Source organism: Gopherus evgoodei, chromosome 22, assembly GCF_007399415.2.
Source record: "Gopherus evgoodei ecotype Sinaloan lineage chromosome 22, rGopEvg1_v1.p, whole genome shotgun sequence".
NCBI lineage: Eukaryota > Metazoa > Chordata > Testudines > Testudinidae > Gopherus > Gopherus evgoodei.
In genome coordinates this window covers 1,094,249-1,336,511 of record NC_044343.1, presented here as the reverse complement: position 1 = coordinate 1,336,511, position 242,263 = coordinate 1,094,249, and the positions used below count along the sequence as shown (strand labels likewise).

General features: G+C 53.5%; 6 protein-coding genes and 1 long non-coding RNA gene across 9 annotated transcripts; 3 read left to right on the top strand and 4 right to left on the bottom strand.

Moving 5' to 3' along the window:
* Nucleotides 1-13,511: 13,511 nt before the first annotated feature.
* RAB3A (RAB3A, member RAS oncogene family) lies at nt 13,512-32,574 on the top strand. Its single transcript, XM_030540262.1, has 5 exons — nt 13,512-13,614; nt 23,282-23,509; nt 26,765-26,883; nt 29,174-29,298; nt 30,865-32,574. Exons 2-5 carry the CDS (start codon nt 23,282-23,284, stop codon nt 31,053-31,055), a joined length of 663 nt encoding a protein of 220 aa, XP_030396122.1. The 5' UTR covers nt 13,512-13,614; the 3' UTR covers nt 31,056-32,574.
* Nucleotides 32,575-32,992: 418 nt separating this feature from the next.
* On the bottom strand, nt 32,993-42,440 carry MPV17L2 (MPV17 mitochondrial inner membrane protein like 2). Its single transcript, XM_030540263.1, is given in 7 exon segments — nt 32,993-33,577; nt 38,606-38,734; nt 38,813-38,889; nt 39,643-39,813; nt 40,615-40,686; nt 40,689-40,851; nt 42,341-42,440. Coding segments are annotated over 6 exon segments (636 nt in total). The 5' UTR covers nt 40,795-40,851; nt 42,341-42,440; the 3' UTR covers nt 32,993-33,496.
* A 3,697-nt stretch (nt 42,441-46,137) lies between these two features.
* On the bottom strand, nt 46,138-55,070 carry IFI30 (IFI30 lysosomal thiol reductase). The gene is made up of 7 exons (XM_030540684.1): nt 54,739-55,070; nt 51,603-51,785; nt 51,286-51,360; nt 50,415-50,510; nt 48,914-49,066; nt 47,666-47,734; nt 46,138-47,279 (listed from the first exon to the last, which is right to left on the bottom strand). The coding sequence occupies exons 1-7, from the start codon at nt 54,859-54,861 to the stop codon at nt 47,226-47,228; spliced, it is 753 nt and encodes a 250-aa protein (XP_030396544.1). The 5' UTR covers nt 54,862-55,070; the 3' UTR covers nt 46,138-47,225.
* Nucleotides 55,071-60,064: 4,994 nt separating this feature from the next.
* On the bottom strand, nt 60,065-96,053 carry PIK3R2 (phosphoinositide-3-kinase regulatory subunit 2). 3 transcript variants are annotated; one of them, XM_030540451.1, is made up of 16 exons: nt 95,972-96,053; nt 78,276-79,020; nt 70,148-70,240; nt 69,383-69,445; nt 68,060-68,191; nt 67,654-67,855; nt 66,858-66,943; nt 66,296-66,401; nt 65,967-66,065; nt 65,263-65,443; nt 64,289-64,414; nt 63,207-63,349; nt 62,795-62,971; nt 62,373-62,444; nt 61,509-61,679; nt 60,065-61,320 (listed from the first exon to the last, which is right to left on the bottom strand). In XM_030540451.1, exons 2-16 carry the CDS (start codon nt 78,613-78,615, stop codon nt 61,128-61,130), a joined length of 2,184 nt encoding a protein of 727 aa, XP_030396311.1. In that variant the 5' UTR covers nt 78,616-79,020; nt 95,972-96,053; the 3' UTR covers nt 60,065-61,127. The 3 variants fall into 3 exon arrangements, with proteins under 3 accessions (XP_030396311.1, XP_030396313.1, XP_030396312.1); XM_030540453.1 differs by lacking the exons at nt 78,276-79,020; nt 95,972-96,053 and adding an exon at nt 76,495-76,836; XM_030540452.1 differs by lacking the exons at nt 78,276-79,020; nt 95,972-96,053 and adding an exon at nt 74,101-74,245.
* A 1,397-nt stretch (nt 96,054-97,450) lies between these two features.
* Nucleotides 97,451-106,256, top strand: LOC115638544. Its single transcript, XR_003997475.1, has 3 exons — nt 97,451-97,479; nt 103,660-103,729; nt 105,616-106,256. It is a non-coding gene; the product is annotated as an uncharacterized LOC115638544 (long non-coding RNA).
* MAST3 (microtubule associated serine/threonine kinase 3) lies at nt 105,911-169,569 on the bottom strand. Its single transcript, XM_030540252.1, is given in 30 exon segments — nt 105,911-111,951; nt 112,714-112,895; nt 113,640-113,776; nt 115,592-115,714; nt 115,927-116,153; nt 116,629-116,829; nt 117,714-117,946; nt 118,430-118,584; nt 119,301-119,410; nt 120,579-120,701; nt 121,767-121,868; nt 123,281-123,446; nt 123,660-123,792; nt 124,057-124,195; nt 125,044-125,252; nt 125,974-126,059; nt 126,629-126,696; nt 128,736-128,868; nt 129,800-129,819; nt 129,822-129,900; nt 130,001-130,045; nt 130,047-130,148; nt 130,151-130,212; nt 131,472-131,548; nt 134,011-134,168; nt 135,311-135,389; nt 138,373-138,445; nt 139,079-139,167; nt 168,406-168,495; nt 169,463-169,569. Coding segments are annotated over 30 exon segments (4,677 nt in total). The 5' UTR covers nt 169,510-169,569; the 3' UTR covers nt 105,911-110,722.
* A 21,755-nt stretch (nt 169,570-191,324) lies between these two features.
* On the top strand, nt 191,325-207,614 carry IL12RB1 (interleukin 12 receptor subunit beta 1). Its single transcript, XM_030540713.1, has 15 exons — nt 191,325-191,632; nt 195,719-195,833; nt 196,813-196,982; nt 197,556-197,713; nt 199,413-199,458; nt 200,234-200,344; nt 200,524-200,597; nt 201,014-201,230; nt 201,673-201,846; nt 202,383-202,481; nt 203,672-203,818; nt 204,213-204,356; nt 205,743-205,839; nt 205,932-206,013; nt 206,648-207,614. Exons 1-15 carry the CDS (start codon nt 191,590-191,592, stop codon nt 207,104-207,106), a joined length of 2,136 nt encoding a protein of 711 aa, XP_030396573.1. The 5' UTR covers nt 191,325-191,589; the 3' UTR covers nt 207,107-207,614.
* Nucleotides 207,615-242,263: the final 34,649 nt, after the last annotated feature.

Sequence of the window (242,263 nt, the reverse complement as noted above, 5' to 3'; positions counted from 1 at the left end):
GCACTGGGGGGGTGCTGGCTAGGGGGCTGGAGAGACCACAGTGCACTAGGCAGCATGTTTAATTTATTTGGGGCACGTTCACTTTTTAAAGCCTTTTGTAGCTCACTTTTTAATCCCAAGCCACCTCCTCACTCCTGTGTCCCTTGTTACACGCTGGTTTTACTGTGATCGGCACTCAAAATGCTGCATTTATACCTTGCACTTTGGCGGCCCAGCCGAGTGCTGTGGCCCTGTTCCTCATTCGCCGTGTGTCTGAACTGAGGAGAGTGACTCCTCTCCTCCGCGCGTATTAAACCTGATCCGTCTCTTTCATTTTTCAATGTGATCCATGTAAACGTGTTTCTGTCATGAGATAAAGTCCCGAGATTCTAACAGGTGTGGATCTGGTGGCTGCAATGGGCTGGGAGAGCTGCGTTGCTGCCCTGCCCTGTGTGCTGGGGTGCTGGCTTTAAGGGGAGCGGCCCCCCCCGGCCAACTCCTGGCCGAACTCAGACTCGGCCAGTTCCTTTTCCAGTGGGGCTGGTCAGCACTGTAAACACAGCCCTGTGGCCAGCAAGTGTCACGGAGTCCCCGGGCGATGCTCTGGAACTGCTCCCCACAAAGCCAGGCAGGACTTTGGGGAGCCTCCTCTCCCTTGGAGCAGATTGTCATCAGGGCAAGAAGTTCACACGGCTTCACCTCCTGGGTCTCTCCTTGGAGCATTCAGCATCCTCTGCCTCTCCGTGCGCTTCCCACAGCGAGCCTGCCCCAGCGGGGTCCTGGGGAAGCTACAGGGTCCTGCACCCCCACTTTGCAGTCCGACGTGACTCTCAGCCAGCCAGTAACACAGAGGTTTATTCGATGACAGGAACAGGGTCTAAAACAGAGCTTGTAGGTACAGAGAACGGGACCCCTCGGCCGGGTCCATTCTGGGGGGCAGTGAGCCAGACAACCCCGTCTGCCCTCACTTCCTGTCCCCAGCCAGCTCCAAACTGAAACCCCCTCCAGCCCCTCCTCTCTGGGCTTTGTCTCTTTCCTGGGCCAGGAGGTCACCTGATCTCTTTGATCACCTTTAGCCATCCCCTTGCAGGGGGAAGGGCCCCACCATTTGTTGCCAGGAGACAGAGGGTTGGCCAGAAACTGAGGCACCCACACAGTATTAGGGGAAACATTAAGAACAGCCCCACTTCATCACAGCGACTCTTTCAGGGGTCGATTCGTGGCTGGGTATGTTTGAAGCTTGTGGGAACAAGATGTTTGCTCCAGGAAAGTCCCTCATTGCGGAGAGCGCGCCTGACCGCCCAGATTCCCCTGCACTGGCCGCTCGGCTAGGGGCAGCGCCCCAGTGCCGCACGCAGTGCCCCAGCCTTTAGCAGGCAGCCCGGGCCACATGCCGCCTGCGCCCCTGCCCAGGCCGCGGTGACTGGCGTGGGGCTGGCTCCGGACTGAGTCGTGCTCTCGTCAGAGCTAAGAAGCACTCTGGACCCAGGACCATTGACAGGAGGGAGGGCAGAGCACACGCCGTCCTGCCCGCTGCCCAGCAGGAGCCAGCAGCAGCCAAGCCGAGGTTTCTGCTGCCTGGGGGGTGGGGGTGAACTCTCATGGCTCCAAGGGCTTCTCTTCTTCCCTGGCCATTTTGCAGCCTGCCCAGCTCTGTGCTGCCCCACGGTGACACAGCTGCTCCAGTCGAGCCCTACTGCTAACAATAAACATCACTCTCTGCTGTGGGGGCAGCTAAGGACCCACCCCCACCCCCCCACCACCGCCAGGAACCAGTGCCCCATGGTGCTGATGCTGCCCAGCCAAAGCACATAGGGCCCTGCCTGCAGAGAGCCAGACAAGGACTTGCCAGGTGTGTGTGTGGGGGGGGGTGCCGCTTAGAGAGGGGTTTGCAGCACTCAGGAGGTGCAATAATAATGCTCAGCCCTCAGCAGCCCCCCGTTGAGCTGAAATACCCTCAGCGGGCCCCTCCCTCCAGCTCCAGAGCAGCTTGGAGGAAGACCAAAGTGTCGGTGGGCACGGGCTGGGGCCGCATGCCAGTCTGCAAGGAAACCCCGTTCTGAGGCGCATTCCCCCTGCAGGGAGGGGTGAGCTCAACCCGGGCCGCTCCACCAGCAAAAAGGCAGGAAACCCCGGCCTGAGCTCTGCTCCTCAGAGGCTGCAGCACTGGGCCCCCGAGCCTGAATCCCTGAGACGAGGCGGGTGATGTCTGCCCAGGTCTCGCTGTGGCGCCGGGAGATGGGCCCCAAGCTCAGGCTGACCAGATCGCAGAGCCCAAGTTGGGAGCGTGTGTGCTCGGTGCAGGCCGACCCTGCCAGTCCCAGGGCTGGAGGGGCAGCAGGGAGTGATTTGGAGCCATAGGTGCTGGTGAAAGCCAGCAGCAGGGCGGGCAGGGGAGGCCATATCCACAGCCTGCTCTGGGTCACCTGGCAGCGCCACTCCGGAGCCCTGGCAGACTGTGCAGGGCCGGTCAGGTGCTGAGTGGATATCACTTCCAGGGCTTGGGGGCACCAGGGGGACAGACACCTCCATAGCACAAGCCTGGGAGGGGACGAGATGGCCACAGCAGGTTAGGAAGGGAATGAATCTCCCACCCCCCTCAGTAGGGAGGGGGCTGTGACGCATGATCCAGCATGCTCCCTACGGACCCCACTGATGCAATTCAGGGCTTCATCCTCGAATTATGGGCTGGGCCACCCAGAGACCCCCATTCCCGCTGTCACACATCTGGGTTTTGTCCCTTAGAAACCCCCGCCCCCGCAGCATCCAGAGGTGAGATGCGTCCTCAGGGGTTAAATAGCAGCAACAGCGGGCACAGAGCCTGTCCTGCAGCTAGAGGCAGATCCTGCCCTGCCAGCTGCAGCAGGGACTGCTCTCTGCCTGTCCCCTGCACCCTGATTTCCCAGCCACCGCTGGGACCTTTGATTTTCCTCCCTACCTCATTGCCTTCCAGGGGTTGAGCCCCAGTGGTCTAGGAGACAGGCTTGCAGAACTGCCAGGAGGCTGGCATCTCTAGGCTGCCGCCAGCTTGCACTCCACTGCCCACAACCCACTGTGGACACACCCAGACCATGGGAAGTTCCAGCCCAAGGAGTCTGACAGGCAGCAGCCTCGGGGCTCCTGGTTGGCTCCTGCCCTATATAAACCCAAGGGGCCTTGCAGGCAGCGTCCAGGCAGCAGTGTGGCTCTCCTGTAGCTGCCACTTGTAGCCCCGCTCCTGAATGCCTGGCTTTGGCCTCCCCTCACTGTCATAAACAGATAGCTAAGGGTTAATGTCTCTTTCACCTGAAGCACCTGACCAGAGGACCAATCAGGAAACTGGATTTTTTCAACTCTGGGTGGAGGGAAGTTTGTGTCTGAGTCTTTGTTTTCTGGCTGCCTGCTTTCTCTGAGCTTTGGAGAAGTAGTTCTACTTTCTAGTCTTCTGTTTCTAAGTGTAAGGACAAAGAGATCAGATAGTAAGTTATATGGTTTAATTTCTTTGGTATTTGCATGAATATAAGTGCTGGAGTGCTTTGATTTGTATTCTTTTTGAATAAGGCTGTTTATTCAATATTCTTTTAAGCAATTGACCCTGTATTTCGTCACCTTAATACAGAGAGACCATTTGTATGTATTTTTCTTTCTTTTTATATAAAGCTTTCTTTTAAGACCTGTTGGAGTTTTTCTTTACTTCAGGGAAATTGAGTCTGTACTCACCAGGGAATTGGTGGGAGGAAGAAATCAGGGGAGATCTGTGTGTGTTGAATTTGCTAGCCTGATTTTGCATTTCCTCTGGGTGAAGAGGAAAGTGCTTTTTGTTTCCTGGACTGGGAACGGAGAGGGGGAGTCACTCTGTTTGGATTCACAGAGCTTGTGTCTGTGTATCTCTCCAGGAGCACCTGGAGGGGGGAAGGGAAAAAGGATTATTTCCCTTTGTTGTGAGACTCAAGGGATTTGGGTCTTGGGGTCCCCAGGGAAGGTTTTTCAGGGGGACCAGAGTGCCCCAAAACACTCTAATTTTTTGGGTGGTGGCAGCAAGTACCAGGTCCAAGCTGGTAACTAAGCTTGGAGGTTTTCATGCTAACCCCCATATTTTGGACGCTAAGGTCCAAATCTGGGACTAAGGTTATGACACTCACCTCCTGAACCAGCCCCCGAAACCTGACTCAAACTCGGCCCCTTGATATCGACGCTGGCCGGGAACCTGCCTACAAAACTCCTCTGCTCCCTCAACCTCAGGTTTGGCCCTGCTCTGACCCTTGGTCCCAGCTGTCCCATCAGGAGCCTGACGCCTGCTTCCTCTGATCACAGTGCTCACGCCATCTGCCCGCTGCCAGACTCAGACCAGCCCCTCAGCCGTGGGCGATGGAAGAGAGCCAGTATTTCCCAGGATCCTTCACTGCTCCCCACATCCCTGCCCTCCTCCCTGTCCTTGCCCCTGCTTGGCTAAACACCGATGACCTCCCCGAGCCCCAAAAGCCCTGTCTGGGCTTGATTCTTATTAGACGTATACTGCAGCAGCAGCTGGTGCCCTCGCTGAGCTCGGGGCCCCGGCATGCTGGCTGCTACGCAGACATGGCAAGAGACACAGGAGCTCCAGAGTGCTACAAGCGAAACACAGCTTTCCATTTCCCACTTACGCTGAGGGGTAGCGAGCACAGTGCCTGGTGGAGAGGGGGTCGTGCCCCCCAGCAGCGCCCTGGCGCAGCTCCTCTCTCCTGGTCCCAAGCAGCCTGTGGACACAGGAGGGAAGCCGCCTGCTCTGGAGAACCAGCTGCGTGGCTTGTTAGAACCAAGGCAGCGGCTGGTGGCTGGACACATGGCAGCTGGAATTCATGCTGTTGGCTCAGTTCGCTCCCGGCAGAAAAGCTCCGTTCCTTTGAGACGAGCTGAGTTCTTCTCAAGAAACGTGAATTCGTCTCTGATGCTCCCGGCCCAGCTAAAGTCAGTATTTGAGCCTGGCAGCACACTCCCTGCTCCCCTCCCGCAGCCTCTCCTGTCTCCTCCTTGGCGCTCACACGCGTGATTTATCCCTAAGCACAGGTTTACATGAGGCTCATCTCTTGTAGACTTCAAATTCCAGCCCAACGTCTCCTGCCGCACAGGTTCCAGATCCCCACAGCCCAGCACCGCCTGCCCTGCCGGCCCAGCACCAGACAGTGTGAGGAAGCTGACGCCTAGGGGCCAGGGGCAAGCTAGACTGCTGGACATGAATGGGAGCCCACTCCATGCCAGGACTACGGGCACCGGGCTGAGCCAGTCCTGCTGGGATGTGTCGCCACTAACCTCCACCAGCAGGACCTTTCCCTAGTCTCAGCGTAAGTTTCCAGCTTGTTGCTTTTAGTCCCATCCCTGGGCCTCCGCTCCCTTTTCACACTATAACCCCCCCATGCCCGGGGTTGTTCCTCACCTAGTGCTATTCATAGCACTGCTGCCAGAGAGGTGCCAGCCTGGGGTCCCATTGTGCTTCTGTGCTGGAACTTGGCAAACACACTCAGTGACAGCCCCTGCCCAACACGGCTTACCCCCTCCCCCAGTCCTCTTACTCAAAAGCTGGACTTACTCATTTAGCAGACTTTAGCCCTCTTCAAAGCCCTGCCCCTCCTGCCTCTTCATCATTCTAGCTGCCCGCCTCTGAATCCCCCTTGGATTTCCCAGCAGTTGTGTGGTATTCAGGAGCCCAGAACCGAATGCAGGAGTCATGGTCTGGGCATCACTGGATCTGCATGGAGAGGGGACCAGACATCCTCCGGATCTGGGTACAGAGTGTCTCTGCAGACAAAATTCACAGACACGTGGTCCTGTATTTTTACATATGGCGATAGCATCTGGGGGCCCCAATCCGGCCCCCACTGAGGGCTGTGCAAACAGCACCGCTGGGCAAGGTGCAGCACAGACCCAGACTGGCCAGGGCGGCACCGTCACACGGCAGACTAAAAGACACTAGCAAGCTGGGATTGTGACAAGATGCAAACGGGGAGGTGGGAGGAGGATGCAGCAGCAATCAAATGGAGCTGTTACGGCTACTATGTGGCCAGCTCTGCTCTGCACCTACCTGGTCACGCGCAGACGGTTTATACTCTGTACGGCCCAGGGCGGGGTCCGATGGAGGGCAATTGGGCAACATCTAGGGTTGAACGGTGAGTTTTTCCCACAGTGGTCGGCCACCACAGAAAGCTGAGCTGTCCCTGGAGTATTTGGCTGTCATGACACAGCCCAGGGAGAGGGCCCCATGTCCTGAACGCAGGGTGCAGAGCTACAAACTCGGCTCCTAAAACTAATCTCTGCCCCAGAACTACATTAGCCAGCACTGCCAACTAGCCAGGGGAGCCTGGGGCCGTCCAGGGCAGCTGTGTCCTTGCCAGGGTGTCATGGCTACCCAGCCTGGTGTGACGAACTGGGAATGTTCTTAATGTTTTCTCTGAATACTGTGTTGGTGCCTCAGTGTCCCCTATGCAGGTCTTAATATCTAGGTGGTGGAATAAGGGTGTGATTGCTACAGAGCAAAGGGCCAGTGCACCTAAATGCCTGGCACTCTGTCTCCTAGCAACTGATGGCCTGGGCCCCTCCTCTGCAAAGGTGCCAGCTGAAGGTGCTGGAGACAAAGGGATCAGTGACCTCCTGGCCCGGGAAAGGAGCTGAGCAGAGGAGGAGGGGCTGGAGGGGGTGGTTAGTCTGGAGCTGGCTGGGGACGGGGAGTGAAGTGCAGACGTGGGGGTCTGGCTCACTGCCCCCCAGAATGGACCCAGCCGAGGGGTCCGGTTCGCTGTATCTACAAGCTCTGTTTTAGACCCTGTTCCTGTCATCGACTAAACCTCTTTTTTACTGGCTGGCTGAGAGTCACGTCTGACTGCAAAGTGGGGGTGCAGGACCCTGTGGCTTCCCCAGGGCCCCGCTGGGGCGGGCTCGCTGCTGGAAGCGCCCAGAGGGGCAGAGGATGCTGAATGCTCCAAGGAGAGACCCAGGAGGTGAAGCCGTGTGAGCTTCTTGCCCTGAAGACAGTCTGCTCCAAGGGAGAGGAGGCTCCCCAAAGTCCTGCCTGGCTTGGTGGGGAGCAATTCCAGAGCATCACCCGGTGACTCCATGACACCTGGTCCCTGGGAGAATGATAAGCACTGGCTTAAACGGCTCAGCTCACCCCTTTTCCAGTAAGGTGGCTGAGGGGCCAGGCTGAGCGCCTGGGCAGGGCCGAGAGGAAAGGAGCCGGCAGCTTGAGGGCCCCCGAACTCCACGGCTTGGCTGGGAGGGAAGAGCGCGGAATGTGCCGCAGTAGTCGGTTCCGGCACACGCCTGCAGAGTGTATTTTAAGAGAGCTCTGGAGTGCATCATCCCTGCCTTCTGGGGGGCTGTTCATCCTCTCCCCTGACCTGCAGTGACCCTGGGAAGGGCCTGTGCTCTGTGCGGTTTGATGGGAAACAGGCCCAGGCCAGAGGAAGTGTGTTGCATTCCCCAGGGGAGTCTCACAAGGAGAAAGCTGAGCACCCAGCCCAGCAGAGCACAGCTCCGGGCAGCACTGCATGGGCTCACACGCTGCAGCATGCAGCTTCGCCATTGGCGCCTTCCACGCTCCACAAGCCATTGCTGGCTCTCCGTAGCCACACACAGGCTGCTCCCTGCACGACACCTTGGCTTGAGCCAAGTGCAGACCCAGGACAGGGTGCGGGGACGGGGCAGGCTGTAGCCTTTGCTGCCTGCTGTGAGCGGCAGAGATTTGCACTAGCCACTGCTACTAGCTGGGTGTTTCCTCCCTCGCAGGCTGCCTGCCTGTGACGTCCCCTGTGCTATGGAGGGGCGAGCAGCCTGTGCCAGACTGGCTCTCCTTCCCTGCAGGGGTCCGGGCAGTGCTGTGTCAGCAGGGGTTAAAGGATGCAGGCAATTTGAAAGCCAGGTACAGCCCCCAACCAGCCCAGGAATGGCACCTGCAGCTCTCCCTGGCCCTCTAGAGATCTCTGTGCTGCAGGCCAACCTGGGGTACCCTGTGCACACTGAGTGGGTAGAGCCCTGGAGAGGCCCCCGACTCCCTGTAACACTGAGCTGGGCTGCAGCAGCCACCACCTCCCATTGCAGGGCAGTGAATGGAGCTGGGGCTGGAGCAGTGGGGAAAGGTGCCCTGGGGCTGAAGATGGGGGCCGTGGAGTCCAGGGTAGGAGGCAGAGCCCCTGGTGCCCTCCTGCCTGAGTTTGCTTCACTTGCCGAGGCACCTGAGCCAGGGGCTGGCTCAGCCCCCAGTGCCTCACTGGTACTGCCATGGTCTCGCTCTCATGCTGGTTTTGCCCAGGAGCGGTGCCAGGGTTTTTGGCGCCCTAGGCACAGGGCCGGCTCTAGCCATTTCACCGCCCCAAGCACAGTGGCATGCCACGGGGGGCGCTCTGCCGCTCACCGTCCCACGGCTCCGGTGGACCTCCCGCAGGCGTACCGGAGCCGCGGGACCAGCGGACCCTCTGCAGGAACGCCTGCGGGAGGTCCACCGGAGCAGCCTGCTGCCCTCCCAAATCCTGGCACCTTAGGCCACCGCCTAGGTCGCCTAAATGGAAGCGCCGGCCCTGGTTGTGCCTGCAGGGCATCAGACCTGTCGACCATGAGGCCCCGTCTGGCCCTAAGGGCACGGAACCAGATCGTACAGGGCGAGGCCGGCTACCCCCTGGGGCAGGAGCCACCTGTCCTTGCCCCACCTCCACGGTGCTCCCAATAACGGGTCAATGGCGCCACCCAGTGGCCAGATGAGTTAATCACAAGGGCCCTGCAAAGGCCTGGGAGAGGTTTCGTGCCCTGCCTTTGGTGCCAGCCGCCCAGCTGGAGGGTGGAATGGGGGCTTGCCCTGCTATGCGCGGTGGGTCGCCACGTCGCATCCATCGCGGCCTCTGCCCAGGGCACGACGGAGCTTGAGGCCCAGGGTCCATCTCCTCCCTGGGGGCTGGGAAGGGGCAAAACGTCACATCCACAGGTGCTCACCAGCTGGTGGCTCCACCCAGTCCTCACTCGGGCGGGCAGTGACCTGTTTCCATCACACTCGCCCTCCCTGCGCTCACTTGCCACCGCGTGGGCTGTGCCACGGAGCTTCAGGATCTGTGCTGCACCCCCTTGAGAATGCTGTGCCTGTGCCAGACCCCGCCTGGGACCTGCTCCAGGGCAGGCCACCCATGCAGCCTCACAGCCAACACTGCTGCTGTGAGCCACCTCACCAGCGACACCCGCGATGAGGGACCAGAAAGGCCTCCCCAGCTCAGGGGCAGCCCACTCATTTGGGGTCTGTGCAGTTTTGTTCCCTACAACCTGCTTTCTGGACATATTGCTGCGGGGTGCCTGGCCCCATGTTCTTTGAGGAGTGTTCTGAACCCCGGCTGACGCTTCAGGAACGATGACATTAGAGTTGGAGAGATTCAGTAGCTCAGGCTGGGGCGCTGTGACCGGCTGTTCGGCAGGTGATGTAAGATGGGCTGTGACCTCAGGGCTGCATGCAGGGGGTTTAACGCCTGAAGCCACTGTGGCTGTGTGCACGACTGGGACATATGGTGCTGTGATGAACTGGGAATGTTCTTAATGTTTTCTCTGAATACTGTGTTGGTGCCTCAGTGTCCCCATGGCAGTTCTTAAGTATCTGGCAAAGCCAAGGGCCAGTGCACCTAAATGCCTGACACTCTGTTTCCTAGCAACTGATGGCCTGGGCCCCTCCTCTGCAAAGGTGCCAGCTGAAGGTGTTGGAGACAAAGGGATCAGGTGACCTCCTGGCCCGGGAAAGGGGCTGAGCAGAGAGGAGGGGCTGGAGGGGGTTGTTAGTCTGGAGCAGGCTGGGGATGAGGAGTGAAGTGCAGATGTGGGGGGTCTGGCTCACTGCCCCCCCGAATGGACCCGGCCGAGGGGTCCGGTTCGCGGTACCTACAAGCTCTGTTTTAGACCCTGTTCCTGTCATCGAATAAACCTCTGTGTTACTGGCTGGCTGAGAGTCACGTCTGACTGCAAGGTGGGGGTGCAGGACCCTGTGGCCCCCCCCCAAGGCCCCGCTGGGGCAGGCTCGCTGTGGGAAGCGCACGGAGGGGCAGAGGATGCTGAATGCTCCAAGGAGAGACCCAGGAGGTGAAGCCGTGTGAGCTTCTTGCCCTGAACAAGTTTGCTCCGAGGGAGAGGAGGCTCCCCAAAGTCCTGCCTGGCTTGGTGAGGAGCAGTTCCAGAGCATCGCCCAGGGACTCCATGACAGGTGCTTCCACCTAATCCCCCAAGCTAATGGCCTGAGCCCTTTGGGACAGGGCGCTGGCCAGGCCTCAGGGACGGAGCGACACCAGAGCTAGTTCCAGGCAGTGCTACCCGTTGGAGCAGGGGGCTCGGTGCTGCTGTGACGTGACAGTGCAGCCTTTGGCTCAGCCTGGTTCTCCCAGGAGCTCAGCCCCCTCCCTTGGGCTCAGGTCAGTGTAAATGGAAGTGACTCGGGTTTGGGGCCATGCAGAGGGTTGGGGTTAGGGCTCCCTGGCCAAGGACAGGGTTGGGATTTGTGGGGCCCCAGGGCTGGGCTTAGGTTGCAGTTAATGGAGCTCCCTGGGTTGGACCCCAGAGAGCTCCCTGGCTTCAAGTTCAGGTTGGGGCTAGTAGAGCTCCCCAAGCCCAGGGGAGAGCTGGGGTCTCACCCCCAACTGGGCACCAGGCTCAGGGGAGAGCTGGGGTCTCACCCCCAACTGGGCACCAGGCTCAGGGGAGAGCTGGGGTCTCACCCCCAACTGGGCACCAGGCTCAGGGGAGAGCTGGGGTCTCTCCCCAGGTAGGTGCCGGGCTCAGGGGAGAGCTGGGGTCTCTCCCCAGGTAGGTGCCGGGCTCAGGGGAGAGCTGGGATCTCTCCCCAGGTAGGTGCCGGGCTCAGAGGAGAGCTGGGGTCTCTCCCCAGGTAGGTGCCGGGCTCAGGGGAGAGCTGGGATCTCTCCCCAGGTAGGTGCCGGGCTCAGAGGAGAGCTGGGGTCTCTCCCCAGGTAGGTGCCGGGCTCAGGGGAGAGCTGGGGTCTCTCCCCAGGTAGGTGCCGGGCTCAGGGGAGAGCTGGGGTCTTGCCCCTGGCTGGGCGCCGGGCTCAGGGGAGAGCTGGAGTCTCTCCCCGGGTAGGTGCCGGGCTCAGGGGAGAGCTGGGGTCTTGCCCCTGGCTGGGCGCCAGGCTCAGGTAAGGCTTCCTGAGCTAACGTTAGGGTTGAGGTTTGTAGAGCTGCTGGGCCTGCACTTAGGAGCAGAACTGCTCAGACGCCCAGGACTAGGGTGTGGGCTGAGTCTGGAAGGCTGTCAGGGCCCGTAGGGCTGCCCAGGCTCAGGATGGTGCTGTAGGGCTCCACAAGCTGGGGTTCAGGACATGGCCGGGGTAAGGATATGGGCCTGTAAGGTCCCAGGCTAGCAGTAGGGTCATGGCCCACAGGACTCGCTGGGGTAGGGTTGAGATTGGGGCTGGTGACTCTGCTTGGGCAGGATTTAGGCTTGGGGCGCTGGGGCTCCCCAGGCTGGGGTTAGGGTTCATCCCTAGCCATCGCTGAGGTAATATGGATTGTGGCATCTTGGGCTCGCTGGGCTGGAATTTAGTTTTGGGCTTCTAGGGCTTGGCAGCTGGGGTAGGGTTGCCAACTTTCTAATCGCACAAAACTGAACACCCCTGCCATGAGGCCCTGCCCCACGACAAGGCTCACCCCTTCTCCAAGGCCTCATCCCTGCCCACTCCATCCCCTCTCCCTCCATCACTTGCTCTCACCCACCCTCACTCACTTTCACCAGGCTGGGGCGGGGGATTGGGGTGTAGGAAGGGGGTGAGAGCGCTGCTGGGGGTGTGGGCTCTGGGGTGAGGCTGGGGATGAAGGGTTTGGGGTGCAGGAGGGGGCTGGGGCAGAGGGTTGGGATGTGTGGGGGGGTCCAGGAGGAAGTTTGGGTGTGGGAGGGGGGCTCTGGGCTGGGGCAGGGAGCTGGGATGCAGAAGGGGGTTTGGGGTGCAGGGTCCCAGCGGCGCTTACCACAGCTCCCGGGAAGCAGCCACCAGGTCACTGCAGCCCCTAGGCACATGGGCAGCCAGAGAGGCTTCATGTGCTGCCCTCATGCCCACAGGCGCCGCCCCTGCAGCTCCTATTGGTCACGATTCCCAGCCAATGGGAGCTGTGGAGCCGGCACTGGGGGCAGAGGCAGCACGTGGAGCCTTCCTGGCCCCTGTGTGCCTAGTGGTCACAGGGAACTTGCCTTAGCCCTGGGCCCCCACTGCGCCACCAGCCAGACTTTTAACAGTCGGCGGCGTCAGCCAGAGACACCAGGGTCCCTCTCCAACCGGGCGCTGCACTCGAAAACCGGTGATTGACATGGGGCGGAGGCGGCTCGTACCACCGACCCATTGGGGGGGTGACATGCAGGGACAGGGGAGCGGGCTGGGGCGGCTCGTACCACCGACCCATTGGGGGGGTGACATGCAGGGACAGGGGAGCGGGCTGGGGCGGCTCGTACCACCGACTCCTGGGGGGGTGACATGCTGGGACAGGGGAGCGGGCTGGGGCGGCTCGTACCACCGACCCATTGGGGGGGTGACATGCAGGGACAGGGGAGCGGGCTGGGGCGGCTCGTACCACCGACCCATTGGGGGGGCATGCAGGGACAGGGGAGCGGGCTGGGGCGGCTCGTACCACCGACCCATTGGGGGGGTGACATGCAGGGACAGAGGAGCGGGCTGGGGCGGCTCGTACCACCGACCCCTCGGGCAGGACCGGCGCTAGAGTTTATCGTGCCCTAGGTGCATGGCCATTTCGCCGCTCCGCTCCGGTGGAGCTGCCGCAGCCGTGCCTGCGGAGGGTCCATTGGTCCATGGCTCCAGTGGAGCTGCCGCAGCCGTGCCTGTGGCAGCTCCACCGCAGCCGTCTGCCGCCCCCCCCCGGCAGATTGCCGCCCCCCGAAAATCCTGGCACCCAAGGCGATTGGCTAGTTTGCCTCAATGGAAGCGCCGGCCCTGCCCTCGGGGGCGACATGTTGGGAGCGGGCTGGGGCGGCTCGTACCACCGACCCCTGGGGGGTGGCATGTAGGGCCGGTGAGTGGGCTGCGGCGGCTCATACCACCGACCCCTGGGGGGTGGCATGTAGGGCCGGTGAGTGGGCTGCGGCGGCTCATACCACCGACCCCTGGGGGGTGGCATGTAGGGCCGGTGAGTGGGCTGCGGCGGCTCATACCACTGCCCCTTGTGCAGGGTGGTGCCATGTCCTGACAGGGGATAGAGATCCAGCTCATACCACTGTACCCTGTGGGGGTGCTGGCTCGTACCACTGCCCTATGGTGTGGAGGGGTGGCACGTTATGTGCCAGTAACAGCCTTTGCCCTGAGGGGGCTCTGCCACCCCTGAGGGACCAGGCCAGCTGGCCTCCCGAGGAGGCTCGAGGCTGTCATTCAAAAGCCCACGAAGGCGTCGAGTGTGTTCACCTTCATGCTGTCAATCATTAGCGCGGGCCTATCATCGCGCAAGACTGGGTAAAGCCCGCCTCCTCGGGAACCTTGAGGGAGAAGCTCGGAATGGGTCGTCCCCGGCTTCCTGACGTCACTCTCATCTGCATACCGCTCCCCGCCCCTTCTGACTGCTGGTGACGTCAGCCAGGCTCCGCAATTGCCGGGGCCGCGCGCGCTGCTGCTGCATTTGGTGCAAGAGGAGCCTGGGGAGCGCGATCCGGAGGTGAGCGCGCCCCCCCCGGGCAGCCCCGCCCGGCCCCCCGCGTGCAGGGCGGTGACCTTCGTTTGACACCGGGCGGGGGGGCAGCTGTGTGCTGGGGGGGCTCCTGGCTGCACGGGGGGGGGGAGCTGTGTGCTGGGGGGGAGCTCCTGGTTGCACGGGGGGGGGAGCTGTGTGCTGGGGGGGAGCTCCTGGCTGCACGGGGGGGGGAGCTGTGTGCTGGGGGGGAGCTCCTGGCTGCACGGGGGGAGGAGCTGTGTGCTGGGGGGGAGCTCCTGGCTGCACGGGGGGAGGAGCTGTGTGCTGGGGGGGCTCCTGGCTGCACGGGGGGAGGAGCTGTGTGCTGGGGGGGGAGCTGTGTGCTGGGGGGGCTCCTGGCTGCACGGGGGGGGGAGCTGTGTGCTGGGGGGGGCTCCTGGCTGCACGGGAGGGGAGCTGTGTGCTGGGGGGGGCTCCTGGCTGCACGGGGGGGGAACTGTGCTGGGGGGGGCTCCTGGCTGCACGGGGGGGGAACTGTGCTGGGGGGGGCTCCTGGCTGCACGGGGGGGAGCTGTGTGCTGGGGGGGCTCCTGGCTGCACGGGGGGGAGTTGTGTGCTGGGGGGGGCTCCTAGCATGGCAGAGCGGGGGGGTCAGCGTTCTGCATCCTGCATCCATTTCCGTCTCTGCCGGCCTGGGGGGAGCAAACGAGCTTCCGCTCCCCCCCCCACGCTGCACACCTGGCGGTGGGATTGGGGGGCGCGGGGGTGCCCGGGAACTGGCGCTTGGAGTAAGGGCGATGGGGCATTTTCGGGGTCGGTCTGGGACCGGAGGCTGGATGAACCCATTCCAGTGACTTCTCAGCTGGCAGTGTGGGGAAACATGGAGGTCGAGGGAACCGAATAGGGTCACTGAATATTTCTCTCTCTCGGCTCTAGGTGAGACATTTCTCTTGGTTGCTGCCAGGTCAGAAGATTTGGCTGGGCCTCAAAGAATAACATAGAGGTGGTGTTTGCAAGAGGAGCAATTCTGTGCATGCAGCCTTTTCTGCCAGTGTTGGGCGGGGGGAGCGCTAACTGATGCCATCCAGAGAAAGCCTTTTAAATAAAATAACAGTGAGCTGGTTAAGGATGTTTTAATATGAATGATTGATGGCAGGGCGGGGACTCTGAGGGCTGAGCCTACAGGCAACTGAATAGCTTGAATCCACCTGCATCCACTCAACCCCTGAGTCTCTGACAGTCATTTATTAACACATCCAACCAGGCATGCAACTTTGTTGGTCCCTGCTGTACAATGTGGTGGTGTATAAGGTTACTGCATTGCTCTCGTTTTGATGGGTGGTATAACTAACTTCACGTGTGCCTAACGCTGCTTTTAAAATAGAGAGGAAAATGGACGTGGGGGCCTGAGTGACTGTTTGCCCTGGCATCTGTGCAATTACTGATGTTTGCATGGTGAAGGCAAACCAGTGAATGAGGTGGTCCGCCTCCACGATGGGTGTCTTGTGTTTCTTGGGTGATATTAAAGCATGAAGTTTCCAGAAGAAAACAGCTAGGGAGCTGGAGAAGAGCGCCCACTGCTAGGGCAGACGCTTCTGGTACAGAAATACCATGAACCCTTTTCAGCCCTGCTATCTCAGAATAAAACTGATTCCGTCTCCGTCCCACTCTGCTCCCTCCCTCAGAAATACACTAGCTGATGAAAGATACTCATTGCCCAGATCCTAGGTGCAGCCCAGCTCCACGGATGTCCTCTTGCTCACTGCAGAAACATGCCTTGCCTAGGTCAGTATAATTCTCAGTCTTTACCAACCCATATCTGCCTGCACACCAAGCTTTCCTCATTAGCGCAGGATTACTAGTGTCCGTTATTTTACACCAGGACACTGTGAGCTTACAGAGAATCTTGCCATAGAGGTCTGCTGCTCAGCCAGGCCAGGACTAAGCTTGATAGCGTGTTCTGGGGTGCTCTGTCCAGAGGCATTACAGAAATGGAGCCCACCTCCACGCCTGATCTGCACTGTCCCTTACGATGGGACTCAGTTTGTGCCTTGGCAGGAGAGAGATGCTTTTACTTGGGTGACAAACACTAAATCGTGAGGCTAGTGGGGAATCGCCCTCCTTCTCTCTGGAGCACTGGCTTATTGCTGGGATCTTCATGTGCCTGTCACAGGAGGTGTGTGTCCCTCTGCATATCGTTTAATGCAGACACTTGAAGATGGTATACAGTAAAGCTGCGTGTAGGTATTAAGAGTCCTGTAATTAAAATGCATTGGAGGAGCTAGCTCACTAAGTGGCTGGCTTAATGGAGCAATAAAATGTTTCTTTAAATATGAACTTGGTCCCCAAGGGCCAGATGACTAATATTATGTTGAGACCCATTATTTGAGTTAAATTGCATATTGTTAAAATGAGCTAAGTGACTTGCTGGATTGTATAGTTCCCACTGGATCTGGATTGCTGTCAGATTAGCCATGTAAACAGGGTTTATTCATACACGTGTTTAGAGGTTTTCTTCTGTTTGGCTTTAGAGAAAATGGATCAGGGCCGATTTCTCCGAGGCTGAAAATTCTCTCTCGATTTTTCCCCCCCAAACTCTGAATTGTGTAGCTTATTAGGAAGTGGAGTTCATCTCTGAGCACCATTAAAGCTTCATGACGGCATGTAATGACATGATCACAGCTGTACTGTCCAGTACATCCGACTGCTCTCTATTTGAGGTGCCTTTGGACTTGGGACAGCACTTGTAAAACAAAAACTACTCCTCCTCCTGGCTGTGTTTGTAAGTTCAGTTTGATCAAGGGAATCAGAAAGTGGCCATGTATTTCTGGGTGAATTTTGCATTCAAAACTGAAGTTGTTCAACCTTTTGCCTTGTGCATCGTACGTACAGCGCCTTGCGCACACTCTCACCCCGTGTACTCTGCCTGTCACCTTATTGCTTGAATGTTAAGTGATCAGAGACTAAAACAAAGGTACAACAATTTCTCAGGAGATGTGATTAGAGAATCAAAGAGGAGTCTGCCCAGTAGTGACTATGAATGAGGTTATAAGGTCGCATTTCCTGATATTATTTCACAGAAAGGAAAAAAAATACTTTGTGGCTCTGGATTCTCTGTTTCTCCATTGCAAAGGGTTACCTTAAAACAGAGGAAGAGGCAGCTTGCCCAGCTTGTTCATTTCCATTGACAGTAAAGGGAGAAAATCAGTAAACCCCTTGGCAAGCCACAGCCCACATACTTAAATCTTGGAGCTAAAAGCTCGTGTTACTGTGCATCCTGGTACAACTCAGATGGAGCTGAATCTAGTCTCTGTGCTTTATAAACAGGGCTAGGAAAATGTCACCAGAGATTTGAAACTATTAGCCAGGGGCCAGCCTGAAAATCTGAGAAGGTGGGCATCTGTAGGGTAAAAGGGCAGCTCCCTAGTGTGGAGTGGTAGCCAACCCCCATTCCCTCCCTGGCTCTGGGATTCTTACTAATGTGCAGCTCAGGGCTCTTTCTCAGGGCTGGGTGGTAGGGGTCTGGTAAATGTGAAGCTGCTGGAAGGGAGAAGGATTTGCCTGTCTGGAGAACCTCCTGCCTATTGCAAGGAAAGGGGTTTGTGCTGCTGTGCTGCTTCCCACAGCCATCTTGGTTTGTGCCCTCCCTACTGCAGAGGACTGGAGCACCCAACTTGAAATTGACGTGGTTCTTAAGTTTTCCTGAGGTGCTGAGACTGAATGCTTGAATCTGATCCACCTGGTCTTAATTTCATGCTGTTGTTGAAAAGAACTCTTCCCTGCAGCAGCAGAGGCACTGGAAAAGTCTCTCAGCAGATTCAGGAAGATGCTTCTGCATCAGTTCGTACTCTACTCCAAGTTGAAAAGTTTATGGTCCTGTCCCCTCTTCCCCCCCCCCAAATAAAAGCTACTAAGGGTTACAGAGGGGTCAAGGAGTGGTCCCTGGTGAACCTTCTGAGACACGTGGGGGCCTCCAATCAGTCTGTTAAGGGTCACTACAGGCTCTCCCTCTTAAGAAGCTCATAGCCGAGGAGAACAGCACCCTTCTGGCCTTGGAATCTACTGCAGGCATCTAATGTTTCCCCGTGTTGAAAATGGGCCCCAGGACTTCCCCCAAATCATTTCCAGAGCAGGTCTGTTAGCAAAACAGCCAGTCTTGATCGTCTGGCTTCTCCTCCCAATCCTCCACGAATCTGCGACAGTCAGAGGAGCAGGGGTCCTGAGTGTGTGTGTGCACGGGGAGCAGGGTGGGAGAGTGATTACGCAGTGACGGGAATTGTCTCCTGCTCTTGTCCTCTCACTGGGGTCTGGCGATGTCATGTGTGAAGCATAGTGGTGGTGACCCCCAGTTCTTAATGTCTGAATGTACAAATGGTGTCTCTGCTTCACTTGAGTATTGCAGGGGCTGGTTCTCTCTGTTGTGCTGGTTTGACATTTACATTGCAATAGTCCCTCAAGGCCACAGCCAGGCTGGTCCCCCTTGTGGTAGGTGCTGTGCAAACGCACAGACCCTGGAGAGTCGAGCTCAGCTTTGTTTTCTGGCTCTGCAGGAAAAAGAGAGGGAGACCATGTCCGCACTGGGCAGCGGCAGCAGCTGTGTAACTGCCACATAGGCCCTTTTGAAAATGTTGCTCTTGGTCTCTCGCGGACACATTGTGCTGTGCAGTGCATGTTGGGGCTGATGATCCATAACAGGGCCCCTGCTGAAAATGTTTAACAACTCATCATGTTTGATCACAACCAAGTCATCTCAGACCTGGGGGTAGGTCTCAGCTTGGAGAACTTGCTCCTTTTCTTAAAAAGTGGCACAATAATAGACATGAGGAGCTTCAGTCAATGCCTTTGTTTGTAGGGTGTCAGAATTCGGGAGCTGAATGTCCAGTTCAGGTAAACGTGGAGGGGGGAATTCTACCTTGGCACTAAACCTAACCACTAATATTGGAGCTGGTATAACTTTAGAAAATGGGGCATGCAGTTGGGCTTATAATGGAAAAGGTACAGAGAAAGGCAACAAAAATGATCAGATGGATGGAACAGCTACCCTATGAGGCGAGATTAAAAAGACAGGGGCTTGTCAGTCTAGAGAAGAGATGACCAAGGGGGACTATGATAGAGGTCTATAAAGTCATGACTGGTGTGGAGCAGTGGCTCTCGACCTTTCGAGACTACTGTGCCCATTTCAGGAGTCGGGTTTGTCTTGTGCAGCCCCAAGTTTCACCGCCCTTAAAAACGACTTGCTTACAAAATCAGACCTAAAAATACAGAAGTGTCACAGCACACCAGTACTGAAAAATGGCCGACTTTCTCATTTTTACCATGTAATTATAAAATCAATGATTGGAATATAAATATTGTACTTGCATGTCAGTGTATCGTCTATAGAGCAGTATAAACCAGTCATTGTATGAAATTTTAGTTTGTACTGACTCCACTAGTGCTTTTTATGTTGCCTGTTATAAAACTAGGCAAATATCTAGATGAGTAGATGGGTTCCTGGAGGACAGGTCCATCGATGGCTATTAGCCAAGGTGGTCAAGGACGCAACCCCACGCCCCAGGTGTCCCTGAACCTCTGACTGCCAGATGCTCGGACTGGGCAACAGGATGAATCACTCAATGAATTGCCCTTTTCCACTTATTCCGTCTGATCCGTCTTGCCCCAGCCACTGTTGGAGGACACTGGGCTACATGGACCATTGGTCTGATCCACTGGGGCCATTCCTATGTTAAAACATCTTACTTTGTTTGCATGGTTTCGGCTGCTGCCAGCACCCAGGCTGGCGGGATGCACGTTAGACCCAGTAGTCGAGGCCTGGCTTTGCGTTGGTTCAGGCAGAGTGCAGGAACATCACAGCTCCATGGATCAAAGGCCCACACCGGCTGGCTGCCTCAAGAAGGAAATTGAAACCTTATCCATTCATGCAAGCTATTCGCTTCAAGGGTTTCTCTAGAGGAAGCTTATATAATGGGAAAAACATCATGGTGCTCTTGGACTGTTACTTCACGGCGAGCATTAATTTCTGAGGGGAAAGGGTTTGTCTCAGGACCTAGTAAATACAGACCTCCTGGATCTATTCTTGCATTCGAACCTCTAGGGACCTCCCAGAGCAACAGTGTTTGCTGGTGCTGTCTGCCCTGCTGCATCCCTGAAAAATGTAGTGGCACAGGCCTGCCCTTGGTTCCCAGGAATTTTGCTCTGGATTGTCCAGGAGAAGCCCTAGGCTCTCTCGCTGTGCTCCTTCCGCCAGGTGCCTCTCCACATTCACGCAGCCTAGTGGGGAAGGTTCTGGACAGAGATCTGGGCTCAGTTCCTTGCTCTGCCCCAGAGGTCCAGTGTCACTGAGGTGGAGTTGTCAAAGGCAGCTGAGAGAGTTCAGGCACCCAGTTCCCACGGAAACTCCAGAGGAGTTGGCCACTGAGAATCCCACCCATAACCTCTCTGGGCTCCATTACCAACCTGCAAAATGGGGATCGCATTCCCTTTCTCTCGCCCTGTGTCTGTCTTGTCTCTGCCGATAGAAAGCTCTCCTGGGCAGGGACAGTCTCTGCGCAGTGCTTTGGGCACCATGGTTGAGGAATAGTGATGCCGGCATTAGACCAATGGTCCATCTAGCCCAATATCCCGTCTCTCACGGTGGCCAGTGCCAGGTGCTTCTGGCAGTTGGAGGTTGAGGGGTACCCGGAGCGTGGGGTTGCATCCCTGACAGTCTTGGCTAACAGCCATCGATGGGCCCGTCCTCCATGAACATATCTAACTCTCTTTGGAGCCCAGTTCTACTTTTGGCCTTCACAGTGTCCCAGGCAGTGACTGTGGGTTGTTCCACAGCTTGAAGCAGCACTTCCCTTTCTTTGTTTTCAGCATGTGACCCCCTCGCTTTGTGTCATGTGACGCTTCCTTATTCACCTTCACTTTCTCCACACCAGTCACGTTTCCATGGCTTCGACCACATCCCCCCTTAGCGTTGCTTTTCCAAGCTGAGCAGTCCCCGTCCTTTTAATCTCTCCTCACAGGGCAGCTGTTCCATATCCCGAGCAGTTTTTCTTGCCCCTCTCTGTACCTCTTCCCATTCTCATGTATTTTTTGAGATGGGATGACCAGAACTGCACACACGGTTCAAGGTGTGTGTGTACCATGGATTCATATAGTGGCCTTGTGATATTTTCTGTTTTATGATCTATCCCTTTCCTAATGGTTCCTAACATTCTGTTCACTTTTTTGGCTGATTTTTCTGATTGAGCGGATGTTTTCAGAGAACTAGCCGTGATGATGCCAAGTTCTCCTCCTTGAGTGAGAAGAGCTAATTTAGACCCATCGTTCCGTATGCATAGCTGGGATTATGTTTTCCAGCGTGCATGACTTTGCACTTAGACTGAGTCTCAAGGTGCCATTTTGTTACCCAGTTTTGGGAGATCCCTCTGTAACTCTTCACAGTCAGCTTTGGACTTAACTATCTTGGGTAATTTTATATCATCTGCACATTTTTCCAGTTCACTGTTCGCTCCCTTTTCCAGATCATTTATGAATACGTTGAACATTGTTGGTCCCCGTACAGACCCTTGGGGGGCCTTGCTGTTGCAGGGTTATCGCACCGTTTCCGTTAGAAGCCCCAAGGGTCCTGTTTTGATTGACGCACGTGCTGGGGGTAGTTGACAGCTACATTAGCAGTGGAGGAGTTTGCGGCAAAGACCTGAGTTTGCTTTGTGCTGAAGCTGAGTGGACTTTCAGCCCAGGAGTCTGGGCTAGAGCTTGCTCTGGGTTAGCCCCTCCACACTGGGGAGGAAGCAGGACTTGTGGTGCAGGCTAAGCATGGCCTGGTGTCCTGCTGCAGTTCACTCTAGCAGCTGGGAAGGAAGGAGACAAAGGGTGTGATGGGCAGAAGAAGCAGAGGCCCTTGTGCAGACACTGCAGCGTTCCAGGGAGGAACAGGCCACACCCATGAGGTTCCTGTGAGCTGGGCTCCCGGTCCATGTAGGTATGCAGAGAGCCGTCCTGCCTGCACCGGGAGCCGTGTGGGCTCCAGGCAAAGGGCTGCTCTTCCGGGGCCTGTCTGTCAGACCTTCCATTTTCCCCACGCTCTCTTCCCTGCCCCACTGAACCCGAGGAGCAGTTTGCCTCTTTCCACACACAGGCTGTGCACAGTGCCAAGGACCCGGAGTTCTCCACTCGCCGATGCCGCTCGCTGTGTCTCCACCAGCTGTTCAGACCCTGAATATCCATCACTTGCCAGCAACAGGCTTCAAAAACGTCGTCTTGAGTCTGGATCCCTGGTGGCTCTGCGGGGCCCGGCACAGAACTGTTGCCACACCTGGAACGGACTGGCTTCTGTGCTACCCATCCCCCCAGGGGCCCCGGCCCAAATGGGCCATGGTGCCTGGACTGCCCGGGGGAGGGGAGCTGACACCCGGTGCCCAGGGTGCTGTGCCTGCTCAGTGGATAATCGGAGGGCCTCAGTCTTCAGGACTGTCTCCACCTGGCATCTCTCAGCAGTCCTGGCAGGGGATGCAAGGATCGCTGGCAAGGGCAGTGGGAGCTTTAGCCAAATCAGAGGGGTGACGGGGAAACAGTATTGTCTAGGCCCCCTGTACCCGCCCTTTGCAGACCAAGTGCAGGAAGGTCTGGGGAGAGCAGTGGCAGTGCCGGAGGGGCCGAGCTAGGCAGAGCTCGGCCAAGCAGCAGCCTGCGGGGATTTTATGGGGTGCTTTGCTGAGGGCAGGGCCAGGGGATGGAATGAAGATGGAGAGACTTGAGGTGGGTAGCAGGAAGGCGTTAGTCCTTGATGGGGTTCTTCAGGGTGGGATGGGGGGAGCTGTGCCTGGAGTCGCACAGCCTTGCCCTGTGGAGCAGGCTGTAGGATCAGCCTTGCTCTGGCTGGGGACTGGGTTGGCTGGAACAGGCCTCTTCCCCCTCATTGACTTCTGGGTGTAACGTACTTCGAGTATGTGCTGGGACAGAAAGGGAGCCCAGGCCTCTGGTCTGATGGGCCTTGCGGTGTCTGGCTTGTGAACCGGGCAGGGAGATCCTGTGGAATAGCTAGATCTGGGAGAGGCTGGATCAGAGAGCCCAGATGGCTCGGGGCTGGCATCCTCTGCCGGGCCCAACTTCCTGCGTCAGCTGCATTGGTAGGTGGCATGTGCTGTGATTACCCTCAGCTGCCAGTGGGCAAACACGGGGCAGGGCCCAGCCTCATGCAGGGCTGGGGTCTCAGGGTTATCCTAAAATGGCCTGGCAGAGAGGAGCATGTTTAAATCTGACTGAGCCGTTCTGGGTGTGCGTAGATGTGGATTCTGTTCCCAGCTCTCTGGTCACTCCGCCCCTGCTGGGAAACCTTGTACCTTCGTTCCAGGGTGTTGAACGCTTCAGTGCTCCTTTGCAGATGACACTAGATATGACCCACAGGAAGAGCCCCCTATGAGCCTCCCCCCTCCCTGTTGCAGGGCAGAAAGGGTGGGCATATCTAGGTGCCATTTCTGGTGGTTCACGCCGCCTGCCCCTGTTACTGCACCCAGAGGGCTGGTGGGGTGCGATACTACGTGATGTGGCCTTGCTCTGACCTCCCAGAAGCTGATGGTGGGGTCTCTGGGCCTGAGCGGGGAGCAGCCACCCTGGTTACTCCAAGGAGCTGAGCATGGCTGAATCCCCCAGGGAGCACGTGCCCCACCAGCCCAGCTCTGCCGTATGCTTCCCTTTGCAGATGGCTTCCGCTACCGACTCCCGCTATGGCCAGAAGGAATCCTCAGATCAGAACTTCGACTACATGTTCAAGATCCTGATCATCGGGAACAGCAGCGTGGGGAAGACCTCGTTCCTGTTCCGGTACGCTGATGACTCCTTCACTCCCGCCTTCGTCAGCACCGTCGGCATCGACTTCAAAGTCAAAACCATCTACAGGAACGAGAAGCGGATCAAGCTGCAGATCTGGGTAGGGGCCGTGGTCGCTGCACGCTCTGGCGGGTGGGGGATGCAGTGAGGGAGGCTCTGTGGTTCTGTATGTCACGTGTGGGACAGCCATCCGGGTCAGGAGACATGCACTGACACCTCCCCGGTCCAGCCGGCCCCTCCAGGGCTGGGGTGATAACCCAGAGTCCGGGTAGTCACGTTTGGCCACCCTCGACTTCCCTGTGGCTTAGACTGGCCCCCTGGCCGTGGTTGCTGCATGGTGTGCCTGGCTCAGCACGGCTGGTGTCAAAGTTAGAATCAGGACTCACAATTTGTCAGACCACTCTATTTATTAGCGCAGCGCTCCGCCAATAACATTCAGAATATGTGAGTGGCCATGCAAGGCCCAAACAGTCTTATTTATACAGATAAAAGAGCGGGAATTTAGACAAAGGGACAAAGAAATCAAAACAGTAAAATTCACCTGGGGCACAGCATGCATATCCTATTTCCTTATTAACTGTTATCGATCTAAGGCTAATGCTTCACCAATTGCCCTTAAACGGTGCAATTGTTCTGTGTTAATGTCTGTATTCCTGACACCTGTTTGCAACATTCCAACAACTTTGCTTAAAGGTACAGACAGCATTTCCTTAATCCTTTCTATTGTTACTATATAATTCATTCTACTTTCACACTGGTGTGTTCTCCCCAGGCCGTTGGTGGGCAGTCCATGGTGGGCATCATGGGATCGGTGCGTGCTGGGGGAGATGTTCATGGAATGATAACCTGCCCAAAGTGTTTTCCGAAGGGCAGACATCACGTGGGTGACGCCGGTTCTGGTTTCTTTAAAGTCATTCTCTCCAGGACACAGGTTGCTAATTAACCGCTTCCACGAAGCATGAGCCTCCTACATCTGCTGCCAGCCCTCTGCCCTCCCCACAGCCCCCTTGCCCATGGTGGCCTGGCAGACTGGCCCTTTCAGAAGAGGGGTCCTGGTATGCTGGGGGACTGGGGTCCGTGTGGGACAGTGGTGGCTGTGGCCTATTCTGCCTCCTAGGACCTGAGCACCCCGCACTCAGGGCTGTTCTAAGCCCAGCTCGAGAGCATTGCCTCTCCCAGCTCCTCCACCGAGCGGGCCCCTGCAGAGCGATCCTGGGCTGCCCCTTGCTCTGCACCCCAGGGCTGTCAGCAACACACCCACACACCCTCTGACACGCCAGGCTCCTAACATGGAAGGCTCCATTGAGCCATTAGCCCTAGGCCTTGGCTCCAGGACGCTCAGAGGTGGCCTGACGCTCCACGGACAGCGTGTGGCATAAAGAAACAGTGCCATGTGCTGACAGGCTTCCTGCCTCCCTGGGGAGGCTGGATACCAATTAGCACGTAGCTTAATCACAGAAGGGCCCGGAACAGTCTAAACAGCGGAGCTGAAGGAGCAGCTGGCGCGACAGATTTAGCTGCGCTGGCTTTGCCCTCGTTACCGTGGGATGTGAAATGCTGCTGCACGGCTCTGAGGTGCCTGCTGCAGTGGTGAAAGGCTCTGGGTGCTGGAGCCTGAGCAACACGGAGCCTGGTGACTCTTGGGCGAGCGGAGAGGGGTTTCTGGGCACGCGCGGCAATTCCCAGCCTAACGAAGCCGCTGCCCTGGGAGTGCAGAGTGGGGGTTAATTTTCAGGAGCGCCGAGTTCAGGGTGCTTTGCTGGGGCCGCGTTCAGCTTCCCTCGGTAGCATTGCAGACAGCAGAACGGTCCCTTGCTGGGAGGCAATACGTGCCAAAATGGGACCACACGGACTCCTCCTGCCAGGGGTGGGGTTTGCCCCTGCTGTCAGGAACCAGGGGGCCGAAGCCAGATTGAGGTGCTTCCCCACCTCTGCCTGCCCCTGCGGAGAGGTCTGGGGCAGGGCCCCCTCCGCACGGATCCCCAGGGCAGGGTCTGGCCTGACGTCTCAGGTGGGATGTGGAGCTCAGACCCCGGCTGGTCAGTAGCAGCGGCAGGGCCTTCATTCCTAGGCCCTGGGCCCAGCTTCTTCCCAAACTGAGCACATTCCTTTAGCCCTGAGTCCGAGTCCTGCGGGTCAGAGCCAGTGCACCGGCTCCACCCCACCCTGCTCGTTGCAGTGGCTGGGGGGGATGTGCAGGAGCTGAAGGACTGTGCATGGGGGGAGCTGTGATGGCCTGGAGCACGTGTGTGGGATGTCTTAACAGCAATGGCTGGAGGTCTGGGGCAGGGACTGTGGGGCTCAGACACACCTGGGGCAGGGGGGTCCAGCAGCAATGGCTGGAGGCCTGGGGCAGGGACTGTGGGGCTCAGAGACATGTGGGGCAGGGGGGTCCAGCAGCAATGGCTGGAGGGCAGGGGCTGTGGGGGTGTCTCAGCAGCAGTGGCTGGAGGGGTCCATGGGGCAGGGGGTGTCTCAACAATGGCTGGAGGCCTGGGGCAGAGGGTGCAGTGACCTGAGGGGCCATGGAGGAGGTGTCTGCAGGCATCTCTGACACTTGCTGGCCCCAGCCCTGCCCTCCCCGCGGTGCAGCCGCATGCAGGGCTGGGAAGGGAGGGCCGCTGGGCCCACCAGCTCTGGCTGCGAGAGTTGCCCGCACGAGGCAGCAAACCAACCACTGCCTGTCCCTGGAGCTGGGCGCGGAGTGTGGGACCAGGCTCCGTTTGGCATAGGGATGGGTTTCCATGGTGAATCGCAGGCAGCTCCGCTGCAGGCTTGACTGAGCCTCCCAGCTGCCCTGGGAGTCCCCAGTGACAGGGAGTCATGGTCCCCCCCCATCCCCGCTCTTGAGCAGGGCTCCCTGGAGGCCCCGTCCCCTGTGGCACACTCAGGGTTGCTTGGCTGTGATTTCTCTGCCGGGCTTGGGAGGGGGTGTGTGGGAGAGGCACTCTGCCGTGTCCTGCACTCCCAGCCCAGGAGGTGCCATACGGGGCAGTGGGGCGCACTGGCCTGGCCCTGTGCCCTAGATCATTCTGGGTGGGGGGTCAGCGGCCCTGGGAGAAAGTTCCAGAGACTTGGCTAAACATTGGATTTTCCTTCTTTAAATCTCAGAGGCAGGATCCGTCTCTCAGTGCTGGAGCTCTGGGGCAGCACGGGAGTTAGGGTGGGTTCCAACGTCCTTCCTGCCCTTAGCTCTGGCACCCCCGGCCCAGGGCCTGCCTCTGGGCTCTCCCTGGACCCGGCCGTGCTTTGTGCTGTGGAGTGGGGCGGGGGGGTGTCTCCAAGGGACCCTTGAATTACTCAGGGCAGCTCCTGGCGCTGCTGCTCCCAAGTAACCCTGCTCTGGTCTCCCCAGGACACCGCAGGCCAGGAGAGGTACCGGACCATCACCACCGCCTACTACAGGGGGGCCATGGGCTTCATCCTGATGTACGACATCACCAACGAGGAGTCCTTCAATGCCGTGCAGGACTGGTGAGCAGGTGGCTCTGTGGGCACCAGGAAGGGAAAGTGACACCGAGCCTTGGCACTGCCATGCCAGCGTCTCATTAGCAGAGCCAATGAACCAGGGGAGGGGGCTGGGAGTGAGGGCAGGAGCCTCTCCAGCGTGCTGGGGGAGCTGTGCAGAGCCAGCTGGGACCCGGCAGCGTGGTCACTCAACAGGTGTCTAACTGTGCTTGTGCCAAGCCCCAGGCCCGAACACGCCAGCTGGACTGTGTCGCCGGGACCCCTCCCCCATGCCATGTCTCTGCATGCCCACGGACTGTGGTACCACTGGGAGCACTCCCTGCGCGTGGCAGCTCTGCGGACAGCACAGACTCTCTGCTGCCAGCTGGTCACCAGGTGCCCTCTGGGGCCTGCTCTGCTGCAGAGCCGTGCTCTTATGGGGCTGCTGCCTTCTCAGAGCTTGCCAAGATGTTCGCCCACTTACAATCCTCCCCTGCCCTCTGCTAAGGAAATACCCTTGGCACCTGCACCCCTGCCTCCTCCTGGGGCTGCAGCTTGGACTCTGCATGGCTGCTGTTCGCCATCTCTCCGCTGCGGCCCCCACCCCATTTGAAGTGGGTGTTTCCTACCTCTGGGGAATTACATCTCTGCGGGGTGGGGCCGGGAGCCGGCCTGGCCTGCGATGCCCCCAGCTTCTGTTGCCCAGAGACAGGGCAAGGTTTGCTGCCTGGAGCTTCTCCCTTCCCTGTGCACTGCGGTTCCTGGCCTCTGCCCAGGTGTGAGGGGACAGGGGCTGCGTGGCTTGGTGCTTTCGTGCCTGGCAGCTGTAATGCAGCCCGCATGACTCGCCCTGCAGGGCAGTCCCCTGGCCTTGAGTTCTGTGCTGTCAGCAGCCTGGCTAATAACCTGCCCACGTGGCTGTGGCTGCGCCTGAGCCAAACTAAGTGCAGCCCTTGCAGAAATTCTGGGCCAGGAGCCTCCTCCCCCAGCCCACGACAGTGAGACGAGCTCAGAGCCCCCAGGAACACTTCTGAACCAGGCCAGGAGAGCGGCACCGAGCCGGGCACCAGGGTGCCCCAAGCTAGACCTAGGATCTGGGCTGGAACGTGTCCTGTTGGCACTGAGCCTTGCTGGCTGTTTGGGCCACCTGCTCCCTCCCCAATGCAAGAATGAAACAGCCCTCGAGTGTGTTCAGAGAGGGGCCAGTCAGTCTAGCATGGCCTGGTTCCCACTTCCCCAGGCTCTGCTTTTGGCCCTGGATCAGTGGGAATCTCAGAAATTCACCCTAGTGCTCTGCCCCCCTCTTCCCCGCCCCTTGCCCAGGCCTGCTGTGTAGCTGGAGAGTCCCACTTACGTGCACAGCTCCTGGCCTTTAACCAAGCCTGTGCTGGGCTGATCCTGCAAGCCCGTTCTGTGCAACTCGCGCTGCTGGTGGCAAGCTGGCTGGCTCTGGCCGCTGGCGACGGGGTACCGAGCTCTCCCCCTAGGAGGCTGGTTCCCGGGTGGGCAGTGACCGAAATCCTTTCCTACCCACTGGCACTTGGTGCCCAGGTGCAGAGAGCAGGTGAGTGTTTTCAGCACACTCGAGCGCAGCCCCCCAGATGTCTCTGCCAAGAAGCTGAAGCCCTGGACACCCCAGCTGGGCCTGCTAGGGCCAGCTGCAGAGTGGAGTGGGAGAGGAAGGGAACACAGCTTGCCCTGCTGCTGTCTATTCTGTACTAGCCGTGCTGTGCCCAGGCTGCTACCAGCACTGGAGTTGAGCTTTTCCATCTCGGCTGTCCCTGTCCTCTGCTTCTGCTCTCTGGTGTACTGACCACCAATGCATCGTGCTACTGGTTCCTACAGTAATTTTTTCTCTCTGCCCCATATTTGCTACCTCTTTAGTCTCTTCCTGCTTTGCTGGTTTCTTCACATTCTCTGGCTGCAGCTGTGGTGGGTCTCTGTAGCTCTTGGACATGCCCTCTGGCAGTCCAGCTTTGATGGCTCCAGCTAAGAGGCTGAGGGGTGAAGGCCTCTTGCCGCTGGTCCAGGGGACCAGGCTCCAGTCTCTGGCTGGGATTTGGGACTCTTGGCCCAGAGTCTTTAAAGGTTATTGCTGTGCTCAGCTCTGCAATGCCTAATTGATTTAGGAGCCTACGTTGCATTCACTGTCAGTGGGATTTGGGTTCCTAATGCCTAAAACGATTCAGGCACTTGGAGCACAGAGCACATTACCACTTCGGTGCCTTTAACAACCTGGGCCTTTGTCTATAACCAGCTGTGCACAGCCCTGCTGTCTGAATATTGTGGTTACTTGTTCCCCTACTGCGGCTTTAAGGTCAACCCAGATCAAGACCTATTCCTGGGATAACGCACAGGTGTTGCTGGTGGGTAACAAGTGCGACATGGAGGACGAGCGAGTTGTGGCATCAGAGAGAGGGCGCCAGCTGGCAGAGCACCTGGGTAAGTACTGGTTACTGTGCACGCACCCAGTCTAGATAACGGGCTGACCCTGTAAGGTTCCGGCTGGCGACGCTCAAGCCCTGTTGGGACTTGGTCTTATGTGAGCAGGTGAGAGGGTTCCAGGCATTGCCAAGCTGTTGGAGCTTTGCGCTGCCTTGCACAAGAGCAACTCAGAAGCCAAGTTCTGGGCATGGGAAGGTTCTTTGGCCAGTTGAGCAGCAGCATCTGCTGCCCCAAAAGGCATCTGGACTGAGAGATGGCAGTAATGGTGCCCTGCAGGTCTGGGAAGCATCTTTTAGAGGGCTGACAGGCATGGGGAAGACGGGTTGTGCTGCACTTGTATGGCGGCACAGGAGCTGTAACCCTGCGAGGTGTGAGAGTGGGTGGGTGGTGCGGTTGTATGGCGGCACAGGAGCTGTAACCCTGAGAGGGGACCTGTATGTCTTTCCTGTGGAGTAAGGTAATTACGACTCATTGCACTTGCCATAACTTTGTCACTATGTAGCAGCATGGCTTGTCTTCTAACAAACACTGGTGCTGTCTGGGCAATTACAGTCTTTCGATAACTGTTTCTATTATTATAACAACCCTCTAAACCCTGTGTTTACTGCTGTAAAGTGGTTGGAAAACCAGTTGGCCTGGGTGGATTTCTGAGCAGGTTAAACCCAGTTAGAACGTGGGGTGAATTTATGGATTTCTAACTAAACCCTTTTCCCTGCAAAGCATCCCATTAAAATTTAACAGCCCAGAGGAGGAGCTGTAAAACCCTTTAAAAATCCAGAGACTTTCCATATTGATTGTGAGCATGACGAGAACTGGCTACAACCAGCAGGAGCCTGAGTGGCTTGGAGCGGCCCCGCCCGTGGACTCTGTTGCCTGACTGGAAGGGACCTGAGCAGTCAATGTTAAGTTTACAATAAGCAACTGGTATCGGTGTGCTGGTGTCTAGCCCCCATCTTTACATGGTCAGTCAATTAAAGAGGCTTGGGTATTTCCTAGGCTTTGTAAGGCGGGGTCCCTTGCACGTGGGTCACCACAGGGAGGCCTCTCTCCTGGCTGCGCAGAAAACACTCAGCTCTAGAGATGCTGAGCTCTGCTACTTGGTTCTAACCTGGCAGATCCCAGCCCCAGATCTCAGCTCTTGTGTTGGAGACCCTGAGCTTGTACAGGTGCCTTCCCCTGGCTGACGTAGTTAGCTTGAATCAGCAGCTCCCGTGATGGGAAGCAGGAGCCTGAGCTGAACATCCTGGGCCATTTAGCAGAGCTGGGGTGACCTCACTGGCCAGTGATGGTCCCTGGCTGCTGACCCTGCCTGTGAAACCCCTGCCTGCTGCTGAGGTTGCCTTGTTGTTTTCCATGTACATTTGGGGCCATGTAAAAGTAATGACCTGGGATGGATTCATTTCCAGGGTCTTTAATTATCCCAGCTAAAAATCCTTCCCAGGGCTTAGGAATGGTAACTTGGTAACTTGCACTGCAGGGCCCCTGTTGGTGAGCAAAGGCCCTGCCTTGCCCCAAGCCCCTCCTGGCTGCCAGTCTCATGCTCTCCCATCTCCCTTTGGCCAGGGTTTGAGTTCTTCGAAGCCAGCGCAAAGGACAATATCAACGTCAAGCAGACGTTCGAACGGCTTGTTGACATTATCTGCGAGAAGATGTCTGAGTCCCTAGACACGGCAGACCCAGCAGTGACTGGCGTGAAACCAGGGCCACAGCTGACTGACCAGCAAGCACCCCCACACCAGGACTGTGCCTGTTAGAGACTGCAGTATGGCCCCCTCTGCCTGCTTCGGCCACGTCACCCCTCCAAGTAACCGGTGTCCTAGTTAACACTCAGTTGTGCTCCCACTTCAATGCCCCAGTCACTAGGTCTGGTGGGATGGCCCATAGCGATGAGTTGTCTGTCCCCTCTCACCTCATAGGGTTTGAAAGGGCTCTGGTCACCCTCTCAGTCTGCAGGTTCCACGGGGTGTCACCCCTCCCTTTCTGCTCCCTCGTTTTCCACCCTGGGACGGTAGGAGAAACTTTTTTGTTGTTTGCTTTTAACTAGTTCCTGATTGTGCCCTCTTATTTATATATAATTGTCTGTTGAGCTGGAAGTGGGGGGTTAATTGCAGAATCCTGCATTAACCAGCTGACTCAGCTTGGCCAATGTGTTCATTAGCTTCCTTCCTGCCTAGGTGGATCCTTGCTGCTGGGTGGTGGGAGAAGCCCTGCTGAAGGGAGAGCAGCTTAAAGGACTAGAGTCCTCTTGGTGTAGCATCTCCTGATGCTCCTGAACAAACAAACAGCCCTGGACCCAGAGACCTGCTCCCTTAGCTGTAGTGCTACTGAAGGGGTGATGTGTTGGGGTTGCAGCTCAGCCAACTGGGGGTGGATGTGGATTTTAACCTTGACAAAGGGTACGTCTAGATCCCAATGAGGCACTAGTGCAGGTGGGTTGTCATAGAGATTTGTTCCAGCCCTGTCTTTACACCTCCCCTTAGCTTGTTCTCCTTGTTAGCCCAGAAGCCTTGGCTGGCTGGAGGGCCGCTCTGCTGCTCTGTTCTCCCCCACCAAGGATGGCTAGTTCCTAACTATTGTATAAATAGATGCTAATTTATGCTCCTGCTGTCTTCCTCCTTGTACATAAAAACAACCTTCCTGTAAATAGAAGTAGCAAGTGACCATTGTGTGACATGCTGTGTTGTGGTTGGGTAGATGTATTAATTTTATCAGTGTGGTATTAACCTGCTTGTGAATATCACTTTTAAATCTATTATTTAAAAACAAAGCTGAGTAAGGGCCAAGGCACTCCTGTACCAAACTAGCCCCAGGCTGGTGGCGGAGGAGCCCTGGAAACCTCCTGCTAGAGGAAAAGCTTTGATGGTTTGGCTCAAGCAAAGAAACAAGCCACCAAACTGCTGCCCCATTCCATGCTGGGTGTGGGGTTGACACCCCACCTGCCCCGGGATGTTGCATTTGCAGCTGAAGGGGGCGAGTTTGCTACAGGCCTTGCTGTTCCTTGTCTGTTACTTTAGCAATGTGGTGTTGTGGAGACTGTGAAGCAGTAGATAAAAATCTATCAATGCCCAAATGCGGTGCGTTGCTTCCCTTGATTTATTTTTCTTGGTGAACCCTCTTTACAGATACACACATCCAACCTCCTATTTTTGTGATGTTTACTTATATGGAAAAAACTACGCTGTACTGTACAAATGTCAAATGTGTCAAAGTACAATTTCCTAACGATCACTGTATTCAAGAGCTGTTGTGATGAAATAAATTAATTAATGCTGATCACAAGTCATTCGGGGTCATTTTCAGCAGCCCCAGCGGGTGAGTCCTCGAGCAGAGGGGCTCATGCACCACAGTGCTGCACTAGTTCCTGTCCTAGAACGCCCTGGCTCTGCGAGGCCTCACATGGGCTTGCACTCAGCAGTCTGTGATGGAAGGGACCCCAGCTACTCCGTTGCTGTTTTCTCTTAAGCCTGGACTGGGGGCTCTTTCTACAAAGCTGGGTCTGACTGATCCAGGCTCCCCCTTCAAGCCTGAGCTTAGATCAGTGTTTTCAGCCACTCAGCCTGGCTGCAAGGAAGACCAACCCCATAGCTCCAGCTTTAAGTAAGTGAGCAGCCCCCACTTCCTAGAGTATGCGCTTTAAATTCCCACACTGGGGTGCAGTGACTGTTTTTAGAGACAAGCTACGTCATTACGGTCTCATAATTTTTTTATAAGTGACATTTTGGCACATCACCATTTCTAGCAAAATACAGTTTTCAGACACAGTGAGAATAAAGTAAGTAGGTTCCAAGACATGGGATTATTTTAAGGATCGTGGCTCACTTAGTGGCAAACAGTAATGTGCTGCACCTGCCCAACTTACCCAGAAGTCAGTGGAGGAATAAGAAAGTCATGTTATGCATCCTGTTGGCATGTGAATCTTCATTTTAAAAAGTCACTGGGTTTGTGGCTTGGAAGTTAAATGCTAACTCAGAGAGAGACCCCCTCATGTTTCTCTTCCTCACCCGCTGGCTGGGTCGGCCATAGGACAATGGTAGTGATTTGTTTCCAGGAAGCATTTTGTTCACTTGATCAGGCTATTTTTTCTGGGCTGCATGGGAGCCAGCTCCCTCTCCAAGGAATGAATCTGGAATTAGCACTTGATTGGCATCTCCCAGGGACAGATGGAACCAGAGCAGCAGTCCTTGCAAACAGCTTGTCAGCCGCCAGTTTTCACCCCAGTGTGGCGATGCTGAATGCTGCTCTTCAGCTCAGCTTCGGCACCGAGTGGCTGCTTGTGCTACAGATGCAAGAGAAGAAACTGACTAAACCCTGAGTCAGTACAGGTTTGCTGGAGCAGCAAAGGCTCCAGCGCAAGGGGTTAGTGGCTGGGGAGCTTATGGCCACCTGTATTGTGGAGGTTGTGTGTGAGTGGGTGTGTGGGCAGGCTGCTAGGGGCTGTGTGCTGGGAGTGAGGCTGAGCCCTGTGTTGGGGCGGGGCTTACCTGATTAGGGGTCCTAGATAAGGAGCCAGGCACCCAAGCAGCGGCACAGACTGCTGCAGCGGCACAGGAGCCAGCAAACAGAGCTGCTAACAGGGGAGTTTCAGTGGGAGTTTCCAGGGGGAGGTTTCAGGGGAGACCCAGGCAGAGAAACCAGGACGTCAGCCAAGGGAAGGGGCAGGGGTCTGCCAGTAGCCCAGTGCTTGTAGGTGGCCTGCAGTGCGGTGTGAGGCATGGACTGCCAGGCACAGTGTTGGAAGGGTTTGACTGAGGCAGAGGCAGCAAGTAGACACACACCAAGGATGACCAGATGCGGTACCTGTGGCATGTACCTGGTCCTGGAGGGAGCACCTGAAAGGAGTTTCATCTGCATGAAGTGCCGCCTGATAGAGCTGCTGGAGGAAAAGGTCAGAGGACTGGAGGTGCAGGTGGAAACTCTGGCTGAGTTTAGAAGGGGGTTTGAGCAGATGATGGAACACAGACATGATGAGGCACAGGGGATAAGCTCAGACAAGCAGATAGAGGCAGGACCAAAGGACTCTGAGGAGGGGCTGCTGCGTGAGGACAGTGGACGGTGGAAGCATGTGACTAGGAGAACCAGGCAGAGGAGAAAAGACAGGCCAGCGATGGAGAAATAGAACTCAAGAACAGGTTTGCTGAGTTGGAGAATGCAGATGGAGCACAGCAGGCTGCTGAAGGAGAGAGGGCAAGGAAAAAGAGACAAGCAGCTAATCCTGCAGAAGGAGGGGAGGAGCCAATGGAGGCCACACCAAATATGAGCCCTAGGATGATTGTAAGGGCAAATACAAATGGAGAGGACTTGCAGCCGGCTGGTGTGGGGGATAGACCAGAGAATCACACTGTCACCAGGAAAAGGCAAGTCTACATGACTGGAGACTCTTTACTGAGAAGAATAGACAGGCCTGTAACTAGAGCTGATCGGGAGAACAGGAGGGTGTGCTGGCTGCCAGGGGCTAAGATACAGGATGTGGACCTGAGGCTGAATAGGATCCTAGCAGGAGCAGGAAAGAATCCCTTGTTTGTCCTTCATGTAGGAACAAATGATACAGCTAGTTACTCACTGGACTGTATCAAGGAGGACTATGCCAGACTGAGGAAGACACTCAAAGACATTGAGGCTCAGGTGATCTTCAGTGGGATTCTGCCGGTTCCTAGAGCAGGGCAACGAAGGAGTGACAAGATTATGGCAATCAACAGATGGCTCAGGCATTGGTGTTATAAGTAGGGCTTTGGGATGTACGGTCATTGGGAAGCATTTATGGATAGACAACTGTTCACTCAGCATGGACTTCATCTAAGTAAGGAGGGAAATAGATTTCTAGGATGGAGGCTCACCGACCTCATCAAGAGAGCTTTAAACTAGGAAGTTGGGGGAGATGGCTGGGAGATGTTCAGGAGATCTCCACACCGGAATATAACCTGGAGAGAGAAGTAAACAAACTGAGAGGGGATACCCTTGCAGACCAAAGAATTGATCCAAGGAAGAATACTGGATTAGAAACCAGATTAACAGGTGAAGCTGGTGGTAGAAGGTCTGTGCACAACAGGGGAAAGAATGTCACTGACGCCAAACATCAAAAATTAATATGTCTCTACAGTAATGCAAGGAGCCTAGGTAACAAGATGGAGGAACTGGAGCTACTGGTGCAGGAAGTGAAACCAGATATTATACGGATAACGGAAACCCTGGTGGAATAGTACTCATGACTGGAGTACGGGTATTGAAGGCTATGTACTGTTTAGAAAAGACAGGAAGAAAGGCAAAGGTGGTGGAGTAGCCTTGTACATCAACGATGAGATTAACTGTAATGAAATAAGAAGCAATGGAATGGATAAGACAGATTCTGTCTGGGCAAAAATCACACTGGGTAAAAAAGCAACTAGAGCTTCCCCTGAGATAGTGCTTGGGGTGTGCTATAGACCACCGGGATCTGATTTGGATATGGATAGAGACCTCTTTAATGTCTTTAATGAAGTAAACACAAAGGGGAAGTGTGTGATTATGGGAGACTTCAACTTCCTGGATATAGACTGGAGGACAAGTGCTTGCAAGAATAATAGGGGTCAGATTTTTCTGATTGTGATAGCGGATGGATTTCTTCATCAAGTAGTTGAAGTACCTACGAGAGGGGATGCCATTTTAGATTTGGTTTTGGTGAGCAGTGAGGACCTCGTAGAAGAAATGGTGGTAGGGGACAACCTTGGTTCAAGTGATCATGAGCTGATTCAGTTCAAACCAAATGGAAGGATAAACTAAATGTAGATCTGGGATTAGGGTTTTCAACTTCTCAAGGGCTAATTTTAAAGAGTTAAGGAAATTAGTTAGGGAAGTGGATTGGACAGAGGAACTTGTGGATTTCAATGCAGAGGAGGCCTGAAATTACTTTAAGTTGCAGCTGCGGAAATTGTCGGAAGCCTGCATCCCAAAAAAGGGGACAAAAACCATGGGCAGGAGTTGTAGGCCAAGCTGGATGAGCAAGCAACTCAGAGAGGGGTTTAGGAAAAAGCAGAAAGCTTACAGGAAGTGGAAGAAAGGCAGGATTAGCAAGGGAAGCCACCTTGCTGAGGTCAGAACATGTAGGGATAAAGTGAGGAAGGCTACAAGCCGCATTGAACTGGACCTTGCAAAGGGAATCAAAACCAATAGTAAAAGGTTCTACAGCCACATAAATAAGAAGAAAACAAAGAAAGAAGAAGTGGGGCCGCTATACACTGAGGATGGAATGGAGGTTAAGGACAACCTAGGCATGGCCCAATATCTAAATCAGTACTTTGCCTCAGTTTTTAATAAGACTAGTGAGGAGTTTAGCGATGATGGAGGGATGATAAACAGGAATGTGGATATGGAGGTGGATATTACCGCAACTGAGGTAGAGGCCAAACTTGAACAGCTTCATGGGACAAAATCAGAGGGCCCGGACAATCTCCATCCGAGGATATTAAAGGAACTGGCGTGTGAAATTGCGAGCCCGTTAGCAAGAATTTTTAAGCAATCAATAAATTCGGGGGTTGTGCCGTACGACTGGAGGATTGCTAACGTAGTTCCTATTTTTAAGAAAGGGAATAAAAGTGATCCAGGTAATTATAGGCCTGTTAGCTTGACGTCTGTAGTATGTAAGATCTTGGAAAAAATTTTAAGGGAGAAAGTAGTTAAGGACATAGAGGTCAATGGTAATTGGGACGAATTGCAACATGGATTTACTAAAGGTAGGTCGTGCCAAACCAATTTGATCTCCTTCTTTGAGAAGGTGACGGATTACTTAGATAAAGGAAATGCGGTAGATCTAATTTACCTCAATTTCAGTAAGGCTTTTGACACGGTTCCACATGGGGAACTGTTAGTTAAATTGGAAAAGATGGGGATGAATATGAAAGTTGTAAGGTGGATAAGGAACTGGTTAAAGGGGAGACTCCAGCAGGTCCTATTGAAGGGTGAACTGTCAGGCTGGAAGGAGGTTACTAGTGGAGTCCCTCAAGGATCGGTTTTGGGACCGATCTTATTTAACCTTTTTATTACTGACCTTGGCACAAAGAGCGGGAATGTGCTAATAAAGTTTGCAGATGACACGAAGCTGGGGGGTATTGCTAACACGGAGAAGGACAGGAATACTATTCAGGAAGATCTGGACCACCTTGTAAACTGGAGTAATTGTAATAGGATGAAATACAATAGTGAAAAGTGCAAGGTCATGCACTTAGGGATTAATAATAAGAATTTTAGATATACGTTGGGGACGCATCAGCTGGAAGCGACGGAGGAGGAGAAGGACCTTGGGGTACTGGTCGATAGCAGGATGACTATGAGCCACCAATGTGATACGACTGTTAAAAAAGCAAATGCGATTTTAGGATGCATCAGGCGAGGTATTTCCAGCATGGATAAGGAGGTGTTAGTACCGTTATATAAGGCGCTGGTGAGACCCCATCTGGAATACTGTGTGCAGTTCTGGTGCCCCATGTTCAAGAAGCATGAATTCAAACTGGAACAGGTCCAGAGACGGGCTATTAGGATGATCTGAGGAATGGAAAACCTGCCTTATGAAAGGAGACTCAAAGAGCTTGGCTTGTTTAGCCTGGCCAAGAGAAGGCTGCGGGGGGATATGCTTGCTCTATATAAATATAACAAGGGGGTTAACGTTAGGGAGGGAGAGGAATTATTTAAGTTTAGTACTAATGTAGGCACGAGGATGAATGGGTACAAACTGGATATTAGGAAGTTTAGACTTGACATTAGACGAAGGTTTCTAACCATTAGGGGAGTGAAGTTCTGGAACAGCCTTCCGAGGGAAGTAGTGGGGGCAAAAGACTTCTCTGGCTTTAAGACTAAGCTTGATAAGTATATGGAGGGGATGTTATGATAGGATAGTTTAATTTGGGCAATTGATCTTGGATTATCACCAGATAAGTCTGCTCAATGGTCTGCGGGGAGATGCTGGATGGGATGGGAACTGAGTTACTGCAGAGAATTCCTTCTTGGGTGCTGGCTGGTGACTCTTGCCCACATGCTCAGGGTTTAGCTGATCGCCATATTTGGAGTCGGGAAGGAATTTTCCTCCAGGGCACATTGGCAGGGGCCCTGGAGGTTTTTCGCCTTCCCCTGCAGCATGGGGCGTGGGTCACTTGCTGGTGGATTCTCTGCAGCTTGAGGTCTTCAAACCAATTTTGAGGATTTCAGTAACTCGGTCCTGGGTTAGGGGTTGTTATAAAAGTGGACGGGTAGGGTTCTGTGGCCTGCCTTGTGCAGGAGGTCAGACTAGATGATCATATTGGTCCCTTCTGACCTATGAGTCTATGAGTTTACCTACCCTGTGTTTGAGGTAGGCAAGGTATGTGTCCCAGCCCAAGGTCACCACATTCACATAAATCACCCGATACTTGGGAGGAAGGAACAGGAAGTTAATCACCTGAGCTGCTGGCCAGACACACCAATCTGCCTGGGAAAGAGAATCAAGTATTAAGAAAGGAGAGAAGGGGGGAGGGGAGGGCTTCTCAGGGATTTGGAGCAGCCTTACCTTGTAAAATTCCCAGAACTTCTCTCTCAGCTCCTCCCAGCTTTCCTCCAGTGTCTGCCCCTCCAGCGACCCCATCCCTGTACAAAGCACAATTGGCTTCAGGTGAGTAAGCAAGCAAGCCTGGCCTCCTGCTTTACGAGCAGACCTTTGATCCTGCCCCCTCGTGGGCATCTGGGAAGCTGTAGCAGCACCTTGGAGGCAGTAATTCAAGGAGCCAGCAAGTGTGATCTTTAGTCTCAGCAGGCCTGAGACTTTGCTGGCTCAGGTTTCCCGGCTCTATGGGGAGCTTAGTAAGGCAGGGAGAAAAGGTATTGGCTGTGCTTCCATTTAGCATGGCAGCCACTAACCCATGCTTGCTGTGAGCTCTGTTTGTCAGGCCAGAACAGGCCTCCCAAGTGCTGTGTTCTCCCCGTCAGCTCCATGGGGCAGTACACACCCCAGCTAAAGGGAAAACAGGAAGAGAGTTCACTCTGAGTCACTGCAAGTGCAGTTGCTTAATGCACATGTTGGAACAGAGCCTGGGCACTGCACCCATGCCCTGGGGGAGGACACGAAACCTCCCGCTGCCCAGCCAAGGCAGGGAAATAACCTCAGGGGTAAGGAGCGGGCCTGCCCTCCCACATCCAATCAATCACAGACCCTTCTCAATGCTTCCCTGACTGACAAGTGGTGGCACTGGCCACCGTCAGCAGACAGGACACTGGGCTGGATGGACCTTTTGGTCTGACCCCGTAGGGCCTTTCTTATGTTCTTGTGAGTGTTGGAGAAGGCAGACATTTGAATAGTGTGTTAGTAACATTTACATGAGAAAGTGATATGAAATTTTTTACCCAGAAAATACCAGATTCCCAAGGCCGGAGATGCTATGATCTGGTCAATGAAGACTTTCTTCAGGACAATTTTAATTCCTTTTAATCCACTTGCAGGAAATGCTCTGTCTAACCAGAGATACCAGTAATGCATTAACGGGCCCATGCTGCAGCCAATAGCAAACATCCGAGCTGCAACAAAATGCCACCTTATTAATAAATGCAAAGGCCCAGCACAATGTCATCATGCATTATTAACACAGCTCTGGAAGCATATCTGTCCCTTTACAAAAGGTACATGTGCCCTGCCTCAGACAAGGACATGGATATGTGCACAGGTACAGAGATGATGGCAGATTTCAGTCTAGAATATTCTGAATGCTGCTTTGACTCCCTGCAAAAAAGGCCCTAAAAGCAGAATGGTTAAAACAGCAGCAGTTCCCCAAAGGTTGGATGTTGCTGGGAAGATTGGCCCTAGCAGCTGGCAGACAGACACAGCACGCAGAAGGAAGGCTGACCTAATGAGCACTGGGGAGAGCTGAGTATGATCCCCAGATCTACCACTAACGTGTGAGTGACGCATGGGAACTCACCTCATTCTCTCTGGCCCTCAGTGCCCATCTTCCTTTTCTGTCTGGTTCTGACCTCTTCAGGGCAGACGTTCTCGCTTGCTATGTTTTTGCAGCTTTACCCAGCAGTGGAGCCCCTTTGCTACCACAATACACATAATAAATAACAGAGTAGACCCCCCCGTGCTGTTTCCAGCCCCCTACTCCCACCCAATGCTGCCAGCAATACAGGCCAAACAGCAGGAGAACTCACAGGCTGGGCACAGCTAAGCATGAAGCTCCCCTCATTCCACTTAAATGGGTCAGAGGCACCGGGGGGTCCTTTTCAGAAGCAGGGGGAGACACTGGAGCGCTGTGAATGGGACATGCCCAACCCTCCTCCATTACAAGAGCTGGCTGTCAAGCAAGCACACAGCAGACACACCTGTGCGGCCCAGCTCCCGCTTCCGCTCCGGGTCCTTCCTCATTTCCCATGTCTGCTGGAGGGTGTCGCCAGGAGAGCCCCACAGCTCACAGTATTTGTAACTAGAAGGAACCGGCCTCTGAAAAAAGGCTTCCAGTAGCCTGAGAAGCCAACAAACAGCTGTCTGCCCCGGGCAAGCATCGTTTGCTCAGCAACGAATCCACGTCAGCCAGGTAGCCATCCAAGCACCAGCCGTGCCTGAGCCAAAGAGAAACAAAACGTGCGGGTTGGGGGCACCAGGGGCAGCACGCCAAACTGCTGCACTGGCCGCTCACTCCTCCTGCCCCCCCCACCCCCTGCGCCCAGCTCCAGCCATATCCCGAGGGGCGGGGGGGGAGGGTGTCTTGCCATGACCTGCCGGGCCCACAGACCCACCCCCACCCCGCGTCATAGCCCAGAGCACCAGCCTGCAGGGCCACACGTGCCTTAGGTTCCCCCCGCCCCCTTCAGCCCGAGGTTTGCGTCTCCCCTTCGCGGTGAGTGAGGCTGCGTCCGCCACAGCCCCATGGCCCCCGGCCCCCACAAGTGTCCCATCCCCCCACCCCCCCGCAGCCCCATGGCCCCCTGCCCCAAGTGTCCCATCCCCCCACCCCCCCCGCAGCCCTATGGCCCCCTGCCCCCACAAGTGTCCCATTCCCCCCACCACCACCCCATGGCCCCCTGCCCCCACAAGTGTCCCCACCGCCCCATGGCCCCCTGCCCCCACAAGTGTCCCATCCCCCCCCACAGCCCCATGGCCCCCGGCCCCCACAAGTGTCCCATCCCCCCCCATGGCCCCCTGCCCCCACAAGTGTCCCATCCCCCCCCACCGCCCCATGGCCCCCTGCCCCCACAAGTGTCCCATTCCCCCCCCCCACCGCCCCATGGCCCCCTGCCCCCACAAGTGTCCCATTCCCCCCCCACCGCCCCATGGCCCCCTGCCCCCACAAGTGTCCCATTCCCCCCCCACCGCCCCATGGCCCCCTGCCCCCACAAGTGTCCCATTCCCCCCCCCACCGCCCCATGGCCCCCTGCCCCCACAACTGTCCCATTCCCCCCCCCACCGCCCCATGGCCCCCTGCCCCCACACGTGTCCCATCCCCCCCCACCGCCCCATGGCCCCCGGCCCCCACAAGTGTCCATCCCCCCCATGGCCCCGGCCCCCACAAGTGTCCCATCCCCCCCATGGCCCCCTGCCCCCACAAGTGTCCCATTCCCCCCCCCACCGCCCCATGGCCCCCTGCCCCCACAAGTGTCCCATTCCCCCCCCCCACCGCCCCATGGCCCCCTGCCCCCACAAGTGTCCCATCCCCCCCCACCGCCCCATGGCCCCCGGCCCCCACAAGTGTCCCATCCCCCCCCATGGCCCCCGGCCCCCACAAGTGTCCCATCCCCCCCCATGGCCCCCGGCCCCCACAAGTGTCCCATCCCCCCCCACCGCCCCATGGCCCCCTGCCCCCACAAGTGTCCCATTCCCCCCCCCACCGCCCCATGGCCCCCTGCCCCCACAAGTGTCCCATCCCCCCCCACCGCCCCATGGCCCCCGGCCCCCACAAGTGTCCTTCCCCCCCCTAGCCCCATGGCCCCCCCCGGGGTATGAAATGTCTCCATCAGCAACAGGTGCGAGGTGCAGCCTGTCCGGCCCGGGGGGGGGGGGGCAAAGCCCCGGGGCCGCAGCTGTCACCCGCCCCCGCCCGCCGGGCCTGACCTGAGCCCGCAAGGTCCCGTCGCCTGGCTCGGCTCCCTTCAGCCTCTGCAAGCCCGGCCCGGCCCGGCCCCGCACTTCCGCCTCCGGACACGTGAGTGGGGGCCGGCCGGGCCCCGGTCTGAGTCACGTGACGGAGCTGCCCCTTCACCTTCCGGGGAAGTGGGCCCATGACAGCTACTGAGGCGGAAGTGCCCTGTGCCGGCAGCGGCCATGACAGCAACCGAGGCGGAAGTGCCCTGTGCCGGGGAGGCCATGGCAGCTAGCGAGGCGGAAGTGCCCTGTGCGGGCAGCCATGACAGCTACCGAGGCGGAAGTGCCCTGTGCCGGCAGCGGCCATGACAGCTACCGAGGCGGAAGTGCCCTGTGCCGGCAGCCATGACAGCTACCGAGGCGGAAGTGCCCTGTGCCGGCAGCGGCCATGACAGCGGCCGAGGCGGAAGTGCCCTGTGCCGGGGAGGCCATGGCAGCTAGCGAGGCGGAAGTGCCCTGTGCCAGGGGAGGCCATGGCAGCTACTTGCGGAAGTTGTTTCTGGCGCGGCTGCCTCGTGCCTTCTTCCTCAACGGCTCCGTGCGCGGGGAGGGGCCGATAAAGCGCCCCCGGCCCCCACGTCGGCGTCCGCACCGGGCGCCCCGGCCGAGCAGCGCCGAGCACGGCGGCACAGCTGGGCTCTGTGCCCCCCCCCCCCCGCTTCTCCCCCTCCACCCGAGGCTCTGTGCCCCTCGCTGCCACCGGCACCTAACCCCCGGGGGGGCTCTGCGCCCCCCCCGCTTCCGCCCCCTCCACCCGAGGCTCTGTGCCCCTCGCTGCCACCGGCGTCTAACCCCCGGGGGGGCTCTGTGCCCCCCCCCGCTTCTCCCCCTCCACCCGAGGCTCTGTGCCCCTCGCTGCCACCAGCGTCTAACCCCCCAGGGGGGCTCTGCCCCCCCCCCGCTTCTCCCCCTCCACCCGAGGCTCTGTGCCCCTCGCTGCCACCGGCACCTACCCCCCGGGGGGGCTCTGCGCCCCCCCCGCTTCTCCCCCTCCACCCGAGGCTCTGTGCCCCTCGCTGCCACCAGCGTCTAACCCCCCAGGGGGGCTCTGCCCCCCCCCCGCTTCTCCCCCTCCACCCGAGGCTCTGTGCCCCTCGCTGCCACCGGCACCTAACCCCCGGGGGGGCTCTGCGCCCCCCCCGCTTCCGCCCCCTCCACCCGAGGCTCTGTGCCCCTCGCTGCCACCAGCGTCTAACCCCCGGGGGGGCTCTGTGCCCCCCCCGCTTCTGCCCCCTCCACCCGAGGCTCTGTGCCCCTCGCTGCCACCAGCGTCTAACCCCCCCGGGGGGCTCTGCCCCCCCCCGCTTCTCCCCCTCCACCCGAGGCTCTGTGCCCCTCGCTGCCACCGGCACCTAACCCCCGGGGGGGCTCTGCGCCCCCCCCGCTTCTCCCCCTCCACCCGAGGCTCTGTGCCCCTCGCTGCCACCGGCGTCTAACCCCCCGGGGGGGCTCTGTGCCCCCCCCGCTTCTCCCCCTCCACCCGAGGCTCTGTGCCCCTCGCTGCCACCAGCGTCTAACCCCCCAGGGGGGCTCTGCCCCCCCCCCGCTTCTCCCCCTCCACCCGAGGCTCTGTGCCCCTCGCTGCCACCGGCACCTAACCCCCGGGGGGGGCTCTGCGCCCCCCCCGCTTCCGCCCCCTCCACCCGAGGCTCTGTGCCCCTGGCTGCCACCGGCGCCTAACCCCCGGGGGGGCTCTGTGCCCCCCCCCGCTTCCGCCCCCTCCACCCGAGGCTCTGTGCCCCTCGCTGCCACCGGCGTCTAACCCCCAGGGGGGCTCTGTGCCCCCCCCCTGCTTCTCCCCCTCCACCCGAGGCTCTGTGCCCCTCGCTGCCACCGGCGTCTAACCCCCGGGGGGGCTCTGTGCCCCCCCCCGCTTCTCCCCCTCCACCCGAGGCTCTGTGCCCCCCCCAGCTTCCGCCCCCTCCACCCGAGGCTCTGTGCCCCTCGCTGCCACCAGCGTCTAACCCCCTGGGGAGGCTCTGTGCCCCCCCCCGCTTCTGCCCCCTCCACCCGAGGCTCTGTGCCCCTCGCTGCCACCGGCACCTAACCCCCGGGGGGGCTCTGCGCCCCCCCCGCTTCTCCCCCTCCACCCGAGGCTCTGTGCCCCTCGCTGCCACCGGCGTCTAACCCCCGGGGGGGCTCTGCACCCCCCCCGCTTCCGCCCCCTCCACCCGAGGCTCTGGGCCCCTCGCTGCCACCGGCGCCTAACCCCCGGGGGGGCTCTGCGCCCCCCCCGCTTCCGCCCCCTCCACCCGAGGCTCTGTGCCCCTTGCTGCCACCGGCGTCTAACCCCCGGGGGGGCTCTGCGCCCCCCCCGCTTCCGCCCCCTCCACCCGAGGCTCTGTGCCCCTCGCTGCCACCGGCGTCTAACCCCCGGGGGGGCTCTGCGCCCCCCCCCCCCGCTTCCGCCCCCTCCACCCGAGGCTCTGTGCCCCTCGCTGCCACCGGCGCCTAACCCCCGGGGGGGCTCTGTGCCCCCCCCGCTTCCGCCCCCTCCACCCGAGGCTCTGTGCCCCTCGCTGCCACCAGCGTCTAACCCCCCAGGGGGGCTCTGCGCCCCCCCCGCTTCCGCCCCCTCCACCCGAGGCTCTGTGCCCCTCGCTGCCACCGGCGTCTAACCCCCAGGGGGGCTCTGTGCCCCCCCAAGGTACCCCCAGCACAGGAGGGCATGGCCCCCAGGCAGCGGCCGTTCAGCGTTCTGGTGCCCGTGGTCTCACAGCCCTGCCTGTGCGGCTGGTCGGGTGCGCACCAGGCCCCCCATATGGAGCTGGCTTTGCCTCGCCCATGGCAGTCACAGGCCATCACCGCACAGCAGCCTGCACTTCTTCCCATGCACACGCTCCTGCCCTGCCCTCTGCCCACACATCTGGGCGAAGCACCTGGCCACATACCTCCGTGGGTGCTTTGGTGTCACCCAGAAGTGTTCAGCTTTTCCTTCCAGGCTGTGCCATTTGCGTTCCCCTCTTGTAACTGGTTCCTGGGTTGCCCAGTGTCTTCTCCTCCCAGACACCCCATAGTCTCTCCTCCCACCGCATCTCACACATGCCTCACTTCCCTTCCTGTGGCCATGGATGGGGAAGCAAGCAGCCAAAGGGGTACACAGGGGTCTCCCTCAAGAGGTGAAGGACATCCCCCTCTCTCCTGGTCATCCTCCAAGGGGCTCCCAGACTAAGCTGTGCAGTGCTAGGGCCTAGGCCTGGTCAGCAGCTTAACCTCAGTTGGCAAGACCTTACGAAAAGCCCAGTCGAAGGCTGTGGCATCCTGCCCCAAGTCACCTGGGCTCAGCAGCTACCACAGCCAGGGTTAGGCAAATACAAAGCTACTGTAATAAAACCACAGGGAACTCGTGACAGCACTTAAATAGGCTGAACATTTCCTGAGCTCAGTCCTGTGGAAGTTCCCCAAGGCACAGAGAAGGCATCTGGCCCCCAGAGCTGGGTCTCTGCTACCTCCTTGGTCCAGGCTTCCTACAGCACTGTTTGGCCATGCCACAGAGAAAAGCATCTCCCCAGGGGGAGCTTCCAAGAGCCCCTCTTTAGCCAAAAGCTAATGCCCATGTATGTGATAACCGTGAGCAAGGTGCATCCCCAGCCTGAGGGTGAAATGAGAGCAGCTGCACCCAAGAGAAATCCTTTGTTACATTGCCCTGTGTAGCCATGGCACCAGCCCCCCTACATCAGCCTTGCCCATTACCCCTCCTTCCACCCCCAGCCCTAGGCTCAGGGGTAGACACAGGACAGTCTCAAAATGAGAGAGAACTAGGCCAGGAAGTTACTCAATAGATTCATTTGCAGGAAGGGCATTCCTCTGAGTCCCAGGAATCTGCATTTGTGACATCAATACAATTACAGCAATTAGAAGGGAATGTGCATCAGGCTGGGGAGGGCAAGGCCCTGGTCTGTTTGTGTGAAAGGAGGATGGGGCCTAGTGACAGGACCATTTCCTGGAGGGGGCCAATGGGCTGAGGACATGGAGACATGAGTGTTTGGAGGGGCTAGTGGAGCTAGTTCACATAAGGTATAAATATGGGCAAAGGTTCAGGTGTCAGTCACCAAATCAGCAAAGCAAATGTAGCCTGTCCCCCAAGATTTGCTGCGCTTAAGCTTTGTCCCCCACTGGTCATAGCACCCTGCAAGCTGCACAGTGTAAGGCAAGATCCGCAGCCAGTCATGCTGATGCCCAAGGCCGGGGCAAAGCAGGGCAGGTGTGGGGTCCCATTCCTGGTTCGGAATGTCTGCTGTTCGAGGTGCAGGTTCCAGCCCAGGGATGGGGCAGCTCCCTGGAGAGCGAGCCAGAATCTGGCCTCCCTTCTTTCATCTCTACAGAGATCTGGAGAGGCCAGAGGCAAGGGCTGAGTGAGTCAGAGAGTTTCCTGATGTGAACAGTTCCTGTGTATTCAACACACTGGCCTAGATACCTGGCAGCCCTTCCAGGCCCATGCTGCCAAGCTGCTCAGCCAGGCTGCCTACTGGAGTCAGGGTGACCAGCTGCCTCTCTCCAGCACAACCTGCTCTTTTAACAACCATCCTGCTGCTGCTCTCCCTGATTACAGGCTGGGCTCTCCCCAGCCCAGCTCCTGGTGCTGATACCCTGCGTGAAGAGACCCTTCGAATTCCCATGTCCAGATTCAAACCATCTTGTGCCTGTTCTCCCATCAACCCCCTGCTCATAACTGAACTGCCCCCACCTGCAGCAGAGGTTACTGAGCATGAGCCTAGAGCTGACATCATCATACCAGGCACAAATAGATCCCCTGCTGCTCTGGCTGGCTGCTCACCCCAACTGCAAGGCCAGGCACTGGGGTGCAGGGAGCAGCCCCAGGCTGGGGGTTAAGTCAGGCAGAGAGACTCGGTCTTCAGAGGAGCTGGGACTCAGCCCCCGCATCTTTGCAGGCATCTGGCTTTTCACCCTGCAAAGACAGAGATCGGTCAGGGACCCCCATGACACAGGGAGGGGCCTAGAGAGGAAACAGCTGCAGAGCCTGATCGCTGAAGCCCTAACAGCCTCGGCCCCTGCCACTGCCTTGCTCCCCTCACCTCCAGCCATGGAGGCTCCCAGCCAGGGAGGCAAGCAGGGTAGAGCTGCTTGTTCTTTGGGCAGGCAGTGCAACAGCTAGTCAAGCAGTTTCACCAGCAGAGGGGCGTCCCCGAATGTGGCTAGCGGGCAAGCGCTGGCTGAGGTGCTCGGCAGCTCATTGCCCAGAGCCTGGGGAGCAGGGTACTGTGACTTCCCCAGGAAGCTGCACGGGGAGCAGCTGCCCACACAGGGCTGAATGCATTACCAGCGTCCACTCACCGTGTACATCTCACAAACCATCCTGAACAGAGCGGTTTGGGCTCGCGTCTGGAGAGCGTCCGTGTGTTTCTGAGCAGGAGAGAGAAAGGACAAATCTGTGTCAGCGGCTGGACAAGCCATTCCCAGGCTCAGCCGCTGGCCGGAGAAAGCAGGCAGGTGCTCAGTAATTCCTCCAGGAGTGTTTTGCTTGGGCTGCTGCCTGGAACACAAGCGACAGCTCTGCAGCGCTTCGCTCCCACCGCACAGGACGAGATGGAGTGAGATCAGATGGCGCTACCTGGCTGCGTCAGTCACTGCCTGCATGGTGTCCTCAGCATTCACCTGGGGCCCTGTTTCTTTGAGCAGCTGCAGAATGGATGTGTTTCTTGTCAGCACAAAACCAGGGCTTGTGTCTGAGCAGAGTGCAGCCTCTTGGGTGCTATGGGGCCTGGGTACAGAACATGCAGCCTGCCAGGGAACGCCAGCGTGGACTCTCCTTGTGGCCAGGGCCAAGCCCATTGTGCCCATGGGGGATATTGGTCACACCTGGGCCAAGTGGGTACGATGTGTTACCTGAGCAGAACTGCAGCATCAGACCCCCACTTGGCCCAGGTGGAAGTGATGGTTCGTGGTGTCAGGCAGGGGAGTGCCAGGCCTCAGGCAGGACGGGCTTAAAGGGACACAGCAGAACTGCATGCAGGGAGCTCACACTGCACCTGGCTGGAGCCAGCCCCTTTGATTCAAGTTCATGAACAGATTCACCCCAAAGCAAGTGGACATTTCCTGCCCCTTTGTCTTCACTGCAGGGGAACCAAGGGCAGCCAGATGAGGCTCATGCCTGGCTGCTGAGATAAAGCATTTCCTCAAAGACTCGGCAGCAACTTTAACCGCTCGCTTCACCACAAAGTCAGGTTCTGTGGGTGCTTCTCCGAGCAGTTTATTCTCTCCCACAATGCATTGCACTCAAGTCACCTACCCCAGCTAGATACCAGGTGCATGGGCTTCTGAGCATGAACAGGCTTTGGGATGCTGTAACACGTGGCTCTGTGTGGGCCTGCAAGAGACTGGTCCTCTGGCTATGAGACCCACCAACCGCCCTGCATTATCAGTGCTCTCAAGGGCAGCAGGCCTGGGTTTGGGAGCTGAAGGTCCTAGGTTCTAGCCACTGCTTCCCATGGACTCTGCACTGAACCTCTGGCTCTGGTTGCCGCCCACTGATTCATTGTGTGGAAATGCCCATGGAAGGCCACGAGGCACCATGTCGCTTACCCCATTGACGAGGATCCACGGCACGTAGTTATGGGGTGGGCTGAGGGCATCGGTCAGCTGAGCATTGTGATGCATCAGCTTGTTTCCCAGATCTCCTGTCACGCATGACTTGATCTCAGCCAGCTGAACAGTTGGGGCATAGAGCTGCAGGCACTGGGAGAAGAGGAGTCGTCAGAACCAGTGCAGAGAGCTGGTTACCCAATCCCCCACCACACAGGAAGGCTAAGGCCAGGGGCTTTTATCTGTTCTGAACTCATTAACCCACAGTGCAGGCTGGCAGCAGAAGGAGCCCTGGGACTCAGCCAGTTCCAGAGGCAAAACACTCCACCCCCTGCATAATGCTAGAGTCTCCAGTTCACCTGCCACCTGGGCAAGGCCAGCTCTAACTTTTTTGCCGCCCCCAAGCAAAAAAAAAAAAGAGCGCCACGCTGCTGTAACCCCCCCCCGAGTGCCACACCGCCATAACACTCCCCTAAGCACCGCGCCACCAAAACACCCCCCCGAGCGCAGCCATAGCCCCCCCCAAGCACCACGCCGCCATAACACTCCCCTGAACACCGCACCACCGTAACCCCCCCGAGCGCCGCCATAACCCCCCCCAAGCACCACGCCGCCATAACACTCCCCTAAGCACCGCACCACCGTAACCCCCCCGAGCGCAGCCATAACCCCCCCAAGTGCCGCGCCACCAAAACACCCCCCCGAGCACTGCCATAACCCCCCCAAGCACTGCGCCATGCCGCCATAACACTCCCCTGAACACCGCACCACCGTAACCCCCCCGAGCGCAGCCATAGCCCCCCCAAGTGCCGCGCCACCAAAACACCCCCCGAGCACTGCCATAACCCCCCCAAGCACTGCGCCACGCCGCCATAACACTCCCCTGAACACCGCACCACCGTAACCCCCCCGAGCGCAGCCATAGCCCCCCCAAGCGCCGCGCTGCCATAACCCCCCCGAGCACTGCGCCACGCCGCCGAAACAAAAACAAAAAAAACCCCTTGAGCGCCGCTCCGTCGACCAAAAAAAACAAAACCCGAGCACCCCCTGCCACCCCAAGATTGGCCACCCCTTACAAGGGGCTGCCCCAAGCATGTGCTTGGTCAGCTGATGCCTGGAGCCGACCCTCCACCTGGGCCTCACTCCTGCAGAGCAGCTGCGGAGTGAGGGCAGGTGCCTGGTGGCAGCACAGCGGGGAAAGCGTCTTTATAGTCCACATGGGATGGCTGAGGCACGGCTAGAAATGGACGTGGCCTTGTCACTAAGTTGCCAATGGCTACAGCCGGGTGTCCCAGCACACACAGACTGGAGAGACAGACTGGCAGGAAATGCCAGAAATCCGGGCGCTGGGTCAAGACTCTGGATTGGACCTGGGCAGGGGAACAAGGGGCAAGTGGCAGGGGCGTTCCTGTGGGGCGGGTGCAGAGACCAGCTGGCTGAGGCGGCTCCCCCAGGACTTGGAGTCTTATAGCTCTGGGCCTGCCCAGTGCTGCCAACGTACAGCTTCAAGATTCTCCACCACAGAGCCCGCCGATTCCATGCAGAAGATCACAGGGAAAGACTGAAAGAAGTCCTTCAGCTGGTACAGCAGGCAGGTCTGGAAGAGCAGGGCAAGCCACAATGTTAGTGCCCCGAGCCCAGCGGGAATGCGAGCAGGAGCCCCCAGAGGCTGTGCCCCTGGGGGTTCTCCAGCCAGCAGAGCCCAACATGACCAGCTTCTCCTCCTAGGCTGAGAGGAATGGCTGCAGGGGGAGCCCCACACTTTACTGTCAATGGGGAAAGTCCTGGGAGTCCTGTCCCCTAGGCGGGACTACACTGAGAGGCCCATAATGGGGCAGATGAGGGGCAACCCCCCTCCCCCAATCCGCTATCTGTGGAAGGCCTCGAGGAAGGTGTTGCTGCTCTCTGACGTTCACCCCGAGATGTCCGGGCTGACACGCACCCTCCCCACGGATCACGCCTGGGTGCCCAGCTCCTGATGTCAGCGCAGCTGCCCGGGTGGTTCCTGGACTCTGCCCTGCAGGGCAAAGGGGCCTCCTTGCTCCTTCCCTTGTGCCAGTGAGGATGTGAAACTCAGCAGCTCCAGTGTCACATGGTGACTGTGCTGAGGCCACACAGGGGACAGGGCCTAGTTCAGTAGCAGAGCCCAGGCAGATCTCGCCATGGCCCCACCTCTGGGCCAGAGACCAGGGAGCCCTGCCCCCTCCTCCCCCACCCGAAGCACAGCTAACGAGTTCAGTGACACGGGGATGGGGTGGGAGGTCCCATGACCTAACCAGGAGCCACTGTCTCCTTCCACCCCACTATCCTGCACATTCCACAGGCAGCACCCCTGCCCCCCATCTTAATGCCATGCCTGGGCCAAGCCTCACCTCAATCATGTTCCCCTTGCACTCCGGTTCACCATGCTGGCATTTGAACTGCCATTTCCCACTGACATTCTTCTCCTGCAAGGGAAACCAAGTCAGAGCCTAAGGTAACACTACCCCTACCCCCGGGGCCGCCCCAGCACACACTCTTCTCCCTCACCCCACAGCGTGTGCCCCACACCCCCTGCCAGGATCAGGGCTGTGGGGGAGGGAAGACCAGACTATCGGGACAGAAGAGTGGTGCAGCCGCAGCCCTTGGCTCAAACTGGGGTGCAGGTCCCTTTCCCCCACCCTCTGCAGCCGGCAGCACTGATGCTTACCTGGGCATTTCCGTATGGCACCAGCGTGATGTTCATGATGTCACTGAGCATCACCCAGGTGGGGAAGAGCTGGGTGACCAGGAAGTTGCGGCAGCCCGGGCACAGGCTCTCGTAATACAGGCTCAGCGACACAGGGTTGGCTGCCTGGGGGCGGTGGTAGAATTTGGGGCATACCTTCTCCACCTGTGGGCAAGGAAAGATACGGGGGAGGGGAGTGATGAGCAGCAGGGTTGGGATAGACAGAACCAGGCCTGGCACAGACCCCGGACCGGCTGTGCTGCCTCAGGACTGGACCTGCCCCAAAGAGCAGCCCAGAGCTCTGGTTCCGGCTCTGTTACAGACAAACTCAACGTGCACAAGGGGGTCATGAGCCTCCCAGGGCACGCGGAGGATAAACCTGGCCACGCTGAGAGGCTCCACAGTGCTGCAGCAGCTGCTGTGCTTAACCCGCTTATGGAATGGCCGGCGAGGGACCTGGGGACAAAGTGTCTTCCCCAGAGGTGCTGGAAACACGGGACGAGGTGCCACGTTACTGTTTAAATAGGAACCAAGCGTGCTGGTGCTGACAGGCGCAGGGAGGGTCCCTGATGGAGGACTTTGCTCTGCCCGGCCTCCAGCCCAGCTTGTTTGTATTTGAGCGAACAGAGCAGAGAGACCTACCAGCCCTCCCCACGGAGCCGGGCCAGAAGGGAAGTGAAACAGGATGCCGGGGCTTTCAGTGGGGTTTTCAGCTGCAGCAGACCCTGACAGACCAAGCAGCCACTGAGGCTTTCCAAGGGGATTTCCTCAATCTACTTGGTTCAAATGTGCAAGTCCACACCCCCCGGAGGGATTGGGGGTCCAGAACACTGGCGGGCTCTTTTCCTTCTGGGTCCGGGCACGCATCCTGGCTCCTGGACTCTCTCCTGCTTCAATGTCCCATCAGGCCCAGTGCCAACCTCTGTTCAATGGGCCAAATCCAACCCAGCAACTGGGGCATTAGCAGACAAGCCTGTAAGCAACACATGGCAGAGCCTGGCTCTCGTCGCCAGGCCGGGAGGCTGGGCCTGTGGGGTCCCCAGGGCTCAGGCTCCCATTGCCAGGCTGGGCCTGCGAGGCCCCTGGGGCTCTGGTTCCTGTTGACAGGCCAGGCCTGGGGGTTCCCCGGGGCTCTAGCGCCTGTCGCCAGGCCAGGCCTGCAGGACCCATGGGGATAGACCCCGGGGCTCTAGCGCCCGTCGCCAGGCCGGGCCTGCAGGGTCCACAAGGACAGACCCCAGGGCTCTAGCTCCCGTCGACAGGCCGGGCCTGCAGGACCCACAGGGATAGACCGCGGGGCTCTAGCGCCCGTCGCCAGGCCAGGCCTGCGGAGTCCACAAGGACAGACCCCAGGGCTCTAGCTCCTGTCGACAGGCCAGGCATGCAGGACCCACAGGGATAGACCCCAGGGCTCTAGCGCCCGTCGACAGGCCAGGCCTGCAGGACCCACGGGAATAGATCCCGGGGCTCTAGCGCCCGTCGCCAGGCCGGGCCTGCAGGGTCCACAAGGACAGACCCCAGGGCTCTAGCTCCCATCGACAGGCCGGGCCTGCAGGACCCACAGGGATAGACCGCAGGGCTCTAGCGCCCGTTGCCAAACTGGGCCTGTGGGGCTCAGGGACCGAAGTTGAGAGTTTGGGGCAGCGCTGGGTCGGGACTGCCAGTTTCTCAGCCCTGCACTCTGAAACCCAAGTAGTGGCTGTGGTTGTGCAGCTTCAGGCCCTGCTCCCACTCCGGAATGGGAGGCTATTAATGGCTGCTCAGAGAGGCAGAAAAAGCAGAAGTATCACCAATGCCCCCACACAGCTGGATGGGGTGAGGGCAGAGCAGGCGAGAGCCATGGCAAGGGTGTGGGGACAGAAATCAGGAGCTGCACCACAGCAGCTCTCCCATGGGGATGGCAGATGGACCAGGGCCCGAGCTGGCAACTCTGGAGACAAGTGCTCTCCCTTGAGCCAAGGACTGGGGCCAGGTCCCCCTGCCTAGCAACCTCACGCAGCCCTGCAGGCTCTGGAGTTCAGTGCTGGATCTCTCTCCTGAGCCTGCCCACGTCAGGGAGGCCACGGCAGCTCTCCAGGCGAGGTGCAGGGTCAGAATGCGCTGGAGCACCGAGCAGGGGCTACCCCCCACCCCGAGGCTCCCGCCGGTGCTGAAGGCCTGGGCTCGGCTCTGGAGGTGACTAAGGAACGGGGAGGTGCAGGGAGTTACCCAGAACTAACTGTTCAGCATCCTGAAGAGATCATGATCCAGGCACTGCCAGCATGATGCCGTTAGGCCTGGGCCCTGGCCATGGGCAGGCACTGGCACTGCTATCACTGGAGCACAGGATAAAATCTTCCCACTGGGTAAAGAGCAGGGACCAGACACACGCTGGGCACAGCAGCTGCTGGGTCCCATGTACTACCCATGTGTTGGGGGGGCGGGGGCAGGACAGCACTAGCTGCACGGTGCTGAGGCACAGGAGATGACAGTTAAGAGCTTGGACCCTGGTGCCTAGGTAGGGGGGTGATGGGCACACTCTAAGCCGGGCAGGCAGGCACTCAGGCTGGGGGGCAGGGGGTTCTCTCTCAGCCTTGTGCTTGTTTTCCCTGCTCAGCCCCTATCCTGAAGCTCATGGGACTGCTGGGGCTGCTGCGGCAGTGGGGAGCTAGCCCCTAGGGGCAAACCTTTCTCCCTTCCCCACAGTGCCCAGGTAACACCTCCTCTTATGGACACTTCCACAGCACTGGAGCCCAGGGGCTTGTGGACCGTGAGGCTGCTTGGGGCAGGCTGGGTCCAGTTCTTCCCTGCTGAGCGGGTTGTAAGGCCCCGGCCCCCAGGGGAAGGAGTCAGCAGGGAAAGCGAGGGGACAAGGGATGGGAAGGGACTTGCCGTGTCTCACGGTATCAGCGAGGACACGCACTGCCCCGATTCGCTGGGGGGCTGAGCCCGTTTCTCTGAGGTCAGGGTCACTGAGGGGGAAGCTCAGCTCAGCCTTGCTGTAAAAGGACAGAGTGGGTTCTCCTCTTTCCCAAGAGCAGAGAGGCAACTGCTGCCAAACCCACAGGACAGAGCAGGGCAAGATGCCAGCTCCGCTTGGAGCTCCCTGGGACAGGCTGCCCTGAGCCGTCCCCCTTACCTGGCAGGCCACGGCCATCTTCCAGGAGCTGCACAAGAGCTTGGGCGGGTAGTTACAGGCTGGCAGGGAGTCCCCACCGCTCACAGCCCAGAGGGCCAGGGCAGCCAGCAGCCAGCAGTGCATGGTGCGATCAGCCTGGAGGCGAGCCAGAGTGAGCAGAGCTGGGGAAGGAGCTGGGACTTTCAAGGCTCTCGGGTCCCGCCCTCAGCTGCCTGCCTGCCCAACTCAGCCTGTTCTTCCTCCTCCTGTGCCTGCCCCACCTTCCAGCTCAGCTCCTGCTACAGCCGGAACCACAACCACATCTGGGCACCAGGGTTCACTGGGGACAGAAGCAGCTGTGCGCTGACCACCTCCTGCACACACCTTTCACTGTACGGGGGTAACGCCCAGGGAGGGGTCAGGGTGCTGGGTGCTGTACAAAGGAACTCACAGTCTATGTGTAGGACGAGGGCGAGTGGGTGAGGCAGAAGTGGGACAGAGGTGAAGGCAGCAAGGCCCAGCAGGGCAGGACAGTGGCACTGTCGAGACCGACAGGGAGGGGCTCTCTCTGTCCCAGGGCAACATTGCCCGGAGCTGCCTGGCCCCCGTTGTGCCTGTTGAAATCAGCAGCAGTCTCCCTGGAATGCACTGAGACCAGGAGGCTCCCTGGGCTGGGCTGGGGCCTGCTCAATGGGGGGATTTGTTTGCACAGGAGGGTGCATCTACCTGTAACCCACCCCTGGTGCCTCCTCGGTGCTCCCAGAGCCAAGGCTGTTTCCCAGGTGCCCTGTGTGGCAGGCAGGCTTGGAGGCAGAAGCGGAGAGCTGGTGCTGCCCAGCTCAGGGAATCCGTGCCCCCGGAAGCTCTCAGCCCTGCATGCTGCATATTGGGGGCAGTCTGGCAGCAGAGGGATCTGCACAGCCATAGGCTCGGCCCCTCCCAATTAGATTAGGAACAAGGGGCCTCGGGCATTACCCGACAGAGGCCCTTTTGAACCTGGTGAGAAATCACAAGAGGCTAAGGATGTTTCCAGGGCAGGACAGCTTGTATTGGCACCCTGGCCACAGGCTCCCTGTGTGACTTGTCCAGCCCCCAGGCAGGCGGGGGGCCAGCTGTTGCTGAGGGCAGAGTGGAAAACGCCAGGCAAGCCTGGGTGCAGATCTATGCTGCGGTGGACACGGACACGCCCTGTGGCAGAGCCGGTTCCATAGATAAAATGCTCCGAGTTACTGTGCCCAGTGGTCATAGGGACACTTCTATACGTGACCCCCACGCTGAGCCAACAGCTCCCCCTCCCTCTGCATTACCCTTAATGGTGCCCGAGGACACCAAGCCCCAGAAGTGCTGGTGTTTCTCATGGGACGTCACTGTGGCCAGCAGATTTTCATGAGAGATTTGAGGAACTTCCCACTTCCTGTTTCCAGGGAAAACCCAACAGCTGGCCACTTCCTGGCCTGTCGAGGGGGTCGGAGTCTCACAAGCTCCTCTCCCCGGGGGCCACATCTCCATCTGCTCACTAGGAAGAGCCTGGGGCACCAGCAGCCCCCCGTTAGAGATCCAGGGCCTGATTTGCATGAGACTCAGTGACTTTGTACTCCTGAATCCCTTGGGCGCTATGGGAAATCCACCACATCACAAGCTGGCTGGGCACAAGAGCTTTTCACTGCCACAGGGACCTGGATCCACATCCTACTGGGGGACACATGGAGGGAGCACATAACCCCATGCACTGCAGCCTCCTGTGGGCAGGCCTGGAGCTGCAGGGCTGGACCCTGAGGGAAGGGTCTTTTTCTGGCAATTGACACCTTCTAAACAACTGGAGAGGCATCTCCCTGTCAGAAGCACCTGGAGCCCTGCAGAGGCGGTGGGTGCTGCCTGCCAGAGAGCGAGCGGTGGGGAACTCCCACGCTGGCCCAGTTTTACCTGCTGTTCTCTGCAGCACAGGTAACCAGCCAGCTCCTGCTCCAGAGTTCCCCCGTGGGATCATTTAATCCTCTGGGGAAAAGGCAGGAGTCACAGAAAAAAATCTTGAAATTACAAGAATGTTTAAAAACAATTAACCCCCCTCATCCAGCAGCTTAGTTCTTTCAGTTTATTTCTTCCTTTGTTTAAAGTACCGTACAAAAATGATCTGACAGTAACAAATCCTGGGCTTACGTTAGTAAACGTACACAGAAAGAGCACAGAGAACGACTTCTGCTAACAGACAGAAGAAATGGCGATTAGAGTATTTATTATTGCATATCTCGTAAGAGCTAAAACCTCATGAGTCTTCACCAGCCAAGTTCCTCTCGGACTGAGTGCAAATCCCAGCGTGTCAGTCAGCCAGTGCCCCCCCCCCGAGCAGGCAAGGACCCGTGCAAGGAATCAGGCTCTGGTCTGCTCACAACCCAAACACGCTCTTTCCTCCAATTACATTAGGCTGCAGGCTTAAAACAATCCGCCTCTGACTAATGCAGCCCAGAGCTTTCCGCAGAACAAGCAGAATTTCAGCATCTTGCACAAAGCCACATGGTCCTGGGGCCAAGAGGGGGTTCTAGATGAGGGCTTCCTTTGCTGTCCCTCCCAACCAGGCTGTGACTCTGGGCATTTGGCATGTGTGCTCCTGCCCCTGAGCTTGCGAGCGCTGCACAAAGTATAATGGATGGAGCCAGGAAACAGCAGGAGTGGCTCAGGCCTCACAGAGCAGCTTCCCCCCTCCTCTTGTGACACTGCCCGCTCCCCACACCCAAATCTCCTCTGCCCTGATGGTCGGGGAAAATTCACAATTTCCTTCCTAACCTGTAATGCTGGCAGCGCAGTCACCAGGCCCATAGTGGAGGCCCAATGGATGGAGGAGTGGAGAAAACAAGAAGGGAACCATCAAAGGGCCTGGCCAGGAACTGGGCACTGGCTGAGGACACGAAGAAGATGGGCCTAGTATCACAAGAGGTTCTGGTTTACACCTTGACCGACACTGCAGATGAGATCACAGGCAGCAGAGCACGACCAAAGGGATCCAAAGATAGTGTTCTCACGGATTAACCCAGAAGACGTAAACAGCAACAGCTAAAGCAAAGACCAAATCACAACTGGCTTATTCCAAAGGAGCCTTGTCATTAAAAAAAAAAAAAAAAAGATTCAAGGGGCTTGTTCTTCCACTGGAGGAGGAGAAAAAGCCAAGTTCCTAAGAGCCAAGTCAGGCACCATCAGAGAAAGTAACCTGGGGGTGGTGGTGGTTTCTATTCATTGCATACTGGATTGGAGAAGAGCAGAGCCTTCCCTCTGCAACAGGTACAGGATGCAGCCACAGACCACGTTTCCATTCTCAGTAGTGTTCTAGCAACTCAGAAAGGGCAGTGCTTTCAGATGCACAGAAGTAAAGCCATGTGTAACCACCGCTCAGAGCATTCACATGGAGCCAGCTCAGCTCCCAAGGAGCAAAGGGGGAATTTCAAATTCCCCTGAGGAGAAGCAGGCTTGGGTCGGGCAGCGAGAGACCAGGCAAAGTGGGCAGAAGATGAGACTCTCCCAAGGAGCTAGAATTGTCCATGCAGGGAGAGGCAGGTGAGCCCACCAGCGAGACGAGGGTGAGGCTAGAAGCAGAGGGGAGAGGTTTTCCGAATCTCAGCAGGATCCCAACACCCAACGCTGGCGGAGTTAACAAGGTGCTTCCAAACACAGGAGGAGACTTGCACAGCATGGCTGAGGAGCAAGGAGCCGGAACACAGCATTCCCAGTTGTGAAATGGATGTAGTGTATGTAACACCTGCCAGCCCATGCGCCTCAGCCCAGGTACTGTACCCTACCCCAACAATCCCGCCGTCTGGTGGCACAGGCTTCAGACAGTTGTGAGCCAAGTCACCACACTGCAGTGTGGGGGATAGCGAGGAAGTAAGTGGCTAAGTATTAATACTAATACGTACAATACAGGAGTCAATTTTTATGGCTCAATTTCTCAAAGAGTAAGTCAGCTTTTGGGGGAGCAGGTAGGGTTGCCCCAGCTTCTCAGGGGGTCTCGTGTGCTTTGCTATCTCCTGGTGCAGGGACATGGACTCTAGCCAGCCGAAAGCTGGGGGTGAACTTCCTGACCAATCAAGTCACCATTTCCCTGCGCCTCCCACCGACAGCCGCCACGTTGGGCTAAACTCACTGGCTCTGCTCCTTCATTGCCCAAATCCAAACCTCAGTGTCCTGCTGTGCTGGGGGGGGAGGGGCGGGTTGAAGGAGCCTCAGCCTTCTTGCCCCACCCCCACGGCTCGCTTTGGCCAGCATGTGGCTGGGCCCAGCCGTGAGTCCTCCAGCACTTCACCCCACTGGCGCAGAGTCCAGGGCGCTCAGACAGCTGAGCTCCACCCGGCGAGGAGACGCCAGCACTTGTTCGCTGAGCCCCGAATCCATTCCAGCCAGCGCAGGCACCAATGCCACAGAGCACGTGCACCCAGGTGAGAACAGAGACCCATGCTCACACCAGCACACGTAGGGCCACGTCAGCTCCTGCAATTCCCCACGCCAGGAGCACCCGAGGCAGGCTGCACTTGGCTCCACCCACACTGGAGACAGCCCCAGCGTTTACCTAGAGAGGAAACTAGGCCAGAGCAGCAAGGCATAAACAGTAGAGCCGATGGTGCAGGCATGTGGAGTACCATGGTCATGACAACGAAGAGCATCCAAGCCTGTGCCATGCCCCAGCGTGGCCCACACACTATCAGATGCACACCCCGCCCCAGCAGATCACACACGTGCTCCCTACACTGTCAGATGAGATCTCCCACCCTGCTACTACTAACAGACCAAGCATCCGCCTCCAGCTGGGACGGGGCCTTTGGGGACGGATCAAGGGGCAAGTGGCACCTCCCCAGAGCTGGGCAGGCACAGTGCTGAGGGGAGAGAGCCATGGGATCCTGAGCATTCCCCCTCAACCCTTCTGGCGCTGCCAGCCATGCTGGGGCAGAGGGGCAGGCACTGCCAGGTGCTGGTGCCTACTGATGCCTGAAACGGAGGGAGAGATACCACATCCCCCTCAGAAAGCTTCCCAAACCATTTTGGTCTGTCAAAGAGAACCCCCCATCTCATTCGGTAGGTAACACTGGCCCTCTCCCCTGCCCCACATGGTCAGACGCATGCCCTGCTCAGGCATCATCAGGAAACACACAGCAATTCTCCTGCGCCCTTGTACTAAACCAGACACGACTGGAAATATTACAGAAATCCCCAGGGCTAAGCTCTGTGCCGGCTCTGTACAGTACTGAGGAGTAGAAGTGCTTCGCATACATAGTTCTACCTCATGCATATACATTGCTCCGTGCCTAGGCCCTAGGGCCGGAGGGGCATTGCCTAGTCCCCACCCTTCCCTTGCAGAAAGGGCCTCTGTTTGCATAGGGCTTGCAGCGTGGCTGACATTCCAGCCACCTCTGGCTTCACGTTCTCCCAAGCCGAGGGATGCGCTTGGTCTGTCGCTGCCTGGTGGTTGCATATCATAACGAAGGTTCTGCATACGAACGGGCACTAGCAAGCAGCTGATTATAAAATAACCGTATTTACATGGCTACAGTTAGCTCTGACCAGTGACTGAGGAGACTTCCCAGAAGCAATGGACAAGCACAGCTGTACATCCCCCAGACACAGACCAGGAAAGCACTGGTACCAACATGGATTTCACAGCTTAGCTGGCACAACCAAGGCGAGACAGGTGGGTTAGTAACTAACTAATCGAATGGAGCCTCCCCTGCAAGCCACACACAGGAGTTACATGGAACATGAAAAGTGCCACGAACACCTGGCATCTCTGCCAAGGAGCCAGCGTGCCGTGCCCTCACCAACCCCTTCAATGATCAAGTTCCCCCTTTTCTAGCTCTCTGTCTGGGTGAGGCTGGCACCCCTCAGACCAAAGGCCGGCACTCACTCCAGCTCGCAGGATTACTGAAGGGAAGGGAAAGGAGAGAACGGTTTTAGCAATGACCACTTGTGGTTCAGGAGAGAGCGCTGCCCGCCTCTTCCCAGCAGGGCTGGTCCCACTGAAGCTCTGGGGCAGACGTAGCACCACAGCTGTGGCCGCTGGGCTGGCAACCCCAAGGCACACGTGGGAACTGGGAACCGAGCTGTACAGAGACACACAACAGGGGGAGGGGGGCACAAAAACACCCCTGGGGAACTGCAAAGGGAGAGGCGAAGCCCCTCATAGCAATTAGCCTGCGACTGGACTCCTCCTCAGAAAGGCTGAAGCCATGAGCAGCTTTTCCATCCCAAGCTGACGGCACTGCCTCCCCATCGGCCAGCGTCCAGCTGGGTTTCTACTGCTGAGCAAGCGGGCACCAGAAACAGGTCACGACATCCCCCAGGCTTGAGGGTAGGAGACTCGTCTAGACAAGGGACAGAGGACAGAGCCTGGGGAGGAGGCGGAGGCGGCCATTGTGCTCTGCGTCAGTGGCTCATCTGGCAGGTGGCTGGGAGAGAACCGGGTAAGCCAGCGTGACATTCAGGGAGTCGTTGTGCTGCACCAGGGACATGTGTTTGTAATGCAGAACCAGGTCCTTTAGGGACGCGTACAGGTTGTAGGGCTCGGCAAAGCCGTAACCGGTCACCGTCTTGTAGATCACACAGTGCTTGGTGTCTCCGTCCACCCTGCCGGGGAAGCAGAACCACACGAGTCACTGGGGCTGCCACCAGGAGATGGGGACATGAGCCGCCAGGGACCCCTCCCGCAAGCCAGGCAGGACGAGCGCGGCCCCCACTCCCCACCTCCTCCCGGGCTGGGGCTGGCAGTCGGAGGGAGAACCGCGGTGGCCCTGCAAGAGGGGGAGGGAACTCACACCACAGAGCAGGCATAGCAGCCCTTCTGACTGCTCTCACGGATCAGGAAGGTGCCGTCGCGCTTGCCACACAGCATCTCCTCCGCCTGCACACGGTTGATTTTCCCCACATACCAGGTGCGCTCCTCATGGTGTGGCAGCTCCTCGTCGTCGTCCATCATGGAGTACTGGCTGGAAGGCAAGCCTGGGGCTGAGAAGGCCCTTCCCCCACAGGGTGTGCGCCCGCCACTGGGGGAAGCTAGGCCAGCTCTGCTCCCACACACACAGCTATGTCGCTATGCAGGAGCCCCTGGCCTAGAGCGGTGCCTCCCCAGCGCCAGCACCCTCCCAAATACCCCTCTGGGCCTTTGAACCTTCCCCATGGCTCAGTTCCCAGCCCCCTGCTCCACCAGGCACTCGAGGCATGCAGGGAGCTCTCTCAGTAACCTGAGGGAGGCAGATAGCCTCAGGGCCTGGTATCAGCTTTGAGCCTTCAGCCCTCAGCCACTGGTACAGAGGCTCAGCTCTGCCCACGTACCTTCAGTGCCGACACGGGCAGCTGCATCACGCCTCGATACCCAGTGAGAGCAGCTCTACAGCCAGCCTGGGGTGAGCACAGGGCTGGGGACCATGAGCTCCTGCTCCCGCTCCCAGCCCAGCCCAGCCATCGTCTGGCTGCGAGTCCCTGCCCCGCTCTGCATCTCAGTTCCGCCTTCTGTAACCCGGCGCCGGGCGTGGCTGTGTGTGCAGGGCTCTGCACTTCAGTAGCAGAGCGAGGCCTCGAGGAGGGAGCAATGCTCGGGTGACTCCACTCAAACCCAGGCCAGGCCGGAAGACTCTCCGAGCAGCCCGCAGCGCTGGGACACGGCAGGGAGGGACACTTACTCCTCTGTCTCGTTCTTGATGCCCAGCCATTCGTTGATTTTCTTCTGCCGGGCCCCTTTCTGCGTCAGCCACCTGGGGGAGGAAGGCGAGAACTGAGCGATGTGCAGGGCTGGGAGAGGAGCAGCTTTTCATCCCGCCTCCTTCACTAATGGATCCAGCAGGGGGCAGCGTCCCCCACGGAATGAGCCAAGCAGGCAGGATCGGGGCCCAGCTGCCCCTTGAGCGGAGTCCCACAGGGCACAGGGAGGGGGCACCGGGGCCACAGCCCCAGACACGGCTGGAGGCCCAGCCGGGAGCCAGCGAGCAGCAAGGACAGATCACGACTGGGCCACGGAGGCGATGGCAGGGCCCAGGGGCTGCTTCTTCCATCCCTCCCAGGCCAGAGCCGGGAGCCGGGGGAAGGGGCAGGCAGCGGCACCTACACCAGGTACTGGTCCCGGAGCTTGCGCAGCTGCATGAGGTCCGGCTTGAGGCTGTTCATGCGCTTGTCGATCTCCCGGTTCTCCGAGGTCTGTTTCTTCAGGTCCTGCTCCAGCTTCATCTTGCTGTCATGGATCTCAGTGACGCGCGACTTCAGCTTCTCGGAGTTCATCAGGATCCTGCGGGGGGGGGGCACAGGAATTACGGGGTGGGCAGGGGAACCTGGGCCCGATGCTGGAGCCAAAGGAGAAGGGCTGGCGGAGGGGGGAGGGACTGGGGGCAGCTGCAGCATGGGAGGGATGCTGAGTGACAGGAAAATCACGCAAGCAGTTTTCTTTGCAAAGGAACTAGCCTGGCTCCATTCAGAGAGAGCCCGTGGCTGGGCTGGAGATTGCCTGAGGCCTGTGCCCTCACCGCTGCACCTCCTTCTCATTGCCCTCCCGCCGGAAGCGCTCGATGTATTCCCTGCTGCACTTCTCCTGTGTCTGGCACTGCTCCTCAAAGATCTTGATGGTTTCGTTGAAGGCTTCGATCGCCGTCCTTTTCATCTGCAGCTCCTGGGGGGTGGGGGCACACCGAGTGAGAGCCGAGGATCGGGGCCCCGCCCAATCCCCTGCCTTCCTAGCAAAGCCCCAACCCCACTCCTGGTCTGATCCCCAGCCCAGCTCTCCCAGCCACTCCTCAGCCCCCAGCCTGAACCTTCCTCTGAGGTCCTACAGCCCCTCAGTGAGGCGACTCTGCCAATTCCTCCCCCTTCACTAGCAGGCTGGGTGTCTGCACCCCAGCGCAGCTCTCTCAGGGCTCTCCAGGGCCCATATCACCTATATAGCAGGGCAAGCTGGCCAGGGTAACACCCTTGTGCTGGCTGGAGTGTTGGGCAGAACGGCAGTGGAGGAGGGGGCATGCATGGCCCTGGGATACCCGCTAGGGGGCTTTGATAGGGGTGCGTGGCCCCAGGGGACCTGTGAGGGGGCAGGGGGGGCGGGGGATCCCCCAGGAAACCCACAATGGGGCGGGAGAGGGGACCCACAAGTGGGCGGGAGAGGGGAGCGTGTGGCTCTGGGGGACCTGTGGCCTGGTGGTACCTGCAAGGGGTGGGGTGCGTGGCCCTGGGGGACCCGTGGCCCCGAATTACCCACGAGGGGCAGGAGGGGGACCCATGGCCCCAGGGGACCCGCGAGGAGGTGGGAGAAGGGGGGCGCGTGGCCCCGGGGGACTTGCAAGGGGAGAGGAGAAGGGGGGCGCGTGGCCCCGGGGGACTTGCAAGGGGAGAGGAGAAGGGGGGCGCGTGGCCCCGGGGGACCCATGGCTCCAGGGGACCCGCGAGGAGGTGGGAGAAGAGGGGCGTGTGACCCCGGGGGACTTGCAAGGGGAGAGGAGAAGGGGGGCGCGTGGCCCCGGGGGACTTGCAAGGGGAGAGGAGAAGGGGGGCGTGTGGCCCTGGGGGACCCATGGCCCCAGGGGACCCGCGAGGGGAAGCGTGTGGCCCAGGGTACCTGCGAGGTGCGTGTATACTCCTCGTACAGCAAGTCGTACTCCCGGCTCTTGTCCTGGTATTGTTGGTGATAGACCTTCAGCTGCTCCCCCACAGCCTCCACGCTGTCCTCCTTCACCAGCTGGTCCTGCCACACAGAAGGCCCCAGGGCAAGTCAGAGCTGGGCACTGCCCTCTCTCCCCACCCACCAGCTGTGTGGGCACCACTGCACTCTAACTGCAGGACATGGGGCCGGCCCAGCAGGGAGAGGGCCATAGGTAGAGGGAAGGAGGTGGGCCTGGGGCAGGGCCAGGATCAGGGGAGCTCCCGCGGCACCAGGAATGATGAGACACCGCAGGCCAGCATGGGGCCCTGAGCCCACCTGCCCCCAGCCCTGCCTCTTCCACCCCTTGGACAGGACAGAATTACCTGGCAGTGGGAGGCACCCAGAGGCTCCATGGGCAGCCCTAGGGCATAGGGCCTGTCCACATATCCCTGCTTGCGCCCCTCAGCAGCCTGGCCCAGCCCCCAGCCCCACCTATGACATGGCCCCCGCTGACCAGTTTCCCACTCTCCAGGCCATGCCCTTGCCCAGGGGATGGTTTGGGCACCTGTCTCCCCTACCCTGGCCACAGCCCCTTGGATATCAGTGTCAGGCTGGGGCCGGGCCCCCCGCGGTTCAGGGGATGCAGCTGGGCTGGGAGGAGCGCGTCCCAGGACACCATACAAATGTGGCTCCCCTTTCCCCTTGCTGGTTCCCTGGCCAAGGAGCGTCCCTGGGGCCGCCGGGCCTCACATGCTCCAGGGAGACGGGAGGATCTGCTGCCAGCTCAGCCAGGGACCTGGAATCTGGCATGCCCTGTTCCCGGGCCCTGGGTATGCCCACGTGCCCTAGGCATGGCTGGCCCCTATGCTCAACAGGGGGAGCAGGGCGGGGGCAGCTCCTGCATATCAGCGCCAGCTGCAGGGGTCCGAACACCCCCTGCCCAGCCTGACCTGCTGGTCCTTGGAGATGGGGTAGAGCAGCTTGCTGTCCAGCTTGGCGTTGTACTGGGCCAGCGACTCGTGCCGGTAATGGTGAATGAGCTCCACCACGGAGCTGAAGGTCAGGGGCTCCGAGAAGCCGTACTTGCCCTCTCGGTGGAAGATCTTGATCAGCTTGTTGTTCCCACCTTTCCTGCGAGGCGGAAGTGGGAGCAGGGGGCACGCTCAGCACCAGGCGTGGGGGACATCCCTGGGGGAACCTGCCCCCGTGTTCCGGCCATGGCAACCTTCACACTCACGCTGGGGCTTGGAGCACCCAGCAGCCAACAGGGGTCCCCTCAGTCCGGCACCAGGGAGCGATGGAGGCTGTGCATGGAACAAGGACACCCTCCCCCACCCCCCTGCACTGCATCATTTCCCCCCAGCCCCTGGAGCGAGCAAGCCTGTCTGGTCTGGAAGCTGGCAGGCTATCGGGGCTGCAGCCCTGCGTCCAAGCTGGGACTCAGAGCACCACGAGCCTGGAGACACACGGGGCTCAGGGCCCTCGTCCTAGGGCAGTGAAGCACCAGACAGAGAGGGAACGAGTGCCTGGGAATCTCCTCAGGCCAGGACACAGTGGACAGAGCCCGGCCAGCCACCTGGCTCTACCTAGGGGTATGGCTAGCGGCCCTGCTGCCCCACCCCAGCCCAGCCTAAGGGGCTTGGGGAGCACGTACCTCAGCGTGAGCGTGTACTCCCCCTGGACCTTACTGGAGGCATCGCGGACCAGGAAGGTGCCATCTGGCGTGTCACGCAGCTTCTCGTTCACCTCCTCCCTGGGGAGCGGACAGGGTGCGAGTGGTCATAGCTGCCAGGGCACAATCCACAGAACCCACGCTCACCCGTGGGGGGCTGGAGCATAGGGATTCGTCAGTCTCACCTTGCCCGACCCCAGCCCTGCCCCACACAACCCCAAACAGGGGGGCCTCCCTAACGGCTACCCGGGGCAGGGGGGCACTCTTGCTGGCCCGCTGCCCAGGGGAACATGGTGTGAAGAGCCTGGTACCTGGAAATGTCACCCCAGTACCACTCCGCCTCCTGCAGGGGTGCGCTGCTCCCATTGGCCAGGCTGGCTCCACCGGGCTTCGGCTTCGAGGGCTTCGGAGGCAGAGCTGCAAGAAAGCCGGGTGAGCACTGGAGCTGGGCTGCGCTAGGGCCCTGCTCTGGCCAGGATCTGCTTGCCACCAGCCCCGGCACCGTGCCACAGGCCCTGCTCTCAGACTGCCCCGGCACAGCTCCAAACGGGCACCAACCCGCATTGGTCCTGGGCATGCCGAAGGTGCCACCTCGAGAGCCCCGCAGCGGCACCCTCCAGCAGCACCCACTCTCCTGAGTGCCCCCGCAAGCGCCTCCCACCGTGCCGGAGAGACCATCTCTGCGCCCATCCCAACTCGGGCCAGTTCAGTGAGTGCCCCATGTGATGCTCGTTCTGTGACGAGGCTGACGGGAATGAGCCAAACACGCTGCCCTGGCGGGAGGCTGAACAGCTGCCTCCTTCCCAAGCCACACAGGAAGTGACCCGCGGTCTGGAAGGGCCCCAGGGCATTGCAGCTTGTGGGGCTCAGTACCTGGCGGCACTTGTTCCGGCTCCGAGTCCTTCACCTGCAGAAGTGTCTCCAGGAAGAGCCCTGAGAAATCGGGGCTCAGCTCTGCACTGCAGGGAGACAGGGACCAGAAATCAGCCCCTGGGAGAGATGCCAACAGACCCGGGAAGGAGGCATGGCGGCAGGTGCTGGGCTGTGACCTGAGCCAGAGGGGGGCGGGGGTTCACTGCACTGGCTCTGGGGTGTGCTCTCAGGTGAGCTGTGCAGTATCCCTACTGCTCCCAACTCACTAAGCTTGCAAGGTGCCAGCTCCTTACAGACAGACGCAGGGTCTGCCCCACTTTCTAGTCCCACCTCTGCCCACAGCCTATGGCCCCAGCTCTCCACTCGGGGGGTGAACAGGAACCCAGCTGCAGCGTGGAGCTGCTATGGGGGAGGTCCTGGCTGCTACAGTTTGAGCTTTGCGCCTGTGGCTCACAGCCCCGCTGGAGATGAGCTGCTGGTAAGTCAGGATCTCTTTACAGACCACCAGCGAGGGGCTGACCCCATTTGTCTCCCCTTGCTGCTGGTGCAGGAGGCAGCGCGGTCTGGGTGTGACAGGGTAAGGTCAGGGGTCACTGCTTGCAAAGCATCACCATGCAGGGGGTCGAGTACAGCCCCCCATCCACATCCCAGGCTCCTGCACACCCCTAACTCAGAGACCCAGCTCGTGGCAGCATGAGCCAAGCTGGCAGGCTGGCTCCTGGGCAGAGCACCACCAGCCACGTCTTGCTCTCGCCCATCTGCCCACTGGTGAGATGCAAGCCCCCAGCCCATGTACCTGGTGCCAGGAAGCCTGAGCAGCGGAGGGCCGAAGATCTCGCCCAGGGCCCGAGGGTGGAGGCCGTTGCTCTCAGCCTGCTGGGACACCTTTCCCAGGTGGCGGAGCAGGAACTGCAAGGTGAGCAGGTTCTGGAGAGGGACCGCAGGAGACTCCAGCGCCAGCAGCAGCTGTTTCCTGCAGCTCTCTGGCTGCGGGATCTCTGGAGAGAAGCAAGACACCTGTTGGAAGAGCAGGGGCCAGGCCTGCCTCACTCTCCAGCACTCCCTGTGCATGCGGGCTGCATTGCAATCCACCTGCCTCTGGTACACCGGGGTAAACACCAACTGTGTGCCCTGGAGCCCATCAATGCCCTCCCCTGCTTCCTGCCTGTTAGCATCCCCTCCCCCCGCAGCATAGCCCTTACCCTGCAGGATGCGCAGGATCTCGCCATGCACAGATGCCGGGACCACAGGAGCAGGCAGATCCTGCAGGAAGCCCCGCAGTGCCTCGCCCAGGGAATGCACATCGAACGGCTCCACGTCACCCAGCACCCAATCTGCACAGAGCAAACAGATCTTCACAATGGCAGCCCCCGGCAGCTCCCTGGCCAGCTCATCTTTAGAGGATGTACCCAGAGTTTCCCCAGCAGTTCCCCATGGAACCTGTGGGCACGAGAGGCCCCAGAATCCACAGCAGTGGCTGCTGCTGGGGCACAGCAAGGGGGTGGCATATGGGAGGGGTCGGACTCAGGGCCCGGCGCAGGGCAGAGCTGCCAAGGACAGACATGCTCTCCGATTCCCATCCCCAGGGGCTCCCCGCTCTAGGCCTCGCTCTGCGACACAGACTGCAGCGGTGCCGCCCCAGCCTGGATAGGAGCCCCGCAAATTCCACACGGCCCAGTGCAACTCCACCGGCATGAGCACAAACGGTCGCTGCTCTACTCACTCCCACCGGAGAGCCCCGGAGCATGGCTCTGCTTGGCAGGTCGGGCGTCAGGCAGGCCAGAGATTGCCTGCCCCAGCTGCTTTAGGGCCTTTGCATTTTTAGCTCTCTACACAAGGAGGATCAGGCAGCCCTGGGGAAGCAAAGCAGCAGCGACCCCCAGGAGGCTGCACCCCATTGCCCTGAACCTGGACTCTGAGGGCCCAGCCAAGAGGGCAGCCAGCGCAGTGAGATCAGCTGCCATTGCAGCTGCATGTGCAGGAAGTGAGCAAACAGCATCATGAGCTGGAAACCCAAGTGACATGGCTGAGTTGATCCCTGGCTTATTCGTGCTTTGGGACAGCCTGGAGCTGAAGAAGCAGCATTTAGACCTTTGGCAGGGCAGCGTGGGAGCATGGCCATCAACACGGAGTTGGCTGGGGAGGGGACAGGACCCACCACACTCAGTGTGTAGTAGGAGATCCAAGAGGAGCTGGCTTGTGACATCAGCTCCAGGCCCGGCGACCGACGAGCAGAACTCATGTCCACGTTTCCTTTCACAAGGCTCCTCCTCCTCCTCCTGCCAAGCTGCAGGAAAGTGCAACCGCCTTGAAAGCGACACTTGCTGGCTTCCCTTACGTGCAGTTACACCAACACAGCAAGATGGGCCCGTCCTCTCCCATGCAGCCAGCTGCTGGGGAGTTACGACTCGTTGAGGACAGAAGACAAGCTTGGCCTGGATTTCATTACTGCTGGCGCTGTCACATCCACTAATCTCATCCATCTGACCCAGCTTGCCTCCCCTCCGTACAGAACTGGTTCTTACCGGTCTTCAGTGCTTGTCTCAACTCCGAGCCAGACGTCCTGTACAACATCTCACTGTCTAAGCCTGTGGGAAGTGCAGGACGGTTTATGTTAGCTCTGTGAATAGAGGCAGCCACTTCAGCAGTGCTGATAATCACTGAGCTGCAGCCACAGCAGTTATTAACCCAAGAGAGCTGCAGCCCTGTGACGGGACGCTAGCTCCATTCCCTGCCCACCAGCCACGTTCTGGCAGATCAGGGCTTTAGTCACGTCAGCTGCACCAGGGCTAACCAGTCTCCCATCAGGCTGTTTTAACAGACTCCAGAGAGAGCGTTTGCTGTTTTCCTGGGGTGATGGCACAATCTGTTAGGTCCCTGACCACTAGGAAACCCAGCCTAAGTTCTGGCCTCCAAACAACTAGCCACCCACCAGCCCTAGACTAGCACAGGATTCCTGGGCCAGTGGTTGCCAAGCTGGGCCAAGGGTCACTGCCTGGACCTGCTGCGTATAGCTAGGCACATGGTCAGAGTCCCATGGCGAGTTCACGCTGTGGTGGCACCAGCTGGGCTGCCAGAGCACAGACCCGTCCTGGTAACGAGAACCTGCCAGGCTGCTGAGGTGTCATGGCTCCCTGCCACTTGCTAGGTATTCCCAGCACAGCTTTCCAGCGGCTCAGCAGAGTAGCTGTGCCTGGAGGGAGCCTGGCAGAGAAGGGGTTAATAATGGATGTTGCCCCTTTGCTCACATAGGGACTCAGGACACCAATCCCCTCCTCTCTCCCTCTCACCTTTCTTCTCAATGGCTTCCACCAGCCTCAGCAGAAGCGGGGGCGCGACTTCAGGGGGCGTGAACTGCTCCGCCAGGTCCGGGAGAAGCCATCCTGATGGAGACAGCAGGAGACAGCAGGCAGTTAGAGCCTACGTAGCACCCGACAGCCAGAGGGCTCTGCTGAGGCCGCAGGGCTAATTCTGACTGCATGACTTGCTTCTAATCCATGGCCCAGGCTTGGCGGGCCCGCAGCCAGGCTGCTTCCCCACTGGGGAGAGCCAGCCCCCACACTCCAGCACCCAGGAGCACGTTGGCAGCTGGCTCCTTCAGCAGGGACTCCGCCAGCCAAGGTGCCGCAGCCCACCCAGTGCCCTGGAGGCAAGCCCTGGAGAGAGGGAGCTTCTCATCCTGCCTGTCCAGGGCCTGGCACAACCAGGCCCTGATCCTGGCTGTCCTTGTGCTAGCAGTGAGCCAGGGGCCTGGGAGGTGCCCCCGCTGGCCAATGGAGACCTGACGGGGGCAGGGGAGGAGAAAGGGGCCATAGGGAGCCAGAGTTGCTCCAGCCCGTTCCTGGCAGAGGGCAATGCTACAATTCCTTTGCAAGAAGGGACATAATTTCCTGAAGCTCAGGCATTTAGGAAGCAGTGGTGCACCCTGCGGCAGAACCGGACTGGACGTGACACTTGGAGGAACCAGCCCACTGAGCACAGCCCAGGCTGGGCCTGGGTCAGACCCAGCTGCTACCCAGGGCTCACTGGTGGGAAGTTTTAAACTAGCAAAATTATGCAATGGCAGGAGGGAGGGGAACATTCTGGGAGAAGGATAAAACCCTCCCCTACTTCACTCCTTAGAGCCACCTGCCCTGCAAGAATTAACCCCATCCCAGCCAAGGGGAAGAGAGACTCATGAACTCCTGCCCTGACCTGGCCAGGCACAGGAAGGGTTAATGCAGTATCCAAACCTTCCAGGCCCAGATCTAGGGCCTGGCCCCAGCTGCTAAGGGGGGGGGGGGGGGCTTGGCGGAACTGGCGGGGGAGGAGCTGGCTGCAAGGAGCCAGGTTTAATCCTCAGATCCAGAGAGAATGCCATGTCAGCACATTCCTGCCCTTGATTGCTTGTTAAACATGGAAACTGGCCCTTTGCCTCCCCCAGGCAGCAGCGCCAGTGTCCCCAAAGGAGCTGCTACTCAGCACTCCCTGCAGAGACCCAGGCCCAGGCCCCCCCTCACTCTTCCCACCCCCAACCCCTCTGCCCTAACCACAGATACCAATTGATCATATGCCTGCTACACACACCAAGGCTTGAAATCTAACCAGGGTGAGCTAGTTTGTGCAGGAGTTTTATCCTCTGCTTTCTCTCTCTCTGCTCCAGGCTATGGCTGCGGCCGCACTGCAGGGTTCCAAGACACTCCCTAACGCTGCTTCATGTCTGGACTGTAGCTCACAGGAGTCTGCCTCCAGCCTCCACACAAGTGCTCAGCAGACGGGCCAGGAACCCCTGCTAGAGTGCTACACTTGGGCACATCAATTGCAATGCCTGCTGGGTACGCAGAGGGGTCACATCATGCCAACTTGCCAAGACCCAGAGAACTGATGTCTGGCACCCCCATCTTCAGCGAGGAAGCAAGGCCCACAGATATTTCAGGTCTCAACATGACATCCCCAAGCACGCTGGGCCCTGCAGTGTCTGCTGGACTGCCCGGCCCCTCAGAGACACAAGCAGAAGGCTGCTGAATCACAGACCCCGCGGTTGCGTGGCACAGCCATCCCAGGGCCAAACAGCGAGTTATTGTAGGGATTCATCCTTCACATGGGCAGGGCTCTGTGCTGGGAACGAGGCTGGTTACAGATGAAGAACACAGTGACTATTTGGGAGCATGCCCATCGCAGTCAGTGAGTCAGAACTTGGATGTGTCAGGATGCTTGCCAGACCCGAACACACTTCCACAGGCTCTCAGCCCATCCAGACCATAGACTCATAGACTCTAGGACTGGAAGGGACCTCGAGAGGTCATCGAGTCCAGTCCCCTGCCCTCACGGCAGGACCAAATACCGTCTAGACCATCCCTGACAGACATTTATCTAACCTACTCTTAAATATCTCCAGAGATGGAGATTCCACAACTTCCCTAGGCAATCTATTCCAGTGTTTAACTACCCTGACAGTTAGGAACTTTTTCCTAACGTCCAACCTAAATCTCCCTTGCTGCAGTTTAAACCCATTGCTTCTTGTTCTGTCCTTGGAGGCTAAGGTGAACAAGTTTTCTCCCTCCATGCTCCCTAGTGCTTGGCTTCACCCAGTCTGGTCCTGTTATGAGCTCTGTGAACGGTTCTCAGAGCTCTCTGGCCCCTCACTCCTGTACCTGGGAAGCATCATGGCTAGAAATGGGAGATTTAGACCCATGAGAAAGATGTAGGCAATTAAAGCACTGCCCTCCTTCTCTCAGCGCACCCACACGCTGGGGGAACCAGCCCAGCCTCGGCCCCCGGGCCAGGGTCACTGGCAGTCCCAGACAAGCTAGTGGGTTCTGTGCATGAATGCTAAGCCAAACCCCTTAGTGGGCAGTCCAGGCTGCAACCTGGGGCTGCTGCAGAGACACTTCCAGGGCAAGGCCTCAGCTCCTCACCTGTGAGATGCAGGCAGACCCAGCGACTCACCATACATTCCCGGCTACAAGCTCTCATGCTCGGGGCTGCATTCACTGGAGCAATGCAAGGTCATTGCCCTCCTGGGCACCACGGGCTCCCTGCATTCAGCTGACGCAGTCACCAGGTAGTTGCAGAGCTGCAGTGTCACCCTGAGCCAGCTGAGGACCTGCCTCCCGCAGCCATCAGCACTGCTGCAAGGATGGGGGGCACTTCCACATAGTCCCTAGCCAGAAACTTTCACACTGCCTGCCAGGGCACAGCCACAACCGAGCCCACTGAGCCCTGGCCTTCACCTGGCACAGGGCAGCTGCCACTTGTTATCCATTTCAGACGCTGAGCCCTCACCCCAGACCAGGAACGGCTTGTGATCCTTCAGTTTTAGGGCCAGGATGGGAGAGAGAGGGGTAGCCCCCGACCATGCCCACTGTGTTCCCAGGAATGGGGTCAGCGCAGCTCTCCAATCATTCAGTGCTACGGCTCTGCAGGGCTCTTTGTAAGGGGCTAGTCCAGTCCAGAAGGGCACCGCAGTCCTGCCAGCTGCCTATGGCAGAACATGGGACAGGCAGAAACCAAGTGCCCGGGCCGGGCAGCACTAAGTAGGCTCTGGGGTGGTGACCCAGGGGGGGCTCTGCTCTGCAGCCCCCAGCACCTGAACTCCTGGGACACCAATGGGTTATCAGGAAGTCCCATTACCCTTTGCACTCACAACAAGGACGCTGCCAATGGCACCACTAGACCCGATACGCAGACTTCAAGAGTCCAATGCGCCATGTAGACTTTTACTGGCACCTGACCATTTCCAAAGCTGCTGTGAATCTTGCAGGGACCCCACCACTCTGTGGCAGGCCTCAGGATGCAGCGCTCACACAGCGTGCCTGGTGCTTTCTGCGATTCCAGTCCCCGAGGCTCCCAATCCCAGATGTGAGGGTGAGTGAAAAGCAAGGAGGGAGGGTTGCAGTGGAAGATCAGGCAGCACAAAGGAGCCTTAAAGTGGGTGCACACAGCCCCCCAAAGGCCACCCCTGCACAGGGATCTCCCCCAATTGCATGGAGCTTGTGTAGGGGTTCTGCTCCAGCCCTCAGCATAGGGGGCATAGCCACAGCTTGCTGCATTGCAGCTTCCCCTAGGCACTATGGGGCCATGGAAAGCAGAGTGTAACTCAGAGCCCCCTCAGGGCTGCTCTGCTGGGAGTCGGGCCTTGCACAGCCATCGAATACATGGAGAGAGCGAAAGGCAGGTTAAAGATCCCATCCCCTGCTGAAGTGCCAGGATGGTGTCACTGGGAATCATGCCCAGGGGCTATTAAGCTTGGAGGGAAACTCACCGAATGGTTTAGGAGCAGGGCTGCACCACTGACCCTGCTGGAGGTGCTCTAAGGCGGGACGTGGATCATGCTGCAGCATGGCTCAGGGCGGGAAGCCTATGGACTCTGGGGAGCTCGGCATAGCCCAGGCTGCTGCCGGACCTCCTAAGGCTCCCAGCGCTGCCGGCCTGGAAGGGCTCAGGAGGGCGATAGTGTAGTCTCCACACATGCCTGGCCTGGAACTTGCTGCTTCAGAAGGCAGCAGCCGCCTGCATCTCCGGGCTGGGGAGGGACCATGGCGGCTCACATGGCAGCAGCGGAAACATTCCTGGGCTGCCCTTTCCGCAGGCGCGCCTCGCAGACAGCAAACACGAGCTAAGCCCCCTTGCTCCAGGGGCTGCCGCTCACCCCAGATGCAGTGTGAAGAAAACAATCCCCTTATCTCCCTGCTGCCACCAAAGCCGCTGTGCCCATGAGTGCAGTCCAACAGCAGAGCGCCTTTCACCCGAAGTCACTTATCCTCTCCCCACAGCCACGTCTCACACAGGCACACGGGGGTAAGGGGTTGTCCACCCTGAGCCAGTGGCAGAGCTGGAACAGAACCCAGGAACCCTGGCTCCTAGTCCCCAGCCCCAGCCCATCGCAGCATGTCACGGAGTGCCATCACACAGCACAATTACCAAGATGGGTAACCAGCAGATGACCGGGCATCCCCAGCGCAGCCACGACAGACCAATCCTACCATGGCTTCTTCCTAAAGAGGGATTTCCCACAAGATGTTTGTCTCAATCTCCAACCATTTGTCCTGCTCTGCTAGGCATAAAGTGCCGTCGCAAGTTTGCAATGAGTTTCCCTTTGCAGATCTGCTCCCCAGGAATTCCTCTGTGGGGAGAAGGAGGTTAGGAATAGCCTCTTTGGAGTGCAAGGGGAATTTCAGAGCTGCTTCCCCGGAACCTCCCTTCACCTTCCTGTCTCAACTCAAATACAGCCCCATGCTGAGATATGGAGAGCAGCCAGCGCTCCCTGGAACCCGGCACACGCTCTCCTCCGGCGACAGGCTGGGGCCAGCCCCGAGGAGATGCTTCAGAGCTCTGGCTGAGTCCTGATCCCAAAGGGCCCAACATTCCCCATTCTGGAAGTACAGACAGTGTTTCTGGCCCCTTTTCCTGCCAGGAGAGGCCAGGAGTTTGGTCTCATCCATTCCTCCCCATCACACCGCACCAGCCAGTGCCCCTGGGCTAATTGTCCCAAGCTCTCCTCCGTCAGGCCTGCTGGGTGCCAGGGAGGTCAGCACAACCCGACCTGGGCTGGAGGGGAGCCCTTGGACCTGCAGCTTGTGAGCAGGAGGAGTCAGGCCCAAGTCTTTCTGGCAGCCCGGCTGCCTGGCTCAGACATTCCCCTGTAGGAGCATTTCCCCCTGCTGCACCCTCATAGGGCCCTGCAGTGCACGCAGCCATGCTGGGAGCACCACCCCTGGCCCCACGCAGCTATCCTCCCTCCCTAGCACACACCAAGATACAGGTTCTCCTGCCCCCCCCGAGCCGCACAGCCCCCTGCAGAACAGAAGCACCTTCGAGGAAAGGGGCAGCGCTCAGCGCACGGAAAGGCAGTGCTCCGAGGGTCAGCGGGAACCTGAATTCCTGCTGCAGTGCGTGTTCTCCCCCATGCCCCTCGCTGCTCCAGGCGGGCCCACAGCTGCTCTCCCCCTTCCCCTCCTCACAACACCTCCCCCCAATTGGACCCCCACCTTCCTCGTCCTCCTCCCTCCACACTGCCCCCCCAACACCGGACTTCCATCTTCCTTGTCCTCCTCCCTCCACACTGCCTCCCCCCACACCGGACCCCCACCTTCCTCCTTCCTCATCCTCTTCCGCACACACCGCCTCCCCATCCTCCTCCTCCCCCCTTGCTGGACCCCCATCTTCCCCTCCCCCCCGGGGCCCCTACCTTCCGACTTCCTCATCCTCCTCCCACTGGACCCCCACCTTCTCCTCCCTCCCCACCCACACCGGATCCCCACCTTCCACCTTCCGAGTCCTCCTCCCTCCACACTGCTTCCCCCTCCCTGCTGGACCCCCACCTTCTCCTCCTCCTCCCACCTCAGCTGGACCCCCACCTTCCCCTCCTCCTCCCCCACGCCGCCTCCCTCCCACTGGACCCCCACTTTCCCCTCCTCCTTCCCCTCCCTGTTGGACCACCACCTTCCCCTCCTCCTTCCTCCCCATCCTCCTCCCCCCACACCACCTTCCTCATCCTCCTTCCCCCACACCGCCTTCCCTGCCCTCCTCTCCTGCCCCACCGCTGACTGCACCTTCTCTGTTCTCCTCTGCCCCCACCAGACCCTGCCTCCCTCCATGCCCTAAGCCAGTATTTTTTCTTTTGACACATGAGAAGTGTTAAGATTTGCACACAAACCACAGACTCGTGTTTTCCAGGCAGTTACTGGGTACTTGTATCACAGAAGCATCTGGGACCCTGTTGTCCCTCGACCTGGCCAGCTTCTCTTGAGGGATGCAGAGCGTGTCACAGGTGCTCAGGGCCCAGGACCCACCTGCCAGCGAGACACACCTGGGGGAAAGCGCCCAGCCTTCACAGCTGCCCAGCACCTGGTGCAGCACAGCATTCGCTGGAGGAGGGGCCCAGCACCAGGCACACAAGCAAGTCGCTCTGATTTGAAGAAATGTTTTTTCAGACAATGACTGCTCTGGTCTTACCCAGAGCCCATCCTGTGCGTCAGCAGGGCCACCAGGCATGCAGTGCCCGGGGGGGCATCCCCACGACAGCCACGGGAGGAAAGGTAGGGGGGACAGGCCATGAGGGGAAGTCTGAATCTCTGACTCTGCCAGGGTATGAGAGAGAGAAACCCAACCGGACAGGAAAGCTCTTAGCCCAGAACAGAGACTCCTCCCAGTCTCCAAACCCAAAGCTAAATGGAGAGAGAAGCCCAGGATTGTAGCAATGGCAGGCTGGACAGGACCCCTGCACAAAGCCCAGAGACCTTCCCTGATAGGTATTTCTCCAGCCTGTTCTTAAACCTCCAGTGAGGGGGATTCCACAGCCCCCCTGGGAGCCTGGTCCAGAGCTGAACTCCCTGTCAAAGGTTTTCTTAACATCTGACCTAAACCTCCCTGGTTGCAGATTAAGCCCATTACTTCTAGTCCTACCTCCAGCGGACGCAGAACAACTGATCACCCTCCCTGTGAGAGCAGCCCTTCACACGGGAAAACTTACCAGGGCCCCCCCCCCCCGAGTTTTCTGTTCTCTACACTGAACATGCCCCATGTTTTTAACCCTTCCTCGTAGGTCAGGTTTCCTAAACCTTTTTTCATTTTTCCCATTTTCCTCCGGACTCTCTCCTATTTGTCCACATCTTTCCTAACGCGCAGTGCCCAGAACTGGACGCCGTGCTCAGTGTCAAGCAGAGATGAACAGAAAAACATCCTTCCCTGCTCTTGGCTAGACACAGAGCAGCATGGTCAGGACATACAGCCCTGCACGCCAAGGCATGGGCAACGCACGCACGCCCCAAGCGTGCCACCACAGTCCTAGTATGCAGGGTCCTCTCACACAGACACAGCACCGCGTGGGGCACATGACATGCCACCGAGGGCTGGCCGGCTGCACTGCACTTTGTGGCTGGGGTACATTGTGGCTGACCAGGTTCAAACCCAGCTGAAAACCAGGGAGGGAATGGCTCACGACTGGCTGGGCAGCGCACTCGGGATCGCCTGGCCAGAGAGGCTCTGCACTTGAGCAGGGTGCACACGATGGCTCCTGTGGCTGGCAGGGGCTGCAGGCGCAGCAGCACTGGGATGGAGGGTGCTCCACCCGGACAGAAATCCATTCCAGGACTTGCATCTGACACAGACCCCCTTAGATGCCTGCATCCCTCCGCCTGGCTGGGATTAGAGGCCATGGACCTCCTGCACAAGCAGCCCTGGAAGACACAGCCTCAGTTTGCTAAGGGAGGCCGGGAAGGGGAGTGAGCACATGAGGACCTACAGCAGGGACTGGAACCCAGGAGTCCTGTCCCCCTGCCTGCTGCTCAAGAGTACCCCACCCCCATAGCATGTTCCCCTCTCAACCCCACTGGAGAACAGGAGCCTTCGCAGGCCAGGAGGCAGCAGAGAAGCTATACTTCCTTATAGCTTCACCTTCGTGCTGGGCAGGGCAGGGCAGGGCAGGGCAGGGCTTACCTTGCTCCAGCGCCTCCTGCATGCGGGAGGTGCTGGCCCCAGGAGCTGCCGGCAGAGGTCTCTGCACCCTGGGTCTGTGGGAAGGGAGGGAGATTTTCACGGGCCCAATGTACTCCACGTAGGTGCCAGGGAAATCCCCTTTCTGCTTGGTGCGCTCACTGATACCCGGGATCCACCCGATCTGGTTGGGTGTCTGCTCGTCTCCATCCTTGAAGCCCAGGGCCTGCAGGGCCCCTTTGCTCACCACCAGGATGTCCTCGGGGAGCAGGTCGATGTCCTCGTCACGCTCTTTGCAGTACTGGTAGAGTGCACGGTACTGAAAGCCCTCGGTGCTGCCCATCTCTGCTGCACAGGGAAGCTGGAGCCGGGCCAGCTGCTCAAGACGTGGGCTGCAGGCTCAGGCACGGCTCTCGCCCTGCACCATTCTTTGTGCGTTTACCATCTTTGCACGAGCCAGGACGAGTGAAGCCTGGTGAGGATGGCCCTGTGCACGCTCAAGCTCCCGCACGCTGAAGTGAAGCCCCTTTTCCTTAACTTGAAGCCACGATTCAACCAAATTATGGAGCAGAGGGAGAATGCAACGAACATAATCCAGCACTCGTGACTGGGCATGCAGCAAAGAAAGGGGGCAGCTCAGGGCTCCGCAGTCCTAGGAGGGGGTAGGTGTCTCAGGGTCCCCAGGGCGAGGGGAGAGTGCGTTTCCAGCAAAGCATGGCGTGTGCTGCTGCTTCTCTCTTCCCAGAGCCTGGAAAGGGAAAGAAAGAGGGTCTGTTACTTCATGGCCAAATGCCCAGAGCATGGCCCTTCCTGTCACGCCCCCTGCCTCCCGCCATGCTAATCACGTCAGTAAAACAAACCCCACCCACTAGGCAATTGGGTCAGTCCCTTATTGACACCTGGATCCCAAACACAGGAACATCAGAGCATGGGACTGACTTGATCCATAAACTGCAAAAGCATGAGAGAAGCCCCGGCTGGCTCACTGAAGATCACCCTGCTCCCTGGGACTTACAACACCGAAGGAACTGCAAGATAAAGAGCTCACAGAGCCTTGTTTGCATGTCTGCAGTTTGCTTTCTTTGACAGTACTTTGTGGAAAATAATTCATTGTTTTCCTGTTTGCAAGGTCTTTTACACAGCAACATTTACAAACAGCTAAAGGAGACCTCCAGCCACCCGGAGCAGAACCTGACACCAGTTTCCTTTTTGTGTTAAACTGAGTAAGTTTCACAAATGTCTGTTTTCCTGTGCGCTAAGAAATCTCTGGAGATCACCACCACAAAGGCCTGGCCTACACAGAAAAGTTCCATCGGCACAGCTACAGCAAACCTAACTCCCAGTGTAGACTGGGCTGTGTCAACAGAAACATTCTTCCATTGACCACCTGGAGAGTGATGGAAAAACCGCTAGGGTGCTACACCACCCCAGCGGCAGGGCCTAGAGCATAGACGTGGCTTAAGTTTCTGCACCTGGAGTCTACAGGCTCATCACATGCCTTGCAGCTGCCACACAGACAGGTTCAAAGGCCTGGTCTACACTACGCGTTTATACCGAATTTAGCAGCGTTAAACTGATTTAACCCTGCACCCGTCCACACAAGGAAGCCCTTTATATCGATATAAAGGGCTCTTAAACCTGATTTCTGTACTCCTCCACGACGAGGGGAGTAGCGCTGAAATCGGTATTGCCACGTCGGATTAGGGTTAGTGTGGCCACAATTCGACAGTATTGGCCTCCGGGCAGTATCCCACAGAGCACCATTGTGACCGCTCTGGAAAGCGATCTGAACTCGGATGCACTGGCCAGGTAGACAGGAAAAGCCTTGCGAACTTTTGAATTTCATTTCCTGTTTGCCCAGCGTGGAGCGCTGATCAGCACATGTGACCATGCAGTCCCAGAATCCAAAAAGAGCTCCAGCATGGACTATATGGGAGATACTGGATCTGATCGCTGTACGGGGAGACAAATCTGTTCTATCAGAGCTCCGTTCCAGAAGATGAAATGCCAAAGCATTTGAAAAAATCTCCAGGCTATGCTAGACAGAGGCCACAGCAGGGACTCAGCACAGTGCTGCGTGACAAGCGTAATGGAAAGCCAAAGAATCAAATGGATGCTCCTGGAGGGAGGGAGGGGGGACTGAGGACTCGAGCTATCCCACAGTTCCTGCAGTCTCCGAAAAGCATTTGCATTCTTGGCTGAGCTTCCAATGTCTGAAGGGTCAAAAACATTGTCACCAGTGGTTCAGGGAATATGTCGTCAATTTACCCCCCTTCCCCCCTCAAAGAAAAGGGAAAAAAATCATTTCTCGCCTCTTTTCAATGTCACCATATGTCTACTGGATGCTGCTGGTAGATGGGGTGCTGCAGTGCTACACAGCAGCATCCTCTCCCCTCCCCTAGCTAGCCTCAGTACCTGGACGCACACCACCGAAATAATGTGCTTAGTGTGGCTGCGTGCACTCGACTTTGTACAATCTGTTTTACAAAACCGGTTTATGTAAAATCGGAATAATCCCGTAGTGTAGACATACCCAAAGATTAGATTGAGCAAAATCGCTTCTGCTGCTGGATGCCTAGTGCAGGCGAGTGCCTGCGACATGGTGCTGGGGGAGGGGGAGGGATTTTTCTTGGACAGAAGGAGGTGAGAGAGGAGGGAGTTAAGAAGAAATGAATCCTTAACACCCTCAACTCTACTCAAATTTTAGAGCCACCAGCTGCCTGTAAGCGATTCAAAAATATGAAGACCAGGAGAACGTAGGGCCTGCCTGACCCAGAAAGCAGCCAAAAGGAACAAACTTTTACCACCATTTTACTCTGGAGAGAAGGATGTCAATAATTTGAGTCCAGTGAAGAACTATGGCATGCCCACACACACACATAGTGCTTTGAAGTGCCCAAGCTCCCCATTTGGCTCAGCTTAGCTCGGGGTAAGATGCAGCATTTCTGCATGTCATGCAGCTGAATAAAAAACTACAGTGGCACTAGAATGTCTGCAGCTACTGAGAGCAGTTCAAACTGGAATTCCTCGAGTCTTTAACATCTTTGGGGAGTCTGGATGCCATTCCTATTAGCTACTCAAGCTGCTTTTGGGAGGTCCATGCCAGAAGCCATCTGACAAGCTTCATCTTCCTCTTGCAGCCACCCTCAGGAGCAGGTTGGTTTATCTGCATGCACACAACCTGGGCAGGGAGGTAAAGTTACAGTGCTGTATAACTGAGGGGTGTTAGTATGGCCACTCTATTGAGATAAGTTAACAGGAAAGAGCAAACAGGAAAGCAGCAGGACAGATCTAGATAAGCAGCTCTCAGCAGCTAAAGACAATAGGGAAGCTGTTAGCATCAAGGATCGTGCCTCCGACAAGGCTGGTTTCACCAAAGCTGGAAGCCTGGCACACAGAAGAACCCTAAAGGGTTAAAAGCCCCTTTCAGGCAAGGAAGGGGGAGCCTGCTTAGAGCCAGGCAACAGCTCCATGTGCAGTCCGGTGGCTCCAAATGCTTTGGTTCTAGCGAAGGACCACTGTGCTTGGTCAGCGTATGAACCACTGGCACTGCTCCCAGCGGGTCTCAGCCAGCCATCATGGGGGACTGCAGCCCAGGGCCTGGGTGTGCCTGGCAGAATCGTGGGATCCCACCACAAAGGGGGTGTGCTCCAGCTGGGAGGGGGCAGAGGGACAGCTACCCAGTAGGTGGGACAACTACTTGAGTCTGCATCAACACATTTCCTGCCACAAGCTAAATGGAGCTAACCAGCTTCAAAGAGGCATCCCTGGGTCCATGCTGGGCCTTGCACACATTAACTAAATTGGCTTTAAGCCGGATCATAAGGAGTTAGAACAAAGCCTACAGGACCCACATGCTCTGCAAAGGGGATGCAGGAGCAGCCCGAAGCCAGCCAGCTGCAGCCTGTTGGCATATGTCAGCTGCAAACGTTTGCCCTGGATACCAGACATGCTGTGGCAGGGCTCATGGGCTGCAGCCAGCAGCATCCATACAGCTAAAGCACATTTGGCCCGTTAATTGCCATGCTCCTCAAGGTAGCTTTGGCCCCCAGATGCTGTCCTGGGGAAGGGACTGGCCCCCACGTAGGGCTGCTGAGGTTTCTACCTTTTGAAGTAGCTAACCTGGAGAGGGAGGACTCCTATCAGGGCCCATCCCTCCCTCCTAGTAATGCAGGCTCCCTCCATTCCTAGGGGCCATCTTGAGCAGTGACAGGGCTCCCTGCCGTCCCACATGACCTGGCACAGCTCCCATGCAGGACTCAGTGTCCAGTCTCCCCAGCGATTGTCATCACATTTGTACCGCTGCTAGAGGGCACAGCCAGGTAAGGTTGCAGTGTGCCGGGCACTCAGCAAACACACAGTGACAATAACTGCCCCACACAGCTCACATGCCGCCCCGACCAGCGCCTTCCCCTCAGCGGTGTTCACACACTTCTGATTTCTGTTCCCTTCGCTGTTGTTCTTAGTTAGCTCCTCCAGCCCCCAACCATCTGCACGGAGTCCAGTTCCTGCCAGGGTTCCAGATCTCTTATACATGCACCTCCACACCTCATTCTCCCTTTGCACAGTGCCCAGCACAACAGAGCCCTGACCCTGCATGAACCTGTAGGTGCTGCTGTACTACAGGAGCAGTGGAGACTGTGTGAGGTGCATTCAGATGGCACACGGACATCCCCGTCTCCATGGAGTCAGGCTGACCGCATGTGGAGCAGCACTTCTGAAGGTCACAGGAACCAGCCTGTTCTACATACAGCAAGCATCTGATTAGCCCCCCAGCACCAACCCAGCTAGCAAAAGCCAGGGCTATTTTTAGGACTAAACAAACGCTGCTGAGATGGAGGCACTAGGAGGCTCCTTCCCATAATTAGAAATTCACTGATTTTTTTTTAAATTTGCCCTGCGAGGAAGCCGTGTGTTTTTGCAGAGCTGCTACTGATCGAGAGATGGGTCTGTTTGGGGCTGGCCATTGGCCCCCAGCTGGGCCAGGTTAGTACAAAGGGACACGCAACAAATGACATGGTAACATCAAAGCGTCTGTCAGTTATCAAGCTCCTGGTGAGAGTAGGAAGCGCATTCTGGACCCACCAGAGTCCCGCTCAGGGTCAGGATTTCGACCCAGGAGCTGGTCAGACTGATGGGCCCCAGTCTCACATCCACCCCTTACCATTTCCCCTTCAGGGTTCTGTGCTCACTCACATGGGACTTGTCCAGACACCAGCTGCCTCCAGCTTCCCCGAGACAACTCAGCTTCTGAGCCCAACAGGGTATCCCACATACCATCATGTGGCCGCAAGGGCATCCCGGGTATCTGGTGTTACTGGGGCAGGGGAGTGTTTACAGACACCTTTTTCCAAGCACCACACCCCATTTTCCCTTTGCTCGCAAAAGCAGTGAACTCCACTCCAGCCCCAGAATGGCATCCGCCCTCTGCCCAAATCCAAGCGCTCTCCTGACACAGATGGGGCAGCTGTGGGAACCCCAGGAGAAAGAATTACAAACCACTCAGTTACTCACACCCGCAGGCTCCATGTCAGCAAACGGACAAGACAGCTCTCTGTTACGCTCACTAGGACCCAGGAAATCTCAAACCCTGAACAACATTCCTCTGGACTCCGGTGCAAGCCCCGCTGAAAGCTGCCAGTGCTTTCGTTCTAACCCCAAGGGAACTGGCTTGAAGCCTTGGAGCACCTCTCTGCACGTGTGGGTCTCAGGGTGCTTTACACAGACGGGGAGTTAGCACAGCAGCTGAGTCCCAGATAAAGACCCCTAGACAGAGGTTAAACAGCTTTCACAGGCCCAAGAACAAGTCAGCAGTAGAATCTCCACAGCCCGAATCTCTTGCATAACGTCACAGAACATCTGTTCTCTCATTTGCATGATATTACCTGGAGCGCTCCACCACCACATGCTGAAGAGGGAGCCCCAGGAGCCATCCCGCAGGATTTGGGCATGCAGCTCAGAGACCCCATTTCTACCTTCTCCATGACCCTCCCCACTTGCAGCATCAGACCTGTGGGGGCCACCAGGTTATGAACCAGACAGGGACCTGACCCACAAGGAGGAGACATGGTGGTAGGAAATGGCATGGTGACAGGCCATGAAAGAGACTGCAAACAAGATAAGGGGGGAGAACGTCTGTAACCATGAGTTCACGTGTCTGGCAGTGATCTGCACTCTCCTCATGCTCAGCAAAGTGAAGGCTCCTCTCAGCCAGGAGCTGGGTATCTACGGGTTCTGTTAAGACTCAAAACCTGAACCAGGCTGACAAACTGCCACCCTCCCCAACGATAACCCCACTGCATCACAGAAAGTGCAGCTGGGGGGAGGAGACTGTCCCTGTCAAAGCCTCCAACTCTCCTCCCCATGGGAACTTGGACAAATTCTTACGTAGTAGCTGGTGCAGAGCTGAGGGTCTGGGACCCTCGAGTCCTGTCGTTCCCTCCCTTAATGTCTGGCCCTGAAGCCCTTTCCCGGCCTGCATGGCACAGTCCAAGATTTCACACCCCCAAAGCTCTGCCTTCATCTGATACTCCTCAAGGGGCCCACGATGTTCCATGCAAACCCCAGCCATGCCATTGCCCAGGGGCAGGTCCTAGAAGAAGCTGGTTCTTCCCTAGCTGTTGAGTTCTGTGACTGCAGGCTCAGGATTCACCAGTGGCCAAAGGTCACACAAAAGACACACACTGCATCTATAGCTGGCCTCACTGGCCAGCAGCAAACACGTCTGTCCCAGGAACCCAAACTAGGTTTCCACCACATCCAGCCTCATCCTAAGAGCAACTAGGCCGGGCTAATGCCAGAATGGAAAGTCCTTCCTGTGGGATCGTTAGTTCCATCCAAGGGATGCCTGCTGGCACCTCCCATTTCTCTCCGCATTGTGACCCCTCACATGGCAACCCGGTAAACCCCCGAGACATGGAGCGCCATCCACAGCCCCCCCCAAGACATGGGACTACAGGGCAAGTCACCACACATTGTTTCATTACAAAGGAGCTGTCCTTTTCCAAATGAGGAGGCCTTCCGATTGGGTGAGGCTGGGCCTGTAAGCCAATCAAACCACAGATTGTCACAGGACCGACACCTCTTGCTCCAGAAAGGCACTCTGGATTTGTCCTCCTGGGTATAATTCCCATCACTGGCTCCTTGGCATGGGTGTAGTGGTAGGACAGTGTGCCCCTGCAGCGGCTGGCTCTCCTAAGCCCCTAATGAGACCTTTCCTAAGGTCTCCTCAGCTCTGGCCTCACAGGCCACATGTTATACCACATCTCTACGGGCATGTTTTGAGCGCCCAATGGTGGGGGAGCTGGTGGTGACGGAGCCGCGCAGACCGGCCTTACTGCAAGGCTACCCTGATTTGTTCAGATCTGGCTTGTGACTTTAACCAGGGCTCCAAGTCCTGCCAGAGCTTTGGTGCCAAACCTGCAACCCGGGAGACTGTGCATGCAGGTGGTGTGGGAGGGACAACCCATTGCATGGAGGCAGCACTTCCTTTGGGTGCCAGGTTAACACCCACGCCGCCGGCACACCACAAAGCAGCCCATCTCCAGGACTGCATTTTAAGCACAAGAGCCCAGAAGAGTGCAATAGCACAACCACTCTGTGACACCCCAGTGTGTTTCCATCGTTGGCAGAAGGGGAAGAGCAGCTTCCCAGGGCACCATGGCAGGCAGACAGAGAGCCCTTGTGAGTCCCCAGGGTGCAGGGTATGGAGCTGCACAGCAGCATTTCAGTGGAGGATAGAGTGAACTTTTCCATCCCCTGTCAAAGTGCCTGCAGTGCCCATTCCCCTCTGGCCAGGGGTGGCTGTCACACACACAGAGGAGTTCAACAGCACACAGAATATCTGAGTGCGGACCCCCTGCCTGCTGCTTGATTCAAGGCCTCTGCCCAGCGAAGCCTGCAGTAATCCTGTGACTTTGGCTGCCCCTGTGAAACAGAGTGAATAGACAGCTTCCTTCCAGGCAGTGGGACCACAGTAGCTTTGTGAAGTGAGCAGCAGGTTGTAATCTGCACGGATTGACTGTGAGCTCTGTGGGCAGGACCATCCCGTACTATGTGTCTGAACAACACCGGGCCCAACAAGGCCCCTACAGTGCTACTGCGACACCAGTGCAACTTGAATACACCAGAGTGAAATCCTCCTCTGAGCCCTGTGAGGCACTGGGAGGGTGGAAACCCACTGGCCAGCCCCAGCTCCACCTGACTCCCATTAGGGCAGCTTCTGAGCACCTCACAATCTTCAAGGTATTTATCCGTGTCGTTATCCCCAGTGGTCAGAGAGGCTTAGTCAACAGGGAATCTGAGGAAGAGCAAGGGCTGGAACCCAGGTTTCCCATGTCCTAGGGCATAAGCCCTAATCTCAGCACCCTCCTTCCTCTCTGATTGAGCGGGCTACAGCATTCAAATAGTTAAAAATTGCCCCACTTTGCAAGAAATCCTAAGCTATAAAGAGTAGGATGGGAGCTGCTTTACAGCACCACTGAGAACTGCAAAAGCTCTGCCCTGTTCTGGATGCCAGAAGAACACGTTGAATGTGAGCAAGCCGCTGGTATGGTGGAAGGAAAGGCAGATCTCAAACCACAGTGCTGCAGCCCAGGCAAGGGCACAGCGAGTTCATGCTGTCCTGGCACGGCAGCCGCCGACCGGAACTCACTACAGAGCCCTCACTTCCAGAACTCGGTCAGCTCCAGCCAGGAAAATATTACTTCATACTCCACAATGTGAAGAAGGAAAGGATTAAATTCAGCTTTCTGCCCCTCTGAACTCTGCCTGATAGGGTGGGACACAGCCCAGGGGTCTGAGCAGCGCAGTGCAGCCACTGCATGCCAGAAAGGGCACAAGCTGCCAAAGAACGTGCCAGTTTCTCCTCTGCCATGGAGGGCAAGTCCCAGCAGAGAACCCTGGAGCAGAATGAAGAACAGGCGCACTGGGATTAGCACCTCTCTTGCTAAGGGGGAACAAAGCACCTACCACATCTCCAGGAATCCCAGCACAAAGCTTTAGACACAACAAAGCACCTTGTGTTCTTGTGGCCTTTATGCTCGAGCCAGGAGGAGACGAGGTGGGGGAGGTATAAGGGTGCCCCGTTTGGTTTTCGAAGGGGACTCAAGAAGGCAAACACCACCAGTGGTGCAAGGAGTCTCTCTGGACAGAGGATCCGACGACTCCATGAGGGTAAGGTGTGGGGGTGCCATTAACCAGATGGCTTACTCAGACATCTTCCCTTCAGCCTGGGTGTCTACCCTTCCATAGCAGTGCTCTATCTAGGTGCCCCCCCCAACACCCTCCCACACACACTCGGAAGGAGACCACGTTCTATGCTGCCTCCCCTCCACAGAGCCTCCAACAATAATGCATTTGCTCAAATGCACAAGAGTAAAGCTCAACTGAACTCAGACATGGACTAAAGCAACCCCCTTGGCCGCCTGCTTTCTTGGCTCAGCCAACCCAGCCGTTCGAGCAGGGGGGCAGGTAAAACAAGCCTACATCTCCGGTGTCAGCGCCTGTCCTCTGCAGGGGAAACAGTTGTTCTACATCCCGCCACAAATCCAGCCAAGCAGCTTAACTGTGCGCACAGCGGCAAGCGCAGATCAGGAAACCTTGGCGCCCAAAGGAAAGCAGATGACAGAAATTGTGCTGGGGATGGGGCTTATGTGCCAAATCCCATAAACAGACATATGGAGGGAACCAGCAGCTCCAACGCTTGGGAGTGAAGTGCCAGAGCAGGGCAGTTAGCCAGGGATAGGGGCTATGCACAAGCCTGTCTCAGGGGCACGCCCTCAGCACGGAGGTGCTTTAACATTGTGTAAAGATAATGATTGTTTTCCCTGGGGGATTTGGTGTTCTCAGCCCCCCCAAACCCATAGTCCCTAGAATTCCCCACTGACTTGGAGGTGGGAGGCTGTTCTCAACCCATGCTCTGACTGTCTCCATCACCACTACGCTTCTCCTGGGGAACACATGGCCAGCCGGGAGCAGATGAGTAACCACGCCGTGCCACAGCACAAGGGTCCCAAAGAGAAGGCCCTGCAAAAATTGCAGTTTTGGGGTTTGTTTCTTTAATTCCTGGCAATGTCTTGGGCGAACATCTGCATTTCAAGAGAAATGCATGGCCAGAGAGCCTCTGCTGCACTGCTGTGATTGTCCCATAGCAGGGAGGCTGAAGCGGGCATCCCTGCTTCTGCTAGGGTGGATAGTGGGGTGATCTCATCGTGGAAGGGGCAGGCCAGAAAGGGGCCTGACTCGCTCCACACTGAACTCCAGCCCAGACTGCCACTGCTGCTTCCTGTCCAGTCAGAGGATTGGGCCTGACACCACAGTGATGAGGAGCCTGGTCACCACAGGTCGCAGCTGGCCAGGGAGACACTGCAGCAACTGAGACCAGGATCCTCTGCTTGGAGAGGGTCTATCCCATCCTGCAACCCTGACCACCAGGCCAGGGTCTCCTCATGCCTCAATACCCTCACCTCCAGAATGGCCAGTCCCAAACACCCAACAGCTGATGGAGCAACTCCACTTGATGATTACCTGTTCTGTTCACTTCCTCTGGGGTACCTGGCATTGGCCACTGTCGACAGACAGGATACTGGGGTGGATGGACCTTTGGTCTGACCCGGTATGGCTGTCCTTATGTTCTCCTGGCCACCATACAGAGTTTGGGCTCCCAGATCTGGGAACCAAAGCTCAACTTCCCGTCACTCCCCCTCTTCACCAAGTCAGCCTACACACCCCAGTCAGGGGCAGGCAGGCAGTCTCCACCTCCTCAGGGCCCAAACTCCCCACTCAAACCCCAACCAGGGTGGGGATCTATAACAACACTCGATAAAACAAACAAATTTTGATTTTTTTTTAATTATTAGTTTTTATTTAAACATTTTTCTTTAAAAATAAATCTGTTTAATGTTAAATTTGAAACTATGAAAACCTATCTTAAGGCCTAAACTTCCTGTAATCTCCTAAAACCTTTTAAACAAAAAACACAATACTGTGTCAACGAGCCCCATCTCCAGCGTAAGGAGTAAAGGGTGCTGCTGCTCTTTGAATTATAGAATTGCAGCTGTTCAGGTCAGCTGAAGCTAGGTATTGTAAATGTCACAATCCTAGAACTGGAAGGGACCTCAGAGGTCATCTAGCCCAGTCCTCTGCACTCAAGGCAGAATTAAATATTATCTAGCCCATCACTGACAAGTGTTTGGTCAACCTGCTGGACGGAGATTCCACAATCTCCCTAGGCAATTTATTCCAGTGCTTAACTGACAGTTAGGAAGTTTTTCCTAACGTCCAGCCTAAACTGCCCTTGCTGCAATTTAAGCCATTGCTTCTTGTCCTTCTTAACCTCTGAGGATAGGATAATTTTTCTCCCTCCTCCTTGTAACTACCCTGAAAACTGTTATGTCCCCTCTCAGTCTTCTCTTCTCCAGACTGAAAAAATTGGGTTTGTTTAATCTTCCCCCACAGGTCATGTGTTCTAGATGTTTAATAATTTTTGTTGTTCTTCTGTGGACTTTCTCCAATTTGTTCACAAGCTTCCTGAAATGTAGCACCCAGAACTGGACACAATACTCCAGCTGAGGCCTAATCAGCACGGAGTACAGCGGAAGAATTACTCCTCATGTCTTGCTTACAATACTCCAGCTAATACAACCCAGAATGAAGTTTGCTTTTTTTTGCACAGTGTTACACTGTTGAACCATATTTAGCTTGTGATCCACTATTATCCCTAGATCGCTCTACCCCAGTACTCCTTCCTAGGCAGTCATTTCTCATTTTGTATGCGTGCAACTGATTGTTCCTTCCTAAGTGGAGTACTTTGCATTTGTCCTTATTGAATTTCATCCTATTGACTTCAGACCACTTCTCCAGTTCGTCCAGATCATTTTGAATTTTAATACTGTCCTCCAAAGCACTTGCAACCCCTTCCAGCTTGGTATCACCCACAAACTTTAGAAGTGTACTCTCTGTGCCATTATCTAAATCATTGATGAAGATATTGAACAGAACCAGACCCAGAACAATGTCACGTGCTGCGGTATGTATCTGTATTATTTTCGGTCACTACAGTGGCATGAGAGCTGGTATTTACATCTTCCCGTTGGGAGCACTTCCAGTTTATTGTGTGGAAAAGCTTTTGCACCTCAATTCCTTTGGGAGTCAGGTTAGCTAGCAAGTGCCCTGAGAGCATTGTCTTCAGTTGGACTAGTTCCTTCAAAGCTGGGAAACCAACTGGGAGCTGAAGCAGCAGGAGAGCTTGTTTCCCCCTTGATTCCAGTCAAGGACTGAAAACTAAGTGGGAGAGGAGCTCTATTCATTCTAAACACCTGACGGTCATGGGGCCAAGTTTTCAAAGGTCTTCAGGCACCAAAATTCCACCAGGCACCTAAGCAGACTCACTCCCATGATGGGAGGCACCATCTTTTCATTGTCTGTATAGCAACCAGAGCTCTGATGGGGGCCTCCAGATGGTACTGCAACACAGACAAACAATAACTGCCTTAACAACAACATGCCAAACCGCCCAGCGCTCCCTTCCCCACTACTGCGCCGGGCGCTAGCTCAGTACTGACTCACAGACACCACTTCGGGGTTTCCCTGGGAGGTCTCTCATCCGAGTCCCAACCAGGCACTACCCTGTTTAACTTGAGACTGGATGAGATCATAGCATGAGGATGAGGTTCCAGGGAAGCCTCACTGGAAAGAGCCCATTTATAGGAGAGTTTGAGCAAGACGGGACATGACAGCAGACAAGGCGAGAACTCTGGGATGGGCACAGCGTGAGGGAGGGATTGACCTAAGTGAAAGTGAGAAGTGTACTGGGGAGTATTTGCACAGCCAGGAGGAAGCTGGAATACACTCAATTACTGGCTCTCACCACAGACAAGTGGGAACTGAAAGGCAAACGTTGTTTGAGGCTCTCAGTTTCTTGGCAGGTGACAGTCATGACCAGCCCAGGCATGCTGGGGGCCTCCTTGGTCCCCTGTGACATGAAATATACCCAGGTCCAGGATTACTGGCCTTCGCAGTGAGTACTCCTTGCCAAGAACCACAAGCGCCTCTTCCTCTGGATGCCTTTGTGGTGTGTGGGCTGCAGTCCCACCCTGCTGGCTGCTTTCCCATCATCTCTCACCAGAGACTATTAGTACCTTCACTGCAAAAAGTCGTGTGTGCTTCGCTCGAGTTAAACTAGCAGCAATTTGGCTTTTAACTCAGATTAGCTGCTCGAATGAAAGCCTGTAAGAGAGCTGGGGTTGAACTCAAGCTACTAACCCGAGTTAGGAACACACCTTTCATTTGCAATCATGACATACTCACAGACCAAGTTTTCTGAACCTGGCTGCCTCCTCCTGCCAACAGAATGGACACAAAGGACCCCCCACCAGTGTCTTGTCCATGACTGTTACTCTGTGTGCATGCTAAGGGGAGGCTGCTTTCTGCTTGACCTCTGCAGTGTTAACGAGTAAACATTTGCTTTGTTACTGAAGCCGTGGGTGTGAAGGGGTATCTGAAATGTTTGGAAGGGAATAAAAAAAGAGTGCCCCATGCTAGAACTGTCCCATTGCTCAGTTATCCCTTAATTTGGATCCCTGAGTAGCCAGAGCAGCAAAGAATCCTGTGGCACCTTATAGACTAACAGACCTTTTGGAGCATGAGCTTTCGTGGGTGAATACCCACTTCCTCACATGCATGACTAACACGGCTACCCCTCTGATACTTGAGTAGCCAGAGTAAATCATCCCCATTTTAGAAGCATCTTCTTTGCAGGTTTGGTTTCCTGGAAGACCTAATTTCAGAAGTAAAACACTAACTGTACTTTGGACATGTCACTCGTCACCTACAATTCCAAAGCCAATAAGAAAATCTTCCAACAGGTTTTAGCCACGCTTTCAGCCGAGGCATTTGCTGGGAAAAATGTTATCTGTTCCCTGAAATATTTGGAATTATGCACAAGTTACAGAGTTGAGGGAGCTACAGTCTAACTCAGAGTTCACTTTTCCCTTCCCAGCTTATCTCCCAATACTCAAGTCACATCAGCTTCAGGCAGCAGCTCCAGATTCTCTCTCAGGAACTAAGGGAGCCTCCAATATGATAAATATTTTCCACTGGAAACATGCATCAATTCCTCAACTGAGGCACTGAGGCAGCAGGGTCCATTCTTCACTGGATTCCATTTGACTTGTGGCTTCTCTCCCAACCCAGAGGTTTTGGTCCAACAAGAGTTGGCTGAGGGAGGATGGATTTTTTCCTATTCTAAAAGCAAAGTTGATGAATGTTGTTCTAAGTTCAAAATAAGGGGGTTGGACTAATTACCCTTAGAAGTGGCCAAGATGCAAGTATCTTAAGAAATGAGAGCTGGGGACACAGTCATGGCTACTTTGAGTTCCACAGCAGGATCTGAGAGCAAGTACAACAGGTCAGAGTACAAATAGATAATCGCGGAAGAAACCAAATTACCACCTGACCTTTCCTACATCCTGGGGATATTAGTGACTGCAGCATGGGCTAACACACCACTTTACCTCCCATGTTAAACTTGCGGCGGGGAGGAGGAAGGGGAGGGAAGAGCAGAAAATAAATTATTTAGGCTGTATTTACTCAGCTGTTTTCGTCTCTGCTCTTGCAGCAAGAGTCACAGAGTGAAATCCCTGGTGGTTCTGAGAACTGCTCTAAAAATAAAAGAAATAATGCTGTATAAATTAACGGGGGAGCAGAGGAGGCTGCTATTCCATTCTTGTCAGTAGAAAGGCTGTTTAGCAACCAAAGGAGACAGTGTCAGCATTAAAGGTAAGCAAGCAGACATATCATTTCAGGGTACTCACACCTCCTCACTTTTGGGAAGCTCATTTTGGAGCAGTGATTGAAGGGCCTTAGTTAGCCAAATCCCACGCATCTCCACAAGATTTTATTCCCCGCCTCAGTGTTAAACATCAGCCTTGGGAGTCAGTGGACACAGAAGAACATTCCTCCCAAAGAGAATGAGAGCGTCCCTGCAATCTAATAAATGAAACTGCAAAATATACTGTAAACAGGTCAGAATCGCTGCAGGTCTGCCCTGGTCTTTTACAAGGCATATATATATGACATATAGATTGGGACTTCAGAGAGTTACATGGGGAATACAACTGCTTGGGTTTAGAGTAAGAGAAATTGCTACATTTCTCATCCTTTTGTATCTGTTCTCCAGCTGCAAGGAGTTTAAGATATGTTCATCAGTAGCCATCCGTATCAAAGCATTAATTCCTTCCACCAACTTCCTGGGTTCAGCTTTCATTTTACAAAATCATTTCAAGTCAGTCCCAGTACTTCTGGGTAGCACACACAAAATGGCCCAGCTTCCTAACACAAACAGATGGGGAGAGAGGCGCCCCACTCCCAGCCCGGCCGTTATTCCCATTTTAAAAAAATGTTAAACTTTCCAAACAGAAGTGACTGAGAAACCAAGTCAGACAATCATTAATACACAGGAGGCCAGACTACAGCTGACAAGCCAAAGAAAAAGAGGCTTTCTGACTGGAGACCCCCCAGAATGAGTGAATTCCTAATATCAGGCTCCAGGATTCTGCCATCTGCAAAGAAGATGCCCACAATCTCCATTTACGGCGGCCTGACACAAAGGGTTAAAGCCAGCCTCTAAAATGGCAACGAAAATCAGAAAGAGCTGCAAGCATCAATCTCCATGTAGTCTGCAGGCAAATGTCACAGCCCGCTCCACCAACTCTCTGTCTAGAGCCACAATGGGCCATGCCAAGTCTCCACCACACCCATTTGCTTGTCTGTTGGATCCCCATACTCTGTTTGGTGCATTGGACCCTAAGCCCCAGCAGGGTTTCTCTCTTTTCAAATCTGCACAGGGTCCAGCCCAGTGGGGTCCGGATCCCAGCCAGGACCTTGGGCACAACACCAACAAAACACACACCTCCCCTGGGCAGCGCTCCAAGTTCACTTTACAGCCATTTCAAAGCCAGTCCATGCTAAGAGCCTGCCTGTCCCCAGCCAGAGCCTGGAACAAGCTTGAGAAACCCCTCCACATACACTGCCTCTCAGGGCCTGGTTCCTGACTCCAGGCTCAGCCAAGACGCACTCCATGGTTTCTGAGGAAGTCAAAAGCCAGGCAGATGGAGTCAACATGAGTTTGGGGTTTTACATCCAAGATCCCCCTGTAACCACCCCAGCCTAGCCTGCACCCACAGCCATCAGCGGGGAAGGTCCTGCAGCCCCCTCCTCAGGCACAGGGAGAATGGCCCCTGGAGAAGAGAGCATCATCACCCAGGACACACCTTCCTCTGAATGCTGGGGGCACTTGCAATCCTCTGAGGTGGCTGCAACACATCCAGCACCCCCATGCACCGGGAGCCCAATGAGGACAGCAGTCACTTTATACCATCCTGCCCCTCTGTCCACTCCATGAGATGGGCTGGCATAATGCATGCACTCCCTCCCTGAAGCACTGGGGTGCAACACACCCAGCTGTACCTACCTCACCCTGGGGTGGGGGACTCAATAGACACAGCCTCTCCCCCCACCATCCCATCCTGAGATGGGCAGCTGCAATGCACACAGCCTGGCCCCTCCGCTCACCTCCCCAGAGTAGGGGGGGAAGGAACAGTGCACACAGCCCTCTACCCAGCTCAGCTCAGCTCCCCTCCCCGGGGCTGGGCAGCAGAGCGCACACAGCCCCCCCCCACAGCTCAGCTCCCCTCCCTGGGGGGCACAGTGCACACAGCCCCCCTCCAGCTCAGCTCCCCTCCCTGGGGGGCACAGTGCACGCAGCTCCCCCAGCTCAGCTCCCCTCCCCGGGGCTGGGGGGCACAGTGCACACAGCCCCCCCCAGCTCAGCTCCCCTCCCCTCCCCGGGGCTGGGCGGCAGAGCGCACACAGCCCACCCCCACAGCTCAGCTCCCCTCCCTGGGGCTGGGGGGCACAGTGCACACAGCTCCCACCCCCACAGCTCAGCTCTCCTCCCCCGGCTGGGGGGCACAGTGCACACAGCCTCGCTCCCAGCTCAGCTCCCCTCCCTGGGGGGCACAGTGCACACAGCCCCCCCCCCCACAGCTCAGCTCCCCTCCCTGGGGGGCACAGTGCACGCAGCTCCCCCAGCTCAGCTCCCCTCCCTGGGGCTGGGGGGCACAGTGCACACAGCTCCCACCCCAGCTCAGCTCTCCTCCCCCGGCTGGGGGGCACAGTGCACACAGCCTCGCTCCCAGCTCAGCTCTCCTCCCCCGGCTGGGGGGCACAGTGCACACAGCCCCCCCCCCCACAGCTCAGCTCCCCTCCCTGGGGGGCACAGTGCACGCAGCTCCCCCAGCTCAGCTCCCCTCCCCGGGGCTGGGGGGGCACAGTGCACACAGTCCCCCCCCAGCTCAGCTCCCCTCCCCTCCCCGGGGCTGGGCGGCAGAGCGCACACAGCCCCCCCCCCCCCCACAGCTCAGCTCCCCTCCCTGGGGCTGGGGGGCACAGTGCACACAGCTCCCACCCCAGCTCAGCTCTCCTCCCCCGGCTGGGGGGCACAGTGCACACAGCCTCGCTCCCAGCTCAGCTCCCCTCCCTGGGGCTGGGGGGGCACAGTGCACACAGCCCCTCCCAGCTCAGCTCCGCTCCCCTCCCCGGGGCTGGGGGGCACAGCGCTCCCCACCCCTCCCCCGGCTGGGGCACGTGCCGCCTGCCAGCCACGCTCCGACAGTCCCACAAGCCGGGCCGAGACCCACCTCTCCGCCGGCGCCAGCCCCATCCGCCCCGCCGCAGCCCCGCGTCCCTCGCGCCTCAGCCAGGCAGCGGCGAGCTCGGCTGTCTCCCCTCGCCCCGCCAGGCGGAAACAGCCGAGATGCAGCGGAACGACCCGAGCCCCCCCCGAAAACCCACGAACGAAGGCGGAGACACCCGAAACAATCTGCGGGCCCTCGGAGGCTCCGGGGACACCCGAGCGCAAGGAGGAGATAACCCCGCCCCCTTCCCGATCCCACAGGGGATAACGGCGACTCCCGAGCAGGAACGGAAACAACCGAGTCCGCCCCCCCACAACCCGCCATTACGTCACATTATTTATTTTATGTTTATTTTAATGAAACGGGAAGGACGTTGTTGTTGCCCCCAAATTATAGCCGGGTGGGTCCACCCCCCGCCCCGACAGGTTCCCTGGCAGCGCCCCCACCCAAGGCAACCAGTCCCTCAGCAGTGCCAAGGCCAGCGCACCCCTCCCCTGGCCGCTCCCCTCAGTGACCGCCCGCCCCGCCCCTCAGAGCCCCCCGGCTTCTCCCCTCAGTAACCCCGCCCACCCGGTTCCCCTCAGAGCCCCCCCCCGCTTCTCCCGCCCGTAACCCCGCCCACCCGGTTCCCCTCAGAGCCCCCCCCGCTTCTCCCGCCCGTAACCCCGCCCCCCCGTTCCCCTCAGAGCCCCCCCCGCTTCTCCCGCCCGTAACCCCGTCCACCCCGTTCCCCTCAGAGCCCCCCCCGCTTCTCCCGTCAGTAACCCCGCCCACCCCGTTCCCCTCAGAGCCCCCCCCGCTTCTCCCGCCCGTAACCCCGCCCCCCCGTTCCCCTCAGAGCCCCCCCCCGCTTCTCCCGCCCGTAACCCCGTCCACCCCGTTCCCCTCAGAGCCCCCCCCGCTTCTCCCGTCAGTAACCCCGCCCACCCCGTTCCCCTCAGAGCCCCCCCCCGCTTCTCCCGCCCGTAACCCCGTCCACCCCGTTCCCCTCAGAGCCCCCCCCGCTTCTCCCGTCAGTAACCCCGCCCACCCCGTTCCCCTCAGAGCCCCCCCCGCTTCTCCCGCCCGTAACCCCGCCCACCCCGTTCCCCTCAGAGCCCGCCCCGCTTCTCCCGTCAGTAACCCCCCCCACCCGGTTCCCCTCAGAGCCCCCCCCCCCGCTTCTCCCGCCCATAACCCCGCCCACCCGGTTCCCCTCAGAGCCCACCCCCCCCGCCGTTCCCCGCAGTACCCCCTGGACATTCTCCTCAGAGCCCCGACCCACTCCCCTGTGACTCCCCCGTGCCCATCCCTCAGAGCCCCCTCCTAGTGAAATAGTGTTTCCCAATAGCCTGGACCTCCCCCCTGCCACTTGAGCCCATTGCTCCTTGTTCTGTCACCCGCCACCGCTGAGACCAGCGGGCTCCATCCTCTTTGGAACCCCCTTCAGGTAGCTGAAGGCTGCTGTCAAATCCCCCCCTCACTCTTCTCTTCTGCAGACTGAACAAGCCCAGGTCCCTCAGCCTCTCCTGGTAAGTCATGTGCCCCAGCCCCTGATCGTTTTCATTGTCCTCTGCTGGACTCCTTCCAATTTGTCCACATCCCTTCTGTAGTCAGGGGACCAAAACTGGACTCAGTACTCCAGCTGTGGCCTCACCAGTGCCGAACAGAGGGGAATAATCCCTTCCCTCCATCTGCTAGCAGTGCTCCTACTAATACAGCCCAAGATAAGAACATAAGAACGGCCGTACCGGGTCAGACCAACGATCCGTCTAGCCCAGTATCCGTCTACCGACAGTGGCCAATGCCAGGTGCCCCAGAGGGAGTGAACCTAACAGCAATGATCAAGTGATCTCTCTCCTGCCATCCATCTCCATCCTCTGACGAACAGAGGCTAGGGATGCCATTCTTTACCCATCATGGCTAGTAGCCATTAATGGACTTAGCCACTATGAATTTATCCAGTTCCCTTTTAAACACTGTTATAGTCCTAGCCTTCACAACCTCCTAAGGCAAGGAGTTCCACAAATTAACTGTGCGCTGTGTGAAGAAGAACTTCCTTTTACTTGTTTTAAACCTGCTACCTATTAATTTCATTTGGTGACCCTTAGTTCTTGTATTATGGGAATAAGTAAATAACTTTTCCTTATCCGCCATTGGCCTTCTTGGCAACGCGGACACTGCTGACTCACATCCAGCTACTCATCCACTGTAATTCCCATGTTTCAGAGTAGCAGCCCTGTTAGTCTGTATCCACAAAAAGAACAGGAGTACTTGTGGCACCTTGGAGACTAACAAATTTATTTCAGCATGAGCTTTCGTGAGCTACAGCTCACTTCTTCAGATGCATAGAATGGAACACACAGGAGATGAGATAAAACTTTTGAAGTGATAATTAAGATGACCATAGAAGGTGTGAGCAGAACTTAACATAGGGAAATAGTTGCAAGTGTTTATGTTGTATGCTGTGCGGCTGCTGCTGAGTATTTGCTTCAGGTTGGGAGGCTGTCTATGAGCGAGGACTGGCCTGCCTGTCTCCCAAGATCTGTGAGAAAGGGATCATCTCCAAAGACTGCTGAACTCAAATTAATATGCAAATTAGACACAATTAACTCAGGCCTAAAACAGAAACTAATTGAATCTATTTCCCTATGTTAAGTTCTCCTCCCACCTTCTATGGGTCATCTTAATTATCACTTCAAAAGTTTTTTTTCTCCTACTGCTGATAGCTCATCTCAATTGATTAGACTCTTCCTGTTGGTATGCATACTTCCACCTTTTCATGTTCTCTGTATGTATATCTCCTATCTGTGTCTTCCATTCTATGCATCCAAAGACGTGAGCTATAGCTCACGAAAGCTTGTGCTGAAATAAATTTGTTAGTCTCTAAGGTTCCACAAGTACTCCTGTTCTTTTTGTAATTCCCAGGTCCTTTTCTGCAGAACTGCTGCTTAGCCAGTCCGTCCTCAGCCAGTAGTGGTGCACGGGATTCTTCCATCCTAAGTGCAGGACTCTGCACTTGTCCTGGTTGAACCTCATCAGATTTCTTTTAGCCCAATCCTCCAATTTGTCTAGGTCACTCTGGACCCTTATCCCTACCCTCCAGCGTATCTACCTCTCCCCCAGCTTAGTGTCATGTGCAAACTTGCTGAGGGTGCAATTCGTCCCATCATCCAGATCATTAATAAAGATGTTGAACAAAACCAGCCCCAGGACCAGCCCCTGGGGCACTCCACTTGATACCAGCTGCCAACTAGACATTGAGCCGTTGATCACTACCTGTTGAGCCCACCACTCTAACCAGCTTTCTGTCCACCTTATAGTCCATTCATCCAATCCATACTACTTTTACTTGCTGGCAAGAATACTATGGGACACTGTATAAAAAGCTTTGCTAAAATCAAGATATATCACATCCACGCTTTCCCCATATTCACAGAGCCAGTTATCTCATCATAGAAGGCAATCAGGTTGGTCAGTCATGAACTGCCCTTGGTGAATCCATGTTGACTTCTTCTCTTCCAAGTGCTTCAAAATAGGTTCCTTGAGGACCTGGCTCCATGATTTTACAAGGGACTGTAGTAAGGCTGACCGTCTGTAGGATCCCTGAGTTCTTTCTTCCCTTTTTTAAAGATGGGCACTATATTTGCCTTTTTCCAATCATCTGGGATCTCCCTCAATCGCCACGAATTTTCAGAGATAATGGCCAATGGCTCTGCAGTCACATCAGCCAACTCCGTCAGCACCCTTGGATGCATTAGATCCAGACCCATGGACTTGTGCACGTCCAGCTTTTCTAAATAGTCCTTAACCTGTTCTTTCATCGTTGAGGGTTGCTCACCTCCTCTCCATATTGTGTTGCCCAGTTCTGCAGTGTGGGAGCTGACCTTGTCTGTGAAGACTGAGGCAAACAAAAGCATTGAGTACTTCAGCTTTTTCCTTCCTGGATTACACCCCTGCATGCTCTAGCAATATTCTTATACTCCTCCCTAGACATCTGTCCAAACTTCCACTTCTTATAAGCTTCCTTTCTGAGTTTAAGCTCACCCAAGATTTCAGTGTTAAGCCAGGTTGGTCACTTGCGATATTTGCTATTCTTTCTGCACATTGGGTTGGTTTGTTCCTGTGCCCTCAAAAGACTTCTTTAAAATACAGCCAGCTCTGCTGGACTCCTTTCTCCCTCCTAACCAGGACCTAACCAGATCAGCCACACCATCACTGGTTCATTCACCTGCACATCCACCAATGTAATATACGCCATCATATGCCAGCAATGCCCCTCTGCTATGTACATCGGCCAAACTGGACAGTCTCTACGGAAAAGGATAAATGGACACAAATCAGACATTAGGAATGGCAATATACAAAAACCTGTAGGAGAGCACTTCAACCTCCCTGGCCACACTATAGCAGACCTTAAGGTGGCCATCCTGCAGCAAAAAAACTTCAGGACCAGACTTCAAAGAGAAACTGCTGAGCTTCAGTTCATCTGCAAATTTGACACCATCAGCTCAGGATTGAACAAAGACTGTGAATGGCTTGCCAATTACAGAACCAGTTTCTCCTCTCTTGGTTTTCACACCTCAACTGCTAGAACAGGGCCTCATCCTCCCTGATCGAACTGACCTCGTTATCTCTAGCTTGCTTGCTAGCACACATATATATACCTGCCCCTGGATATTTCCATTACATGCATCTGAGGAAATGGGTATTCACCCACGAAAGCTCATGCTCCAAAACGTCTGTTAGTCTTTAAGGTGCCACAGGATTCTTTGCTGCTTTTACAGATCCAGACTAACACGGCTACCCTCTGATACTTTTCTCCCTCCTATTAGCCTCCCAGGGGATCCTGCCCATCAGTTCCCTAAGGGAGTTTAAATCTGCTGTTCTGGAGTCCAAGGTTTGTATTTTGCTACTCTTCTTTCTTCCTATTGTCAGGATCCTGAACTCAACCATCTTATGGTCACTGCTGCCTACGTTGCCATCCACTTCTACTTCCCCTACGAATTCTTCCCTGATTGTAAGCAGCAGGTCAAGAGGTGCAGGGCCCCTAGTTGGTTCCTCCAGCACTTGTACCAGGAAGTTGTCCCCAACACTCTCCCAAAACTTCCTGGATTGTCTGTGTACTGCTGTATTGCTCTCTCAGCAGATGTCAGGGTGACTGAAGTCCCTCATTAGAACCAGGGCCTGTGATCTGGAAACTTCAGTTAGTCGTCCGAAGAAAGACTCGTCTACCTCATCCTTCTGATCCGGTGGTCTATAGCTCACGCCCACCATGACATCACCCTTGTTGCTCTCGCCTCTAACCTTAACCCAGGAGGGTTAACTTAACTAGGAGGCTGGAACAGCTCAATGCATCATGGAGGGTCTGGTTCCAGCCCCAAGCAAATCTTTAAAAAAAAAATAAAAAATCACCAGCAATGGCAGCGCTGCACAGCTAAACACATGCAAACTTCCCACACTACATGGGACCACTCACACTGCATTGGAAACTGGCTGAATGCAGCTTTTACTGGCTCAGCTTTGGGCTTCAGGCATGCTCTACAAGTTTCACCCAAACGAGTCACTTTAAAGGGCAGAGTTAAAGATCCTGTCTTCTTTCAGGTCAGCAAACTAACAGACAGAAAAAGACTCCTCAGTATTCCCAGGTGGACAGAAGGCTCTTCCCTTTACCTGAATTCTTTGCATCCATCTTCACAGCTGTGGATGTGAGGGAGATTCCCACACCTGAGCCGTTCTTTTTACATGATAAATCTGATGAACTATCCCAGATTGAGGTGTCATTAGAGGACGTTTTGGAATGAACTGATAAATTAAACAGTAATAAATCACCAGGACGAGATGGGATTCACCCAAGAGTTCTGAAGGAACTCAAATGTGAAATTGCAGAACTACTAACTGTAGACTGTAACCTATCATTTAAATCAGCTTCTGTACCAAATGACTGGAGGAGAGCTGATGTGATGCCAATTTTTTAAAAAAGAGTTCCAGAGGTGACCCCGGCAATTACAGGCCGATAAGTCTGATTTCAGTACCGGGCAAACTGGTTGAAACTACAGTAGAAAACAAAATTGTGAGACACATAGATGAACATAATTTGTTGGGGAAGAGTCAACATGGTTTTTGTAAAGGGAAATCATGCCTCACCAAATCTACTAGAATTCTTTGAGAGGGTCAACAGGCATGTGGACAAGGGGGACCCAGTGGATATAGTGTACTTAGATTTTCAGAAAGCCTTTGACAAGGTCCCTCATCAAAGGCTCTGAAGCAAAGTAAGCTGTCATGGGATAAGAGGGAAGGTCCTCTCATGGACTGATAATTGGTTAAAAGACAGGAAACAAAGGGTAGGAATAAATGGTCAGTTTTCAGAATGGAGAGAGGTAAATAGTTGTGTCCCCCAGGGGTCTGTACTGTGACCAGTCCTATTCAACATATTCATAAATGATCTGGAAAAGGGGGTAAAAAATGAGGTGGCAAAATTTGAAGATGATATAAAACTATTCAAGGTAGTTATGTCCCAGGCAGACTGCAAAGATGTACAAAGGGATCTCTCAATAGGTGATTGGGCAACAAAATGGCAGATGAAATTCAATGTTGATGAATGCAAAGTAATGCACATTGGAAAACATAATCCCAACTATACATATAAAATGATGGGGTCTAAATTAGCTGTTACCACTCAAGAAAGATCTTGGAGTCATTGTGGATAGTTCTCTGAAATAAAAAAAGTGAAAGAATATTGCGCATCATTAAGAAAGGGAGAGATAAGAAGACAGAAAATATCATATTGCCTCTTATATAAATCCATGTTACACCCACATCTTGAATACTGCATGCAGATGTGGTCACCGCATCTCAAAAAAGATATATTGGAACTGGAAAAGGTTCAGAAAAGGGCAACAAAAATTATTAGGGGTATGGAACAGCTTCCGTATTAGGAGAGATTAATAAGATTGGGACTTTTCAGCTTGGAAAAGAGACGACTAAGGGGGGATATGACTGAGGTCTATAAAATCATGACTGGTGTGGAGAAAGTAAATAAGGACATGTTATTTACTCCTCATAACACAAGAACTAGGGGTCACCAAATTAAATGAATAGGCAGTAGGTTTAAAACAAATAAAAGGAAGTATTTCTCCACACAACACACAGTCAAGCTGTGGAACTCTATGCAAGAGGATGTTGTGAAGGCGAAGATTACAACAGGGTTCAAAAAAACTCGATAAATTCACGGAGGATAGGTTGGTCCATCAATTAAAGCCAGCATAGGCAGAGATGGTGTCCCTAGCCTCTGTTTGCCAGAAGCTGGAAATGGGCAACAGGGGCTGGATCACTTGATGATTACCTGTTCTGTTCATTCCCTCTAGGGCACCTGGCATTGGCCACTGTCAGAAGACAGGACTAGATGGATCCTTGATCTGACCTAGTGTGGCTGTTCTTATGTTCTTGTCATTTTTGCCCACAAGATACTGGGGCTCTTGTTTAGTCTGGCCTTTTCCTTAATCTACTGAAGCTCAGCTCTGGCCTAACTCCAGCACTGATGCTTATGGCAACAAGTCTTGCCATGCCCAGCTCAGCTGCCATCCCACAAGGCAGTGAGAAAAATAAAAAAAGACATGATTAGCTCCAAAAGGTTTAAGTAACATCTTTTCCCCGCAGAATGGAAGCTTTGTGATGGCAGTCGGAGCAGCCTGTCTTTTATTCTTTTGCAGTTGTACTGAAATCCATCCAATGTGAGACAGGCAGCTGGAAGCGTGATTTTGTGCAGACACATCTCAGCTGGTAGGTGTCAGACAGGTAATTGTGTACATATGGAAGAGGAAGATTTGCCTTTTCAGTCTTGCACATGCTGATGACTCTTGCAGGGTGGGAAAGCAGAGCATCTAGATTCAGCTAATGCATATTTTACATATTTTGTGAGAACAGGCCCAGTTCCATGTTTAAATGATTGCTGATGAGATGCTGCTCACCTGCCAGCAAAACACACTGGATTTGGGAACTGGCTGACAAGGCTCACTGGAAATACATTTCAGAATGCACAGAGGCAGAGTTTTATTTTTGTCCAGGATAAATACAAAATCCAATTTTCTGGCCCATGTTTAGTGAGCATTTTGTCATTTATGCACATTTCTGAGGATCCAGGGTGCTGCCAGAGTCCGTTTGTCCATCCTAAATTAATTTCAGGCCTCCCACAGATGACAACCACTCATAAACAGAGTAAGCTGGGAAGACATTGGCTCAAACATCTGGAGTGGAATCAATAGCAAACAGGCTTTCTGATTTGTCCAGGTGGTCATTGCTGACCCCAATGAGAGAAGCCAGAACAAAATGGATAGCGGACACATCCCCAAAGAGGTTTGAGGGGAAAGGGAGGAGAGGAAATTAGTAGGAGGCAGTAAGGGAAGGGTTTTTCCTTAGGTTTGGGGGAAAAGGTGGTTGACAAGATCTCACACGCCGAAGATTGGAGTAGCGCAGGTGCTCTGAGCAAGGCCGGAGAGGAGGGAAATGACTGGGTCAGTGGTGTGGGAATTCAATAGGCTTGAGGTCACAGAACTGTGCAAGAGGACGTGGAAGAGTATGCCCAATTTTGAAAGAAATCAGTGAGTGGAGAAAGGGATTAAACTCATTGGGTAGGGACTATCTTCCTGTTTATGCAGCACCCTTGTGCCATGGTCCCTGAATGGGGCCTCTACAAATAAGGGAACAGAGAAGAAAGGGGAGGAGATGGGGAAGGAGAAAGCATGCAGTGCTTGATGAAGACCACATCAAGTGAATCACCAAGATTGTTAGTCAGTCCAGGCCATGATTAAGAGGCCTTATGCAGTTCAGCAGAGTAAGGGGAAAGACATCAAATCAGAGAGGTTGGAGGATGGGGTGGGGGATACGACAGCCACCCAGAGAAGTAGCAGAGATGAGTAAGGCAGGTTGGTTGGGTTGTAGAAGATGCCATGGAAGAGTAGCTGGAAATGAAAGAGAAGCTTGACAGCAGTGCTGGTGAGGGAAGCAAAAAGAGTCTGCAATGAGGCAGAGAATTGGTTTTCAGAAAGCGTGAGGAGACAAAGGAAGTGAGATGGCCGTCAATGGTACACAAGCTGGGGGTGGGGGCATGCCCCTCAGGGAGGCGAAAGAGGTTGGGGGCACAAAAGGAACTGGAATCCCATACATCCTACAGGACCCACTGCCATAATAGCGGGAGGGGGATAAAAAGAATAGGTATTGCAGAGCAGGACAGGAGCAGGCTTAAAAAAAATAGTCCTCCCGTACTGGAAGCAATATGAATGCCCTAACGGCAGCCACTCTCCAGCTGCCCAGCTCTGAAGGCAGCGCCGCCGCCAGCAGCAGCGCAGAAGGGATTACTTCAGATTAAAAGTGATGAGGGGGAGTGAGGGTGACCAATGGTAAAGGGGGCACGACTGGAAAAATTTGTGCACCCCTGATGTAAATCATGGGTCGCAGTGAGCTTGTTACAGGCAGAGCAAAGGAAGGGAAGGAGGTCATGAATGGGAAATATTTGGTGGTGCCAGATACTATACTCTAGCTTCTTGGGCTGGTCACTCTTGTGCATCCTTTTTCTTGAGCAGACCAGTTGTCAATGCCACAGATGAAATTCTGGCCTTGAGCCTGCGGGCTGAGTTGACAGCATCAGCTAACGCTTCAACTAATTTCAGGATTTTACTCTAAAATCTACTGGCTGAGGTTGGGATGTGAACTGCCATTCAACAAGATCTTCACACAAAGGAACAAACAGGCAGTGGAGTCACAGGCATGGAATTGGAAAATCTCGAAGGAATTGAAGCAGTTGTTACAGGGCATGTCATTTAGTTCGTGTTACATATCAGGAAGATTGGGTAGTGAACATGCAGGAGTAATCAATTTTTTTCCAAAATGTTTTTTAAAAGCTTCAGTATCAGCAGTTCTGAACTAAGTAGTTCCCCCCTTGAACAGAAAACTATGAACTTCAATTCCATCTCAAGGAACAATTTTATTACAACATGAAACTTTTTCTGAATATATTCATACCAAGACCAGTGTTCAGTACAATACAGGAAGACAAGGTCCTGTTTACTTTTAAGACATTTTCCATAAAAATCCTTTGAATACAACTTCTGAAATGAGTTTTATTCTTACATAATAGTTCTTCAGCCACTGTCTTGCTGAAACCCTTTTACACCTGCTCATTGTAAAGGAGATGTCCATTTTTAAGTTTTTTCAAAACAACAATGCTAACTTCCTGAGTGGTTAATAGAGAAGGCAGAGGAAGCAAGCAGAAAACCTATCCTAAATAAGCGAGATTAAATTAAAAAAAAAAGGAAATAACAATGGATTTCACAGAAACAGGATTACAACAGAGAGTAATTGTTGGCAACATCATTTCAGAAGCAAAAACACTTCATTCTGCACTGTCATCTAGCAAAGAACTATTTTGTTCACTAAATCCCAAGACCAGAAAGTGCTTCTGTGCCTCCACAGGCGGCTGATGTGGAATTAATACATGCTCTTGGCCACCAACATTATTGTTTGCTTGTTTTCTGGATAAACTACTACAAGGATTAACACGAGAGAAGCAGTCAATTTAAAACAGCCACACAAACTTAAAAAAACCCCAAATTCTGTTTAAATAAGCAATCAAAATAGAAAGCTAGCATCACCAGTTACTCTCAAGTCTGAGGTGGGAAAAGGAATCACTTCACGGTGAGATTGGTGCTACAAAATAGCATAAACATTAGCATTATACAAATAATAATAAAAAAATACCTTTCTGGCAACTTTGCGCACATGGTTAGATATCATCGCAATACAAACTATACAGGGAGGGATATAAATAAGTGTTTTGACATAAAAGCCCAATACTTGCACTGTCAGTTTCTGCAAACACTGCAGTTAGAAAAAACACACATGCATTATCAAATGTAAACATTTACATCATATAAAACCTTAGAAATGCTGGAAAATGCCAGAGGGACTCTTCATACATATCCACTAGCACAAGAGGGAAAGGGAGTTCAGAAATTACAACTAAAGACAACTGAGACAACACAGAATGTAGTTTATTACATTTTTATTAAAAATGTAGGGCTCTAATTAAATGCTCTGTTCACTCAGAAACCTCTGTGGAATGTCTGTATGTTCTGAGAGCACATCCTGGGGAAGGTTTTAGAAACTAGCTGTATGCAGAATACAGCGGAGAAACTGCAAATCACTGACAACAGACAAAAACTCTGTTAATATTTGCATGAAGATACTGAAACCTGGCCCAGGGAAGGAAGGAAACAGATGGATAAATTCCAGTTGTGCTTTTCCTAACCAACTCCCTCTCATGTGGAACATCTCAGAAAAGATGATCAAACGGATTAATTTATTTTGGCTCAGAGCTATTTAAATCTCTCTCTACAAGAAAAAAAAGCGTTAAACACAAACAAAAACCCACTATATGATTATAAAAATCAATCTTGTCTAAAACAAGTGGTCTGAAAACAAGACACCACTCCCCCCACAATTCTAAACAGTCACAAGTAATCAGTAACCCTTCAGCTAATTTTCATTTGGTTCAGACACACAGGTCCCTGAATGAGCTTTGAGGTCTGACAGATCTATCAAACCCATAGCTTGCCTACTTATTATATCTTCACTGGCAATCCTTTTGCTTATACAAAGCCTGAAAAAAAAAATACTTTCAGAGAATAGGAATAAGCAGTACAGTGCTGTAGTTCTCATGCATGAGATACCAGATGGGGTGATCATACAAGTTCTTACAAACCTGTACAACTATCTAGGTTTTGCCTACATGTCTGAAAGTACAAATTGACCATTGCATAGACATTTAAAAGTGTGTCCAAACTCAGTCTTTGGAAGTCAGATCATGAGAATTCTACTTTTTCTTTTCCTTTAAAAACTTTTAAATTGGAAGTTAAAAAAAAAAGAGTCAAATCTTGAGCTGCTGTTAATGTGGCAGGAATGCACAAGTGCCAGGGGAGCACCAGTGAGTCCCTGAAAGTTCACATAATCTGCCCAGATGTCATAAAAAGAAACCCACACTAGAAACCCAGCACACCATGCAAATCCCCAGCTATTATTTTCTGTTTGAAGACTGAGTTCCTGTTCTAGCCCCTGAACAAGGCTGACACAATAGAAATAGCCACTGATACATTCTATTTGTGTTTTGTTTATTAAAGAATATACACTTTCCAAATGAGTTAGGAGAGCTTCAGTTTGGAAAAGCTAGACTGGCAGGTGGCACTGCCCTACCTTACTCCTGGGAGCTGCCACTGAGAGTACGTTTATATGGGAGAGAGGAAAAGGACATACCTGGGGTAGAGAACACGTTAAATAATTACAGCAGCTTTGTTGGTGATGAGGTTTGAATGAGGGATTAGGGGGCAGGAGAGGAGATGTTCAAGTCTTTTTTTTTTTTTTTAAATGAAAAATGGACAAATCTGCAAGGTCCTCTAAAGAAATCTCTTAATGTTCCCTCCATTCCTGGTCCTACTCACAGTAAAAAGCTTAAGAAGGTGCCTTTTGTCAAGTCAAATTTATAGTCTTTCTTTTTTCCCTTTAACATGGGAGCACAATCTGAATGGGACCAGGCTAGCCAAGAGCAGCGGGAAAACAGGATCAGTTAAACAAGGTTAGACATCTGGTGCCAAAAGGTAACCTGTACTTGGCTGCTTACTCAGCATGTAAAGCCAGCGGGCAGGGTTTGTAGGCTTACCCTTTACAACAGGGCCTTGTGCTGAACAATGACAGTCCTCACATGCTGCAGATTCAAGGAAAGGTAGAAAGCACCGAAAGACATTAGCCAGTCCAGACTTTCCTTGCCCATCATGTCTAGTCTTCTGATTTGGACTAGAAGGTGCATGAAGACAGGGAACACAGGACCTACCAATGTGACAAGAGGAGACAGATACTGCTCATAGGCTAATCCCAGTTTTGTGGTTCTTTAGCTGTTGTCAAACTGCTTCTTAGGTGTCATCTTCTGATTCCAACAGATGGAATCCTGGAGCGGCTTATAAACTAACACACTAAGGCATATTCTAGCCCAATATATCAAGTCTCGCTAACATGATTTAAAGGAGTCTAATCCCTTGGTGCCTCCCCTTTTGCTAGCGGCGCCTCAAGTGAAAATCCCTCAACTTCCTCAGCTGCTAAAGAGCAATTTGGATCAATCACCAAATGCCAGGAGATCCCCAAGCTCTCTTGCAACTAAGATTCACATGATAAAATCACTCCTGATGAGCCAGCCTGGTGACCATCTCATTGCCATGAGGCAGACATGGTAAGATTCTCAGCAGAGTCTCTTGTTCTGTGGGGAGGAAACACAATTAGCACCTAGAAGAAGGGAGCAGCTCACCTCACTGTGCAGAAACCCCTCTGGCTGAGCTAGCAGCCACTGGAAGGCTCCGAATATGTTACCATCCAAGCTCACTTAGCCAAGAAAGATAACCGCAACATGGAAAGAACTGGAGGCAATTTCTGAGGTTACTAAAACATTCATTTTCTACCCCAAACACCATGGCTTATATGCAGCATCAATTAACATAGATGGGAACCAGCCACACACAGCAAGGAAGTTCTCACTCTCACTCACAAAATCAATCCCATCTTGGCAAACGTGCACAGCGGCCTGGAGCCGTGCTGCCCTTTATCAGTACCACTGTGTCCTAGAATTGGCCAAGTCAACATGCCAAACAAGAACTGGAAGAGTAATGGTTCAGCACACATGCTAAAGAGGAGCTGTTGTTTGAAATGTATGTACGACATTCTGGGGGAGAAATGTTCAATGCCAGTGACAGCACAAGGCCAGGATATGGAAACTATTCAACAAGGTTTGTCTGGGATTTGTAATACTTGATTCATACATTTTTGGTGGGCATCAATCACATGTATATTCCCTGCCCAGGAGCATCATAAAACACCAACGCAAAAATTCTTCCCAAACATTGGGGAGAGGGAAATTTACGCCTAATTCTGAGACATCTGGCATTGGCAAGAGTAGGGTACTGGACTAGATGGACCATTGGTCTGTTCCAGAACAGGAATCCCATCACTATAAAGTTACTGCTTTTACCTTTAACGAAGACCAGCTCTTCTGGGAGGAATAAGACACCTGTATGAAGATCAAAGCACCAAGACATACCCTGTTGTGCATAACCTTACCAAAAATGGTATTTTAAAGCTTGTCTCTTAACTGTTTTCTTTATGCATTGCCACCTGAAACTGACAATAACAAAAGGGGCAAAACTAGTGGTTCTTAGAAATTACAGAAAACATACAGTGCATTTCAGAGGTGGGATTATAAACACTTACAAAACAGCGGTAATGCTTCTTCTAGCACAAGTCAGTTGAGATGCCCTCAGACGCCTCCTCTTAGCTTATAAAGGTAATAAATTAGTTACAAGGATTCACGTCTAATCCTTTCTATTTACAATGGGGTCCTGCTGAGGAAATGCCATCACAACAGAGCAGCTTCCTTAGCTCTACAAAAATATTAACATCTTTCCAGTTAGTACAAAAGCCTTTTGTAAGTAAATTTGTCAAATTATTCCTCAGCCCCTGCCAGGTCTGATGTTAAAAATGTTTCAGATGCATTTACTCTCACAAAATGCAGGTATGTAATTTGAAGAGTGCATCTCAGCAGCTGGATGGTATGTCAGTCTCCAACACAAATGTGCTTTTTCTGGAAGCTGATCTCTTGTGAAGTTCATGCAGAGCTGAAGAAGCCCTGTCACTTTATCACTTGTTCACCTTTAGCAGTTCCTTTTGCTTAAAGTGTGGCTATTACTCATCCTTGACTTTTTTACGAGCTTGATCATGCATCTTTTGTTGATTTGCTCCGGGCATCTCAGCTTCAGTGCACTCATGCTCCTGCACTGCTGAGCTCCCCCACAACTTCAGTCTTGGAGGTGCTTTGCTCAGCTGGGATGAGCCCACCATGTCCTTACCACAACATGTCCTATGCGGGGACCCAGAAGCTGGTGAGGGCTCTTGTCCTGCACAGAGCTCTCTCTGCTCCCGGTTCTCTCTACACTGGGAGGAGACACTCTTGTATTCCACTGCTGTAGTGCCATCCATTTGTTCAGTATAGACCCTGGCCATCAACTGGATAGGGTAGGACCCTTGGCATTCCCACTCAGCTGTGTTAGTCTCCTGTTCATCGCTCTCTGACCCTTGAACTGCTATCTGGGGCACCACAGTAGGCATCTGCTCTGGGTTTGGGGGCTCGGAAGAGCTACCAAATGCTGAACTTGGTCTGGTCTCCACCCAGGAAGCTGCATGAGGGGCAAGTCTCCATGGCGCACGCTCCTTGTTCAGCTTGGCCTCTGCTTTCATGCCATCCTCACTCACAGGCACCAGCTCTGGCTCATCAAAACTCACTTCTTGGACAGCTTCTTGCTTTTTAAAGGAGTCTCTGCGCTCTGACAGGTTCAGCCTCCTCATGACAATGACCTCCTGGTCGCGGTCGTGCCTTTCCCCTGTCCAGTCTCTCATTCGGGGGGTCCCTGGGTAAGCCACAGCACAGAGCTCTCCCACCTGGACAGGAGTCTCCCGCTCCCCCAGAGCCTCCCCAGTCCCATCTCCTGGAGGCATTTCCAGTGTGAGCTTCCGGCTGCTGATGGTTTTCTTTTCTGCTATGTAGGTAGCAATTTTCTCAGCAGACTGGACTCGTTTTAGCAGAGGGGACCTGGGGCCTTCGGCACTCCTGGGCCGAGAAACTTGCCTGACAATGGTGGGTGGAGACAGGGTCTTGCCCTGGAAGGAATGAACGTTTTTGGTGTAACTTGGTAGTGGCGATGGAGACCTCTGAGGAGAAGGCGGCTGTGGGACTGAGGAAGGAGTACATGCAAGGGGAGATGGGGGGATGCTGCTGGTGGACTTGCGACGCCCCACCTTGTAACGCTGACCACTGAGCTTTGGCACCAGCCCATGAAGAGAACTCGGTCTGATGTGTCCTGCAGGAGAGGTGGGGGTGCTAGAGGATGGGGAGGTGCTCTGTGGGGAGACAGAATCTGCCAGAGAGAGAGAGAGAGAGAGAGACACACACACACACAGAGAAAGATCAGCTCACCCGAGATGAATACTATGCTCGCATTCCCTACACATCACAGGGTTTGGGCAAGGTCAGCATTTCCAGCATCAGGCCTCACATGTGGTGGGCCTGAATGAGATATCCGCCAAATCAAGGCACTTCCTGAATGGCTTGGAACCTGGCTACCTTAGTCTGAGGAGCACTGCAAGTTACAGGGGGACCCACGGGTTCCAATCACTGCATACGAACCCAGCTGCAACCGCAGCTGACCTAGTGCTCCCTCTGGTCATTCTACTCTGTGCTTTATACACTGCGATTCACCTTCCTTGCCCCTTACTGTGAATTTGCAGGGAAATGTTCCTTAACTCTGGAAGATTATTCCCAAGAGCTACTACAATCCTCCAACATGTCAAAATACCTTTTGAAAGGCAAGTTAGCAGTTGGGGCAGACAAGCCCTTTGGCACAAAGCACTGTCACCATAAATGCATGAGTGACAGAGACACCCATCTGTACAAGTTAGCATACGTGTTCTCCTCTGGGGGAGCAGGCTTAGAGCATCGACAAACCCCCGAGTGAACCCTGGTGATCCAGTTACATTCCCAGCCTTGATCCTGTTGCAGGAACAGCCTGAGGGCACACGCTATACAGCCAGATACACCACCCCTGGAATGGACAGAGCACAGGGCAAGCCATCTCACAAGTAGCAGAAGCTATAGTTGGGTGCATGATCAGAACCCCTACCTAATGGGAGGTCTGGAGCAGGGCTGCGGCAGGGAGTTGTAGGTCCAGGTGACAGACTGTGTGTGGGAGATCCTGGAAGGCTCTCGCTTGATGACAGGGAGTGATGGAGGCCAGATGAGAAGCTCCGGCTGGTGTGCAGTACAGTCGTTTGCTTGGAGATCTTTTTGAAAAGGCACTTTCTCCTTTGAGAAGAAAAAAGTCGCAGGGGCAGAGTTTATATGGAAGGGCCCATTAGAAATAAACTTCACAAAACCTCTTTTTATTCCCCTTGGGCATTAGAAAACAAGATTTCTCCCAAGTCTGTCTTCTAGGGAGGTCTACAACTCCAGGCTGAGTTTTCAGCCAAGAATTCAACTCTTCAGGATTCTGCATGCTATGAACAATGGGGAAAGGAATTTACTGCATCACCATTTCACACAAAGGATGCCTTATAAAAATATTCTTTAGCAAGCTGCAAAGAGCCAAATCTGCCAACAAGCACATACAGGAACCTTACCATTAAAAGCTACTGCAGCCATTAACATCCAGGGCATTTTTAAAGTAAAAATCTCTATTCTTTGCCCTTGACATCCACAGCCTGTTTCACTGAGCCTTTGACCTCTGTTCCCCAGGGCATGCTATAACATGGCACTACCAGGCACTGTGGCTTCAAGAAGCTGAGTAAATTCCCACCCCTTCTGTTTGTGTGAAGCAAGGGGATGCTGGCCCAAGAGCAAATACAGAAGGTGCTGGTCTCTTTGGCTAACACTGAGAAGTACCATTCTCCCTGGTTGAGGCAGCATTTAGACTTTTTCCTTTCCCATCTTAGATGAATAAACTCATAGCTCCCCAAGATACATCAGGGCTTGTGTGCCAGCTTCTCGTCAGAGCTACACAGAGATGCCTGATAATGGAAGCCATCCTGTTCCCAGTCTATTTCTACTCACCGGTCCTGACTGTCCCTTTTCCTGCTTTTCTTACTCCTTCTGGCCATTCTAGTCTTGGAACTGTTTTTCCGAGCAGGACCGACTTTGATGGATGTGTTCTCGAGGGCGGTGGTTCGCAGCGCTACTTTTTTGCCACTCTGTGAAATGCACCAAGCGAGTTGTTGCGACACGCAAGACACAAGCATGTTTACAGCAGATTCTAGGGCCAGAGGGGCCCATCAGAATCATCTTGTCTGACCTCCCGTGGAATAAGTGACTTGGTCCACTAAGCCAACAGCAGGAGCCATTGCTGGAGTTGGGATCAGGACTCGGGTACTCTTGGCTCTCTCTCCACTGCATAGACTGCCAGACCACGTGTATGTTAGTAAGAAGGCTGAGCTTCCATTTCAATGGTGCTCGCACACTGAAGCTTGAGTCTCCAGCACCACTGCCCTGAGGGTCCCCCCGTAATTAACCATATCGAGGAAGGGTGTAAACTCCATTAAATATCTTGTCCGTGGGCCACGTACGTACATACGCTTGTCTCACGGTCGCTGAGTGAGGAGACAGGACTATAAGGCAGCGGACCCCCCATCAGGGCCCAGTCTGTGAAGCACAAAGGTCCCTACCACCCCACGAGAATTGCCTTTTGAAGAGACAGATGTTTTGGGCAGCCAGCATCCACAGGGAGAGCTGCATTTCCACCAGGCGGTCTCTAGGGCAAGGGGGTTCTCAAACTTCTCAACAGCATTTCTAGAGAGCATGGGGTTGGATGTGCAGTGGTTCTGTAATACTCTATCCATACTGTACGCAGACCTGGTCACTGGGATATTACTGTATACACATATTGGTCTAGTTTAACAGGGGGCTGTAAGGAAAAAGAAGCAGGAAGTGAAATAATGACTTAAGAGAAACTGCCCCTCAGCCAACTCTTGTGGGCTATTATGGGCCATTGGCTCTGAGGACTCAGGCTCAATATCCTGCTGAACTTACAGGACCAGTTTTGTCCAGAAGGGTCAAAGCCCAAGAACACAGAAGAACAAAAGGGACTACCGTAGTTTAAAAGGGACATGCTCTGAAGAGAAGGGTAGTTATTCTGGGGAACCAGAGTTCAGACACCTGTTGGGTGTGTCTGAAGAAGTTAGTCCTGCCTACAGTACCGTTGGGGTGGTAAGCCACAGACACGCATTTAAAATCCTCTTTTCTGAAGAAGCTTTGTTCCTACTGTTAAAATAAGCAATAGGTTTAAGAAGGTTGTTTGGTCACTGAACAGCTCTGGTCACACAATCCTGAAGGGAAGAACCTGGGTGTCTGAACCTGGACCTGCTGATCTGTACACAGGGTGCTCTAGCCCAGGGCCAAGTCTAAGAGTGAGAGAAATGTGAAATTACACCCTGGGATAGGCAAAGTCGTGAGGCCCGACACCTGAGGGGAGCAGTAAGAGACCAGAGAGGGGCAGCTAGCCCTGCAGACAATCTTCCCACCCCTTCGCAATCATGCAGCCCCACCCACCTCCCCTCGCATTTGGGATCTCACAAAATCCTTAAGCCAATTCCAACCAGTGCTTACAGGGAGACTACATTCTGCTGGATTTTCAGCTTCTTTTAATAGAATTTGCCGGTGGGAAGCAAGGAGGAACAGCCAGGTCCCAGTGACCTGCCAGCTCTGTACAACCCACGTTTGAGAACTCTGCTCCAGGGAAGCAGACACAGCAGGCAAGTCAGAGCCACGCTGGCGTAGGGCAAAGCCAAGCAACAACAGAGAGGGGGTTATCACTGGACTCCTGCTGATTTGTGAATTCCCTCTCTCTCTTTCAGATAGTTAAACAAAAAGTTTGCTGCTCAAAGTCTTGACCAGCAGCTCACTCCCGGGGGCTCAGGAGGTGTGTGCAGGGGGAGCAAAGTGTTAGAAGAAGCTGCACAAAGACAGCAAAGCACCCGGTGTCATGTTTACATCCAGGGCAGGCTGCTTACCTTCAGCAGCAGCTCCACAACATCCATGTGAACTAACCCTAGCACAGACTCTCCATTCACGTGTGTGATGAGATCCCCAGCTCTCAGCCCAGCTTCCTGGGCAGGGCTCCCATCTTCCACGCTCTGGAATGGAAGAAACAGGAAACGTTACTTAGGCAGATCTTCAGGATTATTCACACAGCGTTTAAGCTTCATTGCCTGTTAGCGCCACCTCCCTCTCCTCTTGAGAGACCATTAGTCCCCTTCCACCACGGCTGCTCGGCATGCAGAGCATAGCGCTTCATGCAGCACAGCACTCCTCCCTTCACATGCAGAATCCCCAGCCAGTCACTTACCCACACCATGTGATGCACCGCGTACACGTCGCTGTCCCCCATATACACACGAATGGCGCGCAGGGTGAAGCCGTATTTCTTTCCAGAGCTGTGGATAATGATGGGCGGACGCAGGCTGGTGATGCTGAGGGAGGAATCCCGGCTCGGGGATGAGTCCCGAGAGGATGGATTGGAAGAGAGAGAATGTGGGGAGATGGGGCTCATGAGGGCTCCACTGGCACAGTCATCTGCAAACAACAGGCAGTGTCCATTTCACCTTGGATCCCCCGCACCTGCCAGCACTCTGAGCAGCACGGAGTCGGTCCTCTCACACCAAAGAGTAACAGGGCTGCCAAGCGCTGCTGTTATTAACAGGACTTGGCCTGACAGACCACCATATGTAGAAACTTCTTTGCCTGAGTGAGGAGCACCTCAGTCCACCCCACAAAGGAGCCTAAAAATCTCACTTCCTTACCATTGTCTGTGCAGTTTGCCTCCCTTTGCTACTCTCTCAGCTTAGGCAGAGGGCAGATTTGCCAGCTTCCCTCTTACCAAGAGCTCTTCTTTCTGGCTCTTGTTCAGTGTTATCATTACATGGGTCCCACTGCCGAGAGGCACAGAGGAACCCAAGAGGGCATAATTGAGCAGGGACTGCCTGGGAGGCCTTCTTGGTAATGCTAAAGCTGGTGAAAGCGTCAGATTCACTAGCTGCTTCCCACTGACCTGAGGTGATGATCAGGGACAGGGCTGAGACAGAGGCAGATTTAGGCACTCTGCTTCCTGAAGACACACTCTGCTTCTCCGGTGTGTTCTTCCGACTCCCCAGCCTGCGGCCCAGTCCAGGCTCCAGGGCTCTTGGGGTGGAGCTCTTGGTGCCGGTGCTGTTGCTCCGCAGGCGGATGTGGTTCAGACTGACAATATCAGCTGGACAAACGGGGAGGAAGGGAGTCAGCAAGCGGGTACTTCTTAGGGGCAGTGATGCCACTGCAGTGCCATTCTGATGCTGGCCAGCTGGGGATGATCCTGAATCAATCACTGGAGCAGTATCAAGTCTAAGAGCCACAGTCCCCTCCTCATAGGTAACCAGGGACTGGCAAGGTTTAGACTCTGCTGCTAAGCAAATGCCCAGCCAGGGCCATCCTGTCCCCGGTGGGTTATTCCCACATATGCCTGTCTCCCCAGAAGCCCATTCCCCATTTGGCTCCCTCTTCCATCAATTGTTCCCACCCTAGCCTGTCAGTGCCCATTCAAGGGTACATGTGGGGTGTGGGTGTGGCACACCCAGCACCTGCACAGACCACACACGCTGCCACCCTGTCCCTCCCAAAAGGGATCAAGGAAAGATGAGCTAGCACACACAGGGGAAGCTATCACCATCCCCTTGAGACACCAAGTGATGCAAGCTCGAACGCCCGGCCACTCTGCACAGTGCAGGCTGTTCTGAGCTTAAAACACCTACTCTGGAGGTCTCCAACTGTACCTGTCAAGACAGGCAGGGAAATGACAGGGGAGAGAGGAGAGTGTGCTGTGCCAACAGGGCATATATACAGAGCATCTCTCCCCTGCGCTGGAACCATGTGGAGCAATGGAAAACCCTGTAGCTAGGATTACCTGGAGGCTCCCCAATGGCCTGGGCCTCTACCAGCCAATCCAGCATAAATGCCCCACACAATGTATACAGGCTACTTTCCCAGCAGAAGGCCAGACACGACGCTATGTCCCAGACTTAGCACAGAGCTTTGCCAAATGGCAAAGGTGACGCTTGTGGTGTCCTTAATACCCTGCTCTGACATCCACAGCCTACGTACCTGATAACGCTGAGGACTTTGCTGCTCCTCCTGCCCCTGCTTCAGGGTCCCCCAGCACAAACATCGGCCTCTCAGCCTTTACAGAGCCTGGGCAGGGGCTCTCATCTTCGGAGGAGAATGCAAACTTTGGCATGGTCTCCAGGCTGAAGGTGCTGGTGAGGGTGGCAGTGCTGCAGCTTCGCTCATGCCGGGAGGAGTAGGCCGTTGAGCCGCAGGATGTCCACGATCGGAGCCTGTTGATAGGGGAGAGATGGTCTAAGAGACAGACTGAGGCTGGGGACCCCACCACTGACACAGCACTATCACCATACCATAGGGCACAGCTCCCTTGGGCCATTTCTCCAACTTCAGGGCTAACTGCACCGCTAGCAGCCAAGGTCCCTGCTCTGGGGACTTCACCATCTCATCATGGTTCCAACCAGTCTTCTAGGAGCAGGACTTGCCCACTGCTGGATCTCCTACTGCCCCCTCAGCAAGGGGACTGCCCCACCCTCTGTCAGGCAACTGCTGGGAGCAAACCCCAGTATTTTACCTAGAGCAGAAGCAAACCCCAGTACAAATAAGCGGCAGTGCCCAGGGCTGGCTGAGCTGCCAAGCCATAACAGTGTGAGAGTCCACACACCCCGCTCATCCCTGCTGCCTTCGGGAGTTCGCTTTCCCCTATAGGCACAGGAGCCTCGTGCTTCATGGAGGGAGATCTGGACAATATGCACCACCTGGTCTCTGTGCCCGACAGCCGGCTCTTCTCTTCATCTCCTGAGCTCCTGTCCCAGCGCTCTATCCTGTCCTCTTTCTCCTCACTCTGACTGCGCTCGGAGGACGAGAAGCTCAAGTTGGAGTGAGCTGCCAGGTACTCAGAGCTGCTATAAACCTGTAGCAAAGAGACCAGCAGAAGGCAGAGTTCAGCCACGAACCCACAGCACTTTACACCTTACGGTCCTGCCTCTGCTGGCATGGCTCCACCAAAGTCACTTGAGTTACCGAAGCAGACACTCTGACCATACGTCTACAGGAATCACCCACCCACCAATGAAATGCTGCCACCTCTGAGGTCAAATAGCTACCATATTTCACAGCGCACAGCAACTCCACAAAACAATTCAGGACAGAGTGAAGAATAATAAATCCAGGAGGATTCTAGAGAGCAACCAGCCAAATGGGACCCTGGTGAACACTCCAGGGTTAATTCTCCTACCCTGGGGCATGGTGCCATGGGATCCTTATCCCAGAAAAGTCAGGATCCAGACTTGAGTTCTCATGAAGGGCAGCATCTCTAGCAACACCTTCCTCCTTAGCACTATGCTGGGGTGCTGGGTCAGTGCTCATTTTGAAGAGCACCCCCCGCCCGTGAATCACCAGCAGCCTTTCCCAGAGCATTCACTGAAGAGCTTTCAGTAGTGCTCCTGCAGCAGGTGAGCAGACTCCCTGGGCTTTCCCTTGCCCGAGAGCTCAGAAAGCCCCTCTCAGGTCACTAGTAAAACCTGTGCTCTGGCAGAGAATGACAGCTTGGGGCTTTGGCCTCACGGGAGGGGGAAGGTCTCTCTAAACCCCCAGGCCCACTTGGTTCCACGGGGGCATTTCCAGTACCTTGCTGAAGCGGTGAGAGCACGATGAGAACTGGCCGATTTCCACAGATGATTCCTCATCGTTAGTTTCCTCATCCTCGGAGCCCAAATGACGGTACCTCTCAGAGCGAGCTGAAAGCAAGAAGTGATAATGCAGCCAGGACTAGTCCTCCCATGAAGGTGGGTCACTCCTCCAGGGAGCTACAAACCCACCAACTTGGCCACACTCACTGTTTACAGAATATAAAAACATCTCCCCTGCTCTCTGCCAGAGCCCCTCACCGCAGAAATAAAGGCTGATGCAGGGATACCATCACTGTCACATGGGGACCAGTTCAGAGGAGTCTTGCTGTCCAAATGACACAGGGGTAGACCTCTTGCTTACAGTGCCAGAGGGCCAAGGTTTAAATCCCAGGGAAGCCCTGGCACAGAAGTGAAAGTTATTTTCTTTTGCTGATGCTAGGAAGTTTTGGAATGGATCTTAAAGTTCACGCTTCAGGGCTTATGCCAGCCTCTAGATAATAGGGGATTAGGTTTCCTGCAGCTTCCTATGAAGTGTCTGGTTCTGACCACTGTCAGACAAAATCCTGGACTAGATGGACCATGGGTCTGATCTGGTCCAGCAAGTCCTATGTTCCTCAGCGTGTGAACAGCCCATACTTTAAGCACACCAAATTTCTAAATAATTAGGTCATCCGTGTCAGGCTTGCAGGAGTAGGGGAATTAACCATGCATTTTACAACCCCCAAAGTGACCCCCTGTGAGCCTCAGGTTACCGTGCACTCAGCCTTGCACTCATTTATCTCCAGCTTTAACCCCTGATGCACCATGTTTTTGCCAGCTACGCAGGTCCATGAGAAAGCAATGCCTTCTGGCATGCAGGGCAGAGCAGCGGGAGCTTTCGTCTCTATACACATTGCTGAGGGCTATAGGCGTGTGCAAAATCCCACAAGTGAACCCTTCTGGCCACAGCCCTCTGCACTCAGCCTGACCTGCCAGTCCCTCCCGCCGTGCCTGGCAGGTAGCACGTCAAGGAGGTTGTGAGCCAGGGCACCATCAGCAAAGGGCTTATCTGAGCAAACCAAAGGAGCTGGCACACCTGGAGACACTGTCACCTGAGGAATGACCAGGAGAATTTCACTCCACGCAGCAGTGACTTTATCATTCGTTTCTACAGCAAAGTCACTGTCAGAAATTTGCCCATAGCTTCCTGGAGAGTATTTCTTTGTTCTGGATAATTCTACCAAGACTCATTGCTGGGACAATGGAGTCAAAGACAAGAAGCAAGAATTGGCCTTACTGTCAAAGTAACTGGTATCATCCTCAGCCTCCAGTTGGGGAATGAATTCAGCCTTCTGCCGCAGCAGCCCATTCCAGTCCAGGTTGTGGAAGAAGGAATGATGCTTCACCTCATGGGCGCCACCTGGTGTCCAGCACAGAATCGCGTAGGTTAGAGCAGGCCTGACTTCAGGTCCCAGAACTGTCCCCACAGCCCAGGAGGTGCTCTCACTTTGGAAACAAGTTTATTTTTATCTGACCCCCAGGGCAGATGGCTTGGATAGAATGGAACCAGCCTGGATTTAGGTTCCCAAAGCCAATCCCAACCAACAAGGTTCACAAGACCAAAATCTGGCCTTGGCCTCCCCAGCACGTCTCTAACAACAGGACAGATTCTGCTCTCGGTTACACCAACAAAGGGAAATCCAGAGTAGTTCCTTGACATTTACAGAGTTATGAGGCAGGATCTGGCCTATTGTCAAAATTATTGTTGGAGCTCTCATTAGCAAGGCAGAGAACAATGAGCAATGGCTAGAACAGGAGGAGACAGCAGGACACTAAGGCCGGAAAACACAGTGGCACAGAACTGTAGCTATGCCCTGGGCTATATACACCAACAGAGGGGTAACAACTGTGCTAAGCCGGCAAATGCAGGAAGGTGAAGGTGAAAGGAAAGGCAAACAAAAAACTAGGTGGGAACCAGAGAGAGAAGTAGGGGTCTTCAGGACAGACACACCAACATTTCAACACGTGCTGGAGCCAGGGGCAGAAGCCGTGGGTTATTAAGCACCAGGTGGCCACAGGGCATCAGGAGCATGCTTTAATCCCATCAAGTAGCTACCCACGTAGGGTGCCAACATGCAGTCAGCACTGCCCAGATTCTCCAGGGAAGCGGATCTTTGGAGGGGAGGGGAATGTTTCCATCCCAACGGTAGAATACGGTTTGTAGAAAAGCTATGCTCAAGGCTGAGATGGGCAGAATCACCATGAGGGAGCAAAGTCCACGAGGCAGACGCTAAAGAAGAGCTCTTATAAACATGCTGGGGATACTTCTAATTGCCTAAGGCAGCGATCTCAAAGGTGAGACAGATATCAACTGAACAGACAAATGCTGATCAGCCAGAAGCCACTCCGGCCATCTCGCCGGTGACCACACCCTGTGCTGCCTGGCGGATGTAAGCTGTAAAAGTAGGGTACAGTAAGTGCATACCAGTGCCTAATCGTTCTAGAGGGCAATGCCTCAGCAACCTTGTGATCAAATCCTGAGCATCAGCAGGAAGAGCTTCATCACCTTCAGGCCACATAATTTCATCTGAAACAAAATGGAAAATGATGAGGTGACCCCTTCCTTTGAGAGCAAAAGGCCGTTTGCATCAGAACAGCCAGGGCAGAGAGCAGATCATAGACACACTGACTGGAGACTTGTAACTGACCACTCCACAGATGACTTGCACTACACCTTCTGGGGCCCCACATAGCTAGCGGTCTGAGACTCCATGCAGCAGACACTCCAAGGCTGGCTGGGATAGGAGCGGGCAGAAAGCTGTAGATTAATGGCCTGTTTTTCTCACAATGAGCACCTCAGCCCTCCTTCCTTTATGGCTGCAGGGAGCATCCCACTTGGGTCAGAGTTAGGAGCGAGTTGAAGGAAGATCTTTATGACTTGGAACCATAAGGCAAAGTACCTTTGCTAGGGAAGTTATTTTTGCACAAGCAAAATGCTACAGAGTAATGCAAAGCATGTGCTAGTTGCCTAACTCTGGGAAAGCTAAGACTCCCATGTCCACATTCAGTGACTTTAAAGCTACATCACAACCATCTCTGATTCACTAATCATATGGTGAGGGTGCTGCAAGACCTGGGTGACGCCCAACAACCTAATCCGAAGAGTTATTGTTACAAGAAAAATTAAGCAGTAATCAAAAGAGAAAAGTGAAATGGCAGCTGTACAAGGACAGCCTTGCAAGCCACGCTTCTCCCAAAGCCTGGGAAGGAAGCGAAACCCAACCAGACATGGCCCATCTACACTACGAGAAAACCCATGTCTAAATCAGATGATGAAACATCCCTGTGGCCCAACCCTCATTCCAGAGCACACCATGCTAAGGAACAGCATTCGAGTGCAGGCAACAATTAGGCTGTGAATTCTCCTAAGCCAGCTTCCAAAACATCTCTCCTTTCTTCATCCTGTCCTGGGTAGAGAATACATTGTCCTTCCTCCTTTGCCTGGAGTCAAAAGGAGGCAGGAATAAAAAGGAATCTGTTCATTTAGAGGATCCCAACCTCCTTGGGGCCACTGAATCAGTTCAAAAGACTACATGTCTGGCCCAGTACCTGCCACCTGCGAGCCAGCTGCACACTCTAACCTGCTCCTACACCCAGCCATAATCATGAAAGAAGCCCAGGAACCTCTGCAGGCAAATGTTCATTGGTAAGTGTTTGTAAAGCCCTTTGAGAACCTTGGATGGAAGAGGTTACAGAAGGGCAAAATATCATCTTGTTAATAAGCAGATGAGCTGTGCTCCAGGGCCTATAACAGGAAGCGGTGCCTGCATGATTCAGAGTCTCAGTGTCCCGGAAGCACTAACACAAATACCCAAACAACCCATACCTAGTGCTGATATAACAAGAAAAAGGAGGGCTAGGAACGCTCAGACCCAGAAAGCTCCTGGAACGAAGACAAGAGGATGGCTCAGGGTATTGACCATTTTGCTAGAGACCTACCGCTGATCACTTGCCCAAAGAGCTCTTCTGGGGTGTCTCCGAAGAAGGGGACGCAGCCCACAAGGAACTCATACAGGATGATGCCCATGGCCCACCAGTCGACAGGCTTCCCGTAACCTTGTATTAAGATCACCTCTGGTGCAATGTATTCGGGAGTGCCACACACCTGCATTCAAAGAGGTGTTGGTAATACTGGAACCTCTGCTCTCCACAGCAGCCCAGGCACTGCTGCAGCGTGCCCAGAACTATGCTGTCTCCGAGATGGGAAGATATGGATACAGCATTCCCACCCTCCCCCAGGGACCAAGAGAGATTGTTTGAACCAATGGCCCCACACATTACAGTGTGGGATCTGAGCCTACCAAGATCCTGGATGTACCTGCTTGTCCATGAACTCCCGAGTGTCCTTCTCAATGTGCCCTTCATACAAGTTCGTGGTCATATTCATCAGCCCAATCTTTGACAGGCCGAAGTCTGTTAGTTTGATGTGGCCCATCGAAGTGATTAACAAACTGCAGGAGAGAAGATGCACATGTAATCTCACTGGCTCGCTCCCTAGCAGAGCCTGGTAGGAAGCAGGAGCCCACTCCAAGAATTACATTGAAACGGCTGACTGCTTTCTGCTCATGACTTGGAATCACTCAGGCAGAAGCAGCTCCCATCACTCTGAGTGGGGAAAGGACACACAAAGGAACCTCCCACCCCTTTCCTCACTTTAGAATCTGACAGCCTCTTGCCCAGGCTCCTCCAACCCTGAGCCCCCTTCCTGTCCTTACTTGTCAGGCTTCAGGTCCCTGTGCACAATCCCGTAGTTGTGAAGATATTCCAGAGCTAGAACAGTCTCTGCAAAGTACATCCGGGCCATGTCAACTGGCAGAGGACCCATGTTCTTCAGTAATGCGGCACAGTCCCCACCTACAGAAACATACAAGCTCTCCATGAGCCACAGGCAACTGTGCAGCGTGCAGGACTGTGCTGAGGGCATCCTCATGAACTTCAAGCAACCTCTTCTTAAGAGGAACGTAGGACTCCCTACACCAAATCAGACCCTGAGCTGTCAAGTCCTGGATACTGCCTCAGAGTGGCCGCAACCCAAAGCTAGAAAGAGGAAAAGTATCCCTGGCCAATTGCATATGGCAGAAAAGCCTTTCTTTCTGAACCTGCGTGGCCACTGCTGCTCTGCTTCAGATAGCACTCAGCTCTCCAGTTTCTGGAATGTTGCACTGGTACAAGCGGAGAACAGCAGGTCTAAGATTGAGACACATCAGAGGCCACTCCAGCAAGGAGGGTCTGTTGCAGCTCAAAGATGTTGGTTACCTGGCGAATGCATGTTTGTTACATGTTTCGATGCAGATGGACAGGAGAGGCTGGCAGAGGGAACAGACTAGACTCATTAAATCACCATTCACAGAACTGCTTCAGAAAGAAGACTAGATTAAAGCAGGGGGGTATTTTTAATTTACTCTATTCCAAAACAATGCCAGTGGCTAACACCACTTCGCCCCACGCACACGCGCACACACACCTTGCAGAACCCTGAGAGGATTTTTTACAGAGAGGGAAATGGAGGCAGAGAGAGGGTAACACGAAGGAGCACCTGTCTCCAAGTCGTTTGCACAGACCAAGCTCCTCTCTCAACAGGTAGCAGATGGTTTTCCTACCCTAGGACGGCAGGTTAAGAGTTTTGTTTTTTTTTAAATCTGCTCTAACAATCGCAGTGTAAAGCCACCATTTGGCCCTTGGGTGACCAGCTTGGCTCTCACCTTCCACGTATTCCATCACCATGCACAGGTGCCTTTTCGTTTCAAAGGAGCAAAACATGCTGACCACAAAGGGGTTCTCGGCAAAGGTGAGAATGTCCCTCTCCACAAACACCTGCTGGATCTGGTTCCGCAGAATGAGGTTTTGCTTGTTAATTTTCTTTATAGCAAAACGCTGCCTGGTTTCTTTGTGCCTCACCAGATACACGGCCCTAGGAGGGGAGAAAGCGATGATAGCCCCCTCCACGCTGCAAGCACCGCAGGGGTCAGTACTGAGTGCATGCAGCTCCCACAGCTGCTGTCAAGTGTATCGACCAGAACAGCTGGACTTGTTGCTTCAAAACACTTGTAAAGCATCGAGAAACCTGCATCTCCCACCACCCGGAGCAGTTCCCAGTGAGAGCAAGCAGGAGCTCAGGACTCTGGCATGGGGTTTCAGGAGGTTAGCCACTAACCTGCCAAGCACTGTGCTCCCCACATGCAAAGGGTGATATTTGACAAGTCAATTACAACGGGCATTTGCAAGCAGGCTGCCAGCTGCATCCTCTTACTGAACACTGGCCTTATTTACAACGCCAGCAGCGAGGCAGGCGCCATTCTCAGACATGGCAAGCTGCTCCTCGCCAGGAGGATTTATGTGCAGTAGCTGTAACAACACACTCAATGGAGTTGCGTTGAAGTGCCAAGACTGACACAGTAAACAAGATACCTGGCCTGCTCCGTCCCTCTCTGCACTCACCAGCATTGTGCCTTCTTTCCAGGGGAGCTGGTCTTGCTCAGGCCAGGCCCAATACTAAGGTGATTAGTTCACACTTAGATCGTTTGCAAAAAGCAGCCAGTGTTTGCAGCCATGAGTGCATTGCTCAGTGCAGTCCCAAGCTGGTAAGCTCCTGAGCGCCCTGCACTGAAGTAGAGGCTGTCTCTCCAACTTACCCATAGGCCCCATTGCTGATCAACTTGATGGTCTCAAAGTCACTCTCACAGGGTTTCCTCCGAGAAGTGGCAGCTGATGCCCGGCTCTGCGTGAGACACACACAAAGGGGTGTTTGATCTTTCTGCACATCCTGGCACTGTGACTGTAAATACAGTGCATGCGTCCCCTCCACCATTCGCTAGCCCTGGGAAACGCTCCTGCCCACCGTTCCCTACCCTATGCTGTCCATCACACAAAGGGACGCTTTCTTGCTAAAAGGGGCTAGCGTGACCAGTAAAAGCAAACTTAGACCTACACTCAAAGCAGGCTGCTGCTGCTCAGCATCCTCAGAAGCCACCACATCAGAAATCAACTGCACTTTGCAAACTGTGGACTGTCAAGTCAAAATTGCCTCAAGCACATGCCCGTTCCACGTGTCCAGGTGCCAACTGGAGGATCCATGTACAGGAACAGGGGTGTCCATGAGATATGTACCTTCAAAAATTCACACAGTTTCAGCAACCCTCTATGGATGGACAGTTCAAACTCCAAGCTCCCTGGGAATGCAGACAGCCTCCTGGCATTGCCTTCTACGGGATGCCAAGAGTTAATTTGCTCAGTGTCAGAGAAGCTGGTTGGGAAATGCGAACACTAACTCAGGCTGGACGGCCTTACCTCATGGGAATCGTCATTCTCTGGGGTCATGGTGTTCCCACTATCAAAATGATCCAGCTGAACCATTTCTGCAGAAAAACGGAAAGAGCTAGCTGTCAGGAATTCAACAGACTACATAGACATGCTGCTGCTGTTTCAGAGGGAGGAGGAACTGAAACCCATCTATCCTGGATTAAAGGAACTCCACTGAGATTTGCACACTGCTCCCCTCTGGAGAAGTTCTTTGTTAGAAAATTGACCACCTTTTCCAGACATAGGTTTGACCCTGCTGCCTCAACTAGTATCATGCTAGCAGAAGGTGCCGTCTACACACAAAAGATGCCTCGCACAAATTCACTGAGCAACCTGCACTGGGTGCCAACTTCACCAAAAGCAGCAGAGACGTTTTTCCTGGCCTACTCCCACTGCATTGTCTGGGTTTGCTGCACACACAACCCCTCTACAGCCAATATTCTGACTGCTCAACGGGATGAGATGGGCTGCTATATATGTGGCATCGGCAGACTGGTCTGGATAAAGAACACATACAAAACTTTGCCCACATCGAGCCTCTGCCATCCTCGACTAACTTCTGGTCTCTCACCCATCCCTCTGCAACTCCAGGCTCAGTTCCTCCTAGGGCTGGGAGCACCAAAACACCACGAGGAAGCGTGGCAGGCAGCGTGCAGCCTGACTCATAGATATCTGTCAGAATGGAAGCTTCATGCTCATTGAGGCCTTTACCACTAACAAAAGCTAATGCCAAAAGTAGACAGTGTCACCATCCATCCCCCACTCTGTGTTCCAGTGTTTCTGCAGACACCCATTAACAACTTTGTAGGCCCAACCTCTTTGATGTCTGCCTGCCTGGAGCCCCATTCATGCAGGGAAATTCAGGGTCCTGACATCAAGGGGTTAAACATTTATATAATTCTAACTACTCTGCACAGTCCTTCCTGCGTTCTCCCACATGCCTTGGCTTCCCCTGGATTAAGTGTTCTTGAAAGTAATCTACTGTATTTAATATGTAGCAAGCGATAATGAAGGAGAATTTGGTTCTGGCATGGAGAGACTTGGATACAGTCCTGGAATGCACATCCCACTCCACTGCCATAGTCCAAGCATGGGTGAGTTTGGAAGCTGATGCACTTTTATCCCTGCACAGACTACTTCAGCACTGTGCGCTAATCCCTGGACAAGCAATCTGAACCCTCGCTACCACAGCATGGAGAGAGGCACATTTCCAAAAACAACTTCAAGGCTAATTCCAATCAGTATCAGTCAGAACCTGCTGAAGAAAGAGTTACCTGTTGGTTTGAGAGATCTCCTGTTTGACCTCAGAAGCATCTATTCCAATGCAATGCGTAAGGAATAGGAGGCAGAGTTAACGATGCTATCGGAACCTTAACATTTGGGCAAGTAACATCGCAGCCTGAATTCTGCATGAACACGGATTTTGGGATGCAATGTTTATACTCTTACCAAAGAGCAAGATCCAGTGGGGGAGAAAGCACAAATCCCATCCTGCAGCAGTCACCTGCATTGCGGGACTGGGAGGGGTTTACTGCCTTAGGCACACATTACGAAACATCTGTACTGTCAATTCACCAGAGCTGAGGGGAAAGGGCAGCCCAGAGGATACACCAACAGCTACCTAGACCCGCCCTGCTGGCTGAGCGATTGCTGACAGTCCTGCCACATCTGCTTTGATTTCATTTCATAGTGCGGGTCCATCTCTGTCATTCTGCCCAGCAGTGAGATGTGCTGGAGCAACAAGCTTTCGGTCTGTCTGGGAGCACTTTCAGCACAGGCAGGGGCAGCACAAAGGTCTCCACACCATGCTGCCATGCCACCACCCCGCTTTGCCTTGGAGGTGCCACCCTTTGAAGAGCCTGTTCAGTCCTTCTTCTTTGGCTGAGAATGCCAGCAAAGCTGCCATTAGCATTAACTGCAGCGGTGACTTTTGGGATTTGGGCAGCTCCTAGCCTGGGAGTAGCAGAGACCTTCCAACACATGCTAGCTCTGACTAACTGGCAGCAGCCATGTGTGAGAGGCTCCCGCTCCTCTTCCTGATCCCCTGCCTGGTCACTCAGCCAGACACAGTCCAAGAGCTGTAAAACATCCCTACCCTCCAGAGGGTCCTTGGCAAGCCCCAGCTGGCTGATGATGTACCGCGGGATATCAGTTTTTATTCCTTGGCCTGCTTTAGCATGTCCTTCAGCGGCTTCCAGAAGATGATAGAATTCCTCAGGATCAAACTCCTAGCCAAAGGAGAAAAATTGCAGTCAGGAAGTGAGTTCTGCCTGTGTGTCCCTAAACAACAGCACCTCCACCACCACATAAGCTGCTTCCCCAGGAGGCCAGACACGATGCTGTGTCCCAGGCATCACAGTGCGTAGGCATATACGTATTCTTAAACAGAATTACAGTCACTATCATAGATTGCAATGATAGGGTTCCCTTTAGCTTTGGAGTTACGGGATGCTACCTGGGCATCAGAACTCTGCAGGAGAACCATAGCTCCCCTGATCTTGGGTCTGTGTCTGCGTTTCCAGTGTAATCCCTCCTGGCTGAAAAATCCATCCATGTGCCCATGTCCCAGAATTCAGGGGGCAAGCTGGCTGTATGCCTGAGCTGGCATACCTACTATTCCTTCTGGCTGTAAATGATTCTCAGACTAGCCCGACTGAGAGAGATTTGGAACCGTGCCACCAATAACTTTAGGTTTTCTAGGTGGATTAATAACCAAAGGAGAATGTGTGTTGGAGGTTAAGTGTAACGGATAAAAGGTAGAGATGGACAAGAAAAGAAAAACAGATTAGACATTCCCACCTCACAAGGAAACCCAGCATCGTCCTGTACTGTAATATTCATGGATCTAAAGATCTGAATGTCTTCATCGTCTCTCTCTGGTCCCTGACCAATTTTCTTACTGGTGAGTCTGAAGCCCAGAGGCTGGGTTAGTGAGTACAGTCAGGCTTGTGTTAGGGTTACAGTTACTGCGCACGCAACAGAGGAGCTGCACTGCTGTTCAGTTGTTGGGTGCACGAATGTGGATCAAGCTGTTTTGCGGGAAGTGATTCTTTCTAATTTATTTCATGAGTAACGAGCACTTCCCTTTCCAAATGAGGCACACCTATGACAGAGACCTGCATATGCGCACAGCCTGGCAGGGCACGCAGTACTACTTACCAAGCACTCCAGAAGGCGGCAGGGCGGGATATTATTAGCAGCAGCTTCCTGACCAGCTGGTCAATGAACCTCACTTCCTCACTCTCTGAACGCTCCTGGGCCTACAGAGAACGAGGGAAATGTCCAGGTCACCAAACAGCCAGTGTCAGTGGCGGGCCAGAGTTGGGAGGAGGGGGGATTGTGAGAACACCTCAACATCACATAGTAGGAGCAATTTCTCCATTTCTCCTGCAGCTCCATGAAGTAAGCGTGTGGTGATGAGAGCTTGTTGGGACTTGGCCAGGCAGTCTCGGGCCAGCTCAATGATCTGATGGTGGATGAACCCCAGCACGCCAATCAGCAAGGGGCAGGCATACTGCTCGACGAGCAGCTAGTGATGGTCCCCTGCAGGCGCTCCTCCATATGCGCTGTGGCACTGCAGGGCAGAGCAGGAGATGACTACAGCGAGACTGAGACCATGAGCTTTACATCCGTGGTGTTAGCCATCAGCACAGCTGACCCTGTGCAAACTCCTACTGCAAGTGCGCTGCCCCAGGGCAAGCCATGACCTGCATAAGCGAAGCACACTTACACTAGGGGCCACATCCTCAGCTGGAGTGAACTTGGAGCTATGGCAGTTTACACCACGCGAGGCTCTGGCCCTGTGGTTTGCACAGGTGCAGCGACCTCAACTGGCTAAAAGCCCCAGTGCACACCCAAGCCTGTGTTCATTTAGCGAGTGAGTGAGAGAGAGAGAGCGCGGCCATTCCTGACCATCCTTCTGAGAAGATTGCAGAGCAGGCCCTTGTGGTCCAAACACTCGTAGCTGCAGCACAGGCCTCTCAGTATGACAGTGCATCAGAGATAGGTCATTTCCAAGTGATCTGGCACTCAGCAGTTACCAGCTCTTTCCCCACATAAAACTTTAAGTAGAAACATATGAAACCACAGGAAGGATGAAAACAAAGGGGCTAGTTGCTTTGTTTATTATCTCCCCGAGCAGGCTCGCAGCTGGGAAATTGTCAGCTGACAAAATGGAAAAGCCTGCTGCTGGAAGCTATGTTAACTCTGAGCTGCTGTGCCCAAGCAATTCAGCACATAAGCCTGGATCCCAGCTAGCACAGAACCAGAGGCTGGCATGCACTGGGCTGTCCTTTATGACTGCAGCATGCCAGCAGCGTACAAAATAGTTGTACTAATCCTCACATTAGGGATGTGCTGGAAAGAATGTTCCTCTTATGTATGCGACTTTGAGCTGTGCCATGGCCCCCTAGGACCAGTGCAGCTGTACAAACAGCCAGAATGAGAATTTCCTTGATTTTGTGATATTATGTCTCGCTATTTTAGACTGTGCTGCAACTGCACTAATATTGTTTCATTTGAAAATCTCAGCACCATATTCACGTGTTCACATGGACATTGTTTTAACCAAGAAGTGGTCTCCAGAGACTGTTACTGAGACAGTTTCATGTTGCTGCAGTAACACATGCTCCATGGTGACCAGGAGAGGACATTATGAATCTTCTGCTCTCTCCCCAGTGAATTACCAGGTTTCCAGCCCCCTCATATACCGCCCCGTAAGGTAACTTTGTGTCCCAGGACAAAGAACAGAAATGATTTTGCTGGGGACTGAACTACTGAAAAGCCAAAGACACATTATGTTGGAATCATCTTTCTGAGCTTCGGGCAGTTACCTTCGGGAATCGTTCCTTGTAGACGTGATTCATCATAACAATCTCATTATCAAAAGCTCCACTTGTTCGTCCAGGGCTGCGGGGGAAAGAACAGGTTTATCTTCAGAAAACCAGGTAATTATGGGTTTGTGCAGTCTTAAGTGCCTCTGGAGACTCATCACACTTTGTTTTATAGTCAACTGCCACGTTTCACAAGCCATTAAAGCACATTCACACCAAGCACTCAGCATCCCGACAGGCATCTCCACCCCCAAATACGGCTCCCCAACGCACCTCAATGGCACCAACAGCAACACAACTCACTGCTGCCCCTGAAGCTTCCCCTCTGGAACTGCTCGTCATTCCTGACTTGCGGACCATCCCCCATCGGCACCCCTACCTGTTAGTCTACCACAGAGCTCTCCAGGAGGAGAGACTGGCCGACAAAAGAGACCGCCTGGCAGCTGTCTGATCTGAATAACTGTCTGCAATAAGCTACTCCGACCTCCAAACTCATGACATTTATAAGCCAAGGTAGCTTTGAATCTAGGTCTCCAGAGCTGAGAAACTAATGCGTCCATTAAAGAAAGGGCTTGTCCTTTTGTTTTCCCTTGGGGTTATAATTCCTGCCCCAGTCCCAGCAAAGTATAACACCACTGGAGAGATGCCTAGACCACAGCCAACTGTGAGCAGGCCAGCAGTGTGACAGACAGCCGGGGTCTCTTGAGCTGCTGCTGTAGTTGCCTTTTCACTGCTGGCAGCAAAAAGCTGAGTTTTGTTTTTTGCAGGGCACAGAGGGATCTTCATGTGAACTGTTTATCTGTTTTAGCCCACCAGTGAATTCAGCGGACCCTCCTTTCCCCCTTGGCCACAACGCCGCCACCAGAATCTTAATCCTGTTACACAAAGCCAGTTACAGGGAGCAGCCACCAACTCGTTAACCAAGATATAACAAATGCCAAGCTCAAAACCAGTTTCAACTCTCTCCCTGTTCTCATTTCAGTGACTAAGAAGTAAGCCACAGCTTAGCAAGGGACTCTTTGTACGTGCTATGTACAAGTGATGGCAGCCATACAGCTAGCATTTCTTTGGTAAAACATTCATCCACTTGTAAAGCCCTTGAGATAATTAATCTAATTTTAATGAAATTTCAGGCGACAAGGCCCAGGACCAATTACAGCTCTCGCCCAATAAGAACCCAGGGAAGCCTGGTTACAAATGAGGCCTCTAAACATATTCGACAACGGGAAAAGGTATTTAACTGAAATATTCCCTGTAAGGATGCAAACTTGCTGAACTTGACAACTGGAGAACAAACCAATGAATGGAAACGTGACATTCCAATGCACAACAAGTTTAGGAAGGGGCACTGTCAGACTCAGGAGGTCTGCATGTTTAGTCTATTTTAAGTTGCAAAAGTTGAGGAGGAGCTGCCAGGCACTCTGGCTTGTACTTCTCTGCTGCACTCCCATGCTGGACCTTTCTTGTGAATTTCATGCAATATGCCTATGCACAAGAAGGGAACAGACAGATGCATCTACACACAAATACACTGCATGAAATCTGTGAGAATGCTGTACACCTGCTTGCGGTTCTGGGTCTGAAAAAGCAATGGTTGTGGAGAACGGGGGTGAGGGAAGAAAAAAGGCATTGCAAACAGATGTACCCAGAGCACTTAGCTTTTATTTAATACACACAATGCTTCTAGATCTAGTTACATAAACAGATTTTTTTAAATCTTTCAACAGTAAGTCTGATTCCTGGCCTCTTGACTTTGATCCTAACCTGCAGCAGGGTCTGCAAGGACAGATTTTCAGGTATGCCCTGATCTGATTTTAGGATCAGTTGAGAATTTACCTCTCAGTGTGCTGTGACCCACCCAAGGGTCAGCGTGAAGATATGAGTCACAACGGCGGGACACAAAACAAACATAACAACTTCAAACAAAGCTTCTGTAATCTCAGCTTCAGGAGCCTGCGTCTCAGGTGTAAACAGTTTCCAGTAACAAAAGCCTGAAGCTAGCAGACTTGTGTATGGCCGGTACACCAAGTACAGACAACAGCCTCCCGAGAGGCCCGGGAGCACCAAAAGGATTAGTGTGAGATTTACTGCACTGTGCTTTGGAATCAAACTCCTGCCATTTTCCATTCGTGGAAGCTCTGCAGGGAAAGCAGTGGCATTTCTGTAGAACAGTGTCTGTGTAGTAAAGCATAAGCAGTACCAAGTTTCACACCACCAGACTCTAACGGAGAGCAGAGAGTTAGAATGGTGGTCAGCATTAGTGGTACAGCCAACCTGTGACCAGGCTATTCCATAACTGTCTACTAGGGGGCATCTTGCACCTTCCTCTGAAGCTGCACGTGCCAGCCTGCGTCAGAAAGAGATGGGCCTGCTCCTGTCTGGCAGTGCCTAGGACAATGAAATGCCTCCTTCACCAGCATCATTTACAGGCATCCAACACAAAATCTAGCACACGTACACACACGTGTGCACACACACACATGCATGCACGTGTCCATGCGTTTTCAAAAGCCCGAGGCAGCCGGACGCTTTGGATACCTGAGGCTCCTGGATCGTGGCCGCAGGCAGGGGGAACGGCGCCCCTCCTCGTCCGTGACACACTCTGTGCTGCGGAAATGCTTAGAGAGGAAATGCAGCTCATCCAGGGTGGGCTGGTACGGTAACTGGTGCAACCGCTCCTGAGAGGATGAAGACGACTGGATAGAACAACAAATGCAAGCAGTTAGGAGCAAGCTAAATTCCTCCATTGGAGCAGGACGGAAACAGAGAGTTCATTAGAAACAGCTGCCTCGGACCCCTTTACTAGACTGGAAATACTGATGGGCAGCCTGTGGGCCTTGCTTTTTACAAACGCTCCCAAATTTGCTGCACATAAGTGTGAAAAATGGATTGCATTCGCCACCACAACATGAGATCAGGCACTGACAGATCTGACCTGCGACTCCTCTGCTATTCAAGCTCCCTACAGACCCTCAGTCCTTGTCTGTAGCATCCTCTTCTGGTACAGCTCTGGGCTCCCCAAACAGCTCCACAGTACATCCCAACCCAGCCATGCAGCCCCCAGGATTCATTTGCAGAAAAAGAACTCGCCACCTACAAAGTGCTGCAGCTAACTCAGAAGCACACTGTAAAAATAACATCTGAACAAAACATCTGGCCATGCAGAGAAGCCCCAGAGAATGCAATGTTGAGGAATGGAGACTACGAAACTCAGGGGAGATTTAAACCCTATGTCACATGGTGGCACTGGCCCCTTCGGAGGGAGGAGAGTCCAGAGTCTCTGAATCCCAGTTAGGATTAAAAGAGGCACCTGGGCCTGAGGAGACAGATTGGGTGAGTCAGGTGAGGGCACTAGGGACCAGAGACTTGAGAATCATGAGGGATCACGAGGCCCTACCGAGAAAGAGGGAGGAATGGTCAGGAAGCCAGTGGAGGGGGCCACCCAGCCCACCTTCCAGTGCCAGAGAGCCAGAGCCGGGAAGCTGAGAAGGGCTGGGAGACCAGATGGGGCTAGCCTGCTGGCTCTCTGGGCTGTAGAGCTGAAGCCAGAGGACCTTAGAGCAGCTGAAGCCCAGGCACGAGGCATGGGGAGGGACACGAGCACCATACCAGAGAGGAGAGCGTGGTGAGAGACGCTGAGGTTCATGTATGGACTGTGGGGACTTCTGTTGTTACAGTTTGTACACAAAGGGCTTTTGTTTGTATTAAATTAACCCTCCAAGGGCTGTATTTATACTCAAGGAGTGTTTAGATTATTTCTGGGAACAACTGAAAGGGAAACCGAGGCAGGCACACCAGGCAGCCACTATTTTCCTCTCCTGTTACTGGATAGCTTTACCGAGACAGTGGAACTGGGGGTGTTAGTCCCATAGCCAGACGAGGGTAGTGAAGCCAGTGACCACCTTCTGCCATCAGCCCTGCAATAGGAAACACATGGATCACACAGTGAAAACTTTGTTTAAATGCAAACAAAGGAACAATGAATGTCAAAGTGCTGTGGGCAGGAACAGGCACCTCGCTCTGGCCCAGCCAGCTGCAATCCAAAGCCTCTTATGCCAAGTGTATTTTGATATCACTTCACGTAAATAACAATGACTTTGTACAATTAATTTTATGGCTGAGGGGAATGTAATGCCAGAATCCTAGAAACTAGGTTATGTCCCCTGCTGCAGCAGAGGGACAAACTCGTGCACGTGTCCCTGTGAACTGGTGCTGTTCTCAGTCAGTGAGCGGGGCGACAACTCCATGTGACAGCTCTATTCTGTGTTCCTTCCATGACTGCACTTCAACAAATTCACTTAGGGAGGGGAAAAACATTAAGTTGGGATTTTTAATGAGAGTCAGATTTGGGCCCCTGGGATTTTATTCTGCAGAACAGCACGATTCCTACGGGTGTATGAAAAGTGAACATGCACAATGGACGCACCCCCTCCCCGCCCACGCTATAAACAAGATGCCAGAAATTTAAAACTTAGACGGGTATTTTTGCTGGGAGTGTTTTCTAGTAGACCAAGGGCTTTGGAGCCTAGCCCAGGGCTCTACATTCCTATGTCACTTCACCTCTCTGGTCTCAGCTTCCCCATCTGCCTAACCCAGCTGTCATGGATCCACAGGCTTGGTGCTATGCCCCAGCTTTTAAACAGTCTCTTAGAGGACTCCCATCGTATGCAGACCACCAAGGACTCTCACTGTTCCTTCAGGAACGGCCATGCAGCCTCACTGCCTTTGAGACTGAGCCTCTGGGCTTCAGCCATCCTGCTTCATGCTGTGACTTCTGCTCAGGGGGTCCAACTGAGAGACTCCTGCTTCGAGACTTGTACATGCCCCAAGGAGTGAGGCACTGCAGCTAGGATGTGCAGGATACCACATGGTGTTTTTCAAACACAGTAGGGTTAATTAGTCAACTGGAACGCGGCACTGGGAGTCCTTAGATTAGCAGAGAAATGAAGGTGAAAATGGTTCATTCCAGCCAAGCCAGAGCAATCCACCAGCCAAACTGCAGCGAATTCCATCACAGGCCCTCTCTCTCTCAGACTCCTTAGCCAGTCCCAGGAGAAAGCTGCCAGCTTCTTCCAGAAGCCTGTTCTTTATCCCCTGCCGTCACCTCCCAGTCCTTCACCTCCAGGCAGGGCCATGCTGAGTTCATCCCCACCCTGTCCCAGAGCTTTGCTCTGTCCTTGGGGCTTCCATTGTCCTGCTGGACCTCTGCTGATTTGGGTCAGTTTCAACCAGTTTCTTAAGGAGCTTATTCACTACAGCCCAGCCAGCAAGGGGACCTCATGTCCTGTGCTGTCCCCAAGAGCAGACTTGACCCTTTTACCTTCGCTGGGTACCAATACAAAGTACAGAGGGAAACTGAGGCACGCATAGGACTTATGAAAATATTACAGAACATTCCTGCGTTATCCCAGCAGCTTGCCGGGATAACTTAGGAGAATTGGCCAAGCCCCCACAATAAGGCCTTTAGCAGTGCCAAGGGCTCTCGCATCAGGAGCCGGCTCACCCTCGTACGTTGCTGGCATTATCATTTTTCTGTTTTCCCATCATTAGCCGCTTGAGAACAAAGTCTCATTTGCTCCATCCTAGCTCTTTCCCATTCGGTAGACAAGGAGTTAACACTTCCCATTTTCCCTAATGATTCTTGAAATTAAACCTGACCTCCTGGTTGTTTATTTCTGCCTAGGTACACCAGGGAGGTTAATGGCATTAGCCCAGCAGGGCCTGGAAAGAGCTGTTCCCATCTCCACCCTGCACATGCATTGGCGATTATTCCTGTGACCTAGCTGTAGATTTCAGAGGAGCAGCTGTTTAGAATCCAGAACACTGTTTATAATCTGGTGAGAAGTTTTAAAGTGGGGCAGAATTTGGGTCTGGACTCCTGGCCAACGGCCACATGAGGGGAACAGAGTCGTGTCTGTTCCTGGAGCCACAGAGAATTATGGAGGCCAGTCACAGACTGATTAAATCGGGCACTGCCACAATGGGGGTTATGCTCAGGACAAGCACACAGAGACAAGGGACACGTCAAAGTGGAGCAGGCATTACCCACTGAACACAGGCCCCCTCCATTCCGCACCTCTCTCTGGAAAGGCTTGGTTCCTTCTCATAATTACCTGTCAGTCCGAGCAGCATGACTGCAGGGTGATGGGAGAATATCAGCCAGGAGGAGGGAGCGAGACACAGTGGCAGAGGAAAGAAGGAAAAAAAGAACAAGATGGTAACCGAGAACCACACTCCCAGGCTTGCTGTCGTTTCCTATGCTCACGGGTTACCATATTCTCTCTGTTTGTGGGAACAGTGGCAGCTCTAGCAGGCATCACAGCTCACGCAGTCTCCAAAGAGCTAAGGGGGGAAATCTGCACACAGCAGAACTCTGGGGATGAAGTGCTTTGAAGGGACTCAGGAAAGAGGGCCTCCCCTTCCTACCCAGCTGGCGCTGTCTCTAAACACCCGCCCAGAACCCAAAATAAAGAGTTTTGCTCTGTTATGTTAGTTCTGGCTTGAGACAGGTGCAAAGCAGGCAGGGTTTGTGCAGTGACTCTGCCACTGGACCTCCTCAGTCCAAGCCCTGCAAATCCCCCTGGCCCTTTTACTCCAGCCATGGGCAACTCTTGTTCAGAGACAGATCATCATACTGAGCTGCACCACGGATTAATTAAAGAACATGATGAGACGCCCAAGCACACTCTCACTCATAAGCACGTGCACCATGCGGACAATGCTCTCTGAAGGTGAAAGGCAGCAGCCAGCAATTACCCACTGCACCACCTTTTGCCATGAAAGCAATACTGTAAATGAGAGCTGATTCTTTCACTCCTCTCTCAGTCCAACACTGTCTGCTGGTATTTACTTTCTCTGTTGGGAGGAGGAGAGGGAAGAAGGAAGCAAGCCCCAGCTTACCTGCGAGCAAAGGGAAAGTTGACAGATGTGCTAGTGGAGAAGTTTCGTGGGCTATCCAAGGGGCTGCTCCCAGCTGCAGACAGAGAGAGAGAAGTTAATGCAACATCTGATCCAGCCCATTGGCTTGTTGTCTGGGATTTCGCCTCTGACAGCAGGGGTTACTTAAGGTTCGGGTCACAAAGTAAATTGTGATGTAAAGATTTCTTATATTCCTATTGGAAAATAAACCCATTCCCTGAAGACAGGAGACATCCTATGGGAAGGTAACTGTCCCTGTCACTGTCACGACAACTGCTAAAAGGACAAAGTTAAAACATGGCCTCCCCCCACTCCTATCTTTATTTATTAACCCATGTCATGTGCAGCTGCCACTCTGCAATAGATACAAACCTTAAGTCCAACACACACACCCGTCCCAAGGAGCTGAGACCCAGGTTACTGCTAAAATAGAGAAACCAACACTGCTGGCACACAGCACATGCACCACCGAGAAGGGATTTCATAATAATCTGAATAAGAAAAAAAAACCACAAGAGCAACTTGGTGTTGCCTCTCCAGTCCTTCCAACGAAGGATCTTGCAAGGACTGAAGGTGCCAGCAAGCTGCCTTCAAGATGCCTTAGGGCCATGCATTGCCCTTCCAAAGTAACCAGGATAATACCACTGCAGGTGCATAGCCTGCTCCCCAGAGCTCAGACCTTCCCTACCTGTAGGCACAGAGAGAGGGGACAGAGGCCGTGAGAGGGTTGGAGACGGCGTTCCCACCACCAGGCTTTTCCTGTTACTGCTCCGGCAGCTAGAAAGGGAAAACAGTGTCATTGTTGCACAGCTCCCAGATCCCAAAGCGAAGGGAGTGCAGATGTTTATAAGGCTTTGGGATTTATAAACCATCTCAACAGTCCAAGTGCTTTGCTTTACAACCATGGAACCCCAATCCATGAAGGAGAGCCCCAGAGGAGAGCCAGCCCCCGAGCTCAGCACCTCTGATATAACAGACCAGAGCATGACGAGCCCAGCAAAAGGGGAGAGCATGGCCTCTCGAATGCTTTTGAAGAGGGCTGGCGTGACTGTATTTAACAGGAGACTGGTCTCCCCCAGGTCCCACTTGCAATTCCAGCTGGACCTAGGGAAGGATGGAGCTCACAGACAGTCAATATCCAGCAAATAAGAATAAAAAAGAGCCAAAAGGACCTAACAAAGAGGAAGCAAAAAAGAAACTGCCAAGTCGTTTCATGCCCATAAATGAGAGTTTGATGGTTCCCAAATTCACTGTTGTAACCAAAAAAAATGCAGTAAATCACTGTTGTTTATGGTCTAACTTTAAACCACTTTGCTCTGAAACCTGTGAGCCCGAAGGACTAGCATGCCCTATTGCCACAGCTGCAGACACACCACTGGTGAAGCTGTGTTGGCTTTTGCTCCATAAAAAGACAGCTACAGCATCCGTTTCCCCTTTCAGCTGCGCTCCATCTCTATATTCAACCACTAGGACTTTGGCGACTACCTCCCCCGCCAGAGGTTAAATCTGGAGAGCCTTCTTTAAACAAAGGATGTGGAAAGCAGGAGCAAGAAATCAAGGGTGCAACAGAGCCAGGAGGGAGCGGAGAAACTTTTCTAGCTGGAAAGCTATTCGAGAATCCAATCCAAGCAAAGGAATCACTGTGCTATAACCATGGCTATACCATGGCAATCTTCTAACTTATCCCTATATCAGCTTTTACAGCACAGAGGACAGGCATTGCAGCCTGCAAATCCAGGAAGGCTCACCATCTTGGAATCAGACCCATGGGCTGTGTCCCTGGGTGCTGGGATCCCCCAGTAATCCCCTTAACAGGGAGTCTCCAACACGAAATGTCCAAGAATCATGAGATTGTAACAAAATCTCATGATTTTTAAGCTGTACATGTGGGGGTTCTTTTTGTTGTTGCTGTTTTTCTTTTTGAGAACTTTGCCACTGTTAGCCACAGTGCTGGTCCCAGGCCTGGATAAAAGAGGAGGGTTCTGCAGTTAGGTTTGCAACCCATTCAGCTAAAACTTTACTGCACAGAAAGAGTTAAACCAAAACCTGGGGAAGTGGGTGCAGAGGACACTCAAAACCCAAATCTGACAGAGCTTAGTGAAAGCCAAAAGGAAGCTGAGATCTTGAGACATGGAATCCTAATGACCAAAGCTGTAACAAGACTAGGCAGGTGGAATGTACCTACTTTGTACGGTGCAGCAAAGCTGGCACAGGTTACAAGAGAAATGAAAAAATACCATCTGACCGTACTTGGTGTAATAGTGGGACGAGATGGGCAGGGAGTGGGAAGATGATATCTGAAGGTGCTACAATAGTCGACTCGGGAGGAACACAGAAAAGAAGCGTAGGAATTATGCTGGACAACATCACAGTGAAAATCCTGCTGGCTTGGGAGCCAGTGAAAGACAGAACAACCACCAAGTTGAAACAAGACATGTCAAGGGAACAATAATCCAAGGACGTGCACCAAACACACAGCAAGCAACAGTGAAAAGGATTCAGTCTACAAGCAGGCGCAGCAGTCCTGGATGTCGTGCCTAACTACAACATCAAGCTGATGACAGGCGAGACTTCCAAGCACAAAATGGCAACAACTCTACTGACTGGAAAGAAGTCAGGGTCTCAGCAGCAGAAGGCATCCAAGCTGATAACAGCAAACGGCTCTTGAACCTCTGTGGCACAAACCCCTGTAAGAGAGGAGGCTGTCTCTTCCAGCACAAGAGTACTCCCAAGCTGACAGGAAGACCACCAGACAACGTGACTGTTAATCAGATAGACCATGAGTGTATAAAGTAACAGATGGGCATCTTCTTTGAAGGATGTCAGAATCAGCAGACGGGCAGATGTTTGCTCAGATCATTATCTTTTAGTAGCCATGTTACAACGTAGACTCAAAAAAGATCACAAAGATGGGCAACAGGAGTGCTACAGCAATAGAGAAGTTCAAGGACAAAGAAACACACATCAGATTGCACTTAGCAAATATTCCAGTGCTTTACAAGACCCGGCTGATGAAAAACTGGAAGACAGATGGTCAAACTGACAGAAAATGGTAGTTGAGACAGCAGAGGAAGTAGTGGGCCACTGAAGGAGGCAGAAGGAAGATGCATGGATTACATCTGGAACGTGAGCAATGACTGACAAAGCTCTGAAGGCAAAAAAGGAACAGTGCAAGACTGGCAGAACACTGAAAGGTGGATGCAAAAGACAGAGACAGGGACAAAGAAATAAAGGAGAGATGCAGGCAAGAGAGAAATGTCTGGATTCAGGAGGTTGCAGAAGCACAGAAGGGAAACTTTCAAGCATCTCTACAGATTATTGAAAAACCTCTCTGGAAGAACCAGACTATCCCTTGTGATGCTCTTCAGGGACTCTCATGGATAGATGCTGAAAACATCTGAAGAACAAGCCAGACAACGGAAAGAATATTAAACTGTACAGAGCTGTCAAGTATCCAAGGGCTAGCTGTGTTAGTCTGGATCTGTAAAAGCAGCAAAGAATCCTGTGGCACCTTATAGACTAACAGACGTTGGTTATTAATGAGAGTTTCCAGGTTAGAGAGCTCTTTTTTGATGTTTTCCTGTTTGCTGTATAGGATGCTGATCAGGTGGTTCCTCAGTTTCTTTGATAGAGTATGGCATAATCTCTCACTGTGGTCTGTGTAGTATGTAGTTAGCAGTGGATTTTTTAACTTTAGTCCATTTGGTATGATGTCCATCCGTTTGCATTTGGAAAGGAAGATGATATCTGTCTGTATTTGTGCAAGTTTCTTCATGAGGTTGATGGATTTCCACTCCATACGGCTAAATGCAGTGCCTTGCATGGTGTCAAGTATCAGAGGGGTAGCCGTGTTAGTCTGGATCTGTAAAAGCAGCAAAGAGTCCTGTGGCACCTTATAGACTAACAGACGTCTGTTAGTCTATAAGGTGCCAGGGGACTCTTTGCTGCTTGTACAGAGCTGATGATTATGCACAGGTTTGAGAAATGCCAACACTAAATTAGAAATAGAAGCTGGACCAGTAACACCCAATGAAATTACAGCAGCCATCCAAGTCCTCAAACAGGTCTAAGCTCCCAGGACTGACAGAATTTAAGCAGAGGTACTGAAGGCAGGAGGCGATGTTCTGACTAAGCAGTTAACAAAGCTAACCAAACATGGGTGAAAGAACAAGTGTCACAAGACTGGAAAGATGGTATCATCGTGGCATTGCCAAAAAAGGGGGAAATTTTACTGAGGGCATGAACAGGAGAGGTACTGTAAGGCTATCAATGCCAGGCAAAGTATTGGCTACCATCAGCTGAACAGAATAAAGATGACAGTGGTTGCCATACTACAAGAAGAACAGGCTGGGTTCTGTCCAGGTAGATCATGTTGTGAACGGATATTGGCTCTTCGACAGATCACTGAAAAAATCTATTGCTTGGCAAACCCATCTTAATTAACTTTAAGGAAGGGTTTGATAGTGTCCATAGAGAGTCCCATGAAATATTGCTAGAAGCCATGGGATACCAGACAAGCAATCAACATAATAAGGAGTTTATATGATGGAAGCAAATATGCAGTAGGATCAGATACAGTCCTGGGTGAGTGTTTCGATACTGTGACTTGATTTAGACAAGGGTGTCTTATCAACAATTTGCCTTGTACTATCGATGGACTGGGTGATGAAGCAGACAACAACAGGCATTGTTGAAGGGGTAAAATCGTTTAGTGTAGATGAGTTGACTTTACCAACGATACTGCTTTCCAAAGCACAACGTGGAACAGAACGACTGCCCTTCTATCAGAGGTAGAACAGGAGCAAAAATTGGACTGAAAGTAAATGTAGAGAAAACCAAGATTATGAAGGCACAAAACTGGAGAACGGATGGAAAGGTTAACATGTCAGAGACAGGGGTGTGGGCGGTCAGGCCTAGTGGTTCCTAGATCTGCTCTAGGAATTGTTTCAGGGCGCTTCTCTGGCCTGTGTTATACAGGAGGTCAGACTTGATGGTCACTGTGGTCTCTTCTGGCCTTGGAATCTACGATTAGAGTAGGAGTCGGAAGCCAGGAACAGGAACCCAGTGTCAGAGCCAGACTCAGAGACGAGGGTCAGAGCTGGACACAGAGGTCAGGAATCAGAGACAACAGTCAGAGCCAGGTCACCTAGAGTGCAGCAAGGAAGGGGCAAGGCTGGGAACTAGCAAGCACAAGAGCCATCACAGGCGAACTGCTGTTGCTTGGCTCAGGAGCTGGTATGCTGACCCTCCCACCATTCGGGTGGTGGACCAAGTCCAGCAGCCTATTACAGGAATGTGTGTTAGGATGCCCAGAGACTAGTTCTGCTGCAACCCTGATTCCTGACAGAGTGGATGGAAATGAAAACAAACAGGTCCAAGTCCCTCTCTCTGTAGAGTGCAATGACATTTGGGATAAAGATACGCGCCGGAGATCAGGAAGAGCAAACCTCACTTTTGGAAGGATGAAAAACACTTGGCCAAGCAGAGGTGTCCACTCCAATCTACAGGTCAGATTATACCATGCGACTGTGCTGAGCACGCTACTGCACGGCGCAGAGACCTGGCCGAGGGCAGGCGCTAACAAGAAGAGACTGGAGGTGGCCCATCACAGATGGCTAAGGAAGACGCTACACATTTCCTGGAAACACAAAACAACAAATGGAAGTCGGGGAGCTGCCAGAGCCAGACGTGTTAGAAATATCATCAAAGAAAGATGGCTCAGGACATCGAGACATGTACCCCACATGGAAGATGGGAGACGTGCTAAGCCAGCCTTGAACTGGGTGCCTGAGGGGGGAAAGAGAAAGGGAGGAAGGCCAGGGGAGAACTAGCAGAAGACAGTGCCAGAGGATACTGAAGACACTGGTATCATCTGGGAGGAAGTATCACAACTGGTGACTGACCGTAACCAGGGGAGGAACTGGATTGCCAGAAATGTCTGCGGCACAGGAGGAAGTAAGGTCTGAGGTCAGGTTCTTGAGTGTTTAGGATACATGAGGTCACATTTTCATGGTTTTCTCTAAGGGCTAGAAATTTACTTGTTTAAAAAATATAGATTTTTAATTTCACATGATTTTAGCAGCTGGAGTCTGAATACCAATTATCTCAAGATTCCGGATACAATTACTCACTCATCTTGCTTGTGCCTACTAACAATCGACCAATGTATTCTATTTTTTTTTAAAGTTGTGATATAAATTCTACACAGTGCAATATAAAGCCATTCCCATAACCTTAAGCATTTCTTGCAGTGTATAAGCTGTACATTTTTTTAATTGAAATTCAGTTATAATTAGTGGTTCCTTCCAGGCCTCCCTCCATTTTGCTGAAAAAGGGCACACGAGACACCACCAGTGGTGGGCTGAACATCTGAGTGTATCAAGTACTGAGAGCAGGAAAACAGACACCGCAAGAGGGCTGGGCCTGTGAGGATCCATTTGCAGGATCTAGCTCAGTCTCCTTCTTTGGGATCTGCTGTAACAAATAACTTCCCTTTTCAGCAACAACAGGGGCTAGCCGCATTAAATTTATTAAAAATCCAGTATATTCTATTGCACGCAGGAGAACAAGTTTCACCTCCAGCATCAGTAACTTCCAATGCCTTGCTGCATCACAGACCTGTGGTGGCCAGTATAAAAAGCTGCCCTTCAGTGCCTCGACAGAGATGCTTGATGTGAGAAGCATATAATGAAATAGACTTGACTGATAAATTGTTCCAATCTCCTCTCCTCTCCTCTCCCATTAAACAGTCAGTATGTGCCTGGGGGCCAGACCCATGTCTGCGTGCTAGTGAGACTGCCTGCCATATTTCTGGACACACTGAATATTTATTATTTAACAATGAATAAAAAGTAGCAAACACTCAGAGGAGACCGGAAGCAGGAAAACACACTCTACAGCGTCACGAACTAAAATTAGGGGAGATTTCCATAGATGTCAGACCAGGGACACATCTTCCATGAAAACATGAATACACCCAAGAGCCAGATTTAAATAACGTAAGTCAAGCTGTGTCTCTGGGACTGCTGCTACCCTAGACTGCTCGGTAGAAAGGCAGTGCAGAATTTCCATTCAAAGCTGGGAACAGAAACCCTCGCATCAGCACTAAAAATAATTAACTCCATTTACCATCATGAGGTACCCACATTAGCTCAGAGCTTCCAAAGAGAGAAAAGAAAACCAAGGAGCCTGGGAAGACTCTCTGTGGGGTCTAATCACGAATGCAGAGAAGTTATTTACACCAGGAGTAAGGCAATACAATGTTTTAACTCCAGACAGCTAATGTTTAGCAACCCCCATGCGGCCCCTCCATAACTGCTGTATGTATTCTCGCTGCATCAGCGCACCACCAAGTTTCCATCTGCTACCAACTACACTAAACAAAGGTCAGTGGCCGACCCAGTCACCTAGTCTTCATTAGTCTGTCCTGCCATGCAGGGACCCCAACACCCCCCCGCAGCAGGAGTGTGATGCAGTAGGGACTGTCTGTGTGGGGAGTGGGTGAGCAGGGGAGGACTTTAGGGGATGGACGATGCCAGGGTCTGTAACCTGAGCTAGGTAAGGGAGGGGAAAGGTCAACACCTTTGCCCGGGAAGGGGACAAAGGAAGGGAGTGGCAGGAGGGAAGCAGTTTGAGTTTGGGCTTGGGGCTGTGTGGGCAGAATTCCGGGTATCCTAGCTAGGATCCAAGCACCCTGAAAGCCCAGAAGGACTCGGTGGAGGGGTCCTGACTGTGCCTGCAAGCTCTGCTGTAACCTGTGTTCCTGTTGTCCAATAAACCTTCTGTTTTACTGGCTGGCTAAGAGTCACTGTGAGTCCCAGGAAGAGGGGTGCAGGGCCGGACTCCCCCACACTCCGTGACAAGGAGGAACACCTGCTGTGGTTTCACGCAGACACAAAGCATACCCACAGGGCACTGCGTGAACATTTTTCCATGCACATTCATTGTTTTCTGAATAATATTCATTAGTCACTGGAGGATGGGCAGGAAGCTTCCGCAGGCTCTACCACACTTTTCCTACTTCCCACACCTTTGCCTGCATTTTCACTAGCACTTCATTCTCTTCATTTCTCACCTGCAAATACCTTGTGGTGCCTGCCATTCCTATCAGAGAAGTTGTTTATTTAGAGGCCATATTTTAATTACTCAGCTGATGGAACAATGCAGCATAGAGAGCCAATGCTGCAGCACCTGCCGTGAGGGATGCAAGGAGAGAAATACTTTTAACTCAAGTGTTAGATATGTGTCTTTAAGCATTTCCCTCTCTACCGAGGGGTGAGGCACCAGCAGCCTTTTCTCAGCCACAGTGATGACTGGGCTTGCAGTCTCTCTGGGACCTACCTCGCTGGAGCTATATCCCCAGTGCTCCCCATATTAATGCCTGGCCTAGAAAGACAGTTGTTTCCCCTGGCTGCAAAGGCATTTTCCAGAGCCCACACAGAGCTCTGGGAGGCCAGGAGCCCAGCAGAATGCAAGAAAAGGACTGGACCTTTGTGTGGATAACGAGAACATCCAGAGTCACAACAGTAAATGTGGGTAAAATAAGACGTTTGGAATGGCTCTACAGCTCTTGCTGCAAGACATAAGCTGACCTCTAGTTAACAGGGGTAAAGAAAAAGCCTTGGAGGAACCCTATGCCACAAGTTTTATTGCCCTTCCTCCAAAGCAGCTAGGAATTGCCACAGGGCACTAGACTGGTGCTCCGGAAGTTCCCATCTTCCTCCACCACCATTTTTTCCTGGCCCACTCCAGTGGGTTTGTTTCGGTATTTGACTTTATTTTTTAAAAACAAGTTATAGCAGCTACAATAGCAAACCCCTCCCCTCTGCCCCCCCAAGTGTTTGAAATACTGACCCATGGACCGGTGAGGGTTCACTTTTACTGTAACTTCATGTTAGCAAATTTCTAACGCTAATTTGTAGCTACACTGAGGGCTTGTCTACATCAGAAAGTTGCAGCGCTGGTGAGGGAGTTACAGCGCTGCAACTTAGGAGGTGTACACATCTGCAGGGCACCACCAGCGCTGCAACTCCCTGTTTGCAGCGCTGGCCGTACTCCCGTTTTGTCTCGGGTGTAGAGGATCCAGCGCTGGTGATCCAGCGCTGGTAATCAAGTACAGACACTTACCAGCGCTTTTCTTGACCTCCGTGGAATAAGCAGGTATCCCAGCATCACCGAGGAAGCCTCTGGTAATCAAGCTGGTCTCCTTCCCCGGTTTGCTCTCTCGTTCCCCGAGCAAGCAGGTCTCCTTCCCTGCGGTTTGCTGGGTGGTTCCGGGAACGCGAGAGCAAACCGCGGCGAAGCTGGTTTCCTTCCCCGGTTTGCTATCGCGTTCCCGGAACCCCCGAGCAAGCAGGTCTCCTTCCCTGCGGTTTGCAGGATGGTTCGGGGAACGCGAGAGCAAACTGCGGCGAAGCTGGTCTCCTTTCCCGGTTTGCTCTCTCGTTCCCGAACCCCCGAGCAAGCAGGTCTCCTTCCCTGTGGTTTGCAGGGTAGTTCGGGGAACGCGAGAGCAAACCGCGGCGAAGCTGTTCTCCTTTCCCGGTTTGCTCTCTCGTTCCCCGAACCCCGAGCAAGCAGGTCTCCTTCCCTGCGGTTTGCTGGGTGGTTCCGGGAACGCGAGAGCAAACCGCGGCGAAGCTGGTCTCCTTTCCCGGTTTGCTCTCGCGTTCCCCGAACCCCCCTTGAAGCCGCCCAACAGCGCTGCAGTGTGGCCACATCTAACACCACTTGCAGCGCTGGTTGCTGTAAGTGTGGCCACTCTGCAGCGCTGGCCCTATACAGCTGTACTAATACAGCTGTAACAACCAGCGCTGCAAAATTTTAGATGTAGACATACCCTGAGATGAAGATTGACTGACATACATAAGATACCCCAAGAATAATAAACATGCTTGTCTTAACAAAACAAATTCAAATGGATGTTTTGCAGTGATTTTGATTAATAAACGAGCAAGCTCTCATATCACCTCGTTAACTCATGTCAAGATGTCAGCTCCAGAGAAATGGTAAATAGTTAATCACAGCAAATCAAGACTGACAGCGAACATGTGCAGAATGCCACTGCTATCTTCCACAGATTCATAGATCCCAGGGCCAGAAGGGACCATTGTGATCCTCTAGTCAGACATCCTGTATTACACAGGCCACAGGACTTCCCCAAAAGAATCTTTACAACGGCAGCATGTAAATCCTGAAGAGCTTGGTGCAACTCACTGATTTTTGCAATACAATGCATCATTTTTTGTAGAGACACGACCACCCTGCATGCTCTCGCTCCGGAGGTTTATTTTTAAAGTGAACACAAATCTTTGGCTAGGTTAGTTCCAGTAATCTCTATACAGACAGATTCTGATGATATTTCCTGTTTCTGCGCACTCCACCCTCGGTGCTACAGCTATCTCGCGCCATTTTAACCCTGCCCAATGCATCAGCTGCATCTGGCTCCCTTCCTCCAAAACAAGCAAGCCTTGTGCAAAAACAGCTTCTCACTCTTAAAGTTAGGAGTGAGGGGCACCAACCCAGCCCCCAATGTCCTGGCTCTAATCCTACATTTGTAAGTTTTGCCAAAAATGGAGTGGAAAACAGCTGTCAGCAAAAATCAGGTTATTTACAGAAGAATGTGACCCTCAGTGAGGCACATTTCCAAAGTCACCTTCCAGCAGCACCACAGCAACTATCACACGTCAAGCACACTCTCACAGACAAGGAAACTGTTACAGCAACTGTGACCCAAAAGCCCCTCACAACAACCTGTGAGAGCACAAGAAAACCTGCTACAGAAGACAGGAAGTAAACACCGCAGCAAGTTGAGAACTGCATCATCTGACCTATCTCATTATCACAGCCCCAGGCCATGTCCACAGCATCAGTATTAGATTTATTTCATGAATATAAGCAAGGCAATCCCACCCCAGGCTGCCCAGCAAGTGAGACAGGAAGCAGAGTCTGAGAGCTAGAACATCAGTGCACAATGCATTCAGGTGTCTTGTTCCTTTCCTACAGAGCCAGGCCTAAGATGGGGCCTGTCACATTTCTCCATTAAATGTTTAAAGAAATAAGCATCTGGTTAAAAAACACCTGCCAATGCACCACAAGGCCAGGGTGGCTCAGAGGAACGGGTCACAGGCCCCTTTGCCTTGGACATGGGCTCAAATCAAAACCTGGTCACAATGTGACCAGCTGTTATCAGCTGGCTGCTGTCTAGTGGCTTGTGGGAAAGGACTGGATGGTCTAGACAAGGAATTGGCAACCTTTGGCATGTGGCCCATCAGGGAAAGCCCTTGGCACGCCGAGCCGGTTTGTTTACCTGCCGTGTCCGCAGGTCTGGCCAATCGCAGCTCCCACTGGCCGCGGTTCGCCGCTCCAGGCCAATGGGGGCTGCAGGAAACAGTGCGGGCCGAGGGACGTGCTGGTCCTACCTTCAAAACAGGCCCAGTCTGGAGCGCTGGGTCCAACACGGAGCCCTGCCAGGGCAGGAGGAGGCAGAGAGTGAAGCTTGCACTGCAGCTGCCCAGTTTGACTCTGATTGGAGGATTTAACTGGCGCATTTCACCAGCATTCACTTCAACTCAAACATTTTTAGTTCAAGTAAAAGCCACGCAAGGGGCCAAGCAAGTCCACTCAAGTTAGTGAAACCGCATCTGCTGCACAAGACCCAACTGCGGACTCCGCAGGCACAGTGCACACTGTTCCTGGATGAGGATTGCAAGGCAATCCCAGGTGCTTCCCTGCAACGCCCCCACTCCGATGAGCCCAATCTCTTCCCTCTCTGGGCATCACACAGGCGTATGGGACATAATACAAACCACACGAGTCACCCGGGCACATTTTCAATATGTCCAGTCTGATATCACAGGAGAATTACACCTTCATTTAAAAACCAGGGGCTCAGTGACTAGGCAGGCCACAGTTCACACTGTAACCACGAGACAAGGCGCTGAGTCTGGACTCCTGGGTTCTATTCACGAATCTTGCTGTGAGACCTTGGGCAAGTCACTTCCCCGCTCTGTGCCTCAGTGTCCTTACTTCTGAAATGGGTACATGGCAACATCCAAGAGAAGAGCATTGAGACGGCCGGACTAAAAGCACGATGTCAAGTAGCTCATTTTTTAAAAATGAAACTGGCATCAGGCAATCAGATCAGGGTGCAACAGGTAATGTTGCTAGTATAGACCAGGGTTTAAATGGCTAACAATCGCAAAATGATGTCAGTCACAACTAAACTATTGCCTTCAAGATGACAGTGTAATTCAGCTGGCCCTGTTAACCGATTTCTCAGGCCCTGTCTACACCATTCGGGGAAACTGTCAGCCGCCTTCTAGCATGAACTGTAGTAGCTCACTAGAAAGATGCTAGCTTGCTTACCCAGGCCTGAAAAAGTATGCTATCTGGGCCATTCACCTCAGATCAATTTACAGATAGCAGCTGTGATGCACGTGCTTAGTCCCAGCACAATCACACACTCCTCTCTACATTGTTGTAACTCAACAGTGCGTTCAGACAATTCCCTCCGCATGGTGACTTCTTTACTTTTTAACAGTCTGCATGGTCAAAGAATTTCAGAACTTCCTACTGGAATATAATGAAGTACAGCACAGAGCAGGCAGCAGCATCACCAACTCCAACTGTCCAAAAGTTATGAGGCAGAACCCCCAAAAATCATGAGTGGGCTTAAAACTCATGAGATTCTAAAATCAAATGTGTTTCGGGTTCTTTGCACTAACTGGGGGGCAGAGGGAGAGCCTTTAGGTCACACTTTGGTCACATTTTCAAGCTTTTCTCTGCAACCATGAGGGCTAGAAACTTACTTGAACAAAAGCTAAAGCACATGCTTAAGTGCTTGCAAGACCAGGGCCTGCTTTTTCTGCTAAGTCCCGAGGCCTTAATCAATCGAACCCCATCCTAACACAACGGGCACAACTAAACATCTTGAAGCCACCTGCCCACGACACTAGAGTTCTGATGTGATAGCAAGATTTTGCTGTAAGAGAGGCTGATGTCAGAGTGCTGGGCTGTCGTCACACCAACATGCAGTTCTGACACCCAGGCAGGAAAAAAGGGTCAGTTAAAATATCAAGATAAACGAAGATCACTCAGAGGCTGCTCCCTCCTGCTCTGCTGAGCTGTTCCAGCACCGCACCAGCCATTTCAACAGCCACGCGGCAGGAAACTAGGATTCCTCATACATTATAGGGCTCTTCATCGTACCAAACACCCCGGTACGTTTCTTAGCGATTATAAAATACACTGCACTATAATTGTGTCTCTGGGTCTAGCAATACCAATGAACCACAAGAGCACTGCCCAAGCCCTTGGGGAGAATTACGGCCTCCTTAGGTTCAGCTGGATGCATATGACACTTTTAAATTATCACTCTGATTATGTGTATTTTTTTTAAAAGTCATTTCACGGAACATTCATTTCACAGATGTGCTTCCATGAGGACAATTATTATTATACAAGATAGAGCGGTGCCAGTCATACACCCACCAATACAACTGAAGTTGACACTTTATCCCGAAATTGTCGTCCCCCCACATCATTTAATTGGGACATTTTGTCCCCAAACTTGCACTCATCAAGTTTTACACATGTGGGTCAAAGAGACAAAATCTTTAAAGCTGTGGTTTGCAGGACTGGGCCCTGGAACGGACAGTTTTACAGTTGTATCTCAGTCTGTGTGCAAGTGAGTCAAATGCCCACATTGTATAAACATATCAAAGATGCTCACTCCTGGATTAAATGTGGTACCAGAGATTTCAAATCTCGCTCTCTATCAAAATGTTGCCCCCACTGTTCACTTGTTAAATTTTCATACATGCACCTTTGTGCTTTCCTCCAGGCTGCCCCTCACACCCTGTACACATTCTCAAAGCCCCGTCCCAGTTCTCCTTAAACCCCTTCTCAAAGCTCTCCTTTGCCCTGATGCTGCAAACAACTTGCCAATGGCTAGGCTGCTGCCATGCGAAAATCACTGCCTGTCGCCCTGACCACTACTGTCGCATTGTTTCCTTGCACTCCCATCTGTAACCACATGTTGTCTCTTGGTTTATGCTCCAACTGTTGGGGCAGGTTTGTGGGTTTTTTTGTTCTGGGTTTGTACAACAGGTCCTGGCCCCTGACTAAGGCTCGTAGGCACTAAGATAATACTAATAATAAATAGGAGCCCTTTTTAGGGAGCAAACATTTTAAAAAGTAGATTAATCACTCTTCTGAATTTAAATAAAATCTGAATTCCATGTTTTTAGGGAAGCATTTTATAGATTCATAGATTCATAGACTCTAGGACTGGAAGGGACCTCGAGAGGTCATCGATTCCAGTCCCCTGCCCTCATGGCAGGACCAAATACTGTCTAGACCATCCCAAATAGACATTTATGTAACCTACTCTTAAATATCTCCAGAGATGGAGATTCCACAACTTCCCTAGGCAATCTATTCCAGTGTTTAACTACCCTGACAGTTAGGAACTTTTCCCTAATATCCAACCTAAATCTCCCTTGCTGCAGTTTAAGCCCATTGCTTCTTGTTCTATCCTTAGAGGCTAAGGTGAACAAGTTTTCTCCCTCCTCCTGATGACACACTTTTAGATACCTGAAAACTGCTATCATGTCCCCTCTCAGTCTTCTCTTTTCCAAACTAAATAAACCCAATTCTTTCAGCCTTCCTTCACAGGTCATGTTCTCAAGACCTTTTGTCATTCTTGTTGCTCCACTCTGGACCCTCTCCAATTTCTCCACATCTTTCTTGAAATGCGGTGCCCAGAACTGGACACAATACTCCAGTTGAGGCCTAACCAGTGCAGAGTAGAGCAGAAGAATGACTTCTCGTGTCTTGTTTACAACACACCTGTTAATGCATCCCAGAATCACGTTTGCTTTTTTTGCAACAGTATCACACTGTTGACTCATATTTAGCTTGTGGTCCACTATGACCCCTAGATCTCTTTCTGCCATACTCCTTCCTAGACAGTCTCTTCCCATTCTGTATGTGTGAAACTGATTGTTCCTTCCTAAGTGGAGCACTTTGCATTTGTCTTTATTGAACTTCATCCCGTTTACCTCAGACCATTTCTCCAATTTGTCCAGATTATTTTGAATTTTCTGAGCTTGTCGAACTAGACGGTGAAGCCACTCAGCCCTCACACAGGCTAGTGCCGGGGACCATCAGAAAATACACAACAAAAAAAGATTAACGTTTTTGGGAAAAATGAGCTCTGGCCATTCCAGCAGCAGCCAGTCATTTAGTGTCGCTCCTCAGGGCAAACAGAGCTCCCCTGGTCTGGGAACAAGACCTGCTTGGTGGGAGAGGGGTGAAATGCTCTGGCCTGGTGCTGGCTGGGGGAGAGAGCAGGAACATGGGTAATACTTGCAAAACTGAGATCTGGTCTGCACCAAAGACCTGTATCGCTCAGGGGTGCGAACAATCCACACCCCTCAGCGACACAGTGATACGGACCTAACCCCACATGTAGACAAGGCTATGTCAGCGGGAGAACTTCTCCTCCCACAGCACACCTACCGCCTCGCAGGGAGGTGGGCTAACTACGCTGACGCGAGAGCTCTCTCCTGTTGGCGTACAGCGTCTTCAATAAAGCGCGGCTGCTGCGCCAACGCAGCATTTTAAGCGTTAACTTGCCTTGAGCAGCGCACTGCTAAGGCCCTATCCACATGGCAGGAACCTTGCTAACAGTGGTTATTTTAATGGCTGGGTTTAAACCCAGCCTAATTTGGGCAGAAATTCCTGTCCCAAGGACTGAAATCTATTCTAGATGATAAGGACAGAGATGCTGGTGTGGCTAGCACCACTCCAGCTGGAGTGTGCACAGGACCTGGATGGCAACAGTCTTGCCTGGGAAACTCCAAAGATCTTACAGACCAAACGCCCCACTGCTGAATCCTCCTACTTGTCTCCTTAGCTGGGGACTGGCCTGACTCTGAGGTGGCTCCCCCTCCAGAGCACTACTCCCTAGCCTGAGCTCCATCCTGCTTATCACCCTGGCTCTACAGCTGGGCACCCTGAAGTGTCTTTAATCCCCCTGCAATTACCTCCACTGCTCTGGGCCCGTCCCCACCTCCTCCAGCCCAGAGCTCAGCAGCTCCAAGCAGGAGAGGAACCCAGCCTGAGCAGAGCTTTAGTACGGAGACCTGGAACATCCTCTCCCCAGGGTGGCAGGACTTGGGGGCCCCAAATCCTGAGTCACAGACACCCATCACACATCCCCCCCACTGCATGTAACCCCCCTGCATACAGAGACCCCTCACTGCATGTAGCCCCAAAAGCACTGGAACAGTTTTTAATGGTGGGGGGGCTGAGAGCCAAACTGTAAATCCTGTATGTGATAGAAACTACTTCAAACCAGGTGGGACCCACCCAGCTCCAGGACCTATGTGTAGCCTCCATCGTGTACAGAGCACCCCCCCCCAATTCATGTAACCCCCCAGGTTAGAGGCCCCCTCTTCATGTAACCCCAATGCTGCATGTAACCTGTGCCACTGCTTGTGAGCACCGCTCACACCTTGCAGTGATAACACCTCGCCCCCTACTGCATGCAGCACCCCCCCATTCTCCTCCCCCAGCACCTAGCACTGCTCCCCCACTACATGCAGTTCCCCCCTCCTCCCGCACTGCATGCAGCCCCCTTTCCCCCCATCCGAACCGACTGCATGCAGCCCCCCATTCCTCTAGTACTGACCCTCCCACTCCCCCTAGCATTGCCCCCTCACCGCATGCGGCCCCCCCGCACCTAGCACTGCCCCCTACCGCATGCAGCCCCCACGCACCTAGCACTGCCCCCCCACCGCATGCGGCCCCCGCGCACCTAGCACTGCCCCCTCACCGCATGCGGCCCCCCAACCCCTAGCACTGCCCCCTACCGCATGCAGCCCCCCAACCCCTAGCACTGCCCCCCCACCGCATGCAGCCCCCCAACCCCTAGCACTGCCCCCCCACCGCACGCAGCCCCCCCCGCACCTCTTGGAGCGCTGCAGCAGGTCGCCCTGGCCCCGCTGGCCCCGGTAGCCGGGCGGCGCCGCACCCCAGTAGCTCGGGTCCGACATCCCCGCCGGGCCCAGCCGGCACCAAACCGCGGCGCGGAGCAGCGGGCCCAGCAGCCTCCGAGCGCGGCGCAGCGAGGCCCGCCCCGGGGCTGGGCCCTGCCGCCTCACAGCCCGGCCCGGCCCGCCCCCGCCAGGGGCCTCCCCTCCGCGCCAGGCCGGCCCCCCCCGCCCCCCGGAGCTCCCCTTCCTCCCCCCGCACCTCTGCCCCCCCTCCTGCCCTCCCGAGCTCCCCTTCCTCCCCCCCGCACCTCTGCCCCCCCTCCTGCCCCCCGGAGCTCCCCCCCGCACCTCTGCCCCCCGTAGCTCCCCTTCCTCCCCCCCGCACCTCTGCCCCCCGTCCTGCCCCCCAGCTCCCCTTCCTCCCCCCGTCCTGCCCTCCCGAGCTCCCCTTCCTCCCCCCCGCACCTCTGCCCCCCGTAGCTCCCCTTCCTCCCCCCCGCACCTCTGCCCCCCGTCCTGCCCCCCCAGCTCCCCTTCCTCCCCCCGCACCTCTGCCCCCCCTCCTGCCCTCCCGAGCTCCCCTTCCTCCCCCCCGCACCTCTGCCCCCCCTCCTGCCCCCCGGAGCTCCCCCCCGCACCTCTGCCCCCGTCCTGCCCCCCAGCTCCCCTTCCTCCCCCTGCACCTCTGCCCCCCCTCCTGCCCTCCCGAGCTCCCCTTCCTCCCCCCCGCACCTCTGCCCCCCGTAGCTCCCCTTCCTCCCCCCCGCACCTCTGCCCCCCGTCCTGCCCCCCCAGCTCCCCTTCCTCCCCCCGCACCTCTGCCCCCCTCCTGCCCTCCCGAGCTCCCCTTCCTCCCCCCCGCACCTCTGCCCCCCGTCCTGCCCCCCCAGCTCCCCTTCCTCCCCCCGCACCTCTGCCCCCCTCCTGCCCTCCCGAGCTCCCCTTCCTCCCCCCCGCACCTCTGCCCCGTAGCTCCCCTTCCTCCCCCCCGCACCCCTGCCCCCCGTCCTGCCCCCCCAGCTCCCCTTCCTCCCCCCCGCACCTCTGCCCCCGTAGCTCCCCTTCCTCCCCCCCGCACCCCTGCCCCCCGTCCTGCCCCCCCAGCTCCCCTTCCTCCCCCCGCACCTCTGCCCCCCCTCCTGCCCTCCCGAGCTCCCCTTCCTCCTCCCGCACCTCTGCCCCCCCTTCCTCCCCCCCTCCCGCCCCCCCGAGCTCCCCTTCCTCCCCCCCGCACCTCTGCCCCCCCTCCTGCCCCCCGGAGCTCCCCTTCCTCCCCCCCGCACCTCTGCCCCCCGGAGCTCCCCTTCCTCCCCCCCGCACCTCTGCCCTCCGTCCTGCCCCCCCAGCTCCCCTTCCTCCCCCCCGCACCTCTGCCCCCCCAGCTCCCCTTCCTCCCCCCGCACCTCTGCCCCCCGTAGCTCCCCTTCCTCCCCCCCGCACCTCTGCCCCCCGTCCTGCCCCCCTGGGGCTCCCCTTCCTCCCCCCGTCCTGCCCCCCCTGAGCTCCCCTTCCTCCCCCGCACCTCTGCCCTCCTGTCCTGCCCCCCCTCCTGTCCCCCGGAGCTCCCCTTCTTCCCCCCCCCGCACCTCTGCCCTCCCGTCCTGCCCCCCCTCACCTCTGCCCCCCAGAGCTCCCCTTCCTCCCCCTCCCGCATCTCTGCCCTCCTGTCCTGCCCCCCCCTCCTGCCCCCCGGAGCTCCCCTTCTCCCCCCCCACACCTCTGCCTTCCCATCCTGCCCCCCCTCCCTCACCTCTGCCCCCCGGAGCTCCCCTTCGTCCCCATCCCGCATCTCTGCCCTCCCGTCCTGCCCCCCCACACACACCTCTGCCCCCCGGAGCTCCCTTTCCTCCTCCCCCGCACCTCTGCCCTCCCGTCCTGCCCCCCCCGGCCCTCTGCCCCCCCGTGCCCGGCCTGCCCCCCCATCCTGCCCTCCCCAGAGCTCCCCGCCCGGACCTCTGCCCCCTCTGAGCTCCAAGCCCCCCTCCTTCCCACCCCGTGCCCTCTGCCCGCCCCGTGCCTGGCCAGCCCCCTGGAGCCCACCTCCCTCTCGGGATCCCAGCTCCCCTCCTCCGCCCCCCAGGACCTCTGCTCCCCTCCGCGCCCAGCCAGCCCCCTGGAGCCCTCCTTCCTCCCCCCTCCCGGGACCTCTACCCGTCTCTGAGCTCCGAGCCTCCCTTTCCCCTCTGGGCCCCCCTTCCTCCCCCCCCGGTCCTCTGCCCCCTTCTGAGCCCCCCTGGAGCCCCCCTTTGTCCCCCCCAGGACCTCTGTTCCCTTCTGAGCCCCCCTGGAGGCCCCCTTCCTCCCTCCCAGGACCTCTGCCCCCCACCCCAATTGGAGCCTGCCCCCAAGACCATAACTGAGATCGCTGTGCCTCCAAGTCCCCCCCCCACTGAGCCCCCCACATCTGCCTCCGGGCCTGCCCCCACTGAGCCTTCCTCCCACAACACCCCACCTTCCAGTCTGAGCCTACCCCCAAGCTCCACACACACACTGAGCCCCTTCCCAAGCTCCCCTTCCTCCCCCCATCCTGCCCCCCCGAGCTCCCCTTCCTCCCCCCGTCCTGCCCCCCTGAGCTCCCCTTCCTCCCCCGCACTGAATCTGTGACATCCCAGTTGTCTCCACCGCGACCGTCTGATGTAATACCCAGTGCAGCAGCACTCCCACAAGAGAAGCCGTCCCATCTGGGCCAAATGAAGGATCTTCGGCACTAAGCTAGGAGGAGGAGACCGAATGTTACAAGAAAGTTAAACTGCTGTTTGTGTAAATGTTCTCTTACTTTGGGCTTGCTAGGGATGAAAAGCCTCCTTTAAGGTGTTAAGCAAATGGGTCGCAGCAGGAACAGAACCCCAGAGCCACAGGAAAGCAATCCCCGCCACAGCGAGGGAATTGGGTTAGGCAAGAGCAGGAGGCTTTTCCACTCTGTGGTCACATAGTGTGGAGTGTCTTAAAGTTGCAGAAATGTATTTTTAAATCTGCCTAGCTTCTTCCTTCATTGGCAGAAGAGCTCCAGACAGCACGTTACAGATTTTGCATGTTCTTTTCTTAGGCTTGGTCTACACACAGCATTTGTACCAGTCTCTCACTACGTGGCTAGGGGTGTGAGTTTCTATTGGAACAGTGATACTGGTGCAATCCTCGTGTGGATGCAGTTCTACCAGTATACTAGCATAGAGGGAATACACTATCTGCCCTGGGGAGCTGTTCTGCTCTACCGGCACTGGCACAGTTAACGGGGTACCGCTTTCGTGTTTAGACAAGGCCTCCAGAAAGCTGTGAACTTCCACTGCTCTTGCTGCATTTCACCCTTGAACCACAATCCCCTGCAACAAGCCAAACTCAGCCCTACTGGCAGAGCTCCCTGTGGTGGTGAAGCTTAGTGCCAAGCGAGTCTGGCTCTCCAGTTACGAGGCTTGTCTGTTCAACCCCTTCCCTTTTTACAAGTAACGCGGGGAGCCTCCCATCTCTTCCTTTGGTACAGTTTAGCTCCTACCCAACCAGGAGTTTAGTGCCTAGAAATCGAAATTAAAAGAGAAACCTGGACCCAATCTCAGCCTTCGTATAGCTACATTAATGAGAAATCACACACAACGAAGAGTGTCCGATGCTTTTCAGCCAGACGGATCTCCCAGTGCATTTACAAACCATGGACTTGACTCTGCAGTGCGACCCACATGCAGTGCTGAAGAAACGGGGACAAAGGGGAACAACTGTATTGGGGCCCTACACTCAGGAGTGTCCCCAAAACATCTGACTGGGGTGAAATTGAAGGTGGTGAGGCCTCGGCGAACACGATGCACCTGGGCCTCAAATTTCTCCTGACAGGCTTGACCACATGGACGGACCCCATTGCTTGTCCTTGGCCCCAATGGTACTGAGCATGCCCAGGAATCCATCCGTGCCAACCTCACTGCCGGGTCAGGGTCTATAGGGATCACTTCGCCCTGGACTGACCAGCAGTTTCCTGCTGAGCAGGACACATCACGCGTTTAACAACACAGAGCAACACTACATAACTTTTCAGGGCAGGAAATGAAGACAAATACCACAGCCAAGGAAAACGACACAGGGGATTTAGGGAGGCAGGAAGCAATTACTAATGCTGGAATTTAGCCAGGACACTACAGTTACCAAGAGTGCCCCTAAATCTTTAATGACTACAAGTGGTCAAGATCTCAGTTTACATCTTATCCCCAAATCAGCACCCCCAACAGTATTTTGCATGTTCGAGCATCTGTTCGTGACTGCAGGAAAGGGAAACACATGCTTGAACCTGGGTGCTTTGGAGAGTTCCATGCAGGTACTTGCAAGGCCCAGCCCTGCTTCATTTGAGAGCTGACAAGATCACAGCAAAAGGCAGTATGGGTGCAGCCTAATTAACACAAACAATAAGACACACAGTCGTTAAAGCAAGGGAGTTCTGAGGACTACCAAGACACCCAGAGCTCAGCCACATTGTGCCTATGTAAAGCAAGCCACCTCCCCCAATCCAGTCGTCATTGTGCTTCCAGCAAGACCCTTTATGCTGGAAACACTGCATCACCATGACAACTTCCTCCATCACACTCTTCTTGGTGCCGCAGTTAGAGCGCTAATGCAGAAAGGAGCATCTGCATTGACATGTTCCTGAGAGCCAGCAATGGGTTTTCAGCAGCCACGCTGGGGAAGCATCGGAGGGTTTTTATTAGTGAACATGTCAGTGAGTTTGAGGGAGGGAACAATTAGCACATAATGATCTGACCAGCCCCAGTGGCCTCCAGCTGGGAGATCCAAAACCATGCCCCTAACCTCTGTTTGCTGGAAGCTGGGAATGGCCACAGGGGATGGATCACTTGATGATTCTCTGTTCTGTTCATTCCTTCTGGGGCACCTGGCTCTGGCCACTGTCAGAAGACAGGATGCTGGGCTAGATGGACCTTTGGGCTGACCCAGCATGGCCGTTCTTATGGCCTTCAGTTGCCTTTTTTCATGTATGTTGCCCAAGGGCTGGATTCAAGGAGGACAAAACCTTCAAAGTAAATTTCCAACCACCACTCTTTCCCCTGCAATAAGGTAACTAGAAGAGCAAATTAAATTGCACCTAGAGGTGGGAGTCCTCCCGCACTGTGCAAACATGGCTCCAAAGCCTTATCTATACTGGGGAAATTTCATGTCCCTCAGAAGATTTTACATAACCAGCTAGAGTTTTAAGGGGGAGGCATAGCACAGTGGTTTGAGCATTAGCCTGTTAAACCCAGAACTATGAGCTCAATCCTTGAGGGGGCCATTTAGGGATCTGGGGCAAAAATCTGCCTGGGGGTTGGACTAGATGACCTCCTGAGGTCCCTTCCAACCCTGATATTCTATGATGATCTAACCCTGCACAGAGCCATCCACACTGGTCTCCCAGGCAGCTGTGGCACTGAGTTGGCTTTAGCAATCTTCACAGAATTTCCCTAGCGTAGACATGTCTAGAGCCTGCACTTCAGCAGCCCAGGCCCTTGCTAAACACTTCCCCACCTTTATGCAGAAAGCAAGTGGCAATTTTATTGTCATGCCCAGAAAGTTTCTTTTTGTATGCAAAATAAATGTCCTTCCTGAGACCCATGAATCTGATTACTACAGTGCTGGTCAACAAAGAAAATCTGTAGGCTTGCTGCTTTCCCACGGCCTGAGAGACCAGATTCCATGCCTCAGCCATTCATATCCTGCAAAGTGCAGTTTGGATGACTCTTGCTGTATTTATGATTAAACTGGTTGCTGACTGGCTGGCAAGGTCACTTATCAGAGACCTCCCTTACTCACCCTGCCTTGTACAGCCACTTCTGGGCACAGTATCTCATACTTGTGTTGGAGATAGGGTGACCAGATGTCCTGATTTTATAGGGACAGTCCTGATATTTGGGGCTTTTTCTTATATAGGCTCCTATTACCCCCCCACCCCCATCCCAATTTTTCACACTTGCTGTCTGGTCATCCTAGTTGGAGAATTCTCTCATGCATTTATATTAATCAAGTGAGATCTCTGTAAGGTTGGAAAGCCTGCAACAGGGAAAGGAAAAACAGAGAGATAATGCCCCACCCCGTGTTTTAATTCATCTCCTGGCTTGATTAGTAGGGTAGGTGCTAAGTGATCCCAAGTGTAAATTGCTTGTTACCACCTTTTCAGAGAATATACAACAGCTGCCTGAAAAGCACAGTCTATAGCCTTTTAAATGTCAACTGTCAAACCAAACACTGCAGCAAACAGGGCAAGTATCTGGAAAGCATGAACAAGAGCAGTTAAGTGTCAGAGGTTCTCTAGAGAGCTTCCAACATGGTTTGAATCTTAAATTAAATTGTCCTAACTGATGTCGGCATACAGCTGCAGAAGTGATTACATTACTTGTGTGAGTTTACACTTTGCTCCTTGCATCGGTGGTGCGTGTCCTCACCAGGAGCACTTGTACCAATTGGACAGTCAGTGTGGGGCATTGTGGGATGGCTTCTGAAAGCCAGCGATAGTGGATGTAAGCAACGCAGTGTCTACATTCTCACTGTGTTGCCCTAACTACATCGACATTGACTCTACATCTCTCATGGAGGTGGAGTTCATAAGTCAATGTAGCAGGCGAGTTTCGTTAGTGGGAGAGAAATTTTGGTGTAGTCATTTACAGAGTTAGGTCGACATAAGCTAACTTGCATCTACCTAACTCTGTGGTGTAGAGCAAGGCAGAGACTTTAAAGGGAGTTCTCTCTGCCTGAACCACTGAAGAATCACTCTGGAACTACTCTCTTGCTTGCACATTACCTAGGCCTGGGTAAACAGGTGCAACCTCACTGATTGAAGAGAATTTGGTCCCATAATCCTACTTGTATAAGAATTAAACCAAACAGGCCTAAGAACTAAACATCAGCAACAAAACCCTGAAAAATAAGCACCTCCACCCACAGGATTCTATTCTAATAGAAGTTTCACTCAAAAAAGCAACACTTTTCACCTTCTTCTGCAGCATGAGGCATGGGTCACTTGCAGGTTTGAACTAGTGTAAATGGTGACTTCTCCATAACCTGAAGTCCTTAAACCATGCTCTGAGGACTTCAGGAACTCAGCCAGGGGTTAGGGGTCTATTCTAGGAGTGCCTGGGGGGGTTCCAGGCTCCAACATGTGGGAGGTCAGACTAGCCAATTTGAGTTATAGTGGAGATATACCCATCTCCTAGAGCTGGAAGGGACCCCGAAGGGTCATCAAGTCCAGCCCCCTGCCTTCACTAGCAGGACCAAGTACTGATTGTGCCCCAGATCCCTAAGTGGCCCCCTCAAGGATTGAACTCACAACCCTGGGTTTAGCAGGCCAATGCTCAAACCACTGAGCAATCCCTCCCCCCTGAGTCCCCATCTCCCTGCAGTGCATTCTGAAACTGGAAATAAGTTGAAGGCAGACATCTGGAATAAGCTTTGTGGCACTGCAGCATCTCCCCACTGTGGTTTGGTTTAGCATCTTTTCCCCTGTGGAAAGAACAATAACTACCGGAGAAAGAACATGCATAATTCTGTGCCATAATGAAGCAGAATCAGAGGTTGGCATCAAACTCTAGCAGGACAATTAAGCTCAGCAGAGAAGAGGTGATTCTTAGTTTGACTGTTTCTGTACAGTTACCTCACTGAATTCCTTCTCTGTAAAATGGCAGCTCATCCCTTCAGACCTTGGTGCCCCTACTGCCAACTTACTGATGCAGAAACACAAACCACTTAGAAACTCACAGCCAGTCGAACAGCCACCAGCACCCCAGGATCTCTCCTGGGTTCAGCTTGGAAAAGGTTTAGAATTTTGCTTTCTTAGGATGTTCTGAGGGCTCTCTGCACTCCCAGACCTGTTCTTCCCACGAGAAGTGTCAGTCCCACAGTGGGGGGTTGGATTTACATGTTGGGAGACTCCTCAAGGAGGAAAATGGCAAGATGCTGGATGGTGCAAGCCAGCAGAACTCCCTCTGCTGGACCACGAGAGAGCAAAGCACCATGGATTCCCCATCTCTGCTCATGTAAAAATGCACTCAACCAAAAGGTCTCTAGCCTCTGGTTTATCGACAGCATATGCTGGGCTGGTTGGCACACAGCCACACACACACACAGTCATGGCATACACAAGCACAAATACATACACACACACACACAGTGAATTGACTGTGCTCAATATGCACTCAAATCTAATTAGCACGAGAAGAAAGAGTCAAAGGGTTCCTAGGCAAACATCCAGGTGAGAAGGAGCATGAGCCTTTCTGCTGATGCCCTTGTGACATGACATGTGTTGTGTCACTCAGACCCGCTTAGCAGGTTAGTGCCACTGGCACCAGGTATCTGCACCCTGTGATGTAGGAGAGATGCCTTTTGGAAGGGGCGTCAGAGCCCTGATCCTGCACCACTAATGCCAAGGCAGTGAACCAGGCCCTTGGGCTGATCTCAGAGAATCCAGATTTGGGGATCACAACAGGTTTGTCTGGAAAACGATAACACCAAGTGTAACAGATACATACATGCAGCCTCCTGGTGCAGACCAGCCAATCACTAAGGCCTGCCCTGAGCCAACACCCCAGACTCTTGCGCGCGTAGGGTCCAGGGTCCTACCCACCTCACCACCACAGCAACACCTTCTAGACCTTGTGTCTCTCCATGCCCCTCCTCCATCACTCTGTTCACTCAACAATCATCATGACTGGGGCAGGAGCAGGCTCCATCTGGATCAGCCTCCCTACGTCTCTGTTCCCCAGCAGATCTCAGCTGAACACAGCCCCATTCTCCCTTGCCCTGCCCCAAACCTCTCTCCTTCCCCAATTGTCCTTAGTTACACTCAGTAAACGCATCAGTTCAGCAAAGCACTTTGGGATAGAGCGTGTACAACAGGATGCACAGAATAAAGTCACACGTGCACAAAGAGCAGAGCGTGCACACGCACATGCACACAGAGCAGAGCATGCACACGCACATGCACAAAGTGTTCCTGTTAGCTGTAAGCAAGTACCCACTGCAGCTGTAAGGTTTTGAGACCCTTGTCTCTGCTGCCACCAGATCTGACCTCATGAGAAACACGGATCTTCAGACTGCCCTGGAAGCTGCCCTTCTCATTCCCAGCCTGATGCTCAGTCAGGAAAGTGCCTCTTTATGAGACTGCAAAAGAAAAACGCAGCCGCTCAGGCCCTGAGCCTGCAGACTCCCTGTGCTGAGGGGTTCCCTTCCTGCTCCTGGCCATTCCCTGCTTCTCTGCCCTTTTTGGCCAACCTGAAACCAGAGATCTTTGAATCCCAGAGAACAGGGTCCATAGGGCAGGGCAGCCCATGGCCAGAGGCTCAGCCTCAGGTTTGCCTGAGCGGCCACGCCAACATTACGGGGTGCTGGATTTGGAGCACATCCTGGGATTTAGGAAAGTAACAGAACTCAAACTGCATTGCCCGGGTCAGTTGAGGCAGCTCTTGAGGAAGCTCTCTCTGACCCTGGCTTCATCCTGCTCCCTCACTACGACTGCAAGACACACTGCACCTAACGTTGCCTGGCCGAGGCAGGGTTGAAACGTGCTCATTCTGCTCTGCTGCTCTTGAATTCATGTCACTCAGCTCAGCAGTGACCCGGCATGAACGACTGGGGGAATATACCTCCGTGGAACAGGGCCCATAAGTACCGTCCACTCTCTGGGCTTTCAGTTCAGCACCAAGCTCTGCCTCCACAGTTCATGGATCCCGGGTACACACTGGGGCCAGGCCCTGCCTCCCAAGACAAAGCTCTCGGCTGGCTCCTGGGCTGAAATCCCTCCCAAGTGCCCAGAATGAACTAACTACAGTTCCGGGCTAGAGGTGCGAACGCACATACGCAGCCCTTTCTCCCCAGGCCCACAGATTTGCTGCAGGGGAGCACTGCTAAGCAACCCTTGTTTTTCCATGATGCTGGTTCAGATGGACTCAGAAACCTGCGCCCTGCACACACAGAGCTGTGTGCCCTGCCTGGAGAAACCTGAATACATGGCTTCCCACACGCAAACCAGCGGGGGCTGCTGCCTTCAGAGGAGAGGATGCCTCAACCCGCAGCCCCGTCCCGCACTCCGAATTCCTCATCCCCATCCCCCAGCCTGGAGCCCCCTCCTGCACCCCAAGCCCTTCATCCCCGGCCTCACTCCAGAGAACACACCCCCAGCCCAGAGCCCTCACCCCCTCCCGCACCCCAAGCCAATGCCCCGGCCCAGAGCCCCCTCCCACACCCCAAATTCCTCATCCCCAGCCCCACCCCAGAGCTGGCACCCCCAGCCGGAGCCCGCACCCCCTCCCGCACCGCAACCCCAGCCCAGTGAAGGTGAGTGGGGGAGAGCGAGCCAGCAAGGGAGGGGGAATGTAGTGGGCATGGCAGGGCAAGGGGCAGGGCTAGGGTGTTCGGTTTTGTGCAATTAGAAAATTGGTGACCCTAGCCCCTCCCTGGGGGGCTGTGAGCTGGCGGGGGGGTGGGGCCGACATGTTCCCAACTCCCACGGAGCCCCTGCCAGGTCAGACTGATGGAGCTGCTGCCAGACAGCGCGAACCCCCAGCCTTCCCGGGGGGCACACGGCTACTGGGAAGGGAACTCGGCTCCAGAAAATGCTCCCTGCAGCCTGGGAGTGAGCATGACTCCACCGGGTCAGCCACCAGCGCTTGGCCTGGGTGCAGCGGGTCCCCGGAGTACCTGAAAACCACTGGGATCCATGGGGCACCTACTGAGCATTGCCAGTGTCCTCCCGCTGAGCCAGAGAAAGCGAATGGCTGGGAAACAGCCCAAGTCCTTGGTGCATCGTCCCTGCTGCCATGACGCTGCAATACCCAGGTCACGTTCCACCCTCTCCACACAAGGCTGAGTCCTGCCACCCATCGGTGCCCAGGGAACTGATGCAAACAGGCACATTGGCACGAAAAGGAGCTGCCCAGCCTCTTCCCACACCCTTCTCCCCAAGCCCCTGCCACCGGAAATGCCCTCACCCCCTCTGCTGCTGAGCAGGCTTTGGGAGCAGCACCCTAGGGAGCCGGGGCAGTTACAGAGACACCCAGAGGGTACAGTTCCCTGCTGTTACATGCGCGCCTGTCCGGCTAACGGCAGCCGGGGTCCAACTGCTCTCAGTCCAGCTGGTCTCTCTCCAGCTCACATCCACTGCGTGTGGGGGGCAGGCACAGCCTGGCTCTCCAGCTGCAGTCCAGCATTAATGCCCATTTCAGATGGAGCAGGGGCCGAGTGGGAATTAATCTGTCAGACAAAACCCTTCCCATTGCCCCATTAACAGGCTCTCCCTGTTGGAATCAGAGACAAGAGGAGAAGGTGAACTATTAGCCCATAATGCAGAGACCGCGCCAGCCTGATGCACACAGCTGCCTCCCCGCCCAGCCCAATCCAATCCACACAGTCGAGAGCGGGGAACCCCAGTCTGACCCACAGGGCCGGCCCCTCCTAGACAGACCTGCACAGCCAAGCCCCCTAGCCTGTCCCAACCCACACAGCCGAGAGCCAGTCCCCCCACAGAGATGCCCCCCCAGCCTGTCCCAACCCACACAGCTGAGAGCCAGTCCCCCCACAGAGATGCCCCCCGGCCTGGCCTCAACCACACAGCTGAGAGCCAGTCCCCCCACAGAGATGCCCCCCGGCCTGGCCCGAACCACACAGCCGAGAGCCAGTCCCCCCACAGAGATGCCCCCCAGCCTGGCCTCAACCACACAGCTGAGAGCCAGTCCCCCCATAGAGATGCCCCCTGGCCTGGTCCGAACCACACAGCCGAGAGCCAGTCCCCCCACAGAGATGCCCCCCGGCCTGGCCTCAACCACACAGCTGAGAGCCAGTCCCCCCATAGAGATGCCCCCTGGCCTGGCCCGAACCACACAGCCGAGAGCCAGTCCCCCCACAGAGATGCCCCCCCAGCCTGTCCCAACCCACACAGCCGAGAGCCAGTCCCCCCACAGAGATGCCCCCCGGCCTGGCCTCAACCACACAGCTGAGAGCCAGTCCCCCCATAGAGATGTCCCCTGGCCTGGCCCGAACCACACAGCCGAGAGCCAGTCCCCCCACAGAGATGCCCCCCTAGCCTGAAGAGACCCGACCTGCACAGCCAGGAGCAGAGCCCAGGCCATGCAGGACCCCCAGACTGACTCGCAGAGTTGGGCCAGTGGGGTCAGAGACAGGAGTGCTCAGAGCTGGGGAGTTGCTGACAAGCAGGAATGGATGGAGAAGGCAGTGGGGCAGGCTGTCCCCCATGTCAGAGATGCACAGACTGGGCCGGGAGGCTGCCTGCTTGGGGTTAAAGGCGCTGGCGCTCAGGCACTGGCCCCATTTCATAGCAAGAGAAACAAGGTCTCCTACCACCACTGCTGCAAGGCCCCTCGCATCTGAGCCCTGCAGTGCCCATCCCGACAGGCCTGCTAGCAGAGCCCTGCAGCTCCACACGTCATCCAGCAGGGGGAGCACAAGCCAACACTGGATCACAGCTCCAGCTGCAGGCTCCCCATCACCCCTCACTGCCCCTGCCCCGTCCAGCTGTTTGAGGGGAGAGGACAGGTTAACTGCGCAGTGACAATGGGGTGCAGCAGGAGGCTGGGCCCCGCACTGACCCAGGTGATCCCGGCTATAACACAGTGGGCCCCTTGGCTGGACCCCCTTGACTCACCCCCCCGCCCCTGGGGCCATTCATGAGCAGCCTCAGGCAGAAGGTTCCAGGTGCAGCGGAAGGGTGGGCGCGCTCCCCGGCTGTCCTGGCATGGCTGGAACACCCCCCCCCCAAAGGTACAAGGGATGCTGCATGGCAGAACACAGCCCATGGCGGCACTCAGCCATGCCAGGTGCATTCAGCGCTGCAGCAGGAACCTCCTTTGCCTGCCCTGCCCAGGAGGGCACTACAGTTACTGATCTGTGCCCTGCTGCCCTGTGCGAAGGGCTCCCACTCTGAACAGCAGCCAGAAGGTTTACAGCCTGCTGCATGCCCCAGGGCGCACCCAGGGCTGCTCCCTTTCAGCTCTGTCCCGGCCCCAGCTGTGCTGGGTGGTGCTAGGGGACCGCAGGGTCTTACCTCCAGGGATGCAGGGTTAGTAACGGGCTGCAGGGGCTGCAAGGACTGCAAGGGCTCAGCAGGGTCGGGCTCTGGCTACTTGGAGACAAACTGTAAAGCAAGATGCACCAGACCAGTGTGAATTCAAATGCCGCCCCCTCCAGCGCCTCATGCACCCTGGTGCTGGCCAGCAGCCACTCAAGGCCACACTCCAGGTTGCACAGACTCTCCAGTGGGACTTCCTGTGGGGCGTCTTGAGGGTCAGGACTAAGAGGCCCCTCGGAGATGGGGCAGGGCTGGACTATCAGGAGGGGCGAGAAGCACCTGCACAACCGTTTATGTGCAATGAGTCCAAAACTGGAATTGCAGGGAATTGCGGGCAGGGATCAAGGGGCCTGGGCAGAGCAGATGGGGAGCCTGGGGCTGGACTGGCAGGGAGCTGTGGCAGGTCTGGAGTGAGAGGCACTGGCAAAACTGGTGGGGGGGAGCCCAGGGCTGGGGAAGGAGGGGGCTCTGGGTCAGGAGTGAGGGGCACAGGCAGAGCTGGGAGGGGGGTGTCAGGGCTGGGGAAGGAGGGGGCTGCGGGTTGGGAGTGAGGGGCCCGGGCAGAGTGGGAGGTGGAGAGGAGGCCAGGGAAGGAGGGAGCAGCAGGTTTGGATTGAGGGGAACTAGCAGAGCAGGGTGGGGAGCCCAGGGCTAGGGAAGGAGGGGGCTGCGGGTTGGGAGTGAGGGGCACGGGCAGAGCTGGGAGGGGGGAGGAGGGGGCTGCGGGCTGGGAGTGAGGGGCACCGGCATAGCGGGGGGAGGGGGCACCAGGGCTGGATGGCAGCGGGCGCGGCTGGGGGTCTGGGGCGAGGGGCACCGGACCGTGTACCCCCCACCCCCTCCCGGGCTCTAGCCAGACCCCAGCGGTAGGGAAACGCGCCCCAGACCCTGCGCTCTCCCGGCTGGGACCGCGGCTGCAGACGGTCCCGCAGCGCAGGGCGCAGCCCGGGGACCCGTCGGACCGCGCAGCCCCCCAGCAGCGCAGCGCAGCCCCCCCGCACCCCGCGCGTCCCCCGCCCGGCCCCGGACTCACTCCAAGGTCAGGGACGGGATTTTCAGCCGGTCCCTCCGCGATTTCATGGCTGGGGCCACCGCCCCTCCCCGGCCGGCTCCCAGCAGCAGGCAGCGGCCGGCACCAGGCTGCGCTGGAGCGATCTGGGAACCGACCGCCCCCGCCCGGCGCTCAGCAGCTGCGGCTCCCGCAGGGGAGGTGGCCCCCGCCCGGCGCAGGGACGATGCGCTGTGCGGGGCCGGCTCCATCCCCCCTCCCCGCCCCCAGCGCGGCCGGGCCGCCCCCGAAGACCCAGAGCTTGCGCTGCGCAGGGTGGGCTCGAGCCCAGCACCCACCGCATGGCTGGGGGCCAGGAGTTGCTCTCCCCGCCCCCAGACCTGAGGGGAGCCCCAGGCTGTGCAAGCTCCAGGCCCCCCCCCCCCCCCCCCGCAGGGCCTGGGCCATATACAGGCCCATGAGCCTGCAGCAGCCTCCGCTAACAGAGCTGGGTCTTGAGCAGGGCTCACTTTGCGGTGCTGCAACAGACTTGGCACCAGCTCTGAGCCCTTTGCCCAGAGTCTGGGCAACCTTCAGCCCCACAGCAATCTGCCCCCATGTGGGAGGCCAGCTACTCACAGCCCCTGGCCACCAGCCCCATTAGGGTCTCACTCACAGGTCCTGGTCCAGGCGGGAGTCACACTCAAACCACATCCTTCAGAGTCACTTGGATTTCCACAATGCATCAGAAGAGAACAGGGGCCAAACAGGCTCAGTCCAACGGGCCCAATCCTGTGGGCTCCCTGCTTCCTGGCACAGGCCTTGGCACTGCACTGAAGTGCCACTGCAGACACAGGATCAAACCCATCCCTGGATCGACCCTACTGCATGATGCCAGGAGGGATTTGTCTCGGTGCCCAGGCTCCCCTAGCTCAGAGCAAAGTGCCTGGGGCGAGTGGGCAGCTCCACTGTCACTCCCGTTGGTGTCAGTCCCTCCACAAGGTACCAGTGAGAGACTCCGGCCAGAGCCTTCAGTGCTGTCTGGGCATGGGAAGGCTGTGCCGGAGCCAGCGTGGGATGGAGCCGCCCTGAGCACAGAGCAGCCTGGAAGGAGACAGCAAACCACCACCAATCACTTCAAAACAGCCCCATGCTGCACCCACCCCGGCCTTGCCCTGACATGAGTAGTGCCCTGGGCCTGGCTGGGACCGAGGCATATCGCTGGAGCTCCACACTGCAAGGGCCCGTCCCAGCAGGGAAAGGGGCTGAGTAAAGAAAAATGACACCCTTAAAAAGGCACCCTCCTCCCGACTCCAGCAGGGACCACAGTGCTGTCCCAGTCCCAGCTGGGCCCCGCAGCACAAGGGAAGTGCCAGAACTCTCCCCCAGGAGAAAGCCCGTCCCAGAGGGACCTTAAAGCTCATGCTGAAAAGCAGGGCAGGGCAGGCACCCATCCACTCATACTTACATGCTTCCTCGGCGGGGCAGGCTCAGCTCCTTCTGCAAGGAGAGGGAAGAGAAGAGAGGGGTCAGCGAGCCGCTCTCCCCGCCATGCCACAGCAGCTCCTGCCAGCACCGTGACTGCCGCAGCCACAGAGCAGCCGGGGGGATTTCAGGCAGGGAGTGCGTCAGGCGGCACAGTGCCCAGCCAGTGCATCGGACCCCCACAGCCTAGCACAGGCTCTGCCCCTGCCCCCTCTGCCAGCTGGGAGGAGACAAATGGCTGCAGCTCAGCCTTCTCCAGCTCTCAACCAGCGGTGCCAGTGCGTGAGCCTCGCAGCTGGGTGCGAGTTACGGCTGCTAACACACAGGACATGGGGAACTCCCGGGTTCTATTTCTCACTCCCATGCTGGCCCAGTGCAGGTCCTGGGGCACGTCTGGGACCGTTCTCTGGGGCACGTATTGGGAGCACGTAAGGCCTCACTAACTGAGGTTTCTGAAGGTCTTTGAGACCCACAGGCGGAAGAGGCTCAGGGTCACCATGGAGAGGCATGCACCTCGTCTGGGGGAGCCAGACCTCTGCCTAGCGGGGGAGGCTGAGAACGCCAGGCTCTGAGTAGGGAGCCAGGGCAAACCGACTGAGCTCACTCCAGGCTGGGGAAGGCTCCTGCAGCATCCCACAGCTCTGCTCTCCCCGCATCCTGGCAAGCTGCAGCCCTGCTGGGCCTCTTCCTGCATCACTGGTCTGTCACATCTCCTTGGGGTCAGACTGCTATTGGCACCATGGCCCGGGCAGGGGCGGGTGTCTCGGCTGGCTATGTCTGGGTTCTCCCCAAGGCACAGGTGCTGCCCTTAAAGCAACCCTAGCCATGTCGAACATCGGCCCCCAGTGACCCTGCCTCGTGTTCAGAGTCCTGTGGGAGCAGCACTCTCAGATTGTCCGGCGGGTGTAACCCTCCTACACAAACGTCTAACAAATTGCAGAGCTCAGGCTTATCCCCTCCCTTGCCCAGAAGGTCAGGCACAGCGAGTGGCATTTCCCTGCAAAGATCCCTAACCCCAGCATGCAGGAGGGAGACAGACGCATGGGGGAGAATAAGCAAAACAGTGACCTTGTACAGCAGCTGGCAAAGCTGCATTTCAGCCCCTGGGCTGGGGGTGAAAGGCTGCCCATCCCAGGATGCTTTGCTTGGAGGCCTGGCACCCACCCAGCGTTAGCCCACAGCATGCGTGGAGCAGCCAGCGGGCAGCTAGCTCTGTTTACTTTTCCCCTCGTTTGAGAATATTTTTGCAAGAGCTGTTTGCTGGCGTGTGGCATGAGGGGATGAAGGTCAGTTCTTTGGAGGCCCCTGGGAATATCAGAGGGTGGTGCCGGGTGTAACTGCATCTGGGTGTGCACGTCTGTGTGCTGAGGGGCGCAGACGCAGGCTCCACTCAGAGTGTTCGGTGGGGTGCACAAGTGGTAGGTTGTGTGTGTGTGTCACAGTACATGGAGGTGCCTGTGCCTGCACTAAGGTCGAGGAACATTCCCCTGCTAAGGCTGGTGCCTCTTCCACTGCCCTGCCAGCAGCCGGAGGACAGACAGGCTGAGCCCCACACCTGCTCAGATTCCCACGCTCTCCCGCAACGGGCTAACAAATGCACCTGTCCAGCCCCACTGCCCCATTGCCCCAGCCCGTCAGCAGCTTAGACATAGATGTGAAATTACACAGAGTTATTGGCACAACTCTAGGGCCTTCGCACACACTCACACCTGCTCCCCCAGACACCCCCGTCACAACATGGCCACTGACACATGCCTGTGTGCTCCCTGCATGTACGCAAACACACCCACATCAGCACAACCCCACCACATACACCTGCCATCCACACACACGCCCACACATCTCTTTCCTGCACAGCCTGTCTCCCCCAAACACAGAACGGGGAAATCCCCACCCATGGTACAGTAATGGAATGCTAAACTGTATTACACAGTCCAGCCGCAAGATGGAGCTGGGTGCAACACACCTTATTTAAGCTACCCCCAGCCACACCGGGCACCACAGGAAAGGCTCTTCCTCTGTCTCTGGCACAGGAGCATGACCTGGCGTCGAAAGTAACTAGGGCCAGAGAACAGAGAAGACAAGGAACAAAGCAACAACGGCTGCAGGCTCTCACCAAGCTGTCCCTCTCCAGTGCCCCGGAGAAACCTTCAGAGTGGACAGGCTGGAAACAAGATTTTGCAGCTTCCAAGTGCCACCAGGAAACAGATGATATTCAGGTATCTTCTTTAATCGATGCTCCAGTGAAGCAAGCAGAGCATATCTTTAGATCTTTTCCCTTTAGTGACACCAGTCACAGAGGTGACTAGGACCGGGTCCTGGCTACATTTCATGTATACTTTACACCTCAGAGAAATGTGGTTTATGAAAGAGCACGTTTTATTTCACCAGAGAATTCAAGAAATGAGGGAAAATGTTGACTGTTTTCTAAGAGCTCTCCATGCATTCACTGCAGACTGGGGTTTGGGGACAGCAAAACATGAAAATGTCAGGGACAGGCTGGTTATAGGTTAACAGATAAAAACCTTTCACAGCAAAAGGGTTCAGTGGATTATCTGATGATACTGGACTTTGGAAAGGGGATCCCTGACAAATTATCTTAAGAGACAATGCTGAACCCTACGAACACCAGAGACCATGGAGGAGACTAGCTACAGATTTATGGCAATTCAGTGAATATCATCTGGTCATAGCGGACTATTTTTCCAGGCATATAGAAATAATGTATTTGAAGGACATAACTGGGACACAGTGTTATTGAACAATTGACACGCATTTTTGCTCACTTTAGTATTCCAGAAGAACTAGTGACAGACAACAGGCCACAATTCACTGCAGCAAAATTTAAGTCATTCTAAATGAAATATGATTTTGATCATATTACCAGCAGCACCCACTACCCACAAACAAATGGAGACGCTGAGATAGATGTACAGACAGCCATGAAAACGCTACAGCAGGAAGATCCTTTCCTTGCTCTTCTGAGCTACAGATCAAGACCTACAACAGTTCCTGGATATAGTCCAGCACAACAGGTGATAGGAAAACAACTCAGAACTACCATTCCAACTTTGGAAAAGAATCTGTCTCCAAAGTGGCCAGACAGTGAGAGACCAGCCAAATTGGATAGAAAAGCAGAGATTATGAACACTTTTATAACCGATGTCACTCAGAGAATTGCCAGGTCTAGAACCTGGCAATCACACGTGTGTCAGACTGGATGGAGAAAAAGGACGGAGAACTCCAGCTGTCACCCAGAAAAAGAATTCAGGGCCAATCTGCAATTGAGACTGGCAGTAGGGAGTTCAACAGAAACCATCAACATCTACAGCTTGTTCCTCAGAAAGAACAATCAACAGAGCAAATGCTACGGATGGCGGGTGCAGAAAAGATAACATAAGGATTCCAAACACCCCACAGCCCGTCGTGGCAACTAATGGACAGGCAGGTGGCCAAGTTGTTACACGTTCCATTTGTGTAATTAAAAAACCAGGGCAATTCAGAGACGCTTAACAGACCGATCCATGCTGAACCTCAAGGACAGTGTGGTGGTGATGATATAAACTTTGTCAATGGTAGAAATGCAGAACGCGAAGGGGAAGATGGAACCTGATGCTAAACTATTACACTGGTCGGCTACTAGGTGGCGCAGTGTGTAACACCCCGTATTTAGACTAACCTTAGCCCCACCTGGCAGAGCATTAAAGGATCTTACGCTGATTCACTGAACACATCTGGGGCCTATCGCACTCAGAAGGAGCTTTGTAGCCGCTCCATATCTGGTGCAGAAGCCTGAGCTGAGCAGCACTGCAACCTTCCATGCACCAGAAGTACATGCCACAGTGTCAGAACAGCACCAACCCCCTCCTCTGCTCTCCAGCCTCATTTAGTTCTTTGAAGCCCCACCTGGCCCTTCCCTGTTGCTGCCCTGGGTGCTAGGAGCCCAGGGGCTAAGGAGGTTCTTTGCTTTTCATTCAGGAGCCATAAGAAGCAGGCTCCTCTCAGCCCAGATCAAAGCTGGGATGCCAAGAGGCAGGCAGGCATTTGCCATGGCAACCACTGCTGTCCCAGTGCTGTGATGCACCTGGGAATGGCAGGGGAGGGGAGAAGTCACTGCCTCGTGAGAGCAGGGGCAGCCGGGATTGTGCACAGAATCCTGAGCTCTTGGAGCTGCAACCTGTCCACCCCCTGCAGCCCTCCCACTGCACCAGCGCGTGCCAGGCCTCAGTCCACCAGCAGGGAACAGCAGTGGGGCTTAGCATCCATGTCTTCCACAGTACTAAGTAACCCACACAGCTGCTGGCGGGGGGGGGTGGTGTGTGGACTGGGTGTTGTATCCTCTTTCACAGGTAGGGAAGGAGGCACAGAGACATAAAGGGATAGCAGCAGAGCTAGGAACAGACAGCAGATGTTCCGATACACATATGCACCAATACCAGCTCCCTGCTCCATCCACTCGACCACACTGCCTCCCAAAGGCCAACAATAAGGAAGCAGATAGATGCAGGGGGCAAGGCAAGGGCAGGGCATGGAATCAGGGATGCTGTGGGGCAGGGTCAAGGATGCTGTTGGGTGGGGCATGGAAGAGTCAGAGATGCTGTGGAGCGGGATCAGGGATGCTGTGGGGTGGGGAGGAAGGGTTTTAATTTTGCAAAATTTAGAGATAGCTCATTAAAAAACAAGTAAAAATAAATAAATTAAATAATTAATTAATGGAGATATCCTATCTCCTAGAACTGGAAGGAACCTTGAAAGGTCATCGAGTCCAGCCTCCTGCCTTCACTAGCAGGACCAAGTACTGATTTTGCCCCAGATCCCTAAATGGCCCCTCAAGGATTGAATTCTCAACCCTGGGTTTAGCAGGCTAATGCTCAAACCACTGAGCTATCCCTCTCCCAGTAACAAGTAAAATTGTCTGAGACATGATTAGTCCAGTTATCCCCTCCCACAGTAACCCCCATTACTCAGATTATCCCCTCCCCAATAACTCCTACAGGATGCTCCCTATCCTGTTTGTTAATGATCAGGTGCAGTCTGATTAGCTTCGAGAACAGGTCTATTATGTGCACAGGCCAATCAGGGAGCATAAAAGCCCTACATTCGTGCAGCATTTTGATGAATCAGATGCAGCCCTCAGCCTGACTCCCTGCTGGCCTGACAGCTTGCAGCAGGAGGGCTGCCCAGCCGGTGCCTGTTCCCCATGCTGCCTGCTGGAGGCCCCGTGTCACGCTCAGGAGCGGATGGCTGGAGACAACCCCTGTGCAGGGCATGCATGAGCGAGCCGGTTCCCTGGAGGAACCGTTGAGCCCCGAGCCCTGTGATGGGGAAGGAGCCAGGGGTTAGAGATTAAACATTTGTTATTGGGATGGCCATGATGCTCAATGGTTTGGGATTAGATCCAGGGGCCACGTCCCCCAGCCTCAGCCAAGGGGAGAGTGCAGGAAACCGGGAGCCACTTCACACTGCAGGGGGCTGACAGCTGGAGCAGCTCCTGTCCAGGATCCTACAGAGCAAGCAGCCCCCACCCCCCATAGTGCATGCCCCACACCCCTGCACAGCACTCCTTCCCATTCATGCCCCCACAGGCCCTCCAGGGCACAGCACCCCACACTCTCACCTGCCTCCCTGCACAGTCACACACACTCAAGGAAGGAGCTGGTTTTGGCAAGCGTATTTTAGGACTTTGAGTAGCAATTGTGCTGATGAAGGATTTGCCTCTGGAGGAGGGAGGCTGTTGTACACCCCACCTGCCGTGCACCCCACCCCCACCTCCTCTACATCCCACCCGCATGCTGCAGGGTGCTTACCGATGATTCCACTTGGTGCACTTTCTCCCGAGATGCTGTTTTCCAATGGAGAAATATGAACGCAAGGCAGACAGTGGAGCATACCAGATTAAATAACAGTAACAATGTGCCCTTGTGCAACAGCCCAGAGAGGTTCACTGACATTCAGAGACTGCACCTCACAAGCCCCTAGCAGCACAGAACTCTATGGCTGGAAGGGAAGGAACTATCACTCAGTCCCCTATGCTGAGGCAGGACCATATACACCTAGACCAGCCCTGACAGGGGTTTGTCATCACAAGCTACTTTTGCAGATGGGGAAACAGAGGCACAGAGAGGTGACGTAACTTGCCCAAGGTCACACAGCAAGCCTGAGTTGGGAACAGAGCCTCAGAATCCTGACTCACAGCTAGAACGGCCCTGGGAGCTGGGGTGGGCTTCCCAGTTAGGGAGACATACTCTCGCTAGCTTTCGCTGAGCTAACGTGCTAAACATAATGTAGCAACAGTAGCACAGGAAGCAGCAAGTGGTGGCACAGCCTAACCGCCCTGGGTCCATCTCCATGGGGCCCGGGTGGGTTGGTAGTACATGGAGTGGCTAACCTCTCCCACCTCTTGCCACTGCCCATGCAATGCTGCTGTTTGTAGTAAGCTAGCTCCCGAGTGTGTCACACCTGCAGCTCGTAACCCCCGTCTCGTCTTATACCTCCTACAGAAACTACAGCCACCGTTATGGGGCGCTTAAAGAAGAAATGAAGACACAGTCCCTGCCCAAGGAATTTCCAAGCTAGTTTTGATAGGAGCCTGCCCACCCACAGCCATACTGGGGCACTAGGTCTGATCGGCACAAACCACCCCCAGTCCTGCATACCCTGTATGTGCAGAATCCAGCCTTCATCTCCTCTAAACACCTAGCTCATTGAACACCCAGCTGGTGCCCTGCAGCAGGGCCTGGCAGAGGCAATCGCAGGGAGGGTGTACACGCAGCCAGAGGCCACAGACACAGCACTGGGGGAACGCTCGTGCAGGTGTCTGAGTGGTACTGGCTAACATTAGCAGGGGAAGGGGTGGGAGTGCACCGACCTGCTGGACTGGGAGTCTGAGTGGAGAATGGATGGACACGCAGCGGGAGGCTTCCTTTGGCTGGGGCAGCCAGGACACAATTGCTCAATGCTGCAGCAGAAATCACTGGAGTTCTGTGCTCACACAGGCTGGTGCTGCTGCAGCTTAGAGCATGGTCCTTCTCTCTCTTCCCTCACTTCTGGGCCAGGTTCTGCCTTCCATCCGTGGGGCTCTGAATTCACCAGGGTAACGGCCTTTCCCTTCCATGGCAGTGGAGACAAAGTGCTGAGCATCCGCAGGTGCTGCAGCACCCACCTCATCCCCCTCTGCAGGCAAACCCTGGGCGCCCAGTCCCAGGCTCTACCTTAGCTCCTCATCCCTCTGCAGAGTGGGGGCCAAGAGGATGGACGGGGGCAGACAGTTGTCAGGGGACCAGGCCCACCCTCTGCTGGACTCCCTGGTGCCAAAGGCACCAGGCCAGGAGCTGAGTGCAGGGAGCCATGAGCTACAGGTGAGGCCAGGCCGAAAGCCAATCTCAGAGCAGCAGTGGGGCTGCCCCTGTACGGGATGCACAGGTACCCCTGGCATTGTGGGCAATGGCTCCTGACTTGACTCACCCACATTCCACCTCAATGCCACACGCCAGCCTGGACCCCAGCATGTGGCCCCGATCGCCATATGCAAAGAGCACAGACTGGGGAGCAAAATAACTCCAACACGGTACATGAGAATGAGCCGCCTAGGGCCAGGGCACAGCAGCCCTGTGCATCCCTCTGCCCCCACCCCTCCCCCATCACATACATGGGGTGCTGTGCAGCCTCTCAGCCCCCCCATCACATACACACACTGGCTTTGCATAGCCCCTCAGCTCCCCATCACGCACAGGTCAGTACCCCCCCACTGCCACACACACAGCCCCATCACACCCATCATACACACGCAGCCCCCCAAACACACACAGCCCCATCACACCCATCGTACACACGCAGCCCCCCAAACGCACGCAGCCCCATCACACCCATCATACACACACAGCCCCTCAAACACACACAGCCCCATCACACCCATCATACACACGCAGCCCCCCAAACACACAGCCCCATCACACCCATCATACACACACAGCCCCCCAAAAACACAGCCCCATCACACCCATACACACACAGCCCCATCATACACACGCAGCCCCCCAAACACACGCAGCCCCATCACACCCATCATACACACACAGCCCCTCAAACACACACAGCCCCATCACACCCATCATACACATGCAGCCCCCCAAACGCACGCAGCCCCATCACACCCATCATACACACACAGCCCCCCAAACACACAGCCCCATCACACCCATAGTACACACGCAGCCCCCCAAACACATGCAGCCCCATCACACCCATCATACACACGCAGCCCCCCAAACACACAGCCCCATCACACCCATCGTACACAAGCAGCCCCCCAAACACACAGCCCCATCACACCCATCGTACACACGCAGCCCCCCAAACACACAGCCCCATCACACCCATCGTACACACGCAGCCCCCCAAACACACAGCCCCGTCACACCCATCCACACACAGCCCCGTCACACCCATCGTACACACGCAGCCCCCAAACACATGCAGCCCCGTCACACCCATCCTACACACGCAGCCCCCCAAACACACAGCCCTGTCACACCCATCCTACACACGCAGCCCCCCAAATGCACATAAACCCATCACACATATGCAACCCCCCAAACACATGCAGCCCCGTCACAGCCACCGTACACATGCAGCCCCCCAAACACAGGCAGCCCCGTCACATCCATCATACACACGCAGCCCCCCAAACGAACACAAACCCATCACACCCATCATACACACGCAACCCCCCAAACACACGCAGCCCTGTCACACCCACCGTACACACACAGCCCCCCAAACACACACAGCCCTGTCATACCCATCCTATACATGCAACCCCCCAAACACACGCAGACCCATCCCACCCATCGTACACACCCAGCCCCCCAAACACATGCAGCCTCATCCCACCCATCGTACACACACAGCCCCATCACACTCATCGTACACACACAACCCCCCCAAACACAGGCAGCCCTGTTACATGCATCATACACATGCAACCCTCCAAACACACGCAGCTCCGTCACACGCATCATACACATGCAACCCCCCAAACACACGCAGCCCTGTCACACCCACCGCTCACATGCAGCCCCCCAAACACACACAGACCCATCCCACCCATTGTAACCACGCAGCACCCCCATCTCACACCATTGGTGCTGGAACTAGGGGTGCTGGGAGGGCTGCGCACCCCCTGGCTTAACATGGTTTCCATTAGATGCAGGATTAACAGTTTGGTTCAATGGCTCCCAGCATCCCTACTACACAAATTGTTCCAGCCCCTCCTCATCTCTTCCAGACACAGCCCCCCGCATCATCACCCCTCACCCGGACACAGCCCCCCATCACCCAGACACAGCCCCCCTACTCCATCACCCCCACATAGCCCCTCCCGTCCCATCACCTCTCACCCAGACACAGCCTCCCCTACTCCATCACCCCTCACACAGACACAGCCCCCCATCACCCAGACACAGCCCCCCTACTCCATCACCCCCCAATAGCCCCTCCCGTCCCATCACCTCTCACCCAGACACAGCCTCCCCTACTCCATCACCCCTCACCCAGACACAGCCCCCCATCACCCAGACACAGCCCCCCTACTCCATCACCCCCACATAGCCCCTCCCGTCCCATCACCCCTCACCCAGACACAGCCCCCCCACTCCATCACCCCTCACCCAGACACAGCCCCCCATCACCCAGACACAGCTCCCCTACTCCATCACCCCTCACCCAGACACAGCCCCCCATCACCCAGACACAGCCCCCCTACTCCATCACCCCCACATAGCCCCTCCCGTCCCATCACCCCTCACCCAGACACAGCCCCCCCACTCCATCACCCCTCACCCAGACACAGCCCCCCATCACCCAGACACAGCTCCCCTACTCCATCACCCCTCACCCAGACACAGCCCCCCATCACCCAGACACAGCCCCCCTACTCCATCACCCCCACATAGCCCCTCCCGTCCCATCACCCCTCACCCAGACACACCCGCCCCCGCCCCGGTTTCAGCGCTGGAGAAAGTTCCGTTTGCTGCCCGGTTCCCTCCCCGGGGACCCGGCCAGGGGAAGCGACCCCCGGGGGCGGCCCCAGCCCGGCGCTCCGGGGCCAGCGGTGCCGGAGGAGCCGCGCTCACCTGCAGCCCGCGCCGCCGCAGCAGGCTGGGCTCGTCCATGCCGCGCTCCCGGCCCCGCGCTGCGCGCAGCCTGCGCCAGCCCCTCCGCGCCGCGCCGCGCCCGTCAGCTGATCCCCCGCCCTGCCCAGCGCCGAGCCCAGGCCCCCTGCGCGCAGCCTGCGCCAGCCCCTCCGCGCCGCGCCCGTCAGCTGATCCCCCGCCCTGCCCAGCGCCGAGCCCAGGCCCCCTGCGGGCAGCGCAGGTCCCGAGGAGCAGGTCCCCTGGGCCTGCAGCCCGCCCTGCTTCCCAGACTTTGGGGATCCCCTAGGCGCAGCAACCCCCCTTGGACAAGATCTGCTTTTGCTTTTCAGTTGCACTGAACTTGTCAGCGCCTGGCCAGGCCTGGTCCCTGCTCCTCCCTGTGTGCCCAGGGGTTGGCACAGCCACTTGGGGCAGCTGCTGGGCTCAGGACAAACCGCAGCTCAGCTGTACCGAAACAGGTGTGAGGTGGGTGCCCCCCCTTCAGGCAGCCCAGGACCTGCATCTGGAACCCCAGGCCAGTCCCACATGCCCTCCCCAGGCCTGGCCATGAGCATGAGACCAGCTGTTCAGCCCAGCAGCCCCACTGACACAGTAGGCCTGTCCCCCCTTTTAGCCCATCCTCCAAGCCTTGCAGGCCAGGGCTGACTGAGCCACAGGGGCTTATTAACACTTCCTGGCAGCATGGGGTTTGTCTGGCGCACACTCAGCATCATCCTGTCCCAGCGACTTCCAGCAGCGACTAGCTTCTGGCACCTGCCCTTTGTCCTCTCAGCCTTGCTGCAGGGGGACAACATCTTGCTCTGCGTTTATGGCAGGCCCAAGCAATGCTCCGGGCACTTGAGGTGCACGGTGGGGAGGTTTGGGACAGTCCTTAGTTCCTGGGGGAGTTCAATGCACAGTCTGGGGTGGCCCCCCAGTAAGCTCTGTTCCCCCCCCCGCCCCCCCCCCCCCCCCCCCACACAAGCTTTACCCTTACTGCAGAGAGCTCCATTGGGCCTGAGGAGTGGAGTTGGCAGCTAGGATCATCATCCTGGAACTTTGGGCTTTTTTGGGTACACCGGGCCCAGCCGTTACGGACTGAGACATTGAACTCGATTCAATCAGCTGTGGGAAGCCCGTGCAGGGAGGCGAAGACAGGTCAGATTTGCTCATGGTAGCCTATGGCTGCTGAGGAGGCGCACTACAGCGTTCTGCACAAGCTAGAGTTTTCTTAGCACTGATGACTTCATACCCAGGTGCATTGCATTGCTGTAGTTCAGCTGAGATGCCATGAACGTATGACAACCCCCTAGGGGCGATGACCCACCCTTTGAGAAACGCTGGGCTAGATGATCAGAATGGTCCCTAAAATCAGTTAACGGAGTAGGTTTCCTTAGCAGCTCTTGCCATGTTAGTCGCTGCAGGGAATGTTTGCTAGGCCTGTCTGAATTAGACAAGGAGAAAAGTAACCCACATTTGCTGCCTTATATAGGGCATCCTCACATGCCCTGTGGAGACCAAGCACAGACCACTGAGGCCAAGTGCCCTAATGCAGCATGAATCCCAAGCTATATGGACCCATCCACTGCCAGTATACAGTACTTAATTGGTAATGAAAGACGTACCTGGACTCAAGCATTTTTTATATTCATAACTGACACAGCAAGCCCAGAGGTGCCAGGCTCTGAAGCGCCAGGCCCAGAGGTGCCAGGGCTCAGGCTTGGCAAGCCCCAGCCCAAATTAAGCACTTCCAGTATAGGAATCAGATAGCTGGACTCATGGTCTGAGCCTAAACCAGAGGAAGGGGGCCTGCTGGACCAACAGTCTGATGCAGTACAGCAGGAGATCCAGCTGGACCATAAGAATAAATGGACAGTTTTCACAGTAGAGAGAGGTAAATTGCAGGGTCCCCCAAGGATCTGTCCTGCGACCAGTGCTGTACAACATATTCCTAAATGATCTGGAAAAAAGGAGTAGACAGTGAGGTGGGAAAGTGTGCAGACTATACTAAATTACTCAAGATAATTAAGTTCAAAGCTGATTCCGAAGAGTTACAAGGGGGTCTCACAAAACTGAGTGACTGGCAACAAAAATGGCAAATGAAATTCAGTGTTGATAAATGCAAAGTAATGCACATTGGAAAACATAATCCCAACTATACAAACAAAATGATAGGGTCTAAATTAGCTGTTACTACCTAAGTAAGAGATCTTGGAGTCATTGTGGATAGTTCTCTGAAAACATCCACTCAATGTGCAGCAGCAGTCAAATAAGCTGATCAACTGTTAAGAAAGGGATGGATAATAAGACAGAAAAGATAAAGCTATTATATAAATCCCTGGTACGCCCCCACCTGGAATACTGTGTGCAGTTCTTGTCACCCCATCTCAAAAAAAGATATATTAGAATTGGAAAAGGTTCAGAAGAGGGCAAAAACAATTATTAGGGGTATGGAACAGCTTCCATATGAGGAAAGATTAAAAAGACTAGAACTGTTCATCTTAGAAAAAAGATGATTTAGGGGGGATATGATAGAAGTCTATAAATTCATGATTGCATGGAGAAAGTAAGTGTTATTTACCCCTTCCCATAACACAAGAACCAGGGGTCACCCAGTGAAATTAATAGGCAGCAGGTGTAAAACAAACAGAAGGCAGTACTTCTTCAAACAATGCAGTCACTCTATGGAACTCGTTGCCAGGGGATGTTGTGAAAGCCAAAAGTATTACCGGGTTCAAAAAAGAATTAGATGAGTTCATGGAGCATAGGTACCTCAATGGCTACTAGCCAAGATGGTCAGGGATGCAACCCCATGCTCTGGGTGTCCCTAAACCTCTGACTGCCAGGCGCAGGACTGGACAATGAGGACTCTGTGCCAAGCCTTGGTGTCACTCGGATCTGTTTCCTTAAGTCATCTGTTTGGTCATGTGGCGGCGCCGGCCACACCGCCAGGCTCCCACTGACACAGGCAGCTTGTGACTAATGCTTTGCATTCAGAAGCAGCCCTTGTGCCTCTGGCTCCTGGGCAGTGGTGCTCACTGGGGCTTTTGTTCAGTGCAGCAGGCGGGGACATTGTGTCTGTTCAGGATCTCAAGAATCCGTCATCACCACAGGGCGGCCTTACCTCCTCCGCAGGAAGAAACCCATTGCCACCTCCCTGGAACATAGCTGTTTATCCCTGTGGGAATGGAGCATCATGGGAGAGCAAAGGAGGTTGCCGCTCCCCGCCCTGGATTGGCCTCACCCTTCTTCTGCCCACGATGGATTCAAGCAGGCTGCGCTGTTGGCTCCGAAACGAGTGCCAGCAGTTAGCCACGCTGGTCGCTGTTCATGAGTAATTGTGACATGTCCGTGAAATGTCAAACGGCCCCAGGAGCCATCTCCGGTGCGCAATGCCTGCTCCCAGATGCGGCTCCATACCAGGCCCCAGTCACTGCTGCACCAAACGTTCACAGCTTCTGCCCATGTAAGGAGCTGAGTAATAGATCCCACTCTAGGCCAGCCCCCCTGCACATGCCGTTGTGTGGTCCTCATGGCTCCTGTGGACCCCACACTTTGCAGTCTGCTGCATTTGCTACAGGGCCAATAGAAACAGGAAGGAAATGCCAGGGGCTTACGTGCTGCCCCCACTAGCCATAGCTGTGTTCTTAATGGTTCCCACCATTGTTATTAGTGCCACACCATGGGCAGCAGTAGCCAGTCACTGTCACCCCCCTATGCTGCCACTGCAGCTAGAAAAGAAGGCAAAGTGCCACCAGGCACCAGCATCCATCTACACTAACACTCCCACCGTGGGCCACGAAAGCAGGGAGCAAGGCAGGAGGTGAGTGTCTCATTAACGATTGTGACGTTCCCTTCTGGTGTTATCTGGACCAGTGATCTGCTACGTCACTCCAATCCTTGACTCTGGGAGCCAGCCTGACCCTGCTCTGCTGTGAGAGAGAACCCCACTCCTGGGTGTTCACGCACAGCCTCTGGCATGGAACTGCTCCTTGGAATGACACTAGCCAATATCTCCGGTCCCAGATACAACCCTAGGAACCTCCCTCTTGCAGTGTCCAGTTATGCCCACTGGATGCTGCAAGCTTATATGAGTTCGTCAATTTAACAAAGAAATTGATATGTACCAGGCTTGTTATCCCAAGGGGAGTCTCTGACACACTTCAAACCAAACGCACTGCTTCAGGTAGAATTATCACACAGATTTATTAACTATATAAGATAGATTTTAAGTGATTATAAGTCAAAGCACAAGTAGTTAGATTTGGTCAAATGAAATAAAAGCAAAACACATTCTAAGCTGATCTTAACACTTTCAATACCCTTACAAACTTAGATGCTTCTCACCACGGGCTGGCTGGTTGCTCTTCAACCAGGCTCTCCCCTTTGATCAGCGTTTCAGTCGCTTGGTGTGGTGTCTGTAGATGTAGGTAGAAGAGAGAGAGCATGGCAAAGTCTCTCCCTTTTATCATGTTCTTCCTTCCCTCTTGGCTTTGCCCACCCCTTCAGAATCAGGTGAGCATTACCTCATTGCAGCCCCAAACTGGCCAAAGGAAGTGGGGTGAGTGACTCACTCAAGAGCCCAACAGATCCTTTTGTCACTGCCTAGGCCAGTGCCTTTTTTTCCTGTGAGGCTGGGCTGGGTTTGTCCCATACATGCCTTGACGAGGTGTGAACTCCCCTCTGCTCTTGGAGAGTTTTGCTGGGCTTATTTTAAGCCATGAAGACACATTGTCAGCCTCATAACTACATACATGAAATTACAACCTATAACATTACTGTAACATTCTGCAACAATTACTATAACAATAATGCTCAGGGCATCATGAGCCTTCTGAAGACACCCGACATGACAAACTTTGCATTGGACACCACACAATCATACTGTAAGGATGAACATGGGGGAGTAGAGTGTTCCCACAGGGCACAGAACATCACAACGATAACCCAGGGTGACCAAGGAGACACGTCTTCCAGCACAGCTCTTCACATCCCAAACTCTGATCGATATTGAAAAGCCCAAGAGGTCACTCCTCACTTTAAGTGGAGAGCAGGGCACTGGGCAGGCTACCTGCTTCTCCATGTCTGCAGGCAAGATAGTAACCGACTGCTTTTCCTTTTTCCCTTTGTCTGTGCGCCTGTCTGCTTGCTCTCTGACCCCCCTTTGCCTTCCTCTTCTGACGTTGATCTTGGCAGCTCTTTCCTTTGGCTCCAGACTGGCCCTTTCCTTGCTCTCGCTCTCTCTCTGAGTTTGGGCTCATCTTTCTCTGAGCCTCTGTCCACAGCCTCTAGCTCAGGCCCCCCAAAAGGATCATTGACAATTAAGAGATTCTTGACTAGACAGACCATCCTCATCTGCATCTCCATAACTCTTGTGACAGCTCTGGCCTGGGCTATGTGAGCCTGGGGCTGTAGATAAGCTCATTATTCTTGGCTTCAGCAAAAGCAGCCTACAAGCTCCAAGCAAGCTACGCTTTTAAACCTGAGTTAATTGGACTGCACTGCAGTATTTGCTGGGAGGCTCCACTTTGCATCCAGCCATTGAGAGAACATCTCTCCCCACTGCCTCCTGTGCCGCAGACACGTCAGGAAGTCCAGTTCCTCCCCTGGTTATGGTCAGTCACTAGTTGTGATACTCCCTCCCAGATGATACCAGTGTCTTCAATATCCTCTGGCACGGTCTTCTGCTAGTTCTCCCCTGGCCTTCCTCCCTTTCTCTTTCCCCCCTCAGGCACCCAGTTCAAGGCTGGCTTAGCACATCTCCCATCTTCCATGTGGGATACGTGTCCCAACGTCCTGAGCTGTCTTTCTTTGACGATAGTTTCTAACATGTCTGGCTCTGGCAGCTCCCCAACTTCCATTTGTTGTTTTGTCTTTCCAGGAAACGTGTAGCATCTTCCTCAGCCATCTGTGATGGGCCACCTCCAGTCTCTTCTTGTTAGCGCCTGCCCTTGGCCAGGTCTCTGCGCCGTGCAGTAGCATGCTCAGCACAGTCGCATGGTATAATCTGACCTGTAGTTAGGAGTGGACACCTCTGCTTGGCCAGGTGTTGTTCATGCTTCCAAAAGTGGGGATTGCTTTCTGGGTCTATTACTGGGCTACAATTCAAATCTTCAGCAAGATACCGCTGGCTCGGATGCAACGATAGAGGAGAGGAAGTGAATTCTCTGTCACTCAGAGAATGGCAGCACTGTCACCGTGTTTTCTGCAGACATTTCCTCTTGCTCTGGTTCCCTTTCGCCACTCTCAGATAGAGTTGCAGAGTGTCCGGATATCTGCCTCGCAGCGTGTGGTGCTGTCAAAGGGGAAGATGCTTTCAGGAAGATGCTGTCCCTGTTTGCTGTCCCCTGACTTAAACTCACTCAGCCTCCTTCCCATGATAGCAGGCAACCAGACGAGGGAACCACAGTATTTGCAGAAGTATTAGTAGCTCCAGGACCTGCCAAGCCAAGGCTGCTGGAGGGACGACACAGGCTTATCCAAGTACATGCCCTCTTGCTGGACTCTAGGTTGGTAGTTCCCAACCTTTGCAGGTACCTGTGCTGTTTTACTAAGAGGAGGTTTCATTGCACCACCCAGTGCCTGCGGTACAGTCTGGCCCTGCTAGAGGACTACTGGCGAGCAGCAGTGGCGCACCGGGGCCCAGCACGATGGCCAAGCACATGTAAGCAAGGCAAGGGAAGCCTCAGGTTCTACTCATGTTGCTATGCTGCATTCACCACAACAGCATCAGGGAACCATCCAGTAGCGCATGAAATGACATGACTAGCATCTTCTGCAGCCAGTCGCCAAGGTCAGAAGCACTAATTCCAGTTAGCAGCTCCCACCAGAGACTGATGCCTGAGACACTAAACCAGGGCCCAACCCATCCAGTTGGAGAGACTATCGTAATGTCCCCCTTGGGGCTGGGAGTAGCAGCTCCACCAGCCCCTCTGCTATGCCATGCCCTGTCTATGCTGGAGCTCTGCTTCCGCCCCGCTTCATTTGGGGCCAGGCTATTTCCAGCTGCCAGCATGGTCGGGTCTTGTCCCCAGCGAGTTTACCACCAGTCATGTTGCATCTTTCCTCATCTCCGTCTGGATGGAATATCAGACCGTGGCTAAAGCCGGGATGCCAGAGGCTGCGGCATCGCAGGCGGTACCAGGGTCTGTCAGGTAACTGATACCACCAAGCATAAGTGACGTGCAGCGCTCTGAGCAGTCAGGCCCGGTGCACTCTGCTCTATGCTGCAGACTGAAAGGGCTGTAGCATCTCTTCCCGCCAGCTGGTGTGTGACCAGGCTCCGATGTTAATTCAGGCACAGCAATCTCTGCTGAGAAGGGCCAGGGGATCTCAGCCTCAGTTTCCTGCCCTCTCTGTGGAATCAGGATCCTTGGCAAAGGGATAAGTGGGCATTGCTGGCTGCATAGCTCTGTCCTCCCAGGCCAGAGACATCCCATCAGTGTGAGCTCTGACCTGGAACCACTACAGCCAGAACAGCACCTGCTGATCCTAATTCTAAAGTGCTGGCTCTGCCTGGGATAGTGTCTCCCTTGTCGCAGCCTGCTACATACACACTGTTAAGGGAGTGACTCCTCCAGTCCCAGCAGCAGGGGCATGTGCATTTCCTGCTGCAGATCCTGGGGCTGATCCCTGCTGATGGTTGCGGGGCCCTGTGTGGACACAGGGTGCTGTAGCAGCCATGACGGCTTGGAGCACCACATGCACAGCACTCTACAGCTGGTGGATCTGGGGGACAACACAGCCCTGGTCAAAGGCTCCTGGGCAGCTCCTGTAGCACTGGCCACAAGCTAGGCAGCGGGAAGGCGGGAGGACTGTGTGCCTGCCCTAGAAGAGCTGGAGGTTTCCTACCATAGTACAAGAGCTGGGCAGAGGCCTGAGGCTCGCAGTACATTCGCTTGCCTGAGAAGAACCAGTTGCATGCACAGTACTGGGCATGCAAGCAGCTGCAAACAAGAGTCTTGAGCGGGTTAGTCCTGGCTGTGCCACAGACCTGCAAGGCGACCTTGGCAGGGCCACACAGAAGTGTTTGGGGGCCCGGCCCAAGATCTGAAATGGAGGCCCTGTAAAGGGTAGGGGCCTATCCTCTAGCACCCTCCTCGGTGTAGCTATGTGGTACATTCTGGATTTTAAACCTACCTTAAGATAAGATCTCATCTCTAGCTCTAATGCACGGAACCTACAGGCCCAACCCTGTCAAATATTAGCATAAGGCAGTTGGGCCTAGAAGCCTTAATGTACGTAAGTTGACCAGCAGTGATCCTAAGTCACAAGATGCCTTCAGATCTTATTCAAACAACAAGGAGTCCGGTGGCACCTTACCGACTAACAGATTTATTTGGGCATAAGCTTTCATGGGTAAAAACCCACTTCTTCAGCTGCATGGAGTGAAAGTTACAGATGCCGGCATTATACACTGACACACGAAGAGAAGGGAGTTACCTCACAAGTGGAGAGCCAGTGCACAAGATCTTATTGTGCAATATGCAGTTTTGCAGTGATCTTACATAAAATGCTGACTGGCAACCACGAGAAGTCAGTTGATACTGGTTTGGGGTTATTTTGAGTTAGCAACCTCAGCAGGTGCATAGCTGCAGGATTGCCATAGTAACCAGCTGATGTAGGTGCTAACAAGTTTGGGATAATTAACGTACTTGCCTACAGGCTAAGCACACCCCAACATGATTAGGGTGAGGAAGTTAGTTATGGGCAAAGGAGACAGAACACTTAGGAATATTCCTGGCAGCCAGCAGACCCTATAATAGGCCCATCCCTGATCTAGGTCCACTCCATACTCACCCCACAGTGGCGGCTCCCACCCCTACTCTGAGCATTGCAACTGGCACATGGAGTCACAGCACCACTCTGGTTTGGGCCGCCCTCCTCTGTCATGATGGGGGCTGTGGCTGGGCCAAACCTGGGTGGCTCTGTGACCTTGTGCACCAGGTCACACCACCACTCATTTGGGGGGCCCTCTCTGGGCCAGGGTGTGGCAGACTTCATTCCCTGATACTTGTAAAGGGCTTGAGACCCTTGGCTGGAAGGTACCTCCAAGGGTACATCTACCCTGCAGAACAAACCAACAGCGCGACAGAGTCTCAGAGCCCCGGTCAACTGACTCTAGGTTTGCGGGGCTACAAACAGCAGTGTAGATACTCACGCGCAAGAGACCCAACCCTTTGGCTGGGTGCCAGAGCCAGAACAGGAACGTCTGCACTTCTAGTTCTAGCCCTGTAGCATGAGCTTGAGTCAGCAGATGGGGGCTCAGAGACGGGCGCTGTCGTGAGGTTTGTCGGTTTGACTGCAGTGTAAACATACCCTTAGAGCCTAGGAGGTCAGACTTATGGACTGAGGAGTGTGGAGAGAGTCTTCTAGGGTAAACAGCAGTAATGGCCACTTGCTTCAAGTCTAGACACAGGGAACTGGCATGAGGGGAAAATTTCAAACACATCTTACATAAAACTTGGCTTCTTGTAAACTTTCCTGAGGGCTTTGCCCTCTCCCCAGGCAAGTTTGCTAATTACTTCTTTATTTAAACAAAGAGGTTTTCCTATCCTAGCCCATCTTCTCCTTTTGTGGATCTTCCAATGAAACTGCTGTGCTGAATTTATTACAGGCACAGTTATTTCTACAACAGGTTGTGGTATCATAAGCAAGGGATCATGCCAGGATCCGATCAAACGGGAAGCTAGGGCTTAAGGGAACTATTTCATCTGAGGAGAAATTGCAGCTCCGTGTTCTCCTCATAATGAAAGCACCTGTTTAAAGAGATTAGTTTTTCTCTGAAATAATCTTGCCTTAGAAATCCTAAATAAACCAGGGATGGAAAATCCCACCCAGAAATGCCAGCATCAGAAAAACTAGGAAAACCTCCTCAGAAAAGTTTCTTCATGCATGGCAAACACACTCACATGTCCCTACAAACACATGCACACACACACACATATAGGGAGTCATACTCTGGAAATCAGAGAAGTTCAAACACACACACTCATGCACACCTGGGTGTGTCAGGAAGATTCTCATCTCAGTTATGCTGGTGTAAAACTGATGTCAGTGGAATGACTCCAGATTTGCCCCTCTGTAACAGGGACTGGAGTGTGAAAGACTCCAGATTCAGTCCTGTGTGATGGAGATGGACTCCGGTGTGGGGTCTGTAAGAACACAATGCTTTTGCTTACTTTGCTCTTCTCTCTCCGGTTTCTACGTGTGGTGATCTTGTGGCTTTGGTGATGCTTTCCTGAAGTAACTGAACAGACTGGTGCACATATCAAAGTGGAATAGTTTTTTTGTTTCTCTTTTGCTTTTGGTAAGAGCGAGGCATGTAATGACACCTCAGTTTCTGCTCCAATGTGCACGCACCTTTAGTATGCATGGGAAATTTGTCACCTTTTATCAGAAACGCGAGTGCCGGATGAGTTGTTGTTGGAGATTGCTCTGAGTCCAGGAGCTCTGTGAGGCTCGGGAGGGTCAATGTGCAGAGCCAGTCACTGTGCCTGGAGTAAAGTCAGCAAGCACTGAGATCTCGGTTCTTGTGTGGGAGCCACGGGGCAGATGATGAGTTGGCTGCTGTTGCTGGCTGCGCTAGCACTGAGAGGTAAGTGATTCTGTGGCATACGGAGATTAAAGATACTGTTAAAAGAACCATCAGAGGAGCGATGCTGGATGATAATGAGGCTTCCCCTCCACTTACTTTCACTCTCACAGACCAGGGGTTTGGCAGTAAATCGTTGCTGTTTTGGGTTGGGGTTGGGGATTATTTCTAAAGCAACAGGGACAGGGTCACAACTCAATTACAAGGGCTCAGTGCTGAGAATCTGCCCTGGGCAAAAGGGAGCAGGAGCCACTGGAAAAGTCAGCAGGGTTCTCTTTAGGTCTAGTTCAGATTCCATGGCAGGAAGTTTCTGCTGTTCCGCCACGGGCTGAAGTTCTTCTAGAGCAGCTTTTCCAGAATGAGTATGAGGCTGGGAGTAGAGACGAACTCTCCGTTTCAGGAGCCCATATTTTCTGGCCAATGTCTGTTACGTTTGGACCTGCATCTGAATTCCTGAAGTGGCAACGTTTGGGTTAGTTACTCCTAGGCTGCGTGTCTCTAGTGCAGAGAGCTGAGCTGAGCTGGCAGAGTGACTGGTCAGGGGAGCTGCATTTCCTGATGGTGATTAGATCACCTTACTCCTATCGCTGCTTTTTTCCCCTTCCTTTTTGTAGTCCTGACCCAAATCTCCCCACTATGGCACAACCCGCCCCCCCTGAGATGTCTCGTTCATAGTGCCCTGGGAACACTCAAAGGTGCTGCAGTGCCAGGCCTTGCTCCTGGCTGGGGGAAAGTGTCCGATTCTTCACAATCATTCTGCTGTGAGAAGTGAGCTTCCAGTCCCCTGAGAGGCAGACGGGGAGGAAAGGGCCTTTGTTCAACAACTAGCTCATGAGTGCACTCAGCCTTATTGAGTTGGAGATGGCCAGTTGCCTGGATCCTATGGCACCCCTTATCCTAGAATCGTAGGACTGGAAGGACCTTGAGAGGTCATCTAGTCCAGTCCTCTGCCCTCAAGGCAGGACTAAGTATCTGGATCAACCCTGACAGGTGTTTGTCTAACCTGCTCTTAAAAATCTCCTAGGACGGAGATTCCACAATCTCCATAGGCAATTTATTCCAGTGCTTAACCACTCTGACAGTTAAGAATTTTTTTCTAATGTCCAGCCTAAACTTCCCTTACTGCAATTTAAGCCTGTTGCTTTTTGTCCTATCCTCAGAGGTTAATAAGAACAATTTACCTCCCTCCTCTTTGTAACAACCTTTTATGTACCTAAAAACTGTTTTGTTCCCCTCTCAGTCTTCTCTTTTCCAAACTAAACAAACTCAGTTTTTTCAGTCTTCCCTCATAGGTCATGTTTTCTAGACCTTTAATCATTTTTGTTGCTCTTCTCTGGACTTTCTTCAGTTTGTCCACATCTTTCCCAAAAGGTGGTGCCCAGAACTGGGCACAATACTCCAGCTGAGCCCTTATCAGCGCAGAGTAGAACGGAAGAATTACCTCTTATATCTTGCTTACAACACTCCTGCTAATACCTCCCAGAATGATATTTGCTTTTTTTGCAACAGTGTTAAACTGTTGACTCATATTTAGTTTGTGATCCACTATGATCCCTAGATCGCTCTACCCCAGTACTCCTTCCTAAGCAGTCATTTCTCATTTTGTATGTGTGTAACTGATTGTTCCTTCCTAAGTGGAGTACTTTGCATTTGTCCTTATTGAATTTCATCCTACTGACTTCAGACCATTTCTCCAGTTTGTCTAGATCATTTTGAATTTTAATCCTGTCCTCCAAAGCATGTGCAACCCCTCCCAGCTTGGTATCGTCCGCAAACTCTCTCAATGTACTCTCTGTGCCATTATCTTAATCATTGATGAAGATATTGAACAGAACTGGGAACCCTGTGGGACCTCACTCAATATGCCCTTCCAGCTTGACTGTGAACCACTGTCTGGGAATGGTTTTCCAGCCAGTTTTTCACCCACTGTATAGTAGCTCCATCTAGGTTGTATTTCCCTAGTTTGTTTACAAGAAGGTCATGCGAGACAGTATCAAGAGACTTACAAGAGACTTACTAGAGTCAAGATATACCACATCTACCGCTTCCCCCCTCTCCACAAGATATGTTACGCTTTCAAAGAAAGCTATTATCGGCAGGACACAGGCTGCAGCTACTGGCCTTTTTACACAACCTGCCTGGTACTGTTACAAAAGCAATAAGAACCAACAAAATTGCATTGCATGTTACAAATGAAAATTATTCCTCAGCCCAGGCTATCCCAACGAGACACCTGGGGAGCTGTGGTCCCGTAAGTCATAGGGACTGTAGCTACCTAGTGCCTTTCAGACAGAGGTGATTTTCCTCTGGGAATCTGATGCACTCACGAGGACTTTGAGCAGAGAGAAACAGAAGCCTTGCAAGGGGGCAGTGTAAACCACACACATTCTTCCCCCCCCCCCACACCTCATGCAAACACAAATGCCACATAGACCTTCTCTTACTCCACATGCAGACAGAATCTCTCTCTTACCTCCCCAATCTTTCCCTCTGCCCCATACAAACTCATGCACTCATACACCACCTGCACATGTTCCTTAGCGCACACAGACACACCAGTCACAGTCCCTCACATACTCTCTCTCTCTCTCCCCCCTCCTTACACCCTTGGACATACCCCTGCACACACAGACACACTTGCAGTTTGGAAGCATCAAACCCTTCTGTAACGAACTAGGAATGTTCTTAATGTTTTCTCTGAATACGGTGTTCGTGCCTCAGTGTCCCCTAGGCAGTTCTTAAGTATCTAGGTGGTGGAATAAGGGTGTGTGATTGCTGCAGAGGAAGGGGCCAGTGCACCTAAATGTCTGGCACTCTGTCTCCTAGCAACTGATGGCCCGGGCCCCTCCTCTGCAAAGTTGCCAACTGAAGGTGTTGGAGACAAAGAGATCCGGTGACCTCCTGGCCTGGGAAAGGGGTTGAGCAGAGAGGAGGGGCTGGAGGGAGTTTTGGAGTCTGGAGCAGGCTGGGGATGAGGAGTGAAGTGCAGATGTGGGGGGTCTGGCTCACTGCCTCCCAGAATGGACCCGGCCGAGGGGTCCGGTTTGCGGTACCTACAAGCTCTGTTTTAGACCCTGTTCCTGTCATCGAATAAACCTCTGTTTTAGTGGCTGGCTGAGAGTCACGTCTGACTGCCAAGTGGGGGTGCAGGACCCTGTAGCTTCCCCAGGACCCCGCTGGGGTGGGCTCACTGTGGGAAGCGCACGGAGGGGCAGAGGATGCTGAATGCTCCAAGGAGAGACCCAGGAGGTGAAGACGTGTGAGCTTCTTGCCCTGAACAAATCTGCTCCAAGGGAGAGGAGGCTCCCCAAAGTCCTGACTGGCTTTGTGGGGAGCAGTTCCAGAGTATCGCCCGGTGACTCCGTGACACCTTCTTACTCTTCCTGCAGAGAAGGGCAGATCTGCTGTGGACCTGGGGGGCTTGCTTCATTTAAGCCTGGGCTAATGGAGAAGGTGCAGGCGCTTTCCCCAGTTAGACGGGCTGTGAAGCCGGCTTCCCACAGAGCCCCAGATGATCCCATAGTCTTTCTTGCACTTGGGGGGGGGACATCTCTCTGAAGGCTTGAAAACCCAAAAGACAGATGAAGAAGCGGAGGTCAATGCTGGGCCCGGGCCGCTGCAGCATGTGCTGCGAGCAGAGGAAGGCAACGTGCTGCAGATGCTCACTCCTGTGCTGAGGTTTAGCCTGTTACCATTATCAGTCAGCCCAAGGCTAGAATCGAAGGCCAGGCCTGGAAAGGTGCCTCTCTCTTTGTCACAGGCACAGCCCATTGTAGTGTAGGGCAGTTTCTATGGATCCTGGTAAAGCTTTGCCCTGAAGCTTGAATCCAGCTCCAGAGGGCAGGGTCACTTGGCAGGGAGTGAAAACCTGCAGCCCATTGTGTGGGCAGGTGGAAAGGAAAACAACACTTTGGCAACCCCCCAAATTTCTGTAGCCTAAGCAGTTCCTGCCACTCCCTGCTCTGTACAGACCCTGGTACCAGCCTCCTGCTATTCACTACACATAATTGTGGTAATGCCTAATACGGCACATCTGCTAAGGAAATCGAACAGGAAAGAACAACTCCAACTGCTTCTGTGTGTCCCCAGGCTCTGCTGAGGATCCAGATTTGGTTTGCTACAGGAACTGCATGCAATGCAATTTCATCTGCACTTGGAGAGCTAAGACCACATCAGGAAACGCCACCTATATTCTTAAGTTCTGGTGAGTCAGAAGCCCCAACAGTGGGACCACGGGAGTGGGAAGGACAGCGCTGTGATGACGCTGTTTGCCTACCTGATGGGCACAATAGAGATGGATAGGTAGATCAAGCAAATAAAAACCCACCTGCATTATGCACCAGGAAGTGCATGGTGGTGATGGAGAAGGTATCATGGCACATCTCAAAGCACACAAAACGAAGTCACTAGTACATTTTTGGGATGTCAGGTAATGTATGCACAAAGATGCTGGGGAGATGAAGGATGGATAGAAGGCAGGGAAGGAGACAGGGGACGGAAAGTCAGAAATCCACTGGAGGGGAGGGTAAGTGGAATGCCAGTGAAGGCGATGGGGTAGGTAGGATCTGGACAGGGAGGCAGGGAACTTAGCATTCATCCATCCCCCTAAATTCTCTGCCAGAACCCCATACATAGGCACTAGAAACAAGTGAGAGTCCCTGCGTGGAAGCCTGCAGACAGTTTGTACATGTAGATGGTGAAGATATTTGAATGCCAGGTGGCCTGAGCACGCAGCCTGAGGGATAAGACTCAGCGCTGGGGTGCAGAGTGTGCGCATTAGGCCCCCTAGCTCCAGCAGCAGGAAGATAAGCAGTAGGGAAGAAGAATGAGATTGGCCTGCTCCCTTCCATCACTGCTGGCCATGTTGCCCTGGGCTATGCCTGGCACAGCCAGCGCAGGCCTCGCTCAGACACACTCAGGATCTAGCCCAGTTAGAGTAAGGCACCCTCTGTAGATTCAGCAGCGGGTGGGCCTTTGCCAAGAGCAGACAGTTCCAGCATTCTTCTCATTCACGCTCCCTGGACAAGGTTGGCTAGAGCCACACAAGGCCTGTGTAACAATGGGTCGGCCAGGGGCTGGTGGGCAGCAGCAGCACTATGGCACCGCACCACAGACATGCTGCAGTCAATAACTGACACACCCTGGCAGTGGCACTGCAGCAACCAGCTTTCTTCCTTCCCTAGTTATCACAGAACCTATTCCTGCAAGGAATTCAAGATGGCATCCTCCACTCACTACCGCTTTTCTTATCGGACATGGCCGGTCCTAGAGAACCTCACTGCCTGGGTGGAATCCCACAGTGGAGGCAGAGTCGAGAGGACCCAGAACATCACTTTGCAACTGGAGAATGCCAGTAAGCATCCCTCTGAAGCATGCTTTCTTTGTAACACTGGCCCTTGCTGGGGCTGGGGCAGGGGCTAATGCCAGCTCCCTTGCTGCTGCTGCTGGATTAGCAGGGGGCCACATGAGCCTCCTTAGGAAGCAAACAGCTGCTTTCCTGTGATGCAAAATCTACAGCTTGTGAAAGCAGCTGGACTGACAGGCCTGGAACCTGCATCCTCATCCTGCCCAAAGGAAGGCGGTGGCAGGGGAGGCTCCACATGTTATCCCACCACTGTGTGTCCCAGCTCTGCCGCAGATGAGGCTAGCAGAAGAGGGAAGCTCAGTTTCCACAGCCATTTAGCCCTGAGCCCCTGTGCTGGGTCTGCCAACATGGCAGCTGGTGGCACCTGTGCTGATGTTTTCTGTGACATGGACACCACCGTGTTTGTGTGCGCGCATGTACATATATGTGTTTGCATGTATGTGCACAAACAAAATCTGTTTCTGAGGTTCCCTTTGCCCTGTTGAATCACACACCACCTCCACCCATCTGCCCCGCCTGTTACAAGCCCCAATAACTCCTATTGTCACATTGTAATTCCAGTCAAATTGGATCCACTGCCGCCTGATCAAATAACGTTCTCTAAATCCAATGGTACCCTGAGGCTGACACTGCAGCAGCTAGATAACTGGATTGTCACATATGAACCATTACGAAGGGAAGCTCGGTACAGACAGATGAAGGGCACCAAATGGACACAGGTGGGTTGAACAGACACAGTGACCAGGACTCAGAAAAGTGAAGTCCCAAAGGGGAGGGATGCTAAGGCAGGTGACCCCAATCCTGCTCAGGCTCACTACTTCTCCTCCCAGTAATCCCACAGTGAGGACGCTGGTTGCGGAAGCTGATGACCAGTAATTGTCAATACCATTATGTAAGCACGTCTAGTGCACCCACCGCCTGAGCAGCTCAGTGCCCTGGTGATGTATTTCCTGCAGCCCAGCTGCTCCTTCCATCTGTTTCGTTGTATAATAAAGTCTCCCCTTCTTTATCAGGGATGGATTATGCTGTCACCCGTGACAGGATCTGGGGCTTGTTTGCAGGGATTACATAGGAGGAAAAACCCAGATAATAATAAAACCCTGCAGTTTGGTTCCAGTGAAGTCATTCTCAGACACTTTAAAGATGTGATATAAATTGCCCTTGTGCTGCACTGGCCAACAGCACCCAGGCTCCAACACCCCACACCAGCCCTGAGAGGAGGTGGGGGGTAATGAGGGCCTGAGAGGCCAGTTAGTCTCCTGGGCTCACCTGAGCAGGAGGGCCAGGGTTAACAAAGTGAAGCCCAGCACTAGAGAGCCAAGCACCTGAGCAAAAAGGGGCTGCTGGGGAAGGAGGCTGCAGTCGGTCTCTGGGATGAGGAAGATGTCAGGGACATGGAGACACTCCAAGGGGAGACTAAGCCCAGATATCCTGCCCTGGAGTAAGGACTCTGGCAAGAGGCGTGGCAGGAATGAAGTAGCCACAGGGAGTAGAGGAAGTTCCAGTGGCAAACCCAGAAACAGACAAGAAGAGAGAGAGAGGCTGTGAAGGAAGGAGACCAGGGAAATAGCAACAAGGACTGGGACTGAGCAGACCTGATTGCTGGTTGTGGGGTCCCTGGGCTTGAACCGATGTAGAGGGTGGGCCCAGGTTCCCCTGCCAGCCACCGGTGTCATAGCATAGAGCTCTGAGCTGGCCTGAATGCCATCTGGAGATAGCATTTGGAGAGTTGTCCTGTTGGGCTTTGTAATCCCGGAAGAGGTGGATTAAATAGTCATTAGGCCAGAGGGCCAGAACTTGGATGCTTGCTCCCAAGTTCTCATCTTTTAGCACTGCAATCCGCACTGTTCTGGGATGGAGCAGGTGCCTCGATCCTTCTCGCAGAGCAATGAAGCTGCAGGAGCTGTTCCTGCTGAGAAAGTGCCAGCTTTGCCCCTGACGGTCTCAGGCTCTCTCTCTCTCCTGCTGTATTTGTTTTGCAGAAAACTCCTTGCATGAGGCTCATAAGAGGTGGGCTCCCCACCACCAAAGCACTTTGCAAGAACATGTGAATGGTCACACTGGCTCAGACCAATGGCCAGTCTAGCCCAGTGTCCTGTCCTCCAACAGTGGTCGGTGCCAGGAGTGTCAGAGGGAGTGAATAGAGCAGGGCAGTTATTGAGTATCCATCCCCTGTCAGCCAGGCCCAGCTTCTGGCAGTCAGAGGTTTAGGGACACCCAGATCACGGGGTGGTGTCCCTGACTATCTTGGCTAGCAACCATTGATGGACCTGTCCTCTAGAAACTCATCTAATTCTTTTTTGAGCCCAGTTATACTTTTGACCTTCACAACATCCCTGGTAATGAGTTTCACAGGGTGACTGGGTGCTGTGTGAAGAAATATGGCCTTTGTATAAGCTTTATCCGGTTTGTTTTTAGGTGGCGTGTCAGACACAAGGTGAATACAAGGGTAACAACATAACAGGTCAGCTTATTATACTGTACCCTCGCAGATACAGTAAATGCCATTTAAAGGGCTTGATCCCAGCACAGTGAGAGAAACGCTTGCTGGGAAGGCCTGGGGACCCTCCCTGCACCTTCTGCCCAAGAGTTCCTCTCAATATCACTGCACGTTCCTAGGAGAGGAGCCCTCTCGGCCTCCAAGTCAATACCCCTATTGCCCAGCTCTGGTTTATGTATGAACCAGATTTGTGCAGCTGCTCACAGCCTAAAAACCCTTGTGCTGAGTCCCCACGTCCCACAAAGACTCCCTCAGAAGCACCAGGGGAACAGATACACAGGCCTGTGCTGCCTCAAAGGTAGAGAAACTGGGAGCAGGTGTCATTAGAGGAAAGTGGTGGCAAAACCTCTGTTTTGCGAGACACACTGCAGCTGGGGGAGTGCCTGGTCGCCTCCTCTCTCCACCCTCTGCCACTTTCCAGGCATTCAGAATTACAGCTGCTGATCAAATCCATGCACTGCCAGTCACTCAAACACCCACCTGCTCCTTAACTCTCGTGCTGGGAGGTAATTTCTCGTCTGACATGAGCGTGGCCTCAAGCCCCAGTAGCACTGAGTAAGAGTAGTAGCCCATGAATTCTGTTCTGATGTTCGGAGACCCAAGCCTCTCTGAGCCCACAGGCCCAGACTCCCTGAAACTGGCTCCAGTTACATGCAGCCAGAAGGGCACGGTGCACATATGAAGCTGAAAACTCCTGCTGGATTGTTCACTCAGTCCCCGCTGTCTTGGTTTGCTTTAGTGATATGCAACTTGGGAACAACAACAGCCTGCGAAGTCCAGATTCGGCACAAAATGGCCCATTGGAGCACCTACTGGAGCGACTGGAGCAAATCCATCTTTGTTCCTGAGGGTGGGAGATTTCACATGGTTCACTCTGGGGGCTGAAGGGCTTAGAAGAGAGGCTGCCTTTGGGGGAGGGGAGGAAAATGAAGTTAGGCAAGAAGTGGCAGCTGAGGGGGGGAAAGCCAGAGGGCAGGACTTTGCAGAGAGAAACAAACAGGTGGCCAAAATTCCCTCCTGTCATTCCAGAAATTCCAGAGGTGAATTACACGGTGGGGAGACTCGGCAGGAACGGACAGAGAAATGTGACATTCCATTGGCAGGTAATACAGTGTGTGGATCAGACAGCTCCACCACCAGACACACAATCAGGTCAGGGACCCTGTCACAATGCAGTTCCAGAGCGCAGTGTGAATGGGGCCTCAGGCAGTCCTTTAACTCTCCTGTGACAGGGCTGCAGCCCGGGCCCCTCTTGTCCAATCAGGATGCAAGCTGTAGTTCTGACATCCTCCCCCATTCAGATCCCAGATGGGTCTGTGCCGGTAACACAGCAGCTGTGACAGCAGCTTCCTGGCCACTGCATGAGGGCTGCAAACAAGCCCAGCCTGCACGACCATTTACACAAGGCTCCCCTTAATTCTGCCCAAGTTATACATACACACACACACTCACACACAGACACAGCTTCAGGGGAGCCAGAATCTCGTCTCTTAGTGTCACCCTTCCAACCCCCTGTCAGGAAGCCCGTGAGGAGCAATGGAAAGTCTATTACACGCTGGCTCTCTACATGCCAGCGTGCAGGTGCACAGAGCTGAAGAAGGAGGTCCCTGAAAAGGATGAGACAACACTGACCTTGGCTCTCTCTGGGGCAGAGTATCACCTTTCTATGAGCGCATCTAACCCAGCAGGGAGAGGCCCTGTGCGGACGTATCGCATTCCTCCAGAACATCGCACAGGTACAGAGACCTCGGCTCCCGCTCCCTGCCTCAGACCAGCGGTCCCTCCAAAAAGCCGCTATCCTAACAAGCCTCCTGAAAGGATCAGACCCATCCACTGCTGGCCCTGCTGCCGTGGCTCCAGACAGGGACTGAAGACAGAGCACTGGGTTCCATGGCATAGCGACTCACAGCCATTTCCCTGGGTTATTTCCTTCTTTGCTATTTGAACTAACTGCATCCCCAAAGCTCTCAATGTTGTGAGGCCTCTGCAAGGGGGACAAGAGCCCACTTCTCCCTCTCTGAGCAACTGCAGGATCAGGACTTTGGGTATATAGTGAACAGAGAACTAGACTGTGCCCCTGTTCCCATGCTGCCTGCCCCTGGATGCCGTGAATTTGGTGCATGTCTTTGTGCCGTTGGTGCCATGTTTCTGCTGAGATGTCTCTGTGTTTCCTCCCAGAAATGAGCTTTCTGAATGTCAGCTCGGCTGGCAGCAGCGTGACAGTGCAGTGGGCAGCAAAGACCAATGGGACCTTCTACTGCATTGAGAAGCAACCCCTGGAAGACCCCCAGGAGGACCACAAGGAATGTATCCACAAACAACTCTTTGAGAAGGACAGCTATATGGATACAGGTAACAAGGACAAAACCCACCTCTAACACACCTTTCTTCGGCCTCCGTCTCCCAGCGCCCTCCCAATGGGGACCCTCCTCCTCTGCTATTTGTTTGGAAACTAAATGCCCCTGTGGTAACAGCCAGCCTGATCCAAACCCCGCAGTCAGCCTGAATCTCTGCATCAATTTCAATGGCCCAAAGACAGGAAGAGTCAGTGCACGGTTCCATCTGGTGCCAAAGCCAGCCATGCTTTCCAAGTTCAATTTGCAGATGAGCCCAGCTGTCATTTGGGGCCTGTGCATGCTTTGGCCTCTCACAATGTTCCTTTACTTATGCTGGAAACTCACTCGACTTCGCGAAGTCGGGAAATCAGCTGAGATATGCAGCCTGCCTCACTTTCTCAGTGACTGTTATGGCCCAGTCCTAGTCTCACCATAGCGTAGCCAGGCCCTCCCCAGGGGATCAGGCAGTGCAGACAGAAAGGTCACTCCCATCCCCTTATCTGAGGGGGTGTGTGGGGAGGTTTGACGATATCTCCTGGTTTTATGCTCCAGGGACAGTGAAACCCAGGAAGTGTTACAGAATTGCCATTCATGGAGGGGGACCAGAGAAGCACTGGACGTTCGGTTCCATGTACCACTTTGCTACGAACAGTAAGTCTGCATATGATGTGTTTCCACTGGGGAAGGGCAAGACCGACTAAAACTGCTTTTATCACACAAGTGCTAGGCAGAGTGTGATTCACAGATGATCTAGGGTAGGCAGGGCCTGTGATCCTCAGAAGAGAGGGGCTGACAGTGGAATTAGTTCTTTTTAAATGCATTGTTTGGGGGAGGGATTTTCTTCTCATGTTCTAAAAATTGGCCAGTTGCACATAGTAATAGCCCCTCTGTCACGGAGTGTGGGGGAGTCCGGGCCCTGCACCCCGACTTCCTGCGATTCACCGTGACTCTCAGCCAGCCAGTACAACAGAAGATTTATTAGACAACAGAAACACAGTCCCAAGCAGGGTTTGTAGGTACAACCAGGACCCCTCAGCCAGGTCCCTCTGGGGGGCAAGGAGCTTAGACCCCAGACTCAGGGTTCCCTGCCTCTTCCCAGCCAGCCCAAAACAAACTACTGGCACTGCAGCAACCAGCTTTCTTCCTTCCCTAGTTATCACAGAACCTATTCCTGCAAGGAATTCAAGATGGCATCCTCCACTCACTACGGCTTTTCTTATCAGACATGTGCCCTATTGCGTCACATCCTCCCAGAGCCGAAACACCCCTCCCTCTGTGCAACCTTCTACCCTCACTCAGGGAGCAAGAAATTATTTGTCACGGCCCTGCACGAAATGTGCAAGGCCTCTCAGAGAAACAAACAAGGCCACAGTCCCTGCCCTGCAGAAGGGACCATCTCAGTTTTACCTCACGCAATAAATGCATGACAAGAACTCATGCAAGACGGCGAGGGGAAGTCCTCTCCAGCCATACACAAGGGGCCTTTCCCAAACCCGCATGGCTCGCAGGGTGGCTCTTCAGAGCACTGGTCTGTATTCGTGGGAAAGCAAGACGCCTGTATAATCCTCACTCCGCAGAGGCAAGAATTCTTTAGGGACAGGCAGCCCTCTAAGGGTTCAGTCTGTGTTCAAGCAAAGGCTGAAGACTCATGTTGTCAGTTCTTATTTTCCCTAAACCATTTAGTGTGTCACTTGTGATCCAGTGAACTGAAGTTAGCAGGTTATGGGCAGACGAAATAAGCCGGGGTGAGAAGATCCACGGCTTCCTGGCCTGTTTTCTAGCTGTGAATCCATGTGCACTCAGCCAATTACTGCTTTTCTTTCCTACCTCCCCTTTCATAGCTTCTTTGGATGGGCCCATTCACATCCGGAACATCACAGCAAACTCTGCTTTCCTGCTGTGGAAGCCATCACTGCTCTCCCAATGCCCCGGCATGCTGAAGAAATACATCATCTGCTACACAAGTGAGCAGGACAACGGAATGGCATGTGAGTGTGAAACACCTGGCTTTGTCTCCCTTCCAACGCGTTACCGACCCTAGTGGGCTGCGGCATGGCCAGCCTCATAGGGAGGGAGTGCTGAGCTGGGCAAAAATCAGCCAGTGAGCGCACCTGCTCCCGCTGCCTCTAGAACGGTCAGTGAGTCCACGTGCCAAATAGATCTAGGGACAGGAGCACAGAGAGAAGCAGGGCAGGGCAGGGAGATAGAAAAAGAGACTCGAAGGAGGAGGGAAGGGGGCTGGTGGGCCCCTGTTCTGTAGGTGGAGGGTGTGGTAAGCAGTTTAAGAACTGAAACTGGGACAAGCTGTTTCAGAAAGAAAGCAGAATTGGGAGAAGTTTCCATGCTGTTGATAGCTCAATTAATCAGTCATCATCTACTCAGATCATGAAGTGAACTCCTCAGCGACACACTACACCCTACAGGACCTGCAGCCCAGCACCTCCTATCGAGTTGGGATTCAGGCAGCCACAGCAGACAGAGATGGGTCCTGCAGTCCCCGGCACCTGTTTAGCACCATGAAGCTCGGTAATAGCCAATGGATCCTTCCCCCCATGTTTGCTTGGCCCAGGGCTGGATCTGAAGTGAACATGTTGCAGGAGCTGCTTGAGGCTCAGACTCTCAGAAGAGGCTCTTTCTGCCTGCGAGAGTTTCTCTTCTCCCGGGCACCAGCATCTCTTCTCTCCTGCAAGCAGAGTGATGCAGTTTTTGCAGAAGCTGAGGGCAAAGATGCTCACAAAAGCAAAACCAGGAAAAACAGAAAAGTCTGTGCTTCCCCCAGGGGTCCAACGATCAATGGGAAACATGTACTTCTCTTTGTATTCCCAGAGGCCCCAGCAGAGCTCAGAGCCTGCTGTCTTAGCCCCTGTACCAGCATGCAGGGAAAGACTTTACAGTCTAAATAGGTAAGGCAGGAAGGGAGGATTGTGTTCCCCTTTTCCTGATGGGAGCTGAGGCGCAAATGGTAAGAAGTGATCTACCCAAGATAACACCGTGAGTCTGTGGCACAGCCAGGAATTAAATCCCAGTCCCCCTAGGCCTAGCCTGTGGCCTGAACCACAAAGCCACCTTTCCTGGAGTGGCTAAAGCCCTGACCCTGTCCCCTGGCCTGGCCACAGCCTTCCTGACTGGAATTTGCCCTTACACGCCACAGGGGCAGCTAGACAGAGGCCAAGCCCTGCCAGAGTCAAAGACTTGCTAACACCCAGCCCCACAGGCACCATACAAACAGGTCACCCCTCGGGAAAGGGACCCAAGGCCTTGGCACTCCTTGGGCATGTGCTACCGGCACTCGAGCTGGCAGGGCCCATAGGGAACGTCGATGCTGCGCTGGGCGAGAGCCTCCCAGGCCAGGCACAGACTAGTGTTAGAGGGGCTCAAGCAGCTCAGGTGGGAGCTGTGCTCTCAAGCCTGCCTGTCCCCCTAGGCTCGAGATACAAGCTGCAGCCCGAGTTGCCATGTCCACACTGCTCGAGCCCTTGCTAGCCCCACTCTCTCCCCCGGGGCTGCTCACTTCCAAGTGCAGTGTGGACATTCCTCATCCAGCTCCCTCAAACATAGGTGCCATTCTCAGTAGAAACAAGGGACCAGCACAGAACGCCAACACACGCCTCTATTGGGAAGGGTGGCGTGCCAAGGAAAGCAACCAGGGCATCCAGGGATTGTGCTGGGGGAAGAAGACTATCCATGTTCATGCCCACAGTGTGGTCACCTCAAGGCTCAAGCCATAGGCTATGGTAGTCCCTTCACTCCAGCACATCCTTGCCTCCTTGGCTGGGAACGAACGCCAAGTGCTGTCAGCGGGACACTGGGACTGGGGCAGGGTGGGGAATGATCACTTGTACAAATGTTTTCCATGTCCCATGTAATGCCAGTTCCAGAGGGCTCTAAGAGCAGAACTGTGTTTCCTCCTAGGTCCCAATCCTGCAGAGTGGAAGCTCAACCTCAGGTACCTCAGTATTTTCCTAGGCGTCCCTGTCCTGGCTGTGTTTTACCACTTCCTCAAAAAGAGGTGAATGCACCGACTTTGCCCTCCCGTTGCTCCCATTCTCCCTGCCCTTTCGCTCTTCTGCACATTAACCAACCTCTGCCAATGTCTTCCAGGGCCAAGAAAATGCTGTTCCCGCCTCTGCCCAACCCCATGGACAGCGAAGCCATCAAGTTCCCAGCTGAGGAGATAAGCCAGGTCAGTCTCTGACTCTGAACTCACCCCTGGGAAGAAGCTACAGGCCAGGTTTGCTGTGGGGAAGACGATAACTCGTGAGACACAAGTCAGAACATTGTCTGAGGGAGAGTAACGCTGCATGGGGAGTTGTGATCAAACCAGGCGTTGCAGCTCTCATGTAATTGCTGAACAATGTGCCAATAAAATATTAATTTGAGCACATCTGACCCCCAAACCCTGCCCCAAAAGGCCTAACATAGGGCGGGAAAGGTCTGGACCAAGTGCCATAGATATACAGACCCACAGTCAGCGGCAGAATTTGAAACTGGGTCCCTCAGCTCCCGAAACACAGGTCTCTTCCCACCCATGTTCAGGAAGCGCTCTACAAGAAGCAGGCTCTTAGAGTTGTTGTGGCCAGTAGCGAGCGGGAATCCAATCACAGGCCCTAATTCAGCATATGTCCCAGCAGCCTGGTGGGAGGCCCAGGCAGGGTCCGAGAGCTTGGAATTGTGTAGCTTTTTGCCTGAAATGCACCAGAGTCTGTTCTGCCTTTGGCATGTCAACATGATAGTTTGTACTCAGCGCACAGAGGACTGACACACACATGCCCCACATCAGGCTGCTTTGCACTGAATACATGCTTTGTCCTTTCCAGGTGAAGCCACGGCCAGGCTTTGTGGAGCCATCAGAGAAAATCAGCCCCACAGGACCGCTGGTGACCAAGTTTATCTCGGACAAAGGGGAGCCTGATATGAACACAGAGACGCACTCGCTGCATCTCTACACCGTGACTGAAGAAACGGCAGAGATGTTACAGGCCAAGGAGGGGCAGGCAGGCTCTGAGAATGACCTGCCATTTGAATATAGAAGGCAGGTGCTTCTGACCCCAGCGGAAGAGGAACAGGAAGAAGAAGATTTCAGAGAATTCGCTGGTGTTTGTGGTCAAAATAACCTTGCCGAAGCAGGCACAGGGCCTTCTCAGCCCCACCCAGACGAGGGTGCTGCCATGGAGCAGACAGGGCTCTCTCGGCCTCTGGTACAGCTCTCCTTGCTGCTCTCAGACAAGCCCGTCATCATAAAGAATGGGGGCAGCTTTGACCTTTTACATAAGTGAACCTTGTCTTGAGGGTTCAGCTTGGGACAGCCTGGGAAGACAGAGTGTTGCAGTGACAAGGCACCATGTGCTCAGGCCTGTCTGGGCAGAGACCCCATGGTGCAGGACACAGGGCCCTCAGCAGATCTCCTGAGAGACTTCTGATCTCAGTCTCTTTTTTCAGAGTTTGAGTGTGAACTCTCTGCAGCAGGGGCTGTCGTTTATTATACATGTCCCAGTCCCACAATGAAACACTGAAGAGGAAGCCAGATTTCAGAGCGGTAGCCATGTTAGTCTGTATCAGCAAAAACAAGGAGTTGTTTTTACTGAATAGGAAGAATGAACTGTTCAAACATCCTTTATATTTTGATGTGTGAGAAAAGGTCCCACAGTCCAGCCATGGTCTCCTATTTTCTCATATTCCAGAGCCCCTTTCCTTGATTAGTATCAGGGGGGAGCCGTGTTCGTCTGTATCCACAAAACAGCAAGGAGTCTGGTGGCACCTTAAAGACTAGCAGATTTATTTGGGCAGAAGCTTTTGCATCTGAAGAAGTGGGGTTTTTTAGCCACGAAAGCTTATGCCCAAATAAATCTTTAGTCTTTAAGGTGCCACCAGACTCCTTCTCATTTCCTTGTTTGAGATTCTGTACGGTGGCAATAACCAGGGGTCGTGATTTTGCAGGCGGGAGTTTCCTTACAGAATGGGGATCATCTCATCACCTAAGAAATCCCCAGAGGTTTGTTCTTGGCACCAATCAGGAACACGAGCACGCTCCTCTGTTTGTAAAGGTGCGTTCCCTCTGCTGCCCCACACCAAACAAACAATCTCACTTTCAGCAAGAGAGAATCCCTCAGCTCACAGGCCTCTGGAGCAGGGTGTGTACTGCTCGCGATAACCATGTACCACTGAGCATCTGAGTCAGTGTCGGTCTGTGGAGTCAGGCCTCGCACCGCAGACCATACTGGAAAGGATATACCAACTGCTGAACAAAACCATTCCTGGATAAAGACTATGGTCACTAAAACTGACAAGCTGGTTACAGATCCAAGTCTCTGTTCACCCACTACGCACAGAAGCGCAAATACCCAATAATGCCAAATGAGGGGGTGGTTTTAGGATGCAAAAATGGAGAATACAATCAGCTAGAGACTAACAAACGTATCTCCCTTTCAGATTTGTGCTAGGGTTTGAAGCCAAGGTGGTGCTAATGACCCCTGCCTGTTTAATATAGTTTGTATAGTAGGAAGCTTGGAGAGCACCAATATGCCACACGCAGTAATAGGAGCGAATCCTTGACTCAATGCTTATTCCGTGGGTGCAGCTCAGAGACTAGCTTTCATGTTTCAAGCTTAGGCTGTTGCAGGTAATTCATGTCTTATTTAAGGCAAGGTTGAATCAGCACTGGGGATTGAGGGTTAACTTGTGGTTTGGCCTACATGACACATTTCTCGGAGACAGTCTCAGCACATGCTGAATGCTCAAAAACATTTAGCAGCTCAGGAAAGTACAGGGAAAACCTGATGCTACCAGATGCTCAGCAACCTTCCCTGCACAAAAACATCAGCGGCATATGAATCAGGCTCAGTGGGCACACAGCTACCTGAGACACAGTTGGGGAACTGCCTTGTCCTTCACCCTGCAAAGATACCAGATGCCTAAAAAGGTGAATCTAGTCCCAATGCCACTGGTTAATGCATGTGCAGGGCTGCTCAGCTCATATAGTACCAATAATCACTGTACTGCAAAGTGATTGGAGTTTGTAGGCTGAATTTATTATTAATAAATAATGTGCCAGATTTTAGTGAATCTCTTTTTGCTTATCTTCCTTATTCACCCCTGCCATAGATTACATGTAAACCCCCACCCCCAGAGTAAAATAGAGAGCTCCCCTCAAAAAACAATTATATAAAACAACAAAATCCAACTACAACAAATATTGTGGTATTAACCTAGTGTGCATACAATCATTCTGCTGGCATGTTGCATCCCTTTCTCCCCCACCCGCTCTATCTATTTAGATGGGAAACTGTTCGGGGCAGGAACTGTCTCCTACGCTGTTTAAGCAGTGCTCTGATCTCAACTGGGCTGCTGGGTGCTACCGGAATAAAGACAAACAACAAGTGAAGGTGTTAGTAATGAGAGTGTGTCTCTAGAATCCACGTCTGATCCCAGCAGTCCCTAGCACTGCCTGGAGTCCACGGGATGCTGTGAGTGCAAGCGTGGCTTTGCTCCAATCTCGTCGGAATTCCCATAAACAAGATCTTTGCTAGAAAGAACCAGGAGATTTTGGGCACAGAGCAGAACAGTTTTCCTGGAAGTGGAGGGAGAACTAATCCTCACGGTCAGATCTCTGCAGATGCAAGAACTTTACAATCCAGGTGGCAGTCATTTGCTCACAAATTCCCTTGGAGACAAGCCCAGATCATAGAATCATAGAAGATTAGGGTTGGAAGAGACCTCAGGAGGTATCTAGTCGAACCCCTGCCCAAAGCAGGACCAACACCAACTAAATCATCCCAGCCAGGGCTTCGTCAAGCTGGGCCTTAAAAACCTCTAAGGATGGAGATTCCACCACCTCCCTAGGTAATCCATTCTAGTGTTTCACCACCCTCCTAGTGAAATAGTGTTTCCTAATATCCAACCTAGACCTCTCCCACTGCAACTTGAGACCATTGCTCCTTGTTTTGTCATCTGCCACCACTGAGAACAGCCCTGGCTCCATCCTCTTTGGAACCCCCCTTCAAGTAGCTGAAGGCTGCTATCAAATCCACTCACTTTTCTCTTCTGCAGACTAAATAACCCCAGGTCCCTCAGCCTCTCCTCATAAGTCATGTACCCCAGCCCCTGATCATTTTCATTGTCCTCTGCTGGACTCTCTCCAATTTGTCCACTTCCCTTCTGTAGTACGGGGACCAAAACTGGACACAATACTCCAGGTGTGGCCTCACCAGTGCCAAATAGAGGGGAATAATCACTTCCCTTGATCTACTGGCAATGCTCCTACTAATACAGCCCAATATGCTGTTGGCCTTCTTGGCAACAAGGGCACACTGCTGACTCACATCCAGCTTCTCGTCCACTGTAATCTCCAGGTCCTTTTCTGCAGAACTGCTGCTTAGCGTATCGGTCCCTAGTCTGTAACAGTGAATGAGATTCTTTCTTCCTAAGTGCAGGACTCAGCACTTGTCCATGTTGAATCTCATCAGATTTCTTTTGACCCAATCCTCCAATTTGTCTAGGTCACTCTGGACCATATCCCTATCCTCCAGCATATCTACCTCTCCCCCCAGTTTAGGGTCATCTGTGAACTTGCTGAGGGTGCAATTAATCCCATCATCTAGATCATTAATAAAGATGTTGAACAAAACCGGCCCCAGAACTGATCCCTGGGGCACTCTGCTTGATACCAGCTGCGAATTACACATCAAGCCTATACTTAGGGTGAGATGGGAGTTTTGCCATTGGCTCCAACAAAGTCAGTTTTTCATCCTTAGTCTTTATAATCATTTATCACAGCTCACTCCCTGGCCTCTTGCTTATCTGGGCTGTTGTGACCTGACTAGGGGACTTTTTCAACTGGGGAAGGAGCAGAGCATCAGGGCTTCTGGAAAATGACTGGCGAGCTCTTTCCTCTTAGACCTGGCAATGGAAAGTAAGACTGTTCTTCACCCAGTCATCAACACTGAAACTGTAGTGGCAAGTTAAGAAACCTATCAGTGCTCTGCATCATCCTTTCACTTCCTGATGCAACATCTAGCTCTTCTGCTCACTTGCTTGTCACTTTTTCATGGACTTTAGACACCGGCCTTATCATCAATAGTCACCTGCCCTGTTTTTTTTCTATTCCAAGATGTTCAGCAATAAAATCTCTGTTATTTAGAAACTGGGAGCCCCTTTCATCCTGAGTGAGGACAAAGTGCTTTACGGACGAGGCACATGGATCACTTCACCCAGCATCAAAATGTCGCCACTTCAGGATGAAACACGACAGCTGCTTCACAACACTCAGCCACGTGTAGAAGTGTTTAGAGCATGAAGTGAATATTCAATCCAGCTGAAACACCAAGGAAAATGGAGGGAGCTGGAACGCAACGATCAGAGCTGGAATTTGGCAAAGGCACCAGGATTAACACGATTCACTCTTGTGGCAAGTGCCATGAAATTTTTAATAAGAACAGCTGGCCAGAACCAGTTTTATCCTTCTTTCTCTAGTAAGAGAGTGTCTCCTAACCCCATGCTTAGGCACTTTCATTCTAATTCAGAGGGAAGGATACCACCTGCGGAATAACCATCACCACTTCCTGCAGTACCTCGGTGTTAATGCTCAGTCTCTTTTCAGAGTACCGGCCATCCCCACGGGTGCGCAGCAATATTGGACCTGACACAGTCCTAGCACAAGATGCTGCTAAGGGCTCTCCTTGAGTCTAGTCACAAGTAGTCTGAACTCTGCACAGCTGCAAGAGCCACATCTGACAGTAGTTGCTGACCTGGGTGAAACATGTTGGTGTGTCACTGACCAGCTTACGGCTAATTGGCCTCCTTTGGTGGTAGCTCAGCAGAGGTGAAGGAGTGAATAATTCGGGTCTGGAATCAAATTCCCTCTTCTGCCTTAGGAGCGGGCTGGTCCTTTCAATTGAGGGCTGGAACAGATGTTCCAAGGAAGATTCCCACTCACAGCCAAGGAGAGAGGCTGCATAGCAGAGCTGTTAAGGGATCCAGAGAAGATGCTGTGACTTGTACTGATTGCACAATCTATCGAAACTAAACAACACCAATGTTAACTAAGAGATAAACATCAAGCATCTCTGAAGTGAGTGTACTGCAACACAAATAAAAACAATAAGTGAGTCTCAGCTAAACCAACCTGCAGAATATTTACCCCACGCACCTAAGACTGATTCTCAGCTTGCTTCCAATGCAGGTCTCTGCAGTCTGATTATAGCCTGGTTTCAAAGTGTGTTTTCAGTATTAACTCCTATGTAATTGATAGCTCCTGCCCATGGATTACATTCTTTGAGAACCAGGTCCTCAGCTGGTGCAAGTTAGCATTGACATGAATGGAGCTTTGCTGATTTAGGCCAGCTGAGAATCTGGCCTAGCATTTTAAAACGTCTTAAAGCTCGTGCCTTCACAGAACGTAAAGTCTTCATCTTTCTTATTGTCACGGAGTCCCTGGGCGATGCTCCGGAACTGCTCCCCACCAAGCCAGTCAGGACTTTGGGGAGCCTCCTCTCCCTTGGAGCAGACTTGTTCAGGGCAAGAAGCTCACACAGCTTCACCTCCTGGGTCTCTCCTTGGAGCATTTAGCATCCTCTGCCCCTCCGTGCGCTTCCCACAGCAAGTCCACCCCAGCGGGGTCCTGGGGAAGCCACCGGGTTCTGCACCCCCACTTTGCTGTCAGACGTGACTCTCAGCCAGCCAGTAAAACAGAGGTTTATTCGATGACAGGAACAGGGTCTAAAACAGAGCTTGTAGATACAGCGAACCGGACCCCTCGGCTGGGTCCATTCTGGGGGGCAGTGAGCCAGACCCCCAGGTCTGCCCTTCCCCAGCCAGCTCCAGACTAACAACCCCTCCCACCCCCTCCTCTCTCCTCAGCCCCTTCCCCGGGCCAGGAGGTCACCTGATCCCTTTGTCTCCAACACCTTCAGCTGGCACCTTTGCAGGGGAGGGGCCCAGGCCATCAGTTGCTAGGAGACAGAGTGCCAGGCATTTAGGTGCACTGGCCCTTTGCTCTGCAGCAATCACACACCCTGATCCCACCACCTAGATACTTAAGAACTGCCATGGGGACACTGAGGCACCAACACAGTATTCAGAGAAAACATTAAGAACTTTCCCAGTTCGTCACACTTATGAATTTATAACTTCTTTCAATAAACCTCTTTAAGCTGATGGAAGGACTTTGCATAAAAAATACCAAACAAAGCTGCAGTCAGCAAGGTCTTTCCCCGCCGCCCCCGAACAGTTTGCAACAAGGAATCAGAATAAATCAACACAAGAAAGAAGGAATAAATGGAGCATTCCCCAGCCTGCATTCAGCCTGGATCTGTGATGCTGGCTGAGGCCAACTTTTCCAAAGCAGCAACTCCTGTGGCCCTTTTCCTAAGCACCTGTGCTAGGGAAAGAGAGCTGAGCTTGGGAGCTGGCCACCCTGGAAGCTGCTGTATTTTCTTATCATCATAGAGCCTTCATGTGTCTGGTGTTGTGGGGGCAATCAGTGCTGTGCAGCAATACTACCAGCTAGCACTTACAGAGCACTTTCCATCAGTCGCTCTATGCATTTTACAGAGCAGGTAAGATCAATTGCTGCACTGCACACACGGATTAATTTCCATCTAGACAGGCTCTATTTGTGTTATGGTAGCACTTGACGCCCCGGTCTTGGCTGGGGCTCCATTGTCCTGGTCCCTGCTCCTAAAAATCTTATAATCTAAAGAGACAGGACATACAGAAGGAGGAGGAGGAGGATTGGCCCTGTTTGACAGATGGGAACTGAAGCATGGAGAGGGTAAGCAGCTAACCCAGCATCATTCAGGGAGACTGTGGTAAAGCTGGGAATGGAAGACAGACCTCCTGAGTCTTAGTCCAGTGCCTTACCCACAAGCCTGTCCTGCTACATGCTGGCTACTACCATTTGGGCAACGGAAAACATGGGTATTTTGTATCAGAGGGGTAGCCGTGTTAGTCTGGATCTGTAAAAGCAGCAAAGAGTCCTGTGGCACCTTATAGACTAACAGACGTTTTGGAGCATGAGTTTTCGTGGGTGAATAACGACTTCGTCTGACGAATTCACCCACAAAAGCTCATGCTCCAAAACGTCTGTTAGTCTATAAAGTGCCACAGGATTCTTTGCTGCTTTTATGGGTATTTTGATCACAAAACTCCCCTTTGGTCTGTACTAAGGATGAATTTCAACATGCTCCGACCAGGGCAATCCAATCTCATGCTTCAGTGTATAAGCAGATTGCCAGAGTCAGGAAAGATTCCTCCTCTCACAACTAACGTTGCACATTTGTGTTTGGGGTTGGGTTGGTGTTTTTTTCTCCCCTCATCTTCACCCTAAAGCCTCAGGTCACTGCAGGAACAGGATACCTGACCAGGGCTGTCCAGAGAGGGGGGCAAGTGGGGCAATTTGCCCCAGGCCCCGGGCCCCGCAGGGGCCCCCACGAGAATATAGTATTACAACTTTTTTTTTAATGGAAGGGACCCCTGAAATTGCTTTGCCCCAGGCTCCCTGAATCCTCTGGGTGGCCCTGTACCTGACTAGATCTGTCTTACGTTCCTACATGATTTCCAGGGCACTTTTCAAACTAGTGAGGGGAGCGTAAAAGAGATGTGGGCAGGGGGTGGATTTGAGCCAGTATTTTACACCTCAATTCTCTGTCAGCAAGAGCTCTAATATTCCAAGCCATAGATGAGCTATTTCTTAGTGCAGAATACATAGGGTGCTGCATCCAGAGAGGTGAGGTATCTGTGCTGACAACACAGCTTTGGCACTGCTAGTGTCTCTCTCCTTACTTGAAGTGCTTAGGGATAATTCTAGCACGAAAGGTGTCCTGTCCTGCCACCTGGTGGCAGAGGGCACATCCTGCTATGAGACATTGGAAGGCATGTACAGAAATATGGAGGATGGAGATAATGGCATCTAAGATCAGATTCCTCTCCTTACATCAACAGATCAACCAGCATCCTCACAGCCCTGATAATGTCTTGGATACTGCCCAGCAACATCCCCATGTCAGTCCAGGGAAATCTGCCCATCAAAGCTGTTCTTTAATGGGTTCTCTCTGGAGCAGGATCCATTCTCTGCTGCTCCAACATCTCCAGTGACTGAGAGTTGGATGTCACCACCCTTAGTGCGGCGTTCACAACATCAGCTGGCGACAGAGCACGAGTCCCTTATTAAATTTCCACCTTCCTAGCTTTAGTTTAACAGACTATCATTACCAGCGTACCAGTGAAAATAAAACGTTGTGCTTTTTTAGCTTCTCAGTGCCCCTCAAGCATTCAGCAGCTGATCCTCTCAATGTCCCCATGAGGTAGGCACAGTTAGTACTATTGCCCCTGGCTTTTTGGTGGGGGAGCTGAAGCAGAGATGAAATGACACAGCCAGGTCACAGAAGGAGTCAGTGTTAAGTCTGGTATTAGAAGTCTTGAGTTCCTGGCCCCCAGTGCTGTGTTCAGGCCAGTAGCCTACACGTCAGTAAAATCATGAGGGAAACTGGACAACTACATCTCGAATGGGAGAATGGTGTGCCCCAAGATGCCCAGCATGCACCTCACAGTAGAACTGTTGCTTTCTCATCCAGAATTAGAGCAAAGGATTGAGGGGCTAATTTTACACACACACGAGGATAGCAATGAAAGTGATCTGGAAATACCATAACATGCCTACCGCAGGCCACGGGGTGGCAGCAAAAGCACATTGTACATGAAAGCTGGAGCCTAGCCCTTTCCCTCACAGCAATGTCTTCCTCGAAAAGCACACTGACACAAGTGGGCCAAATTCATTCCACCTCAGTGGAGTTACACGGGACTGAATTCAGCTTCATGTTTTCCTCAGGCTCCAGCCCAGGAACATGCAGGGCTAAGTGATGAGCTGCTGAATAACTGGGCAAATGGGAACAAGATTTGAGCCTTGACGATTGAGGAGCCAGGAGGTAAATGAATCTTGCTCGCTCAACAAGCCCGTGGTGGTGCAGAGAGAGGCCGGCTCCTGGTAACTTGGAGATCAGCTGAGGCCGACCTGTTAGGAAGACAGCCAGGCCTGTCACACAGTTAAAGTGAAAGCAAAACAAGTTTAAAACCTCTTTTGTCATGTGTGCGTGGGGGGCATTCTGAACTCTGTGCCGACTGCAGTAGGCAGGCTCTGCCTGTTAAATTCCCCCGGGATCTTCCCACTGATTCAGCTGAGTCATGAGTCCAGAGTTGCCATGAACCTCTAGTCCTGAGAGCAGAAGGTGGGCGGGGAGGTTGGCAGCTCAGTGATAGACCATGAGATTTCTCCATTGCCCCTCACTCTGCAAGGTCCCAAAATGCTTAACAATTCATAGCTAGAGACCATCTGACTCCCCACTGCAGAGAGCTCCCTGGGGGTGGGGGTGGGGGTTAAACTGCACAGCAACACTGCACGCATTAGAAGGAGGAAGTGAAGAATACTGCGTTCAAATGGCACTTCTGGGGATGGCACAGGGAACTCAGGGAAGCAGAACACGATTGTCCAGACTGGCAACTGGGCATGACACCAGGTTAACATCCCGCACTCATGACAAGCACCCTGGGATCTTTAACGACAAAGGTTCAGGACCTCCATTTTATCTAGAATATAGCGTCATCCCCTTGTTTATAACACAACGAATTCCCAGAACAGGACAGCAAGTCGGCAAGTATCCCACCCACTCTGTTCCATTCCTTCGTGCTCTAACAGCTGTCACTGAACTCTAAGTGTTAGGCTGTACATTTGACACCATTAACCGTCAGGGTTGCAAAGAGGAGTTGTGGATCTCTCTGCCCAGGGAAGTTAGAAGCCGCTGGTGCTTTTCAGTTCACTCTCCTGTTCCTTGGGAGGGGATACATCATCTCTTCCAGGAGGTGTCCCTGTGTTATCATCATTGCTGAATGTTCCTCACACCGCACATACCTGAGAATATTTAGAACTACTTGGGTGCAGATACGGGAACTGAAGAGGTGCTGAGAGAACGCTGCACTATTCCCATGTGCAGCAAACTCTGATCTGGGGCTTTTTCTCTTAGTTTTAAGACAGTCATCTAACAAGACTCTTTTCCTTTCGGTGCATTTGAAGCACACAACAGGACACGTCCACTATCAAATCAAACCAGCACAAGCACCGAAGTTCCCAGAAATGAGCTGGAAGTCACTGGTGGCAGCAGAGGGCTTTTTCAGTTATATTGCAATCTGCAGAGCAAGAAAAGGCTGCACATGGGTAGTCCTGAGCTCAGCCTCTGGAGGCTCATCCCTTAGCCCTGAAGGTCCTGGGTTCAACCTGCAGTGGCACCCACCAAGCCGTCATTACACATTCATTTATCGGAGACATGTTTACAGCATCTGCATGAACAGAAAGAACTCAGTGCTGTGACATAATTTGTCCATGAACTTGCAGAGAGAATTTGGAGGCTGTGCACCCCCTGCACAGCACCCTGACGATGAGACCACAGATGCCTCTCTGGGCCAAGTACTGCATGACAATAATAGCATCAGCCTGCCTCCAGGATACCTCTGCTCATTCAGTGGATTGTTTCTTTACCATTCTAGATCTGCTTCTGCTGCACTGCTGCTGGCTTAAGTGTTCAGTGATATTTTTAACAAACTAGAACTCACTCACTAGAAGATTCAATTATTTGTATTACTGTAGCACCGGGGAGCCATCTAGGACTCTACTGTGCCCCCAGCTCAGGGCACACACACACACACACACACACACACACACACACACACACACACACACACACACACACACACACACAGCAGGGGGGAGCTGAGAACTGACAGGCTCAGTTCATGAAGGAGCCATGTCATTGTCCCCACTTTGACTCGCTGAGAGGTGGGGCAGCTACAGGGTCCCCCTTCCACCATGACTGTCAGTGAGAGGCCCAGGAAAGCCCAGGGCCTGGAGGGTGGGTGAGCTGGGATGATCCATGGTCCCCTAGTACAGTGGCTCTCAAACCTTTTTACTGGGGACCCCTTTCACATAGCAAGCCTCTGAGTGCGACCCCCCCCCTTATAAATTAAAAACACTTTTTCTATATTTAACTCCATTATAAATGCTGGAGGCAAAGCAGGGTTTGGGGTGGAGGCTGACAGCTCACGACCCCCTGAGGGGGCCCAACCCCTAGTTTGAGAACCCCTGCCCTAGTGGGATCAAGGGTCAAGCCCTCCCAGAGAGATCCAGGCCACAACCCTGAGGTAAAATTGATCGTTTCCCTCCTCCCTGCCAGGAGCCGCTGGGCAGGGCTGCCTGAGGTAACTTCTGAGGCGAGGCAGTGGCCAGGTGTCCCTGCTCCCGCTCCCAGTGTCTGACCGGCCTGGCTTGCTGCTCACGCTGCACAAAGGCCCAGTGGCACACACCCACCACTGTAATTAGGTGTTTACACACAAACTGTGGCAGTCAGTTTCCGATTACAGCCTCCTAAACTCTGTAATTAGCGGAGGAGCCGGCAGGGCCCAGTCTCACACTGCGCTTTCTAGGCTTAAAACCACAAAGCCTTGGCATTCGCGGCTGTCAGTTGTGTTTATGGGACACTGAGGCAGGCTGCCGGCTCCAAGCTGGGCACCTGCTGTTGAACAAAACACAAGCCCATCAGGACGGGGGCGTCTGAGCAGATGTGGGGGGGGGGGGGGAATTCAAGGAGACACCAGTTACTTCACCCAGAGCAGCCCCTGTACGTACCTCGCCCTGACCCTGCATTGGGACTGCTCCACCTCAGGCTTTGCATGGATTTCTTAGGATACCAGGACTCAGTTGTTCTGGGGATCTCCCTGGAAGCAGGTGCTGTACCCACAACATGGAGTGGAGGGCAAGAAAGCCAGCCAGGCCACAAAGATGACAGTTCTGAGTCACTGGACAGCTCTAGCACAGAAAGGGATTATTTTTCTTATTTAAAAAGAAAACCAAGACGTGTGTTTGGTGCCAGGATTTTTCAGATGGCAGAGAGAAGCCCAGAGAAGGAGCAGAGAAGCATCTACGGCATTGGGGTATATCCCTTTGTGGGGGGATAAGCCCACCCTCACCTGTTTGACATGGCAATTCCACACAGTCTTACTGGATTTTACCTAGCTGGTGCTCAGAGCTGGGCATCTCCAGCTGAGTTTGGACAACAGGGGAGAGCCTAGAGATAAACACATTCCTGGAGCCATGACTCAGCAGGCAGCTGGGAAACAGAAAGTGTCAAGCAGAGATGATACTCCAGTCACAAGCAGCTCAGAATATCCCTTGGCCAGAAGCTGATGTGTTCTGGCTTGTCCTGCTCAGGACAGCAGCCTCTTTTCTAGTAAGGTCAGTGGCTGGTTACTCTTGGGGAAATGCACAGTGACTGTGAAATGATGAACCCAGATATCTGCTACAATGCTGTTCTAAGCGAAAGAACCCTCCTTCCCACAAGAGAACTCATTAACAACAAGCATCTCTGGCTGGATTTCAAAAGCGATCCTGCAGCTACTCCAACGAACTGGAAGAGACCCTTACTGCAAAGCATGTTATGGGGGGGGATTTGTGATGCTTCAGCCAATTTGCAGCTGCATTAAAAGCAGCCAGACTCAAGCTTTTGTACCCTCCGCTCAAAATTGATTCACCATATTATGTCTGCAAATCGGTTTGTAGACCCTGAGCTTCAAAAGTACCTGGGTTTGACTGACCCCAGTCCCCCGTGGTTGCCTTTCACTGATTCATAGAGTTTAAGGCCAGATGGGACTTTGATGACGTCACTTCTCAGTCTTCTGTTTGATGAGATAAACCAACTGAGCTCTTTAAGTCTCTCAATATAAGGCATTTTGTTTAAATGGGCACAGTTTACCAAACAATCCAAATCACTCTGTATGACTGCCCTGTCCTCCTCAGAATTTATCACTCTGCTGATCTTTGTTGTCATCCACAAATTTTATCAGCAGTGATTTTATATTTACTTCCCAGATAATTTATGAAAATATTGAATAGCATTGGGCCTAGTACCAAACACTGCAGAACCCTACATAGGAACACACCCATTTGATGATGGAGTCTCCATTGACAACTACTCTGAGATCTATCAGTTAGCCAGTTTTTAATCCATCTATCGTGTGCTTCACCAATATTATATAGTGTAGTTTTTAAATCAGAATGTCACGCAGTACTAAGTCAAATTCCTTACAAAAAACTCTATTACATCTACGCAGTTACCATTATCAACCAAATTTGTAACCTCATCGATGAACAAACTCAGGTTTGTTTGACAAGACATGTTTTCCATAAAACCATGTTGACTGGCATTAATTACATGCATATCCTTTAACTCTATCAGTTGAATTCTGCATCATTTCTCTCGTTATTTTTCCCAGGATGTTAGGCTAATTCGCCTTCAGTTCCCTGGGTCATCCTGGTTACTCCTTTTTAATGCTGACGTGACATTAGCACTCTTTTAGTCTTCTGGAATTTCCTCAATATTCCAAGATTCATTAAAAAGTATCAGTGGGCTAGAGGTCTCCTCAGCCAATTCCTTTAGGACTCTTAGTACAAGTTATCCCAGTATGCTGATTTTAAAATGTTAATGCCTAGTAGATGCTGTTTAACATCCTTCTTAGTTACTAATGGATTGGAAAGTACTTCATCATTGTCATATAATACAAGTACATCAAGATGCTTCTTTCCAAATGCAAAACAAATATTTATTGAACATGTCTGCCTTTTCTGCATCATGATCATTAACAATTTTACCATTTCCATGGCAATTACATAGGCAAATATGCTATTGCCAGAATGGAAGTAGTGTTTGTATAGGAAGATACTTTGCAACATACTCCATCAAACAAAGGAAACTTAATTTCCCAGTGAACAGTAGCCCCAGTACTTTTGTAGTCAGATCTAGATGGAGGCAGACTCTGACAGATCATTTGTGGACACACAAAGTTCTAATGAATCACTGCTATTTCACACACAGATCGAATTCAGACCAAGACCAAATTTGACAACTATTGGGTTTTGAGTCAAATGTATCAGACAGCTCTTGATTATGTTTTCCTGACCTAGAGGCGGCTGTCACACAAGGGAAGAGACAGCCAGCAAAAGAAAGGAACTTATATAACCTCTCTCTCTTGCTGCTAACAGCCTCAGGACCAGGCAACTTCAGTTCAGTCACACCGGTGGCCTGCAAACTCCATGCTAGCGTTATATAAGTATCCAGAAACTGGGTAACTGTGCCTCACAATGTTGTGTACCTACGTGTATGGGGAACCTTATAAAAACAGAACAAGTTAGAAGGGTTTTGGTCTGACTCTGATTAATGCATATCTAGCATCAATGGTACATTGAGGCTGACAAGGCAAACATCCCAAAGATAGATATTGTGCTTATTGGAGCTTCTATTGTGATGGATCCTTGTCTGGCTTGTTGGAGGAAAAGGGAGTTCTCGCCTCTTTAACAGTGCCCTCTGTATTACAACAGGTACTGGAGGGAAAGTCTTACAGGGCCCCAGGAGGAAGCAGTTGGGCCAGGTGCTCTTCCTGCTGACTGGAAGGGGGGTGATATTTATACCCCATGCAGTACTGCAGAAGCCTGCTCTTACCTGGATCAGGCAAGAGCACCCACTCACCCACACTATTTGCAAAAGGACCAGGTATCGTTGGGGACTGGGAAAGACTTTTCCCCTCACTGTCAGATTGCCCAAGTCGGATGAGGTTTTTTGCCTTCCCCAAAGCAGGTCTGGGACCCAGTGGGGTAGGGAGTCACAATTACAGCCAAGTAAGTAAAACTTGTGGCAGATATCCAGGGCATGTACTCGTTATGGAAGGAATACAGTTATTGGATAAAACAGATGGGAAGGAAAGCATTCCTTAAGGGAACTGAGTAAGGGGGGGTTGGGGCGCCTATGACTGGAACAGGAGGGAGACACCAGCCTCTTTTTTCTAACCCCCCTCCCCCACGGGAGCGAAGGAAGAAGGCTATGACGTTTCTATGACTGAAACACAGGGAACCAATCCCAGTCCTTTTATAGCCCCCTTTTACCTCATACAAGGGAAGGGTGGCAAGGTCTCAACACTGGGATAGCTGGGACCAGGTTGTAGGATTATGTGGAAATCCTTAAGGAGATGATGATGACCTGCACTGCATAATTTATTGCTGGGTATTCCCAGATATAAGTAAATACAGCTGTGAGCTGTAAACTACATCCATTCCCTCCTGTCTTCCTTCTGGCATGGCTTGACAATCCAAAATGCACAGTTTCTGCCCCATTACATCACAGTCATGGGCTCGGCCCAGCAGGCACTGCGTGCCAAGTCTTGCTTGGTGCTTCTGAACAATCGTGAAAAATTAAGTACACAGATTTAAGAGATTCCTACACCCTGCAGCAAACAGTATTTTCACACAGACCACAAATCCAGAATTGTTCAAACCCTAAGAAGGGCACTATAAACCCATAAGTGAGGGCTAATTTCTTCCCAGGTTTGAAGAGTCAGAATTCTGCTCCTTTCAAGATTCCTACTTGACAATATCTGGTGGTCAGAACCACAAATATGGGTAGTGGTGGAGGTTCACCCTGAAAAATGGCCAAAAGTTCAAATTTTCCAAGAGTCGAGAAGAGAGACCAGGTGTGGAAAATTTCAGCTTTTTTTTAAACAGGTTTTTTTTCTGACAGTTATGAGCAAGCCAAAATTGGACATTATAAATTCAAGTGTTTTGTAACTGACTATAGCAGTCACTACTGAAGACAGCTATAGTACAATACAGTAGTCTGGTTCCTGAAATGTTTCGTGTCTTGTGTAAAGCATTTGTACAAACACACTTCACTTCACTTGTTTTCACACAGGATTAAAAAGTTTAAACCAGGATGGCAATTTCTAATTTTTGCTTTAAAACGAACAGGAAGCTGCAGTTTCTCCAGAGTGCTACACAAATTCAAACCCCTGATCAGAGAGCCACTGGAAGTTTTCCTTTCTCACTATCTCTAGGTTGAGACAAATGTGCATACAGGATGTGGCATTAAAGTAGAAAATATTTAGGCCCATGTTATACCCTTCCACAGAATAACTGACCCTTCCTGGAAAGCCCCCTATGCCCTTGGACAGGGCAGATCAATGCTCTTACATTTACAAGACATGCCCTTTTCACTCACATCAGGTGCCTGACTTGATTTCTGCTAGTAGCACGCGCTATCCCTGTGAGCGTCCTCTTGTTTCCTGAATTATGTGCTCTGAGTAAGGAATACCTCACAAGCCTGTGCAGTAACAATCTAATGAGGCTGCCCCGTAATTCAGCCTGCAAAATAATGCAAACAGATGGTTCAGGGCTTCCTAATTAGATTTACTTTTCATAGAAATATTTCCCAGCTGAAACTCCCATGAACTTGACTTGATGACACAGGAGTCTGTTGAAGAAAGTGAAGCAATACACAGCTCAGTGCAAGGGCGAGTCCTCCCTTGACCTCCCTTCGACTGGACTGTCTGGCATGTCTGCGTGGGGAGAATGGCACTGAAATGGCTCCTGAAATTACCGAGTTATATATAGCAAGGTAACTGTACGTGGCATTTGGTTGCAGATGAAAATGACTTACAAATCCCGTCGCAAGACAAACATTCATTCCCTGGCCTGCCCAGTGACAGGCCAAACACAAAAAGGAGCACAGCACGAGGAGCAAACAAAGGCTATTGTGCAGCTGTTATCGCTACAGACCATTGACCCGAGCCTGCATGCTTCCCCCAGTCAGGAGCAGCCCCATTCTGAATCTTTGTGCACTGCTCTAAAAGATTCATCTGAGAGCCATCCCAAAAGTAGCAGAGAGCAGGGGGAGCTCAGCCTACACTTGTCAGGAGGAGTGTGTTCATTTGGTGGCTACCATAGACTGACGCATGTCATAGCAAAGCAAATGACATCACGAGGCAGGCAAATCGTTGTCTGTGTGACGAATAGTAGCTCTGATAAATGCATCTGAAATACTGTGTTCAGCTTTCAGGGTGATTAACATATTATCAAAAGAGGTTTCATGTCTCTGAATTAAATTCCATGCAGTCAATAAGAATAATTCGGGAGTTACAGGGACTATCAGTAAAGATAGGGGTAAGTATGTATAAATTGTCTTTGCAACAGCTGAGCAAGGGGACTTGGTAAGTTTACAGATATGTGAGGAGGCTGATCTCCAAGGAGGGAGACAAATTATGTAAGGTTCTACGAAAGACTAACGCTAGGAGCACTGAGTGAAATGAAGAACAGGGAAATCAGGCTATGGAAGAGTCTCCCAAGGGAAGGCATTGGAACCTCTTCATTAGATGCACTTAAAACAAGACTTGTAGACAGACAGACAGACAGACGCACACACACACACACACACAAAATGGTTCAGGGTTAATCTCCAGGAATCAAAACCTTCTGTTACTAGGATGGCTACTGAACTTTTTAAAACTGTTCCCAAACTGAGTAGAAAGAGATGGAATCATTTTAAACATTAGAAAGAGATGGAATCAATTTAAACCAACACACATATATTATTACAGAAAACCCGAGACACAGGCAAAAATAGAAAGGGAACTGGTGGGTAAGGACAGACAGACATTACTACCCCCAAAACACCTTATTCTTGGTGAGAAATGAAGAAATTCCATTCCCTTTGGGAAAGATCGTGAAGCTGCCCAACAGAAGATTCATTGTATGGGCCTCATTGGCTGCCCACACCAAGAACTTTTACATTTGGAAGAATATGTTCTACTGGTGGATGTTTTCCTTCTTTGTATCAGGATTTCCAGGATCTGTCAGGAGCAGTCCCCTGTCCATGGTGCTCAGCACCTAAGCGCTATGCACTCAGGTGCGGTGGGTCTGGATGGAGTACCTGGCCCTGGTGCTGAGAGATCAGATCCAGGTGGTCCAGGAACTCGTTCTGAAAGGCCATTTGTGGTAGATCCATCTGCCAGAACTTCCTCAGCCAATACAGAGCGACCAGAGTGATCATGACCATGTCCCTTTTGATCTTGGCAATCATGCTTAGAATCAGGGGAACTGGTGGGAATGCGAACAGCAAACCTCTCTTCTCCTGTAGGGGAATGGTGTCTAGCAGTGACCCTGGATTCAGGCCTCCTTTCATGGTGGCCAATAACTCTATCCCAGGGAGGAACCTGCTGGCAGAATATCACTGCTGGGATGATCTGTTGAAGGACTATTCATGGTTGGTCACTGATTATCTGCTCAGGAATGCTGCTAAGCTGCTGCTGATCTTTGGCAACCCCTGTTCCAGAGGCTCCTTTCCAAATCCAGGCTGTGTTGGCAGCACTCCAGCTCTCTCCGGGGCTGTTCTTGCAGGCATTTGGCCTTCTCTGATGATCTCCCTTAGCTCTTCCCCTTTCTATAGGGGATGCTACAGAACACCAAGGGTCACCCTTTCCCCGTTAGGAAGTTACACTCTGCAAACAGTGCCTGACAGTCTGCCACTGAGAATGGCAGCAAAGCAGATGAGTAGGCTTTGTGCCCTGTCCTGGCATGTGCCGTTCAGCAATTTTAACTTCTCTTTCACTAAAGATCCCATCAGCCAGGCCCATTGACCATGCGGATGAGTCTGTTGCAGGTTGGGGCAGTGTTTAAAACCACCGGATTTTGAGTCTGCCAGAGAAGCAGGTGAAGGCATCTGCCCCCCTGTACAGGAGAGCGTTTTTTACCTTTTTTGAGAGAGGGGAGGCATCCAAATTAAAGAATTAAAGAACGAGGAGGGTAAAAGACAGATTCTTCACAAAATTACTTTGAAAAAGGAAGAGTGTGACACTCCATTGGAGCCATGGGCTGGACACATGCTGGGTTCCATTGCCTGGAACTGAGCGAGGGTCATGGTCACTCCACCCTCTGTGCCCTCGCATGGGAGCACACGGTGGCACAGGGCGCTACGGGACCCCAGTGGTAACTGCTATTCATAAAAAGCCACGTTCATGTGCATGAAGCCCATGCACCTCTACGATGGGATCCAAACGGACACATGCTCAAAGAGCACCAAGTCCCTACTCTTTCAAGGTTCAAAAACCCAGAGATAGATGGTTACTAGTGGCCCTAGCAATGAGCCAAAAATGTATCAATTCCTGTTCTACAGTTAGTGAATGAAGAATGCAATGAGTCTGGGCTACACCGGAGCTACCCGATCAGACGATAGCGACACTGCAATGTTATTAAACTTTGGCTTTTCATGTCTGACGGATTCCAGTTACAAGTTTCTCAGTAAAAGGGCCCTGTAGGGGCAGATTTAGAACAGAGCAAACCTGTTTGCTAGCTCTGAATTGTTCTGTGCTACTCTGGGAAATTGCTCTGTCTCTCTGGAATCTCCTAGCCTGTCTCTGCCAGTAGAAACTGGTTCTAGCTTCCTCACATAACACACACACACACACACACACACACACACAGTCTGACGTCTGAGCCAAGGAAGCCAGGCTTCCTTACATGCTGCAAGAGAGAAAGATTAGCTCTGCTGTATCACTGCCGTCGACACCCACAGATTATGGGTGGGGCAGCCAAATGGGTCCTTCTCCCATCAATTCAGAACTAGAACTGTAAACAACAGTGGAGATGCTGCAGTTTCCTCAGTTGTTTATACATGTCTCTGGGTTTAGTAAGTGGGGGTTTAAAACTCCTTCCCTAGTGTTTGAAATTAGACACATGGAGCCAGGCAGTAAACAAAACCGAACACTAGGTCCATTACCCAATACCAAGATCAGCTAATAATTTCCATCCGTCTGGCCACATCCTGCCAACTTGGAGGAACTCAAACAAGGAGAGCAAGTCAGTCCAGCTCTTTGGAACCGATCCCAGAGGGGTTCTCAGGAAGCACCACAGTTTCCCAGAATCAGAGGCTGTCTCCATCGCCGATGTCATGTTGCCCACTCAGTGCTAACACTGTACATTGCACAGTCATATAAACAATTTCCAAAGCCCCAGACTCCACCATGTGCTAAAGTGCCCTGGGAACTGCACAAGCAATAACGAATAGGCATTAGTCTGGCTGCAAGTCAATTACTTCTGAGCTACCTGCAATGTACAAATGGATATTAACTAGCCATCAACAAGTTTAGGCTTGAAATTATGTGAAGGCTTCTAACCATTGCAGGAGTGAAGTTCTGGAACAGGCTCCCCAGGGGAGCAGTGGGGGCCAAAAAATGAACTGTCTTGGAGCCGGAGCTTGATAAATGTATGGAAGGACGGGTGTGAAGGGACTGCCTACAATGGCATGTGGCCGATCCACCTGGCCATGTTCTTAAGAGCAGGGGATGGCCCTGATGCCTCAAGCTGCATGAGTGACTCCTGAGTACCTGGTGACTGCTCTGTGTGCAACTGCCTGTCCTGTCCAGGGCTTTGAGATCCCTGGAATGTCAGTGTTGCAGAAAATCCCACTACTCTAGTCTATTTTATTTTGGTGCATTCCTGAATCATACTTTTGTCTGTTAACATTTCAGCTCGCGGGGTAGGAAGCAGGGCCGCCTGGGGGGGAGGGGTAAGTGGGGCAATTTGCCCCAGGCCCAGGCCCTGCAGGGGCCCCCACGAGAGTTTTTCAGAGGCCCTGGAGCGGGGTCCTTCACTTGCTCCAGGGCCCTGGAAAACTCTCGCTGGGCCCGGGCCCCCAGAGCTTCTTCCACTCCGGGTCTTCAGCGGCAGGGGGGTCCTTTGGGCGGAAGGACATTCCCCCCACCACCACCACATTACTGCTGAAGCGGGACCCACTGCCGAAGTGCCAGGTCTTCTGTGGTAATTCGGTGGCGGAGGTCTCCCGCCGCAGGTCTTCGGGGCACTTCGGCAGCAGGTCCCGAAGCGGAAGGGCCCCTGTCAGCCGAATTACTGCCGAAGCAGGGGTCCCTACCGCCAAAGACCCCAGGCCCCCTGAATCCTCTGGGCGGCCCTGGTAGGAAGGAGGCACCATGCAATTTAAACTGTTGGATTGTTCCTATGGCCACCAGTGCCTGAAGATTTGCTCATCTCCATGGTGATTCTGAGTAACTGAAGTCCAGTGCAAGCTACTGGAGGGAGAGAAGGAGCATTCACTCTTCCAGGGGTGGTTGTATGGGAGCCCTGTGGGATAACAGCAAGACATTCTTGCTTTTGGACCCGAAGAGCAGCTCACCAACAAGGAAATTGGTCTAATATTACCTCACCCACCTTATCTCTCTAATATTCTGGGACCGACAGGGCTACAACACTAAATTCTTTGAGGCAGGGACTGCGTCTTCGTATCCCTTTGGACAGCGTGTATTCAGAGAGGATTACACGGGTAAAAATTATAAACAATAGAAATAGCCAGGTAACTCTCAGCTCCCCAGTACTGCCCTGCATTGTCCATATGGGCATGAACCAGCCTACGTTCTGGGTGGGTGGGACTCTGGACCAGAGACAAGTGCTACCCAGTGAGTCACAGGCAGCCCAGATGAGTCAGAGTCTTCCTTTACATTGTTTCTTATTCATTGAGACAAGCAAATAGGCAGCTTTAACTTGCTTCAGAGACACATCAAAGAGAAAACCGCTCCCACCTATAGACGGAGGGCCATGCTGCCCAGCCCTGCAGCAACAAAAGCAAGGATCTAGCTGCAGACTCCGGCGGCTCCCTTGATTTAATACCAGAGCAGGGCCCTTGATTTAGTACATGTTTTCCATGTGAAAGTGGATGGTGTGTTTCATGCAAACAAGGAGAATGCGGGTCAGTGCGTTGAAGGCAGTGAAAGGGCTTCTCGTCTCCAGAAAGTGTTAGCAGCCGGCCAGTTCTGCTGGTGGTTGTGTCTTACCACAGCCTTCTGAACCAGGAAGTATCATAACGTTTGTTTTCGCAGTTTGATTTGCAACTAGGACACCTGGCAGAAGCAAATAACAACAGACCCAGGCTAAAGACCCTGTTGCAATGCAGATATCCACCGCCAACCCTGCCTCAGCTGAGCCATGCTCTTAGCAACAACCCATATTTAGCAAGGCCAATGAACAGAGGCTCTAAGCAGATGCCCCTAATGAGTGTGCGAATCAGTCATGGAGCTGGAGACTTCCTTTGTTCTCAGACAGCAGCCTGCCTGCCCTCTGTGAATCAGTTCCTAAATGAACTGCCTTTAAAAAGGTAGAAGCCAAATTGAATAGTTTAACTCTCTCGTGCATGGATCCCTTTCCAACATTACAGACTGGAGTCATTCGGGAATAAGAGGGAAAGATTAGCACAGATTTAATGCCTAGGAGGGAAAGAGAAAAGCGATCTGCTCCCCACCCTGCTGCTGGAGAGAGCAGCCAGGCAGAGCTGGAAATGAATAAAATCTGTTGCAAGACAGACAGTCCAAATCATGGCCTGATCACAGCACAGGAATCCAGAACCCCTGAGTTCAAAGGCCTGTTGGGACCCTGGGCAAATCACTGAGGGAACATCGACACTGTAAAAAATCCAGACCTGTGCGGCAGCCAGTCTCACAGCCCAGACACTGACTGAGGCTCACACCCCCAGTGGGGCTAAACCTAGCAGTGCAGACATTCCTACTGGGGCTGGAGCCTGGGCTCTGAGACCCACCCTTCTCGCCAGGTTTCAGATCCTGGGTTCCAGCCCAAGTGCCAAGTCTGCACTGCCACTTTTCACACTATAGCATGAGCCCGAGTCAGTTGCTCCAGGCTCAGACTTGGTGCCACAGGTTTTTTATTTTTTTGGCAGTGTAGATGTACCCTTAACCTTTCAGTATCAGCTTCTCCATGGGAGATAAGGGCACCTACTCACAAGGATGTGGCAAGGATTCCTGTTTTTAATGGACTCTTGACTATAAAAACAAAATTGATCCTCAGGCTGCAAGTAACCTGTGCCTGAGGGAACACCTTCCCTTGCAGCAGACGCCAGACGCAGGTGCCAGTCTGCAGGGCCGGCGCTTCCATTTAGGCAGCCTAGGCAATCGCCTAAGGCGCCAGGATTATTGAGGGGTGGCATTTTGCTGGGGGGCACAGCAGGTGGCTCTGGTGGACTTGCCGCAGTCGTGCCTACAGAGGGTCCCCTAGTCCCGCGGCTCCAGCGGAGCTCCCGCAGGCATTCCTGCGGACGGTCCGCTGCTCCCGCGGCTCCGGTGGACCTCCCACAGGCACGGCTGCGGCAGCTCCACCGGAGCCACGGACCAGCAGACCCTCTCCGCAGGCACGACTGCAGCAGGTCAACCGGAGCCAAGGGACCAGTGCACGGGGTGGTGAAATGGCCGTGCGCCTAGGGCGCTAAAAATACTAGCACCGGTCCTGCCAGTCTGTATGCAAAAGAGAAGGATTCTTGTTCAGGTAGCATTCTTACCACTATAAAATAAAGAAATACAGTCAAACCCCATCTTACAAATGGATGGCAGCTGGTTGGGGACAATGGAAATACTACTTAACCCCTCTAGGTCTTCTGCCCATCTCACCTCCTAAATAGTCCCGGCACATTGCAAAGAGTTTGAAGTTTGCATGCAACACACTCACATCCTTTGCTCTTGTGTTAGCAAAACTGGGCTGAACACTTGAGAGCTGGCATTTTCCCCCCTCCCCCCCAGCACATGGACCTCTCACACACAGGAGAAGAATCTACCCTGAAGGGTAGAGTCTGCTCTCTCCTCTCTGCAGAGCGCTTCAAGAAATGCAGATAAAGTGCTGATGACCATAGGCCTGAGGAGTGATTCCAGTTTGGGGAAGTGAGTTCAACCCAAAGGTCAAGCAGCTCTTCACTCCAAGATTTAGAACAAAACTCAGAGATAGTAGGGCCAGAAAATACCAGACCGGATGAGCCAATCTGATCTCCTTGCACTTTGCAGGGTTTCTCCTGACCTCATCCCCACCAATACCTGATCTAGCCTGTTCTTGTATTTTTGCAGAGAGAGTGCTATTTCTGCCTCCCTCCATTTCATTGCCTAATTACTTTTGCAGTTAAGGACTTTTTCCTGCTATGTAGCATGTTTTTCCTTCCTTAGCTCCAAGCCATAGGAAAGCAGAAGTGAATATTATTATGTTGAGGCCTAGTGGATGCTGGAGGGGAAAGACCAACTTGATGCCAGATAGTTATTGGAAAGAGTAACTTGAAAACAAGCACAGCGCAGAAAAGGATTATCTACTGGGCAAACAGCCACAAAGCCAGTGAAGTAAACAGTGTAACCCGCTCAGGGGAGAATTAAATGTTGATACAGGAGTTGATTTGACTTAATCTTTGGGAAAACAAATCAATCTCTAGGATTTTATTTTTTTAAAGCAGCCTTTAAGGAATTACACTTTAACAGGGAAACTGCATGTACAGTGTTCTGCATATACAGAGCAAAATGCCACACTGGCTTCGCAAAAGCCATAATAATTCTCTTTTTCAGCACAGCATACTTCAGCTACATTCTCATCACCATATTTCAAGGCTCATAAGGAGAGGAAAGTTATTCATTTAGCACCCAGTATGCTGGGCTCTCTACGACCCACAAAGAAGGCATGAGCCCTGCTCCCAGAGATTTACAATCTAGAGAGACAATGAAACTCAGACACATCCTGCTCTAGTGTCCAAATGAAGTCTAACCTGAAGAGAAATTGCCTACTTGGGCAAGTTTTTCATGAGATATCTCAGTGTCCCAGAAGCCCTAAATTATCCTGTTTTTTAATTTCATTAGTCAAAATTTGTTTTTGTTTTTAAATCAACGGCACTAGGTTTATTCAAGACCCATCACTGCACTGAATGGAATTTGTTCTGTGTTTATTAGAAACAGTCCAGCAACTTGACTGTTCAATGTGATGAATGGTGTTTGGAGTGAAATGTCAGAGAAACACAGACACTATTGAAAGTGGTTCTCTTGCTCAAAGTGAATGTTAACAACACAACACCAAGTTATCAGAAAAAATCCTCCACTCTGAGAAATACACCTGTCACTGTTGATTCAGAGTCGGGCAATACCAACAACAGCATTTACAACTCATAACATACTTTATCACTATTTTGCAACCCTAAAAAAATGCCATCATCACAACAATGTCCTAGTTTCTTATTTTGAAAATACAGTCACCTAATCTCAAGCATTGACTGGGCTAAAAAAACAAATGAGAACCAATTAATTCTTTCAACTAAATGTTTACCAGTATTCTTACAAGTCTATATTATTTTAATGGAAAGTTACTTACCTATGTACATATTTAGTGTTTATTTCCTCTAAGAACATTTTATAATTGCAACAGTGCCCTGCAGGGTGCGGATTAAAGTGCAGTCATTCATACCTAGCTGCCTGATAGAGCGCTGACAATGAAACTGTATTATAACCACACCCTGCCATGCCTTATTGCTGAATGAAGCAAGCCCTCCACATCTCAATGTCTGGCCATGCAATAATGATGGGAAAGAGTCTTCCTTACTGTAGTGACACATACACGAGGTTTTCAAAGGCCCTGGGATGATTTTAGCTCTGGTGCGCTGCTGCTGCAGCGTGACTTCTAATAGGGCGAGTTGAAGTTGACCAGCGCCCGAAGAGCTCTGTGTATTCGAAAGCTAGTCTCTTGCAACAGCACATGGTCCAATAAAAGCTGGTACCTCACCCACCTTGTCTCTTGAGCACTAGTGGTGGAGCGGTAGCAGGGTTAGTTTATAATGGCCACTGGTGTTTTTAGCCATGTGTTGCTCTAATCCTGCCCCCAGGGGAAGCCCCTCTGTAGCCTATGGCAATCTGCGATTGGTTTATGCCCTGAAGCAGGACAGCTTATATCTCTTATTATCCATGCAAACATTTAACCTATTTTGAATTCCTCTAAGCTTTTGGTGTCAGTGGGCATTAACCACCCTGTTCCCAATGGTAGGGCGCATGGCCTTTTATCAGCTTTACGTTTGCTGCCCTCAAGTTGCATAGGTGTCAGGCCAGAAGGGATGTTCTATGGAGAGTGAGTAAGGGGGCCAGACCTACCTTCTCTCCAACATAACATTTTTTCTGCACACCTCTAAAATGCCCTCTCCTATTCCTTACCTTTCTAAGCAGTCCATCGTCACTTTATCCCAGTGGAGGGGGCCCAGTTGCATTATAAAACAACTGGCATGTTATTCTCTGCCCTGTTCCTTATTCACCCCAACCTCTTGTTCTGCATCCTGGGCTGCGCTTCCTACGGAGTTGTTCAACATGGCATCCAGCTCTTATCCTGAGTGCTGTTGGCAATGCCCTCCCATCTCATCGCTGGCTCCCCTCTCCCGGCCTCACCAGAGACCCTGTTTCAGATACGTTCCTCATCCCTGGCCATAAAGGCTAGAGGCCTGCCTGCATCCCACCCCTCTGTCCATCACACTGGCTCAGGGTCCCAGCCAGAGCAGCACCAATGGGTGAGGGGCCATGCCGCACGTGGAAGACTCCAAAAGATATTTATGATTTGCAGTCGCCCTCTGTTCCCCAGATGGAGATGGGAGAGACACACAGGTGCTTGGGAGCCTGGGAAATGGGGAGAGTCCTGGTCAATTTGGGAAGCTGAGCAGCTTGGAGTCCGTGGCATTGGCCAGCCTTGAATCTCACCTGCCCTGGTGCGGCCCATTCGCCTGGCCCCAGGCTGCCCTTTGCAGCACCTCACAGCCCTCCCCACTTTTCACCAACCTAAATAATTTGAGGCACTCTGCAAATGTTGCCATCTCGTGGCTCACCCCCAAATTCCACATCACTGACAAAATAACTCCGTGTTGGCCTGCTCCCCATACCTCTCAAACTGCTCCTGCCCATCTTGACTCAGAGAATGAAATGCACAAGCCCTAGGGTGAGGAGCACGAAAAGTTATTCATGTAAGGAACCTAAACAGCTGTGGGGTTCATGCTTTTAGTGCAAAAAAACCTCCTCCTACAATTTCAGCTTCGTGAGTCTTCACTTCTAATAGGAATATTCAGTATCAGGACTACAGTTTTACCATTTCTGCAGCCAGCCACTCTCTCTGCTGCATAGATCAGGCTCCTACAGCCAGGGCTTTGGCAGGCAGCTTCACACAGCGTGGAAAGCAGGGGATATTTCTTGAGCTGAGCTGTTACATTATAAAACAAGGGTGTGTGAGCCAAGCGGTTGCCTCCACACACAGACTTGTCTTGGTGTTTAATCCTGGGACTTTCTGTGGCTATTTATTGAAACAACTGTGACCATAACAGCTGTGACCTTAGTTTCCACTCCCCATGGCAAAAACAAAGCAAGTCCCAGGAGATGCTCCAAGTGTATCTCACCAACCCCCACTATCAGATTATCTCCCAGGAAAGGACATGCTGCCCCATCAACACACGCATGCCTCTTGATTCACCTCTGCCTGTTTCCAGAGGTTTGCACCATAAACATATTTTGCTCCCTCTGCTAAACAGGGGTGGATTAAGGCTAAAGACGACGAGAGAAACTTTAAGCTTCCCTGTGCCCCAAGACACTGTCTTCTACTTTCTCCTCCCCCTGTCTGATGGATATTTGTCTTTTGCCCACCCCCAATTCCTTGATTTTGCTCCAGGTGAAGTTTCTCAGGCCCTTCCCTGCAGGGGACAGTCCCAGCCCATAGCAGGGAGCGGCATCTCTGCCCCTTACCACGATGAATCCATGTGCCCAGCTCCAGAGAATCCTGCCTTAATTCAGCCCTGTTCTAACATGTTCTCTCCTTGAATTTCTTATCCTAATCCAGGGGTGGGCAACCTTTCAGAAGTGGTGTGCTAAGTCTTCATTTATTCACTCTAATTTAAAGGTTTCGTGTGCCAATAATACATTTTAACTTTTTTAGAAAGTCTCTTTCTATAAGGCCATGTCTACATCTAAAATTTTGCAGCGCTGGTTGTTACAGCTGTATTAGTACAGCTGTATAGGGCCAGCGCTGCAGAGTGGCCACACTTACAGCAACCAGCGCTGCAAGTGGTGTTAGATGTGGCCACACTGCAGCGCTGTTGGGCGGCTTCAAGGGGGGTTCCGGGACGAGAGAGCAAACCGGAAAAGGAAACCAGCTTCGCCGCGGTTTGCTCTCTCGGTCCCGGAGCCAGCCAGCAAACCGCAGGGAAGGAGACCTGCTTGCTCGGGGTTCCGGGACCGAGAGAGCAAACCGGGAACGCCGCGGTTTGCTCTCTCGGTCCCGGAGCCAGCCAGCAAACCGCAGGGAAGGAGACCTGCTTGCTCGGGGTTCCGGGACCGAGAGAGCAAACCGGGAAAGGAAACCAGCTTCGCCGCGGTTTGCTCTCTCGGTCCCGGAACCCCGAGCAAGCAGGTCTCCTTCCCTGCGGTTTGCTGGGTGGCTCCGGGACCGAGAGAGCAAACCGCGGCGTTCCCGGTTTGCTCTCTCGGTCCCGGAACCCCGAGCAAGCAGGTCTCCTTCCCTGCGGTTTGCTGGGTGGCTCCGGGAACGCGAGAGCAAACCGCGGCGAAGCTGGTCTCCTTTCCCGGTTTGCTCTCTCGGTCCCGGAACCCCGAGCAAGCAGGTCTCCTTCCCTGCGGTTTGCTGGGTGGCTCCGGGACCGAGAGAGCAAACCGGGAAAGGAAACCAGCTTGATTACCAGAGGCTTCCTCCTTCCACGGAGGTCAAGAAAAGCGCTGGTAACTGTCTACATTGGATTACCAGCGCTGGATCACCAGCGCTGGATCTTCTACACCCGAGACAAAACGGGAGTACGGCCAGCGCTGCAAACAGGGAGTTGCAGCGCTGGTGGTGCCCTGCAGATGTGTACACCTTCAAAGTTGCAGCGCTGTAACTCCCTCACCAGCGCTGCAACTTTCTGATGTAGACAAGCCCTAAGTCTACCATATATAAACTAAAGGACTATTGTATGTAAAGTAAATAAGGTTTTTAAAATGTTTAAGAAGCTTCATTTAAAATTAAATTAAAATGCAGAGCCGACTGGTGGCCAGAACCTGGGCAGTGCGAGTGCCACTGAAAATCAGCTCAGGTGCCACCTTCGGCATGCATACCCCTGTCCTAATGGCTGCAGTTTGAAACTTTAGCTAGTGGCAGCAGCAAAGGGAGAAAACAAGGATAATGAACCACACGGAGTTCAGATCCTGTCGTGGTGAAGGTCACACACACCTAGACAGATGGACACACACAGCTTTGGAGGGCAGAGTGGGGAGAGAATTTCCACAGACAACAGTAAGATGCTAGTTTTTTTGTGCAGTGAGGGGAGAGGAAAGCCAGCTCCGTACCACTAGGATGCAGTGACCAGTCATAGTGTCTCATTCCCACTCCAGGGGGACTGTGCAGGGGAAGCTTCATACATGTCAAGTATGAGCAGTGTCCACAGCAACAGACATTCCTGCATCATCGGCAGCCAGGCTGCTAGCGGTGGTTTAGCCAAGGAAAAAAACATAAGGAGACTGCGTCAGTCTGAACCTGCTGGATCAGGAAACTAACACAACAATAGAAAATGTTTCCCCTACAAATATCACCGTAATTGCAATGTAAATGCACCCAGCAGGAGGATTCACATTCCTACAGATCAGGCTAGAGCTTCTGGCTCTCCTGTCACTCTTCACTGGAAGCGTCATTTACACCAGGCCCTTCCAGCCTGAGACAGCTCTTCCCTGCTTTCGGGAGGAGCAGCAGCAATGCAGAGCTACTGGGGGGGGGAGAGTAAGTGGCTGACTTTAACTTAAACAGTAGCAACAGAAGTGAGGTAGCCCCTAATAGTAGCAAGAAGAGCCAGCCTCCCGCCAGCCCCTTCAGAATTCAAGCACTGAACAGCAGCAACTTGTCCTACAGTTTCCTCTAAAACTCTGATTTCCCATGTGATTAGAAAACAGCTTAATTTATTTTTGGTGGTCATGAGTCCTCCAGAACTCCCTTACGTCTCAGATGTAATCACTCCAGAAAGGTCCTGTGTCTGCCAACCCACCCTTCTGGAAGTGCCACAGAGCCACCCCCTTGAGCCTTGCTGCTCGTGGTCTCCAGAGTGCTTTAATCCTGGTCTCTGCAACAAGCCCAATCCCAACCTGAGCAGCAGATCGCTTGGCATGTTTAGAATTAGACTGAGCAGAGCAGTGTGATATTTGCTGCTAGGGAGATGGACTGAATGGGTCCCAAGAGCTCTCAGAAGAAAGGCCTGCCTGTTTTTTAGGTGGACTGAAGCTTAACCAGGCTCATAGTTTCTCCTACGTGTTATGCTTCTGATAAGTGAGTTTGTAAAGCTCTGTAGAAAGGCTACATACGTCATGAGCTATGCTTCTCTCAGCCATCGCCAGTGGAATTCTACTCACAGGCCCACTGCAATAGACTGGGGGTATGAGACTGTAAGTGTGTCATGGCTGCACGCTATGTGTCTTCACAAGGAAGGAGTGCAAGCACCTTACAGTCAGTGACAGCCAGAGGATGATCCCCGAATAAGGTTAGTAGCAAGAACACTGCTCCAGCATTCTCCCCAAAACTTCCTCTGCCTAGGGGTTATTTGTTTGCTCTTTGGTAGCCCATTCTTTTTTTTCCCGGTGGTTTTGTTACTAAAATCCTTCAGGAAGCAGAAAAACCGACCGGCAGGTACCACCCCCATCATATCTAAACTGCTCTGACTTGAAGTGCAGCAGAAGTGCAATAAAGCCCTTTGATTGTTCTCACATCCACCCAGCGCCCCTTGCTCTGGTCATTGTTTTCCACTCAGCACTGCCCTGCTGCAACCCACCCCAACCGCTTCCAGTAGCTTTCAACCAGTTCTCAACACTGATGATCAGGACTCACCTGGGGAAAGCCCAGCCTGTCCAATCAGCTATCAGATTTCCTCATCTCTTTGGCTCAAGAACAGCTGTAGTTACCCAATCTTGTCACTAGGTAATTCCTCCCCCACTAGTCCTCCACACCCATCAAAGAGTCTTTAAAAGGTTTTAGGGCCAGATTCGCATCTCCATGGTCCTTTGGCCCCAGCTTGGTAATGAGGAGAGGCGATCCCAGCCACAGCAAAGCCCACACAGACCCTCTGTCCCCTGCAGCAGTTAGGGTCTAATCACACACTCACTGCAATCTCACAACAGTCTGCAAGGCCCCTGACACCACACCTGGTGTCAGGTTTCACTACAAGCTCATAGGGATCCCCTATGGTTTTCTGTTGAAACCAGCCCAATCTGGCTATTTCCTGCGGTTTCACATGAAAGCTAGGGGCTTTGAGCGAGTTTCACTTGAGTATTTGGATCAATCTGAACCCAAAACTTCAGACTGCAGGGGGCTGCAAGACAGTTCCCTGCAGCACCTGAAGAAGGTTAAAGGCCAAGTACAACTCAGTGTTACGTTCAAATCTACTTCAGTAAAATGGACTGGAAAGGGGGCACATTCACTGCCCGAGGTCAGCGCTGTTTCTGTTGTAAGTAACCCCAAAGTGTGGCACAAAGCAGATGCATCAGGGCAGCTAGAGAGGCTTTTTTTCAAGGTATAAATATGGAGCAAGGTCCCTGCAGTTAGTGGGTGCCCAGGAGCTAGGATTGGGGAACTTCTTACCATGCACAAACAGTAAAGATCCCCACTAGAAACGAAACCCCCCAGACTTTACATACCCCCAGAGCTTTGTGATGGGAATTCAGCACTCAGATTGCCCCAGTGCACCTGCAGTGGAACCCCACTCCCCAGGGCTTCCTGTGGGTATAGCTGTCAAGTCCTGGAGCACCTGCCGGGGCCCCTGATTTGATATTTGTAGGCAGCCACCTACCACGGACCTGTGCCAGCACTGCCTGAGTTTGTGCTGTGACGGCTTCTTGGTATTTTCACAGCATCACGAGCTAAGGATGCAGCAGAATGTTCTGCCCTGCCCTGCCCTGCGCCTGGCAGCCACTTCCCTTACTTAACTGTTTATTGCCTCAAATGGGCCCCTAAGAGCTTCTGGACAAAGGAGAGTTCATCTGTCAACTGCAGTAGGAAGACAACTTTGAGGAGTTATTTTATGGGACCTGGTGTAAGTGCAGCACCCAGCAATGGCAGGCAGTGATCCTGATCCAGGCAGGGAGACACCGGGCTAACCCCACCTCCCTCTTTCCTGTGTCTCTTGCTCCCAAATAAGGAGAAGCTGCTTTCAGAAGGGGAATTTTTGCTGCACCCTGATTGGTCACTGCTCAGTTACATCAGTGCAAAGGCTTTCTAAGCACAAGGCAATATAGGCTGTGGAATGGGAGGGACAGCCCTGGCCTGGGAGTGCCAAGGGTGCCCTGCAGGTCGCTGGGATGGGGAAGGGTTTTATCACAGTCATTTGTGCTTATAAAACAAGTAGCGCAATCGATCGGTTAATAGAGCAGGGAAGCCTGGCTGAGCTCAGGCCTGGAAACTAGTAAATGCTGAGCTCCTGCTCTGACAGAGACTGGCTGGACGGTTGTGGACAAGGCACATCCCTTGCTGTGCCTCAGCTTCTCCCTCTGTGCAAAGATTTATGTTAAAGGGCAACAGAAACTTTCCAAAATATTGAGTCGCTGACGTTACAAATTGTAACACAAACCAAAATTCAGTGTGTGTGAAGAGAATCAACATTACACTACAGAAGCTGTGGAATGACCAAATGTAAGACTGACCAGACAGCAGGGAGGTCAGGGGAGACAAGACATCCAGCCTATATTTATTTGGCAAAGCTCTTGGCCTTGAGCAGCCAGTTCTGACCCCACCTCTCCATCTCCTGCAATAAGGTTGTGGGGGCTGCCCCACACGCCCTGCACAGAGATTTGGGTCCTTCCAGCACTGCTGGGCCAGCCTGTGATTTCAAGGTAGGGCTGCGGGTTTGGTTTCTACTCAGAGGTTTCCGTGAAACAGCTAAACTCATTTTCACTTTTCATTTCTTTTGCTCCTGAGACTGATGGTGGCCCCAGGGCATGCGAAATCCCAGCTCAATGAAGGACAATCCAGACCCTAGTCAATGCCGTAGTTTGAGAAATACAGACGTGTACGGGTTGTTGAATCATTCCCACACACCTGAGCCACGTGGACAGAAACAACTCGTAGTCCTCTGCAAAGGCCTATTAAACCAACTCTCCCATCGAGGGCGCCAGCGGGCAGGGAAAGAGGATTCCTTGCTCCGTGGGGATGGGGGAGCTCCAGGAAGGGTGTTGTTGCAGGGACCCTGGGGGTGTAAACAAAGAGCAGGCATGACAGAAGGCTGCGTCAGTCTCCCATCAGACCCGTTCTGAATCTCTTGCCTTCTTGTTTTGTGCAAAATTAAAGTAGAGAAGGTACAAAGTGGCTGTTTTGTTTTGCAGAATTCCTGGCACACAATCCAGGGTGACATCCTGGCCCCAGTGAAGTGATTGGCCAAATGCCCATTGATTCCAACAGGGCCAGGCTTTCACCCTTAGCTTCATTGCAGAGAGACAGTGAAGACGAATGTCACCCAGTTCAAAGGTGGCAAAACATTTCAAGGCAGATTAACACTGACATCAGCTATGGGGAGGGGACCTGGCCAGGCCCGGCAGGGGAACCAGCCAGCCCTGCGGGATGGCATTGCACTGCTCAGTAGCCATACCATTAGCAGAGGTGCAAATGGGCTCCAAAGGGAATGTCTCCCAGGCTTCCTTGGCCACGTAAAATACCCCAGGGAAATGAAGGGAGATCTTCCCTGGAGCTCTGTGTTGGAATGCAGCTCCCCACCTAGGACCTCCTGCTCCCTCTGAGCGCCACACCCATCCTTGGCTCCTCCAAACTCCTGGGGCCTCTGAGCGCCGTGATGGGACTTGACCACAACGTGCCCCACTTCCTCTGATGGCTGGCCGCCATGGCACTGAGTTCCCGTGAGCACCTTCTCCCTCTGGGCATCTTGCACAGGCCTGGCTCCTGCTGCCTCTGAGCACCATGCTGGGACTCGGCTCCTGCCCCTGCTCTTCTGCTTGCTAGTTTGATGTCCCAGTCACTGGAAACATCGTTATTGGTGCTCCTGGCCTGCCACTTCACCACCCCTGGCTGTACAGAAAGCTGGTGGCCCCACAACCAGCTGACAGTGCAGAGCTGAGGAGGCCTCTCAGCAGGCAAGAAGAGTTCATGACCCAGCTGTGAGGATTTCACACGAGTCACCGACAGCCACTGGTACAACGGCAGGTGGAAGTGATGCTCCCAGCCACAGAGGAAACAGGAGATGCCACTGATACACATTAGATGTTAATCAGCAAGAGAAGGTTAGCGCTTTGAGCTGCAGGTCACAGCCAAGAGCTCATCTATGCTAGGAAAGGGATACTTGAAACTGGCCAGTAAAGCTCATATAAATCAGACATTCAGTGTCTGACCTTGTCGGCAGTGGTGCTCTAAGCCCAGAACTCCCCAGGGAGGTGGATGTCCAGTTGTGATGCTGCTGGGCTCATGTCCGTGCTGCCTCCATGGCCTATCCACTATTCAGCTGTGAGAGGGCCTTGTTACTGTCAAGAGAGCTGTCTAACAATGCGCACTTGTATTCTCAAAAAGGAATTAATCTGTGTGCAGCCCAGGTCCATGCCAGGAGGGAAGAGTTGGCACCAGCCACACAGAAAGACCATTTTTCCTTCCATCCATTCAAGCGCTGATGACATTTCTGTGAGAAAAGCTGTGATTATTTCTGGGTGTAAAACATTATTAATAGCTCCAAAAGGTCATGCATCCTGCTGCCTCCGTTCATGCAAGGAGCCCAGGCTTCTCTGGTATGTGCCAAAGATAAACTGAATAGGTGATGGCTCCATGCTGGGTGATAGGCCTCTCCCCTTTACATTCTCCCACCTTTATGCCAAGAACTGGCCAGGACACCAAAGGAGTGGGTGTCCAGAAGGCCTCAGAAGAGGTTTGTACTGGTCTGATCTGGCTAGTGATATTTAGGGGGGGGGAAATAATGACTGTCTGAAAATGGAACAAGTCACAGAGTGCACTGCCTATTCAGTCCCGCTGGAGATTCTGTATTGTTTAAGTTTCATCTGTAAGGCTCCCAAAAAAGTCCCTTGCCCACAAGGAAGAGATAATCCATTTGAAAGACATCAGTGCAGTCAAGGAACTATTCCCTAGGCCAAGAGACCACCTTTAGGAATGTATTCCTGATTTCCAGCCCAAATGTTCCTCTGCTCACTTCCATTCCCTTCCATGTCCAGAGTTATCATTATAATACATAGTGTGGCAGGGATATTAAACCTCCTGCCTTGGGGCTTACGATGCCAGTCGCTAACTCTTGGAGATCAGGAGGAGATCTAACGAAGGGACAGATTACTGCACATCTGCTGCACTTGGGGGTCTGGCATTTTCCTCTGAAGCATCTGGGACCAGCCAATGTCAGAGGCAAGGGGCTGGACTTGGTGGACCTCAGATGCAATCCAGCCTCATCAGTTTGATGTTTCTTTGGAGAAGAGAAGCCACTCTAGGGATTTTGAATGTCTAAGCTCATCCACCTATGATAATACAGGGGGGCCTTGCATACCTGGCCCTGGTGCTTCTTTTTTTGTTGACGCTGCTCTACCTTTATGGTAAGCAGATAAAACTAAAGTTCTGAGAATGACTGATCATGCAGGAGGCCTCAGGAGAGGGTTCATCTTGTACCACGAGTGATGCCCGGGAAGAAAATAATGGGAAGGAGTATGTTGTAGGTTGGCACAGCATAGGGCAGTGGTTCTCAGCCAGGGGTCCAGGACACCCTGGGGGGCTGAGAGCA

Excerpts from the sequence above, each read along its gene's own strand:
- PIK3R2 (XM_030540451.1), bottom strand. The coding sequence starts at position 78,615 with ATGGGCAGCACCGAGGGCTTTCAGTACCGTGCACTCTACCAGTACTGC. Across the intron at positions 67,856-68,059 it reads GATCCTGCGCATCCTGCAGG|AGATCCCGCAGCCAGAGAGC; the intron begins GTAAGGGCTATG and ends GCTTCTCTCCAG. Across the intron at positions 63,350-64,288 it reads AGTATACACGCACCTCGCAG|GAGCTGCAGATGAAAAGGAC; the intron begins GTACCCTGGGCC and ends CCCACCCCCCAG.
- RAB3A (XM_030540262.1), top strand. The coding sequence starts at position 23,282 with ATGGCTTCCGCTACCGACTCCCGCTATGGCCAGAAGGAATCCTCAGAT. Across the intron at positions 23,510-26,764 it reads GGATCAAGCTGCAGATCTGG|GACACCGCAGGCCAGGAGAG; the intron begins GTAGGGGCCGTG and ends TGGTCTCCCCAG. Across the intron at positions 26,884-29,173 it reads TTCAATGCCGTGCAGGACTG|GTCAACCCAGATCAAGACCT; the intron begins GTGAGCAGGTGG and ends TGCGGCTTTAAG.
- IL12RB1 (XM_030540713.1), top strand. The coding sequence starts at position 191,590 with ATGATGAGTTGGCTGCTGTTGCTGGCTGCGCTAGCACTGAGAG. Across the intron at positions 202,482-203,671 it reads GTACCACTTTGCTACGAACA|CTTCTTTGGATGGGCCCATT; the intron begins GTAAGTCTGCAT and ends CCCCTTTCATAG. Across the intron at positions 205,840-205,931 it reads TACCACTTCCTCAAAAAGAG|GGCCAAGAAAATGCTGTTCC; the intron begins GTGAATGCACCG and ends AATGTCTTCCAG.
- IFI30 (XM_030540684.1), bottom strand. The coding sequence starts at position 54,861 with ATGCACTGCTGGCTGCTGGCTGCCCTGGCCCTCTGGGCTGTGAGCGGT. Across the intron at positions 49,067-50,414 it reads TGGTGGAGAATCTTGAAGCT|TGCCTGCAGCTCTATGCCCC; the intron begins GTACGTTGGCAG and ends CTCTTCTCCCAG. Across the intron at positions 47,280-47,665 it reads TGGTTTGTGAGATGTACACG|GGTGAAAAGCCAGATGCCTG; the intron begins GTGAGTGGACGC and ends CTGTCTTTGCAG.